Raw genomic sequence first — 243,793 nt, forward strand, 5'->3', positions numbered from 1 at the left:
ATCCAGTCCTATACTGGTTTAGCTTTAGGCTCTTGTTACATTAACACAAGAATCCCAGGAAAACAAACTCCCTTGGATAAATATTTAAGGCCAGAGAAGTCTGAGAATGCTTTTGATCATTAGCATCCACAAAAACAAAGAGTTCAATTGATGTAGTAAAAATAAAATATTTGAAATAAGTTAAAGTCCATTAAATATTTAAACGTACACACTAGCACAATAACAGTATTAGCCGAATTGGTCATGAAAACCCAATCACGCTCATGTCAAAACTATCTTTATCTGAAGGTTTGCCTTGTTTATGAAAATTCAGATGTTTATTTAATGTATTTAGACCTACAGAAGTGCCATAAACCTTAGGTGGCGACACTCAAGCAAGTGTCATGAGATGGGTGTTTATACAACATACACGAATCAAGCCTAAATCAACCGCACGTGCCCACCAGAACCACCAAATAGATTATCCCACCTAAACAGGCTTTACCCACCTGCTCAAACAAAGCCAGCATCGCTGTAATTTAGGGAAGCCCTTCCAAAAACAAACACGAGCATCACGTGCTTCATCCTGGACAACGCGAGCGAGAAACGGCGTTCATCGTATCACGACATATCAATCAATCCATCAATCACATCTTGTTCCTGCTTATTGCCTTCAAATAAAGCCCACGCACTCTCTGGAAAAGGTGAGCGCTGGATGAAAAGGTTCCACTTGTTTTGGGATGCTCCTTGGGATTTTTGGTGGGTGGAAGCCCACGAGAGCGAATGACTTCAGCAACAGATGCACTGAGCGGGATCTTAAGATGCTAAAACTTTATCAAGGGCTTCCATTATTCTGGAGACAAGAGCTATTTGTTTCCACTCGCATCAGCGCTATTTTGGGACTCTGCGTTAACGCACACAATTGCCCAAATTAGCTTTTATTCAATTATTCAAAAATAACGGGTGAAACGTAACCCAACTGAATCCACTTCATTGACTGCAAAAATCACACCCCAACAATATGAAACAAAAAACAAATGAAAATCTGCACAAGAAAGCTCGGAGCTGGCAAACAGAAATCCAGGGATTTAAGCAAAGAATATTTTGGCTTGATTGTCCTTCTGCTTCCTGTCAACATCATTTTCAGGTGACCAAAACCTTCATGGCACAGCCTTATCTTAGCTTCCAAAGCACAACTGTAGATACACCTTATTTACTTTAAAAAAATCCATCCTACAGCTGATTAAACTCCAGAAACGAGCTTGTCAGGCCCCTCCCTCCACCATCCAGACAGAAAACCAAGTGATTTCCATAACAGTAATGAGAATATCGCGGCATAAAAGGACAACAAGCTGCAATCACCCCAACTGCGCTCCCGTACAAGCGCTGGAAAAGAGCGTGGGCTCCCATCGCAAAGCGATTTTGTCTGAAAATCTCCGCACGAGTAAAGGAATGACAACAGTGAAAGGGAACGGGGACCGGAGTTAGCAATTTCCAACTACTTAGAGGGGGGAAATTTAAAGAAAAATAAAAAATAAATCAAACGCTAATACAGCAGCAGTTCATGCAAGTTCCTGTGAAAAGCTTTTTTTTTGAGGATTTTTTTTAATTGCCCTCGGGCTCTTAATAACCATATCTAATAAGCTCAAAATTAGGCAAGGTCAATGAATATGCAACCTTCAGCATTTCTGAATATAAGTTACCAGCAAAATACCCTGTTTGCTTGGCTTCCAGTTTTCCAGAATCATTTTATTCACTGCACTATAAACCCCACAATTTGTTTTTTAACCTGTTCACACACTTTTCTTCTTTTGCACGGCATATCACTTGGTGTGGAACAACCCTTGTCAATACAAACCCCAGTCATTTTGCGACCTGCCCGACGCTGAAATATTTACATTAACCTTTTACCAGCCAAATACCTTCCAGTTACACAAAGGAACCACCCGACAGTCAGTCAGTCAACTACCTACGAGTCGTAATTCGTCTGTACAACGGCTAATGAGAGGAAAGCAGATACGCACAAAAGCAGGAGGTTGGCTGATACAAAGTAATTGCAGGCAGGATTCGATGACAGTAATTTATGTAATTCCATTAAAGGAAAGGCAGTTGCATAGGAAGAGAATGAAAGGTGAGATAAAAACCCTCCAGAATTTAAACAGAATTAACAAGGAATTTTATATACTATATGAATATATAAAAGGAAAAAGATCACAACAAAAATTTTAATTATAATTGACTCTTCCCCCCCCCCTTCCTATCATATTTAGCATTCTATATAGCATATTTAGCTGTTTATATAAAGCCAGGCAAAGCAGCAGCTTGCTCAGAAATACACACCGATGAAGGAGCACACAGGATATTTTATGTCCTCACCCTAAGCACATCCCAATATTTAGCTTCCAGGTTTCCGAGGAAGAATTTTCCCAGTATTACAGCAAAGTAAAGTCCTGGCACGAGGCGCAGCTCCTGCTGCGTGCATCTGCAGCATCCCTTCTGAGGGACACCCAGTCCCTTGGCACTGCCGCGAGCCAAATAAAGAGCAATATTGTGGATTCAGACCGAATCACGCCCCGCAGCCCCAAAGAAGGGTCTGAGCTGGGGATCACGTAGGCGCAAAGCTGTGCGACTTACAAAGGGCAGAGCCATCGATAGAGAACCTGCCTCTTTTTTAAACACATGCCAAGTGATAAACTGTGATTTTATTCGGTATACAAACGTCAAAAATATTTAAGACGTTAACAATGAAGAATGGCCCATGTTGAATGGTTCCTGCCCACATACGTACCGTGAAACTCTCACAATTTCCACAGCAGCTTTATAAAAACTGTATCAGGGACAATGAAGTACCACACACACTCAACAGACCAAATACTGGCACTTAACAGAAAACGATGATTATTGCTGCGAACATATGGCCACTGAGGGATAAGAACGACGCTTCTCTCTCGAGTAGGTCACACCACACAACAAAGAACACGGTAAATTCACTGGGGGGAAATGGGCATCGAAGGTCTAACTGCAGCTGTTCCAAAATTGGCAAGAAGGAAAACTATGAAGAATCATTAGCTTTATAAGAGAAAGGCGGCATTCCAAGAAGTGGGAAGTCTTGTCGTTCAAACTATCCCATCCTCCCAAAAAATCATGGAACCCAAACTAATTTTTTAAAAAAGATGAAATAAACATGGAATATATTTGTACTCATGTCCTTCCTCACTGATTATATCACAAGGAGGTGTTGTCTAATGTAAAGATCTATTCAGAGTGCCAAAGAAGTACCAGCAATTCTACCTTACCGCCTACTTTGTGCTATTATCACCCAGTAAATATCCTTTTACAACAGGAAGATACCCATCAGCCATTGAGATATGCTGCGTTTCACCCAAGGACCACGTCAGCCACCCTAGGGTTAAAATAAAGAGTTTCTTTTCAAGGCAAATGAGTTCATTTTAACCAAATATGTCTTGCTGAGCTGTATCGAACCGAACCATCAGCCGCACCAACACACGCTTCAGCCTCTTCCGCGGAGTTCACCATGGCCCAAGCTCGGCTGTTGTATCACTTGACCCCTGCCAGTTGCTCTGTCTGTCCCATCACATCAATGTGACAGACACTAAATGTGATGTGGGGGCCAGGAAAAGGAGGGGGTGGTGGTTATATCTTACCGCGGTCAGGTTCATACATGGCTAAGTAACATCTTGAAGGATGTACGGCAATTATTTTAGCACTCCTTAAGTCATCAGCTTGCCCATCGATCCAGATTCTAACAGTAGTGGGAAGCCCAGACAAATCAAAGGCTTTAGACTCGGGTTTCCATTGGAAAACTCTAACCCTACTCATGAGCAAAAACTGGAAAGAAACCCAAATTATTCTATTTCCAAACTACTTGTAACTTATACTTCGCCTTTTACACCAGAGAGTCGGAGGAAATCAGACTCAAGATCAGACACGCGAATGCCAGATAATTAAACAAGCGGATCACTGACGCATAAATAAAGTTTTAGATTTACGGCGAACAAGTCTTCTACTGTAATACAACCAGGATGGCTTTTCAAATGTTTTTTTATGTCAGCATTGACCTAAAAAAAAAAAAATCCAGTGGAAACTCGGAGGGTCAGGTTCCCTCCCTGCTGGCACCTCCCGGGCGCACAGGAGGAGCAGGGTGAGACCCGAGGACCAGCCTGATTAAAAGCCTGTCCTCTGTGTTTGCGTAACTCCTCAGCTGGGTGTTGGGAATCATTTTATCTGAGTGGTACTAATGAGCCAAATCATTGTTATTATTGCAGCGATCACCCACCCGTAAGCGCCTCACCAAGGATTTATTTTTACCTTGTTGCTCAGCAAAGCAGACGTGGATCTGGTGAAGAAACCTCATCCCGACACCTTCTCTCCATCAACACATGGAGCCTGTGAGCTCACCGCTCACTAAAGGCAGAAATGTCTACTTTTTCATTTCAGAGCTCGTTATGGATGGCACCGTTACATTTCCACGCCAGGAATCCAAATATGTTGGGTCTGAAACCCTCAGGGCTCCACAGCCACGATGCCGGAGCAGGACGCTGGGGCCAGCCTGACCTCCTGACACCCCCGTCCAGCAGCCGCCCTGAGCTCTGATGCATCCAGATAGTCGTATCTCTGTGCAAAACGGGGTTTCCGCAGCAATAAAAGCATTAAAAAAAATGCAACAGAGATTGTTGTGCAGGTATGTTAATGGCCACACTGGGGATCTCCACCCAGTTCACACTGAGATCTTTGTTATTTACCTTTTTTATTAACCGTATTTCCACAGAACAAGCTCTCTGAGGCAACATCATTTTTTTATTATTATCTTTTTTTAGAGAGAATGCATATATTGTGCCAATTCTGCCCATTGGAAGTTCACAGTCGATGATAACCATCATCCCCCTGCTCTGGCGTGGCTTTACAGTGAATCTCATATAAGTAAAAAAGACGAACCACAGCGCTTCTGCGCAGCCTGGACTTCCCAAGCTATAAAAATCAGCAAGTACACACCTAATAACAAACTGTATTAAACGGATACTCCTGCAGAGAGTCCCACAATTTGGGCAGGTTTTCATACCTGTCAATATCCGTTACTAATTAGGTTTCCAAGGTATAAAAGAAATCACATGGACACATGAAAGAATTATATAGAATCACAGAAACTTGCCTATTATATTAGCAAGTGAAGTAATTTACTGTTTTCCATCACACTAGCTATAGAATGCAATTATCGTTAAGAAGCTGCCAATATTCCCTCCAAAGAAAGTGTATTTTAGCAGGAAAAGAGTGCGTGCACTGGCTACATTGGGAAGAAAGCTATTTATCTGAGAAAGTAATGTATATTTTTTTTTTTAGAATCATAATAACTTGCTGATTATATTGGCAGCTGTTAATTGCGATTGGAGACTCAAATATTTGTCTAATAAATTCATTGAATTTTTTACACAGTGATTTTTTTTTAAATAACGAGGAGGAGTGGGAAGCTCTTTTACACCAGCGATGCACTTCTCTTTTGCAGGCTCACAGCACGTATAACTTTTTCATTTCCTTTTACTTGGAAAACAATTTGGAAGGAACTATGTTTTCATAAGCAGGCTCTCAAAAAAAAAAAAAACCTAAAAAAACCCCAAAAAACAAAAAAAAGAAAAACAACCAAAACCACCCAAAAACTTGCACCCAGGTCCAAAGCACAGCTCTGGGGATGGGGTAGGACCAGCCCCACGGATCTCCACCCCCAGGCTCGCCCCGCTGGCCCTCAGGCAAGTACCGGTCCAGGGCTGATCCCTGCACAGGGCGACTAATTCTCACGTTGGGGCTTTAATAATCCATCAGAGAGCGGAATAAACAGAAAATTTCCAGGTTTACTTTTGACTTCGCACAACACACAGTACGGTTTTTTAAGTATATGTCAAGCAAAGTGGCTTTTAGACTAAGATCATCACTTTTTTTTTGCTGTAATAAGGAAAAAAAAGGGTTAAAAAGAAGAGATTTTATGCAGTATATAGAGGTGTACCTTTGCAGAGCGTACGTCTGGCGGGGTTGTTCAGGGGGTTTCCATCGTGCCCTCAGCAGCGCCGGGGGACCCCGGGAGGGTCCCCCCCCGGCATCCGACAGCGGTTGCCATGTCCCAGGGGTGTCGGGACCGGGATGTGCAGGGCTCCCCGCCGGGACCAGCGGCTCCTCCGCCGACCCAACGCGCTCCCCGCCGCTGGAAAAGGGAAGATTAGGATCTTCGCCGGGCACAGATCCTGCTGAGCTCTAGTTTTCTTTCATGCTTCATTAAAAAATTAGATGCTGGATTATTTCAAGCATACATCGGCGTATCAAACAATTATGTTGTTATTCTACTCTTATACAAGCCGTCTTTGTTTCAGGGGGGAAACAGAAAAAATAACTAATAATCTACAGACAATAAAGCATAAATAAAGCAGGGGGCGGGGGGAGAGCAGTTCTCGGGCAGGGGGGGAACAGCCAAAAGGAATCCCGGCACCCGAGCGCTGAGCCAGCACTACCCAAATACGAAATACAAACTCGCCCGGCTGCGGGGTTACCTTCTTTCCCGGCGTTTTTTCCGCTCGGAGGGGCCGATGCCAGGGTCAGCGGTGAGTGATTTCTAACTATCTGCTCCGGCCGGGAGTGCCTTCCCAGCGATGAATCACCCCGGCTTTATCCCAGCGTAATGTTACAGAAGGCTTTACTCCAGCAAAACTCTGCGTACGAGGCTGCAGGTTTTCATCTCTTGCCAATCTCAAGTGGGTTTTGTTATCATTAAAAGAATGTAATTACGTATATCGCCCTATATTCACGTCTGTTTCCCAACGGACTGAACACAAATACCTACACGTACTCAGAGGAGCATGACATCACATTTTAGCTCAGCTAAGTGGCTTTAAGATAACAAGCAATAGCTCCCCCCCCGCCCCGAGAATGCAAAGATTAGATAAAATATCGAAGAAGAGGAGCTGTGACTTCCAGCCCTTTGTTTGCACACACTAGCGTAAAGTTTAACACCACCATTTAATTCATTTGGGTGCGTTAATTAGTCATGCAGGAAGCATGCAAAACAAGACTAAGCAACAATTCATCAAAAAAAAAAAAAAAAAAAAAAAAAAGGCATTAGTATTAAATCAGCATTGGCTGGCAGTTGAAAGCTGCTAATAAAGCCAGGAATGCTCAGGCTGAGGGGAGAAGCTACACAACCTGTCCCCCAGCTCCCCGGTCTTTCCTGCTCCGTGCTGCTCCCCTTTTCCTCTCGCGACGTTTATGGGAATATCATCTGCAGAACACACAACCTCTTCTCAAGCAGTCCTCTGGCACGGCCAAAGGTGTTTTTGTCCTCTGGGTTTTGAGCGCTGCCACCTGTACGCTCCCATCTATAATTTCATTTTTATAACGAGCTGCTCTGCTGATAGAGCCACTGTTCACTCACTGGGAAGGCTGCAAAGTCCGACCCAATTCTTGAATTAATTGCTTGTTATTTACCCTACACGGCATCTTGGAGAGGTCCATGTTTTCCCCTTAGGAATAAATATAAATAAGCTGTATTTACACTATAGTAAAAATACTAATTTTATAGATTCCCCAGAGTTTTGCAGGAAAAATACTGTGTAATGGAAGCACTGACCCAGGGTGAAGGGCAAACCTCCTTAGACCGCTGTGCCCCACAAGTCAGATAAAGGCTGAAGGAGGACTTGAAGAAGTGACCAGGAAAGAGAGGAACGGTCTAGCAGAACAGGCAATAAATACAGAGGTCCGGGAAAGCCTTTACGGGACCGAGGAGCAAACCTTTGCCTGGGCAGGACAAGATGCCCTTCCTCACCCGGCTGCAGGAGCAGAGCTGCCTGGTGTCTCCAGAGGACAAGCTGCTCAGGCAAGTGATTTGAAAGGCAGATGCCAACTCCAGGCCAAAGACCTTAGTCAGGGCTGGGCGTGGAGGCAAGGAGATGGGTGCTGAGCCAGCAGCGCTGGGATGGAGGGGACAGGAGTCAGAAAGCCCATGTGAGGAGGAAGCTGTGGTAGCCCCAGTGGGGTACGGGCCATTGCTGGAACCGAGGAAGAGCATCTGGCTGGGTTTAGTCAATGGGTTCACAGATTGCAGCAGGTGGTGGCTGTAGAACTGGCTGCAGCAAGTATTCAATGGGCTTCTACGCAATGAGGTGGGAGCCAGCCTTACCTCAAAAAATAAATGGAGAAAGAAATCTCCTTTTCAGGTGAGCTAACGAGAAAACAAGGTTAAAAGAATGAGATAGACACTGAGTATTGCTAACAGAGGGTGGACACCCTGGGACCAAGGTCCTGACTCAGCTCAAGGATCATCCTTCAGGCTGAAAAACCCTAGCCCAATACACAGGATTTAATAATACATAAGGAATTATTTTCATGTTTACTCCCACGAATACCATTAATAGGAACAGACTCCTCTCTCTGGAGCTTTCAGCGCCTGTGAATCACCCCAATGAATCAATCACAACACACAGACGAGGAGCTCACCGAAGAGAAGACAAAAGGAGCAGCAAGGCTACGGGATGGCATCGCGAAGATGAAACGTTTAAAAGGACAGGCAAGAAATCCCACTACGGTACCAGGATTATAAGAGCTGTAAATCTCATGGAAGTTACAAAAGCCTCATGTTTCTGTAGGGAGATTATGAGGTCAAAACGCCTAATTGAAAAGGGTTTTATAGGAATTAATTTATTCCAACTGACCCCATCAGTGTCCGTAGGAGGCATACCTATCTGACTGCGTGTGCATGTATGGAGTCATTTCAAACCGCCTAGAAACTTCGTCTATAAAACCATTGTTAAAATAACTTGTAAAATTATGCAAGTTATGAAACAAATTGTAAAGCCTTTTCAGAGCCCCATACAGACTTGAGGATTAAAGAAATATTTGATGTTAACCATAAAAAAAGCTAGGTAATTTGTTGTGAAAGACATTCATTTCTTCTCCTGAGGAGGATGGCTCACCACAGCCAAGCATCGTACGCATCCCTTTGCTGAGATGTTGAGCACCGACATGAGATGTTGAGCACCGACATGTGATCACAGAATGATATCGGGTTGGAAGGGACCTCTGGAGATCATCTACTCCAACCCCCTGCCAAAGCAGGTCCACCCAGAGCAGGTTGCACAGGAATGTGTCCAGGTGGGGTTTGAATGTCTCCAGAGAAGGAGACTCCACCACCTCCCTGGGCAGCCTCTTCCAGGGCTCTGCCACCCTCAAAGTGAAGAAGTTCCTCCTCATGTTTAGATGGAACTTCTTATGTTCAAGTTTGTGCCCATTTCCTCTTGTCCTGTCCCTGGGCACCACTGAAAAAAGACTGGCCCCATCCTCCTGACACCCACCCTTGAAGTATTTATAGGCGTTGATCAGATCCCCCCTCAGTCTTCTCTTCTCCATGTGATGTTTAAGGCAGGCTCACGAGCTGTAATTAACCACAACGGTCCAAGCAAAAACTGTGGTGCCTCACACCAATTTAAATTGGATAATCTTGGAGCATCAAAGGCCAGCTATTAATAGCTATTATTAATTCATTGATTTTAAAGATTACATGAAAGAATTAACAATCCTAGACAAAACCAGCTGGCAACATTGGTTCTGTTGATAGCAAATCCTGGTTTTGTCTTTATGGGGAATGAATGAGGGACATCTCTGCCTTCAAGAAATGGTTTGGGGTTTTTTCAGGGGGGAGGGGAGGGCCTTAAGTGCTGTGACCCTGCCTTTGTGCACCATGTAAAAATAGGTTTCAATTTTCACATTATCTTCAGACGCTTCCTAACTGGCCAGGCACGAGAACACATCACTATTTAAGACTATCTTCAGTGCAGCCCTTGGTTTCTGTGCCAACATTCAATGCGTTTTATTCATCCACTTGCCCGTGATGGTTTATGAATGTTCACTTCATCGCAAGGGGAACATGAAAGCAGTTTCTTTAGTTGCCTACAGCTTATACAAGCAGCAGTGTGCGTCTGCAGCCCTTAACACTGCTAGATCAGACTCCTCCAACTCCCCATAAACACTGGGGAAACAGCTAAACTGGGACTATTATGTCATTCTCTGTGTCTATCACAAGCTACTCTCATTTAGGCACAAGGCTGAACTTCTTTGCATCTGTGTTTCAGAAGATTAACTCTCCTATTAAGTGAGCCTTATTATTACTATTTATAGTTCTCCTCTACTGGATATAACTTTAAATTGTCTAAATTAAATTTTGCTATATCCTTTTTTTAAAAGCCTTCTGCCAGTTTTAATCGTCTTTATATCTTTGCCGAAGCTTTGCCAAGAGCACCTAGGCATTAGGTGTTTCTGAAAACACAGCTCAGTTACTGCAGTAGCAGACAGCCCCCCCTTAAGGCCCACTGCCCTTTTTTGATAACCTCCTGGATTTAGACCAAGATTTTGGAAGACACAGTGCGAGTAAATCAATAACCTTTGGGCTTGTTGGAGTTTGGGCTGGACATCCATGATCAGGCTGTACAAAAACCAGGGTATGAGAGAGATGCTCACACACTCTGTGGAGCCCTTCCAGCCCACCTTCTCCTGGCTGTCCACCACACAGGGCAAAAAAAACTATAAAGAGATGGTGAAACATGACAGCGCTTCCAGGTATCCAAAGTCTGGATATGTTATAACGATCATTTTGATAGGAACTGAGCCTCCACGTCTTCAGAGATATAGAAGAGGGTCTTGACACCAAGAGGTTCTCCGAGTTGGAACCCTTCAGTTATCTTCTGCTTCCTACAAACCTCAGGGAACTGAGGTGTTTGTGCGCTGAGCCCAGAAAGCACCACTCAAAAAATGACAGTCTCAGCAAGAAAAAGTTCAAAATCAGTGACAAGGACATTAAAATTTACATCAAAGGAACACGATTGAAAGTATTGTGCTTTGAAACTTCAGTTGCTACCAAAATCCTACCAAATTGGCTTATTTGTGAAGCACAACAGCTTGGAGACATATCACAAGCTATCAGTAGTTCATAGTCATATCACAACTGTAAGGCTTTGGTTCCTGCATGCCCAAACAGTCCTTGGTTTCATATGGAATTAGTGACATAATTAACAACATTTAATAATGTTCAACAGATACTCAGAGCCAGAAGACTGAATGAGCAGTCAAAATGGGCGCCTTTCTATGATATCAGCAAAGCTGAATTTTCCAGCCCTACAAAGGAAATTAAGGTAAATATCTACGGCATTACCGGTCTTGAGCATTTGGAAATTACTTTCCCTGTAGTAAAGCTGAGAACGCACTGTTAAATCACAGCATTTTACAAAGACCAGGACACTCTGGGCATTCTTGTATCCTTCATTTGACTTCAGACTTCCCTGGCTTAAGCATCACTTGAAGAGAGAAGAAAATCTGATCAATTGTTTGTTCTAATTGCATCCAGTCTAATACCCCAACCACCACAGCAATATCAACAAGAAAAAGATTTCGTACCAGTTCAGGATCCCTTCGTTTCCAATGGTAACCCTCAAATACGATTCCTTTTAGACATCCCTTCGAGCATAGCTTAATAGAACAAAACACAACGCCTATCTGGTGTAATAAAAAAAACCTCAACACTTCAAATAAACAAGAAAATAAAATTAAAAAGAGTGAGGTAAGGTTTACAGAAAGATGGGCAGGTAGGGAAAGTTGGAGGGAAAAGGTAAGAGTGCTTCAAGGGCAAGGGGACAGCATAACACGGAGAAATAAGCACGTGGGGCAGGGGAACAGAAAGTTTAAGACAATCCATGGTTAGGTGACAGGGGAAATCCCTCTGTCCTCAAGAACCTGCCTTCCTCTGCCTGACAAGAAACTAGATTAATTAGCCAGTGCAGGTTTCTGTGCCACAGCAGAAGCATCGATACGCCCCAAATCTTCTTCAAAGGTTTTTAGCCCACAGACAACATGAGTTTGGTTTAAAAAAAACCCCCAAAAGCAACCAATATAAAGGTGGCCAAGCCACTAAGGAACACAAGGCAGAAGCTCTAGCCAAGGAACACCACCAAAATACCCGCACACAGCTATGTGACGCTGTATTTCCTAGTAGAAGGTACTGAAGGTGTGTGGCATGTTTTAACAACACCCTCTGCAATTTATAAACCACGGTTCCAGCGTGCCCGTTGTACCCACCAAGAACAATACTTTGGCAAACGACTTACGGCATGTTTTTCCTTCGCTGCCAGGCTCTGGCAGGAGACAGCTCTGCGCCAGGAAGGGAATTCCAGAGGCGGGTATCAACTGTAAAAGCCTTTCTGCCAGCTGAAGGATGCTTCACAGAAAGCGCATTTCTGGATTAGAGGCAGCCATAAAAAGCACAGAACCGTGAAATAAAGGATTACCAAAAAAAAAAAAAAAAAAAGAGGAAAAAAAAAAGAGGAGAAAAAAAAAAGAGGAGAAAAAAAAAAGAGGGAGTCAGTGAAATAAAAAGGGGGTTAAATTTTTTTTCCCCGTATACTGGATTTTTTTTTGCAAAGAGCAGGGAAAAAAGTGTCAGGCGTGAAAGAGACCCTGATTGCCTATTATTAACTGCTAGTAGCACCATTAGTTTATTTACTAGAGTGAAAACTAATAAGGAGACTAATGAGAGGTTTGGTTTGAGGCATTGCGGCATTTCATTACAGTCTGGTGGAAAATTGGAAATGAACCCGATAGCTCTGTACTCCATTAACTCTTTCTCTCAGATCTGTGTGAAAATGCAAACACACATGCCTGTAGTCAACTGTACATGCCAGGAGAGCTCCTAATAATTTTTTGACAACTTTAATACCTCCAGTAGATGATTTCTTGTTATTTTTCCTCTTTATGCCTAGCATCACAGTACTACAACATTAAAATTCACCATCAACATAATAACCATTTATATGCCTGCCGTGCCTTTGATCAGGGTCTGTCAAAGCATGGCACGGAATGCAATTAATTAAGTGTAAGTATCTCCCAATACTCCTGGGGTCAGTAGCGGGATATGGCAACCTCACTTCAGCTCACCAGCATGGCACAAGGAAATGTTAATTCCTTCAGTAACCTGATAGTTATAGATAAAGGCTGTCTCCAACTCAAGAGTTTGGGAGAGGATGGAAAGCAAAAGGCAGCATCTGCTGGGAGGAGGGAAGGAAAATCAAATTCATCCCCTCTGCTTGATCAGCATCTCAGAAACTCCAGTGTAATGGGATACAGAAATAGCACCACGCAAAAAGAAATGAAAAGATTTTGAAAACTTTTCATGGATACACTAGAGAAAGACGAAGCAGACGGGTAAGATTTCCCACAGTTTAGGGTGATGTAAACAACAAAGCTGTTTTAACCAGTTGGATAATAATAAGGCCGTTTCTTTGCAAGGAGCTGTATACGTACATAAGACTGCTGCATCCTGTACCTCTTGCACCCCCATGCAGGTCCCTCTGTGTACGTCACCTCTGATAGTGCTGCCAGACCCTTTGACTGTTCGGTGGCTTCATTTCTGGTAGGGTTCAGTAAATAAAACCCCCACAACTCTGTTTTAGGAATTAATACCTACTTGAGCCATTAAAACAGCAGTCTGTCCCCCCAACACATGCATTTCTGTTTTCTTCCCTGAATTTTAAAAAAGAGTGGATGGGCTAAAGTAACTCACTGCAGATCCCATTTACGTGAGCATGTGGATGTACAGCATGTGCTAGGGAGCATCTAGGCTACGTGATAAATAATCCAGCATTTTCACAAAATTACCAAATTAAATCTTTTTATTTCGTTGGGTTCTTTCACCATTCCTTCTAGTTGAGCAAGCAAAACCACCCGCCATCAGGTACAATCTCTCTGGGTAAGAGTCACACAAGGAGCATCTCTCCATTTGGAAAATGCACCAGAACATTAGGATGCAACACATCTGAGCTTTCTGGAGATGATCCGTTTGGAGGCATTGATCCGTTTTGGAGGAGGATCTCCATTTGGATCTCAGGAGGAAAAAAAAAGATCATCTGAAGAAGATTCCCAATAATTTCTGATATTCATAGGTATTTGTATATAAATACATATAAATGTACATTTATATACAATTTATAACAGTTGGATCCTTGATTAAGTATAAGAGAAATACCAGTAATTCAGTTCTCAGCTCTCCAGCATAACCAGGTAGAGAGCACAACCAAGACAAAATCGAAAAAAAAAAAAAAAGGAAAAAAACCCCCATGGATTTAAAAGAAAATACCAAAGGAGGCTAAACTGACAAGTTTTATATTCTTCCCTCGGGGAAAAAGCCTTTAAAGCAGGTGCAGAGATAAGCAGCAGGAGGCACAGAGTGGTGCAAACATGACATGGAAGAAATAGCAAAAAAATGACATGCAAATACAATTACATCTCCTTCCCGGGAAAATGGTTTCAGACTGCACAAAGGAGCTGGGCAAAAAAAGCAGTTCCATAACTGCAAAATTCCATGCAAGTTGAACTCCATCCTCTTCCTTTGACTGTTTGTCTGTGTTACTAAATATCATTAAATTATTTCACTGGTCCCAGGTCAGAAAGGTGTTGAAGGAGGACACGTACAGACATTTGCTTCCACTCTTTGTCTTAGATTCCAAAGGGAAAAAAAAAAAAAAAAAAAAAAAAGACTCAAGCCAATTTTTCCCTAAAGGATTGTGCGAGGTTCTGGGAATGGGAGAAATCTCCTGAAACTTGCCCCCTTTGCCAGCGTCACACGCACGACCTTTTGGTTTGGAGACGGTTCCAGCCTTCATTAGGACCATTTGATCTGCACATGGCCCCAGAGCAAAGAGCCCTTGTTCGGTCTGAAGCTCGACACCTCACTTTATTAACCACCTGAGCCGACGTCCACTGAGGCTGAATTAATGCCAGTCTCCCACCAACTCCAGCCTTGTTTGATTAGCCTTTAAAAAAGATAATTGCAAACTTCTCTATTTTTTTTTTCCCACAGCTGAATTCCATCAATGGATTAATTTTTTATTTTTTCTTTTAATCATCAAGATAATCTTGGGTTTTACCTCTCACTTTTAGGTCAAACTTACTGGATATCTAATGTCGGCAACTTAACCGTATTCCCTGTTGCCCTTGTTTCACAGATGGAGCTGCTTTTCAGCTAGATGTCTTCTTCGGGTTTACACGTTAAGGTGATAAAATATGAACCGGTGGAATGGCAAGCAGATTAAAAAAAAAAAAAATATTCATCAGTAATTGTTTAGACTATGATACCAGCAGTTTGGCAGAACCGTGAGGTGATGTTGCCATGTTTAATATACAGGATGGAAAAAAAAAAAAAAAGCTTTGAGCTTAATAAAAGAAGAAAATAAACAAAAAGAAAGGGGAAAAGCCATTGGGAAATACTTCGCATGTCTTTATAGTTGAGATGTTAATGGTCCAAAATAACATCTGTGTTCTTCCTACATTCTTAAAAGAAAAAAAAAAAAAAAAAAAGAAGAAATCACTTGCTGATTATGTTAGCTTGCTTTGAAAGCCCACAGCAGATTTATTATTTCCTTTGGAAAAATTGCACTTTGTTCTCCCTGCAATATCATTCCCATCAAGTGCAGCATGCCAAAAGAAGCTGCTTTGGGAATAAGCCAAAAAAGATGGAGACAATGTGGTATACTCTAAGCACAGACTATTTATGGGCTACGAGAGAAAATCCTTTTGTAATTTTTGAAGTCTGCACTTGGTGCAAGTTAATGAGAAAGTTTGAGAGACTGAAAGGTCTCATTATGACATGTCACTCTAAGATCGCATCTTTGTTTCCTTAATTTTCTTTTAAGCTGCTCCCAAGCTGGCTAAAAAGAATCTTTATGAGAGAGGCTGAGATAAACTTCTGAGAATTTCAATGCAAAGATGGCCAGTCCAGATTTGATCCCCTTTTTTTGCTCTTGTGGTGAGCTGGAGACAACGAGCCCACGAGTCACCGAGAAGAGAGACTGCCGGCAGAGCTATAAAACCCCAGCTGCATTTTTCTCCCACTCCACTGGCATCTTTTTGGGCCGAGGAGAGAGTTTTTGGTTATTTACAATACCGTGCAAGTCGATACAAATTCGGTCCTCTCTTCTGTTTGGAAATCTCCGCTTTTTTCCCCCCTGATCCCAATAATTTTTTTCCAAATTATTTCCTGGGTAACGCTGAGCCACAGCTGTACTGGCGTGGGTTTATCTGCACGACTGTGCCCACTGGCCATACTGGTTTGCAGAGCCGGCCCCCTCCTTCCTAACTGGGAGACTGAAATGAGTGGACAGAGTTTGAAAAATTACCTAATTGCTAGTAAAGGATTATTTCTTCTCATTAGTCTTCTCACGTGACTCAGTAAAATCCTTTGAAGAGAAGCTATTTCCTAAAGCGGGCACAGAAAAACTCGCCACACGAAAATCAAGAAGACGGTCAAAAAGAAGAGTTTTGGTGCACGGTGGGAAGCAACTGCTGCAGTTATTGATGAGCTGACCACCCCTAGGACCTTTGTGTTAAATGGCCATTTACAAATACATACAATTTGAGGTATTAATGAAGTAGTTCACCTACTGGCTTCATGGGAGTGCTGGCTCCACTCTTGCAAGCATCTCAGTGGCGTTACCGCAGTCTGCACTGGAGTGTTTTTGGAGCAATTTGTTTCACCCCTGGCATTGCAGCTCACTGCACACTGCCATGTTGTTCAAGCAGGCAAAAAAGAAGATATGCTAAGCTAACGGCAGCCACATCACTTGTAGAAGGATGTATGTCCCCTTATGGCACAGGGGACCTACACGTGTAGCATCACATCCTTTGGCACGATGGTTTTGTGACCATATCCAGCCCTACCGTAGTCCTAGATTTTGGCTCAACACAATGTTTTCATGAAGTGTTTTTACCTCTTGTACTGGGAAAAACCAAGATGCAGAAGTCAGGTAGTAGAGAGAACCTCCTTCACCAGCTAACCTCCTCCTCAGCCATTGCTCTGTCAGAAAATCTGTTTCACAAAGGGATCAACTTCCACGTTAAACACACAGCTCCGCCAACTGGCTGGCTATTCCTGGGTCTCACTGATCTGGTCACCACCAGAAACACTCCCCTCCATCCAGAGTATCCATGGCCCATCACGTTCTGTACCACGTTAGCTTAGATTGCTCCCAGCAACGAGGGTAGTCAACAGGCTTTTCAACGCAGGCCTGCTCTTCTGCAGAGGAAGTCATCAAGAAGAAAGTCCCTGAGGTTATTTCTTGTGCCTCTTCTAAAGGGCTACAGCAGCATGTCTTTGCCTATGCACGACTCCAGTAGGTCCCATTTGTTCTCGTGCCAACTTGTCCTTTCAAAAGAGGAGCTCAGCCCTGCTTCCTCCAACTGCTCCCAAGCCACGGGGCTTGCTCTGTGCCCTTTCTCTCTCCTCAGTCTCTAAACCATTTATACAGAAGGAGAACGTGTCCCCAGAGGGGGAACAGTTGCTGCAAGTGATGTAGTCAAGGTTGGGGAGGAGCTGAGTTACCTGCAATGAACTTCACCAGCACGGGTATACCCCAGGCCCTTTGCTCACCCCTTTCTCTTCCCTCAGCCCCCAGGGACCCACGAGCAGCACACCCTACGGGTGCCTTATTTTGCATAACGAGTTCAATTCTGAGCGCACCATACCTGCTGAGCACCACGGATGTTCTCTGCAAGTTTCTTTCCCCTCTGGAGCTAACACTAAACTGAGCTGGAGGGGAAAGTTCAGATATCGATCTACGTATAGAAGTAAAAATGATAGAGCTCAACCTACTCCTTATTGAAAGCCCAAGACTGAAAGCATTTCTGGATACTCGCTACAGAACTCGGTTCCTAATCAAACATTTGGGTTTAGGGCTTTTCAAACAGAATGAAGGACCCAGCATCAGCTACTTCAACGTGCTCACACACTCCGGCTTTTGGCGCACACACGAGTCCATGGAGAAAGGCTGGAAGAGGTTCAGAGTGGTTTATTTTTTCAGATCAACACATGATCAATACATTAACTTCTAAATATAAGGACAGAAACTATCCAAAACTATGTAAAACTATCCAAAAATACTACCAGATGCCACCCATCAGTCATTAAATAACTTTGGGGTTTTTGTAATAAATAATAGCAATTTCTAGGGAATCTTAAACTTAGGTCGTGAGATTAGAACTGCACCTGGGAATCTTCTTATCTAATTGGGTGAAGAGGCAATATTTTGAAGGATTTATAACGAACCTGAAAAAATAAACACAACTTCTCCTATCTGTTTACTCCTTGGTAACCCCTTTATGCCAACAGCCGCGGAGCCGAGCGGTCTGCGTCTCCGCAGAAATCAGAGGAGCTGTAAAATTGCATCAGTGCAAAGATAAATGCCCTCACCTGGGAGAGACAGGGATTCACAGCGAGCAGAGAAGAGTGTAAGATGAGACCTACCACAAACCCCACACTGATAGTAGCTGGGCAACACACAAACGCCCCCCAAACTGCCAAACTTGGGAAACACGGGTGAAATCCAGCCCTTTCCCCATCACTGGGCAAAATGTTTGCAGCCAGGCTGCTACGGGCTGCTTTGCAAATACTTCTGATTCATTGGAATACACGGATATCTTTTAAAATATGAAATGTGCTTGTGTGTTTCTTCCTGGAGTATCAGAAATTCTGATTATTTTTTTTTTCTTCAAATCTTGCTTATGAATATCAAATATTGAATATGATATATTGCTTCAGTGGAAGAGGAACCAGTGGGAGCTATTAAACCCTTTTTGCACTTTTTTCTGTTTGGGTTGGGGTTTTTTTGTGCATATTCTTCAAGCTCATTAATTATCAAGAATCACTGGATGCTTTGAAGAAGTAACAAAAAAACCGATTCTTTTCTTAAAATAGCACAATGACAACTGATCGTCCCCATCCTATTTTCATCACAGACATTTTCATCACTGAGATGACTTAGTTTCACACAAAAATGTAACTGCTACAAACCCCCCTGTTCAAGAATAATTAATGCTGGGACAAACAGCAGCAGCTACGGCTCAGCATTAACTCGCACTGCCAGGAAAAGCCAGGCCCATTAATCAAGAATGTGCCTGGAGAAGGACGGGAATGCCTCATTCACAGCCACAAACCTCTCCAGCTCCTCTACCACGGCCCAGCCCCAAATTGGTGAACTGAATTCAGTTGGGCTACTCACATGCTTAAGTTTACACATGTGCTTAAAATAGTATTCAATTAGGATCCGGTCCAGCTGGCAACCGGAACAGACTAATTAGAGTTCAGATAACCCAGAGCTGGAGGGGGAGAAAGGCTCTTGTTATGGTCTTGTAGCTCATACAAGAAGTGGAGGACTTAATTGTGCATCTTGGAAGGTCAGAAGGTGCTGAGGAGCTCCAGCTATGAGAAACGGGGCTGGTGAGCATCCCACCCCCGGCAGCAACACTCACAGTCAATGTTTCCACATCAGGAGGTCAACTTCAAATAGAGTCCGTCATTGCTAACAAGAGGCAGATAAGAACTGAGCTAAGATGAAATACTAGAAATACTGCAAAGAAGTGTGTACTGTTAGAGAATCAACACGCAACGGCGGCAGCGGCACACATAGGAGGTGGCTGAGCAGGGCAGCGGTACCCAGGTCTGCAAGAACTTCCACAGCACCATCTCCAGCGAAAGCGAAGTTAACGAGGCAAGAAAAACTACACCAGCATCTTGAAAGGTAAGAAGGTTAAATCCAGACTCTCCTGGTGCTCCCAAATGTGAGGGACCCAACACGCTTTCAGCTTGACCCCACTGGCTTTCCCGTAGCACATGTGGGCACGCCCAGAAGATGCCCTCATCTCTCTGTAGATGAACCAGGTATCGCTGCTAAACCAACTACCTTTTCTGGAAGGAAACCTGCTGAAGTGGAGTTGTTCTCCAGGAAGGCACACGTTGCTCCAGAGCAGCAAAGGAACTCCCAAAGGAGAAGTGGGGCACAGCCTAAACAGGGCTCTTGGCTGCTTTCCCCATGGCCTTCAGCCTCACACACACACACACTTTCTCCCACCTGCCCCTATCTCCTACTGCTTTTCCACTTCTGCCCACCCCATTCTGCTCCCCAGAGCCTCCTGCTCTGAAGGCACTCAGATCCTCCCATGCCACAGGAGCGGGCAGGACAGGAACAGGAGAAGAGAGAGGGAGGCTTAACCAGCAGAGAAGGAAAAGTGTCAAAAAAGAGAGCGACAAGAAAGAATGGAGCTCTTAAACCCATGACCTCCAGAGGAAGGTCTAACGAGTGGGAGCTCATTCAACCTACAGACATTTTCTGACAGAATGAAAGGGCAAGTTCATTAGAGAGTGCCAATTCAGCTGTTCAAGATAGAAGTGAACACATTGACTACAGCAAAACCCACTTAAGTCAGACAGGAACAAAACCTGGTAAGGGTGGTGAAGCACAAGAAGAGCTTTCCTTGCCTTCAGTGGGGGTCTTCCAGTCCAGCTTAGACACGGACCACTGAGGAGCACAGGGAGCAGAGCTGCCTTTGTACCAATCCAGCTGAAACTTCTTGAGGTCTCTAATATTGGTTGCACCCACAAGCAAGGTTACTGTCCCTGTGTGGACACCAGAACACCACTGGAACAGCCTCACACATCTCTGCGCACCACGAGAACATCTGCTCCCACTCTTGATGCTCGGTCAACAGCAAACTTCATGACAACGAGCTGTCCCAGCCCTTTTCCAGAGACACAGGACACTCCAAATAGTGTCCGAGAGCTCTGACTTGTTCTTCCAATTCATTAATGAACACTTTAATCTTGTTACTCTGAAGAGGGATAACTGTCTTTCAGATTAATAGCAGGAACTGGGGAGTGAGGGGAATGTAAAACACAATTCCTTCAAAGTCAAGAGCATATTTTGCTAATGCAATATGATTAATGACAAGGATGATATTATATTAATGGATAAATCTATTAAAGTTCACTTGCAAGATTTCACAATTAATCCCATTCTCCCAGACTACAAATTAATGGACATTTTCCCAGACTTCACTGAGAGCAAAGTATAAATCCCACAAGAGAGGCAGAGCCCGTCCTGTAACCAAACACACCACGGCTAATATCACATTGACCTCACGCTTAGAGGCCAACCGCATGTGTTTGCACACGCAAATCAAAAATCTTCATCTGCTGGTGTCTGAACCAATTTATAGATGAAGATTTTGATGAGTGCTGAAAAGACTAAGTTCCAAAAACCTGCTTGTAAAGATTATTGCCAATGAACTGTCACAAAATTTCTTTTCTTCCCTGTGTATTATGGATTAAGTTGTGACCAAAACACATCTCTATAAAGGGAGTTCCTGTGCAAACCTGGTGTTAACAGAACGTGAACATCAGCTTCTATGGTAAGGTATTTTATGGGGCAGATAGAATTATAGAATCATCTAGGTTGGAAGGGACCTTCAGGATCATCTAGTCCAACCATCAACCTAACCCTGACCAAAAAAAAAACAACCAAAAACAAACAAACAAACAAAAAAACCCACAAAAAAACCCCCATCGCTAAACCATGTCCCCCAGCACCATGTCAACCCATCTTTTGAACGCCTCCAGGGATGGTGCCTCAACCACTTCCCTGGGAAAATGTTCATGCCCTTCCCTTTCTCCAGCTGTTTGAGCCCCAAACCTGCATACAGAAGGAAATTGTTGTCCCCAGGGAAGATTACTTCATCTCATCCCGTCATCAGACTCTTTTCCATCCCTCACCTCATTAGGGACCCCAGTCTCTGTGCCAAAGCTTTGGTTACCACTACTACCAGCAGCAAGCTCCCACCCCCTGGCCCTTATGTTGCCCACCAACAGCCATTGATCACCCAGAGATAAAGGCTAGAAAAGGGCTTGAGGCAAAGCAAGAGACTTCTCTTGCCCACGCATGGCCGGCTGCTTAGGGCAGTGCCCAGCATCCTGGGGAACGGCTGCCCAGGAGAAGACCTCCTGCTCAGGGGACATGTGGTGCTCATGGCTGGGCTGCATGTGTCCTTTGGTTTCCTGATGGACCTGGACACCCACGCACTTGTCCCTTCATGAGCCACCTTACACATGCATGGCTGCACCTCCACCAGCATGGCCAGCTTTTCCATGGACCGTGAGCATCCTTGCACAGGGTTGGCTTAGGAATATGTATTTCCAACGTCTGAAGGACACCTGCGGTCATCTCCAACCACATCCCTCTTGCTGTAGCCCTTTGATCCCTTCCTGTTACCCTCACATCATCCTCCTCAGCGCCTCAGAGAGCTGCAGAGATGCTTTTGTTCAGATACGGAAATTCTCCGGTTCTGACCTCTCCTGCAGGCAGGTTGTCTCCTCGTGCAAGTCACCCTCTACTATTTTGAGCTACCCAAAGATTTGGCAGTCGGTGCAGGTGCCAAATAGCCAAGGTATTTTGATGGTTCAGAAAAGTGTCCTCTCCCATGGGCTGTATGTATAGATTTTATTAAATTTTTCAAAGTATTGGAGTGAAAAAGAGGGTTCACCACGTTCTATCTCAGCAGCAGCAAGAGACATTAATGCTCCACCCTGTACTTACACCAGAACATTAGTTTTAGGATCTCGGTTCCATTCAGGGATGGTATTTTACCCCTCCGTCCCAGATCACCAGATCTTTTCTCCTCCAGGCCCAACTCACGCAAAAGCCACGGTTCCCAGTTGTGTTGGCTCGGGTCTGGGGAGCCTCGTGATGGTCCTGTGCTCTCCAGCAGCGTTTGGACAATGCTTCTGTTGTCTCGGAGTCGTTGCTCCCAGCCTGCCAAACTTCGTTCCTCTAAGCACAGATTTTTCTCTCCAGTTAGTCTTTCCCAAAAGTTAAGTTTGTTGCTACGAAGACATTGGATCTGGTTTATTCAAAAATCTTTGGGGTGCAATTCTTCCTGCAGCAGTTCATCACGTTCTTCACTCAATACTCTCCTGAAAACCCAAGCCTACCTCGCTCTTGCTCTTTCTTTTTCTGCAGCGGTCGTTTTACCACTGCTAACGTTTAACTCGCTCCGTGCCACATCCACCCACAGAGCCTTTGATCTTCTGCATCCCTGTAAATAGCTTTTCCTGACATTTCTGAGTCCGCCTGTGTCCTGCTTTTGCCTTCCCAAGTCAGCAAACTTCTCTCCGGTGGGCTACGTTGTCGGCTGTAGCAGCCAGGTCTACCCGGGCTGAAGCCCCAAAAGCCCTTCTCTCTACAGATTTTAAACGGTGGTGAATACAGGAAGTCCCAACAACTTTCTTAAAATAAAAAATAATAATTAAAAAAAGCGCCTATTTTTAAATAGGAGGGGGGAAAAAAAAGGCACAATAGACAAACTCCTGCTTTTTGTTCCAAACTTTGCACAGCCTGTGGCAGATACATCCTACATTATCCTGCCTGTGAAACGGAGAGGTATTTTGGAAGGCAATGCTTGGAAAACCCATATTCTCAGCAAGAGATCGGTAGGGGAATTTTTCCTCTTTCATATACACGAAGCTGTAGCGTTAGCAGATTACTTACACGTGAATAGGAGAAAAAAAAAAAGAAAAAAAAACCACACAAAAAAACCCCAAACAAAATCAAAGACAGCAAAGCTAAACCCATCAGGTGTGTGCACATAGGCCTGGGCAGGTACATACTATAGGAAGAGCGTGGGGAAAACTATGCACGAAGAGCAGCGTCTGAAGGCGATATGAGCAAACCTCAGGCAGGACCAAACCGAACAGAACATGCTCGACGCCGCTCGAGATGGCTCAAAGCCACACAGAGTCGGAGACTTTAGCCCCAGAAAGGCAGAGGGGAAGGATAAACCGCAAACCTAAACCCCATTGTTTTCAGTGAGAGTTCTCCTACGGCATCAGCTCTAAAGCGCTCCTCCAAAACCTACCGTAAGGCCGTGTAAGCTCACTCTGGGCATCTCTCTCTCCCTGTAGCAAAGGATAAAGTCCTTTTTTTGAGGAAGGGTATCTTGGTTCGATGATGTTATGGTCATTTGCTGAATTTTAGGAGCCAGAGATGGATCATTTCACACATTGAGGCATCAGCCTGAATTCCAAACCCACTTGACTTTGAGGGAAATCAAACACGGTGTCTTGGTGGGCTTCACCCAGCCCGAAATCATCAGTTTTAGCTCTGACACCTCAGAGAGTAAGATATCAAATGGCAAGGTAAAAAATTACAAATAATAAAAATTAAAAAGCTGCTTAGAAGCACAGAGGATTAACATCAACACCAGCTTAGACCAGTTCAGCAGTAACAGTATTTAGCAGAAGCAGTATTTTGGTTCAGCATATTATTAGATACAGAAACTCGATGTGATGTACCTGATTTTCAGTATTCCCAGCACTTATAGAATTGTTTAACTGCCAGCAGTGGACCTTGCTTCTCTGCCTGGGGATTGAAAAAAAAAATAAATATATATATATCCTATTTCTCCCCCCCCAATACCTTTTCTTATATAAAAGTGGAAAAGAGCAGAGTCCTGATTTTCCCAAACCCAGAAGGGCAGCCTATTTAATCACTCATTTTCAATCTTTGAAGACCAGCATGAATAACACCATTGTTGCCCACATATCAGTGCCCAGCGCTAGGGTTACACTACTTTTGGAAATAAGTGGCCTTTGGATTGCCCCCTCCTAACAAGTATCACATTTGGGGGTTTTGTTTGGTGTTGTTTTTTTTTTTTTTTTTTTAGAAAGGCATAACAACACACCAAACACGAGAAAATTAACGTTGTGTCACTTTAGCTCATCTCCGGAAGCAAAAATATGAATTTTGACCAGCTAGAAAAGAGGTGAAACACTTTCTGTCCTCCACGTAAACAAGAGAGCCCCAGCCTTCCATTTGCACTATCTCCTTGCATTTATCAAGCTGAAGCTAACAATGGGAATACTGAAGGAATCCGGCGAGGAAACACAGAGCTATTGAGCTGCTACAGCCCTATCGAGGATTCTATCAATCTTAATGTCTCACGCCGCATTCTTCCTCGCTTAGATTTCAGCGGATACCAGAAAGCGTTGAGCAAATTTTATGTAATTGCTGTGCACTTAAGAGCTTCAGAGGAGACTGCGGCTCGCGTCTGGTTACTTCACAAGGCTCACAGTCACCTTGCGGCCACCTCATCTGACCGTCAGGACGCTCTCAATGCTTCCGTGCCAGCCAAGCAGCATTATTCGACCTTCAGTTATAACATCCAGAAAAGACAAAAAGAAAAAAAAAAAAAAAAGAAAAAAATAAAATAGGGGTGCACAGATCGATCCTTCCCAGCACGCTCCACTGGGTCTTTAGGTGAAACTCATGGAACCGCGTTACGGCCGGTGGCAACCAGCTCCTCCGAGGGAGGAGTACAGAAAAAAAAACACAAAAAAAAAAAACCACCTAGCAAAGCCGCTTTTCACGTGAGACAAATTACTCAAGCCTTTATTTGCGCTGAGAAATGCGTGTTCGTGCTGGTTTTCCTAGCTGAGTTCAGCCAGGATTAGTCATACGATTAAAACACCCAAAAATCTGTTCCTTACTGCATTTCTGGCAGCTTTAGCGATAAAGCCAGAGGGATTAATTAGCAATAGAAACAATTATGATTTTTATTCTCCATTCTGAAGCGTGCTTACTGACTCACAGCCTATTGACCAGTCTGAAAATTGGGGCGTGGATATTTTTGGCCAGGCTTTTAAGGATATTGTAAAATTCCTTAGGAATATAGATGGTTTTTCAAAATGCTGCCAAGCAGCAACTTTAAAATCTGACCCTGAGGAGCCTGTTGTTTTACTGAAAGTGAGAAGAACTTTAGCCACCGTCTCCTTTCCCTTGTTTGGAAAGGACGCTTTGGTACCTCGGTGTCCCAGAAATGACATTTTTAACACCAGGAGTGGCTTGCACGGTGACAGAAAGCTGGCTGGGACGCCGAGCGCGCCCAGCTGATTGTACACCCCGGAACACATTCACTCCACCCTGCTTTTGGTGGTCAAAAACTGAGGTCAAGGCTGTTTATACAATTAAATGTTAAAGTTTCGGTGGGCTAGATGCCTTCCGACAAATCCTCGTAACACCTCCGAGACACACCAATTGTGTCCTTTATAGAAGAACAAAAATAGAAAAAATTACATGGAATTGTGGAACACAAATTAGAATTACCCAAGCGTTCAAACCACCTGCTTCTGTGTTTGGTTTTATGCTTTATGATGGGCAAATCTTTACCAGTGCTACTTTATTAGCCGTGGCCAGGGCTCTAATTACTAGTTAATCCCAGGGAGTGTCAGGGTTTTAAACAGCTGCTGAAGCAGCTCTGGAGGGTACGGGTGCAAGACACGGCTACATACAACTAGTGCTAGTACACTTATTTTGTGGAATCTGGCTAAAAGTGACCAATAACTAACTAATAAGGTGCCATAAAAGTCGGTGGCACAAAGATGACACAACGACTTGCACTTTGGAGAAACAAAGGGGGCACAAAGATTATTACTATTTTAACGAGACCACACACAGATGTATTCTGAAGGGGTACTTCTTGGTTAAAAATGAAAGCAAGTCACGAGAATAAAAAAAAAAGTGGAATTATTTTTTTTTTTTTTTCCTACAAAGGGATTTTCCTGCACAACTCTCATCTAAAGTTTATTTTCTGGAGAAGGTTTGTTTTTTGTCAGATGGATCCTTTCGCTTCACTTTGCGACTGACAGGGAAACCTGAGCGTTTCTAGCCTCAGGCCCCGCGTAAATTCTTCCCTCCTTGATAGATGTTTACCTACAGCTTTTGGACAGGAAAAAAAAAAAACCCAGAATAAAGTCCACGTGTCCCACGCTCCTTGTTGTCATATACGGCTGGTGATGTAGAAGCCGTGGAAATAGTGCCCACAGAGCCTAAAGCTGACATCCCACAAAGATTCCTGTAGGTTTCAATTAAAGTTTAAGTAGATAGAAGCCATATGAACCCTCGAGGTTCATAGAATCATAGAATCATCCAGGTTGGAAGAGACCCTTGGGATCATCGAGTCCAACCATCTACCCTACACTACAAAGTTCTCCCCTATATCATATCCCCCAACACCACATCTAAACGGCTCTTAAACACATCCAGGGATGGTGACTCAACCCCCTCCCTGGGCAGCCTGTTCCAATGCCCGACCACTCTTCCTGTGAAAAATTCTTTCCTAATGTTCAGTCTAAACCTACCCTGCTGGAGCTTGAAGCCATTCCCTCTCGTTCTGTCATTAGTTACCTGTGCGAAGAGACCAGCACCAACCTCTCTACAGTGTCCTTTCAAGTAGTTGTAGAGAGTGATGAGGTCACCCCTCAGCCTCCTCTTCCTCATACTAAACAGTCCCAGCTCCTTCAACCGCTCTTCATAGGATTTGTTTTCCAGGCCCTTCACCAGCTTCGTTGCCCTCCTCTGCACTCGCTCCAGCACCTCCATATCTCTCCTGTATTGAGGTGCCCAAAACTGGACACAATACTCCAGGTGTGGCCTCACCAGTGCTGAGTACAGGGGCACAATCACCTCCCTATTTCTGCTGGTCACGCTGTTTCTAATATTATCTAATATCTAGTTCATTACAAGGAAAAAAAAAAAAATTATAAAAAATAGGAATAATCAATCAATAGCTGTAAATGAGGTATAGAAGTGAAGAGCAATGATTCCGCCCCCGTACGCCAGCTCTGGACACCCCTATATCCCAGACAGGCACGGGATGCTACGTGGGTACCATGGCTCGATTCTGCCGTCGCTGGCTGCCCAGAGAGCAGGGAGGAGGCGGCGCGTGGTTTGTCTGGAATAAAGGCAACGAGACGCTGCAGACAGGTCAGATGAAGAAAAGAGATATTCCGAGTGGTATTTCGGTCAGCGGCAATCTGGCTGTTAATGGAAGCTGCTTCTGCGAAGAAAGACTAATAACATGTCTCAAAAAAAAAAAGAAAAAAAGCACCTAAGGCAGATTGTGACCAAGTAAAAAGCCTCTGCCCTCAGCTGCTGGAAGGGAAGACGTTATGGGGGAAACGTTAGAAACGTACTTTCAACACACAGAGAGCCTTCGGTCTGAGCACACAATTATTCTACAAGGGTTAAGATTAATATATAATTATTAAATGAATGAAGTAGGATCTAAACACCTTCTGTAAGATTGAAAGCCAAAGGGAGCAGGTCCTTGATGGTCTTTAAGGCCAAACAAGTTTTGCCGCCCAAATCCAGGCAGAAGGAAGCAGGGGGGTGGAGAAGAGCTTTTATCCCCACTTTGCAGACAGGGAACGGAGACAAAGTTGGCTGAAGTCATGTAAGGAACAAAGGAACACACACAAGCATTTCTCACGTCCCAGCACCGTGCCGAGCCACAAGCCTTTAGCATCCTCATCAAAAAAAAAAAACAAACCACAAGAGCACATGAATCTATAGGAACCTCATAACCATTTTGTACCTTTGTTTTCTGGGTCTAATTTAGCTCACCTAAACATACCAGAATCTTTTCATCTCAATTATAAGGCCTGAAAAAAAAATAAAATATGAAGTTTAGCATATTAGCTTCTGAATCCATCGAGCACTTTAATCCATCAGATTATTCTTTTATCCACATCACTAACGTCGTTCTCCCTGATCTTTTTTTTTTTTTCTTTTTTTTTCCCAAAAATAAAATAACAAAAACCCCTTCCACTGTAATTCAGTCACTATCACTATCTCCAGAATCATCTACCTGTGCTGGATTCATACCAGGGAGATTTACAGGACTTAACGGCAGCAAAGGGTTGGAGGTCAGTTACGGGAGCTCTGAAATTACTTGCCTCGGGACAGCAAATTCCACAGCAGTCGCAGCAAAGCCCGGGCGGAATGACGGCCTTGAACACGCCGATGACAGACGGGGAGAAGTCCTGTTACACGTGCAGTGCCAACTTCCTGGGATACGGAGTATTTTCAACACCCACCCCCCCCCTCTTTTGATAACTTTCCTTCTTGAAGCCCGGCGTCTCGAGAAGCACCGTGAGCTGCGCTCTCCCTTCACCCCAGTTCAGTGTGCGGTGCCACCTCAACCGCCGCCGCCACCGGGACGCACAGGCTCGTACCTCAACACGAGCGCTGCCTCTCAGCCTCAGCCGCAAAGGTTTTAGGTTTCAGATCAAATTTACACCCCGCAGTTACGTGACGAATTGCCGAGCCGCCGCAACTGCGGTAAGCAAGACTTGCTCTTTCATCCTCTCCTCTCTGCAGAAGGTTTCCCTAAGTCAGGTTTCCTCCTGCTGCTGCCGCGCTTTGCCTTTCCTTCCCCACATTAACTCTCAGATTTCTCTGCAATTGGCTTTTCAATTGGCGGGATCCTGGGCTGCACAGGGAAGAGCGTGGCCAGTAGGTGGAGGGAGGTCATTCTCCCCCTCTCCTCTGCACTGGTGAGGCCACAACTGGAATACTGCGTCCAGTTCTGGGCTCCCCAGTTCAAGAGAGACAGGGAACTGCTGGAGAGAGTCCAGCGTAGGGCAACTAAGATGATTAAGGGATTGGAGCATCTCCTTGATGAGGAAAGGCTGAGAGAGCTGGGGCTCTTTAGCCTGGAGAAGAGAGGGCTGAGGGGAGACTTTATCTAGGTTTACAAGTACCTAAAGGGTGAGTTGAACGAGGATGGAGCCGGACTCTTTTCAGTGGTTCCCAGTGACAGGACGAGCGGCAACGGGCACAAGCTGGAACATGGGAAGTTCTATTCAAATATGAGGAGAAACTTCTTTCCGGTGAGGGTGGCAGAGCCCTGGAACAGGCTGCCCAGGGAGGGCGTGGAGTCCCCTTCTCTGGAGATCTTCAAGACCTGCCTGGATGCAGTCCTGAGTGATGTGCTCTGGGCAATCGTGCTTCAGCAGGGGAGTTGGGCTAGATGATCTCTAGAAGACAATTCCGTGATTCTGTGATTCCGTGATTCAAGAGAGCGTGGGGCTACACCCTTCTTCTCCCCTCCACGGCGGGCTCGGCAGCTGCCATCTCACCACCCTTCCTTCCTACTGCTCTCCTAACCCATGTACTCCAGCAGGGCTTCCTTTCTTCTCCGTACTTTAGATTATTTTTCAGTGAGGAAGGCAGGGAAACGAAGCTTCCCAGTGAAGGATCTCACCAGCTCTCCTGATGACCCAGGAGAAGATCAGGCTCCGGGGGATATTTGACACTTAATCTACGATGCTCCACAGAGCTCTCACCTCCCCAACATCACACATAACTTTCCCACTGTGACCGCTGTGGCCATTTTTGTACCAATGAATATAGAAAAGAACACAGGGAAAGGGTATAATGTTGACTTTTTTTTGTTTGTTTTTTTTTTGTTTGTTTGGGTTTTTTTGTTTGTTTGTTTTTTAAATAAAATCGATACTACATTTCCTGTAGAACCATCTAACCTCCTTATGTTTCCCACCTACACAAGAAGCTGCAGAATAAAGATAACTTTCTATAAGTTTCATAAACTCATATCGAGCCATTTTGGAAGCACCTTCTATAAAACAGCCAGCACGCTAAATTGTTGAGTCCTCTTTAATTTGCCTTTGGCTTTTATAAGCAAAAAGATTAATTTTTTCCAACATTCCAGCATTCTCAGTAGCTTTCCTTTGCCTACAGCCACCTACAAATTCTTAGCAGCTTCCTAAGGCTACTCATGGTTTTAACAGTCACAGGCTGAACAGGCAGAATACAGTTATGTGACAACAATGGGAAAGGCACGTTATGCTCACAAGGAAATGCAAAGGAGGGAAAAGGAGAAGGAAGGATTTCCACTCTGCTGGAACAAATCAGGAGCTCCCTAGGATGGGGCCACGAGAAAGATAAAGACGATAAATAAATGAAATGCCCACTTCTTAAGCAGAGCAGAGAGAGACTCTCCCACTCAATCCTTAAGGAATTCCCGTGACCAGACCTTATTTTGTACCTAATCCAAAGAACATCTTCAAACCATCAGTTCCTGTCCCACAAGAGGGAACACAAACTGGTGGGAAAAAAGGTGTTGAGTAAAGGGGGAGGTGCATTTTTTTTTTTAACCTTTTCTGACCTGCACATCCCTGAAAGTTTCCTAAAAGGGAGACCACCTCTAGGTCTAATTTGAACCAACCAAAAATAACTCTTTTTAATGGAGAGGAGAGAAGGGAAGATTACCTTTCAGTGCATCCTTTAGAGAATCCACAGACCTCTCAAGTTTTAGCTTACAGCCATAGGCCGAGGCCAATCTTTCATCCAAAACAGGTTGATCGAACATTTTTCTGCAGATTCTGTTAATTTCCTATCTGGCCTCAAAGAATTTAATAGAATGGTATTAGGGAAAATAACTGTAAGAAAAGAGAACATTTGAATTAAAAAAAAAAATAGAGCCCCTGAAATGAAATGACAAAGGTCGTTGATCATGACATTTCCTATGAACTCAAAACTTCTCAGGAACGTTCACAGAGTTTAGAAGGACCTTTACAAGTGGAGACCCCAGGAGCTTTCACTGGTCTTCCAAAGCTCAAATAAAGAAACTTGAAACAGTCACTGCCAGACACAGGCATAGAAACCTGATGGTCTGACTTATACACAAGCAATACTAGTAATAAAATTTAAAAAACCCTTAATATTTCGCATTTGCTTAAAATTAGGGGGATAAAGAGTACTTAAATATATGTTAAGACAGTGTAAATCTTAATCAACGATGCAGAGATGCCAAATATTTCAAGGTGTGCATGTCTACAAGCGCATATTTTTAAATCATGCCAGGCACGGGGTGGGCAACAGCCCAAAGCCTTGGCCAGTCCTCAACCGCCTTTATGCTCCTTTCAATTAAACTTTTAAAACTTAAAGGGGAGCAAAATTTCAGCGGCTGAAAATCCTGAGAATCGGAGGCGTACAAACGTGATTTAGAGCCTTCAGTCATTAGTAACTATTAACGGCGTAAGCGAAGAAAAGTAGAACGACTGCATGTCAAGACCAAGCCCGGGGTTTCTCGACACGTCTTCTGTGCGTAAATGGAATACTTATTTATAGCTGCAATAACAGAAAAAGCTAGTTCTGGAAATAATTCACAGAAATAATTCACAAACAGAAAGGAATAAATTGCCAGTCAAATGTCATTCAATTCCCCCCCCCCCCCCCCCCCAAGCACTGCTGATTTTGACAGTTAGGGCAGAAGTTGTATTAGATTTATATGACTTTAAAAAGAGAAACTTTTAAACTTAGGTTAGTCGAAGCATTTGCTGAGCGAACAGAAGGAAGTTGCAGAGAGATGGAGATTTTTCTGCCTGATCGATGAAGCCCCATCAAAACCACGGTGTTCTGAGGTCTTAGAAGACAACGCTAACGGCGGTCCCAGCTCTACACAGGTATCAACCACAAACACGCTTTTGACATTAAAACTCCCCAACTGACTATACGGACGTTGTCCGAGACAATTAAACAAGCAATCACAATGGAACGGGTCCAGCGGAGGGCCACGAAGCTGATCAGAGGGCTGGAGCACCTCCCCTATGAGGACAGGCTGAGAGAGCTGGGGTTGTTCAGCCTGGAGAAGAGAAGGCTCCGGGGAGACCTTATAGCAGCCTTCCAATATCTGAAGGGAGCCTACAGGAGAGCCGGAGGGGGACTCTTTGTCAGGAGATGTAGTGACAGGACAAGGGGTAATGGTTTTAAATTGGAAGAGGGGAGATCTAGGTTAGATATTAGGAGGAAATTCTTTCCTGTGAGGGTGGTGAGGCACTGGAACAGGTTGCCCAGAGAAGCTGTGGCTGCCCCATCCCTGGAAGTGTTTAAGGCCAGGTTGGAGGGGGCTTGGAGCAACCTGCTCTAGTGGAGGTGTCCCTGCCCATGGCAGGGGGGTTGGAACTCGATGGTCTTTAAGGTCCCTTCCAACTCTAACCATTCTATGATTCTAATTATCAGCAAAAGCAAGAAAATTAATTGTAACAGTGCAAGTCTCTGCTGCAGTTACTTACTGTAAGACACATTCTATACTGAGTCTCATACACAGACCTCCCTGAAAAGATCTAAAATCAGTTATCCACCAAGTTCTTTTAGTCTGGTGAGTCTATTTACTCTTAGTCATACTAACTCTTCAAATATGGAGTTAAGGTAATATTAAAATCACCTTAAATTCATGAACACCAGATAATTCCACTCAGGTAACATCCAGCCATTACAACATCGCATAAAAGAGAAAAGAGTATGTATGTAACACACACAAATACGAGTCTGGTATAGAATACTGTAGTAAAATAGAAAAGTTTTAATGATATAAGAAGATAGGCTAACCAAAATATCTGTCTATCATAAGCAAAGTAAGGTGAGAATCAAATGCTTGTAAAGATTACTATTAAAATTATCTGCACTAATGCATTCCAACGGATCACTTGGACTTGAAGTTCACTTCCAAATAGAGAAAAATAATTAATTAATTTAAAAAAATATTCAGTATTCCCTTGTTTCACAGTGGAACAGACAGATTTCTCACTGAGCCTGCTGTGCTGTTCTCTAGGCATCTGGTAAGACCAGAATCTAAGGGGTTGTTCTCCAAGGCTTTAAGAAGTACCAATGCATGAAAAATGAAGGTATAAGGTTGTAAAACCCACAGAGAGTTTAAGCTGTAATTAACACTCTATGGCAGGAATGATTTAATGCTAAATACTTCCCTGTCAGCCCCAGTAATAATGAGCTGCCTGACTATAGCCCTTCACAATTGCCCTGAAAAGCTAAGTATCCACCCAGAATCTCTTCCCTTAAGACTTCCAAGTTGAGAATGACGAGATGCTCCCCAAACCACCAAGCCACCAAAGGATCATGTAGGTGGGAAGACTTACTTTAGCCACGGGATTATAACAACATAATATTCCTTCAAAAGCAAACAGCTTTCCTTTGAACAACTCTTACTTGGAGTTTTGAACACAATCTGGTAAAAAACATCCTGTAAGGAGCCAAAGCACAAGGGGTAGAGAAGGGCACGAGTAACAGTCATTATCAGCTCCTGATACCCTGATGGGGTTTTCTGAAATCTCACTTTTTTTTTTTCCATTCAGTCCATTCTTCCTGTTTACTCCAGTGTAAACCAGCAGAAAGCTTCCTTGTGGGGAGCAAGAAACGGTATTTTCTAACGACAAGCTGGTAAACAACCACGAACGGCGACACGACAGAAAAGCTTATCAGGAAAATACGGTTTCTGTGAGAAGGATTTTTTAACTTTTTTTTTTTTTTAAAAAAAAAACAACACCCAAACTTGAACAAGTGCCAACGCTCACACAATAACCAGGCAGGGCCACTGCCCTCATGAACCAAACGGTGATCCCCGAACGGCTGGGTGTTACCTACTTGCAGGCTCCTCATCCTGACAATCCAGGCAGTGAAAGTCCTAAGGCATCAATTAAGCCGTCCCTAAACCCTCGCTTGACAACTTCAAAAGGAACGAAGTGATTCATAGACCTAGAGCCGGCTTTCTTTATGTAAAATATAGTATTAATTACGGAGGAGATAACATAACTTTCATTTCCTACTTCAGTATCTTATCTAGGAATATATTAGAATCTTTTGCACACCTACATTTCTTTTTTCAACAACAACAACAAAAAAAAAAAGCAGTTTTATTCTCCCCGCTACTTCTTGGCCCTGACAAATCCCAGCGCTGCTGAAGAAGGTGGAAGCGAACCATGACCAGGAGCTGGCTTTGCAACAATTTCTCTGATCTCTTCCAACTCAGGTCCCACATTCTCCACTAAAGCCAAATAATTCTTTTTCAAAAAAAACCCAACCAACCAAACAAAAAAAAAACCACAACCAAAAAAACTTAAAACCAAACCAACCAACCAAAACGAACACCTCCAAAAAATCCCCAAATCATCAAAAAAAACCCCCCACCTGTGTTCTGTTCTGACCCAAGAATAAAGGGGGGGGGGGAGGGAATTAATTCCAGGAATTCCTTCTTACTGACAACTTCCACGGGCTGCTTTCCAGACGGGAGGAATGATGTCCCAGTTTGGGGGGGTTCTGCAGGGAAAACTCATTAATATAACGTTCTCCATGAGACATTTCTAAAAAATTTGATTTACTGCCAACACGAGCCGACTAACTGTGCACGGCAACGGCCCTCTCGGGCTAAAGGAAAGCATTCACGCTCAGCACAGTTCTTAATTACAGTAATGAATTTTCTGCTTTCCAGTATTCAGGACTGAACTCCGGTACCGGGCAACATCTTCCCGGGTTCTGCCAAAGGCATGTTTCCCGTTTACTGGCATTCGTGAACGAAAGAAAAATTGTACAGTTGCAAGAATACTTCCATATTATCTCCATTGCCGAGTCTGGCAATGGGAAATATTATGGATATTGTCTCTCTTCATCAGGAGATATAACAGGCAAAGCAAGCGAATAGGCATTATTCCAGGGGTTTTTTAAGCGCTGGATACATGAAATACAAAGCGGATTCAGCAACAGAAGAAATGGATCAGGTATTTAATACTGGAGGCAAGCACTTCTAAAGTATTTGCCCTTTACACAGAAATAACACTACTGTTTTCATTTCTAGATTTTAAACATCTGCAAATCTTTGGATCCTTGAGTTTTAATCATCTCACCATTCAATAGGCGCCAAAAAACCTTACTTTGAAACTCCATTTTATGCAACTTGAGCGGCAGAGTAGTTTGAGAAGAGCAAAGACACTTTGAGAGGTCCAAGGGGAGCACTGTGTGCCTGGAGGGGTCACACCACCCCTTCCACACAGCCCTCAGGATGGGGCTGCTCCATCCAGCACCTGATGATGAAAACCAAGAGGAGAGAAGGCGAGATTAACCATATTCTCCTGATCTTCAGCATTTCTATACAATTATCCCTATCCCTGAAGAAGGAGGAAAGGACTTTTAAGAAATACATCAAGGGAGAACATTTGCATCGCAGAAGAACTGGGAATCACTTCAAGTGAGGCTCCAAACTTGCCTACACAGGAGTTCATCGTTAGTCACTGCTGATTAAGATCAGGTGGGGACACACTCCTGGCTGATTTTACCTGTTATCTAGTAAAAGCACTACAGTAAACAAGATTCCCAGGAGATTGTTTGGGCAGAGCTGCTGTGCTCCAGCCCGACAGCCTCCCTGTATCAGCATTAATTTGCTAATGGAGACGAGTCCTGACAAACAGTACAGTAACGAGTACGTGGGGATATGATTAATTAGTACATTGGAGGGGTTTGTGTCACCGAGGTCTAATGGCAGCCAGGACTTACTTCGCGTGCTCTGATAATACACCTGTGCCTTCAACTAGTTAAAAAGTGGTTTAAACCACAGTGGTTTTAAACCTCAGCAGTGGTTTAAAAGTTTCAGGTCAGCCTTTAACAATTATATATACATATATATATATCTTCATGGAATAAGGATAACATGAAAACAATGAACAACAACAACAACAACAAAAAAAAAAAATCAGTATTTTTAACTGGTCTCTCTTTGGCTTCCTTACTTTTTCTGCATGACTTGTACTCTTTATCTTGCATCTCACTCTAATCTCCAAAAAAAGCATTGTATTTGCTCTTTTAACTCCCTACTCAAGAGCTCACGAGTCTCCACTAAACGAATTTACCCACTCCACGATGTAACCTCAGCTGATCTGGGTGACGACCCCCAGCTGCAGTTCAAACCCCAAGGAAAACATTTCCAGACCCAAAATACGTCTACAGTCTCTTCCCTTCACCAGAGATTTTGTCTTTTTCCTGTCTTTCACCTGCCCAGGCTGTTTATATTTTGATATTCTGCTTCCCTGAAATGGCCTAGGGAAGGCCGAGGCTCCCACTGCTTTTCAAAGCAGGAAAGAAAAAAAATTACTGTATCACTCTACATACAGAAATATCTATTCTGCCCCTAAAGGAAATAAAGTAAGTACAGCGTGTGATAACCATTTAGATGTGCACAAGTTACTCTACACGCAGCAATGTAACTAGGCGTAAAGAAAAGCCAAGGGTTTGCAAAATACCAGAACAACATCTGACAACCGCGTTATAAAACAAAACTGCAAAGAAGCAGAAGGAAAATCCGCTACTTCAGGCTCCGGCTGCCGCTGGGGAGAGAGGTTATCATTTCTAATACGTACCTTCAGAATAAGAGAGTGGAGAAACGGCCGCTCTGAGATGAGGATAATACATCGCTGCGCTCTCAAGGGGCAAAATTCAGTAAAAATACCGATAGAATCATAGAATTGCCCAGGTTGGAAGGGACCTTTAAGATCATCCGGTCCAACCATCAACATAACTCTGATAAAAAAAATACCATAACCAAAAATAAAAGAAAACCATACAAAAGAACCCCTGACATCACTAACCCATGTCTCTAAGCTCTGTGTCAACCCGTCTTTTAAACACCTCCAGGGATGGTGCCTCAGCCACTGATGATCTGCAATGAACGCTACATTAACGCTTAAGTAATAAATAAATACTTCGCTATGACCACAGCTTGGAGGCCATGCTCCTTCTTCCTTCCATCAAGGACAGACTTGCAGATTTTATATTCCTTTGCCGATTGGTCACAAATTAAAACTGAACCGTTTGGGATCAACTGTTTTCCTCCTTCATTTGGTGTGGCTGCAGTCTGGGGACTCTATTCTTCACAAATTCTTTGAGTCCTAGCTAAAAAGGGACATGGGAAAGCCCAAGATCAGTAAGGAAGCGCCGTTTGTAACAAGTTTGCGGGATGTGGCCACGTGTAAGAGGTTATTTTTCGATTTTTCAGAGCGGGAGGAACATACAATGGGATCTGTGAAACTAAAAACCACGAAGAAACACCACAACAACTCACACCGCCTTTCTTCAAACGACACGAGACAGATTTTGTATAAATACAGAGAAGATAATCGCAAGTGAATTTGTCGTCCGATTATTTTTCCCCTTATTGAATGTTCTGTTTATCCCACCTCCACTCACGGGTGCATTTTTCTACTTATTCCAGTTCATTTTGCCACGGCATTCCCACTCCGGAGCAGCGCCACATCGCCCTGGTTACAGTGGCACAGATCAAAGGGCAGAGATTAAAAAAAAAAAACCCTCACAATAAAGGCTAAGACGGGGACAAATTAAGACAAACGAACTGTGCGATGCGACCTTTAAACCCGTGTATAACAGCGCTACCTTCCTTCTTGCATAAAGAACTTTGCTGTGAGGGTGGTGAGACCCTGGCCCAGGTTGCCCCGAGAAGCTGTGGCTGCCCCATCCCTGGAGGGGTTCAAGGCCAGGTTGGAGGGGGCTTGGAGCAACCTGGTCTGGTGGGAGGTGTCCCTGCCCAGGGCAGGGGGGTTGGAACTCAATGATCTTTAAGGTCCTTTCCAACTCTAACCATTCTGTGATTCTATGAAATCTATTCCATCATCAAACACCTACAGGTTTCCCTCCTTTAACAGCAGCTTCTTAATAGAGTACCGTTAATGACACCAAAAATGACCTTACCAAATCACCATGAAATTTAAACAATCTAAAATAACGAGTTACGACCGCGAAATGCATTCATTCGTGTGTTTTCTTCCACCCTCTCCCCCAAACTTACACCTCTTTTTTCTGCATCTCCTTGATTTCTTGAAGGCAAGAGCAGAGCAGATGATACTAAAGGCTCACGCAAATAAAATAAAATAAAATAAAAATACACGAGCTCGAGCACAGGAACAGTCGCTTGGGTGAAGGGGGTGAGAAATATCCCCCCTCCCTCTGCTCCCTTTAAGAGAAGGCTGTTGGCCCTGTTGTCTTAATTCGGAACACCTGCAAGTACCCAGCCCTTTAAACTCAGGCACTTCTTGCTGGGCTTCTTCCAGAACACACGCCTTCTACACCAAGGGCTTTGTGCTCTGAAATAGCTAGATTTATTTTTTTTTTTTTAATTTTAATCTTCTTTTGGTGTTATTTGCTACAAAAACCCAAAATCGGCATTTTTTTTTTTTTTTCCCTGTTTAAATGAACTGACCGTGTGCTGCTCGTTTCCTTAATTTGGAATTTCAACCTGCACCTGGGCTTGAATTCTTCTGGTGAGTCGAGAGGCTGGTGCAGAAGCACATTTCTCACTTTGAAACCTTTCTGATTAAATGTAATAGTAAAAAATTATTTCCACTTAAAATTCCACTTCCTTTACCGAAAATTACTTTACTAATGATTATAGCAATTTCATCTGCAGAAATGCACATGAAATCTAGTTTATTTTGTGCCTTTTTGAAATGCCGTGGGGTACAGCATGTCTCCGGCAGGATAAATTGCCCTCCAAGAGGGAAGGATCGGCATCGGTGAAGAATCCTGAAGCCACTGCTGGTAGAAGTCAAATCATAAACCATACCAAGGCCATGGCAGAATTCCATTTAAACTAAGATCGCTAAAAAAATTTGGGTTTTTGCTGCCTGGGGAAGAGGGAATCTCCACCCCATGAGAGGTTTGATGAACCTGGAACCAGTTACACCAACTGGGAAAGTCAAAATCCCACCCCATGGCCCCCCTCCCACCTCAGGGCTCACTTTAACAAACTGAATAAATTGCAAAGTAGATTTTCCTTAACCAAAATCAATAAAGGACAGAAGAATCTTCCTCATAACTGGTTTTGGTGTCTTCAGAAGCAAAAGACTTTTTATCTTTTTGACCACAAACATTTTCCACCAGCAAATATTTTAATATTTTTAATTAAAAAGTGCCATCTCTGGAGGAGATTTAAAACAGTAACACAGCAGTAAGAAAGCATCATACAAGCCAACACTGATTAGAGAAGAAGCTTTTAAAAAATAAATCTTCTATAGACTGTCCAGTGCAATGCAAAAAACCAAATAATTCACCATTACACACATATATTATACAACGACATTGATCTTTCCTCAGCTGCACGAACGGATTTACTTGCCGTTACCCCGGAATTCTTTCCGGGTTCTAGGGGCAATAGGAAGGGAGAATTTTGTCCACGAAGGCACATGAGTTTGGCACCCACGGATTTCACCCGGTGCCTGCTGTCTCTGGAGATAAACACCTGCCCCGTTACTGAGGGAGAACACAGTATCTGCCACGTTATCGCTGGAGGAGGGACGTGCACAGAAATATTAGCAAAGACACTTCTGCATGTAAAGTTACAGACATGCATTTACAAAAACCTCACTTCCAGAGCTGGGTGGCCAATTTAGGCATTAAAGAGCCATCCCTATTGAAGTCACAACATCCGTGAACCAAAACTGAGACACATGAAACACGTACGTTACGGAGTGCCCGAGGATGATTTTTCTGAAGTCAAACGACGCTCCAGTAAGTTCCTCAGTGAGTCCTTCAGAGAGACAGCTCAAGAGAAAATACAGCTCACACTTCAACCCGTTCAATAAAATATAAACATTCTGCCATAAATTAACGTTGATTGCCCACGCAGTCGAACATTAGTCACGCCAAAAACACGCTCTCTGGCGAATTTTAGCACTATTTTCTCTAATAATCAGCACATCCTGCTTTTCCCTACAATGTCAGCGTTTCACATTGGCCTAAAATAAAATGTAAGTGGAAGCGTACAGGTTTTTACATACATAAAAAAAGCAGCAATGGGTAAAATTGATATGCACTCGTATTTCTTCAGCCAAGTGCCTATTTGTGCAGCGTTAACATTGCGGAAACAGCTTTTGCATATTCATTTTTCAAGAAACAATAGCCCTAAACGTTGCAATAATGAAGGTATGGATGTATGAAGATGATTAGAACTTATCCTCAATATCCTCCACTACTGGAATTCTATTACACTAAAAAACCAAACCTTTGGCAACACCAAATCCTTTCATATACCCGGGTTACCGTCTTTATTGTTAATTGGAAAAAGATGACAACTAAAATAAATTTTGGCACCCCAGTGGAATCCTTCAATTTATTTTTTTTTTTAATTCCAAACAATTCTTTACCAAACGCATGAAGTATGTAAATTATGAGCAGGTTTCTTAACTTTTCAGTGCGACAAATAGGAAAAAAAACCCAACCAAACTCAGTTTGACCAAGAAAAACAAAGACACAGAGACGTCCCCTCCCTAAAGGTCTTTTGGCAGCTGCCGGGAACCTGCGGCCCTTTTCCGCTGGGCAGCTCTCCAGGGTCTCCCTGGCACTCCCAAACCCTCTGGAATGGCATTTGCAGCGTAAATAAATGTCAGTACTTAAGATTATTGTAATATTATTTACAGTAAACTCATATAAGACTACAGGGAGCTTTAAGGCCTTGTTGAGATTGCAATGGTTATTCCCAGAAACGGAATTATGGGAGCACCCAGTGCTTAGAGGCCAAACCAGGAAAAACGCCGTGACCCGAAATGTGGCAAACAACTTGCCTTCACCTTACTGAGGAATTCCCCGTTGAGCAGAGAGCAAACCCGGGACGATTTCCCCACAAACAGAGATAACGTTTAACGATGAAAAATACGGAATGTGCTTGTTACTATGTCTGACACCGAGATGAATACTATAGATAAGTTACCTAGGGATGGTCACTGAAAAAAGGAGAAACTTCCTCAAAACATCCTCAGCATCCCGGCCCGCTGGATGGCACAGCAACGGTCATCAGAACCCAGAGCCTGCAAAACCTTGACTTGAAACGGCAAGAACTATTTTGCATAAGGAAAATAAAAATGTGTTTCCAATCAAAAAAAAAAAAACCCAAAAACAAACCCGAAAGCGTTTCCATCCAATTTTTGTAACTACACAACTGCCTGTCAACAAACCACAAACTGATTTGTAGACACATTTATATATATCCTAAAATATTCCGTAGGCAATTTTAGGATGTAAACAAAACCGAAAACATTTCAAAATCTGGTTTTCACCTGCTAGTCTATTTTAGTGATTTTAAGTACCAAATAACTAGGCCAATATTTATGTAAATATCCCAAATTACAGTTACTTGAATTTTTCAGAGAACAGTTTGGAATCGCTTTCTAAGAGTAAGTCTTCATGATCCGTCCTGAAAAATAGTTCAACAGTTAATCATAATTTTAACCATATCACTTAAGATGAGAAAAAGCCACTAGAGACAGATCAGAACATTCTATCTTATTCGTAATCATATCAGTGTATACATAAATGAATAAAATAGTTTAGAAAAAGAAAAAAGTAAATGCAGCTCCTCAACCTTGCCAGGTCAAATCCTTCACTGTGCTGCAGTATCTTAGGCTGTCAGAGAAGTTTATGAAAACGGTGGGGAGTTGGAAGAAACACAATTGGGCAAACGGGAGCAGCTGAAATTTGTTGGGATTTTGGATCCCACAAAACCATACTGAGAAGTGATGTAACATCGGTACCTGCTGGTCTCTACGACCAGGACGTTTGCAGTGCGAAGAACACATGCGTTAACGAAGCAACCAATTTAGACACTGTAAGCTCGTCCCATTGCAGACTCTGTAAAAGCTTGATTTGTCAGAGCCCTGGAAAGCACCCGAGAATTCACACAAGCTACTTATTTCTGCTGCTCTGCATCCTAAGGTTTACAAAGTTTTTAATACATCCACCTGTCATCTAAACTCTACCATTCCTGTGCAACTTGCTCTGGGCGGACCTGCTTTCCCAGGGGGTTGGACTAGATGATCTCCACAGGTCCCTTCCAACCCCAACTGTTCATCTGATTGATGAACGGTCGTCTAAACTGTATGGAGTCAAATTGTCAAACTATGGAAATAAATCACATTTAACACCCACCCCCCCCCAAATTTCATAACGGAAAACAGAATCTTGGCCCAAACTTTTCAAACAGGGGTGGCAAAGCCACATAACGATGACGTCCAGAGGTCTGGGACATCCAACTGTGCTGACTTACAAGCTGAAGATCCATCAAGGACAGTAATGTTTCTGGGAGAAACTTCTGCAAACCAAGAGGGAACACAGAAGGCTTCTCTCCTTATTCATAATGTGGCTGCTTGACCGTAGCTGCAATTTCGAAGTCATGGTATCACCACCACTTTGAACAGTTATCACAGAGATTCAGCTGACGTGGGACTCTACGGCAAGAAAGTAATCCCTTTGTTGGGGGGAGAATTCCGATTTAGGTGCCCAAACAGTTCATCAATTTTAGACAGAAATTCTACATAATTTCACACTGTTGTAAAATCTGAGTATGAGGCCACATTTTTACAGAAAAGAAAGATATAAGTATTATTTTGCGTTATTTCCAGCAGAGAAGATAGCTCTGATCAAGACAGAAAAAAAAATTCTCTCATATATGTTCTCTATGAAAACCATACGTGTTCTCTATGAAAACCGTAACTAATGACAAGCTTAAATACAAGTGTTGATCAAGACACAAAACTCCGTGTTATTTATGCACAATGAAAAGCAGCTTAAAAACAGTCTCCATTGAGATACCTCTTGGCACATCATCCATCAAAAAGTTCCTTCTTATCTCACCTGGGAAAGCGATTGTCTACAGACACTTTTCTCGGGCCAAAAAACACGCTGAGTATGTGCATTGTTATCATAAAACAGTGAATTATAATAATTTGAGTTCACCCCACTGCCTAGTCAAGCAGTGGGTGGTTGTGGTTGGATATTTTTAAAATACTGAAGGCCATATAAAGTATCTTCACTAAAACATCCAAGGAGTTGGACACTTGTCTTTCCACTGTCCCCTTAAACTTTATGTAATTAAGGAGTAACGGTGATTTCTCTTGCACATATTGAAACAAGCTCCTTAGGGTTCCTTACGGCCCACAGAAAGGTGGACTCTCTCAGGAAGATGTCACGGGAGGATGCTGCATCACGATAAGGTGACCATCAGGACCGACGTGAGCAGGGCAACGCTGACCGTCCACCTGCTGCCATCCGAGGTTCTCCGGGCGTGCAACACGGCAAACACGGCATTGGTGTGGTTGGTTGGTATTTCTACGTTGCAAATCATGCCCTCGCAGCAAGACACACATTCCTGTTGGGGAAAAAAAAAGGTCACTGGACACAGGGTAACTCAGCAGTGGCTTTTAGAGACGTACGTATTTTGCAATTGATTGCAAAGGTTGTATCTACTACAACTTCTCTTCCACCATGGCCTTCCTGGCGTAACTCACCCTCTAGTGGCTTGGGAACCGTGATGTGATGCTTTCCACCACTTTCCCCTTCTAACACAAGCTAAAACCATGAGCTTGAATGTTTCAAATTTCAGCTAAAAAATTCTGACTGTCAAAACTCTGTTCCCATTCATTTTTCCCCTCAGGCTTCTGTGACCAGTGCAGCTTTGCGTGCCGAACTTCACGCTTGCTCTTTTTTTTTCCAGTTTTCTAGTGCCACAGAACCACTGACACAGCTGATTTTCAGGAGAGACTTTGAAAACAGTTTTCCTTACTTGACACTCCTTACTGGAAAAGCCAAGAGAATGCCAATTTTTATCTAATTCAAAGACATGAGAACTCTTATAAGATTAAGTGCAGCAGAAGGCAGGCTGCACGGTCATTTCATGCCCACAGCCCACCAAAGCCTGTTGAAATCAATGGCAGTTGATTCAAATAACATCCAGATTCTTTTATATTTAACACGGACGTCGTCTGCTTTGTCTTTGGTGTCTGAAATCTTTCAAGTTAAAAATAACATTACTAACTTTCTCAACTATTAAAGAATTAGTGCATAATACTTCACTGCAGTGAGTAATATGTTGGTGGGATACGCTTGATTATTAAGAATAAACTTTTTCCCAGCATCCCAAGGATGAGAGAAGGCAGCAGTTCTAGCTTTTTGTCATGGAACAAAACCTCACAGAATCACAGAATGGTTTGGGTTGGACGGGACCCTCAAGAACATCTAGTTCCAACCCCCCTGCCCTGGGCAGGGACACCTCCCACCAGACCAGGTTGTTCCAAGCCCCCTCCAACCTGGCCTTGAACCCCTCCAGGGACGGGGCAGCCACAGCTTCTCGGGGCAACCTGGGCCAGGCTCTCACCACCCTCACAGCAAAGAAGTTCTTCCCCACATCTCATCTCAATCTCCCCTCTTTCAGTGTCAAACCCTTCCCTCTCCTCCTAGGGCTCCCCTCCTTCATCAAGAGTCCCTCCCCAGCTTTCCTGGAGCCCCTTGAGGGACTGGAAGGGGCTCTAAGGTCTCCCCGGCGCCTTCTCTTCTCCAGGCTGAACCCCCCCAACTCTCTCAGCCTGTCCTCACAGCAGAGGGGCTCCAGCCCCTCTTCACCTGTATCTCCCTCATGTTCCTCCCTCAGTTGTATCTCGCTTAAGAACGTGGCTCTTTGTGGACACACACAGCCGGGCTTTGTGTCCTGTGCCACGCTACCCAAGCTGTGCAGCTGTGCAGAGACACGACTGGACAGGAAAAACAAGTACTGAAACGCAACCCTCAAACCCAACCTGCTGCTCTGAAAGAAGGAGCGGTGCTTACTGTGTGGCCACTTTCCCTGTGGTGGTGGCAGCCTACGAAGTGGCATTCCTCTCCAGTAGCACATTTTTTGGTGACTGATGTACTCTTCCCATGGTCCGTGAAGAGATGAACCGTCAAGCAGTACTGAGTACCTACAAAATAAATTTACAAATGTTTATTTGCATAAAGGATGTGTTCTTTTACAGGGTTTAAAAACTTCACACAATGTAGCAACATATCCCCATAAAAATGATTTATTTTGGCCGCATAAAACTATTTTTCAACTTGAACAAAGTCCCATTTAGCAAGAAATTAATTAGTGGTGAAATCTTAAGTTTAACTGACCCTTCAAACCTCCAGAAAGGCTGCTCTCATTTAAACTACTTCTTAGTGCTATAATCTACACATTTATCATCCATTCTCTACTCTTTTTTTGCAGCACATTCTTGCTGGTTTTGTTTCTGACACGTTTCCTCGTTCCTCTAGTTCACATCTTCCCTTTTCCCACTGTTGCCGTGCGTATCACTGCCAAGAAAAACGAGGAAACATATTTCCCTTCTTTTTTTTTTTTTTTTTATGTATCCATCATCCTCTCACACAAGTATGATCCCCAGTCATTCAGGTCTTGCTGCTCACACGTAAGCCTAGAGCACAGAGACCATTATATCTCGGGATGGTATCCAAAAGGAAGGGGATAAGGCTACGAAGGCAATTCTTAAGTTCTTTTAAACTTAAATTAATTCCTAGGAAGCACATAGCTATATATCTATACACACATACATATATAATAAATCAATTAATGTATTAATAAGACATTAATAATACATTACTATATTAATAATATATGATTATATATTGTATAAAATGGTTTATACATACATATATATGTATAAATAATTTTTTACTCTTGCTTCTCACTCTGAAATGGCCAAAATATTCACCTCAGCAGAAATACTATGACTCAGTATTACTAATAACACAACTGTGTTGGCACGTTAATCCTATTCAGTTAGAATTCTCCAAGATGGCTGAGTCAGGGGAGAAAGAAATTTAACTGAGTCAGGGGAGAAAGAAATTTAACTCTCTCAAAGACTCTCCTTAGTAGAGAAGCACTTACTTTCAGGACACCATCTATCTTCAGCCCATCTGTTACAGTTGTAATTGTCCACCGCGTTATCACAGGTAAAGCACTTAAAACTGTTTGGAAATGGAGTGGCTTTAAAAAGTATTAAAATATAGTAAGTTTGGAAATATTAAGAAAAAAAATATTAAAAATAATACTCTAAATGTTCACATACACATATACTCACAAAAACATATTACATATATTTACATATTTTCAATGATATATCACTGTTAGACAAATAAAACCCATGAAACAAGTTCTGTAGAAAGCTTTTACGTTTTTAACTGGTTTTGCTAAGCCTGAACTTTAAAGCACCTCCTCCTGTTTTCGTTCTCTCACAACCCAAAACACCATTTAAGCCGTGGTGGGAAAAACAGGAAAGAGAGAACACCTTATATATATGCACATGACAGTACACCCGCATGTGTGTTTGTACAGATACACAAACACAATCTACATTCAAATGGCCTTTCATTCCTTTGATGCAAAAAAACCCACATCCTCAAAACCAGCTGCAGATCTTGATCTCCAGCTCTGAAGAAGTCTGAGCCCTTTGACAAAGGGATCAAGAGAGCTACTCTAAAATCTTATTTCCATTTTATAAATATATACATTATTTTAAGCTGCGCATTTCCCTAGATGCACATATATTCCTATTTTATCTGGCTGTCTCGACTGTGTCAATGATACATGTCATGAAAATCTTCTCCCCTGAAATGAAGGGATAGAGGACTTCTGATGCTAGATAAGAGGCAAAAAAATGATGCTATTAGTGACAACTGGCTTCACAGGTCTCACAAGCTTTTTAATTACCTTCAGTTTGAATTAATTGCATACCGCACACCTATTCTTTGCCTTACAAAAACCCCAACACGATAAAAGGCAAAACCTTCTGTTCTGTGTTATTTATGAGAAATCCACTGCATAATTTGCTCTGCTGGAAGACATTTTGGAGACAGAAAAAAATAGTAAAAGCACTTAAAATGTGAAAACTGTTGCCCTCCTGCACTCTTTAATTTAGCAATGCACGCAAGTGTTTGTTTTCATTAAGTCAAGTTATAAAATCTTAGAAGTAAACTAAAGTGCTGTGGTTTGGAAGGCAAAAGTTTTATTTTAAACTTTTTAGCCTTCATGTTTGAATAAGTAAAACACCTGAAAACCAAAGGATTGAAAGAATATGGCAATTAACTAAAAATCCACAAAAAAGAGCATGACTGTCTACTTACGGTCTAGTGGAGGTCTCACGTTGTAAAAGTTGATGTTCTCAGCTGAAACCCAGTTTCCTGAAAGGGTGAGGAAGGGAAGAAAGGCTCCGGCCAGCATGTGACAGAATAACAACATGCTGAGTGGTATTGTACACGGAAAGCAAAACTCTGAGGCCTAGGAAAGAAAGGGAATGCATTATTTAGGGGGAATTCATAAAGAACTGGGCAGGTAGGACAATAAGTTTCCTACGAACTGCTTTGGGAACCTGGAAAATTCAGCCCGTAGGTCTATACTGTGAAGACAGCTAATGCAAACAGGCACCAACGATGAACAATGCAAAGCTGGACAGTTACTGCCTTCTGCTGGCCAAGATCCCGTACAAAGCACTGCACATTTCCACAAATGTAAAAAAAAAAAAAAAAAAAAAAGTGATTTCTTTCATCTATTTCTCCTTCTAAGCAATGTCAATCTTACAGATTCCTTGTAAGAATTCCTAAAAATCAACACCAAAACAGAGCTCCTTTATATCCTACTTGAAACAGAGAGGATTACAGCGCCAGTAAAGAAAGCAAAATGCAGACAAATGGCATTTTTGACACCAACACCTTAGAACCCAAGGCCAATTCCTTATCTGATATAGATCAACGTACGTCTATTGACTTCAGATAAATTCTAAGTGCGCTTACAGTGGCACAGCATTAAAGATCACGGGTGTAAATTAGATCTATTTCTTTTTAAGGTGCATACAAGGGAAATGCTAAGGAATATGCCCGGTGACGTTACACAGGTTTTGGAGAACTGTGAAGTAGAACACTCAGAGGGGTGAGAGGCATGTTTTAGGCGTGCTCTGCACGTTTATTTGGGGCCCCCATATCAATATCCTCGGTATTTTGGTAAGGCTCTGTAGAGAAGAAGAATTAATCACTGAACACTTCGGTCAGTTTGATATTTAGATGTACACACATACGTACATACACACAGGTGTGCAGGGCAAATTGTAATGATAGTGGGGACCCGGTTCAGATATTAAAAAGCAGGATCCGAGGAAATGGCCCTCTGCCCATGCAAATTCCCAGCAGGAGAAACCAGCTGGAGTGGAGGCTCCCGTCAAGCCAGAGACGTTGCTGGGAGCTGCCAAGTGCATTCATTCAGAAACCTCTGCGCAGTCCCATGTCCGTGTACGCTGCAGGAAGCTCTGAATGAATCCAAGCACTGAACTGAAAATGCTACTCCAGACCACGGCACAGAAGTTAAAGAATTTCCTTCTTTTTCCTATATTTTTTTTCCCCAGTTGACAGACGGGAATTATTTGAAAGATGGTTTTGCCAACAAACCAATCAACAGAAAGTTCAACTTTATGCATTGGGATTTTAGCCATCCTACTTAAGATCAGATCTCAGGAAGAAATTCTTTGCTGTGAGGGTGGTGAGAGCCTGGCCCAGGTTGCCCAGAGAAGCTGTGGCTGCCCCATCCCTGGAGGGGTTCAAGGCCAGGCTGGATGGGGCTTGGAACAACCTGGTCTGGTGGGAGGTGTCCCTGTCCAGGGCAGGGGGGTTGGAACTCAGTGATCTTGAAGGTCGCTCCCAACCCAAACCATTCTATGATTCTATGAGTTGTTTTTTAAATCATGGCTTTATGAATCTATTTCAGCAGATCCTGAGAAAGCCGCAGCATACCTCTACTTGCAGCGCACCTCCAACACTATTTTCTGTGGATGGTCCAGACTTCTTCTCATACAGCCCAGGATCTAAAGAAGGATTAAGAAGAATCTGCAGGAAAAACACAGCAAGTGATCATCACAATTCTGTCCTGAAGGAACTAATGAGCTGAAACACTGTATGTCCTTATTTAGATTGAAAATGGAGATAGAAACTCAGAAGTGCAGTGGTTTTTATAACAAAATATCCATAGAAGCACTTGAGCTACACCGTATGGCTCTGCCTCCTTGAGTGCAATCCTAACAGAGAGTCTCTCCTTCCTGTGACACCCCAGCGTCATAAAAGACAAACGAAAGACAGAAAGTGAAGCAATGAGACTACTCAGTCCTTCCACGAGGGTGAGTTCACTTCTCTCGCAAGGGAAAAACATCATTCAGGCAACGACTGGTCTGGGCAGGACCAGACTATAACAGAGGAATATATCTCTCATACTGTAGAGATACCCAAACTTTCAACACATGCTGTGACCAAAATAGAAACACCAATTAAGGAACCTAAAAGAGCAAAGACAATCATCAGCCTCCAGATTAGGGGTTATTAGCAAGCTATGAAGAAAACAGGTCCTCCACAGTTCATTCCTTACTGAAACAAATATAAACCATAGTCACAGTCTTCTCCAATTAAGCAGACGATATCTGCACAGTGATATTCTGCAGCATTAAAGATGGGCTGTTTATAACCCACCTGACTGGTCTCACTAACACACACTCGAGGTGCACATTTCAAATGTGCACTTAGTTTTAGTGGTTTTTTAAAATTTTCTGAGAGACAAACCCGTACATCATGACTGGATGCTTTTCTGCTGACAGGTCAACACACACCATGCTCCGTTACTGAGCTGTTGCCTCCAAAGTCTATTTAATGACCCCTTAATATTATCCAAGAGAGATCTGCTGAATGTGGTGTTATCCAGGATAGGAGATTTTTGCCATCTATAGCTAGGATTCTTAAAATCAATTTTGCTTACAAAATAACCTTTTATCCCAGTGTCATGAGGTGACAGAATTTCTATTCCAGCTGACAAATTTCTTCTTTTCTTTGCAGACAGTAATTCCCCATTTTATTATCCCTTATTTTATGTCCCTTTTATTATACCTTATCTGCTTTAAGGTATTTTGGATCAGGTTTCAATGCTCTAACCCAGAGAAGGAAGCACCATAGTGCACCGACCCCCTTCATTAATACCATACCCGTTATTCTGAAGGAGCTGAAGAGTCGAAGTCAAAGTAATCACAAAATGTTATGTGTGCTGGAAGGAAAATACGTGAGCATAATTTCTATAAAAGTATATATAAATATAGAATTATATAGCCAAATTGAGAAAAAAATTAACAGCTGAAGATACACAAAGGCTAAGTTAAGAGATCTTTCATTTCCCACACAGAGGAGATTTTTACATGGTGATTTAAAAACAAAAATACCCCCAAAGCACAGAATACGAAACGCAATTACGCACAATTGAATTAGCCAGCTCTTCAGTAATGTCCCCTTCGCCCGATGTAGAAGACACATCCCCTTTCACCCTATTTGCAGGTTGTCCTTTCCTATTTCTTCCCATAGGTATGCTGGTCTCCAAGCCCTGGGAGGGAGTGACACGGGAATCTTTTGGAACCTCTGTACCCTTTGTTACGACACCGTAAAGTCTCTTTGCACGCGGAACAAGTCCTAGCTCAAAATCAGAGCCGCGGCATATTTAATTTTAATAAAATACTTTTTACAAGTACAGCAACTGTTACCAACGTGTGGAGTTAAAAGGACAGTAACTCCAGTACAAGTAGGTACCAATTTGCAGAGCCACATGTTCCTGATGCTAATTACCTTCCTCTTGTGTCCTTGGATGATGAGGGATCCAGTTTTCACTAACCCCTGCCCCAGGCCCTTAAGCTCGCAGGCTGCTCCAGCGCTTTTGGTAAGAGTGTGAGAAAAATCTTTTTTTTGTGCCTCAAATTGTCAACATTCTTCTTCACGGATCCCTTGCAAAGTAGCTCTGTTTATGCCCTTTGAATATCACAAACAAGTTACTTTTAAATTGGCAAGCCAGTTTTAATCAAGTAGCAAATTTCAGCGGATTTCGGGCTGCTCAATAGCATTTAATTCTTCCAGTTTTACCCTGCAGGAAGACAGGGTATTGAATCATTTCAATATGTAACAGTTGCAAAATTTATAATTTTTATATTTATATATATTTTCTGCAGTGTCTACTGGGTTGAGGAAAATTTGCCTTTATGGGGAGACTGGTCTGTAACGTGATCTGATGCACCTGGAAAGCAAATAAAAGGCACAATTCCGCTTGTGCCAGCTTTCTACAAATTCAAGCTCTCTCCTGGCTCCCCCCGTCAAGTTCCTATTGCTTTCCCCCGAGAAGCTCATGCCAAATGGAAAATTTCAGAGAATATAAATACAAAAAAAAAGCGAGTCTTCCGTCGGCGTAAAGCACAGCGAATCGACCTCACAATCTGCCGCAGTCAAAGGTGTCCTTGTTTGCTAACCAGGGCAATAAATAATGGATGTGGTTTGACGTGCCCTTGGTTACACAGCTGCACCAGAAGCCCTTCTCAAATAAAATAGGAAAATATTGGCCAAAAAAGAAAAAAGAAAAAAAAAAAAAGGCTTTCATATCTTATCCAACGTCTTTGAAATGCTTATTTTCTTCACAGTCTCTTATCTCTGTTGTGCTTTCAGATAATATTATCTAGTAGCATGAGTAAACATTTCATTATGCGCAATTAAGAACTCTCATTAATGAAGGAAAAACTGTCACAATACAGGAGATTAATTTATATAAACAAGAGCAAACACGGAGACACCACTTTCCTGGGGCGAGGGAAGAAGACCCAAGAGGGATGGGCTGTGAAGAACTTGTAACTAAAGCCCATTTCAAGAAAACAATGAGGAATACAATGGCTGAAATAACTATTATATTCCAGAAGGTTTTAAAGTTTATCTTGCAATATTTATATAACAGATGAGTAGGAAGCAGGGCGCTTGATTTCTGATTTTAATAAAATTCAAGTCTGTCTACATTGTTTTTCCTGGCAGACTCTGGGGAGGAATAGCAGATTTTGACATCAGATACGGCATGCAAATGAAACTTCCTCCTGTCATTTAGTAAGCAATTTTCAGGTGCTATTAGATAATTGCAAATGCTTATGTTAAGCTTGTTAAATACCACTTCAGGACATAAGAGCTAGAAATACATAGGCAGAAAGGTATGTATGTTAAGGGCTGAAAAAGTTAAAACCAACACCTGACATCATCAGGTGTTCCCTGCAACAAATCAGAGGGGCCAAAACTGACACTTCAGCTTATCTAAAAGGACAAAAATAGCTCCCTGGCTTCCCCATTTCTTAGACAAATCCTGCCATTCTCATGTTTTCCTCTGGAGACCACTTAATATGATCTGTAAACCACCACTTACCCCACTTCAAAACTCAGAGAGTGAGTAAACGGATGGAACGAATAAGAGAAAACCTTCATTTTCCTTGGGAAACAGGTGGAGGACATTTAAAATAAAAATGGGGGGAAAAAAGGAAATACTTTGAAGGATTAAAAAAAAACCCACCATAAAATACTATTACAGATTACCGGGGGTTGGGACTAGATGATATTTAAGGTCCCTTGCAACCCAAACCATTCTGTGATTCTGTGATTCTATGATCTGCAAATTAGAACTTTTGTTATACCATTTTCTTACTTACTGACTCGAAGTTTCTATTTTCTGATTTTTTTTCCTTGCACCATGTTATCGTTAGCACAGAATAAGAGGGAAACACATTTTACATGACACTGTCAGGCATCTGCAACTGGAAACGCTGCCAGAATAAGATTTCAGTTACCAACATTATTTTTAAACATAACAATTTTCTTTATCTTCACCCACAGTACGCTTAACCATGGCCTGGAATTAAATTTGGTCTTAATTATCAGAAATTACAGAGTTCTGTATCTCAGATCTTATTATAAGTAAAACACATAGAGATCTGGTAACGGCAACGTCATGTAGCTTGGGGTATAATGCTGGCATGGGAAGCTGTGACGCAAACCCATTGCGAGATGGGATTTTGAAACCATTAATGGATGATTAATGCGATAAATCTGAGAAGCACCACTCAAGTGAAGCATTCGTAAGGATAAAAACACCTATTTGTTTTTAAACTCATACCAAAAAAAGAAGATCCACGGAATGAAAATTGCATTACATGATGTTACATCTCATTCCTTTTAGAGCCAAAACTGCTCAGCAAGAACTGGTCTTGAGCACTGACATTTATTTTAAAATTCAGAATCCCTGATCACCTTTGGAAAGTAATTTATTCTAGCGAAAATTCATTAATGAGAAAGAAATCTCCTATTCCCTTCTGCAAGTATATAATTTCCTCAAAGACCTGCACTTTGTCAAAGCGATGGATGACCAGAAGTTTCACACTTCAGCTTGTAACAGCTTCTATACATCACATATTCAAGCTTTAAATCTCTCTCTCCCACCTGGGCAAGGCTGGAAATAGGAACTTAATATTACTCTAGAGAAAAGAGATTATAGGAATAAGCAGCATTTTTTCTTTCCTCGGGCTCATCAGAGCACTTCTGTAAAGACCAGTTTAACGGTCTTAATTTTACAGAATATTTTGTTAAATACCTCAGTGCATCAGATCATTATTAATTAGTCAGGCCTCATTACAAGAGGTGGGATAGAAGTAAGGCAGACCCACCTCTCTGTACACAAGCTGTAGGGACCCCAGTTTATGTTGACCAGAGGCCCCAGTGAAAACCCAACCAGCCAAAAGCAGAAGACAAAATACTGGTTTTCAGCATCCTTCCACAATATTAGCCCTAGACCACAGTCAATATTTAAAAGATTTGTATTTCCTGCCAAGCTAAAGGCACTCACATTCACCATGAGTACAAGGTAATGCTACTGCACGTTGCACAAGAATGAAGTTCTTCAAGACCTGTTTTAGAACATGAGAAAGGTGGGACAACAGCACTGCTCCAACGAAACCAAGAGATACCTAAATATTCTATATACCATCCGCTAATTGTTGTTAAATGGAAAATACAGGGCTTAAGCCAGTTCAATCCAGCCTCAGAAATATGCCTTGGTTTTCATCCCTGTTCTTCCAAGTGAAATCCTATCTCTAACACAAACTGTGCCCAAAATACACAGTTACACACACCACAAATTACATAGACCATCCTAGACAAATCATAAGACATTCTAGACAACAGAAATGAGAACCTACACCATTTCCACTTGTGAAATAAACATTACATTCCCTTTCAAATGAAAATGTTGCCTTCACTTTCCCAGTAATAAGACAACGGTCAGCAATGTCCTTCTGCCCTTCCACCGCCACTTCACGCCAGTTAAGACAGTGGGGCACAAACTCATCCACACTGCAATTGGGAAAAACCACACACAGAGTCAAGCACTGGTTTATACTGGCAGGGTTTAACGTGTGAAATTTATAGTGCTGGCACCTGTCTGATAATATCTTTGCCTCATGTTTATATCAGTTTTTGTTACTACGCAATCCTTGAAATCATAAACAACATCACCTCCTTCCATGCACCAGGAATGACTGTGAATCCCACTGGACAGATACCAGCAGTTCCCAGTTCTGCTAGACTATGGGAACTTAAAGACCACCCAGTGCCACCCCGTGCCCTGGGCAAGGACACCTCCCACCAGACCAGGTTGATCAAAGCCCCCTCCAACCCGGCCTTGAACCCCTCCAGGGATGGGGCAGCCACAGCTTCTGGGCAACCTGGGCCAGGCTCTCACCACCCTCACAGCAAAGAATTTCTTCCTGAGATCTCATCTCAATCTCCCCTCTTTCAGTTTAAAACCACCCCCCCTCCAAACCCCAGGGGGGTTGGACTAGATGATCTCCGGAGGTCCCTTCCAACCCCATGTGATTCTGTGATTCTGTCAAACCCTTCCCCGTTGTCCTATGGCTCCCCTCCCTCATCCAGAGTCCCTCCCCAGCTTTCCTGGAGCCCCTTGAGGGACTGGAAGGGGCTCTAAGGTCTCCCCGGAGCCTTCTCTTCTCCAGGCTGAACCCCCCCAACTCTCTCAGCCTGTCCTCATAGGAAACAATTGAGAAGAAGCTTTTGTTCAGAAGCACCTGAACTCATTTCAAGAGCTAGTTAAGTCCCATTTCTAAGAAACACACATTGAATATGTAACTTTAAAAGCAGAAATCTGCTGCGGGTTATATTTTCATGGCCCACATAATGTTTAAGTTTATGAAGAGGATGGATTTGCATTGCAAATGTGCTGGAGGCATGGCCAGAGTGAAATTCTGATTATCGTCAAGTCAATACAGAATCTACTGCAGGACTAACTATCCAACCGACATAGAATCACAGAATGGTTTGGGTTGGAAGGGACCCCCCCCTTAAAGACCATCCAGTTCCAACCCCCCTGCCCTGGGCAGGGACACCTCCCACCAGACCAGGTTGCTCCAAGCCCCCTCCAACCTGGCCTTGAACCCCTCCAGGGATGGGGCAGCCACAGCTTCTCGGGGCAATCTAAAAGTTGCCCAGACATGAAGATATAAGAAGTACCTCCCTTGAAAGTGCATTTCCTACAGAGCTGCACTGCAGCTCGGTGTCCCACAGCACGCGAAACATTGCTAACAGTGTAACATAACTAGTTTCAAGCAGAAAATTAATCATAGTGTCAGTGATTACACTTCTGAAAAATGTTTTGTGCACAAAAATCCCCCCCTCTTCCACGTTGCTCATCCACATTTCTAAGGCACATACTTTCGGTCACTGAAAACTCATCAAGTATTTGAGTAATTCCCATTACTCGGCCTTGCCCGACGCGAGCTGATACAACATCTCAAACAAATGTCGTTCTCAGTAGATGAACCCAAATTGTGCATTTGCCCCCATTTTTCTTTTTGAAATCTCATTCTCCACTCTGAAGCAATGGATACTTCAAATATGGCTTCCTAAATTACAGATGAAGATTTTTTTTCTACTTAAGATGCAACCACTAATAGAGAAGAAATGATGAAAACCCCATTTCCAAGCACAAGGTTCTCTGTTTGCAGGACTCTGGGTTCCACAAACCCTTTTCTAGCTGAACTTTTCACTCCCGTTATTTGCCACCGAAGGGTGAGCTGAGAAGCTGGCACTGATGAGAGTGCTTTTGATGATGTCTCTTAGGAAAATCTTGATATACATAGAATCATAGAATTGTCCAGGTTGGAAGGGACCTTTAAGATCATCTAGACCAACCATCAACCTAACTCTGATAAAAACCATCACTAAACCATGTCTCTAAGCACTGTCTACACGCATATCTTACAGCATTGTCTTCTTCAGGAAAGATTTACTTGGAAGATACATCCAGAGGTACGTGAACTCTGCAAAAGCAAGAGATAAAAGGGGGCAAGAAGAAAAAGGCTTTATTTTTCTAAGAGTAGTAACGCAGTCTGTTTCAATTCCTTACACAGTTAAAAACGCAAAAAGGCTTCAGAGTCGTTAGTTTGTTTTGAAATGCTTTAAATGAGCGAGGCTTAATAAACTGCTGACCCATCCAATCTGACCTAGTGTGAGACGGCATTTACTTCCCGTCAACACTCTAATCCAGACAGGTGAAAACAGCAAAAAAAAAAAAAAAGCAAATCTCAATTTTTACTCCCCGAGAACTATTCCCCACAAGCAGCGTTTGGCACAAGCTCTTATTTGAACAGCCTCACTCTGTTGCATCGAGTGAGAAAAGTGATTTGCCCTCAATTCCAAGGGAGGGACAACCCAAACATGAAAAAGCTGCCTTTCGCAGAAAGGCACTGCTTCACAAAGGCGGTGTTGACATATAGGACGTACCTGCAACTACAAAACCCCGACACTGCCATGTTTTCTTCCTCTAAGGCTCAAATTTCTGGAGCAGAAGCACACAGCTTCCACCTCTATAGACACAACCTGGCATTAAGCACTAACAATTAAATATAATGATATTTAATTAAAGCTATTTGAAAAGAATTAATTCTGTACAGTTTCTCTCATTCCCCTTCACCATTAACACCCATGCTCTAGAACGGGAGTCACATCCCTGTGTATGGCAGCTGGAAGGAAACCATATTTTCACATTACTTGTTTCATCTGCTGGAGGCTGAGCCTTGAATATTATAGCAGTTCACAGAATCACAGAATGATATGGGGTTGGAAAGGATCTCTGGAGATCATCTACTCCAACCCCCTGCCAAAGCAGGTCCACCCAGAGCAGGTCCCACAGGAACGTGTCCAGGTGGGTTTGAATGTCTCCAGAGAAGGAGACTCCACCACCTCTCTGGGCAGCCTCTTCCAGGGCTCTGACACCCTCACAGCAAAGAAGTTCCTCCTCATGTTTAGATGGAACTTCTTATGTTCAAGTTTGTGCCCGTTCCCTCTTGTGCTGTCCCTGGGCACCACTGAAAAAAGACCGGCCCCATCCTCCTGACACCCACCCTTTAAGTATTTATAGGCATTGATCAGATCCCCCCTCAGTCTTCTCCAGACTCAAAAGACCCAAGTCCCTCAGCCTTTCCTCATAAGAGAGATGTTCCAGGCCCCTCATCACCTTTGTAGCCCTTTGCTGTAGCCTCTCCAGCAGTTCCCTGTCGTTCTTGAACTGGAGAGCCCAGAACTGGACCCAGTGCTCCAGATGGGGCCTCCCCAGGGCAGAGCAGAGGGGGAGGATGACCTCCCTCCACCTGCTGGTCACACTCTTCCTGATGCACCCCAGGATGCCACTGGCCTTCTTGGCCACAAGGGCACATTGCTGGCTCATGGTCGTCCTGTTGTCCACCAGGACACCTCCACAATATTTGAGGAAACATTCCTGGGATTCAGAAAAAAACCCAAACATCCATCATTTCTGGTCTTCTCGTTGTCCAGGACAGGCTCACAGCATTCCATAGCAATTTTTTTCATAATATTTTTCACTAAAGTGTGACTATCTTGGGGGTTTTTTTTTATAAAAAGCATGAATTGAAACAGTGCAGAGGACACGGAGTCAAACTATTTCCAGTGCCAGCCATTTGGGATGGAACAGCATCCAGCCAGTCCCTTCAATTCTCCCAGCGTAGCTCCCACTTATCTCCATAGCAATAATTCAGTAATAAGCACTGGTTATCTTACAAATCTTAACCATTCGGAATGGTCCCATCCTCAACTTAGTAGCACATTGAATATTGGAAGGGAACAGGTAAAAAAACCCACTCCCGACCCCTGTCTTATGGCCACCAAAGGGACAGGGGTGGACAGAGATGAGAAGAGTCTTCTCATCTCTTCATGCTGCAAAAGATACTGTGACTGGGGGCGCGATTCATGGTCTTTGTTCTACAGAAGGCAGCCAAGCATCTTGGTTTCATCTAGAACAAATGTCCCCTTCCCCCGACACACATTTTCCCATTTCTCAGCTGTTTCTTTCTTTTTTTCCCCCTTATCTCTTTAGCGTGATGCTATCGAGGCAGTGAAGTTTTCTCACTTGCTAGAAGAGGTCACCTAAGAGTTTTATAATTAAAGTGACACAACTGCTTCTATTCAGTACCATCCCAGCTCTTTGGGATATTTTCCAAGCACAGTAAGGCTATTTACACTTCGAATAGTCTTCCCCACCTTCGCATCGCTGAAGTCCTCTCTGAGAAGAAACCATCTTTAGCTTCTGGGTATTCTGAGCAGAGACTGGCTTGTATTCTTAAAGCCCAATACCTGATCAAAACCTCACACCTTAGTCCTGTCAGTCAAGTCAACGGAATAATAAACCAAAATATGGGAAGAAATTTATAATCTGAACTAACGGATAGTTTTCATTCGATTAGAAGAGCAATGAAAAGAGACAAAGTGCTCTCTCTGCCTCTGCACTTACCTGCCCAAGAGACAAGGACACATTCTTAAATAAACGGGTAACGAGTAAGAATGCCTCTGGGTGGGGAGATTTATTGACTATACACACGGCCCGCAATGTGCAGGATTTCATTTGACAAATTAAGAGTCGGCAAATTTTCTGTTTCCTTCATTTTCTGTTCACAAATCAACAGTAATGCTCAACAGAAAAGCACTACAAGTAGAAAAAAAAAAATAATCCTACTTTACTAAATATAAGAAATCCCTGGCAGGTCAGGCAACGCTGAGTAAAAACCTAAAAGATAGCGTTGTATTTTAGAAGTGAACGCCAATTTCTGCATCTGAAATATTATTAGTTTGTTTTGCAGGAGAATTTCTTTGGAGATTTATGAATGGGTGATTGGACTAAGCTCAAACTCGAGAGCCAAATGCCGTATTTGCCTTTTTTTACAGAAAAATGCATTTCCACATCGCCTGATAACTCCCCTTTTTCCAAGAGCAGACACCCAACGCCATATCCATTACCAACAAACAAATTTTGCCTACTGAAAAAGCCTACCCGCTAGAACGCATCTAAAATACTATGTGCAAACCACCCAACATTTGCACTCTGCATTTCAAAACAGGTGCCCAACTCACCATAAAGGGTGAATAAATCGTTTATTGTACCCGTTTCTCTTTATTGTGCTTCTCGTAGGCTATAGGCCAGTTCCAAGAACTATCAGATGCCATTTGAGTAAGCCATCCATATAAATGAACACAGATGAAAACTTGCCTTACTACTATTCCCCTCTAAACAGAAAGCAATTCACCGGGGGAAAAGAAGAAATCTTATTCCTTTTGTGTAGGGGAGCTCACATTCTAACTCTTCACAATGAAAGGCACCATGTGCCTTTTTCATAAGGGTATGCTCAGAGCCTTGCAGAAATCCTTTGTATAACCTTGGGTGTATTTTAGGCAGCTAGGTCATTATCAAATTAGTGCCAGGAGAAATTGGAAAGACAGACACAAGAAACAAAAAATCACCAGTAAGGAAAAAAAAAAAAAAAATCCAAGCACTACTAATGGAAAGAAACCTCAAACACTATTAAGAAAAAAAACCCAAAGACTAGTAAAGGAAAAAAAAAAACAAACCTTGAACACTAGTAATGGAAAAAAACCCCTAAACACTAGTAAGAAAATAAACACTACTAAGAAAAAGACTGCTCCCTCTCATAACAAAAACTATTGCATACCCTTATTTATTATTATTGTGAGTCACTTCAGGTCTACATTCTTTCACGGGGCTGTACAGATTTCCCTCAGCACCTGCAAAGATCATATGAAAAGGGCAAAAAAGAAGAAGTATAAAGAAAGACAGATGTTAGGCCATTTCATTTTGGAGGATTTGCAGGATTTTAGTTGATTTAATTATTGTCTCTTTGGACAGACAATACCTAAGTATTCAACACATCTTTCAATACTCTGCCTTAATGGATGAGAGCAGATTTTTTTCACTTGATTTTATCCCATTAGATAATACATTTTTTTAAAGAGGTGGGTTTTTTTAATGTCAGGCTTCTTGCCTGTAAAGAAGCGATGTTGTTTGTTGGGAGGTGGCTCAGACCCGTGTCACGAAGCAGGGGTTGGGAAACTCTCTCTTCTCCAAAACTGCCCAGCAACGAGCCCTTTCAGGGAAGAACACGCCAAGATCTCAGCTTACAGGGATAATTCCTCCTGTATATATTCGCCCTCCTTCCTGTCAGTCTGCAACTCGGGGACTTCTTGGGCAGAGAGAGCATACGTATCTCGGTGTTTAATTGCCTGTCCACGGCTTGATTAATTCAACTGGCCATGGGTTATTACTGGCAGGTTTTGAACCCATCTCGAGTTTTGGTAATCGCAACATCCGACGGCAATAAATGTGTGTACCTTTTGAAGAGCTACTTACTTCCTCCTCTTTGTTTTAAACCAGCTGCCTGTTTCGTTTTATGGCATCTACTCCTGCTCTGTGACAAACCACGAACAACCACTGGCAGCTTCCTTTCCCCACGCTTGCCATGATTTAGTTGGTGTCTGCCACATCCCCGATTCAGTTGTCTCTAAGTGTGTGGGGAAAAAAAAAAAAAAAAGCTCCTTTTTCATAGAAGTTGAATATCTTTGTTTATCTTTACTGTCTTCTGCACGTGTTTTTTTGGTTAATAGTATATATTTTGAAATCAAGGGAAAAGCAACCGCTAATCAAAGCGTGACTACACTACAAGGGGGGAGAGACACACAGAGACACATACATAAGCCCTATACGGCCATCTAATCAGACTTCATACCTAAACTGAAGGAAAAATTAAAGTTTTTATGACTGCTAATAGTATACTAAATTTCCTTTTGTTAACTATATTAATTTTCAGAAGATAGGTCATGCAATACACCAATTACCCACAGGTTAGAAATACATCTTTTTAGAGATTAAATGACTTTCAGAAATTGTCAGTTGAGGAGTCCTACATGCAATTCCTCAAAATATATTCAGTGAACACCCACAGACGAATAAAGAGTTTCAGAGGGTAAGCTGTAGCCTATAGCATTCGTTCTGATACTTCTAACGCGATGCGTGGGTTATGCAGCATTTGACACAAACTTAAAATTAATTATCTGCATGGAGGATTTACAGTTGCGTACAAACAAAATAAGAACATAAACGAAACATTTTCAAACTCAGATCTTCGATTCCAAGTGTCAGTCTGGAGCAAAAATTTTCATCCGAGCTACAGTATTAAATCTCCCAAACATGGAAAGGCTCAAGAAGAACCTCCTTTCAGACTCTTAATTATTACTGCACTGAAAACCAGAGGTTAGCGAAAAGTCTTCACTGTGTGGTGACAGAAGGAGGGAAACCAGGGAAAACAAATGCAGGATGGGCTTCATTAATAAGCCCTATGAGACAATTAATTAAAAATACAGACAGAAGGGACAGGACAATTTAATTGGCGGAGAATCTAGAAAGTGAACTGAATCAGCAAATTATAGAGCTTTAATTGTAAGCTGAAGAATTCTACAGAACTCAAATTACTCGGCAAGCGGAAAGCTGTCCCTTCCATAATACCAGGCAAATATATAGGAAGCAATAAAGTTTATTACAGGAAAAAAAGAATTCCAACGGTCTTTTGAAATAAGAGAACTTTCTTGCTGTGATTCTCTGCTCTCACTTATCTATAGCCACGAATGGGCTTCGGTGACTGAAAACCAGCAGCAGGGGAAAGGAAAAGGGAGACAACATTCCCGAACGGTTCTCAGCTGATGCTTTAATCATTTGTATAATCAGCATAAAAGGACGCTGCATCAGCAAAACCTCTTCAGTGTTTTCAAGAAATATCTTTATTTTTACCATTGCAGTATCTATGAAGAAGTGGACGAAGCAGCAGAAGGGAACCCAGCTTAGCAGAAAAGGGAAATATCTCTAAAAACCATCATCGCCTGACGAACAGAAACAATCGCAAGGTGCACGTGGCCACTGCCTCTGTCTCTGATGGAACAGAATGTCATCTTTTAAAATCATTAGTTATACTGATACAAGCTCTATGTGCTACATAAGGTAATGGAACATACAACACTACATGGTATTTGCCTGTACTACAGGTCTAAATCCGTAACTTAGCTGTGTGATCTTAATAAAAATTAAATAGACCATTTGACCATGGCAACTGCTTAGAGTCCATAAAAGATACTTGTGTTTGTTTAACAAAATAAATCTGTAGCTAAGATAAACCATTGAGTGGAAAGGTGCTGAGAGGGGTAAAAAAACCAACATTCTAGAAAAGACCAGAGGTTAGCAGAAGAAAGACTAAAAGCCAAATTCTTTGAATGTGGACCAAGACAGAGCACGCTGCAAAAAGAGATACTACTTTCCTCCCGCCCTGTCTCCCTCCCTCCATCCTCTCCCAAAATCCTTGGTTGCTTAAGTAATGGTCATCTAATTAAAGAAACAAACAGGGTACTCATTTGGATAATTATTATGCTATCTCCTTATGATATCGCCCACACATGTTCCTTCAGCCAATAAATATTCAACCCAAGTGTGCTTTAGTCTAGCCTTTGTTGTTAAAGCTCGAAGGGGTTGATCCACCAAGAATCATAGAATGGTTTGGGTTGGAAGGGACCTTAAAGCCCACCCAGTGCCACCCCCTGCCCTGGGCAGGGACACCTCCCACCAGACCAGGTTGCTCCAAGCCCCCTCCAACCTGGCCTTGAACCCCTCCAGGGATGGGGCAGCCACAGCTTCTCGGGGCAACCTGGGCCAGGCTCTCACCACCCTCACAGCAAAGAAGTTCTTCCCCACATCTCATCTCCATCTCCCCTCTTTCAGGGTCAAACCCTTCCCCCTCCTCCTAGGGCTCCCCTCCCTCATCAAGAGACCCTCCCCATCTCTCCTGTAGGTACCCTTGGAAGGCTGCTATAAAGCATTTTTAAGGTGCAGCTGGTCACGCTACCAGCCTGCCAGCACAGACACCCAGCAGAGTTCAAGTGCTTCCCTGGTCTGCAGCAGAGTGATACAGAACAGAAAAGGAGAGATTTATTTCCTCTGTCACTGAATTCCCACGACCCACAAAGAAGAAGAAGTTGCGTTAAGCTTTGCTGATAACTGCGGCCAGGTTTCTACAGCACCATGATTGTTTTTTTCCCCAAAACCTCCTTCCACCAAAACACCAAGAAGATGGCGTGATGATGCTTTTAATGCAAAACAAGATTAAAGGTTAAACACAACAACAACAACAAATCTTTCAGAAAACGTTTAAAATGACGAATGACCCCCAAATCTTCCTAGCTGCAGGGAGGCAGCACCGATCCGGTCAGATCTGCTGATCCAAAAGGGTGCGAGAAGAGGCTTCAACTCAAATGCCTAAGAGCACTGTGCTAATTTGCCATTATTATCTATATGTCACTTCCTGCACTTGCCACACCGCTGTGAATTACCTCTTTGATGTCTCATAGCTCCAAGCCCAGCAGTGCATCACCCCACTCGCTTCCTCCTGTAATTCCACCCCAAGAAATGAGAGTGTCTGCTCCTGACCTTTAATTTGAACTTTTTATTACGGCCTTGAAGGGTGGATTGCAGGTTTGAAACACAGTCAGGATGGTTTCAAGGATGTAGTTGGGAAACCAGTTGCAACAGAGCTAACCACGCAGATCTCAACCCACGGGCTTGGGGACAGAACTAAGAGAGTGTCCCCCACCGAGCGGGTCTCTGACTTTAAAGGACGTCTGGTTGATGCTGTTCCCATCACAGGTACAAGGAAGTGGCCATACATTCACGCTGCCCATCCACCAAGCAAATCACTGGCTTCTGCCACGTCTTACGCAGAAGAAAAACAGCAATTCACTAAATTCAAACATGAAAACACAGCAATGATCACCCCATAGCAAGCAAAGCACCAACTCCACAAACATCCTTCAGCTCTCCCGATCAACGGCGGAGATAAAAACTACAGGATGAAGCCTATTGGCGGTCTTCAGCTCATCTATCAGGTCTACAACACAGTCCTTAAAAGAAAAGCCCAGTTTAAACACTCATTATCCTATTGCAAAGAACTCAAAATACAGCAAATTGCACCACAACAATAAATAACTAATGTAAAAGCACGGTGGAAGTGTTTTTAGATAAAAAAGAAACTCATTAACCAAGAAGAGAATATAAAAGATCCTAGTTTTCCACACGGGATAGAGTGTGAATTCGGGAGGAAAAATGTAATGCTCGCTTTGCCTTAGGCAGCAATCTTAGTATTTTTTTTTCATTTTCCTACAGAACAATTTCGCATTGAACAGAGTGAAGCGATGCTCTAACAGGAGCAGAATTCCTCCAGCTCTTATCTGACACTGTGTAAACACTGCAAAGTGCCGTGGAAAGATAAAGTTCTCCATCTGCTGATGGTTGCTACTGTTAGCCAAAACGGGGTCAAAAGTTACCTCACCCAGCTTTTACGCAGCAGGTTTTTTAAGCCCTTAAGAATGAAGCCACATTACTACCCATTTTGCAAAAAAAAAAAAAAAAACCCCAACTTTGTGTGTAAGAGACTCAGCCAAGGAGAAGAGATAAGGCATGTCAAGGACCGGTTAAGCTGGACCCAGCCCATCTTACTCAAAGCAATCTGAGTGATCGATAACCAGAGACGAGAAAATTAATTAACCTTTGTACGATCCTCTGCAGAATTGATTCCAAAGACAAAAAGATCACGAGTAATTATCATTAGTCTCAAAAGTTATTCATAATAAGATTTAAGTACCCTCCAAAAAAATCAATGGACTGAGCTTTTAGCAGCATATTGAAGAGAGGAAAATTAACCATATTATTACTAGCTGAAGATTTGGAAGGAGTGGGCCCAACTTCCCGCTCTATTAAAACATCTACGGCAACTAACCTTTTCATTTTGCCATCATAAAAAGAATAACTGCATACCTTAAACATATTTAATCTTACACTAATCTATGACAGACTGGGAGGTATTTGTTGGCAGCCATAAATGCTGTATTCTTATAGATACGAATTCAATTTTACACTTAATAATCTCGAAGGAAGCAAGCTTGATGAAACCCCCAGTCAAACCTTAAACAAACATCCGACTGTATTTCAAAATCTAATAGACAATTTAGAGTAATTACTTCTATTCTTTAAAGAACAGAAGTAGCCAGGATTTAATCAACCAGTGCTGACACACATTGCATAGAAGGGAAAAGGATTATTTTGTCCGCAGTTTAACTCCAGGAAAAATTAAGTACCAAGGGGGCTTCCTACAGAACAGAAGCAAAAGCATCCAGCTGGTGATCACAGGGACCCATATTTATCCATCTATGTGAGTTTGCCTCTCTGCTTTATTCTGGTGACACAGAGAAGAGCCAGGACGCAGCAGTTGTGCTGGTGGGATCATCTCGTGCTCCCTACTCGATAAAATTCTCTAAGCTGCCAGAAATCGCTGCCACTGGAAGCACTCCAGAATTTCAGCGAGCTAACTATGACAGACACGCCAGACGGCTGGCCTCTCTTCAAAGGTTTGGAAGTGCAGGGTGGGGAAAACAGGGGTGGAGTGAAGAAACAATAATCCTAACTTAATTATAAATATAGCTTAAGAATCCCATGCTCTGTATCAGGAATACCTCCGGGGCTCAGAAAGCTGCCTCGAACAGAAAACACTGGGAATGACTCTCTCATGAGTGGCTCTTAAGTGGTAATACAGGTGAAGAGGACAAGGGAATATGCCTCAGTAAGTGCTCCTTCAGCAAACTGCTCGAGTTATTTGTTATTTTGCTCCGGGCTGGAGGGCTGCAGCCCGTACTGAGCTGTGGCCTCCACGAAGGAGAAGGTGTGAATGACCCAGAAAGCATTTTGTGGCTGTGCTCTCCCAACATCCAAAAGCTCTCTTCCCCGTCTTACTTGACTCTGACAACAAACTGCCTGGGCTTTTTGGTGTCGTTCTTCTCTTCCCCATGTTCTTCCAGCTCTCCCTCACCGTCAGGCGTGACTATTTTCAGGTTCAACTGTTTTAACCACAGACAGTGAACATGCCGAGAGCTCAATCCACTGGCTAAGCAGAAAGGTCTCCTGGACTTCCCTGCAAATACAAGAGTCTTTGTGTGTTACATATTTCCTTTGTCTACCTTTGTCTAAGCTGCAAAAAAAATCCAATTTTATAATTCCCCGCGTCGAGTACTTTAAAATGCACCCTTTGGGTTCAAACGTAACCAGCAGAAAAAGAAAATGCTAATAAATCTAACATTTAACAAATAGCAAGCAAAGATGGCTGTAGCGATCTGTACCAAACAAGGAAAGAGCTAAAGGTGCTGTACAAAGCTGTATTTCTAAAAAAATACATGAAACTAGACCTTGAAACGTCAACTCCTACTTCAACATGGAGAATTATTATAAATGACACTAATACAGCACAAAGCCTACCACAAACCGTGATATAACTGTAAATGAACCCAAAGGAAAGCTTTACTAGGATTTTTTTCCTTGAATTGAGAGCAACCGCTACTTGAGTGAAGACACAGTAACCTTCTAGGCAGCTTTCGGAAGCTTCTGAATCACAACTGCAAAGCGTGACAATCGGAGTTCTCCACAATTCACAAATTGGATACGAAAAAGATCACAGGCCTCGGAAACTATTTGCTCTGCTGCTTCGTCTTCCTTTCAACACTTGTCACCGTAGAGGCACGTTACCAACATCAACCAACACATCTCCTTAGGTGATAAGCGATAGCAAAAAATGTCTGAAATAACTCCATGCCACCTCCAAAGGCTGTAGAGGCTCCCAAGGTTTCTAAATAGTTTATTATTTGCAGAGCATTAACATGTGCAAAAGGAAAAAACGGCACCAATTTTCACATAATCTTTTTAGGGTTATCTTGATAACTCTGTAGGGACAGCAAATACGACATGGGACCCCACTAAAAGCTGAAAGATGTACCGGGTACGTTAGGTAACGAGGGGTGGTACCGTCTGAATTGTTCATGATCCTGGTGCCATCAGGCCCCGTTGCTCCTCTCCCCACTCCAGGGCATGAAAACCAAGGCTGGTGGGGCAGAATCCCCATGCAGTCGGTACAGCACAGAGTCATAGAATCATTGATGTTGGAAGAGACCCTTCAGACCATCAAATCCAAGCATTGACCTAACACTGCCAAGTCTACCACTAACCTATGTCCCTCAGCACCACGTCTGCCCGGCTTTTAAAACCCTCCAGAGACGGTGCCTCAACCACTTCCCTGGGCAGCCTCTTCCAAGGCTTAATAACCCTTTTGGTGAAGAGATTTTTCCCAATATCCATCCGAAACCTCCCCTGGGGCAACTTGAGGCCGTTTCCTCTTGTTCCATCGCCTGTTCCTTGGGAGAAGAGACCGACCCACCCCACTCCCCCCTACACCCTCCTTTCAGGGAGTTGGAGAGAGCAAGAAGGTCTCCCCTCAGCCACCTTTTCTCCAGGCTGAACACCCCCAGCTCCCTCAGCCGCTCCTCACAGGGCTTGTTTTTAAATTCATCACACTGTCAAAATAGTATACAAGACCCAGAAGTAGTGTTCTCACTTTATTGAGACAATGTGGATCTAATTCCTCCAACAGCTCACCAGTTTCAACAGCCAGACATTTCCGTTTAGCAGCTGCTGTTGAACACCAAAATGTCGCGAGGGTTTCCTAAAAATTTCTTTTTAGAAACGTATCCTACAAACCTTCCATTCCAGAAGTCAACCTAAACTTAATCTTGAATATAAAGTATGAAAAGCCTTTGCTTATTCAGGCTTGACAGACAATATAAAAATCAGCATCCAAGTGCTTACGTTTCATAATCCCTTTACTTAAGGAAGCAGGACTGTTGGCAGAGTTCTCTACTTAAGCGCGGTGTTTTGCTCGTAAAAAAGCCGAACAGAACTTTCAGGGCGAGAGCTCTGATGACAACCCTCACAGCCGCTAAGAAACCAACCCTCTGTGCCGTGTATCTTACACAACTGTGACATTTTCTCCCATTATGTTGCTGACAAAGGGTGGGTTTTTTTCCTGTCCCCAGTATAAAAATCTCTTAGATATCCTCTACTTCTAAATAAGCAGCCTACAAATGTATTCACACTTTCCTGTTGGTTTTTTTTTTAATCCATGTGTCTTCATAAATACCAAATGGTTCTAGTTTTGCGTAATGTAACAAAACAAAATATAAACCCAGAAGAAAATAGAAAGAAAAAAAAAATATCCCAATGTTATTCTCTGTTCTTACACCATGTTCTTAACACCGTTTGTGCAGTGCAGGGAAAAAAAAGATAAATCTTTCTCACTGGAAATGTAAGAATCGAATTGCACACAGATTCCTAAAGATTAGCATAATGAATGTCTGCCTAAAAAAGTGTCTGGATTGAAAATTATTTAGCACTACCCACACTTGCAGAATTTAAGTAATGATACAGCCATTCAGCATCCTGAAGGGACTCGTGCTGAGGTCCAACGTGTGCCAGGGCAGGAGGGTGGCTGGAGGCTGAGGATGGAAGTGAGGAAAGGCACCAGAAGGTGATACCATCTCCTGAACCTGCAGGCTGGAGCCCCTCTGCTGTGAGGACAGGCTGAGAGAGTTGGGGGCATTCAGCCTGGAGAAGAGAAGGCTCCGGGGAGACCTTAGAGCCCCTTCCAGTCCCTCAAGGGGCTCCAGGAAAGCTGGGGAGGGACTCTTGATGAGGGAGGGGAGCCCTAGGAGGACGGGGAAGGGTTTGACCCTGAAAGAGGGGAGATTGAGATGAGATGTGGGGAAGAACTTCTTTGCTGTGAGGGTGGTGAGAGCCTGGCCCAGGTTGCCCCGAGAAGCTGTGGCTGCCCCATCCCTGGAGGGGTTCAAGGCCAGGTTGGAGGGGGCTTGGAGCAACCTGGTCTGGTGGGAGGTGTCCCTGCCCAGGGCAGGGGAGTAGGAACGAGATGATCTGAAGGTCCTTTCCAACTCTAACCATTCTGTGACTCTCTGATTTGGTGATTACTTCTTAAATGAGTTAAAGCCACAGCCACCTGCCAGTCCCCAACTGCTCCTTCCCACCTCCAACCTGCTCCCCCAGAAGGCGTGTGCGGCCACACCATCAACCAAACGGAGGAACTGCTCCAGGTTAAAATAAACCCAGGGAAGATTGCTTTTCAGCCACGTCCCTTTTCCTGGCTGAGTTCGCTCTGCAGCTGTATAAATGCCTATGCAAACACAGCGCAGGAACGAGCAGGAACAGACAACGTGGTTACTGTTTTATGCTCTCAGAAAGCTACCTGTGAACTTCACCCCCCAAGCAGTCTGTCTTAAAATAAACTATGTTCTTTCACCGCCACTCCGAGCCGGTTCCTGGGTAGCTGGTTTGCATTCCTCACGTGCTTTGGTAATAGATCAATAAATACTCAGCAGGTCTGCCCGTATTTAGACACCCAGGTGATATAAATACTAGACACAGATGAATGCAAATTGCACCGTAGAAAAGCCTACGGGGTTAGGGCTGCAGATTTATGGAAGGCTGTGTGACCAGGCCCAAACAAACTGATTTGGGAGGCACCAGCTTGTCATTTTGACCTGATTATACTGTAGACGTTGCTGTTGACTATGGTTATGGTCATTAGTCCATAGGCAAGAAAGAAAACAAGCCATTTAGCCAAGACAAGAAAGCAGAAACAAGGAGAGGAAGCAGTGGAGAAATCACAGAATCACAGAATGATGTGGGGTTGGAAGGGACCTCTGGAGATCATCTACTCCAACCCCCTGCCAAAGCAGGTCCGCCCAGAGCAGGTCCCACAGGAACGTGTCCAGGCGGGTTTTGAATGTCTCCAGAGGAGACTCCACCACCTCTCTGGGCAGCCTCTTCCAGGGCTCTGCCACCCTCACAGCAAAGAAGTTCCTCCTCATGTTGAGATGGAACTTCTTATGTTCAAATTGTGCCCGTTTCCTCTTGTCCTGTCCCTGGGCACCACTGAAAAAAGACTGGCCCCATCCTCCTGACACCCACCCTTGAAGTATTTATAGGCGTTGATCAGATCTCCCCTCAGTCTTCTCTTTTCCAGACTAAAAAGAAACGAGACTGTCAGTTTAGTAACAACTCAGTAACGCAAAGATTTGGAAAAGCAACCAACATAAAAAGACACAAAACCCTGAGAGGAGGATTTAAGTAATAAGGTGGATGTCCCATCCCTGGAGGTGTTCAGGGCCAGGCTGGATGGGGCTTTGAGCAACCTGGTCTGGTGGGAGGTGTCCCTGCCCAGGGCAGGGAAGAGAGAAGTTGGGGAAAGAAAAATTTTAAAATAATCTTATTTTTTCTCTACAACAAAAATATGCAGAGCATTAAAGAGCTTTAAAATAATTTAATTCCTGATCACTGAAAGTAATAGCAAAATTTCCCATCAACCTCTTTAGGGCCAGAATTTAACTTCAGAGAAAGAAATTGTATAGAATGGAATACGTCTACCTAAACGCATATACAGAAGGTAAGATTAAGTCAGTCTTAATCCTTTTCTCCTTAACTCTTCTTCCTTAACTCCTTTTCTTATTCTTACATTAAAAATAATATTTGAATCTTCATTTTTCCATGTTACTCAACAAAGAGTGCAAAAGAAGTATTCCCAGAATAGAGAGAAGGCTGTAATCACGATCAAATGGAGATTTTAAAGCCGAAAGGTGACTTTAAGCACAGATAAAATGATGAACAGGATTTTCACAATTAGCTTCAAGAACTTAAAATATCCAAGAACGTAACAAGCCTGGTATATGGCGAAAAAACTGAGGTTGGAAACAAGCAAGCAGCAAAATTGAAACTGTCTCCCATGGAGGAGATTAACATCTGGGCACAGAAACACATTTGAGATTCCTTTTTGAGGATGTCAGCACATTTCCATGAATCTGGAGTCCAAAGAAAGGGGAAGAAACAATAGAAATATTCTTAGGCACAATTTTGAACTAAATGAAGATCAACCTCCCTTGATACAAGGGAGATGATATAAGTCATCAACAGCTTGTACAGCTCAGAAGGAACCAGATGGGGAAGAAACCACAGCAGTGAGTGACGGTGAAAGTGCAGCTGGAGAGAACAAGTCACAACAAAAGACAAGACAGCCTGCACTGAGAAACGATGCTGAACCACACCAGAATCTCTGACACTTGATTATCCAAAGGCAAAAATTAGTCTTTTCACTTCTGGCCCTCTTTACCGCAGCAGCTGCTCTTCAGCTCTCTTGCAGGTTCTCAGCTGTTGGGACAGAACAAACACATGGTCTGCTGGTGGGTATGAAAAGAGTTTCTAGTTGGTACAGATCTGTTCTGGGGACATAGATGTAACCACCGTACCACCCCAACAGCAAATCCCAGTGACAGAGGGGGACAGACCAGCACTGACAAAGCTGTGATAAGATTTTTGCCAAGAAAGGCTGGACCAGATAATCCTTGAAAGGGATCCTTGGTCCCTTCCAACCCAGTATTCTACGATTCAGTCAAGCAGATGCTGATCAAATAGACAGTTACCAGTGAAAAATGCAGCAAGTATACTGGAACTTAAATCACCCATTGGAGCCTGGCTCCCAACACGTGAATCCCTTCCTTTGCTGCATCCCATGGCACTACTGTTTTATTAAGAGAGATTAAAGACAGGTGATGCGACCCACAAAGCTTTTTATCATTACACATTAATTTTCTTTGCTCAGTGGTCATTAATCAGGGTTTCCCTGAAAGGAAGTAATAGTTCAAATATTTTTCCAAACGGATAGAATGTTTGCTTGGTTGCCTTGTATCTTCTGTAATCCCCTGCTTTTAATAAAAAATTCTTGTAAAGTTTTATAGCAAGATACAGCATCTTTGGAGTCCTCAGCACAGAAGGACATGGACCTGTTGGAGCGGGGCCAGAGGAGGCCACAGAGATGCTGGGAGGGCTGGAGCCCCTCTGCTGGGAGGACAGGCTGAGAGAGCTGGGGGGGTTCAGCCTGGAGAAGAGAAGGCTCCGGGGAGACCTTAGAGCCCCTTCCAGTCCCTCAAGGGGCTCCAGGAAAGCTGGGGAGGGACTCTGGATGAGGGCGGGGAGCCATAGGAGGACGGGGAAGGGTTTGACCCTGAAAGAGGGGAGATGGAGATGAGATGTGGGGAAGAACTTCTTTGCTGTGAGGGTGGTGAGAGCCTGGCCCAGGTTGCCCCGAGAAGCTGTGGCTGCCCCATCCCTGGGAGGGGGCTTGGAGCAACCTGGTCTGGTGGGAGGTGTCCCTGCCCAGGGCAGGGGGGTTGGAACAAGATGATCTTTTTTTTTTTTAACTAAATCAGTTTCCTTACCAAGTGCACGCCTATAAGGCCGGCACATTGGTGCAGAGAAAGCACACCACTATTTCCAGAGCCAACATATCCCCGACCCACACCCCACCTGAGAAAGGCAGTAGTAACAGCAACAAATCAATACCTGCCACACGGAAATGCTTAATAGGACTAAAAAAATCCCATTTAACAAGTGTCCTCCAATAAACCAGATTAAGCCATTAAAAAACCCACTTAAAACAGAATAACCTTTTCTCATTTAAAGTGACTACTATGAAATGAAAGTCAATGATTGATGGCAGCCTCTCTACAGAGCTGAAGCAGCTCTAAAAGAAGGGGGCTCATTACACGGCATCTGATAAGTCCCTGGCTGAGTTTAATGATCAACAATGGGACTCTGTCTGGAAATCCGCTAAGAATCGGTGTCCTGCTAAACTCCTGACTGCCAGGGAGACACAAACCCCTGCATTTGCAATTTTCCCAGCGAGCTAAAGAAAGCGGGGTGGCTAATTTCATGGATCAAAGCCAAGCAGAATTACTGTATATTCAACACCTGTAGGTCATACACTTTGCACTTAAAACACGTCAAGCACAAGCACCCTCTTTTCCCGGTAACACAAATCCCATCTCGTTTGAAGCACACTTTTTAATTGGTTATTATTTTAAACAAGTGCTTCTTTCTATTTAACAACAAGGAGAAAATAATGAGAGTTCAAGAACAATCGTTTCCTTTTGTACAAGGGAAGAGACAGCGTATTTGTTTTATGCAAAGTAGAACAGGATACCTAATGCTCACTTAAGGCAAACAATTGTTTAGGCTTGGAGAAAACCCCTACACATTAAAATAAACAAGATCTCAATTTCTCCATGACTAGGAAAATGAATACAGAGACAATGAACAAGCACATGGTTTACATCAATTCCTGACACTTCGAGAGAGTAGAAACTACAGATTAAAGAAATTGGAAAGGCTTTGCAGGAACAGCTAATCCCTGGGGAAAGATTGCTTTGTTTTTGTAATCTGGAGCCACATTTGGAAGTATACAAGGGTAGGAGGAAATAAAAAAAAACAAAAAGCCTTATTCCCAAAGTAGCTGCACTCAGTTACCTAGCAAAAGGAATAAATGTTTGCTTGGTTTTTTAAGCGATGAAAGCATGAACTATATAAAATATGTTGAGATTAATGGGAACCTAAAAGGAAACATCACCAGATGCACGTAGGATTGTACTGGTTTTGGCTGGAATAGCTAATTTTTTTTTCGTAGTAGCTCCTATGGTGCTACGCCTTGGATTTATGACCACAACAGTGTCGACAACACACTAAAACAATAGTTTTAGCTATTGCTGGGCAGCACTTACACAGCATCACGGCCTCTTCTGCTCCTCATCCCACCCCACCAGCAACCACGCTGGGGGGGGGCACAAGGAGCTGGGAGGGGACGCTGACCCCAAAGGGATGTCTCATCCCACATAGTGTCACGCTCAGCAATAAAATCTGGGAGAAAAAGGAGGGACATTCAGAGTTAAGGTGTTCATCTTCCTAAGTAACAATTACACATGATGAAGCCCTGCCTTCCTGGAAACACCTAAACATCTGCCTGTCGATGGGAAATAGTGAATGAATTCCTGATTTTGTTCTGTTTGCATTAATCATTCATTAAATAAAATATGCACTTCATAAATTGAAAAAGATGATTTGCAACACCAGGAGAGTGCTTATGGATGTGGAGCACTCTGCAGCACTGATGAATGAGGAAAAGTGAAAGTCACACGTCACTTCCCAGAAGGGAGAAGAATCTACTTATGTCCCATGCACATATATTTTAAGAAACTACAGGGTGCACCAGCTGCTCAACTCTGCAGACAGATTCCTATCAAAAGGCTTCTCCCCTGCCCTCCTCTGGGACCGCACCCTTGGACTTGGACAACCTGCTGACCTGGTTGGCATCACCTCCTCTTCCCTCGTTCTCTCCGTCACTCATATAATATTTCCTACATCACCAAATTTTTCTCCAGTTTCACTCTCTATGTAAACCTCAATAATTCGGTGCTTCCAGCTGGGGGAAGAGACGCTGTAACATCACCTGAGGCCCTCTCTGCTCCTGGTTGAGCAAACAGGATGCTCTCCTGGTGGACAACACAATGACCATGAGCCAGCAATGTGCCCTTGTGGCCAAGAAGGCCAATGGCAGCCTGGGGTGCATCAGGAAGAGTGCGACCAGCAGGTGGAGGGAGGTCATCCTTCCCCTCTGCTCTGCCCTGGGGAGGCCCCATCTGGAGCACTGGGTCCAGTTCTGGGCTCTCCAGTTCAAGAACGACAGGGAACTGCTGGAGAGGGCACAGCAAAGAGCTACAAAGGTGATGAGGGGCCTGGAACATCTCTCTGATGAGGAAAGGCTGAGGGACTTGGGTCTTTTGAGTCTGGAGAAGAGAAGACTGAGGGGGGATCTGATCAACGCCTATAAATACTTCAAGGGTGGGTGTCAGGAGGATGGGGCCAGTCTTTTTTCAGTGGTGCCCAGGGACAGGACAAGAGGGAATGGGCACAAACTTGAACATAGGAAGTTCCGTCTAAGCTTGAGGAGGAACTTCTTCACTTTGAGGGTGGCAGAGCCCTGCAAGAGGCTGCCCAGGGAGGTGGTGGAGTCTCCTTCTCTGGAGACATTGAAACCTCACCTGAACACGTTCCTGTGCAGCCTGCTCTGGGTGGACGTGCTTGGGCAGCGGGGTTGGAGTAGATGATCTCCAGAGGTCCCTTCCAACGCCACATCATTCTATGATTCTGTGAAACCCAGGTGTCTCAGCTTCTCCTGCGCTCCAGCCCCATGTCCGCCTTGTACATCTCCACTGGACTCACTTTATCAGTGTCTTGCTTGTACTGGGTTTGCATGGCCAGGTGTTGGTAGGGGGTGCTTCATACTGTCTTCCTTACATAAATATCAAGACTATAAATGTTTTCAGAATTTCAGGTCAGCAGCAACCTGAACGCAGGGAGAGAAAACACAGGGCAAAAAGGCCGAAAAGGCTGAGTGTGGATTTAAACAACAATTTTGACCAGCGTTACCTGCTTTGTGGTGGCTTTAGCGAACCCCTCGGCGTACTTCCTATGAAGCTAAATAAGAATTTTATTCCAGAGACATGAATTTGATTTGATTTTGATTCCTCGTGCTGGGCAGTATGTGCCGCTACCCTCAGCTTCTGCTGGGAAAGGCCACAATTCTACTTCAAAAACATTCTGAATTGTTGCACTCAGTGTAAGTTAATTTAGAAAGAGGGCTTCGGCACACGCTCTCAGATGTCTCTTCTAATTTCACAGTCTCCATCCAGACACTTCCCCAGGCCCATTCACCCTTGGCAAGCCCCAGCCAAACCTCCCAGTCCCCGGTTTGCACTAAATGAGTTTCACTACAAACGCGTTGTCTGGTTCTGGACGCTGTATTACGACAAAATAAAAATCTGTCACAATCTAATTTGTGGGAAAGATTTCCTAGCCTTTCAAAACAAAAAGGTTGTTGTTTGGGGTTTGTTGGTTGTTTTGTTGGGGTTTTCTTTTTTTTCTTTTTGGCCCACAAAAAAATAAGCAGGCATATATTTAAAATACTTTAATTACCCCAATTCACTTCCATGTCCAAAATACAAATTAAGGCATGGAACACTGAGAGGACTCACAAATAGCATCCCAACAACCATGCAAAATACTTCCAGCATTTCCCTGCTGGAAGAGGCCCGTGAAGGTCAGAGGGAACTCGGTAAGAAGTGGCAGCTCTCTCCAGCAGCAGGCAGGGTACCCACTGCCAAGCACTCAGCTACAGAAACCAAGATATGAAGGGCTATGCAGAAACTCACTTAGGTTTCTTCCAGGATGGGTATAAATATTTACCAGAAAACTGTATTAAAGAAAAAAAAAAAGAAAGAAAAAACAAAAAAAAGGATTGCCATGTAAGAGCCAGGTATTCTAAATATTTCTAAGCAAGCTCAGCATAACAGCAAATAAAGAAAAACCCCTCAAACCCCTCCCACTACACAGTTTGTACATATGCAAACCATTTTTGCCACCATAGGCACCATATAAACGAACAGCTATAGCCTGTTAACAGGCTGAGAGGCAACAACCCCTGCCAAATACTTCCAAAAACAGAAACTTCCAAAAACCACCAGCGAGAAGCCGTGGTGCCCTGTTCTACATCAGCCGCCCTGTTGTGCTGGGGACACGAGGCTGGCATTCCTTCTGACACTCTAGGAGATAAAAATAAACTATTTTTCATATTTTCCAGTGATTATCCATATTTTCATATTACCCAGTGATGATCCTGGTAATTAATTTCTTAGCTCTATATGACAACCAGCATTTGAATTTGAGTTATTGACCTATACAGTTGCTCCCTTGTATGTTTTTTAAATGAGAAAATATACAAAGTTCATGATTTACGTCTCCTATACCATTTCTTCTATCACCTCTTCGCTGTCCCTGCTCTACTGTCTATCATTTCTGTCACTCAACACAAAAACTTAGGCTTACATCAACCAGTTTGTTTCTTCAGTACAAATTTCTATTCCATTTTTCCATACATTCCTGCCCTGTGCACTTTTTCACAACACGCACTGAGCCACAACAGCTTTGTTGGTGTAAGCTAAAAGAACTGAAAGTAATTTTCAACAATTAAGACGAAACCTTGCAAGTAGTCTTATTTTATAAACCTTCTGGAGGTACACTGAGCGCTGCACTTCAAAGTGAAGAGAAGCACAGAAGAAAAGCATTACTTCCAAATATTGCCTCTTGCTGTTAAAAAAAAAAAAAAAAAAGAAAGAAATCAAGTTCAGTATATATTCCATTACTAGACCCGATGACATACCTAAAAGCTACATCTAATGTCATAGTTCTCAGCCTTTTCAAGTCTCTTTCCATGTCAGGAGCTTAATGAGCAGAAAACCAAACAAGAACTCCAAAGAAGATCAATGTCATTCAACAAAACCCTCTTTTTTTTTTTTTTTTTAAAAACATTGCATGCATTCTTGAGAAGACAGTGATGACAGATTTAATGTCAAAACCTTTTAAAAAAATTTTCTAACCTTTTAATTTTTTTTAACTCTTAAAAATAATCATTGCTACTTTCAGCTTACGTAATGTGAAAGCCAAAACCATGTAATAAAAGGTGCACTTTGCCTTCATCTGAAGTTAATTTAGAGACTATTATTTCTTCCACAAGTCTAATCATATTTTATTGTAAGAAATACCTTTCTTTATTATGTTAAGATAAACATTAAGGTGTTTTATTGTGGTAATTTCTTTAAGATAGCAAATATAGTGCTGACATGATTCAAGTCAAGTGCAAGAAGCCAGGACTCTGGAATTCCCTTCCCAGCATCACTCCTGGCTGCTGTTTACTTTTGGAAAAAATCACTGCCATAGTCTGAGTCTTGGTCTCCGCTCACCTATAAAACATCTTCCTTTCAGGGCTGGTGCTGACGTGTGTCATACAAGCAAACGCTGATTAACAAAAACGTCATTTCATCTACAGCGTAAAATTCCAGCATGTTCTTTAGTCAACCTCCCTCAGATCCCAGCCCAGCCAAGCTCTCTCCTACGGGCTTTCCCATTGACTTTAACAGATGCATGCATATAATTAGATGCTTGGCTTAATCAGAGCAATACAAAGATAAACTAGACTTAGTTCACTGTGCGATTCCAGCTGGCTTTTGGGGTTGCCCAACTACAACGTGTATCCGCTCTCTGCCACCTCGTACCTGTCCTTAAGAATCAACCTTCCACGCAACCATAGGTGAACCTCCACACACCACTGAAAATGTAATATAATCAAAATAACAATTTCCTGCTTTTAAAGAGAACTGATTTTTCAAGACTCCAGTCACAGCGGGAAACGGGATCTTAAGTTTTGAGTTGTTACAAGTCTGAGCAATTAAATCTCATACAAAAACACATTAATACACGGACTACAAGTTTCTTGTAGTGAAGGAAGGTGAGGAAAGATTAATAACCCCGGTATTTAACATGCTACTATAGCTACAGGCACAAAGAACTTCCCCTCTGTCTGATGTACTATTGGGCATTGCATTGCGCAATACATATTCACAGCTTCAGGCTTTTCCATTAAAATAGAAGATAAAAATTCCAGCTTTCTAAACCACTGGTCACTGCACTGACAGGTCAATCCGTCCAGCAGAGAGAGACGTTTGGGTGGTTTATCAATATTCAGGATGTGAAAAGGCATCCCAAGCGCAACCCGCTAATCCTTCCATTTTACATCTTTCTTCTTGTTGTTCAGCCTGGAGAGGAGAAGGCTCCGGGGAGACCTCATAGCAGCCTTCCAATATCCGAAGGGAGCTACAGGAGAGCCGGAAAGGGACTCTGTCAGGAAGTGTAGTGACAGGACAAGGGGTAATGGTTTTAAATGGGAAGAGGGGAGATTTAGATTAGATATTAGGAGGAAATTCTTTGCTGTGAGGGTGGTGAGACACTGGAACAGGTTGCCCAGGGAAGTTGTGGATGCCCCATCCCTGGAAGTGTTTAAGGCCAGGCTGGATGGGGCTTGGAGCAACCTGCTCTAGTGAAGGTGTCCCTGCCCATGGCAGGGAGGTTGGAACTCGATTATCTTTAAGGTCCCTTCCAACTCTAACCATTCTATGATTCTGTGATTCTTCACCAAGGCAGAGACTGGAAAAAACCTAAACCAAAGTCAAGTCGACCCATTCCTGTGTTAGAACTGATATTAGCCACAAACTGCATACATATATATATGTATGCATACAAATATGTACACTATACATAAATCCACCATCAGAGATTATTTCTGTGACTGTACATTAGAGACTTGAGCTGATTTTGATGAGATGGGCTCATGTGATATTTTCCCTACAGAGCTTACATAGCAATTTTTTCAAGCACCAAGGTTTAAGAAGTTCACAAGAGGAATTTATGCTTCAATAAAAAAAAATATTTTAAAATGACAGTAGACACACAACTGAAAAACTGCAATCTTCATGTTCGCCCTCTCAGCTGATACCCCAGGCACCTCAAACTTTTCCATTCTCTAATCGCAGGAAATTTTGCTGTCAGGCACACCCAATTTTGGCAGGCCCCAGCAGCTTACCACCCCATCGCACAGCTTAGTCCCACGCTTGTATTCACAGGCCCTTCTTGAGGGCTTCATCTGAGGGGTTTGATCCAGATGGCACTCGGACCAGATTCCTTCACTAGTTGGGGGGGGTGAAGGAATTGGAAGGCTGCCTTGCCCCACTCTGCAGCTCCGTTCTACAGGAGTGGGAGATCTGGGGTCATTCTTGTTGGATTCAGACCACCATTTCTCCAAGAAAGCGTTCTATCAGCAGCAGATCTGTTCATTTATAGCTCTTGATTTCTCCTGTTGAAAGCGATACACGTTGCAGGGAACATCAAAGGTCCATCCTGCAGACAGAAAGACGACACACACGCACACACACAAGAGCAGGCGATCACCTGGGAGGAGGAAGATCGGCATTCCAGGCTTTGTTTCAGTTATCAGCTCTTTTATCCAATGACTTTGGCATATAAAACACCTGAATTTTTAGTGAAGACAAACGCCTCTGGTAAACCAGAATAAAGCTCGGTATTTCCAAGAGAGTCATGGTTTAAAAACCTGTATTTCCCTCTTCTGCATACCTTCAGGCATCTTCCCACAGGTAGAACGTAGGCCCTTGACAGCTGCCGTGAATTCCCGTATATTAGTAAGACACATAGAACACGACGTCTGTTACACTGATGTGATAACTCCACGCAGCATTTCTTGGATTTCAACACCATTTTAAAGGGCTATTTTTGAAACACGTATCAGAGCTTTGGTGGATTTAGCCACGTGTCACAGCTGTGTCATCGGTGTCTGTTACAGCAGACTGCGGAAAACACACAGCACTCGCTGCTGTGGGGAAAATGCATTTCACCAAATTAGTTCAGACACCCCTGAGTGTTGTTGATAGTGATTAACAATTAACCCTCTTCCAAGCAGACTTAGAAGTTGAGTAACTACTGCATCCTTTAGACAGAAAGGAAACAATTCAGTTAAAGAAACCTGAATAAACACTAAGAAGGTCCCAGAAGAAAATAACCCATTTAAAGGAGCACAGTAAGAGTTCTGAAGGGATTTCCCCTCATCTACCTCTCCAAAGAATCCGTACTATATTCACAATATAAACCAACGTGGTTTATGTGTATATTCCTTACGAGCATTTTCCTGCAGTAGTAAAATGAGCAAACCTGAAACTTTCAAAGTGATTTTTATTGCTCATTTTATAGATTCTCCCAGCCCTTTGATGCGCTGCCATTCCAGAAGGCAATCCCAGCTTCATACCTTTGTTGCTAACTGCTCCCGTCCACCGCACCCATTTCCAGGTTGTCTGTGGGAACAGTATGCGCTGGGAATTCGCCAGGCATCTCCCGGCGGTAATCCCCACAGCAGAGAACGCCAAGTCCCACGGAGAGCCACAGGGACCTTCCCCAGCACCTGCGCCTCAGCACGACGTCCGCTACAGAGAGAGACAAAATACAACACGAATAAGACACAGAGACAGAGGCCACCAAGGGAATGGTATCCTAGAAAATCCTGGCTCACCAATGGCTGCTTTTTAAGTGATCTGAAATGAAGACTGGATTGCTTTATCTCCTAAAATAAATAAAGCTTAAGCCAGGCTGTACCTAAGTGCCAGAAGAGCTAAACATCCTTCTTCTAGCAAAAGGGTATCTATAAGCATGTAAAGGGGGGATCTGATCAACGTCTACTATAAATACTTCAAGGGTGGGTGTCAGGAGGATGGGGCCAGTCTTTTTTCAGTGGTGCCCAGGGACAGGACAAGAGGGAACGGGCACAAACTTGACCATAAGAAGTTCCATCTAAACCTGAGGAGGACCTTCTTTGCTGTGAGGGTGTCAGAGCCCTGGAAGAGGCTGCCCAGAGAGGTGGTGGAGTCTCCTTCTCTGGAGACATTCAAACCCACCTGGACACGTTCCTGTGGGACCTGCTCTGGGTGGACCTGCTCTGGCAGGGGGTTGGAGTAGATGATCTCCAGAGGTCCCTTCCAATCCCATATCATTCTGTGATTCTGTAAACTCTCTGCAGGTGTAAGCCTCTAATTTCCAATGGGTCAAATTCCAATGGACAGTCGTACTTTTATACCCATCACATGGTACTTTACTTCTAGAAAGAGTAGGATCAGCTGGACTGGGAACTGTTCCATAATCCCCCTGTGCAAAATATTCCCTCCCATGGAGAAAGCTTGTCTTTCATCAATGCCTACATCGTACTCCAACCTTGGTTTTGGTGTTAAATTTACTAATCCATAACGCTGCTAACAGTAGGTCCAGAGCCATGGAACTCCATGGAACAAAGACTGCTCGCTGCAGACAAGGAGCAGCAGCACTGAGGCTGACCAAAGAAATGTAAACCTTATACACAGTCCTCACCAAAGTATGCACAGCAAAGCATAAGATGAAGAGTTCAGAAGCACTAAAACCAAGTAGACAGATGAAAATGAAAGATTACAAAATCACAGAATGGTTTGGGTGGGAAGGAACCTTGAAGATCATCCAGTTCCAACCACCTGCCCTGGGCAGGGACACCTCCCACCAGACCAGGTTGCTCCAAGCCCCCTCCAACCTGGCCTTGAACCCCTCCAGGGATGGGGCAGCCACGGCTTCTCAGGGCAACCTGGGCCAGGCTCTCACCACCCTCAGTATAAAAAATTTCTTCCTTATATCTAGCCTAAATCTAGGTACTTGCCACAATCCACACAATTCCAATTACTGCCATTGTTTTGGGCAATAATCAAATGCTCAAGGCGCTCCTAACAAAATTCTCTATTGAAATGCCTGGTTTCTAATGGAAATACGTAAGAACTACACTCCACAAGGGATTACCTAGAAATTTAGCTGCAAAAATTATTTTTTATATTTGCTCTGCAGAACATTTCTGCAGTGGGCTGAAGGCTGGCAGAGGACAACCCACCCATCTGCTTCCGTAATTTGATTAATGATACTAATGCATTTCTTAACAGATTTTATACTGTATTTCTAAACAAATTTTGTACAATTTTTTAATATACAGACACACACATATATACATACTGTGATTTCTCTGGTAAAATAACTAGTTCTAAAACAGGATGACCCTGGTGACATGCCCCAAATGCTCCAGCTCAAATACTGCTTTTACCTGATAAATTAGTGAAAACTGAAGACTTCTGCTAATAGGTGGGACAAGATTAGGGTAGCACTTGAAATAAATTCTCTTTGCTTTTCCCTGATAACTAAGAAGCAGGAACAACAGTTCAAGAGATGCGCTTTTAAAGTGGCAGCTTTTAGCTATGTTGACTTAAAACTGTATTTTACTGCCAAGTTTCAAGTTTCATATCTTGCATGTGTCCAGGCATGTGATTTAGCATATTATGGGAGCAGCTTTAACCACTGAAGCCTCTTCTGTGGAAGCGCTGCAGGAACACGGTGTAGTGTAGTATTGGGGAAGGCCAGTCATTACCTTTCCAGTTATAATGGATCATTCTGAGAAATAGTTGCTTAATAAACTGGTAAGATTCCTCACAGCACACACCGCTCCTCTCAAAGCCAAAGATGATAGAAAAAAACATAAAGCACAAAGAAAAGCAATTTAAATGTGAATTGTATCATCAATCCTTTCCATGTTAGCACTCACAGTAAGACAGTCCATGATCTTATCTAGGGGTGGTTAACCACAGGCAAGGTTGTAAACACAGATTTAACTCGTTAAGGGTGCATTCTGACAATTCAGAGCAGATCTCTATTCCCTTTATTTTGGCAACTAAGTACACAAGCAAAGATTTCTTCTGCAATTACATATTATTCTTAAAATAGTTTACCACATCATTACTTCACCACGGTGGTCAAACTACACCGACAACTCACAAAGCCACGTACAGAAGTGTATCTTAAATAAACATACACCTTCCACCTATCTGGGAATTACCAGAGAAAAAAAATGTTTTATATCCACACAGAATAAATGGAAGCCTCTGTGAGAAGAAGGATTCAACCTAGGCTTTCTCATCATCACAGCAGCAACGCTGCATTCTTGGCAACGTTAAAGAAGATGGAAATAACGTTTTCAAAAACCCCTAAACCCTAGAAATAACTAGAGGCTTAATTAACGTATGCTTTAAAAGATCAAAAGTCTTCAAGTGTACACAGAACTCCACAATTAAACGTACTCAGGTTGGTTATTACCACAATTAATACAATTAGAAAAAAGAAATTTGGAAATACTATGCCAGCACAACAAGTGTTTATTTTCTCAAGTACACGTCCAGAGGAAGCCTGCAATACCCTGGATTCTTCCTTTGAACAAGTCTTTGTCTTCTCCTCTGGCCACCAGCCAGAGGAACCACCACTTTCTCATGGTTGTCCGTCAGTTTGAACAGTAACAGGCAATAACCGCCCCGTTTCATGGTTTATAATAACCCCATTACTGATAAGCAACTGAAACGGACCCAGAGTGCGTCCTTCCTGAGACCTCCAGCCCTTGAGGTCAACCCTAAAAAACCATTTCCGCTCCCCCATTTCTGAATGCTGAAGTCAGAGCCGTCCCTAGAAATAAGGCAAGGCCGCCCAAAGCAAAAAACAAAGGAGAGGAAATACTTCTCCTTCTCTTTCTGCCCTGCCTAAAATTGTCCTACGTGCGTCTCTGTGGCTATCAAGATTGTACACAATGCATTCACTCAGCCTTCAGACTCCCAGGATCTCTCTCTAATTGTACTTACTCTAGCATGACAGCGGGATACAAAGAAAGTTCATAAATAAATTCATGTGTCCAATGACATTTTCCGGTGTTTGGACGCCACGGGACATTTTTTTCAAGACAGAACAACCCTTAAAACCAACTAAAAGTGGCCCTGTGACTTGTTGATTTCCTGTACCTACTATCATTATATTTCTATATTGATTTTTCAGAAGATCTGACCTCAACAGCTGACATCTATTTAAAAACCTGAGCCATACTGTAGCTCTTCAAGCATTTTCTGTTGAATTAAGGCATCAGAAGAGTTGCTGTTTGCCCTGTGTGTTTTTTAAAAGAAGGGAAAACGCAGCCTCCTTCAAGCCAAGGGTAGTTTTGTCACCCAGCTTTTGGGGAAGAGGTGTTCCACCCTACAGCTGCAGTGACTAAAGGCTTTAAAGGTCTTATTTTGGAAGGAAGAGATGGAAGGTAGTGGTTTGAAAATCCAAGGGCAGCTGGAATAGAAAACATACAAGAGGTTTGGGTTATCGACTGTTGCTGTGTGTCTAATGCTCCAGAAAGCACTAGTCACTTTTAAAACACAGTCTTTAGGTCTATACACTGCAAAGTCATCAGGTACCTAGAGTAACATGAAGTTCAGGTTCTGTAGCCCCTCTCTCAGTCCTGTCCTCATCCTCCTGTAACCCTGTGGTTGATTAACCCCAGTCAGCAATTAAACATTCACCACCCGAGGCTTGCTCTCTCCCTGCCTCAGTGGGATGGGGGTGAGGACTGGAAGAGAAAATGTGAGAAAAACCTTGTTGGTCAAGTTAAAGGCAGCTTAACAAGTGGTGCAGAGGCAACGACTCACCAGCAGACCAATGCCAAGCCACTCCCTGGGCAACAGCTACCATGAAAAGATGACACACCCCCCCCCCAAGTTTTTTATTGCTGAAAGTGACATTATATGGTGTGGAAAATCCCTTTGGTCAGTTGGGGTCAGCTGTGTCCCCTCCCAGCCCCTTGCCCACCCCCAGCCTGGTCACTGGTGGGACAGAGGGAGAAATAGAGAAGGCCTTGATGCAACATACAAAACATGGGTGGGTTATCAATAATGTTTTAGTCCCAAATATAAAACAGGGCACCATATGGGCTGCTATGAAGAAAATTAACTCAATCCCAGCCAGACCCATGAGCAAGCTCCTGTAGGAGCATCAGCACATAGACGATTCCTTCCAAAAACCAACTTAAACCTGACCACCAGATCACCAAATCACAGACTGATTGAGGTTGGCAGGGACTCCATCCCTGGAGGGGTTCAAGCCCAGGTTGGACAGGGCTTTGGGCAACCTGGTCTGGTGGGAGGTGTCCCTGCCCAGGGCAGGGGCTTGGAACTTGATGATCTTCAAGGTCCCTTCCAACTCAAACCATTCTATGATTCTATGACCTCTGAGAGCATCTTGTCCAACCCCACTTTCTCACGCAGGGTCACCTGGAGCTGCTCATCCAGGACCATGTCTAGATGGTTTTCAAATCTCTCCAAGGAGGGAGAGCCCACAACCTCCCTGGGCAGCCCATGTCAGTGCTCCGTCGATGCAGAAAACCAAATCCTGATGCAGACAAACAAATCTGTGTAGTTGCACATCTCACACTACACAGAAAAAATGCAAAAATATTTGATGTGACTTCTGTCAACACTCTGTCTCTTCTGGCATAAATAATGAAAGGTAAGAAACCTCTCTCTATCAAAAATCCACAACTAAAAACTATCCTTTTTTTAAAGCTTTCCCTACTAGGTGGGGGGCTCACTGAGGTCTAACAGGGAAACCTAAGTCCTGTGGCAATAAAGTATGTCAGCAAAAAGCCTTTTCTTCCTCTCCTGTTAATTCTTAGTGAAATATTATTCTATACCTCTGAAATCTAGCTTTGAACTACAGCAAACAGTTCTTTCCCACCAGACAGGGATATATTTGTCAAATCACTAGGGCGTTGCTAAAGTCAATGTTGGTCAGGAAAGGGAGTAAAGTCTGCTTCAGCCTTCTCTCGGGGCGTTCACAATAGCTGAGGAACTGCTCCCAGTGAACTGAGCTTCTGAATCCTGGCAAGCAGGTGGAATGTCTAAATCTTACACAGAAAGAAAGTGTGCTTATACAAAGCAATCGGTCCTACAGTCACAACCAGGCATGGTTACAGCTGGCAAGTATCACTGAGGAAGGACACATGGCGGTGAAACGCATACAAACAGGCTCACAATAAAAACAAATGAACAACAAACACAACAACAACGACCCCTCAAAGTGTTCAAGGGCAGGTCGGACAGAGCTTTGAGAGACCTGGTCTGGCGGCAGGTGTCCCTGCCCAGGGCAGGGGGTGGCACTGGATGGGCTTTAAGGTCCCTTCCAACCCAAACCATTCTATGATTCCATGATCATCTGTCTTCAGTACTCACACTGTTCTGTGCCCCAGCCAAGATGTACAAGTCCAATCAAAATTATTACTTGGAGAAGCACAAAATCTCAGAGGCCAATGTAACAATAAATTCAAACCACGTCAGCCTCAAATACGGACCAATGGGTAATTTTTCCTTCCATCCCTTGCCATTCCCAGCCCACCCAGCACTGCAATCATTGACGCTTCTGCCCCGTGGCACCCAGGAGCTCTAAGTGCGCAGGTCATGTAAAGTGAATTAATTGGTGACTCTGAGCTGGTATCTCCTGCTCCAGCTCAGGGTTTTACCTCCAGAAGTTTCCAGTTCAAGATGAACATCACCATCCAAGCAGCTGCTATATTAAACCAAACCGGTTGTGTTTTGATTCTCTGCAAGACAAATCCATAAATAATATAAACTGATACCTTAACTATTTTAAAAATATAATCTGCTTAATTCCTCGGAACCCAGGAAGTACTTGCATTTTCTTATAACTAAATAAACTATTGCCCAAACCATGACAAAACAAAAAGGACCAGGTAACATGATCCTAACTAATTAGCTTGGAGATGAGAAACATAGATGGGATAACACAAATTAAGCATCTATATATAAACAGATACTCTGTTTATGAAAAGTATTCCACTCCATCACGTTTCACATTAGATACCCAACAGTGACAAGTCCATATCAAGAATTGAGTGTATATATCACATATCCAGAGACTATCACAGAATCATAGAATTGTCTAGGTTGGAAAGGACCTTTAAGATCGTCTAGTCCAAAAAAGCACCCACAACCCATCACTACACCATGTCACTAATTGGGTAGTACACGCATTGGATAGTAGTCTTGGGAAGTGTCATTAGCTGAAAGTCCTAATTCCCAATAATTTCAAAAAGTTCATTATTCCCAGTATCCAGGGAGGAAAAACAGAGAATTGTTGTGAGCCTGACCACCAGATGCCCTGAATTCCAATTTGACTTAGCACAGAATTCCTGGTGCCTGGAGGGACTCGAGGAAGGCAATGATAGCCCTCAATCTCTGCCTCTAAAAGAGGAAAAGAAAAAAAAGAGCCATGCAGATTTTAGTCAAATTAGTAAGCTGGTTCAAACAAAAACTTCTTACTCTAAGTATCTCCCAGTAGCTGTATTACAACGTACAGTCCAAATGACTCTCTCAGCCCTCTCCATAATTCTGTCAGAAAAGGCATGAATCTGCGCACCGACACCGACTCTCTCGTTTCCTGTAACCAGCCAAGTAGAAATCCTGCCTCCTTTGACACATTTCTCTTCTTGTCTAATTATACTGTAATTATTAACCTCATTTTGTTGCCTCACAGAAGAGATATTTTCAAGTCTGTGCAGATTAGCTGTAAATCTGCAGCTCTTCTATACCTCATGTTAATATTTTAAACACCTATTTTAAGTTTTTTCCACACTAGACGTAATTTGTGTCAGTGTAAATTCTTCGGAGCCGCGGTCCCATAAATCGGGTAACCTCTCCAAATGCAGGGAGGGAAAAGGAAAGATGGGAATTTTTGTTTCTGAAGAGGACTATTTTGAACTTGGATCATTTCACCGAACCAGCTTGCAAAAGAACTGGAGTGAGTCGACAGAGGCCGGGCAGGTGCGAACCACACAACAGCTTTAGGAATGTGCACACACCCTCCCTCCCTCCCTCCCGCAAATCTCACCAGAGCAGGGATGCTGGGTTTTTGCTGTATCTACTGACACCATCTACTGCTTCCCGTTCCCTCCACTCAGCCAGCAGTCACTGGTGTATTTCTGCCTTTTTCCTCCAATATAAAGGATGCCAAACAGTCAATTCTGAAATCTTATAAAGAAAGAAAGAGGTAAGCAAGTCCCCCCTGAACCTAACGGTGATGCTCTTTTAAAAAGCCTCACACTTTATTATCCTTTTCGGTTTTGATCTAAGGAACGAGTGAGAATTTTCAAATCCTGTTCTACTATTTAACAAAAACCCCTGTAAAACTCCACTACACGCCTCGATGGAACACGTTCTACTCCCTTCGGTTTGTGCTTTGGTAATAAGACACACACATTAGAGGAATAAAATCCCTCGGACTTACTTTGTTAAACCAAACGAACTTGATGTGAAACATAATTATTAAGGCAGAGAGTATCGATTTCGTGGCTTCTGATGAGAGAAAATTCCCTATTAAAAAGCAAAAAAAAAATAAAAAAAAAAAATTAAAGAACCCGGACTAGATGAAATCCAACAGTCATTCATTAAACAAATGACGGTATCAGAACGTAGCTGCCCAGTGACAAGTGGTCGCTACTGGAGCTTCACTGAGGTGCTATTAGAAGGTCACTATTCAAACAGTTATTAGCAAGTACTGGCCTAAGTATGGGTTATTGCCTGCTGGAAAAGAGAAGAGAAGCAAGTTTTCGAGGACAGGCTGAGGTGGGAGATGGAGCTACTCAGCACAGGAGAGCTGAGCATCCTTGGTACAAATTCCCAAGGAAGAAAGGACTGGCCGAGAAACCAAACCAACAACATGGGAAAAAAAAAAACCACAGGAAGGCTCTTTCCTGACAGCACAAACTGCAATGATCTTCCCATTCCGTGCTGTCAATTTTGAATTTTATCAGACGAGATTGATATCAGGCGGTGTTGTAATAATCTCAAAAAAATAAAATAATTAAGAGAAACAGAATGCAGCCCAAGGCCAAAATTAGCATCTAGAATTAGCTCTGAGATTCCCCGGCCCTTACAACCACGTGGTGTTTCAACAACTGATACCCCAGAGGAACCGCGGCCGTGCCAGTATCTCTCACCTCCAGCTCGTTCGGACAAACGGCTTTCTTGACTTCTGCAGAGTCTGTGCTGCTGCTTTCGATTGTTTACTCGAAAATAATTTGTACGTGTTTATCTGAACGTCCTCTAATTTGATTCTACACATCACGTAAGGTGCGTGAGATGCCATTACCTTGAGCTTGCACCCCACAAGAGGAATGTTAAATTGACATGGACCAAAAAGTGACCAAGAAAGGGTCATGTCTTCAGGTATAGCACCCAAAATAAAATTCACCATTCACTCTCCAATCCCAGTGCACCGGTGTCTAGAAACCAGTCTGTTCTCTGTCAGACCCACAGAAGGAAAAAGCACTGTAACCTTAATTATTTTTTTTTAAAATGTTTGACTTGTAGGCTTAGTTTTAAAGGATGGATAGAGAACCCGGCCTTTGAGAAGACTCAAATTTTGGAGCAGCCACGTTACGCTGGGTAGGTAGGACCAAGCATCTCATAATGCTCTCTGTCCTGCCACTCTTGGATGAAGTCATAGAACCATAGAAATGCCAATTAGAGGATTATCCTACACAGTCCTGCAACTACAAAGAGCTGGAAACTACAGACACAACTGTAATGATGAGTCTAAGGAAGACGTTACGTGACTTGGAGCCAGGCACAACAGACAGAGACAGTAGACTTCAAGGAAGAACGATGGTCCCAGTCAACAGCGCCAGGACCTGCAGCCATGAAGCCACGAGCTAAGGAAAACGTGGCCAGAAGAAACTCCGGCCAAGAAGAAAGAAACTCTGGATTTTCTCGGTTACCAGTGGAAAGAAGGAAACATCAACACTTCAAGCTCACATCTATCAACTACTCCTTACGTAGGCGCCAAAACTCTTCGTATCAGGCCTTAAATGAAGTTTAAGGTAAAAGCAGTACCTGTAAACAAGGTTTTAAGCACTGAGAGGATACACACGCTGCTTGTGTTCGCAAGCGCAGTGATAGGAGGTGCGTATGCCTCTATTTCCCTCTATTTCATAAGCTTTTAGCTCCATTTCTCTCCATTAAGTTGAGCTCTGAATTAGCGTAATTTGCCGCAACAGGTTTATTCACATCGAGACAAAGCCGGGGCAGCATTTTTCAAAAAAAGGATTAGATGACTGTAACTACTGCCATCTGCACTTAAGCGTGTTTAGACTCCGAGAAGGGTAATCACCGCACTCCAGGGCACGATCTGCAGGGGTCAGACAGATAATCTTACGCCCATCTTTCTGGTTTTGACGTTGCCCAATTGGGCCGGGGCATAATAGAGGATATTAGTCCTCCCCGGGGCGTTAGTTATTCACCGCTGCCAGAGGCAGCTCTACGGATCTGAGGTGATGAGCCAGGCTCGCGCGGCAACCTCTCCTTCCACCCTCTGAAACGCGCTCCACAGACCAACACAACGTTGTATTTCAGGTACAAATAAGAGATAATTAATAATTAGAGAGGTGATTCTGCCACTTTACTCTGCTCTGGTGAGACCTCACCTGGAGTACTGTGTGCAGGTCTGGAGCCCTCAATATAGAAAGGACATGGACCTGATGGAGCGGGTCCAGAGGAGGGCCACCAAAATGATCAGGGGGCTGGAGCACCTCTCCTATGAGGACAGACTGAGGGAGCTGGGGTTGTTTAGCTTGGAGAAAAGGAGGCTCCGGGGAGACCTCATAGCGGCCTTCCAGTACCTGAGGGGGGCCTACAGGAAGGCTGGGGAGGGTCTGTTTACAAAGGCCTGCAGTGACAGGACAAGGGGCAATGGTTTTAAGCTGGAGAAGGGGAGATTTAGATTGGATATTAGGAAAAAATTCTTTACCGTGAGGGTGGTGGAACACTGGAACAGGTTGCCCAGGGAGGTGGTTGAGGCCCCTTCCCTTGAGATATTCAAGGTGAAGCTCGACGAGGCCCTGGGCAACCTGGTCTAGTTGGGGGTGTCCCTGCTGACTGCGGGGAGGTCGGACTAGATGACCTTTGGAGGTCCCTTCCGGCCTGGACCAATCTATGAATCTATGAATAATTGACGAGTACGCCGCAAGATTTCATGGAGCAACTTTGGAAAGATGATTTTTTTTTTTTATTATTATCATTGTCATTAAAAATCATTATTATTCTTAATATTATTATTATACCAAGGGCCTCCAGACCACTGAAGACAGTGAGCATTTTACAGAGGCTTTTCCATTTGTTAAATTTCCATTTAAATAACTGGCAGAAATTGCAATATCTTGCATTTAAACCTAGGGCAAAAATCAAGTATCGCTCCAACAGCTGGTGTTGGTTTTCAACCTACACAAGCCAAGGTAGGCCTAAGGATTTCAGTCTTTGCCTCTCCATCATTTGGAAATACCAGTGTAATCTTCCTAGGACACACAGAAGGTTGACCCATTTCTTTAAAGAGACACAACGAGGCCACTTTGACTGACACAGGTAAGAAAACGGTTCTCCCAGACACACTAATTTATGAGCAAAACAAACTAAAGAGCGTGGAAACAACTACACTTCAAAATTGTGAATCAGCAGTAAGTTCAATCTATTTATGCATCTGATTTTTCACCTACTTATTGCTTAAACTCTTAAATAACAGGTCTTGGCCAGCCCAGCACATTTGGATTGCGAGGGCATAGGGAATATTTATAAAATGCAGCCCTGCCATTAGATCTGAGAGTCGACAATAGGATGGGGCTCAACCACCAGAGAACGTGTCACATATAAGCTTCAAAACAACTTTTGTGACTTCTGGTGAGGTCTCACTCCAAAGCAAAGTGACTTTACTGATTAATAAAAGTGAACTCCCTGATTAATAAACGGCACTGCTACGGTGCTACAACGGTTTTCTTTATCTCAGCATTTCAAATAAGCAGGCGATTTCTTTTCTCACCACGCTTTAGAGATGGGGTTTGCTATCGAACAATTTCATGGACTACGAAGAGAAAAAAAAAAAGAAAGGGAATTAGAGTTCAGATTTTTTTTTTAAATGCTCTGATAATTTAGTTTAAAACTGGACTACCCAACAGTGAAAGTAACTTTTTCTAGACATGCTATAGAGTTTGCAGAAACTTTGAAGTGAAAACCTTCATCCCAGACTTTCCCATCATCACCACTAGACCTATGGCCATCTCTAATAGGAGTGAATTCCACCTTCCACACGCACTGGTTAGCCTGAAACATGGGGAAGCTCAATGTGCTTTAATTTCTTGCGGTGAAAGTGGCACCCCTAATAATGCTATCCCCTGCAGTGCTGTTTGCACCAAGAATTATTTACAAACTGATCAATTTTTGCAGCAATTGACGGAAATAGAAAAGTCATCATTATTCCCACTACCGAGACAATAAATAGGTAGCAAGAAGATTAATTAATTGTCTAGAACCATTCAGCAAGTGGAATCATAGAATGGTTTGAGTTGGAAGAGACCTTTAAAGGTCACCTAGTCCAACCCCCCTGCCATGGGCAGGGACATCTTCAACTGGATCAACGAAGACTGTCTCAGTTTGCCCTAAAGGAGTTACCTGGTGCCTGCCTTCTGGGTGGGCAGAATATACCTAAAGCCTAGATCTTTTAACCAAAAAACCTCACGTTCTGATCCTTTACTGCCCCATTTCCAGATTCGTAAAGTGGTATTAACAATGGGGTTTGTAAGTTTATTTCAGGCGGGTTTCACACAACACACAAAGTTCAGATTTGCTTAAATATCAAAGCAACATCTAGGCAAAACCCACCAGAAGAACGCCATTTTCACCCTAATTTGGTTCCTCGCCAAAGCCCGTAGTTCAAACCGGGTACATCAAAAAGCCCCAAGCTTCAGGCAAGAATTCCCAATCTAGTTTTGTTGGCATAACCAGAGCAGTGCCGTTCCAACAATCGCAGCTCGTGTTCTGGCTTCTCACGGGCACTGGGTTCCGAGCGAGAAAAACAGCAAATAAAAACAGTTATTCTGAGCCTTCGTTTCAGCATTCGGCACCCAGAATAACCAGCCCGGCACTCGGATATCCGCCGAAATCACGTGCGAGGTCTGGAAGGTGAAGGCTCTCAGACTAAAAGAGTCTCGCAGCAATTAATGGAAAAAAAAAAATAACTGCCAGCGACACACGCATCACACAACACAACTCAGCCCTTAAAGGAGAGCCGCAATCTGAAATTCCTTCTGAAGTTTATTGGCCTGGCACTATCGTACGCACCTTTTCACCACCTCGGAACTGTCAGCCATGCCCCTCATCCAGAAGTCCTTTGAGTCACACACGTGAATAACCGAAACATTCCTTTCCTTTGAATCTACAAAATCCGGCTAACGGACATGAAGAAAAGGGAAGAAAATATTGAGGAATTTAGACTTGAAAAAAAAAAAAAAAAAAAGGGGGAATTTTCTCAAGTATCAGAATTTATTTTGAGATGGAGGACTTTTGTTCTGAAGAATCTCTCACCACAGGAGAGACATGGACCTGTTGGAGCGGGGCCAGAGGAGGCCACGGAGATGCTTCAAGGGCTGGAGCCCCTCTGCTGGGAGGACAGGCTGAGAGAGCTGGGGGGGTTCAGCCTGGAGAAGAGAAGGTTCCGGGGAGACCTTAGAGCCCCTTCCAGTCCCTCCAGGGGCTCCAGGAAAGCTGGGGAGGGACTCTTGATGAGGGAGGGGAGCCAGAGGAGGACGGGGAAGGGTTTGACCCTGAAAGAGGGGAGATTGAGATGAGATGTGGGGAAGAACTTCTTTGCTGTGAGGGTGGTGAGAGCCTGGCCCAGGTTGCCCCGAGAAGCTGTGGCTGCCCCATCCCTGGAGGGGTTCAAGGCCAGGTTGGAGGGGGCTTGGAGCAACCTGGTCTGGTGGGAGGTGTCCCTTCCCAGGGCAGGGGGTGGCACTGGATGGGCTTTAAGGTCCCTTCCAACCCAAACCATTCTATGGTTCTACGATTCTAAACTAGTAAGGAGGAGGTGAGGTGAGGGGGTTTTTTTGGTGCAGTTTAGAGCCCATTTGGACTGAGAAATGACAGCCCTGGAAAAATTTTCCCCCTTCAACTTCCTTGCTCTCCTTGGGAGACATTAAGCACCCTTAGTATGCTTCAGATTCTCTTTCCCCCTTAGGTTTGTAACCTAAGTTTGCAACTCCTGACTTTGGACAGGGCTCTCCTACATAACTGACACAACTTGTGTCAACAGTATAGAAGGACACATTCCCTGTCTCTTCTCCCACAAGTGGAGGTTGGGCAAATGGAAAACAGGGCAGGAAGAGATGGTGATAAATTGACTGTGTGGCACGAATCAAGCCATGAGTTACCAAGGTACAGGCGTCTCTTCTCCAGGGTTCCCAAGGGTGCAGGAAAAGGTGCCCATTCTTGTAATGCAGCTTTTTTCCCCCTACAGCGCTTTGCACTTGGAAACTGCCCAACTCCCCGACACAGAGACCACATCTACCCTCTCCTCCGCTACGCTCTCCCTCTTCTCCTTCTGCCAGATGAAGCATCCCAGCACCTGGTGCCAGCCGGAGGATGGAATCAGGAGTGTTTCGAGGATCAACGCACAGGATCCATCCCGTATAAGCCGATTACAGGATTTACCAGACTCCTGACACTTCACATCACGCAGCCAGAAGGCCAGGTGTCAAGCGTTGGAGAGACGGCGCTGACAAAACCAGGCTGAGGCAAAAGGCCCCAAAAATTATCCACTCTGGAAGGGATGTCGTTGAGAGGATGAGACTGGCTGTGAACAGAGGGCTGCAATTATCGCGCTGAGAAATGCTAATTGACTTACAGCAAGCAACCCATGACGAGAGGAGGGAAAGGCTCTCATCAGCAAGGCTGGTAGCTCAGTTAATTGCCCATTGCCTAGAAGAGCAAAAGTGTTACCGGGCGCAAAGGTTGATGAATCACCAAGCAGTGCCCGCTGTACCAAACAGGGCAACTCCCTTCACTCGGGCTATAAAACATCCATCCACAATTACCTCTGGAATTCACCTGCAGGACTCTGCTGCTGTGCATGGCCAGCACCAAAATGAGGACATAGAATTCAAAGCACAAAGAGTTTCTCCAACCTGGTGTACACGTTCTCAAACTCGAGGGAGCACTGTATTCTTTGGCGTTGTAAACCTTTAATTTTTCGCCCTTTTCTTAAAAACTCACCCGAGGAGAGGCAGAGCGAGGTGTCGCAATCCGGAGGTTCACAGCTACAGAGGAAGCTTGGAAAGTTTAAACCTGGAGGTTCAAAACCAACCTGAGAAAGGGCGATCTCAGCGTTTAACATTTTATTATTTTGCAGAAAAACATGCTTATTGAGGGAGGGAAACTTGACTCACTATCTGAGCATCTGGGATTACCAGTACTGCATTTATGAAAGAGGCAGCTCTGCAACCGCTCTGATCTCCGCAGCGTCGGTTCCAGGCTCTGCCCGCCTTTACCCTCCGACAGACGGGGAAATGGTACCAACCTGTTTCCTTGGGATCGCCCTCAGGAATCAGCCAGCCCAGCCTTGCCAACCAGTTCTATCCCCGCAAACCAGGCGCCCTCCTCAACCCGGGGACTCCTCTCGTTAACCCCATTACCGCAGCACCCACCCGCCCGCCCCACATGGAACCAAGTCCCCCCCTTCACCCCCACAACCCCACAGAGGCGGCCGGTTGTTATTCCGAGGAGTTTACGGCCTAATTAAGCACAAGAATGTGCGTCTGTCCGTAGGAAACGGGCTCGGGGAGCCCACGTCCATCCCCAGGACAAACCCCGCGCCGAGGGCAGCACCTCAGCGCCCGCCTGTCCCACGGCCGGTGGCTCGTGGTTTTTGCTTACTTGTATTATTTACTTATTATTTACTGGTATTTACCTATTGTTTACCAGTATCTGCTTCGTTATGTACGTATTTTAACGTTTTGTTATTTTTTTTAAGGCGAATCCTAACTTACTCCCCAAAAGAGCTGAAAGTTTGCTGACACACCTGTGGAAAATTAAGAGTAATTTTTTTTTTCCCTCTCTTTCCCCCCCCCCCCCCAGCGATACAGTCATTAAGCTCAATGTACTAATAACAGCGATTTTACCACACGCTCCGGGTCCGGGACCCGCACCACCCGAGGCTTGAACGCCCCGGTTCTCCTCAGGGCCCGGCTCCTTCCCGGGTCCCGCCGTCCCCCCTCCATCCCCGCCGCCCCCTCTCCCTTCCCCCGGCGGAGGATTTGGGATTCGGGTTCCATCTCCGGCTCCCCGATAACGGCGGGGCTCCCTGGGGCTCCCCGCCCGCCCTTCCCGCCTCTCACCCGGCGACGCCCTGAGGGGAGGCGATGGCGGCGCCGGGCCCCGCTCCCCGGGCGCGGGGGGGGACTCACCCTTCTCTGCCGGCTCTCCCCGGGGGGTGCTCGGCGTGAGGCGGCGGCTCCGGGACGGCGGCGGGGGAGGTCGTGGCTCGGCGGGAGGCGGGCGGTGCGGGCTGCCCGGCGGAGGTGGGGCCGGGGCGGGGAGCGGGCGGCTCGGACACCCCCGCGCCCGCCCCCCGGGCGGTGCCGCCGGGACCCGCTGGGCGGACGGAGGAGCTTCTCCCGGGGGCGGCCCCGGGCCTGAGAGGGGCTGCGGGGCCCGGAGAGGCGGCGGGAGGGTCTGAACCATGGAGTCATTAGCGTGGTTTGGGATGGAAGGGACCTTAAAGAGCATCCAGTGCCACCCCCTGCCCTGGGCAGGGACACCTCCCACCAGACCAGGTTGCTCCAAGCCCCCTCCAACCTGGCCTTGAACCCCTCCAGGGATGGGGCAGCCACAGCTTCTCGGGGCAACCTGGGCCAGGCTCTCACCACCCTCACAGCAAAAAAGTTCTTCCCCACATTTCATCTCAATCTCCCCTCTTTCAGGGTCAAACCCTTCCCCCTCCTCCTATGGCTCCCCTCCCTCATCCAGAGTCCCTCCCCAGCTTTCCTGGAGCCCCTTGAGGGACTGGAAGGGGCTCAAAGGTCTCCCCGGAGCCTTCTCTTCTCCAGGCTGAACCCCCCCAACTCTCTCAGCCTGTCCTCACAGCAGAGGGGCTCCAGCCCTTGAAGCATCTCCATGGCCTCCTCTGGCCCCGCTCCAACAGGTCCATGAGTCACCTCCTCAGAGCTGAAGGTGTTGGGCACCTGCACTGAGGGGACTGCAAATGACAGAGCTGTTTTCAAGCAAATGTGAAGGAAGTCTGACACCCCAGGAGCGAGATGCCCTGCCAGGGTTATCCTGAGGAACAGGCTCCACGTTCGGCAGTTCCTGACACCACCCTGACCCACGGGGACTTTGCAGGTGCCTCCTGGGCATCGCGGTGGCCACTGGAACGCCTCTGCCACAGGAGCAGCCCACGGGGCGAGACATCAGCCCCACTCAAGCACCAGGCACATCCAAAGTGTCAGCTGATAAAGAGTGACCATCTGGTATCTTAAACCAAAACCTTTGAAGGTCCTCGTTTGAGGATAAATGCAGTCTCCATTGAGTTCAGCTCTGCTGGAAGATAAATTTAAATTAAGTTTTAGTTAAGAAGTGTTTTCATCGGTAAAGATATATTTGCAGTGAGCATTTTTCTAGGGGTGCAAAACCCCGTCCTTCGCTTTTCACTCTACGCTCGTGTAAGCCGAGTCTTGGAAACGGCTACAACAATTTGAGTTGTTTTGATAGGGTTAATTAACTGATGCAATCCTGCATTCTGAAAATGAAATTGTAGGGATCCACTTGCAAACAGGTCTGCTCTATAATTGAGTTCATCCTCCAAGGCACGAGCTTTATCTAGGAGATCTTAAAGGCTGCATCTTTTTGACTCACGGCGCGGCACTGTGCAGCGTCTGCCTTCCCCTGCAGGACGAGGGGGGAATGCTCGGGATCCCCCTCTACATGATATAAATAAATAATATAAATATATATTAATATAAACGGTCTACACTGGGATGCCTCTTCGCCCCCGACGGAGCCAAACCTCGCCATCCCACATGCAGTAGAATAATCGAAATAGAATAATTAGAAATAAGAATTAGAAATTAGAATAATCGAAATAGAATAATTAGAAATAATTGACTCCCGATTTTAACAGACTGAGTCTTCTCAGTCACCACTGGCCGCCCGTCACCAGCAGGAACTGGTAGATCCCGGCTGGAAGGGGGTTCCTGTGCTACTGGGTTCCAGGCCCCAAGGGAAAGCAGCACGAGCACAGGTAAATCCCGATGGAAAACCACACAATCCTCGCTAGAAATCTACTCGGCAGCAAAACCAGAGCAATCCATCGCTACGGAAATTCTGGAGCGCCGTCAGTTTGCACTGCTGAGTAGAAAAAGTAACGATATTGAGAAATAACGATATAATTGAGAAATACTCAGAGTAATAATTATTGCAAATAAGCTTTATGAAGCTCCTCATCACGACTTAAGGGAGGTGGGACGGACGCAGGAACTTTTACTCCATTATGCTGAGTGTAATATTCCTATAAAAACGAAAATGCACGCAGAGGGTGAGCGGAAGAGTCTCCCCGACATCATCCAGGCTACTGAAAAAAAGTGGGAAGAAGGAAGATTTCCATGAAGAGGTAGTAGAGAAGACGCAATTATTTATAAAAAAATATGAAAATAATAACCCTGTGTCCATTTCCCAAGCCTTCTAATTACTTTCTACAGATTCAGAGGACAGGCTTAACTCCGGACAGTGGCCTGGGAGGGTGACTCCACGGAAGGGGGTGACTCGGGACGCGCCGGGGGCAGAGCACCCCTCCAACAGAGATGCCACACGACACGCACACCGCAAAGTTTAGTTCCATTTTATTTTCCACTGTTAACGGTTTTCGAATGATACATCATGCAGTCTGCCAGTGTATCCATCCGTCTCTGATAGAATTTTAGAACGAAGATAAAAGACTTATCTCCAGGGGATGGGGGAAGGAGGGTGAGATCTGCTATCGAGAGTTTTAATACATTTCAGCATCGTTTGATGCAATGGCAAAAAAATTTCCCCTTGTTACCAGCAAAACGTGTCCACAATTTATTTCTTTTTTTTTTTTTTTTCCTAAATTGAACACTACTGTAAAGATACATAGAGCCCAGAGAATTACACATCTGCAGTACACGTTACACACTTTACAAACTAGACAGGTATAATTCTACAGAATGCCTCAGCCCCCGCGGTTCTTCCTCAACGAGAAGCGTTCCGACGGACAGGACGGTGAGAGCCAGAGAGGAACCGGCGGAGCGGTGGTTCCATCCCGCACGGCAGGCGTTCCCCCCGTGCGCTTCGCACGTCGTACAGGCACAGTGAGGATGAAAAATCAAAGCAAGGGGAGATTAAGATTATCCTGCCCATTCGTTTTTGGATCCCTTCCATTTCCAATGGAGATCTACTTCCTTCCTGTTTACGCAACGCCTCTCTGCTCCAATAAGGGAAATCCGATTAGGCCTTTTCCTTTTGGACCTGCATGACCATTTGGTTTAAATACCCATTTATTCAAATGAAACAATGTTCAGCTTGAAATTCTTTATTTCTTATATTTCCAAGCCTTATTAATCAATATTTCAACCAAACGTGCATCTTAGTCCATTAGGCTTTATAAAACGAAACTCGTAACGTTCTGTATGCAGAAATTACTGTAGTGAAGTTTTTTGTGACTTATTTTTTAGTTTTCAACATATTCAGGATAATCCGCTCTCACCCTTGTTGAGTTAAATACAAACGTAAAAAATGCATCAGCCAAGATCTTTCCAGGTTTAAGACTTTCCTTGCTTTTGAGAAGACAAGTCGGTGAAACGTGAACTCAAGGACAAACACAAGATATTTGAACACACCATGAAGAGAAGCTCAGATGAGCAAGAAATGCTTTTTAATTACTAGCAAAAAGAAGATTATGCACTTTAGTTCCATCTGAAGCACGTTTCCCATTTGGGAACAGTATTCCCACCAAAAGTTGTCCCATGCATGACATTTTAAGGTGTGAAATTTAAGTTGCGCTTTACAAATCACCACTTTAAAATTAGCCTAGAATAAATGTAACACAACGTTCAAAGAGCAAAGAAAGTAAGAAAGCATCGAGCAGCGGAAACAGCAGGAGACAGGGTTCGATCTCTGCAGAGCAGATGTGTGGCTTTCCTTTCTATATATAAAATGTGTAAGACTTAAAAATGGTACAAAAGTTGAATATACAATACGCAATACAAACTTAAGTCGCCTAGTTAAAATAGGCTTACAAACCAAGAATCTATACATAAGCAGAGTAAGTTCAATTGAGGGAATTAATAATTTCCAATTGAGTAAACACCATCTGTATTTCTTTTTGAGAATTTTAGCCTCGGGCATCTCTTCAGCGTTTCAGTTCTAGAAAGTCCTCCTCCAGGCTTGATATAAAAAGTTAACTTGGAGAAACTCGAGGTTATTTTCGCTAGGTGAACTGACTGGCTGATCAGCACTAGCGCAATTAAGCGATGTCAAAGGTAACTTATTACTCGAGCCGAAGAGAGACCTCTCAACTGCCAAACTGACGGTGATGCTGCGAGGAACTTCATACGGTTTTTAAGCTAATGCTGCATCTACAACTTACTTCCACACCGAACTATGAATTCCGGAGACAGAACCAAAGTTTTCCTACGGTACAAAATCCTTGACAGCAATTAAGTTCGGTACCTTTTCCAAGACGAGTGTTTTAGAACCAAACCAAGAGGATCATTATTAGTTCATAGTAGAAATTTCAGCTCTGAACAGCTGATAAGGTAGCACAGAGTAGTTCTGAACGAGTACTTTTTATTAAAGATTGCATATGGCAAGTTCACAGTTCATTTTTCTGGCAGTGCACATGCACATAAAGAAAGAAAATATAAAACTTTGAAAAATACAAAATAAATTAAATACATGCAAATTTGCAACTTCATTAAATATTTTTAGCAAAACGCTCCTCAAAATAGTGCAACATGAAAAAAAAAACCAATAAAACAACAGTTAAATTAAGTCCAACTTGCTTTGCAACAACCTAAATAATTTCAGTAGAAAAAAAAATACCTAAAGTCAATTCACAATCTTTCAAAACGCTCTGCACTGACTAAAGAGTTCTATGTCTACTAACAAACACGTTCAGAAATTAAAATAAAAAAAAAAAAAAAGTCAATCTCAAATTAAATATGAGCAAATGTCTGCAAAACAAGAGCAGGGGGCTATGCTGGGCCGTACCCTTCCTGGAACCCACGTCATTAGAGGTAGGGGTGCAGGAGGAGGATATGTGTGTGTGGCACAGAAGCGGGAGGAGGAGCAGGAGCTTCTGCCTGCCAGAGGAACCTTCCCAGAACGATTCCAGTGCCCCCCAGTGCTGAGAAGATGGAAACTTTCCGTCTGGCACGCAAGAGAGATCCAATACATGCTCTAGGCAATCCTGCTTCAGCAGGGGAGTTGGACTAGATGATCTCTATGGTCCCTTCCAACTCTAAAAATTCAGTGAAATTCAGTGAAGAAAGGGAAGGGGGTCTCGTCCTTACCTCCGTGCGCGCCGTCTGTGGGACCACTTGCTTGGTGTAACTTCTAATGACATCCTACGCTCTCCGCCTCCTAACAAGCGTATTCCCAAATTTGATCTGCAAAGGACAGCTCGAGCAGACAACTCTCGCCTCCGTTTGGACTCTCTCTCTATAATTTTTTTTAAGGTAAGGGGTAAGGTTTGGAGGATTTTATTTTATTTCTTTAAAGTAGCGTCTGTTCTGGTAGGGGACAGTTCACTCCGGTACCTGAATTCCCGAGTGAGCGGATCGGGGCTTCCTGAAGGCGTGAGGGGAATGGGAAAGGGGGAGGGAAGGGGGGGAGGATGCTTGTCGGCTTTTCCGAGACAAGATTTCCACAGCATTCTGAAAGCCTTCAAAATTTCATAGAGAACAACGCTTACAAACACATGGCTAGCCATCACACTCCAGGAAAACCCACCACTGTAGGGAGAACTACAAGCAGATCAGATCTTAATTAATTATCTTAATCAGATAGGTCACACAGATATATTCATGTAACTACCAAACTTCAAAAAACCTAGATCTATACTAACAGATTTCTCTGCATCCCGTTTGATCTTTACCAGGTACTGCAATAAAGGTTATTTTATACAGTCCAAAGATTTTTATCAGGATATTACAAATGGTTCTTTGGGGAAATTTACTTCTGAAAATGTAAGCAGTAAAATTAAACCATATAGCAGCACATTTTCTTCCCCTAAAAATATAAAATAATATGTATATTATACAGTAAATCAGTCATGACAGAGCACAATCACCTGCCTTTGATGGCACTTGGTCATTGAACAATTAACTCTCTGATGCCAGAAGTCGGGATTTACTGATGCAAACAGAGGACTTCGCAAAAGCATCGATCTGAGCGTAGAAGCCCCAACCCTAACCAGCGCCAAGGGGTCAGACGCAGTCAGTGAGAGATTCTGAGTGGCAGACTTCCTACCGTTACTTTAGATGGTTATGTTAAATACATTGTACAAGTATCTGTAGAAGAGTTGAGCCGAACACTTCTGTACACGTGGAGAATCCTACGAAGCTCAAAAGACCCGGGACCAGTGCATTGCAGATGGCTGCAGGACGCGCAGGACGATCGGGATGTGGATCGGGTTGAAGAAGGGGGGGGAAAAAAGAAGCTAGTGACTTAATGACAGTCCTTAGCATGCTAAGTGGAACTGACCTGTCAAGAGAGAGCAAGAAAGGTGGAAGCTTGAGATTAGCGAGCAAGATACGCACCCTGGCAAATCACCCGATACCTACACGGCACAGAAATGGGATGCAAAGAAACCAAAGAGCCACGTAAACCCCAATTTTAACAATTCATGAAATTTGGGTTTCAGTTACTAAGCTTTGGAGAGGAGTTTTCTCGGATCTGTCTTTCCAGCCCACAAATTGGCACAGTCATAAGGAAACAATTCTCTTGATGAAATGCATTCTTTGCCACCTCTAGCACAGCGTTATGTCTCGCCTAAATACAGCCTTAAACACTATCTAAAGGTCTAATTTTTTTTTCCTTTTGTCTCTCTCTTCTTTTATAGGATTTTTCTTTCCACTGTTTGGCACTTGGATACGCTGAAGAGCAGACGTGTGCGTATCTTAGGCAACAAGTAAGGAAAGTCATTGCAGTTGAGTTTGAAAACTTATTATAAAATGAAAGGCTGAAAAAATACAAATCCCAAGCAATCTTTCTGTTTTATGTGTCTCCTGACAGAGAGGTGCTTTCCTAATATATATATACACAGACATATATATAAAGAATATGTGTTTACAGAAATATATAAAAATATTTTATGTAATATGCTGGTAATATATTATAAAATTATACTACATAATTTAATATACCATATATGCATATTATACCGGCCTCTTCCTCACTAATTTAATAGTGATTGCATCCAGAAACAAAGTTCAAGGCACGTTACCAAGCACAAAGGTGATCTGAAGGTGATTATGAAACATTCGAAATATGAACTTTAAAAAACTCCTGGGTTTGAATTTTTTCCCCCACATTTCTCATTAGCCATATGGAAAGCATCATATACGTAACTGAATGTGCTGAGCACATTTTTTAGTACATTAGCTAATATCAAATCAGCCTTACAAAGAGAGATGTGTTTTCCTCAATTAAGCATTTTCTTGTAGTTATTTAAAAAAACCTTGTCCATATTCAAGATCAAGATATAAAAATAAATAAATACATAAATATTGATGCATCGGGGTTTTTACATTTACCCTACATTAATAGTGGGAGTTGTAGCTGGCTCCTAATTGTCATCCTTATTAACACCTTAAAGGAAACCAGGATGATTATTAATTCATGCATCTTATTGGCTAGATTAACTACGGTCTGGCTAATTAAATATAGTTATTCATCTTGCTCAAGGATGGGGAGGTGCTGGGAACATACCAGAGACTTCAGGATAAGGGACATACAGACATATTTCACAAATACAGATCCCAGTGCAAGTTGCTTTAATAATTTCCATAGGCCATGATGGAGCGTTACTCGTTAGTGTATCTTCACGTCAGTCCTTTCCTTCTCTTTTGAAATGAGGTGTCAGACAAGTTTGGGCAGATGTTAGGAAGGCAGATAACCAGCTTCCTTCAGATTTGTAATAGGGAAGGACACACATCATCACCCCGTCTGCTACTGGTCTGTCTGTCCAAGGTTTGCCCGCTCTCCCACAGGTCTGGCGACTCCGGAGTATGCTCCAGCTCAGCCGTTGAGAAAGGACTCGCAAAAACGGGGACAGCAAATCTAGAAGTTCGCATACAGCAGCTGAAGTGCCCTCCAGCAAAGCCACAAGTGTTGAATATTATCATCCGTGCTGTCCCCGAGCTCTGCCAGGGACCCTCTGTTCTGTGTGCGGGGCCAGGTGAGGTCCAAGGTATAATTAAAGCAGACTCAAAGATGATCTCTGCTTCTATGGTGGAGTGACTACATCAGTGAACAAGGGAAGAGCTATGGATGTCGTCTGTCTGGACTTCTGTAAGGCCTTTGACACGGTCCCCCATGACATCCTGCTCTCTAACCTGGAGAGGTGTGGATTTGATGGGTGGACTGTTCGGTGGATGAGGAATTGGTTGGATGGTCACATCCAGAGGGTAGTGGTCAACGGCTCAATGTCCAGATGGGGATTGGTGACCAGTGGTGTCCCTCAGGGGTCTGTACTAGGACCAGTACTGTTCAGCGTCTTCATCAGTGAAAACAGACTGTGTAGTGACTTTGATAATTTGTGCAGTTTTTGGCCTAAACTTTGTGAGGCAGCATGAGAAAGAGTCAAAACAATTTGGGTTTTGCTTTGGTTTTTTTTGTTCCTATCTAAAGCAACATACATACCATAGTTGCTGTTTTTTTAAGTCCTGGTATTGTTTAAAAAACTTAGTATTAACCTTTTTTGAAACCTGCACTGTGTTTAATTATATTTAGAAACTTTACAGAATTTACAACTGACCTCTGTGGTTGACCAGCAGAGAAGCTCATGTACAACCACCCACATGACACGATCTGCAGCCGTGCACGCATGGGGAGCGTTGTTCTTTAAAGTTTTGTCAGAATACTTCTCTCCACAAAATTCAAAAACTTTGTAAGATTTACACTGAAGAATACATTTCAACTAATTTTATTAAAACAGGAAAGATGGGAGCAGCTCTCCTACGAGGACAGGCTGAGAGAGCTGGGGGGGTTCAGCCTGGAGAACAGAAGGCTCCGGGGAGACCTTAGAGCCCCTTCCAGTCCCTCAAGGGGCTCCAGGAAAGCTGGGGAGGGACTCTGGATCAGGGAGGGGAGCCATAGGAGGAGGGGGAAGGGTTTGACCCTGAAAGAGGGGAGATTGAGATGAGATGTGGGGAAGAACTTCTTTGCTGTGAGGGTGGTGAGAGCCTGGCCCAGGTTGCCCAGAGAAGCTGTGGCTGCCCCATCCCTGGAGGGGTTCAAGGCCAGGTTGGAGGGGGCTTGGAGCAACCTGGTCTGGTGGGAGGTGTCCCTGCCCAGGGCAGGGGGTGGAACTCAATGATCTTTAAGGTCCCTTCCAACTCAAACCATTCTATGAGTCTATGATTAAACTGTAAGAACTGACTCAAAACTGTGCTCTAGAAATAAACATTTAGAAATTCCCAAGGCCATCTCCATGAAATCCTGGCGTAAATTTAACTACAAGATTGTAGCAATTCCAGTGCTATATTTCTTAGAGAAATATAAGAAGTAGTTCAGAAAAATACTAGTACTGCAGCACTTATCCTGTTAGCTGTGAATTTCCTTCCTCATCTTTTCCAAAATCTCGGGTTGAGGCATGCCCCGGGTAACAAATTCATCGCGTTTGTATTTTCTGCAGTGTAAACAGAGCGAGGAGTTATCTCTCAGAGCTTTGCAGACACGCCTTGGCCTCTCGAGTCTCCTGTTTAAGCCAGATACCAGCAATTTGCAAATTCAGGACCACGTTTTATTAACGCCCACATTTTTTTCGCTCCCATCTGCTACTGTTACTCATCAAACGCTACTCTTTCTGGGGGAGAAATCATCTCCTTACATCACGCTCGTTGCACCGCGGCAACGTGACCCAGACTGGCCAAAGTCTGAACTTCGTCCTGATGAGTCTCATGGGTTTGCCCAGCTCCGCAGAAGAAATTTTATCAATGAACTTCATAAAAACAGCAAAAGCAACACTGGCTGTTACTGTGTTAATGAATCACAATCACCGACCAGCCTAACAGTAGTAGGTGTCTATTATCTTTACTGTGAACGATGAATGAATGTAAGATAAATTGTCCCTCATCCTGGGATAAAATTTTCATTCCAGAGATAGGGTATGGTACTTGGCAGCAAATATTTATGTAGAAACCCCACTTTTATTTCACTGCTGTTAAATGGATATAAAAGAAAGTTCTGCTCTAATTCTAGCTGGGTAGAACTGCGCCGTTCAAAAGCATGGGGTAGTTCTAGAGAGCACAGAAATGTCTCAATGATATTATGGAAATTATCTGTATAAATTTTTCCCTGCACAAGTAGTATCTTTACTAACACTCTCCCTCAGGCCCCTCTGCTTTCATCCAACAAGCTCAGAATTCAGATTATTGATACTCCCCAGATGCTTTTGGCAGCCAAATAACTGCAATTCGCCAATAATTTTAACCAAACAACCAAAAATGATGAGAACTGACCTTCTTTAATCACTGCCCCGCCTCAGTGTACTACATCTTCAAGACATCTTTCTAGATGTGTGCAAAAAATCTAGAACTTGACTGACTTTAAAAACCAATTATAAAGCCTAAAATATGGTTCTTTGAAGGAGTAATCATAGAACAGAATCATAGAATATCTTGAGAGGGAAGGTTCCTGTCAGGATCATTGAGTCCAGCTCCCACGACATGTCAAATTGTTGCTGTACACATAATATGTAACACAAAATACAGCCAGCCCTTAGACTCAATCTCGAGCAATAAGGAAATTAGACCAGTAAAAGCCATAAAGGAGCATTACTGTCAATTAAGGAAAAAAACCCCACATACATACTTTTTAAATGGCTTCATTCCAACCTGGAGGGCTTCCATTTGGTTTTCAGAATTTTTTTTTCCTAACTTTTTTCAGAACCCATAAATCCATAAGTTTAGCCCATTTCTTCTAAGATCTTCCATTTCTTTTTCTCTACCCCTATTGTCCATGAGCTCCTCTGCAACATGTTCCAAGCCTGGCCTGCACCTGCTCATCCTCCACCGCCCTCAGATCTAGAACTTGGCATTTAAAACATTCTGTGCCTTCTGATTGCTTTTTATTGACTTCCAAAGTCCTTTCTTGTAATACACCCATCTAGTTTTAAGTGTATTTGTTTTGTTAATAACTTCTATTAATCTACAGTTGTTCACTTGACATGTGCTAATACCTAACGTGTGGCCTGTTAGAGTTTACGCTTAATTTCCTAGCAGACGGAACGTTAAAGGCCCACCCAGTTTAGGCAGGTAGCAGCTTTTTTCCCCACAGAGCAGCTGTTATGATAAATGTTCGGAAATATTTTACATGCCTCTGTATCACACTCTTTTCCCTTTGCTCTTTCACAGAGGTGAGAATGCAATGAAGTAGACAGACAGAGGCTACCTCGCTTGGGAGGTGGAAAAGCCACAATTTCAGTGCAGAATGAACTAACGCACAAAAACACTCAGCAAAGACTTGCCCTAATTCATCCACAGCGAAAATATGTTGCTCGCAGCTACAGGGCTGGTGGAAAACACAATGAACAGAAACAATCTGCACCAACACAATAACAGCTTGAGTGTGACGTGATGGATGGGTTGCATGCGTGACATGAAACATTCTCCAAAAAAAAAAAAAAAAGGAAAAGAAAAAAACCACCCGAGAATGCCAAGTGCCTCAAGGAAACCGCATACTATCAGAAGAGAGTCATAAGAGAGAATTAATCCTCAAGGAGGGAAAAAAGGCAAACTTGGAGGGACAACTCAGCAGTCCACTGGCTGCTTTTCACAGCCACTCACTGCCATCCAACTCCTGGTTTGCCTGTAACATAAAGTTATCATCTAAAATAACAGCAGGTGTAAAATGGCTCAGAAAGAATGAGCATTTAAAGAAATAAACGGGAGAGGTAGGGCACATGAAGCAGTCTCATGTGAATATGCTGCTCATCTTTCCAGGGTGAGATTTTTGCTTAGGAGAAACCCTCAAACCCTTGCAATTAAAGTAAAATATTTACTTTTTTTTTTTTTTTCTGAAGAAGGCTGAATAAGAGTGCAAAGCAAAAGCAAGACAAGTAAAGTTTGCCAAATTGTGACACTCAAATTTGGAGAGCTCTGTGCTGCTGCCGCTGACAGCCGCTCTACCCCATCCCATCCCAGGCTGGGGTATCACAACACGGGAACACATTCATGGTACAGAAAGCAGAACATTCTATTGGCAGAAGGAACCTCTGGAACTCTATTTTTACTACACGAGCTTCACACCTCTATGTGTGAATTTCAGTACAGATTTCAGAGCATTTCAGTTTATTTAAAAAAAAAAAAGTTTTAAGTGATAAGTCATTATAATAAAAACTCTCAGCAGCAGCTTGCAAAGCGTTCTAACAAGGCACTCCTCACTTAAATTACTAATTTTCACACTTCAGATATCAGCAAATGAGTCCTACTAAAAATAAATAAAAAAAAATACTGTGGGTCTTCTAAAAGCAAGACTGAAATGTAAGGAAATTGGGTGATCAGTGAAAGAACAGATCTTTGTGAGTGAGTTTGGTCTTACTTCTCGTTTATTTGGTGTTGTGATAGTAGCTGGAGTTGGACATCCCTCCCCCTCGGATGGCGTGGACAGCCGTTGGAGAAGACGCTGGGTAGTGACCAGGGCGGATGGGCTTGGCTGCAGAGGAAAAGCAGGAAACCAAACGAGACGTTTAGCTTTCACACAAGGTTTTCCACCTCACCTTCTGCTCTGGTACAAACCCCGGTGTTTCCAAACAAGGAGCAGAGCAGTCCGTAATTTAGCTCTGCAGAACACGACATTCCCTTACCAACAACAAATTCCCTCGGCCAACAACAAATACATCCGTTTTCTGCTCATGACAGAGCCATTTAATCACCCCATGCATGTCCCTCATCTCTGTGAAGATTATGGACTGTCTATACAACAGAGGGACCCACTTAGCAGCCAGCGATGTACTTTTTATGTCCAATTTAACTGAGACAAAGCTGCCAATGGCTTTCTACAAGCCATAGAATACAGCAGGAACACTGTGTGCTGCCCAATTCTCTCTCAGGTTTTAAGACACCAATATTAGCATCGCCATCCAAAACATTATCCTTCTGCTTTAGCAATTCCAAAAAATAATTGCAAAATCTGCCTCATCTCAAACACCATTTGAGTGTATTCATGCATTCAGATTTCACCCTATGTATAGATCAAGCATTTGAATGATATAGGAAGTTTTTTTGACTCTACACAGCTCAAATTAAATCACAAGGAGGAGTGATCAGGGAAAAAGAGAGGAAGGGCCGAGGTCCAGAAAGGCAAGGAAAGAATGAAAGCAGAAGGAGAGTATGTGGGGGAGGAGGAAGAAAGTGAGAGACTAATTTAAAGAGACAAGTTTTCAGGTCACTAGAAGGGCACACAAGACCCATTATGCCATTTATTTACCGAGTTAAATAGCAGAGGCGCTTTAAACTTTAGGTGGGGCAGATTCTATTAAAAAGCGAAGCCTTTGAAGATGCCTGTGCAGCAGAGAAGCAGACCCCGCGGTTTGCCCTGCTCTGCTGCTTTCAAAGCTCTCTCTATTTAAACACGAGCAAACAGACCAACCATGAAGTATGTGAGCAACCACTAACCCTTTAGCTCCATGTCCTTACCAATTTGAGCGGAGTGTGCTCTCCGTGCCATGTTTTTGGCTCTCACGGCCTCCTTAATGCGATCTACCTCCTGCTGGTACCGTTTGCGGTCTCGCATGGCGTTCTCCTTGGCCTCCTTCAGTGCGCTCTCCAGGGCCTTGACTCTCTCTGCCGTAGCTCGAAGTCGTTTTTCCAGCTTAGGAAGCTCACAACGAAGATCTGCATTATCACGTACCAACTGCAAGAAAAGGAGTTTCAAAAACATCCCGTGAAAAAGTTTATTCCACTTAAACTCCAGGGCTCCAGGGTGAGGGCTCCAGGACTCCAGGGTGAGGGCTCCTCTACCATACCCACTTTTCTAGGCTTTAAGAGCAACTGTGGCAGAAACTCTGCACTTCTTCAGAACGCAGAAATGTCCTGCATTTCACAAATACTTGATCACCTCATTATTTCAAAACGGCAATGCTTAACTATGGCTTTTGGACAACACTGGGTATCACTAAAAATTCATCATCTCCATCTTATGGTTGGAGTTGGTGATCTCAGAGGTCATAGAATCATAGAATCATCCAGGTTGGAAGAGACCCTTGGGATCATCAAGTCCAACCATCTACCCTACATTACAAAGTTCTCCCCTATATCATATCCCCCAACACCACATCTAAACGGCTCTTAAACACATCCAGGGATGGTGACTCAACCCCCTCCCTGGGCAGCCTGTTCCAATGCCCGACCACTCTTCCTGTGAAAAATTCTTTCCTAATGTTCAGTCTAAACCTACCCTGCTGGAGCTTGAAGCCGTTCCCTCTTGTTCTGTCATTAATTACCTGTGCGAAGAGACCAGCACCAACCTCTCTACAGTGTCCTTTCAAGTAGTTGAAGAGAGTGATGAGGTCTCCCCTCAGCCTCCTCTTCCTCATACTAAACAGTCCCAGCTCCTTCAACCGCTCTTCATAGGATTTGTTTTCCAGGCCCTTCACCAGCTTCGTTGCCCTCCTCTGCACTCGCTCCAGCACCTCCATATCTCTCTTGGATTGAGGTCCTTTCCAACCATGACGATTCTGTGATTCTGTGATTATGGCAGGCTCACCTGCTTGATCCCTACTCCAACATAAGGGTAAACTGGAAACTTCAATGCCTCAAGCATCGTTATGGCATCACTTAAAGGCTGTAGTTATACATGTGATGATTATGTGCAACTCTGAATTCATGCACTTCCTCAATTAAATACAAACCTGAGCAAGGTCTATCACAAGGTCTATTACTAGAGAACAAGTCATATGAGGAGAGGCTGAGGGAACTGGGCATGTTTAGTTTGGAGAAGAGGAGGCTGAGGGGAGACCTCATTACCCTCTACAACTACCGGAAAGGAGGGTGTAGAGAGGTGGGTGTTGGCCTCTTTTCCCAAGGGAATAATGACAGGACCAGAGGAAATGGTCTGAAGTTGGGGCAGGGGAGGTTTAGATTAGATATCAGGAAGAATTACTTTCCTGAGAGGGTGGTCAGGCACTGGAACAGCCTGCCCAGGGAGGTGGTGGAGTCGCCATCCCTGGAGGGATTTAAGAAACGTGTAGACGTGGCACTTTAGGGCATGCTCTAGTGCCCGAGATTGTTGGGATTTTTTTGTGTGTGTGTGTATGGTTGGACTTGATGATCTCAAAGGTCCCTTCCAACCATGAAGATTCTGTGATTCTTATCAGAACAACATCTAACTCTACATGCAACAACAGCCAAGAAAGAGGATTGATTTTTTTGACAAATGAAAAACTGATGCAAACAGTTAGAAAATCCCATACATTTTCTACTGAATAGATGATACCACTACTGGAAGTCGACAGAAAACTGTTCCAAGGGAGCGATTCTCCCTTTTCTGGAGCAAAGAGAAGAAAGTGGTTTAACCCCCACATTACAGCAACAGCACATACAGACATTCACACCTTGTTTGACAAACAAAATGTTTTACACCTGCCAGTCCAGGCTGAGTGCCAGAAGAAAAACACAAACAAAGCTAAATAAAAATTGACACAATGTGCTTTTCCTGCAAGTGTTGAACCCTTGCTCTATGAAATAGTTACAATATGAAATAAAAACAGGATGATAGTATCACTTTCAGGTCAAGTTCAATGTCATCCTTCCCTCTTAAGTTTCTTACGAGATGTGGCCTCCCTAGTTAGTTTTGAGTAAATATACACTAATGAGAGCTATAAAAATTTGTATCTGAAAATGCAGTAGATGTGTGAACTGAGTGCAAAAAAAGGCAAAATAGTAAAATGAAAAACACTCCTAACATGTCCCGATTTCCACATTTAGAAACTAGGTCTTTAAACCATCTGTTCACTGGGAATCTCAAAATACTGAACCTTAGCGGACATTTGTCACGGTTCGGCACCGCTTGCTTTTTTGGCGCTTCCACAGGAATAAGTAAAGCAAATCTCAAAGCAAATCTCACTATTAACAGTTTCAGAAAACTGCACTGGAGAGTGTTATGTCACTCTTCAAAAATGAAATCAAAAGCATCAAAATCAGGTGCTCCACACCTGAACAGTGGGACACAGTTCAGAAATACTGACATCTGCTAAGAGGCAGAAATGATCCAGTTTTATCTAACGAGGTGCTTCCTAAATACATAGACACACCATTGATATATACGTATTTCCAGTAAGCAGAGGGTAAGGTTCTTTCCTTGACCTATACCCAAAAACACCTGCCTACCACACATCCCCTCCACCCTCCATTTGCATGGTGGGTACCAAGAATGACGGGCTCTCCATAGCCCTTGTCTGAACAGTAGAATTCCAAAGGAAACAGGAACCCCATGAAATAGGGAGGAGACAGGAGATGGACATGCCCAGAAATGATCGACTTCAGCATCCCAGGGAGGCACCAGCTCTTAAGCTGCACAGAAAACCTCTATTTTTTTGGTTTCATAGTCTGTGGGTTGACTCCACTCAAGTCACCTCTGAGTACCTCTAAGCAGCTTTAGACCAAGAGTCAAAACTAGGGATAGAAAATCCATCTAGAAACTGGCCTAGCAGCACAAAAAGTAGTAACACTTTATTCTGAGTTTTGTTTTTTGGAATGATGGAAGAAAGGAGAGGAGGGAGGAAGGAAGGAAGGAGCAACCTGGTCTAGTGGGAGGTGTCCCTGCCAGGACAGGGAGGTTGGAATGAGATGATCTTCAAGGTCCCTTCCAACCCAAACCGTTCTGTGATTCTATGAGAGAAGGAAGGAAGGAGAGAAGAAAGGAAGAAGAGAAGGAAGAAAGGAGAACCCCTACCTGTTTGTGAACCTTCGTAAGCTGTTCCAGGTTGTTCTCAAGAAAGGAAATTTTCTGCTTCTGCGCAGCACTTCCACCTCCGTCGTCGCTGTCAAGTTCAACGCTCTGCAGAGAGAGTTGCAGCATTGAGCAAAGCCAGGCAGAAACTCCAGAGGAAGCTTAGGCCTTTTGTGAATTTAAGCTTCTCAAAGGCAGAAAAGTATTCCAGAGCCCCAAATTAAAGAGAATTTATTTTACCCATTCAAAACTGTTCTTACTGCACAATTATAAGGGCATCCTGAATAGGAAAATCATACATTTTAGTGGGGAAAATCCCTTTTTTCTCTTTTTTCCACTCCTGGGAGACATTTTTATGTAATATGGGGTTTCAACCTTAAAAAAAAAAAAAAAAAAGTATAAAACCTCTTCCCTAATGCTACTCTAAAGGACTGAAAAGCATTGTGAAGCCTTTGACTATTTATGCAGTTCTGACTCTTCTTCAACAGTTAAAAAGACACTAATTCCTTCCAAACACTAATTTTGCCAGGAAAAGACTGGAGAGTCACAAGCCCATAGAAAGAAAGGGCCGTGGCCTTCAGTGTGGCATAAATTAGTGCAAGTTATATTGAATAATTTCTGGTACCCCTCAATACCACCTTGGAGAACTTTGTAACTGAACTTAATTAGACTGGTTCATTTCACTTCACCACCAGGACCAAATAAAAGCTAATCAACATCAGAACAGTTTTAATCTTGTTAGTCACTGTTATTGAAAAAAGACAATAACCCGTTTTGTAACAACATGCACTAAAAGCTTCCAGCAAATCGCAAGAATACCGCAAAAAAGAAAAGAGTATGGTCTTACTTTTTTAACGCGGGTGGTGAGATCTTGCACAAACAGCTTGCGTAGGTTGTGAAGAGTCTGAAGTTCTCTTGCCTGGAATCAAAATAAGTATTAAAAAAAAAAAAAAGCACAAACCAGCAAGAGAGAGCAGATACTCTGGTGTAAAAATTTTTCTCAGATTTGAGTGAATAATATTTATTGTGATTTACTTATAGAGATATACGCAGCTCACGGAAAGGCACTGCCCGTGCTGAAGAGTTCCTGCACCTCCCAAGGTGTTCACCGCACCAAAGCTACGTTGGAAAATATGTCAACTCTGTCTTAGGGCATGGGGAACAACAGCAGAAAGCTGAAATCTCACCATTTGGCCACGGTTACACACACCTACCGATGTGAAAGAGCTCTGGATTCACTCTGTAGCAAACACATTAGCCCTCTCTGAATGTGGGCACTTAAGAAGTTTAAGTGCTTTTTAAGTTTTGGCCAAAATCCAGGCTTTCCCAGATTATTTTTTTTTTACTAATGCATCAGCTTCTCAGGCTCAGCAAAATAATTGCCTTACTCCAGACTGGAGGGGTGACACAAGAAGTGACAACCCTGCTTCTACTCCCAGGAGGACGGAAGCACTAATCCATGTGCAGGGTAGGGAACTATGTGGATAAGCTGCTCACCCCAACCCCATACTGAGCCAAACCCATATCGAATTGTCTTTCCAAAGTTGGTAAGAGTAACCTTAGCTTTTCCATTTTATGGTTACCCATTCACAGTCTGGAATTTAAATGAATCACTCAATAAGCTCCACCACGACTACAAGCTTTTGAATTCGAATTTTTTAGCTTTATCTCTCAAAAGAAAAAGGCAAAACTGAGTAGAAGCCAAAAAGGAGAAGCTTCCTTCATGGACGGCTAGAAACCGTAGATTACAAGCCCAGCTTATTTACATAGGAGTGATGTGGTACCCAGAAGAGGCACCTTGTCCCACTCAAAGTCAAGCCCAGCTGCAGAGCAGACCCTTCCCTGAGACCTCCCATTTGGGGTGCTGCCCAGCAGACCCCCTCCCATGGGCCCCCTTCTTCTGATTCATAGAATCACAGAATGGTTTGGGTTGGAAGGGACCTTAAAGAGCATCTTGTTCCACCCCCTGCCCTGGGCAGGGACACCTCCCACCAGACCAGGTTGCTCCAAGCCCCATCCAACCTGGCCTTGAACCCCTCCAGGGATGGGGCAGCCACAGCTTCTCGGGGCAACCTGGGCCAGGCTCTCACCACCCTCACAGCAAAGAAGTTCTTCCCCACATCTCATCTCAATCTCCCCTCTTTCAGGGTCAAACCCTTCCCCCTCCTCCTATGGCTCCCCTCCCCAGCTTTCCTGGAGCCCCTTGAGGGACTGGAAGGGGCTTGAAGGTCTCCCCGGAGCCTTCTGTTCTCCAGGCTGAACCCCCCCAACTCTCTCAGCCTGTCCTCACAGCAGAGGGGCTCCAGCCCTCTGATCATTCATCACCAGCCCAGTGCTGGGAAGGAGAACCAGTCAAAGCAAAAGCTGTGATCCCAACAAAGCCACTCTTCATCCCTTCCTTCTCAAAGCCATCAGCCAAACAATACACAGTGTGCCTGGTGCCTGATGTCTCCCCACACCAATGGGCAGGGATGAGCCACTGTTTGGCTTTTCATGCCTGATGTTTTCCTGTAATTCGCTATGCTTGATTTTCAACTCCTGCTGCTGTAATTATTATAACTCTAACAAAATGAATAAAATTTTTATGTAAGATAGTTCAAAGAGGTTTATTCCAAAATTTTAAAAACACCATCTGGGTTTCTTCAAGCTGACGGTATCATACCGCCTAACTCTGATTTCCACCTGCCTTATTTATTTGGCAAACAGGGCCAATCGAGTCTACATGCAACCTCTAGGAGTATCTGACCAGCAGAGTTCATAACAGAAATGCTGGTTAAATCTGTCCCTCACATGAGTTTATTTTAACAAGGTTTATGTGTGGAGGAGCCATCAGGAACGAAAGCTGAAAGGACCCAAATAGTTCAGCTTCAGTAATGAACTCCAACTGATCCCAAGGCCACTATCACCTGAATTTTTAGAGCATCCCACAGAGGAGAAAATGCTGGGTTTGAGTTAATAACCATGTTAACGCTAGGAAAAATCTCTTTATGATGCTCCTAAACCAGCTCTGTATCACCTAATTGTAGCTACACTGTTCCGTATGCTGGTTAATTGAGGTGATTGGAAGGAACAAGGACAGCAAAATGGAGTACCATTAGACTTATCGGTGATAGTTATTCGCAGAAGGCAACAATAATAGTATTTAATCTTACATTTTAAAATTTAATTTCAATGATTTGGTGAAATGCACAAATTTAACCTATTATGATATAAATCGGTCATTTCCTTGGGCTCAGATGAAAGTGTTTAGTAATACATCAGTGATGAAGACCTAGGAGAAAAAAAGCTCAATAAAGTGTAATTAAGACATACCACTGTTTCCTCCAGGCCCTTAAGATCTTCTCTTGCTTGTTCCCTTTTATCATTAAGCAGTCTAGAAAGATCACAACATTAAACACAAAAGTCATGTAAGACAGAAGAGAATCAATCAACATTCAGTCTGAGCAGAACATCTTCAGATGTGAGCAAATTCAACATCTCTTTGCATCTTTAATTACGCTTTTGACTGTCCCAAATATGCAGGTTTCTCACATGGAATGGCTGAGCCACCTTCTCTAGTTTTTGGATCCACACACGACATTTTTATCTCTCATTTCCAGTAAAAGCTTTTACTCAGGTGTCTGATTTACTACCAGCCCAGCCCACCCAGAACCCCAACTTCTTTCTTGTTTGTTTTTGCTGTGCACGAATAAATGGGAGATTTAACTCTTGCTACGGTATTTTGTAAAACCAGAGCTCTAAAAAAAATTTAAATAAATAAATAGATTTTTAAAAATTCAGGAAGTATCAAATCCACTATTAAAAAGCCTCTGATGTAAAAATACAGAGTAATTGGTACTACTCATTTTAGTACTGTATGTTGGCTTTGTTACTGAAATGATATTTTCAGCGTGATTATTTCAATACAAATGTTTCTCACTAGGACGTTTCCTGTGGACACATTAAAAGACAGTATATTCAAGGACACCAGATGAGAAAACTGTTGACTTACATGAGCTTTTCCAGTTTCATTTCTCTTTCCTGGTCCTCAATTTTTAATTTATCGTAATCAGCGCTCAGTTTCTCTTGTTCCAATTGCAGCTTCTGATTCATACTGAAACGCGAAAGGAAAAGTCAGCACAGCTCAGTCCTGAACCCCATGAACAAGGGTGGGTAAATCTCCATGAACAAAACTGGGTTAGACACAGAAAGTAAAGCTGTAACTCCCTACTGAAAAAATTCTGAAAGAAATTAAGCATAAAGAATCTGAAGAACAATAGCTTTTATGTAAAAATATTAGCGAATTAAATGCGGTGGCTGGCTTCCCGTATCTTAAAGGACACAAACTGTTCCTGAAATCTTTCTGTCCCGCTTTCCTATGTTTCCCATTTCCCTATTGTTAGTCTTTGGCCACAAAATATATATGGTGAAAGAATAAACACTACATCAGGGTTGCCTGGATTTTATGAATGCCGACAAACCCAAGAGTACGGGAGCAAAACCCTCCATTTTTCCAGTGCTGGAGTATCTGACTAACAGGGTTCCGTTGCTGTGTCAGGGAGAAATATTAAGGGTGAGAACAATGGGACACATTTGAGTCACCCAGACTTGCAGAAAATCTGTGGCAGAACTAGTTGCTACAAGAGGGCCTCAAAACTTTTATCTTTAAAAATCTGTTCTCCTCCAAGCTTCTCGTATCTACGGGGCTGCAGGTGTAACATTACGCTTTCTTTTTCCTCTCTATAATTTTATGGGCTTGTTAAAGCTCCACAATAAAGAACCAGGCACTGTAATTCACCGTGCAAAATAATTACAGGGTTGGCTGTTGCATGTAAGGACACTGCTTTCTGTAAGACACCGAAATATATAGACATCAATTAAAACTGAAAAAAAACCAATGCCAAAGCATCCCTACAGTGTCACGGAACAGGAAAGGAACAGAGAAAGTGATGGAGTGAGAGAACATACTCTCTGATTTCATCGATTATTTTCTGCTTCTCTTCAATTTCATCCCTCAGCCTGGACAGCTGCTTCTGGTGGGCTTCCCTGTGACTCTCCATCTGCTGCTCCAGGGCCTTCTGCAGAGCGCAAAAACCAGAGCCATACGTGAAATCAAGCAACACACAGCGAAGATTCCTTCCTACCTATCGGCTAAATCAACCTGTCTTTCTGGAGTTGAGTGATGCTTATCAGAACAGTGTAATTCGGGAGTCCGCATGGTAGATCTTTCCATGATCATAAAACTGTGCATCTACTCACCCAAGCGTTAAATTCAGACATTTTTTAGCAACAGATGTACACCAATTTCTACTGCCGCATGTGAAAGCCAAAGCGTTAGTACATCAAGTGCCAAGAATGACACTGGTTTTTACCAGTCCTCTCTTAGTTCACCTGTTTATTCATCAAGAAAATGCGTGTACAGTAAAACCCCAAACGCCCTCTCCCTCTCTGAGAATTGTTTATCCATAGCTCGGTTATTTAAATTCTAGGATTAGGTATATCTCAAGTAGTAAGAAAAAATCAATGCATCTTTTTAGATTGCTAATAAAATGCTTGGGTTTTTTTTTCTTCCAATTGTAAGGAATAATTCTACAACTTTTTTACTAACTTTAACTTTTTATAACGGAGGTACAAGTTCTGAAGCTGACAAACCTCTATCGCTATCCTTGTAAAATTATATTTTTCCTTTTCTGCAATTTGCAACCCCATCAGAAACACAACTCGCACAAAATTGCCTAACATTTCTTCTTTGCATTCCCAAGGAAGAAGAAAGTACCAGAAAACAGATTTGTGTTTGATTATTGTTTCTAGGAGAGAGTCAGAATTCCTGCCAAATTATTTGGGAAAGTGGTCTGGCCTCTTTTTTTATCAAATTTCAGTACTTAAATTATATTAATCCCAGTAGCCTGATTCACTACTTAGCAAATTGACTTCCAGCAAAGGCAAAAAGCAAATTGACTTCCACTGGCAAAAAATTAGAGTAACTTAGAGGTGAATAAATATAATTTTTCAATCATATATAACAAAATTGTTCTCAAGTTTGGGTACTGGCTCTGATATTTTGGTTATCTGCTCGTGTGATTTGAGGAACTCGGGCATCTCCGATTCAACAAACACAGTCCACTGAACCTCTCTACTCTTTGAAGCCGGCTCAGCTTACACACTGCTCCCAGAAGACACCTCAGATATTCAGGCTATAACTTACTTTTTTTTCCATAATTTGGTCAACAACCTCATTACTAACAAGTTCTCTAATTCAGAGGTCGCTCAATTACATGAGGTCAGGTTTTTGAACTGGCAAATCTGACAGAGGCTGGAAGCGTTTGCTAAAAGCACACAATGTGTACAGGAAGACAAAATTACACCCTGATTATCAGCCTCATGAACGATCTCACTGAGAAATGCCCTCTAAAATTGCTGCACGCCATCCTACCTTCATCTCCTCTGCATCCTGAAGCCGGGTCAGATGCTCCTTCTCCTTATCCTTGAAGCTGACTTCGTGCATCTTTTCTGTTAAAAGTTGGAAATTGAAGTTGAGAATTAATCGCAGAGTTCCAGGATGTGCTACATCGAGACATTTAAGAAAAAACCAGTTCCTCCTTTGGCAGGGGACAGGGAAGAGTGTTGGAGGGGCAGAGACAGCCATGGTTTGCAGCACCCAACCTGTGACCACACTCCCTAAACCCCCTTTTCCTTTACTAACAACCCACGTGGTTTTCAGCCCACCCAGCACCTTTCCAACCTACCTTTGTCTCCTTATATGGCTAAAGTATTTAGGTTTTTTAGTATTTTTTTCCTTTTTTTTTTTTTTTCATTTCTCCCATCATTAAAGCACGAGGTGAAACCTGTCATAAAGTTTTTGATTCTTTTGAAAAATTAAGTTTCTCTGTATTTTGTGAATGGGGTAAGCTGACAGGGATAATTCTGGTTTTATTGCAATGCACTACAAGGAATTGCAATGTGTCAAATATCTTGAATCACAATTTTATGTCTTCACTGCAAAATACTAAGCAGAAAATAAAATGTTGTAGGACTACTGAAAATTCAGCCAATACTGAATTTTCTAAGATATAGTTGGTAAAAGAAATGATGGCCACAAGGCGTAACGCTGTACCTTGAGCCCGTAACTTGGCGAGTTCTTCATTGAGAGAGTCCTGTGACTCTTCCAGCTGCCTCCTCTTCTGCTCCATGTTTTGCATGTAGTCTGTAAGGGACTTGATCTTTGCTTCATGCTTTAAAGACATGGAAAACAGCAACGAGAGGTGAGTACACAGCTCCTTACCTAGGAATTCAGGTACTGTCCTACATAAAAGGAGGAAAAATAGAAAACTCTCCACATCCAGAGCCGAAGAATAGAGGAGAAAATACAGCCAAAGATCTGAGAAGGCGCTAACGGACCCAAACAGACTGCATTTTTTAAAGGTCAAACTTAGTAGCCCGAGACATACACTGAACAGAGCAGGCGGTAATTCCAAAACATCATGGGAAGCTCATGACTTGGTGTTAAACAAACAGCAGCAGCTTCCTAAAATCAGCTGAACACTGGGCTTCTGAGGTGGCTTCCTGGATGCTTCAACCTGCAGAAGCTCAGGTAGGCTTTCCCCAGCCATCCTGACAATTTCTTTCTTGCTAACATCCTTTTAAACTAGAAGGGCTTATGTTTAAGTAGAAAATAGTGAAGAATGTAGTGAAAAGATCACAAGCTGAATTAAAATTTTCTAGTTTGGGGATAAAATTGAGATGCATGTAATTATTACATCCTGTTAATAAGGCCAGTGAAGCACTTGCTCACTTGGTTCACTGTTCTCGGCGGAGAGGGGTTGGTGCTTCTGTAAAGATAAATTAAGCTGTAGCTGTAGGTGAAGCAGAACGTAGTAAAGATTCTGCTGCAGGACAAGAGGCTATCCTTGTTCCAGGTTTTCTTAGAAGAGCTGGTAGCAAATGAAATACAGTAAACTGGATCATCTCCTGCCTTCCACATGTCCACTTCAAAGCAGTTGAGCCTGTCAAAGCAGTTAGTCCCTCTCCTGCAGCAAGCATCGCTGCTTGTAACTCCCACCCACTGTGAAGCCCTTCTACCATCTGGATTTCTAACTTCTAATCTTTTCCATAACACATTATTTTATATATCGCCACCTAGTTACCTCGGTGGCACGCTAACAGACCAGGTAGGGGGGGCTGTCTGAATGCTTTGCTAGTGAACCATACAATCACTGCTTCCTTTCTCGGGTTGCTTTTAAAGTGCAAGATACAAATTCATGCTGAGGAAATCACTCGGAGGAGGATTTTCAGTATTATGCCATAGAAAACATTTTGAGATTTGCAGCAGGACACGATCTCGCCACAGAATGTGCTGGAAAATATTGAGGGGGAGGAACCATAGAACTGCCTGGGTTGGAAGTGACCTTTAAGATCATCATGTCCAACCATCAACCGAACACTGACAAGAACCATCACTAACCCATGTCCCTCAGCACCATGTCTGCCCGGCTTTTAAATACCTCCAGGGATGGTGACTCCACCACTTCCCTGGGCAGCCTGTTCCAGTGCTTGATAACCCTTTCAGTGTAAAAATTTTTCCTAATATCCATCCTAAACCTCATCTGGTGCAACTTGAGGTCCTTTCCTCTTGTCCCATCACCTATTCCTTGGGAGAAGAGACCGACCCCCCCTGGCTACACCCTCCTTTCAGGGAGTTGGAGAGAGCGAGAAGGTCTCCCCTCAGCCTCCTTTTCTCCAGGCTCAACACCCCCAGCTCCCTCAGCTGCTCCTCACAAGACTTGTGCTCCAGACCCCTCACCAGCTCCATTGCCCTTCTCTGGACCTGCTCCAGCCCCTCAATGTCCCTCCTGTTGTGAGGGGCCCAAAACTGGACACAGCACTCGAGGTGGGAGAAGAGAGAAAAATCCACAACAGACAAGAGAAACACCACTCTGCTCCCCGAATTCTAATTTCTCACTCCCAGCACTCCCACACACATTTCATGAGGACGGAGGCTGAGAAAGTCATCAAACCTTGCTGCAAAGGGATGAGGAAGGAGGAACAAACGTACCTGTGAAATGAGGAGCTGGCAAGCTGCGAGCTCCCTCTCGCTGGCATTCATCTTCCTGTTGGAGTCAATCTGGGCGCTCTCCAGCTGCTTGCTGCGGTTCACCAGGGACTTCACCTCAGACTTCATCTTGCTGATGTAAAGCCGTGCCATGGTGAACTCCTCCTCAATCACCCCGTTGACATCTGCTAACTAAACACACAGAAGATTGTAATCTCAAAGGTGTGGTTCTTACGTGTAAGTCAATGCAAAGCTGTCTTCCTGCTGCGAAACTCTTCTCTAGAGCTGGGAAGTACCCACAGACTTTCAGGTCACCTTTAAAGAGGTTACACCGCTCTGCTTCTTACAATCTTCACTGATAAGCCTCAAAAATGAGAAATTAAGGCTTGGACTCACTGTGTGCTTCATCAATTTAGTGGTTCAACATCTAAAGTAAGCAAGCCTGCCATCATGGCAAGACAGTATTCTGGAGAAACCTTTTCATGGCACCAGCACAGGAAATTTTCCTTCTTTCAAGGAGAAGAAAGCTGAGGAGCATTTTCAAAGTACTCCTTAAAGAAGTCTCCTCTTGAAGGGTTGTGCTTCTTCAATAAGACAGACATGGGTCTGGAAATCTCACCTGGCAAAAGGAAATTAACTGCTCTCATCTCTAAATATTAGTATCATTCTATTTATACGTCATTTCCTTCCCTGGTTTAACGTGGCTGGTGCCTTGTATTTGATTGTTTTTCTCTTAATGATTTTTCTTCAACTACTTAATTCACGTAACCCACTGATGAGCTGTGAAGATTCTCGTTGAGGGAGCGTATGGCCACCAACTTCATCTGCTTTTCGCCTTTTTCCCCGCAGCGCCAAAGGGAAGGGAACATGTGCTGTAGCTTCTCCCAACAGCCTAAAAAACACGACTGCTTCCAAAACCCTCAGTCTGGTCTGAAATTAAACACACTTTGAGAAGATGCTAATTGCCAACAAATTTGAAATTATTCTTCTAAAAGCTTCTCAATCTGGCCTTATTTACACTGACAGCTGTCCGGTAAAATGCTGACATCTTCGTTACTATAAAAATTTCTATCAAACAGACTCCACCTCCATTTTCCAAGATCTCCTCTTATAGTTCCTATTACAACGGCCACCAGAGGTTGCTGTAACATCTAGCAAAGCCTGGTCTTGCCTGGCATCTGCATAACCACATGGGACAACAGGGATGGTGTCCTCTGCAGTAAGACGCGGCTGGAACATCTGCTGATCTAAGGGGGCTTTAGCAGAACATCAACAATTTCCAGCCTCCGGCTGCACAGACTCACTTTTCCCTCCGACCTCGGAAAAAGTTTGGGAAAGATCATTGCTCAAAAACTGAGAAGTGAATGAAAAGCAAGAAAATGGAATGTACCGTGAGGAAATCACATATATCTTCAGAATTCATTTCTTAACCAGTTTTAGCAATTTCTCTTTTTAACCTGGTGCTAATGGCATCTTATCCATCCATTTAAAGTCACCAGGAAGATTTTCCAGGCCACGGAAAGTTTCCATCAGAGACGTGCCCTTTAGCAATGACTACACAAATATCTTGTCTGAGGCTTAGCATTTTGTTCATCCACAACCTGAGAAGCGTGACAAAGTGAACGGTTGCCTCCTTTACCGTGTCTGTAAACCCAAGAACCAGACAGAAGACAAATTTCAAAGCAAAGCTGGCCAAAATTTGCACCGCCTCCAGGCATGTTCAGATACCAAGGCTGCTGCTGCTTCAAGCACCTTCAGTCCCATTCTTACCTCAGGAAAACGATCCTCTGCAATTTTTCCTCTATAAAAGTCATTAGTCAATACACAGAAGTTAAGCTGCTCCTACCATCATGTGAATGTTTCTGTGGTATCTAGCACAAATTTGCCAATGCTGGAAATTAGGACATTTAAAGCATCTTGTGTTCAGAAACACACATGAAAGCCTGGGCTCTTAGACGAAGCCAGCCACCGTCGGAAGGCAGAATGCAGAAAAAACACCATTTCCATGCAGATCTTTTCATTGAGGTGCCCTGGAGAGCCGTCTGTACAGACCTCTGGCTTTGAGAACTGATCACTTTCAGCCACACAACAGTTTTAGGACAAACTTCAAACAAAAAGGTAGCCACCCAGAAGCCAAATCTCACAAATAAAGATTTTTCCGATTCTGGGAATACCGGATCACGCCAGCTAACGAAGGAATAGGGCTCCATGTGCATTAATAAATGTATCAGCACACAGATGGGCTGCATCAGGCTGGCCTCAAACACTGAGCTGGGAATAACAGCGGTGTTTGTGTGCGCAGACACTGACCATCTCTGGCCCAGACAAAGATCTCTTCAGTATTTCACTCTGTGCCACAGCCAGGATTTAAACAGCGGTTTCCTGGGAGAAGGACTGCTGTACCACACATATTCCACCTCAAATTTTTTTATATTGCAGGAGATGTGGGAGGGGAACAACAAAGACCACCGACTTACTGTTTTAACATCGTTAGTACCGATGATTCCTCCAATCTCCCCCAGGTCCTTAAGCAGCAAGTTCAAGATTTCTGTCGCTCTCTTCTTCTGATGGTTACTGAGCTCCTGCAACTGGCCCAGCTCCCTCTGGGTGGCCGTCAGGGTGCTCTGAAAAGGTTTAAAAGCAAAAGTTACCCTCCCCTCCGCAGACCGGGCAGCAGTTTCTTCTGCGCTATCTACTTTACATGGTATTTGTCTTGTATTTTCCTGAACGTGCCCCCTGGCTCAAGGTACTGCCGCGTACAACTCCACCTTGCCATAATCCACTTTCACAACTCACTTGCTAACAAGGCGACTTTAGATCTATTAAACGTAGTAAATCCTGTAAGAATCTTATTTGCATAATACACCACAAAGAAGGTTAATCACAGAGAAACAGGTATAGAAGGAAAAACTCAATTTTTTTTCAAATGGATTCACAGTAATCTGTTCGACTCAAGTGGATAATGAAGTCTTCCATGAAAATAGACCTGTTATCAACAACCTCCTCAGCTTGTATAATTAATTAAGGAACAAGGATGTATTAAGCTACCAAGTCAATCTTGATTTTTCTCAGATGAGATTTTTTCCTTAAAATCGGCACTCATCAGCTGAAAAACTTGATTTTTTTTCTGGATTCTTTCCTTGAGATCTCCTGACTCTGTACTAAATTCCTGCTCCACAGCAGAGAGTCCAGAAAAAAAGCCATAAAATGCTGCAATTTGCATAAAGCAGATTTTCACATCTTTCTTGGCATAACAAGAGTTTTTAAATAACCAAAACACAGAATGGCCAGTTCTCACACTCAGTTCTGTCGCCGCTACGCTGTGCAAAATACAGAGGCTGCGAGAGCCACGATCTGCCATCAGCTTTCACAGAGCACTTTCCAAATTATCTTAATTTTATTGTTTAATTAAGATAGAAGAGAGAGGGAGCAACGGCAAATATGGATCTTTTAACAGCCTCCCCGCTACTCCAATTTTTTATACTACATAATAACATACTTGACAGCAGGATCTGAAAGATTCTTGGAATGGCAGAGGCCGGCAGTTTTCTGGGAACCCCTATGGAAATCTTTAGGGGAGATGCAGAATTAGGGGGTGAGGAGGGAACCGGGGCTATAAACCGCTTGCTCTTACACTCTTTTGTGCCAGCTCATCGGCCAGTTGTTCGTTGGCCCTTGTTTTGTCCTCCACTTCCTGGGATTTCTGGTCATAATTGACAGCTAATTCTTCCAGGGCTTGAAGGACCTCTTTGACTTCATCTTTGGCTGCTTCGTTCTCAATCTGGAGACGGGTCAGCTCCTCTTGGATCTTCTCATAATCTCTCCTAGTGGAGGCCAAAAGCTGGAAACCAGATATCACAGAAGCATTAAGTCACCCAAGAACTTATTCAAAAGACAACATTCAAAAGGGCAAAAACAGACAAAGAGAGAAAGAAAATGTGAGCACACAAGCTGTGTGCAAGAAAAAGCAAGTAGGAGAGAAAAATTCTGCTGCTCTACCCAAAACCGCCATCAGTTTCAGTATAAATGTATTTGAAGGAAGCAAAAAAGGCTCTAAACTTCAATGAAAATAAAAATCTTAATCAAATCCTATTATGACATAAGACTGAGGCAGAGAATTTATTTTAAACAGTACCATAGCTCCAAATAAATTTTCTGCCCTCAATCCAGTGCTGCAGCTAGGACTAAAAAAATACCTCAAAGTAAAATATTTAGACACAGACTCACAGCTTTGAGCTGAACCAAGTAAAAGGGCTCTCTGAGGCCGTCTCAAAGATCTTGCGGCGTTAGAGGAATCCTTTGATAAGCAAACCTATGATGATTACTCTTAGATGTCATCTGAAGCATGATGCTGAAGACAGATTAGCTGCTCCTATTTGCTGAGGCAAAATACTAACTCAGGAAGAAAATACAGACTTCACACGCACTAGTGAGTATTTCCAGTTTGTAAAACTCATTAAATTTACTCTTTGTCTGCTACTGAGAGAGATGCTGAAGTTTGAGTGACAGTGCTGATTGCAAGAGGCCAGTTGCATGGTCCTCTCCCTTACCCTTGCACCACTCCATCTTCTTTCAGATGTCTCAAAAATTCAGTTTTTGGGTTCTTAGCACAAAACCAGACTCAACAGCAGTCATAGCTGCAGAATAATGTGAAAAGAAATAAAAGGTGCCACCTAACATTTAGTGCTAATATTGTTCTTTTGAGAATAATAACAAAATCAGGACCTAACATTGCATAAAATCATAAAATATAGAACAAAGCCATATAAAATTAGTGCATGAGATACAGGAAGGTGTTCGTGTGCATCCTAACAGCAAAGTTTGGACATTCATTTACAGAATTCACTATTTCCAAGCCTTCCTATGTATGGATTAGTATAACATTACTGTACTGCAGCTTTCTTGGACAGCAGGACAAAACCTGCCCTCCTGAAGCGCACCGGGTGGACTTCTCCTGACCTGTCCCACCGCTGCCCACGGGCTCCCAGGCCATGAAGGAGTTGAGTGCGAGACCCCAAGCTAAACAGAAACGTCTCTCTATAACGGACCACCTAAAAGGAGAATGTCAGAGAAGACATTGCTTTTTTTGGCTCAGAGTGCTAATGGAAAATAGAAAACCAACCAGGCAGCTTCAGACGCTGGCACGTGCCCAAAGTGGCGAAGAGAGGATTCAGATGTAAGGGAAATTTATCTCACTGGTAACGCTGCAGCCTCAGAAGTGCACTCACGTTACGGAAAAACCCACTGAATTGCCAAAGCCAGATGGCACGTAAATATTTAAACAACAAAATAGCTTAAAATAATCTTTCTACTAAACACAGATGGAACTATTATTTACATTTACTTAAGAAATTTTCTGTGTGAATATTACTGCGACTTCAAGTAAAAGGAAGTGTTATATATCACCGAGAGCATAAACACCGCTCCCCGGAAGATTCTCGATGGCATAATGTGGAAAAATATACCAAGATTTAAAAAGGCTATTAATAACACATTATACAAAGGGAAGGAGACGATGGCTGCTCACAGCACATGAGAAGATTCAGAATCTGCCCCCCAACAAAACGCACACCCTAAGAAAGAGCCAGTGGTGAAAAGGTACCAAAAGATACCACTATCAGCACAGTGCCATCTGTGGCAGGCCTCAGATTTATAATTAACCTGCTAGCTTAATCAAGCAGAAAAAAGTACTCTGGTTAATTAGTGGGAAGCAGAGTGAGGCAGCTGCTCTGCAGCACATCTATCAGGGAGCTAATCACAGGCTCTACGACGGAACAGGTAGATCGGTCCCGCAGTGTGGGAGAAGCTTATGTGTGGAAGACAAAACCTTGAAAAATTAATTCAATACCCTTAAAGAAGAAAATAAAAACTTCGCATTAGCTCTCGGAGGTAAGAGGTGGACAAGCTTATCAGATGAACCAGCTAAAAACCTTCTGGTGCAACACCAGCTGTGGAGACTTCAGAAGTCAGCAAAGCTGGAGTAGAACATGTGAAAAGAAGGGGAAAAAGTGGTCTGTAAGGCAAAAATGAGAAACCACCAAAAAACTGATTCATCTTCCAGATGTAATATTGAGTATGGAACACAGAGGGTGGGGAACAAGCCAGGGTACAGCATGCTCCCACTTAGGCAACACAAAGAAAGGAATGCACATCGCTCAAAAAATAAGACACAAGAAAAACCGTGGGGGAAAATAAGCTTTAGATGAGAACATTGATGTAGAAAAGCTGGGAGAAGTGAGATGGTGTAAATAACACATCCAAAAATAATGTTGCTGAGAATGCATAAAATTCTGTTACATTTGTGTAGCCACGGACACGGGTAGCATGTAATAGAGAGTAATCAAAAGAAAGTTGCAGCAAGTGAATGAAGAGCTTAATCGTGGAGTAAAATAAAGCTGGTAATTCCTGCAGTGAGGATACGTCCCCAAAGGTGGCAGTAAGTGTGACGAGTAACAGACATTTCATAGGCTGTTCTCGCCCTGCTGAGGAGCCAAACCTTGGAAACTCTTTCTGAGGATCTGATTAAGGATTAAGGCATGGACAGAATAATTTTTCAATTACAAAAGAGGTTTCACACCCAAAAAAAAGCAGCCAGAATAATGCTGTGCTCCAATGGAAGAGGCTCGGGCAGCTGGGAGAATCCTAGGGAATCACGGCAAAGAGACACCAACATTTTGGAACAGTAATGACAAGTGAAGTTTGAAAACCAGCATAAAACCATCTTCTAAGGAATATCACAGCAACATTTGGGGCACTTGGTAATTTAGTGTTATTGCCAGATTTTACATCTTCAAAACCTCTGGTAAACAAATGACAGATAAGGAAGTGACTTGGCTGTAAATTTAGTGATCATATTCCCCATCTTAAAAACCACATTCATTTTATGGATGGAAACAACAAAATAAAATGTTTAAAGCAAGCAATCCAAGATTATAAAGCGAACCTGTGGCAGCACCGATAATCAATTTTTCAGTCTGACAGATTTCTCACAGTACTATCTCTAATTGCCAAAATAATGAACATCAGGACTGTAATGAACATTACCAGGAACTAATCTTTATACTGTCAAACTAGGAAATCTGTTCACCACCTACAGCCCATAGTGTCCGGATACCTGAAAGGATGCAGACATATATTGAAAAACACATTTGAAGTGAAAAAATACTGGCCGCGCTCCTACCTTGGTACCTCCAGCATCACTTCCCAGCAGGATGCTATGCTATTATAAGGAGCTATCAAGGCTTAATGCTCTTCTGAGGATATTAAGAAATTTGAATTTTAAACCTAGCTGTCACACAGCTTTCTCTTACCTATGGAATTTTAGCCAGTTAATATGAATATATTTAGCCAATAACTGTGACAGAATCACTAAGCAAGGGGCTCATAAGTAAAATGTAAGGGGGTTTCATTTTTCTTTTTTCTTTTTTTTTAGTTTTTTACCTCCTCTTGATCCAACATTTGCTGCTTTAGCTTTTCAGCCAACTGGCTCTGCTGGTTGATTTCATCATCCTGCAATGAAACAAGGTTGGAGATTTTTAGTTTCTTTTCACAGTTCTTGTTTGGTCACTTTTATTTCCCCTTTCTAGAAAAGAAGTAAGAATAATGCCATAGCAAACCTTGTGCAGATTTGAGTGATATGAGAGGAGAAAAAAATATACATACGCAGAGCTATATAGTAAAAGCAATGTATACATGCAGCTGTCTCTGGTATATACCACAGAATCATAGAATGGTTTGGGTTGGAAGGAACCTTAAAGATCATCCAGTTCCAACCCCTCTGCCCTGGGCAGGGACACCTCCCACCAGACCAGGTTGCTCCAAGCCCCCTCCAACCTGGCCTTGAACCCCTCCAGGGATGGGGCAGCCACAGCTTCTCGGGGCAACCTGGGCCAGGCTCTCACCACCCTCACAGCAAAGAAGTTCTTCCCCACATCTCAGCTCAATCTCCCCTCTTTCAGGGTCAAACCCTTCCCCCTCCTCCTATGGCTCCCCTCCCCCATCAAGAGTCCCCCCCCAAGCTTTCCTGGAGCCCCTTGAGGGACTGGAAGGGGCTCTAAGGTCTCCCCGAAGCCTTCTCTTCTCCAGGCTGAACCCCCCCAACTCTCTCAGCCTCTCATACCTAAGCAGAGGTGTCCCTGGTGATAAACAATGCGGTCAGAGTTGCCCCTTATAATTTGCAGGAGACTTCACCAACGTATGCGATGTTTTATAGATATACAAATACATGCACACCCTTTCTCTCTCTTTCTCTGTCCCCAAATTTCAGCTGAAGAGAGATAATTAGAGACAGATTTATTAACGAACTTACAGTTTACAGGTCTGAACTGCTTTAATGAAAGAGGAAGCTCAAACCACAACACAGAACTTGGACCCTCAACTGCAGAATTTCTATTTTCCTACTCCACCACAGCCCTTGAAGCAAACACTGCCGGGTAACGCACAGCCAGGCAGCCAATTCTACTGGCATTTCCACTCCTTTGTTACAACAGCATCCTCATGGGCAGGAGCTGATTTTAAATACAGAAGAGAAATGACGACAGATCCCACTGTTCAAGTCCTTCCCCCAAACTGCAACAGGCACACCAAGCACAGGACTTGACCAAGTCCATCTCTTCTTGTACCTTCTCTAAAGGAACACTAAAGATAAATCATTGCTTTTTACTCTATCAGAGTCAGCTGGTATTTTGTGTTTCACCGACAAGCACGCTAATAGATTGATTTCTGATAAAAAATACAGCTATCAAGTAGAATACATCGAATCATTTCCCAGATGCAACACGAGAATGGTCTACACTGTAACAAGTTATACGTGGCAGTATTTTGGCTTTGTTTTGGGGATCAAATACCTTCCCATTTCCCATAGTGCTGCAGCAATGCACCAAATTATGCTTTCCATGTTTTCTAGGGTGAAACTCAAACCTGCTGCCATTTCCCTCAAGAACAATTCAATGGGCTTTGTTATTATTGATGAGGGAAAGTGAAAGAATGACTTTTTTTTCTGTTTCTAATCAATATGTAAAAGCTAGAGATTGCTCCCGGGGCTGTATTCTCCATCACAGAAAAGCTGTAGTTTCTTAAAGACCTTAACTGTTATTTTGAATGCCATCACCACACTGCTGTGTGCAGAGAGAGCTCACACACATCAGGGTTGAGGCTTAAACACAACTATCCGCTCCCTCCCGCGCTATTCAGAAACAGCCAAATTTTAATATTCACACACAAGGAAACAGAGGGGTTTTTTTCTGACATTTTCCCACTAATTACAGTAGAAAGTTAAAATCAAGCTTTGATTCATGATTAAAGCTACCTTGAAAACTTTCGCTAGACAGCCTTTAAGCTGTTCTCATCCATAATGGTCAATGGTTTTAATATGCCTTTTTTACCCCCCACTACTTATCTTCACACGAGCCAAAGCCATTAATGGCAAGTGCTCGGTAAATGTATGGCCGATAGCTTTAAGTGCCAATGATGTATTTCAAGCTGTGCAAATAAATAAATAAGCCACCTGCACTCCAGGCAGCGTTCACAGCTAGAACAATAGGAACAAAAGAGCCCCAGGGGACGGTTATATATTTTCCTTAAAATTCTAATACACAATAAATATAGAAAAAATACTAAGATACCGTTTCCCCTTTTTCTTTCTCCTATGACTCCAAGATTCTATGATGTTATAGTTTGCTGAGGGATTTTACACAAATCACTGAAGAAAAGGAGTGCTGAAAAGCCTGTACCGATCCCTTAAAATTAAAGGCAAATTGGCTCTGATTTCATGGAGAACACCCCCAAACACTATCTGCAGAGGGAACAGAGGCACAGGGCTGATGTGACAGGACAAGATCTGGTTTCATGCAGTAATAGTGTTTTGAACTTTGGGACATTTTCCAGTCCACGGGGCTCCGGAAACACAGAGAAACACCCAACCATTTTGGCTTAGTTTTCCATTCTCACCCAGCGAATGGAATCAACCCAAAAATTCACACCTTATCGTCCAGCTGCCTGTAGAGACTGGCAATCTCCTCATCATATTTCTGCTTCTCCTCTGTCGAGATGCTGGCAACAACTGGCGTGATGTTGTCGATAATCGGGGTGTTATCACAAGGCTCCAGGTTCTTCTGGTCCTTTGAGCTGATCTGCTCATCTTCAGGCACAGCTTCTCCTGCAGGCACGCAATTTATGGTCATTACAATCCAAGAGAAATGGTTGCCCAAACCCATGGACATCCCAGGATGGTCCTTCATGGCTGCCAAGACGGACTCAGCAAAGCAAAGAAGGGCTGTGTCCAGCTGTGCAAGGCAGAGAACTGCCATGCAGACAAATGAGGGGCCAAAGGAGGTGCGGAAAGACGGCCATCCTCGTTAGGAAAATTACCTCCACGGTTAGAAACACAAACACACACAATGCGTCAACAGTTCGAATGGCTGCCATTAAAAGCACTAAACTCCCGGCTCCCTTTTCACTCCAACCCTCTATAGATGGGATTAGCTCCATGGATTACCAGAAGTGTAAATAAGGAGGAAAAAAATCTGACTTTCAGCCTAAAGCCTACTGGCAATTAAATGTCTCTTCCTCTCCAGATTTCCAACTGCCTCATAATGAACTGCTCGAGCATTGGGACAACAAGCGAGACAGCTGCATTTAAAATTATATTCACCTTCTGCCTTGTCACATCTAAAATTAAAGCCCATACACCAATTTTCAGATGTTGCCTGTGCACACCAGACAGGATGTTCTCCCTACACCTTTGCATTCAAAATCATTTCCTCCGAGGAATATTTTCTTGGGTAACGTCGGTGCATTACAATTCCGAGCCCGGTGCAGTTCAGTGAAGAGGGACAGGCGAGGCGCTCATGTCAGAAATTGAATCTATTCTCATTAGAGCCTGGTGAGAGACTCCGCCAGTCACTGAATCCCGCACGCGTTGTGGGAAGGTTACATCCAACCCTTCTGCACAAACAGGTTTTTTCCCTTTTCTATGAAAAGCTACAATATTTTAGTCCCATAAAGCTTCACCTGCCATTCCTCTTGCCAAAACAGCATAGGCACTATTTGTCTTACTGGTGGGGAAATAAGTAAACAGGACAAACCTATCAAAACCCAAAAAGGCAGGCTAATTCCAGCCCCAAAGCAAACAAAACAGGCCATGAAAGAGCACAACCAACTAATGGAGAAGATAACTGTCAAGCTTAAAGCTGAAAAAGAGTAATTTGAAAACAAGCATCATAACCTCTATAAAAGTACTTCACTCAAAATACTTTTTGCCCTATTGCTAATGGCTTGGTGATATTTGATCTTGCTAATGAGAAAAATGTAAATTGATTTTTCATTGTTGCATTTCACTGGAGCAGACTAGGAAAGGTGGGCTCGGTCAGACCGCGGGACCCCGCACACACAGCAATGCTCCTCAGGCTGCAGAGAAGCCAGCAGGAGCCTCCCAAAGTGAATTTTTAGATTTTCATTCATTGGATGAAAACAACCTCCTACCTGTAAAACACCCGCCAAATTGTGCACTGGGATACAAAGCTGCTGAAATCCTGCTTCGGTGAGACCTGAGCACACCCTTTTTCTGCTACAGTTTTATTTTGTATATTATTTTCTAAGTTTATAGAATAAGCCATACTAACGGAATATTTATGCCTCTATCTGGCATTTCATATTCAAGATGCAATTTCTGTGACGCTTTCATTCGTAAAGAGCCTCCTTTGACAGAATAACTTTCCAAAGGATGCTATCGCAGAAGGCCGGACAAGAAATCAATACTATTTTGAATGCATTGAATGTATTGCTGGCTAACGCCAATGAGAAAAGCAGGAGAGACCAGAGGGGATGAGGAGATGTGTATATTTAGACAAAGCAATAGAAACAGCATGTAACAAGGCTTGTTCACGTGGCGTATAGAAAGGATCTATATAGGGTTTTCTAAAAAAGTGTTGCTAGAAAGGGAAGGAAATTAAAGCCGTCACATTTAGCAAAGATGGAATGAAACACGCAGAACAGGAGTGGGTTAGAAATCCCCAGCCCTCCCCAACAGCGCCAGCACAACCACCGTCTCCATAGCAATTGCGCTGCGCTGATAAGGGAAATATTCCCTGCGCCGAAATCTCCAGAGAGAGGCAGGGAGCGCAATCATCAGGTAACGATCTCTCATCTGAAAGGCAAGGAAACAGCACGGGCAGCTGCAGGAGGAAACAATTTTTCACCCCCGTAAAGGTCAGGTTTTATCTTGTAAGCAGCGATTTCACCCAGGGATGTTCAAAACCAGACTTGAGTGTGCCAAACAAATTGTGACTAATCATTAAATCACAGATTTGTTCTCGCTTTAGATACTTCACGTTTGCAAGAGTTACTTACTATTGAACTGCGAGACTCGTCAACACATAGGACCAGGATGACGAGCAATGGAGAAAATAAAAATGACTCCAAAGAAGCGGTATTTTACTGTTGGGGTTGTTGGGATTTCAGGGTGCAAGAGGGTTCTGGGCTGGGTTTTGGGGACTGGGGGGGTTGTTTGTTTGTTGCTTCTAATTGGTATGGGGGTTGGGGTTTTTGTTTGTTTGTTTGTTTGTTTAATACATGGAATAAAAACAAAAAGCAAGGATGGTTTGCTAAAATTTTTTGTCCACATTCCAGAATAAATAAAAATTCTTTAATTTGTATTTATACATAAAAATATTATTCCTCCTCTAGCACCCTATGCTTGATCGTACAAACCTACCCCGAACAGCAATTCCCTATGTTTCTAAGCAGAAAATTGGCTGCTCTCAACATAAATTTCACTTAGAAGCCATAGAAGGAAACGAGTGGTCATTCATCAATCAGGTGACACTCCTAATCATTGTACTAAAGGACTAATTACTTTAATGGTAAACTCAATTATAAAAAAAAAAAAAAAAACCAAAACACCGAGATCTCGTTATCTTTAAGCGTAACGGAACTGACTGTCAGGCCTGAAAAGCAGAGTTCTTTATAAGAAACAACCAAACAGAATGGCATTTTACCTTTTCTTTGTTAATATGATTAACATTATTAAAAATTATCAATGCCTTCCTGTATTGGCTACATCTGATGTCACACCAGCTTTGGCACTGAAAACAGTACCATCTGTAAATGGCTGCTGCTGGTTTCCCTGGTTTTTGCTTCTTCCCCTTTCAGTTATTATTATGAAGCGTGAGCTCCAGCTCTGAATGGTGAGCTTAGAAATAATATGCCTCTTTGTGATTTAAGGCAAGATTTAAACCTATGTAATTTAAAAATACAAAGGCATGTACCCATTCCCATTTGCTGGTACGTACCATTTCTCCACCTGTTCAGTTCCAGCTCTAGGTGCTGAATAACATTCTTTAGACTCTTGTTTTTGTCTTTCTCCTTCTCGTACTTTTTCTTCCATTCCTCCGCGGTCAGCTCCAGATTCACAGACACTGTGTTCTTGATCGTCTTGGCTCTGCGCAACAAAACCAGGTGTCAGTTGCTCTGCAACTTTTATCTCCGTACAAGAATTCAAAATTTTTTCCATAACACAAAGGGAAACTATTAAACATTTGCGATTTATTTTCTAAAGTGCAATGCCACAATTCCATTTTCTCTCAAACCCTCAATGCCATTACTACCTTGAGGCCTCAATGGAAATTCTTCCAGTGACTGGTTAGACATGGATCTGCTTCTTCAGATTCCTCCAAAAAGAAAAGCTCTGGAAATTGTTCTTGGATTAAGGACAAAATCAAGTCCTGTCACTATTGCTCTGCGAGGTAAGCTGTCACTTCGCAGCTTCTCCTGGATCCACCGTAGAGTTCCCCACAGCATCTGACCACGGACTCACGCCATCTCTGAACAACCATCCCTTAAACTCCACCGACAAAACTCAGCCGTATGTCGCAGCATGAAGGATATCAACACAGTGAAGCAGAGACAGAATCATAGACTCATCAAATGGTTTGGGTTGGAAGGGACCTTAAAGTCCATCCAGTGCCACCCCTGCCCTGGGCAGGGACACCTCCCACCAGACCAGGTTGCTCCAAGCCCCCTCCAACCTGGCCTTGAACCCCTCCAGGGATGGGGCAGCCACAGCTTCTCGGGGCAACCTGGGCCAGGCTCTCACCACCCTCACACCAAAGAAGTTCTTCCCCACATCTCATCTCAATCTCCCCTCTTTCAGGGTCAAACTTATGGAAACTGATCCTTCTTGAAAGCCAAATGACACTTTCAAATATGTGTCTGGGGGTGGAAGGAAGGGAAGGAGGGGAACAGCTGGTCACCACCGGGTAACTGGGCTACTGCTGGGCTGCGGAGGGCTCTCGGGGGGAAGGGAGCCCGAACTCGTGCCTGTGCCACTGCTCACGAGTTACTGCCTCTCTAGGCAAAAATCACAAAATTTAAACCCGTCTAACAACAACCGCCACCACTTTACTATTGTGAAAGTGCTTAGCTCCAACTGAACCTAAACAATCCCACCAGAAAACACAAAGCAAGCAGAAAAACCGCTCTGCACCTACTCTAGCAAATCCACATTTAAAAAGAAAAACCAAACAAATCACTATGAATTAAGAAAGCTTCGGATCTTTGCCCTTCACTGCTCAGACACTGAGTCCCTCTGACTCCAGTGTTACTGGGTAAAGGAGAGGCTAAATAAAGCAACAACAGACAAACCTCCTACTGGTTTGTAAAGCGTAGGCTGAAACGTCAGTGCAAGAAACTACGCCCAGGAATGGGCTAGAGATATAAGGGCTAACTCTCCTTTGGGGAGGGCACAGGATATTAATTATTTTCTTCACAGCTCCACTTAACAATTCTAAAGCATCCTTTAAATGTGGCCAATCACTAAAAATCCCCAAACTTTGTTTTGTCAGCAAGAAAGCACTCCCGTATCTGTGCCTCATCCTCCAAACTCTGCTCCAGTGATTCGCACCATGTGGCAAGCAAGAGTTTTATTACCTTAGAAACATTTTTAAATAACCCTGTACTTTTGAAATATGCAGATGCCTAAGAGTTGGCTTTTACATATTGTCTCTGCCAAAAGCACAGCTTGAGTTTCCACTCATTGAACTGCACTAGGGGAAAAAAAATGCCACACCATTAAGTTCGACTGCGTTACCCTAATGATGGATGAAGTACTTACTAGCAACTAGAATTAAAAATAATATAAAAACACAAGAAAAGATGGGGCAGAAAGAGAAGAAGCCAATTCACTACTAATAGAGGAGCACAGGCACGTGTTGATTAGTGTAAATGGGCCTGTGAAGATGAATTTTACTCCTAACACTTATTTTAATGGTGATATAATTCTTTCTTGCTGGGAAAAATGGAGGAACCAGTAATCACCCATGACTCATATAGCTTCCCTTTAATGTTATTCAGGCCTTTAATAATGTCACATCAGAAAAATGAAACACCGCAACCCAAGAGCCTGTAAAAGAAACCGTTTCCCGTAGACAGCAATATTCCTATCCAAAATGCTGACAAATAACTCTCTGTACATATAGTCTGTGTGCTGCTCTGCGGGTCCAGTACATCACCAGTCCTCCTGCTGGTATTTCCTTCCTAACAACTGAAAGTTCTCCACGAGGAACTCCCATTTCAACCCAATTCTATAGCTCCTAAGCAAACAAACACAAACCCCACAGTAAAACCTCAACAAAGCACACTCAGGAAGTATTTAGCTATTTTCCCAGTGCTTTCAGCTGACATCCCAGTCCTCAGTAAGGAACAGCTTACAAATGTTCCTCTTCCTAGAAAAGTGTTAGTCGTGTCACATCTCCCCAAGCTCTGCTAGCCAGGAGGCGCGGAGCCGGTTTGAAAACTATTTTGCTCCAAAAGAAAGGCAAGTTTTACTGATTATTGGGAAGAGAAACAAACCCAAGAGAAACGTAAACTGAAATAACCCAGAAACTGGACTTCCTCTACACACACTTCCTCAAGTAGTCAAACATACAACTGCCCAGAGATCTTGGAGCACTGTTACACGTTACAGAGCAAAAGCAAACCCCCTTTAATCCAGATTAAAAAAAAAAAAAATTAAAAAAGCTACACTACCTTTTAATCCCCTTAATCTGAACTATTACATTTTACTGCTTACATTTCTATTTACTTCAAACCATGCCTGCACACAGAGCAGGCTAACAAAACCTAACAAAACACCTAATCATCAATTAAAAATTAAATGCCCCCGCACTGCGTTACTGCCCTGGAGCCTTATCCAGAATGAACTAGCAGGAACTTTGGCACAGCTCTTCTGTTCTAGAGAGGTGCAAGACTCACACTCGTCTGAAATCACCTGCAGTCAGAAAATTGTACATGGGGAGGTTGAAACTGTGAACCATCAAAACATCGAAGCTTTTACCATCAACAAAACCTGTGCAACTCATTATACTTCAGAATTGTTAATGCTCTTTATTTAATTACTGCATCTTAAGATTTGCATTTACTCAACATTTCTGTGATGCACATTATAATATATGGAGTGTCAGTAGAAGCTTACATCTTCAATAACTTAAACTTGGGTTCATCATAAAACGGTGAATTAAAACTGCACAGTGACCATTGACCCAATTATATGTTAACGACCACTTTTCCATAAAAACTTACTGCAGCAACCTGTGGAGTTCCCTTTGGGGAGCTTTTTTGTTGTTATTTAAGCGAGTAGCTTATAGGAAGCAGTGATGGGAGGAACTGGTGCTTTTTGCAGCTACCTGGCTTCCGGCACATGGGTCCCTCCCCACCTTCCACAAATCCCAGCAGCAGGTGACAAGGACAAGTTAATACTGGTTCTGGCAATGCCAGATGGAGAGCGTGTTGCAGAAAACCTGCACTAATCCACAACTCTCCACTAAGAAGGACTGCATCCGACTGCAGCTGTCTGTCCTGCACTTCTATGTACTCTTATATACAATAAAGGAATCATCTTCCCTAAGAAAATCTAAGGAAAACTCACATTAAAGGATAAAAGTGGGGTAATGTATTAATAGAAGATTGTCATATTCATCTTTTATCTATGATTTTACTTTCCAATATAAAACGGTCCTTAACAGCATGGGTTTCAATGCAAAAATTATGCATGGTGGAAAATAACCCATTTTCAGACAAAGATAAATTTATTGTATTGTACAAACTGTTAAATAAATTCTATTTCAAACAATCGTAACTTGCTAGTATTTTCTTCTTTCTGCTATTACACAAATAAACCAAAATGAGTAATTTTACAAAGGATCAGAGTTCTCCTCAATTACAACGAAAGCAGTAATTACGTAATGAGCCTGACCTATTTCTGCAAACTTTCCAAATGTATTTCATATGACTATTGCCAACGAACACATATGGAAGAGAAATTTTCCTTCCCAATACTTCCACGCTTATTTTATTCTCGCTTGTTTCTGAAGACTTGTTCCTAAACTGTTAAAACCCTTCAAACATAAAAATGTCCATGAGCTATCACGGTAATCTATCAAAGTTGTCAATATTACATGGAGTTCACATTCTTCATTTTTGTTAACGGCTAAAAAATATCTTTTACAACCATGACAATAATCCCTGAGATGTCGTTCAAGGAGAAGACACATCTTAAAAGCATCAAGAGTAGCATTAGATAAAGCAAACCCGAATATTTTCCACCATTAGCCAACAGAAAACCACCCAATGCCATTATCTTCCCCATAAAATTTCAAAGTACTCCGATAACACTTTGTGCTTTCTACAGGAAAAACTACCAGAGCTTCTAAGCAGCGCAGCTGCCGGCCAACATTAACATTTATTTTTATGGTACCACAGGGAATGAAGAGACAGTTTTCTCGAGTTCTCCAGTACTATTTTTGAACAACTCCAGAAACCATAACCTCTACGTTTTAAAGCGCCTACTTATCTCGCTCCCCTCGGCAGGGCTGGCTTGGAACGCGTGGAAGAGCCCGAGTGTCATCCAGCCTGATGCTGAGTGGGACTCACCGTTGTCCAAACATCAGGGTGGACTTCGTTTCTGCTTCGTTGAACACGGAAGGAGAACAGCATATCACAATGGTGGTTCTGCAGTTCCCACCAAGGGAATCCTGAAGTATTCGGGTCATTTTGCTGTCTCGGTATGGAACATGGGTTTTCTAATCAAAATATAAATAAGAGACAAGAACAGTTTTTTAAGTAATGATATCGTAATGAGAGAGAACATGAGTCGACAATGACAGGTTTAATGGACTTGAAGCATGCAATCCTGAAGAGTAATTGTTTTGATTGTGCTAAGATTGGATAATCACTCAAGTGAAATCTCTGAGAATTAGTTTCTTATCTTCAGTGGAAGAGCAAAAGCGTCACTGGTTTGTGGCTGGAAAGCTAATGTTTTCTTCTTTCGGAATTGAAATGTTAGCTGACTTTTTTATGTGCATGGCAAAGAAACAGATAGATAAAAAGCCATTCTTCAACAACACAAAACAGGATTACTTACAGTTCCTTCTGCCAAGGCAGATATCACATTGCCTAAAGCAGACAAAGACTTATTGATATTTTTAGCTTCATCAAGAACAGCGCCCTCCGCTCCGGTTTTGCTGACCTACCAAAGAGAGCAGGCAACAGTCAGGCTCAGCTACCGGCAAGCGCCTCTACAGATACAGCTACAACAAAGATACTGCAACCGGTAAAGATGCTCTTGGAAGAAAAACAAAGCAAGCTTATCCCTCAGAATGAAGGAGGAGAATTTTATATGCACTTTTTTGTTAGTAGAAGCCTGTAAAAATTCCACGTTTCCTTCAGTGTAACAGCAAGTTGACCCTTACGTTGTTCAGGGAAAAGCTGGTAAGTCCGTGCTCTCCTGAGGACGCTTGGGGACCACTTCTAAGACCAGACTGTCCATAGAGATGGGGAACACCGCAAGTGTATTCTCAGTGGCCCAGAATATGCCACCAAACAAGTATCTTGGCTTTGTATTCTGCTTGCATGGACCAAGAATATCAGGACAGAAAAAGCGTGATCTCACTCATCCTGAATGCAAGGTTTACTGGTCCACAAACTGGATTCCAAGGTGGCCCAGGTGAGAAGCTTGGTGGCCTGGGACCAGCACTCCTTTAGACAGCAACACAGTTTTACAGTCTTTTCTCTTTCTTTTTGGGGGGTGGGGTGGGGAAGGGCACCGAAAAGTAGGACAAAGCCATATACTTTTCTCTACATTAAAACTACAGTATCTGTACTTTCCCCTGTGACATAAAAAGGAAACAGAATTATATCTTTTAAGACGACAAGCTACCAAGGGAACCCTTATTTCAGGTTTTTTGTTCACCCAAACAAACAAAAGCGTAGTTTTCAGAGGAGAGCAGAGCCTGACTAGGCACTCATTTTCTAAACACCACTAAGAGCTTTTAATTTAACATTTAGTATTATATGCAATAATAGAAATTAACATGATTAATTACTCTGGTGAATGGCTTCCCCATTGTACCAATGGGTTATCAACTAGTGCGTCCCCATGAGCATCCTGAAAGCTGCCCAGTCTATCAAACACAAACTTTTATTTTACTTCTCATTTTCAGAAAGAAATAGAAATCTCTGACCACAATGAGAGGTGTTGCTTCATCCTGAGTAATTATTTTGAGATGTACAGGGGTTACCAAGGATCCCGCTTGAATAAAGAATTCCATAGCGTTGCAAAATGACGAGTTTTATCATTGATTTCATTTACAATGAAACAATTTTGAACTCTCCAGAAGATGTTAGAATGAGAACTGGGAAACAATGACATTTTCCCACTGCAGTACCATTCTAGACCATTAGTCCTTTGGTAAACAGATACAAGTTTTTTTCTGGTTAGTATTTTTCTTTATTGGAGAGCAGAAATAGTCACCACAATCAAGAGAGTCATTCAGGGAGCTTCAGATAGACTTCAGCTGTATAACTGCATTAACTGCTGTTATTTCATTGATCTAACACGTGAAATAATTACAGAAAACCTAGAAATAGGACAGGTCTGAATGTAAGCAAGTTAAAATAGCTGTCTAATTTGAAAAATTACACTAAATTATATTACTTTCTTCAAATACCCATAACTAAATGTGAAGCTATATAGAAGTACACTGATTAAACCCACTTCATTATAAGTGAAGATATATTGCAGATTTTTGGGGTTTGCATTTCATACCAACAGTTCTGATCTGCTCTTTTTCCCCATCCCACATTAAAAACAAAAAAAAAGAAGAAAAAAAAAAGGAAAAAAGAAAAAAAGAAAAAAAAAACAGTTGCCATACTAATGATGACCTAAGATAAGACTTCTGTCAAACCTAGCTTAATTTGCACATTCACATGCTCAATTTAGTGGTCCCACCAGGATTATTCACAGTTTAGGAAAAAGGAAAGGTTACCTTCTCGCTTCCAGCCAAGTCCACCAGGTAAAGCTTTCCACTGAGTTTCTTCTCAGTTTCCACATTCTCTTGTTTAATATTAATGAGGAAGATACTGTGGCTCCTAGAGCTGTGTTCATTCATATCTGCAATCACATTTGAAAGGTTTTGGTTAATTGACTTTAAAACCTGACATGAAATTCTATTTCATCAGATGTAGCCTATGGCTAGTAGGAGGAGATCCACTGGAGAGCCCAGACCACTGTACTGACAGCAGCATCTACACCAAGAGCTGCAAATAAAGCTCATGGGCTACAGAAGGAGGTCCTACTTCCTCCCAACATGACCAAATTAACCAGATTCATGATAAAATATAGCCTTGGGAAAAAAAAAAAAAAACACCTTTCATTTTTTTCTTCTTTCTTTTTTGAAAGTTTTTTTATTCCCCTGAAGCACTACAATTTGACCAGAAATAGTTAAAAAAAAAAATCACAAAAAAAATCATAGCATAAGAATAATAAAATAACATGTCACAGATACAGTAAGAAATAAAGGTTCTGTCCTTTTCTGCTTCTTCATGAGTATAGGCAGCTCACACAAAAACCTGCTGTGATATAACATACGCTATTTAGACACAGAACTACAATGAGGATCTATGTTCAGCATCCTGGGCAGAGCAGTAATTTTGAGCTGAGAAAGAGAATTTAAAGGGAAGTAATAATAATTGCAATAAAAAGAAGTTGGACATGACTCAGTGCAATTGTGTGAGATTTCCCAATATTTTAGCAAAAGTTTTCAATCAATCAAATCAAATCAATTGAAAGTTTTCATCAAAAACATCCCATGTAAATTAAAATTTCAGAGTGATTTTTATTTGCTTATGGAATTAACAATCCTCCTTCACCCAGGCAGCAGGTGAAACACAGGCAGCTACAGTGTTTCCACAGCTTCCACTTATTCCCAGGTTGATTGTAACCGGATCATGCTTGAAGTTTCATAAAGTAGCAAAAAGAAAACATTAAGAATCAGTCAACCCCGTTCTTATCTGTTTTCTCTCTTTTCTCTGTTACTTTAAAATCCACTACCACCTTTCCCCATTCACATTCACAGCAATATTTATATTTTTCTGAACTCCCTTGTTCTCCCCCACCTCCAAACCCATTTTTTTCCATGACACTTCCAAATTTGTTCCTCGCCATTTCAGTCTAGGTAAAATTCAATCTCCGTCAACTTCTGTCAGAACTTTTCTGCGTGCACCAAACGCAACAGGCAGTATCACAGAAAGAGGTGGATTTGGATATTTTTTGTTAAAGAAAACAGCAGAAACAACAGGAGGAAATGTTACGTAGAAAAAAAAGAGGATACATTTCTATTGGTATGATGAGAAAGGCACGGGAAAGTTAAAGCAATATAGTATTTACCAAATCAAGAAGGTAGAGACATGGAAGAGAAAGAAGTTAACCAGTATGTCATAAAAAATAAATTAAATTTAAAAAAAAACTAGCACAAAACCCCCATACCCCAAACCCCACCCCAGCACAAAGATTTGTGTTACAAGCTGAGGTTCTGCCAAGCTCATTGCTTGGATCAAAGACATCTTAAGAGTATAAATGGGGAAATCGGCCAAAGATACCTGCCCTTTTTATCACAGTAGCGCTAGTAGCCTGCACGCGACACAACGGCAGCGCGTTTGGCACAGGCTGGAGTGAATATTCTGCTTTTTAATTGAGGAAGATTTGCTTGCTTTGCCGTCATTGGAGCTCAATCTCAACTCGCAAGAGCCCTCTAACTGCTCTCCAGTCTTTGCCTCCCGTTTGGCCAATGAATTCCCCTCAGTCCTTGACTTGTAGCACAAAGAAAAGTATACATACATAATTTCAGCTACGCATCATTTCAAAATATCGATACTATGTGTGACAATACATATTTTGACGCTTTACATAACAATACTATATAACGCCGTATATTAAATTCAGGAGTTCTCAAAGCTGAAAGTCAATAAATGTTTCCATATGCAGTGAAGTGGTAAAAAAAAAGTACAGCTCTATTAATTTTAGAGTGCTATGACTTGTACATCATTACGCCGTTCAAGTAATTTGAAGTACTCTCTGAACACGAAGAATCAATACATCACTGGGAAGCTACTACCACCCACACTTTATAGCCAGAACACTTACTTGTGACGGCTACATGACGGTTCGCTTTTCCTTCATCAATGACATCCAAAACTTCTTCAGGACTAGATACAAATCTTTCTGTACAACCCTAGAAATAGGCAAGTCGAACACAGAAAAGTTTAGGAACTGTCCTAATATTCCGACTGCCCTCAGGAAGAATATTTAGCACTGATGAACAAAATAATCAGAAGACCCATCAGCAGATCGTTAGCGAGGCAATAGACCAAAACATGCCTCTGTATGACTTTCTGGAGGACTCCACGGGATAACTTGAGGGACAATTTTCTTTCACAAGATTAAAGACTCGGTCAAATCCAAACATGCAGCAGGGAAGAGTTTCTGTACACATGGAATGATACGGTATATTTTCCTGTTACTAATTACTGTTTTTCTCTCTCAAACTACAAGACAAGGTGCATAGTCCTTGTTCTCTGCCTTAACGCAATATTACTGAAGGAATTATTTTATCCATTATTTTTTTTTTCCCTCCCCAGGATGAGAATAAACAGAACTATTATATTTATATTATTAAGGCTGACATACATTCATAACAAATACTTTACGTTTAATTGAGGGCCCAGGAAGTCATAAGACAAATTCCTAACCCAACAAATCTGTTGTAAAATATTGCGAGATTACAACATCCATGCAACAAAACATTAAAGAACAAAACATTAAAGAACAAAATTCTTCTCCTTCGTATCTGACATGAAACGGGAATACGAATACTTAAAATTCAACACCATACTAACAAAACGTAAATGTTTAAAGTCAGGAAAATAAAGCAAACACGACTCAAGCCCATTAATATTTCAGGAAACTGTCTAAATCCAATACTACTTGAACATTCAAGACTCAGAACATGAGTTGAATTATTTCAACAAATGCACTGGGATAGAAATGGAAATGTGTAAATAAATGCATATGTGAGAAAGAATGAAAAACTGAGCATCACATTTTCCTTGTACCTTAACATATGGGACTCTGTTTTTGTCTTCATGTACAGCGAGGTTTGTCTTTGACACTACAAAAAAAGTGGAGATCATTAGGAATATTCCAGAGGTAATAATGCGACAGCTACAGGCATGAGAGACAAATACCGTGAATGTATTAAATTTGTAAATGAGAATTGTAGTCGCTTCCCATTCCTTATAAACTACCAATATTTCTGCTACAGAAAATCTGTTTCTTGTTCTGTCAATCTTGTACTTGTTTTTTTAAAGTTAACTTTATGGCACAAAAGCTTTTGTTTACTGCTTGCATTAATAAAATAAACACAGAACAAGCTGGATTTTGCCAAGGCAGCAAGAATTTCAAAAGAGACAGAAGAACTCATTGGAATTCAGAAAAGCCCAAATACACATTGCTGGTTTTGTGTTACCATTTGCATAGATTTCTCTGTCTTCAGACTGATTCAAGACACACAATTCACACTTTCATTAACATACAGCACGTATATACAGACACAAATTGTAAAAGAGACAGATCCCTCCCAACAAACTCTACCTAACAGAAGCAAAGCGAGGAAGAAGTTGAACCCAATGTATTTTAAGTTTACCAAAATTTAACAAGCTGTTGCTTGTCCTCACTGTCCCTTGCCAGTGCCTTCAGAGCCCCACAAACGGAACACTATATAAATTTTTAAATTACAGTTTTTTCCTTTAAGAATATACATTGCCGATGAGGCTCAGACCTGCCTTGAAGTGTGTAAAGTTCTCTGTACTCACTGATTTATAACAAAGCTACGTCACACTGCAGCGGAAGGTGCACAGGAGACAGAGATCAGATGACTTAAACTGCAAAATTCTCTTTCACAAACCCAGCTTAAATTTAAATCACTATCAAAGAAAGAAACCGTCTCCCCATAAGCATTGACTCAAAGCACTATGACAAGCCAAAAACCACTAAGTCACATAAGAAATGCAGAACTTACCATCAAGTAGGTCCCTTATTTTGTCCAAATATATCTCAAAGTAGGAAACCTAATTAAGTAATCATAAACATTACAGATTGAAACTTTGGCAATTTAAAAATCTCAGTACCTATAGTTCTGTATCTGTCAAAGTAAAAAGCACAAAACTAAAAATAAACCCCACCTCCCACACTGTTTGAATTACATCTTTCATGTGAACGCAGCAGTATTTTGAATGATTCACAAGTCATTGATCTTTCTCCATTTATCAATGATTCATCAGGAAAGTATACAAAAAAATATTCTGACAAATCTTATCATCTTTTTTTTTTTTTTCACATAGGCAAAATTGACAAAAATATTGAACAGAATCAAATCAATTCGCTATCACATCAGTACAGCTGCATCATGAGAGGGTCAGGTTTGACAACTGTGAGAGAGAGACAGATATTCACCAGCACCGTCAGTGGTTTAACATACCAGTTACATAAGCCTAAGCAATATATATATTAAAAGAAACTTTTAAATTAAGCATATGTAAAAGTTCTGTCTTGAATCAATTCCCAAGGAGGAAACTGAAAATGAGCTTTTTTGTAACAAAGGCGCAATTGTCTTAAAAAAAAATAATAAATAAGTAGAGGGAGAACGAATGAATGAATGACTCTCTTAATAAAAGGGTATTCAACTCACAGAAGCAAACAGAAATGTGTTAGGGGTGTGGTGTTTAACCGTACCCTAAATAAGCTTTATCCAGGGATTATTTAGCTGGAATACTAGATGATTAAATTCTACCTGTCAGCAAACTCTAGCTATTTAGTAAAGTATCGTTTTGTCTCATGTGAAAAATAAATTATGTCTAATTTTTTAGCCTGATGAGTTGCTCTTCCTGCCTGACGACAGATATATTTTGCTTTTGTGCATTTACTTCACCCGTGTCCCATTTAAATCCATCCTCTGGATCAGCTCATTTCAACAGTCTGGTTCACCCAAACTTAACTCACATGCTTTATATTATCCTATTAACACACTGCTGAGGACCAACACACACAGGAGATACCAAGTTTCCCTCCCTGTTCTAAATGGGTCTCTAGTAAAGTGGGAGAGAAAAAAAAAATTATATTAATTTTCAATGTTGGCTCAGTTATTAAAAGAGTCTGACAGTTTGGTTCAATTCTTGCTCCCAATGACAGAACATGCATTTCTCTCAATGACAGCTCCTTGTACAATCACTCACTCATTCATAGCTACTTAGGCAGCTTTTCTGTTAAGATATTCATAAACGTCAACTAGGATAGGAAACCACTGAAGCAATTCAGCGCTGGCAGAACATGTTTTATAAAGTGATAATCTTCTGCCAGGACAGGCGTTTACTACGTCTTGTACATGGGGGTCCCCATCTGTGCTATCAAAGTGTATCCAAGTGCTATCAGTAAAACAGCAATAGCCACAGGACAGCTTTACAGATGATGAAATCAGTGTCACTCCTATGGAAGCCATTCTTAGGAAAATTCAGAGGTGTCGCTTCTTAAGGAGTTCCATATTTTACAATCTGAGGTCCATTAAAATATTTAGATGGTCTGTTTGTACTTGGCAAGGCTGCTGCTTCTCTCTGTACTTCATGAGCACCCCCACAAACAGGCACTGCTAAGAAGGTTCTCAATACAGAAGGACCTAGTCGTTCCAGAAGATCAGAAGCTGCTTCAGAGGTACTCTGATAGATTATTTTTATATATATATATATACACATACATATATACCCCCAGAAGCGCTTCAGGGGCTTTAATCCATGTAGCACTAAAAAGTCACCCATCTCTAACTTTCAGGCCCAAGAGGGACAGAGGAAGAGAGCTCCATTCTCAGAGAGCATCACCTGGTCACAGCAGGAGAAGGGACAGTGTTCTCACACTCTACCTGGGCTCAGCTACTTAACTTTACTGAAGCCATCTAGGTGCATTCTGTGTGTTTTGAGGGAGGGATGACACAGAAGAGTACTAATTTTTCCTGCAATCCACTGGGTAATTTTGCTGATGCAAAGGATGCAAAGGAAGTCTGCTTGGAAGGAAGCTGTAGCCTGACCCCAACTCTGCCAGACGGACCAATGCCCCCCATGGCTGAGAGCTCCCCAGGAGACTGGATGAACAGTAGGAATTAAAGGTCACTCAAAAATTTTGAGAGATCATATGGCTGGGATCGAGACAGGGACATGGAAAAACATAATAGCAGTTCAAATCAAGTTAGACCACCACTTTTGAGTTAAAAATTGCTTCTAAACACGTAAGCATGTAAGTTGCCTAGAGTCATGTTTTCTCCATTTCAAACCCACATACTACAGAGGACTGCTTATATCCTTGTCAATATTCTCACAGATGTCATGCGGATCAATGGTATTTATGGTCCTAACTAGTGGGGCTGAGCTACGGTCTTTGGAGAAGCTGCAGTGAAATAAGTGTGTTATTTCTTACCAAGCTGGCTACTACCAACTGCGGTGAGAGACAAGGCAACCAAGGGACTAGCAAACCTGAGCTGAAAAAAAAGGTCTATCAAAGGCAACTAACTCTACGGAATTACGTCTAGTAAATGTCCTTAGTAAAATGGGGGTTTTTTTCCAAATTATGAAAGGGAGAAAGGAAAAATCCCATAGCACAATGTTCTAGCGTGAACGCAGATTTCCCATCCAGCTCGACTCTCCTCCACCCGACCCATTGCGTAATGCGTCACTCTGCATTTACCTTTATGTGAAACTCCAGGTTTTCATCCATGGAATAGATGTGATCAAAGATGTCATGTGCAATTCTTGGAATGATTCCCATGAGCTGAGGGTCGTGCAGCTTCCCCTGCGGACACAAAACCAAACCATAACTCGGAAAACCTTGCTCGGGCACAGGAGAGGAGAAAGCCTTGTACAAACACACCTTCCTCCAGTGGGGCCCTGTGAACGTGTCTGCTGCTCTGGGGGAATTATATTTGATTTAAGTGCACCAAAAAGGTGGCAGAATGACTCAACGTGTTAGCACTCTTCACCCAATGGAGCACCTATTTGTTTTGTCAGCTCCTGCCGCTATCTACACCGTCACTCTCCGATTAAAGATGGAGGAACAAACACAAACAAACATATAAATTACAGCCCGGTTCTCCCAGTTAAATCAGGTATTTGGAAACATGTCACAAACAAGAAGTATTAAAGCTTTTTGTTTCTCTTTCACCACGACGCTAGAAAGCTAAAGGGAAATCTGGGTTGCGGGGATTTGGGGATTAGAGTAATATATTCTGATTTGAGCTTGCTGGGCCTGTTGCCAGAGAACCGTGCCTTACAAACACTACTGTTCTCCATGTTAATATGCACAACTACCTTCCTCTATTCTTTCAAGAACTGAATATTAAATAAAAACAACAATTTCCCTGGCTGCATGGCTCCTTTTAGTTGTATTGCTCTGTTTGAAAAAGCCAGGCACGTACAGGAAAGCTAGCACTTGAAAACTGAATAGAAATATTAACTCAAAATAAAATCCTTTTCCAACTACAGCACACACTGTATTGCTATTTCCAAATGTTTTATGAAACTGCTTAAATACGCAATAACAAGTCAGTAGTTGTAAGACTCCAACAGAACACAGAGTCTAGAAACTCTAATATACCTTTTGAATATATCTTTGTCCGAGTAATACTGCCCATATCAGCACAACAAAGCATCTTACTCCAAAGAGTGGTAGGGAATTATTTTTTAAAAATAATATAGTGGGTAACCATACAATTCCAAATCATGGGAATTCAGATTTGATCTGTGTCCTTGGAGACAGAACAAAACCGATTTTCCTTGTCAGTAATTTTACCTTTCAATCAAGTCTCTTCTAACTGACTGCACTCTCTGAAATTAATGGTATGTTTTTCAGACAGTGTCTGCTTCTGGCAGTGATAATGCCTGATGTTTGTAGTGAATACCAAGAGATGGTGTGCAGAGAGGCTCCTGCTTATACTTATTGCTATAACAACCAAGGTCAGCTCACTTTTATTTGCCACGTTGGAGGGTTGGAAGTGGAAGAGGGTAAAGGGATTGCACCTGCGGGGAGGAGAGGAGAGGACAAGTGACCCCAAACTCTCCAAAGGGTTATTCCATCCCATCTGCGTCATGCTCAGTATAAAGCTGAGGGATCAAAGGGGTCAGCCTTCTCTTCTTCAATGGCCAGTGTCCGAGGAGGATTCTGTCTGTTCTTGTTTTAATTTGCCAGCACAGCACTCGGTTCCATCCCATAACACTGTTATTGACTGCAACACAATTTTCCCACTCTCCATCCCACCCCCCTGAAGAAGTCCTTAAAAAGCTCACTGAAACCAACTGACTACCCTGTATCACTGCACAGAGAGAGGCTTCCCGAAGAGGGGAAAGGAGTTTTTCCCTAAACTAGAATAAACAGAGATTTGCTGGTATTTCTTCAGCGCACAGGAATGCAACTAAAGGAATGTCTGCGCTATATAGCACTGCAGGACTCGTGATGCCTAAGGCAGCAGAGGCAAAAGCAGCTACAGAACGAGAAATGCTAGAGCTATGCAGTGTCCCCTTTTCTATAGTAGCTTTGACCAAACTGGGTTGTTGGCCCAGCCAAAGGCCAGTTTGAATTCAAGTTTCTGCTGCAAAGACTTCTGGCTGCACAGAGGTGCATCAGCTTTGGGATCACTGCACTACACAAACCTTTCCTCTACCAATTGCTCTGGGTAAGTGACAACTTATAAAAGTATTTAATTAAATATTCTAGCTTCAACAAGCCCTTGTAATAATTATGCTTTCCTTTACATTGCTTTCTCTAGCTCAGAAGAGAAAGCAATCTGTAAAACATGATTAAGCGTGCATCTACCTTAACCATGGCATCTACAACTCCTTGGGCTTGGGCTTTCCCACTATTTAAGACAGTAGAAACTTCAGTGAAGCAAGATCACATTCAACGCTTTGCGAAGAAAGAGTTAAGATCTTTAAAACACTGTAACACCAGCACTCTGTGATGTATTGATAAAAAATATATCATTTTTGCTTTATTATCACTGGATTTTTATTAAAACAAGAGATGTTTGAAGTAGGTCCCACTATAATTTACAGAGACCATAAGTTGGGAGGGAAGAGAAAGGGAAAGGTAGGCTTATTCACTGGAAAGTTGAAATAAAATATATATTAAAAAAAAAAGCCTGCTCTCATGGATTTAGCTATAACCTCAGAAAGAGTTTGGAGAAATGCACTGCAGCTGGCACGCTGACACTGCAGTTAGTGAACTCCCCCAAAGCACCAGGATGGAGAGTTCTCTGCTCATTAAAGCCTCTCATTTTAATAAGAACATTAATTTCCACATTTAAACATAGCAGGCAGGCAGTAGGTAGTGAAGTGTAACATTTGAGGCAGTGTGTTGGTTTGTTTCAGGATGTTGACATAGTTAACTACAACCTATAGGGACTTAGTATCGAAAACTCGACTGTAAGGTCAAAGCCGAGCGATTTAATCTTATGGGCAGAAATAGGTAATTTTTAGGACAGTTTTGGTTATATCCTGCTTTACAGGTTGGCAAATGTTTTATCCAGCACAGAAGAAAGACCTATGGATGTCAGAAAGCCTATCCTTGCTATATTATACTACCGTGTCCTGTTTAAGCTTAACACTAACACTCTGAAGCACTTCACATTTCACAGAAAATCCTCCATAACAGCTTTACCAAGAGGATTTACTATTTCTTCAACAACAGACTATTTTTTTTCTTCCACAACATACTTTAGCAACTTTACAAGAGGATGTTCAGTTAAAAGAGGGATTAAAACTGAATATAGACTTGATTCCCCTTTAAAACGACAGCTTTTTTTTTTTCATTAAATAAGTAAACCAGCCATTTTTCTACAGTCATTTTCTTTATCGCAGCTTGTAATTCTGAATATAAATTGGCTTTAAGAGATCTTTCCCCATGCCATGTGGAAGCACCAGCTCAAGCCCTGCAGACATTTTGATTTAATTACATTCAGAGCTGGTGGATTACTCAGCCATTGTGCCATCTGTGAGGGCTGAGCTAGCGATTTCCCCCCCTCCCTCCCCCATCCTCCCAAGGACAGACTTAATTAGACACAAGGCATCAGTTATTGCATCCTCCAGGAAAGGAGCAACTGTGGCAATCGAACGGCAATTTCACCAGGGCCTGTTGGCTCGAGAGAATATTGCTTTCCGTCTCCTTTAACCTTCCGGTTAGGGAGGTCACCCGTGTTAATCGTGTAGCAAAACAATCTGATGCTGTTAAACAAACGAAAGCTCATTTTTTTCCCTTTCATTTAGCCAAATTTTGCTGCAGCCCTCCTTTATTACAGTTCACAGTTGAACTGAAACGCTCCAAGACATCCAGCTTGTCCAGCATTGCGACAGAACAATCCTATGCGAGGATTAAATGCTTGAATGATCCGCCTTTTTTAGCGAGAGACTAGAATATCTAAGTATCTTCTAACTGAACAGTTAAAAAAAAAAAACACCACCACAGGAAAAAAACGACACTCTCACACTTCATGTAGCAGAAATATAAACAGACCGAGGACTTCAGCCACTGGAATTTGGTAGAATTTGGTATTCTCAACGATTCTCAAATTCATCCCTCTGTGCTGCAGCATGTGAGAGTGGTATTCCCAGAAGGGGAATGGAAATGAGAAAACCAATAACCCAGGCATGAATTTTCATTATCCCGCGTGCAAGGGAACCCTACAGACCCTTATTACTGTTTTCATTTGTGGATTAACAAATCTCATTCAAACTCTTTAAAATATACACATACCTAAACTGTTACGACAAACAGAGAGAAGCTATACTTGATGTTTTTGACTGGCTATTTGTTAATTTAGGTAGATACGTATAGACATCTCTTGAAAAAAACTCCACATTGAAAGAAATACTAGGGCTTAAAAGGCAGCAGAAGCTAAACATACCCAGATCTCTTTTTATATGTCACTCACAGCTGAGTGCTCCAGATAACTGGCTTGTGCAGGTAATTGGGACATATTATTCTACTGCTGCCACCAAACTGATTTAATTTTGCCACTGTACCTCCATAGTATGCGTTTTTCCTGATGATGTCTGTCCATAAGCAAAGATTGTGCCATTGTAGCCTTCAAGAACATCTGCAAGAAGGAGGAAAACAATTTAAAATCACATTGACGTCTTAAAGCTGGATTATCAGCATTTCGTAAGTCTTCTACAATACTGAAGGTCAACTAGAAAATAGTTAGCACAATAAGGAACGGAAAAAATACGACATAACTGGCTATCTTTGGGAAAAAAAAAAACATAATAAAATCTAACCCATAGAATTACAGAATTATTGACATCTCTCTCACTTTCCTGGAAAAAAAAAGCTCTCTGGACACTAGATACTATCCAATATACCTGTGCAACATGGAAATGTATTTTAAACCATCACAGAACGGAAAAAAAGTTAAACAAACTCATACTTTTCCTACTATTATAACACCCTCAAGATTTCATGGCCTCATTAATTTCTGCTCATTTGTAAAGCAGGAGAGCAAAGCAAGAAGAAAGTCAGGCAAAGAGGAATTTGCTTTATTGAAAATATGCTTCTCTTCAAGGCAGAATGAATAATTTCATATTGCATCAAGATATAAAAATACCCGGTTTTCACTTTGCAGCGGTTAATGTCTGTAGTAGCTTTCAGAAACCCGGGAGGGTTGTAAACCAGCTGGTTCTTCCGCACAGTCCCACGTCCATTCATTGAAAGGATTAGAGCTGGACTTGCTCCAGGCAAGTGAATTTAAAGTCTTAAGGAGGGCCACCTATTTATGCAGCTTTCATGTATAAAAAGGAATAATACTTGTTATATTTGCTGATAAAGAACAAAAGAAACCTTCAGCGGGAAGGATGCTGGCCAGGGGGCTCTGCTTCGAGACCCCCCCTTCCCCTCGCCACCGTGCCCCATGCTCTTTTGGGGAGGCAGTGGCATCGTACTCGGCTCCGGAGCTCTGCCACGGGCCTTGGGAACACAAACACCAAAGCCAGGGGGAAGCCAAAGGTGAAAAAGAAAAGCAAAAGGAAAGCTGGACTCTTGGAACCTACAGAGGGGACCGAGAGCAGCCACCAAAGCCCAGCTGCCATCTGGCAGGGCAGAAAGGTTCCTGTCCACGGCCGCTTCCGAACGCAGCCCCCGCTGTCAGAGCTGGCCTTTCGGCTTCTGAAATATGTTACGTTTCCCACCCTCTACAGTTTATACTAAGAGAGGCTGCCAGGAGAAAAAAGTATGTCTGTGTGTGTGTATTTATAGTAAATACAGACACATGACTATATTATATATTAATATATAATGCCATATATATTACATTTACATAAACACACGCACATATGTCCTTATTTGTATCTCCGTATGTGTGCACGTAGATGTTCCAGATAGGAAGGATAATTAAATAAGTTACATTAGAAAAATATAAAAAGAATGAAGAAAGAGAAAGCACAGAAAAAATTCATTAAAAAAAAAAATCACACAAAGGTGATTTCAAAGAAAAGAAATGGACAAAGGAAAGAGATCTTTTTCAACAACAACTGCTGTATAGACCCACATTTCCTGTACAGCAATTGTGAGTAAGGATGAAATTAGAATGAAGACATTTAAAAATATATATTCTAATTAAACACAGAGAACTATTTTGGGGAGCTGAAGAAGACCAACGTTCCAGGGGTTGCATAGACCCTCCCCCAGAATACTGCTGGGTAAATTTTTCAAATCTTGAAATCTAGAAGAATGACAATGTTAGAGACTATAATTACTGTCATTCTGGTATTAACATTTTGTATGAATTTAGCATCCTCATCTGTTTATAAAAATAGAGACACTGCTTATTCTTGCTTTAAGGAATCAACGTTTAAAATAAGGAATTATAAATAATAATTGCAAAGATAAAACCACAGATGTCCAGCCATAGATACAGTGCTATCTTGAGGTCATGCCTTTGACCCATAATTTCACCAACAGGCTTCAAAATAGGACCAATTCTCATATTATTGGTATTTCAAAACATTCGTTCACCAGTTCTTTGCTGAAGGGAACATCTCACTGCTTTTCAGCTCAACACAGAATGAACTCGAGCGGAAGGGAAGGACTACAACACCAGGAGCTTGAAGAGCTGGTGACCCTTACTGCTGGCCCTCCGGCTCCACAACTTTCGGGGGTGCAATTTTAACAACATTTTTTTTGCCAAGGAAACCCCAATGTATACTAAGCACTGCCTTTGGAAGACATTAAAGTATTAACAAGAGAAAAAAAGCTGCTTAGCAAATTCCTGAAGATTGTTGGTCATTTAAACTTTAAAAGGAATTCTGCCCGGAGCTCCACCCAACTCGCACCAATGGGTCTAACTAGCTAGAAGTTGGGAAAGGAAGAGATTTTTTTTCTCTTTAGATGAAAGCCAACGCATGTTTGGAAGGTGCAGAGAACCAGAATGTCAAAGGCGCTTAGGCATCAAAAACTATAAATAGTTGTCCTAAAAGGAAGTCAGAAATCCGTGAGCAAACAAGTGCAACTCCTTTTTGTTTCCAAAACATCATCTAGCATCCAAATACCTTTTAAATTCTACCACAGGACAGCTAAGCACAATCTAAGAGTTCACTACTGCTATTTCCAGTTTTTGCCAGATTTGATTAACATTTTAAGAAAATAGGTTGAACTAAAATAAAATTAAAAAAAAAAAAAAAAGAGAAAGGCTTATTATCTCCAGGTGAATGCAATACACAATGTGAGCTTTATACTGGTACACAGCCTCGGGGGAAAATAACCTGATTAATCAACTGTTATGTAAGAAAATTGCTCAGAATTTGCATCAAGGTATACCAAGCTACATCACTGCTTGAGGAAGCACAGATAACCAATTTACTGTCCCAATTAGCAAAAAAAACCTTATTCTATAAAAAAACCCCAGTCCGTTGCATCACCTGCAATTTAAAAAAATCAGTGGTCTCTGTGGGAAAAGAGGTTATTTTTGTTGGAAGACTTTCCACTTTAAGATAGTTAATAAACCATCTGTCAACTGGATAAAGAGAGAAGGCAGTTGCTGATGGAAACGGCCTGTACAAAACTTAAGAGCGAGGGAGAGGAGGGGTAAAAACAGATGAACAAAGTGACCGAACAAAGATCAGGTGGGATTTTTACGTAATTCATACCAAATTAAAAATAAAAAAAAAAGTCAAAGTGCTTTTCTTCATTCCTGGTCCACCTCTCTCCACAACGACTTTCAGTTTGATTTACCCTCCCCAGCTACTCAACTCGGCCACTCAACTCCTGCCATATGGTGATTTTCCTGACGAGGATGGACAGGACAAGTAGCAACAGTCTGAAACCGCAGCCCTCGTGTTGGGGCTACAACATGAACTCAGGGACCCAGAAAGTCCTTCCAGCAGCACCAGAGTCCCCAGCAGAGCTCTGCAACAGGTCCCCAAGGGTGGCCGTGGAGCGGAGACCTTTCAAATGGACCACTGACTACCATAGAAGTCTTAATGGCAAGAAGAAAGACCAAATGGCTTTACAGAATTCCTTTCAGCTTCATTCTTACAAGGAAAGGCTGAGGGAGTTGGGCCTTTTTAGTCTGGAGAAGAGAAGACTGAGGGGGGATCTGATCAACGCCTATAAATACTTCAAGGGTGGGTGTCAGGAGGATGGGGCCAGTCTTTTTTCAGTGGTGCCCAGGGACAGGACAAGAGGGAACGGGCACAAACTTGAACATAAGAAGTTCCACCTAAACATGAGGAGGAACTTCTTTCCTTTGAGGGTGGCAGAGCCCTGGAAGAGGCTGCCCAAAGAGGTGGTGGAGTCTCCTTCTCTGAAGACATTCCAAACCCGCCTGGACATGTTCCTGTGGGACCTGCTCTGGGTGGACCTGCTTTGGCAGGGGGTTGGACTAGATGATCTCCAGAGGTCCCTTCCAACCCCATATCATTCTGTGATTCTGTGATTTCTATGATCAAATTTTTAGCTCTATACTTATCTTTTCCATCTCTAAACTTTCTAGTTGTACGACTCAGCACGTGAGGCCCCTATTTGTAACCAGAATAGAAAGTCAATAAGCCACCCAGTGAGAGCAACCCCACCACCCAAAAAAATCATTAAAGCAATTTTCTCCTCCTCAGAGGACACACAAACGCACAGATGTTCACATGTGCACTAACGTGCTCCCAGCTCCAGTGCTCAGCAATACAGGGCCATTATATATTCTCCCCTCAGCGTAATTGTAGGAAAGATGCAAAATCCGGATACACATGTACATCTGTGTAGATTGAGAAGATAAAGCTATTTTATGGTAATAGAAAGCAATGGGAAACAAAGCAAAAGTGGTGGCAATCACACACTATTGTTCCCTTTGAGATTTGGTGATATTTCTTAGTTTGGTTTAAAAATTGCAAACACAAGTTCCCTAAACTGTGGTGATGTGCACCAGTGATGGTTCCCCGCACACTTCCACTACTGGGACCTCTGCCCTTGGGAGCACCTTGAACAACCACCATCCCCAGTGCCCACCCTGATGCAAATCGCTGTAACAAACAGATTGGTTATCTTCCTCTAAAAACCTCCTTGTTTCTTATGTTTCTCACATATGGAATGTGAAATACATTGACTTAGTCACTGAGCTGTTTACTTAAGCCTAATCCCATTTCTTCTTTACTGAAAAAAACCTCTTTGAGATCATTCTTATTGTCAACATAGCTATTGTAAGCATTGTTTTAGAGACTGTTAGGCCAGCTGGCATTTTCTGTAATAACATTAATCACAATGAAACCATCAGCCATTTCATGGGAGCATAATGAAATCTGATAATAAATGGCAACCTTGAAAAGCTATCTAAAAAAGCCTCAAAGATTTAAATAGTGCTCCAAGTTGTAACACGCTCGGCTCATATTTCCATGTAGTAAATTACATTGTTCCAGTCTATCAGAAACAGCCCAGTCCGTTTCACATTCTTCACTTTATTAGGCTTTAAAATGGAAATTAAACATAAGGAAATGTAAGCCCAGAGCTCAAGAACATCACTCCAGTAACACTGTGCTCTCCCTCCCTGTCTTAAACACTCTTTCTTGCCCCCCCCCTCTTTCTCTCCCTCCCCATTGCTCTTCTCCTCACTTTCTCATCCTCTCCTCTCTTTCTTTCCCCATTTCTCTTCCTCTTTTTCTTTCTTCTACACCCTCCCCCCCATCAAACTTGCCTTTCAAGGTATCTCGAAGGTCTAAGTTAGCACACATGCAAAAGTGCGTTTGAGCTCTATTTTCAAATAGGACTTTGGCAAGTATTTGGCTTTCTATTTGGCTAATGAAGAAGATTTAGTCACTGATTTAGGTCTTCCAAATTGCTCTCAAACAGGATTTTATTTCTCTCACTATTTTCAGAGGAAACCAACTTCCACAGGGGATATAAATACCCTCCGCAAGGCTACAAACAGCACTCTGCTGCTTCTGTTAGCACATGCTGGAGTATTGAAACAGTTCCCCAAACTTCCAAAAGTTGAGTGGTGTGTCAGCAACCCAAACTAATGATTTCTAAGCTCTACAACTCCAATCCCACCAGTTTTTATTAAAGGCTTACCCATCTGAAGTCGAAATTGCCATAATTAGGCTCCCCGCTGAGAAGAAGCAACTGAAGTCTTATGACACATTTCCTCTCTCCGACATCAAATAATTTAGCTTCTGGTCCTCACCCCCAATCATCTAGACTACACACATGTTGGTTTGCTCGAGGCTCTCCGAGCGAGCCAAGCGTTTTCCTCCAGAAGAGAACCCAGGGTTTGCAACAGGGCTGCTCACCCCCCGGGACATCTCCCCACCGGTAGATCCAGCAGATCCTGCTCCAACACCTGGAACGCTACCGAGTCCTTCAACACTGCTTCAGCAGGTCCTGCACCTCTGAGCAACCCCAAATCTCTCATGCCACATAAATCCCACGGTGTTCAACATGCAGCCTTGAATTGCTATAAAAGCACAACTTTGACCAACTCTGACACCATTCCTGCCGTTTGCATACCTTGATTTAATAACAAAAAGGAAGAACCAAATCTTGGGGGGCACAGGGACACTGCACGAGGCCAGAGAACAACTAGATCACGTACTACTCGTAACCCCTGAGACGCTGTAGCAGTTGTGATACCATCATGGGTGGAGTCTCCAGTTGTAATACCATCTGGATGGATGGACCATCCAGCATCAGAACCAAGCGGGAGGACTGAGGGTGATTTGCAAGGGGGGGGGAAGTATGGCAGGCAGGTAAATGCACCCAAAAAGTTTGATTCCCAAGTTAAAATCTTGATATTTCAACAGTTAATGAAGGTTTTTTAAACAAAAAGGATGCTATCCATGTGCCCTCATTTCATTTTTAAATGCAAGCTATCTGCGTGCAAAGCAGGTACAAAACAAGTGCCTTCTATGGTTTCCTTTAATGGTCCATCCTTCCATTCAAGGACACAGCTCATTCCATACTGAGCAGGCTCACGCTGCCCGAAGAACATGCTTTTTGCTGTTTCTCGTATATCACAAAAAGCAAGTATTTGTGCAGAATAAGAGTCACACACAAGGAGAAAGTAAGAAACAATTACTGCAATTCCTTCAGCTCTTTTTCTTTTTGTTTGTTTGTTTTTTGGTTTATTTGTGGTTGTTTTTTTTTTACACAGACAAGTCCTTAAAAAAGGAAATGTTTGGAATTACTAATTACTAAACTCCCACACAGACATCTAAACATTTATTATCCTGTCTTTAAATAGCTTGAGGGGACAGGAGACATCTTTTTCCCTCCCCCCAAGCGGAATAAACAAAGATAACACCTACCTTTAACAATCTGCTTGGCACAGGCGTTATAAACTTGTTCCTGGGTTGTATTAGGAGGTAACACTCTATCAAAGACATACGGCTTCCCTTGCTGCAAACAAAAGAGAAACTCTGTAAGATAAAGAATATTTAAAACTGTTTACAGACCCAATTTAACAGGCATCCTGAAATGCAGCATTTACTACACAGGAAGCCATTCAGTGCAATGGAGACAACAATATTTTGTTGAATAAACAGATGTGACATCTCGTGTGCTCCAAAACCATCTTTTCTATAGCTGGCAAATAAAACGCAGCATATGTTTTCTGTGTGTTCACATTTGGGTCAGCAGCTACAGTTGCAGGAAACAATAAGCTGAAATATCAGCAATTGAAAGCGGATTATTTTCTCCCTCTGGAGAAAGGAGTTAAGGGGGAACAGCCATATAAATATTTGCAAAAAATTTGCTGTTCATTACTGTAAACTAGCAAAAGCCGTGGTGCGAGAAACAGCAGTCAGACCTGAGAGAATCGGAAGTTTGCAGGTCCCAAGAGCTGCCTTCTGCTGTGGCTGAGGTGGCCCAGTGTGGTCCCAGCACGGTCTCAGCACACTATGTGTTCCTTCAGCAGAAATAGCCTGGTTTAATTTCTACACTAAACATGCAAACGTGTGTCGGTAAAACCGTAGGTTAGACCTAAAACAAGCAGTCCAGGCAGCCTGTTACGTTGCCCTAAGCTTATATTTTTTCAGAAATTGTCATGATTTTTCTCCTTAGGACCAACAAATAACAGGATGCCATGTGAGAGAGCTCTAAAATGACGTCTTGAATTGGATCAGGGCCACTTCCAGGTTGTGAACCACTATTTGTCCCACCACAGACACTGAGCTTCCCTAATTCCCAGGTGACAGCACGACTGATGCTTATTCATATGTATATACGGTGTAGCACAACCTGCACACACACTTCCAGCAAATTTTGATTCCTCTTTGTAGCGAGTATAATTGGTTACAAGAGAAACACATATTAGCAACCCTAAAAATAGGTCTGCGTGACACTTAAAAGGCAAATCAATTTCTAAGACAGCAGTTCAGTTCCTTACAACTCAAAACCAAGCAAGACATCTGCATTTAAAATACAATTCCTTCATTTAAAGTTACACTAAGTGTACGTGTAGCATCTTTCTTATCTTCCATCAAAGCCTGTAATATTTCCCTTCGAAGATGTGACACCTGCTCCGAGAATGGCATAACGAGGGCTTCAAAGCGAACTGCGAGGTGGCTGGATACCCGATGGAGGAGTCTTGTTCTGTTGAGTCGACGTGTCATTTCTGCCATTTGCAGCCAGCTGTTCCAATGCTCTGCTCAATTAGCCATTTTTTGTCACACTTTGATTTTACTTCAAGCAGATCATAAGCTTACACTTGCCTGCTCCTTAAACTCGGGTACTTAACAGCCACAGGGGAAATAAGACAGAGAGGTGTTTGCCTGCAACGTTGTGTTCTTCGTGTTTCATCCCAGAATTTTAGATCAAGGATAAGAAGGCAATTTATAAATCATTTAGTAAATAATTCATGGTCTTGTGCTGGCAGGGGGTGAACACTGGGCCACCCAAGCACCCTGCTTGGTAAGACACAAGCCCAAAGAGACGACTCAGACCTATTTCCCACCAGCTCTCCTTGGAGTCCTGGACAAGCTGACCATGAGCTAGCAATGTGCCCTTGTGGCCAAGAAGGCCAATGGTCTCCTGAGGTGAATTAAAAAGAACGTGGCCAGGAGGTCGACAGAGGTCATCCTCCCCCTCTGCTCTGCCCTGGGGAGGCCACATCCGGAGCACTGGGGCCAGTTCTGGGCCCACCACTTCAAGAAGGACAGGGAAATGCTGGGGAGAGTCCAGTAGAAGATGATGAGGGGACCGAAGGAAAGGCTGAGGAAAGGCTGAGAGCCCTGCGGCTGTTCAGCTGGAGAAGAGCAGACCGAGAGGGGATCTCATCGATGCTCATCTAAAGGGTGGGTGGCAAGAGGATGGGGTCACGTTCTCCTCAGTGGTTCCCAGTGACAGGACAAGAGGGAACGGGCACAAACTTGAACATAAGAAGTTCCATCTCAACATGAGGAGGAATTTCTTTCCTGTGAGGGTGGCAGAGCCCTGGAAGAGGCTGCCCAGAGAGGTGGTGGAGTCTCCTTCTCTGGAGATATTCCAAACCCGCCTGGATGCCATCCTGTGCAACCTGCTCTGGGTGACCCTGCTTTGGCAGGGGATTAGACCAGATGATCTCTGAAGGTCCCTTCCAACCCCTACAGTTCTGTGATTCTGTGATCCCCAATGCAGCCCTAGACTCTAACCCTCACCCACAGCAGCCCCAGTCTCCAGGAGAGTGGTGGGACTGCTGGGAGCACCCAGCTGGCACCTACCCCAAACTCTGCTCTCCACAGCTTCCCGCATAGTGCACATTGTGTGGCTCTCAGCTGGACAAAGCTCTTCATTCCCAGGGTGAGAAGGGCTGCCCAGTCCTGCTATGACTATTCTGGAACAATTTCTGAAAAGGACTTTTTACCTCCTTACCCTTATTTTGCTTATTCCAAGCACTAGATGATAAGCCCTAATGCAAGAGGCAAAAAGACACATGGACACACAACCTCAGCCATGCACTTATCCCATTTATTTCCTTCACGCCTGAGTTGAGGTTTATTAGCTAAGCAATGTGAGAGAGCCGCAGAGAACGATGCCAGTACATCATCCTACCATGGCGAACACGCCACTCCAGGCAAACGTTGCTCTGGTGCAATCAATCCGGCTCTTCTACTGAGCTCTCAACAGCTCTAATGCCCCAAAAACCAATCCCATCATAATTGTGCCGCTCACAGCTGAAAGAGGCGCCGGCTGCAACTGTTATTTATCTGTCAAACCAAAAAGCTGTAAATGTAAAGCAGCAATTCACAAACGTGCTCCATAGGTCAAATTTCTTCCTCGGGATTTTTGTTCTGGGAAGCTAAAAGACTGGAACACCCATCACTGATATCTGAAGAACATAAATGAACATGAAGGGTCACAAAGCAGCTGTCACCGACTGCACAAAACGAGAGCGCTCCGTTATCCAAGCAGCATTAACAGGTTTTTGGGGAGGCTTTTTGGGCTTCATTTCCACGCTGATCTTAGACAAAGACACTTCAAGGCTCATGTTCCTTTCCCCAAAGGAGAGTACGATGAGTGGGCACTCTGTCTATCCTCAGTTTGAGAGTTTATACTTCTTTTGCTCTACCAGAACTTCTCCTATGCCCTAAATCCTCTCAATCCTGCTCAACCCTCTTCTCCCTACCTACTCCACCAGCTGCCCTCCCTTAGGCTCCTCATCCTCCTCCTTCTTTCTTTGTTCAGAAGTTCCTGCTTGGGTCTCTGATGTTGGAGAAACGCTGGGCACCTCCCATGTCACCCCACTCAACTTGTTCAGCTTCCTGACCCTTCTGTCCCACCAGCTCTCCTTGGAGTCCTCCTCACCATCTCCAGACAGCTTCAGGCTCCTGGTGGCAGGCTGTGACCTTCATCACCTCTCCTACCAGGTTGTCCCTCACCCCTTCCAGACCCCAGCCCACAAGCCCACTCCGGACGTGTCCCGCAGGAGCTCAGCCTCAGCTTACAGGGGCTGGAGGAGGCCACAACACTGTAGACAGGGAGAAGATGCCCAGCCTGAAGGAAAGCTGTGGCCATTCAGCTGCCAAGATACTGTTAAGATAAAAGATTGCTCTCTGGAGCAAACTACAGTTTTAGGGGGGTTTTGTTTTGGAGGATGTTGTTGTTATAAGCTCTTAATTTTTGACAGACTTTCCTCAAAGGTAACAAAAGCCATATCCATCCTACTGGCAGATCCAAAGGTTTTGTTCCAAAACATTTGGGAGGGTGAGCAAACATGAACGTCACCTTTTTTTTGGTGTGTTCCCAAGTAGTACTTTTTCCCCTTATTGTCATCTTCAGAAACACCATAACTGCTTTTATTATTTTTTTTTCAAATGTAACTCAGCTTGAATTAAATACCAAAATCAGGAAGATTTCAGCCTTATTAGCACTTATTCAAGAAAGCAATAGGCAGCTAGAAATAAAGTGTTATTTTCCGAGCTGATGCTAACGGTTTTATCTGTGTGCCGCCTCCATACATTATTTTTCAAACTTTCTCATTATATGCAGCGGATTATCTCTCATACATAAATCACATATTCCTTCCTATGCCATTACTTCCTACAGTCCCCCTGACAATCTGTTCCATTAACTTCTGCCACTGCTGCATAATGGCTAGGATAAGTGCTCCGATCCACCCACACAATTCCTGCTGAAGTTGTATTGACAGCTAGATACATTCTCTTCTGGCCCTTCGATAGCACGAAGAACGCTATTCGTATGTATTACCAATCACGGTTTCATCAGCTTAATGGTTAGAGCCTCCTATCGAGTTTACAGGCCTGGCATTTAAAAATCAGAGGATTTCACAAGCACAAAAAAGAATCCTGTCCATAAATGCATGTGCTACCAAAACCATCACTTTACAAGCAACATCACAGAGCGGTACTATCACTAGGAGCTGACACAGTCTCAATTAAAGGTAACCAAATACATTTCCTATTTAAAAAAAAAAAAAAAAAGAAAAAAAAAAAGAAAAAAGAAAAAATCAACTCTCCCTAAATTCTACACAGACAGGAAGGAAACGAGAAGTGCTCAGTGCTTTGAGCTGCATGCTCAGAATTAGGAGCCTTAATGCAATTTCATGATTAATTCCCTGTGATCTTCAGACAGACATTCAGGGTTGACTCCACCAGTGTATCTGCAGTTACGATGTTAAGTGAGACGGTACCTGAATCTCAGGCATCTGAGCTCAGAGGCAGAATCCACAGTCCAAGGTTCATGCACAAAGCACCTTATAAAAACCATGGGTGGGGGGAGGTGGCTTGGAACAGAATTTCCAACACCGGCATGTAGCTCAGATATATAATTGCTAAAGTAGAAAGGAAGAAGAGAGCATACAAAATGCTGGGTTTCTTTGCTTTTGGGGGGCTGTAAGGAGACATTTGAGTCAGATGAGGAATTATAGCCTGAAACCATCCCCTAGAACTAAGGATACCATCCAGATTTATCCCAGGACAGATGCAAGTTTGTTCTGCATGAGCAGAAAACAGCTGGGACCAAGTTATACGACGACTGGCGGTTGTGGATTTGCCTAGTGCAGTTCTGACCCCAAACTTACAAGTGGAGGTGAAGCTCATTCATACTTGGCTGCAAAATATCATGCCAGCACATCCTTGAGGGGGACACCATTTTGAACAAGACTCAAGGAGAGGTCACACATTGATTTTGAAAAGAGGGCAAACTATCCATCAGTCCATCCAAGGCTATCTCCACACCTCAGAGGAGCCCAGAAGCACAAAGGCAGGCGGGGGACCCAAAAGGGAAGGGACAACCAGACAGGGCTCCTGCCAAAGCTGTCCCTGGAGAGTATCTGCCCCATGGTCCAGGTGTGAAAACCGTCGAGGTTCTCAGGATCAACTTTCAGACTGCTTCAGGGTACGGTGCACGTTATGGGATGCAGGGGGAGAACACTTCAGGATTGCACAAGAGGTAGGGGATGATTTGGGGAAGATAAAGGCAAGGAAAGGGAGGGATGAGGGTGATTTGTGGTGGAACAAACATGGGATGAAGGAATAAAAGCATGAGTCACGTAAGCAGGCCATGCTCCACACTCGATCAGCGCAGTTCTATCTTCTTATGAAATTCCTTTCTAACTCTCTCTCTGGCTGAGGGATTTAATTCTGCGTGCATACATGTGTACAGGGGTCTAAGCACCAGCAACTGGAGTGGGACCACAGGTCACAAAGTCCATGTGTCCAAGCTACCAGCTGCATTTCTAGGCGAGGAGGTCTGAAAAGGGTTTCACTTCTGCCAGGATGCCAGATTCGGCTCTTCCTACCAGCCAATAGTTAGGGCACTCAGCTGAAATGGGCAGAAAGATCGCGTACACAGGGTCCCTCTCATCCATCTTAGCCCTCTGTCCCCTCAGAAGGCAGGAAAGTTCTTTTCTCCACAACCTGGTCAGATAAAGGCATCCCCCTTTACCCCTGCAAAAGGGGTGCATCACTCATACAATCATCAGCTCAGGAAAACTTTTGGTCCCTGGCAGAAACAAATCGGTGCCAAACCACGTGGCTCAGTTTATCAGATGAATCGTTTGGCAAAATCATGACTGCTGAAACTCTGTCATTATTTTTCTGGCTCTCTATTCGAGTCAACGAGTTTTATTGACGCAGTTGGAATGAATGATCTATAAGTGGGTTTAACATACCATACAAGATGCCACTGCCAGTACATACAACAGATGAGTATACAGGTAATAGAATCATGGGATATACAGGAGCTTAATTAATGAGAAATTATTTCCCAGCTAGTTTTCACTACCCTAAGCAGTCTTGTAGGAGAGGTTTTATAAAGAAAAGTTATATAATTGCAAGCCTGGAAGACAGAATTTTTCAAAGAGCAGAAAGCAAACTATTACCGGCAGCAATTCAATTTTTCAGTCGGGGCACATCCCTTGCGCAGCACCGAGTTTCTCCCTTGGAAGGTGGTAGAAAACACATTTCTTCTCTCTAGCCTATAGGAGTAGGAATTAAAGTCTTTACTCCCTTTGAAAATGTAGATGCCACATTTACTGAACGCTGCATCAAACTTAACCCATTTGCAAGTGGGATAAACAGCTGGTCCTGCAAATGTCTTCTGAGATTAGATAGAACTAATTAGATAGAAGGACTTCTTTTTCCCACAAGTTATAGAAATTCTGCAACTACAAGGTTGTCACTATTTTGCTGATAAAGCACAAGAAAAAACAGGACCTATCGCATTCTCCCGAATCCATTTCTCTCTAGTGAGGGTTGAAAACGTGAGGATTAAAGACAGAGGGAGAAAATAAATGCACATTAACAAAACAGTTAAATTTAGTTATTATGCTTTTCCTTTATTCAGTCATATTGACTAAAGAAATGCTACTGCCATCCTACCCATTTTCCACACTAGCTTACCCTTTGAAAACATTAGCACAGCAGCAACTCACCCAGGAGATGACAATTCAGAACACCTGGGATAAAAAATTTCAGGAATTTTATTCAGAATAACCTGAACCCACTACACAGTCAAACCAAGTTCTCCAAAAGAAACTCTTAAATCTTGGTAATAGTCCTAAAACTTATTTGGAAAATAAATTAAAACAAGCAGTTGTGTATGAGCAGGCACTGCAGAGCAATTTGAGTCGAACGCAGCATTATTTTTGCATAGCGGGCTTAATTATTGATCTACCTTATGAATATTTCTGTGGAACTGATGGAATTTGGCACGGGGCCAGCGATCCATTTTTAGCTTTCACTCTCAGCAGAAAGAACCTTTAACTCCTTGCTAGAAATCCTGTTTTCAGAAAGCATTCTTTTATTTTAGTATAGATCTGCAATTTAGGAAACCAAACCTTAGAAATTCTTTTAAAGCTCTTTCTTCCACCTAGATGCATGACCTGGAAAATACACTCTTAAAGAAACTTTATATGAATTTTAAGTATAAAGATCTCCCATTACAAAGCCAACTATTAAATAGTACTCTTTGGCAACAATTTTTTTATAATTCTGACACAGCAGTACTCAGAGTCACGACTCTCCATTATTATTTACTTGTATTGGTGCAAGGTAGTCACCACTCCAGAGGATGAGATGGACTTGGTGTGTCCAGCCATCACGGTCCCTGGAAAAGCTCTAACTTTCAGAAAAGCTTGGCACTTCTCAGCTGATCAGATGGGATGTTACCAATGTAACGCTAGTCACAAAAATAAAAAGCAGTGCAAACCGTCTTCCAGCTCCCAGCCCGGCCATCGGATGATAAACTGCAGGCTGAGAGAGTCCTCCCAGCTGGGAGGAAGGCTGGGGGGCAAGGCCTGGAGAAGCAGCACCTGGTGCACCAGGAGCTCCATCACTGCTGGAGGCTGCAGCACCCACCAGCACCATGGAAAACCTCTTCTTACTTGAGGGCAACCGACTCACTCCTCTTCCTCTTCTGGGACTCCCTGCGTGGCTCAGCAACAGGACAGGGAAAGGCCCCGGGACAAAGCCTCCTCCAGCTCCTCGCCATCCTCATCGCTCCGTGGGCAGAGGGGTGCAGACAGCCTTGGCGAGGGCAGTGCCCGCTCGGGGACCCGGCAGCACAAAGCCCTGCGGGTGGACGCTGTGTTACCAGCAGTGATCAGTCCGCGCATCCTTTGGTTCTCCTTCCACAGTGCAGCCTGATGCCGTTGGGATTAGCACCATCCTTCCAGCCCACCAGAGCCCTGCACGCCACGCAGCAGCTTGCAGATTTGGGCCTTGATTACTTAACTGCTTATGCAACGGCACAAAACCGGGTATTTGGAGAGCAGTGATATCCTCCTGCAGTTAAATTTAATCTCTGAAAAGATGAAGCTACGTTAATGATCGTGGGGAAGGGGATTCCATTTGGTGCTCTGTACAGCACTAGCTTAAGATGTGCATCATCCCCCCTCTCCTGGGCCTTCCACCACACATTAAGAAATTAAAAAAAAAATTTTCACACATATGCTTTCTCACAAAACTAAGTTTTAAGTAGACATGTGATTGTATGTTCAGCAGACCTCTCCGCTTTATCATAGGTATAAAACCATCAGAGCGAGGAATTGGACATAGGCTACGGTAACGGTCCCAGGGGAAACTGGAGAACATCATCCCCTGTACCATCCCTCTGGTTTTCAGGTACCTTGCGCCACTGCATTATGTGTAACAGATAACTACTGGTTTAATTTAATGTGCTCTATCTAATTTAATCGACCTTTTCAGGCCTATTCGAAGCTACCTTCATAATCTACTCATTTTACTTCAGCAAAGCACAGACAGGCTTAATTAAATTAACTTTAAATTGCTGTCACTTGCATTTCGGATAAAGATTCTCTCGACATCAGAAGTTCTTAAGTAAACAGAAATCCTGCGAGGATATTTGATGCATAACACTCCAAGCCACAGCTGGCACACAGGGTCCTTTTCTAACCTGCTTTTGATAGCTTCCACCTTCAACACACACCTTGTGCGAGTGGCTGTGTGGTCCTAGTTGCTGGCTGGGGTTAAACCATGACACCTTTCTAGAAAAAAAAGCACTCACTGAGCTCTGAAGGTAAACCAGACTCAAAATTATCCAAAATTTCTCTGATTTTACTAGGCTCCAGAATTTCAGCTAACCTACTCTACTCCCTTGCATCAATAGGATAAGAGAATTTGATAATTTCTTTTGTATATAAACCCATGCAAACTTACCGTTTAGAAAGAAAAGACAGAATAATATTCTTTGTAGAAGAAAAGAGAAAGAAATGTGCCATAATTATAGAGGCCTGAGAATCCGACTCCTCTAACTAAAGGTCTTGTGATTTTACTAGCAGTTGAGAATGAAAAGAGAACAATGTATTAATTGTCTACTTTGTAAAAATGCAATAGTTCAAAACTGGGTTTGAACTACTAGGGTTTTTTTTGTTATTTAAAGAACACTATGATTTTCTTTAAACAAATATAAAATTTTCCTAGCCAGAAAAATAAAGCAGCAAAACCTACCCTCAGGCAGCTCCCTATGGCAGCAACAGAAGAGGAGTCAGACAAGGCCGTCTCATCAGTGGGGGCCGCGGGAATAAGTTACACGTGGAGCAGCAACTCTGCTTATCATCAGTGTTTACAATATTCCAACAAAATTCAAAAAAAAGCTACGTGGATATTTCAAATCATGAAATGAAGCGGGTTTGGTGAAGTAAAAGTCCCAAGTGAGACGCTGACTTTCAGCTCCACCTAGAGAAGGGAAGCGCAACGTAAACCAGCCCCGGTTCAAGGAGTAACTACATCTTAATTCTGCCGTGGCAGTGTTGTGTTAATCTCCACTTTGTTAAACATATCACTTACAGATTTATGGGGCAACTGGGTGGCTCAGGAGATTAGTAATGGGATACTGAGCACTGTCAGTTGTAGATTCAAATCCACCTCAGGTCAGGAGAGGTCAAAACAAAATGAGAGGGCATCACTGGTCCGTAGAGCAGCTTTCTTTTCAGCGTGCTCCGCGAAACCAAGGATTGAAGGGGATCAGAGAACAAACTACACCATTGGTCTTGGAGCATCCCGTCAGGCTGGAAATATATTGGCAAGAAGAAACAAATGAGATGCTCGCACCCCACTGCCTGCATTGTACGGTATTTGTTCTGCAGAGAAAGCACTTCACCAGCATAAAACCGTCACATTTGCAGCTGGACAATATACTCAGTCTCCCAGGGATTAATCCAGAAGCACAGATTTATTGTGTGACTGAATCCTGAGGACAGAGCTCCTGAAGGGTCTTGAAACCACCCAGGTAATCCCAACAACAACGAGTTCAGGCTCCAACAGCCAGCGTGGGCAGCGAGTCCGAGCACATCTCTGCTCCCCAAACCACCTCCCTTCACACTGACCTGTGCGGAGCCAAAATGCCACCTGCATGGTGGCACACCATGGCGAGAACATGGGGACATGCTCCAAACAGAGTTGAATTATTCTCATCCCATGATCACTGGTAGCAAACTGTAGGACCAACAGCACCACTGCCACATGTAGATATTTTCCTCTGCCCTCAAGAACTGAAAGATCTCAAGTGTTCAAAAGCCCAGACTTATAGCGTCCAAAACATGTGAGCGAGGAAGATAGCAGCGTCCATAATCTAATGGAGTAACCGTATTCCCAGAGATCTTGATGCCTTGCTGGTTGAGTGCGTTCCTGATTCACTGGGAGACCAGTAACAACAGCTTAGACTTGCTTCCTCATTTACAAACTGAGACACTAAATGCCAGTAGCGCTGGGAGCGTGAATGTTTACTGACCTGATGTTGGAGCAGGAATTTAAAAGCATACAATAGAACAGAGGCGTTAGCACTAGTCTGCCCCAGCCTCCTTTCACACACTGTAATTAAAAACGTACGCAGTGAAAACACATCAGAGAATGAAGGAAGGAGAATGACAGCACCACTACTTCTGTACTTCCCTCAACCCTTTCCGTTGATACCTAATATAATGGAAATACCCAGCTCTGCATCTCAACGACCATAGTAACAGCTACAATTTGAGCATGGAAGAGCCTTCACAGAAGCTCAGATGGCGAGGCAGGCAGAGCAATTACCCTGTCACCAAGTAATGCAGACAAGTTGCTCCTGGCAACAAACCTCTTCAAAGAGGGAGAACAGCGTTCACAGAAGAGACACCCCGTGTGTGAGTGTGGCCATTTTGATGAGCTCCTGCTCATCACCCACCGCTTCCCTCCATCCTGGTACTGCAGATTCTCCACGGTACCCATCACTGCAAGGTCAGCACTTCACACGTGAAATGCACATCTAAAAGCTTATTTAATAATAACACGGAGTGAGATTAGATCTTCCAGGAAGGTACACGCAGGAACTGCAGTGTTTCATAGGGCCTTTGATTCCCACTACAAAATCGCTACCTCCTCTTTCACTCTGGTAACACTTCTATTGATTTATTTTACCTTTTCTTCTGATTCTTATCTTGATTTGCCCAGTTTCTCCTCTCCCTACCATTGCACCCAATTTAAGACAGGCAAAGGCGGAGGAGAGAGGAGGCAGGTCCCCTTTGGGAGGAACAAAGCCACCCAGCACCAGCCAAGGACAAGCCTGGACACTTGGAGCTTCAACTCTAGCCTGCACGAACACCAGTTCCTGCCACCCATACCCTCTGCATAAAGAGGAACCTGCTCATTCCCATCCACAACCTCACAACCAACAAGCTTCTGCCTCTTGGCTTGTTGCGCTGATCTCCTTATATATCTCATTAGGCAGAGGGAAAAAAAAAAACAAATAAACAGAACTCTCAGTTTTACTTGATATGTCCAAATCTCACAATTTTAGAACCAATCATCCAGTCTTCCTCAAGCTGAAGCATTTGGGGCCAGGTAATTATACAAAATCATATATGGGAAAAAATAAGGATTCTGTCTCTGATGTATGGGGGCTAGGAAAGCTTAAATAGGAAACTGTTAAACAAAAACTCCAATCCTATTTGTAAAACCCATGCATTTGTGGGAGCAGGGTCATGACACTGCAATGTTTGGTGACACTCAGCAATCCTGCTCCAGTACAGGCACTCTTTATTTGTACCTCTAGTTCATAAAAATCACATTAAGTAATTACACAAGTAGAGACCAAAAAAACCCATCATCCTTACAAAACCATTGCAACCCCTTCCAAACCAGAATTACTGCCTCCTCCATTTTTGCACCACTTATCAGGAGGAAAACAGAGCATTTGAGAATCTGGTTTTTGCATTTCTGATAAGTTAATCCATCACTGACAAATTAAGTCAATCATCGAGAAATTCAGAATTGTTTAAATCTCATTCAAGTGGAACTGGTTCCAAAAGGCTTTGCATTTGGTAGTGACAACGGCTATGCCAGCTTGTCCTATACTGAGAAATTTGTGGTGACAAGCTGTGCTTTCCTGGACAGCTGGCAAAGGGGTTCCGACTGTGTCACTACACAGAGCACAGCTCAAACTGTTACACAAATAATATGAATAAAAGTGATGTTACAGAGCTGGACACACAGACACACACAACAAAATACCCCCCTGTGAACTTTGTAAGAACAAAGAGCTGCAGAATTTCTTTTTAAAATGCTTTGCTTAGACCTTCTGTGGCAATTTTTGGCTTTTTAAGTGCAAAAATAAGATTTTTCTAGCTCATAACCCCTTCCTGTGCCCTCCCTGCAGCTAGAAATGTGTTACAGTTTACATATAAAGTACATGTCTTCTTCCAGCACAGCAATGACATCAGCAGACCAGCCCTGCTTTCTGCTAAATTATCCAGAAACAGACAACGCTGGCTGGAATGATCTGCCAGTAATTCTATTATCAGATTTAGTAATGCTGATATATTCCTTCTGCTTTTCCCGAATCTTCAAAGCAGGGTACAATCTGGGCTGCCACACTCCATTCCCTTACAGTGTTCCGGAGGCACCAAGACCACGTTAATGCTTACACACGCGTGTGAAAGCCCTTGCATTGTTTCTTGACCCTCTGTGACAAGGAAGATGAAGGACGGACCACGATCTATAGAATGACAGTCATATAAACACAGTACCTGTCTTGTATGTAATTCATGATTCATGGTCCTATTTCTCTCTAGCAGAAAGCACCAAAACCCATCAACCAGCAGAAAATAAAGAGGATAAGGAGAATGCAAACAATCATTAAGACCTTTTATTTGCATCAGCATAAGCAGTTGCTCTTCCTGTTAAGTCACAAGCCATTCTGCTGACGGACTTCAACCTCCAGCCACCCTGCTTACCTTTAAGCTCATCATTTGGCACTATTTCCAAAAAAAAAAATCCCAAACTCCTTAGTCCTGAGGCACAGAGGTCTCTTGCCTTTCCCATCCTTGATGTTTATCCAATTTACAGTTCCTAGATCTCAAGGTCTCTTATAGCCACGCCACTCCAAATGGCAGGTTATTATTATAGTAATAATAATAATGATAAGCAAGTGGTTCCCGTTACACAAACCAGCTTAGCCTTGGAGACAGAAGCTTACCCAGGGGCTGAGCACTGCCTACTGCAGGCACCCAGGGTGACAAGGCATCTTTATCAGCAATGCTCCACTTAGACGTCAACGAAAAAACCCAACCCAGCACAGGATCAGAGCTGTACCAGCAGGACAGTGCTGTCGTGGTGTCCCCTGCATGGCTCTCGGCAGGAGCTGCTGATCACCAGCCGGAGGAGCAGTAGGGGTCCAGCGCTTGCCCCTGGACACCTACAACTTCGTTCCATACCGGCAGCTACCACAGTATCAAAAATCAGAAAACCCTGAGATTTAAACCACCAAACCCAGCAACAGATAAGAGAAAAGCAAGGAGTATTTCCGTTGTATAAACAGGGGACCAAGGAGCTGATGAGCCTAAGATCACTTGTAAGTCAAACCCAGGTTTGTTCAGTTCCAGCATAAAGTCTGAATCCAAACCAGGCCAAACGCGAGCTCTACTAAAATGAACAGATTAAGAGTTGCATCAAACCAGAAGAGCAATGTACTCAGCTCAGTTAAAATTAGACATAAGACATTAGTCTTTGCCAAAATAGCACACGTATGTATCATAAAACATAACTAGGAGATACTTAATTTTAAGAACAGAAGTCCCATATTAAGTGATATACTATTGACAAATCATGACAAAAGTAAATTTAAAAAAAAAATGTTAAAAATAGGGCAATAGTTCAGCCTGCTTCTAGAAAACAGACACATGCACTGGTTCTGCTCAGAGCCAGCCTTCAGAAAGCCTTGCAGGCAGCACCAGGAGCTGGGTTCCCCCGCGGCAGCTCCCATCCTTCTGCTGGGAGGAGGAAGAGCCTGGAGGGATGCTGAAGGCAGTGCTTCTCCTCGCTCCGACTGAGGCAGCCAGTTTGGTGCTTGCTGCACTTACACATTTTATAGCCATCTCGAAGCCCTTCAAGCATCTTGATTAGACGATGGAGATAGCAATGATTCATCTCAGCATTTTTTTCCCCAAAGGGGAGCAGTTCTGTGGGTGAGTCAGGTGTTTCCCGAGCTGGGAACTGACAACCAGTGCCACGTCTCCTCCTTTATCCCAGCTCTGGCACTGGCCCTCACAACATTCCCAGTATGAAACCACCTTAGGTGCTTCCATTTTCCTTCAGCTCTTAGCAGCACAGTCCTACCATCCTCCCGCACGAAAAGAGAGAAGGCAACTCTTGAACAGCGCTTCACAGCTCAATGATCACATATGGTACCGTTAAAATAAATTGTTTATGCTGGCAACAGTTTTGTTTGAAGTTTATGGCTAAGGTTATTCCATAATACTCAGAAAATCCGGGCTGCACATAAAGCAAGCAATGGATAGAATAAATCCTCTATTACCAATATAAGTAAACATTTTTCTCAAGTATAAAGAAACATCATGCTTCTGTATAGCAAGATTACCTTTGCTTTAAGATTTGTTTGCATCATTGAACTATTTTGCTTTGAAGTTAAATTGTAAAAGATACCATAAAGTGAAAAATAATCGAGCCAGTGTGTTTATCAAATGACAGCAGAGTTTTCCACTGGGTATTTAGGGCTGACCCAGAAAGTGGTAAGAAAATAAAAAAGCATACAGATAGACTCTAAAAGGAGAAAAATCAAAGAAAATGTAATGTATAAACAGAGAGAGGGGAAAAAAGGCAATATAAAAGGGAAGAGGGAAAAAAAATAAAAGGCAATATGAAAGGGGAGAGAAGTAGAGGATGGATGCAACATGGGGGTAGCAGTTTGAGACTAACAGTCTCAATCTTCAGTAGTGGCATTTTGTACGATTGGTGCAGTGACAAAAACCAGCGTCGGGCTGTTAAAGAGGAACTAACTGACCGCTGCAGTTGGAGAAGACTGAGCTGTATGGATGCAGACAACCGTGCAGCGCAGCTGAAACAGCTACTAAGAGCATCAGCAGTAAAGCCAAGGAGCAGCATGGCTTCCCAGGGTCAGAGAAGTCACTGCACTCTAAAAGGGCACGTGGCATTGATCAAGCCACCAGCACTTCCTGTCAGGTAGAGAGCGAACGAGGCAAGACGGGTACATTTGCTGTGCCTGCTCCAGCTGAACGAGCCTCCAGCACCTCTTGAGGGAACATCACTGCGTGTTAAGAGCTGGTCCAACATACATATAGACACACACATAAATATATACATCCTCCAACTGCATCCTGTGCTTCCCTCACTAGGCTCTATAGAGTCTGCTCAGCTATTTGTACTACAGAGCAATGCATTAAGAAAAAGCCGGATGACTTCCCTTAGTAGATTTTTGGAACAGATTATGACTAAGTGAACAATATAAAATCTCAAAGCTCTTTGAGAAGTTGCAGCATTATCCACATCTCACTGTTGGCCTACATACAGAGATTCAAGCAATACAGTCAAGAAAAGAGATTACAATTGCAGAAAAATCCAACTTCTGTTAACAGCTTTGCTAAAAATATTCACTAACCCAGTTACCCCAATTCAGATAACAGTCTCCTGCACACCTTTGCTAAGTGAGATAATAATTTAGCAGTCTGAATGATACTTGTGTATCAGAGACTCAACTTCCCTGTAGATTCCCAATGTGACTTTAAAAGTCAAATTTCACCCCCCAAATTGAGGTCTTCTTTTCCTCACAGGCTGCCACAAGGACAGTTAAATAGAAAAGATTGTCATAGCAACAATATCTAAGTAAAATCAAGAATATTTTGTTCTGGAGTACGGCAAAAGTTATTGCAAGCCTTTGGGCCATTTGACATACAAGAAAATGTGGTTTTCGGTATCACATCCTCCTCCTGCAACAGAAATGTTTAACAACAGCTTCAAAACAACCACAGTTTTCTGAGAATCCTACTGCTCCCTGACCCAGAAGAGAGTCTCTTACACCAGCCAAGAGCATCTCCTATCCATCATTATAACTAGGTAGCAGAGTAAGATTTCTTTTAGCAGAGAGTGAAACACTGAAAAAATGAATCACTTTTTGCAAAGACATCTAAGAGACAACTATTAAATATTTAAGTCCTTATTGCTGAATACTCATTTTTCATGAGAAAAAACTCCAACGGTTTTGGTTTCAATTAGAATCTATCTCATCATTTGAAAATACGCACTTTCTGAAGCTGTCATGGGACCAATTATTGATATTATAATGAGAATCTGATAACAATCACATGCATTATCAGGACATCCCATAAAAAGTGAAGAACCAAAGAGGCAATAAACATATAGAAACATCTTGGCTTTTTCTAGTAGATGAATAAAACCAGGAATCCATCAGAAACACCCCACCAGTGACTCCACGCCTTTAAGATTGTGAAGGATCCCATTTGGGATATTTTAAGGTAAAGGGATTTTTGCTGTTGTGTTGGTTTTGTTTTGTTTTTTAACTATGCAATATTTTCACGCTCCAAAATGCAATAAAATTGAATAAAGGTATTTTCCCAGCTCACAAAGCCATCACACGGATAAGCACCATTATCCAACGCGCACCTTCCAGCGGAGCTAGAAAAATCAAACATTGGCAACACCACGGTCAAGTCAAAAGTGTCAAGCAATTACCAAGCAATTCTAAATCACTTTTCTGTCCCTATACCCGCAGCGTCAGCTAAAGCACAGCTTACCCCGAATTGCACACCCAGGCTGTTGGCTCAAATGACTTGGATCCAGTGTCCCTTCATTTCTTCTGCCCGTTGCCAAAGCAGAGCTCTGCTGCCTCACCCTGCACCATCCTGGCTCTCAACAACAGAACTGAGACTAGAACCAAGACTCGTTCCCACACAGATAAATGTTTTTTCAGTCATCTGAGTAACTTAGTAAATATCTTTTCAGAATGAGTCTTACCTTGGCTTGACCTCTGAGTTTTAAAAGGCCGCAACAACACAAAAGCAAACAAAAAAAAAGGGAAAGCAAAAGGTCGGAAAGTAGTTGGTGGGTAATTGTGTTTGGTCTTGCTTGGCTACATTAAGACACAACATCTCAAGCTCAAAGGGATCCAACAAAAACAGATACAAAACATCCCGTGCACAGGGCTGTTGTCTATGTTCAGAAAAAAAAAAAAAACAAACAAACCAAAAAAATCCCCTTGTGTGGAAGAGATCTTTTGATGCAAACATTCATGACAATTACACTTTTGTATTCAACTAAACCAGCCAGAATTTAACAAGAAATGCATCAGCGACCAGACAGTCCCAAGCTAATAGCTGGAAATTGGATTATGTGTGTTTCTTTACAAGCAGAGAACAGATCACCCCGGTCATTTGTTTCTTCTGTACTGCTGGCCCCTTTTCAGCTCGTGTCACCAACTCCCCTTCTCCCTACACGTACGGTACCACCGACAAAACGGCACAGCTCAGTTTATGTGACACTGATGACAGGATATTTAACTTTCATTTAACATTATCCTCAGTGGAAGGAAAAGCCCGCCTTAAGAAAACACAGTCGTGAGATCTGCAACTTACTGCTCTCATACAGCGCTCACAGAGATAGGAATGGACCTTAGTGCCTGGAGGCACATCAGGCATTTCAGAACCAGTAAATTGGGAAGAAAACAAATCCTAAGGTCAGTCATTTTAATGATAATAAATAACTGGGGAGGGACTCTTTATCAGGGAATAAAGTGATAAGACGAGGGGTAATGGTTTTAAATTGAAAGAGGAGAGATTTAGATTAGACACTAGAAAGAAATTCTTTGCTGTGAGGGTGGCGAGACCCTGGCCCAGGTTGCCCAGAGAAGCTGTGGCTGCCCCATCCCTGGAGGGGTTCAAGGCCAGGTTGGAGGGGGCTTGGAGCAACCTGGTCTGGTGGGAGGTGTCCCTGCCCAGGGCAGGGGGGTTGGAACTCAATGATCTTGAAGGTCCCTTCCAACTCTAACCATTCTATGATTCTATAACAGGAAGAACACCAAAGGCGATACCAAGGGTGTCAGCAATCTAGTTAAAAACTGCCAAGAAAAACTAAATTAAATAATCTCTCCTTCTAAGTATCTGTTTTTACAAAAGCATTCCCCCCAATCTCAATCCTCAAAATACTACAGAGAAAAGTACATTAATATTGAAGACTTCTAAGTGGCATCTCATCCTTCATTTTATCTTTTGTAAGGGCTTTTATTCTTCTGGCACAGTTTGAAACACTGAGACAATATGTGGAGATGTAAGTACACATCACTCCCCACCAGCCTCCTCACCGCACGTTAAACCTTCGTTTAGTGCAGGAAGCTTCAGGAGAAATCATCTCCAACGATGCAGAAAAAATAAAGTACTCCCAAATTTCCCCAAATACCGATAAATCTGACTGTACCAGGCCAAACAGCCATTTGCAAAAACGAATCCAAACACCAGTGACTAACTACGGCATCTCAGGGGAAGGAAACAAAGACTGCAACAAGCTGGAAGGAGATACACGAGCACAGACACTGAATGGTCTAAACCTCCTGGTCTAAACCAAAGGCAGGAGCTACCAGAGGAAAAAAAACCATTGAGAGTGGCAGGAGACTACATTTTCCAGCTGTTTCACAATCTACCTTGTTGAAATATATCATCTATATTTTACATTTCAAAGCTTTAAGTAGGAATCCATGTTTTTCACAGGACAGGTACGCAGGGTGAAGGTATTTTTAGAGAAAGATATCCAAATAGGATTAGAAAAACATAAAAAAAGCCTTCAATGCCCCAAGGAAAGACAAAAGGGAAATTGCTCTGGTGAATAAATAGTAAGCTTTGTATTTTGAGTAAATCATCCTTCTAGCACCACCAACAATAAACAGAAGCGATTTTCACACCTTATTTCTCACTATATTTTTAGAAAACAGAAAAGCACATACAACTTCATCCAAGAAGCACCCATTGATCCATGTTGGATAATTACCCCCCAGTTCAGCACTTACAGAGAAGCTTGAAAGAATATCCTTTCCAGAAAAGAAACAGCCAAGGATTCAGAAAAGAAACAACCAGAAATGCCCAAAAGACACTGTCCCCGTGCAAGTAACTATCTATGCTTAAATCTAGCAAGAACGTGCCAAGCAGCGTTTAACAAGCCAAGGATTTTGCTTTGAACCTTAACTGGGAGGAAAGTCTCTCTGTTTCAGGAGCATCTTAGAAAATTGGTTTGGTGCCAGCAGAGTCCTGGAGCTGAATCGGCTGCTGCCCATCCTGACACCTGGGCACCCCCCTAGAGCATCGGGGAACCCCCCCCAGAGCATTGTTACCCATGGGGCTCGGGCAGACACGAGGGTGTTGCTCATGCTACTCACTGCCCTCCAAACCTCACACTGCCCCTGTGCAATGTTTCAAAGCTCTACACACACCAAATCGCCATGAAAACACGTGTTTCCTTCAAAAAGTTGGCTCCCCATCCCGTACCGACCCAGCTCAGGTTATGGGATTGGACAGATGCAAGGGCTGGTGGTGGAAAGGAGAATGTCTGGGGTCTGGAGAAACTCAGGTTTTTTTGCAAGCCGTTATCAAGACAGATTTTTTTCCACTGAATTACATTGCAGGAGACTCAGTAATATTGTACATTACATTTACTTCAGTGCTTTATGGAAGTATCGCTGTGTCAAGAAATAAATGTATTATATTTCTTGATAATTAGATCCAGAACAGTTTCATTCTTTGGCCAACATACTGTAAAAGCAGAACCAAAAAACTACTGTGCCAGTCATCTCATCAGTCCCATGATTTTCACCTTCTACACAAGCTCCTGAAAATAAGCGTGAAGCACAGCAGGAAAACAAGTACTCTTCAAAAATCAAGCAGGCGAGCAGCTCCCTGAACGGCTACCACACCAGTTCTTCTGTAAATAAAATAATTTCTTCTGCAAGGCACAGAAAAGCTACCCAGACCCAGTGGAATCATCTTGTATTTGTTCTTTCCCAAATGAAGAGCAATGTGCTATGATCTACAGGCTTACTCTTCTTCCCGAGATACCTACTGGCTTCAGCTACTGAGAGAAATCACACACCCCCCCCAAAAAAAAAGCAAGTGCCAGATCTGTCAGTCTTGTGCTGCTGCTGCTGCTCTGGAAATAGTCTGACCTGAAAGCAACATAGCCCAAAGCTACAGGGGAATGAGCACATTGTGGTACATCTCATCCACAAAACAGGAAAATGCAGCAGGTTAGAGACATTGGCAGCTTATGCCAGGGTACAGGAAAAATCTGAGGGTGTAGGAGGATTAGCAACACTTTTGAAAGAAACAGTTCCCACAAAGGTATTTGTCAGCTCTTGGTGTCTTCAGATACCATCGGTCCCATCTAAATGTCATGCTTAGCCACTTGTGTCTCACAACAGCCCTTCACAAAAGGTTTCGTACAAAACTTGCTCAGTCTTCACTGGCAAAGAAGAGTTGAGCAGAGCTGGAAAACACACCAAAGATGCTGGGAGACAAAGCAAGGTTCCCAGATTGAGCTTTCTGCTAGGAAAATGGCATGCTACGTATCCACCGATATATTTTACACCAGGACAGAAGTCCCATCTCACTTCACAGCCTACATCAAACTGGTATGAGCTTTTTATAAAAGGTATTTATGGATAAGTCATGAACAAACCCTCTGTAAGCAGAACTGCTGTGCCTTTTGAAGTAGAGATGGATGCTTGGCTTTTGTTAGAAGCACAATGTACCACACCCCATGGAAAACGTCCTGCAGCATAGGGTAGATTTTTAATTTTTTTTTTTTTTTTAACTAGTCATTTATCTGCTATCCCAGGGATTTTTTTCTGGATCTGTCTTAACCACAGAGCAACAACTGCTTAACAGCCTACAGAGATCTCTGTATGGGAGGGACTTCAGAACATGACTTTTTTTCATCAGTACAAACTCTGCTGACTTGACTGGTGTATGTGAAATAAAAGGTAAAACACATCCAAATATTCTAGGGATGGAAATAAGTGAGAATCTCTCCATGAGGCAACACTGCAAATAGTACTGCAGCAGAAAGTATTAAAAAAAACCCACAACCCTGCTCAGATTCCACGCCACCCGCTACAAAGGAATCAGCCATCAATTTTTGTTTTCTTTTTACTTCATGGAATATGACACTGCAAAACAGCAATGATCACGGCACAGCAGCACAGTATCAGGTGATGGTGTTTTTGTTTGGTTTAGGCACAATAGTTAGTTATGTGGAGTGTTTCATGGATTAAACAACAGAATTTTCCCCCATGTGAGTAAAGCACGATCCTGCAGGGCCCCTCCTGCTGCCCCTGTAGCTCTGGGCTGCTTTTCCCAGGGGCAGTTTCCCACGGGAGCGGGTGGAATTCCGCTAAAACCCCCCCAGTGCAGGCAGCCGGGGGCTGAGGAAGGCTCTGCGCTGCCCGCCTGACACCCAGCAGAGAACCGCAGTGCTCAGCAGCTCCTGCTAAGCCAGGCTTTACTCACGCTGCGGCTCAAAAAGCAGCTGACAAGCACCATGAAGAGTCTTTTATCCTCTTTCTGGTAATACTAACATGAGGTTTCCGAGCTGGCTAGAAAGATTCTCTTTAGAAGTTCTCCTTTCTAAATAGGAGATATTTGCCTGGAAAATCAGTTTCAGATCAGCCTTGCGCTAAAAGGGAAGCGGTTACCGTAGTCTTAACAGGGAAAGGAGGTGAAAATACTCCTTCACAACTAAATTCCTCTATTGTTTCCAACAGGGGAGAGGAAAAAGGGCTGGAAGCACTCTAAACCAGGAAAGCATCCTCAGGGAGCGCACCACACCAGGTGCTGAGCCTCTCTGCATCCTTCCTTTGCAAATGTCAGGAATAAAAGCACTGGGAGGAACTGGGGGGAAACACGAAGAAACCACACGCCATCAGACTGCCTCAGTTGCTTACTACAGCAAACAGCTCCACGCTCTCCGACAAGACCGTAAGAAGCAAGCCAGCTAAAAAAAAATACATTTTTAGGTATGTCAGCCAACAAAATCAATCAGAGAGTCACCTTGAGGTTGCAGAGGAGCAGAAACATAAAATGAAGCTGCAGTCTGTTGAGGCTTGCGTAGCTAACCGCAAAAGAAAGCGATGGATTTACCACTGTCACCTTCTCCTGCCGTGGTTAAAGATAAGATACATCTAAAAGGCTTTTATATTTAAAACTTTAAAGTAAAATCAAAATCCAGTGGGTTTTCTCTGTTTTAACCAAAGGAAAATTTAAGGTAAGACATTTTAATCTTCCGTACCTCACCGTGTTGCACATGCAAAGTGCAGGAAGATGGATGGAAGAGGCCAGAATATAAGACACTGGGTCAAATCCCAACTCGGAGGGGTTTAACTGGTTTGAATGGAGTTAGGACATTGTCCTAGGACTTCCTTGACAAAGAGCTCCGAACCACGCGACCACAGGCATCATAGAGATACAGCTTTGGTCATGGCATGAAAGATATCCTGGGGAAACTCAAGCCTAAGTTGTTCAACTTCCTTCATTTCTGTTTGTTTTCAAGAAATACCATCAAGTCATATATTTAATTTTTGTTGGAAAACCTCCTCAAGACACTAGAGAATTATAATGGGGGTGATGGTAGGGGGTTCAGAAAGAGAGCATTTTCGCCACAATTGTTTATTGGGAAGGGGAAGAAAATTTATTCAGACTTACTAGTGAAAAGAAAAAAAAAGAAGGTGTTTCCTTTGAATCATTTATATTTTGATTTTTCTTACATAATGACAGAATTCCTTGGGGGTGTGGAAGGGGTGGTTTTGTTTGTTTGTTTTTTTTAATTTTAACAGAACTCCTTTCTTTCCAGTGTTTTATGGAACAAAAATAAAAGCTGCATTGCAGTGTTTTTCAAAAGCTATAGTAAAACAGACACACGAAAAAGTGTTCAGTTCTGGTTTATTTTTGCTTTGTGTAATGTTTCTAAGAGCTTCTGGAGGCTAAAATACTGCTTTTCTAGAAGGAGGGCGACTCTGATAGCGCCTTCCACCAGAATCGGGATTCCTTCCCCTTGCCAGGCATCATTTGTTGGAGCTGAGCAGTCGCTCTAAACCAGTAAATAATAACAAATGGTACTGCCTTCTGCTAAGGTACTGCAGTGCCATCCACTCCACACCAAGTTACACCAAAGCTCAACGAGCGAATAAAGAAGACAAAGAATATGGAAAGATTTTTACGTTAGTTTACACTTACAAAACTACAAATATCCCCACGGAACCCCAGGCGGATGGTTTCTCTTCGGAAAAAAAAGCAGCAGTGCGTGAGGATATATTTCGCTAGTTAAGATGACTAAAATGTGCAACCAAAAAAGACCTGTTTTGCCCTGAAAAGCATACTCTAAGCTTCTGACTCGATTTTCAAGGTGGCAAATAACCCCCCAAAATGATCCTGCCAAATTGAGTATATATATCGAAAAATAAATGTTTACATGTATTTCTATAAATAAATAAATACACACACTTTTCTTGTTTCTAACTATTTTTTTAAACTTCCATGGCAGGAAACTGACAGTTACTGTTGTTTTTCCTTTTTACCTTTGCTAAAGGAATTATCTCCTGTCTGCAAGATAGAAATACCTTTTCCAAAGCATCCCAGTTACTGTTTTCCCGGGCAACTGATACTTTATAGACCAAGATACATCATATCCTTGCACATTCACTTCGGTGGGATAAAAGAATTCTAAATTCTGCTTCTCTTAAAAAGATAACATCATTAAAGGATTTACAGTACATGTATTTTAATCTACTTTTAATATGTCTGAGGGTTTATTTATTTAAAGGGGGAGGGGATTTTGCTGACATTTGCTTCTTTAGCATCCAAATGACTGTGCTACAGTCACGCTTTCGTTCCAAGTATTTGTTGACCAAAGGCAGCCCTCCATTCCTGACTGAGATTGATAACCAATTTGATTATCCCATTGTTAACAGACTGTTGTGGGTGTTACGAGTTTAACCTTCAAATAAAGACAAATAATTTGGCTACACGGAAAACATTTAATAAAAACAAATTAAGAAAAACAAGTTCGCCACTAATGTCCAGAATCGAGTATTTTTTTTTCTCCTTGCTTTTCCATAACTGTCTTGCAACTTTAATGAAAAAAGTTTCTTAAAACCTCAAGGTTTTAATAAGGATCTTGACAAATTATGCAAGTAATTGCTCGTTCTTTGTATTATCAATTAGTTTTAAGATCTCTTTATCGTAGTACAGTACGGATCATATTATCAGATAACCACAGTAGACCAATATATTAAAAAAAAAAAGCACCAAAGACACAGGCTGGTTAGACAGTAAACCAAAAATATAACTCAAGTGCTCAGTACTGTCTATGAACACCCACCAACAGCAGCACCAGCAGCCTCCTGAACGCGACCCCGACCGATCCACCCGCTTTGGAAAGCTCCAGCTCCGGGAAGGGAAAGCAAAAAGGCACTTGGGTGTGCAGGGCTGAGGAACGCGCTGCGCCATGTTCCACACTCGGCCAAGGAGCCACGGAGGGCCCCCATCCACCCACGCTTTGTTCATTTTAAAGCCTTTGCTCCCGTGAACAGCCCTCAAACCCTGTTTTCTCCTCCAAGAGGCGGGGAAAACGCAGTTTGGATACGCCGTCGCTGCAAGCCAGGAGTGACTTGATGTTTCAATTAATTTCATTTTTTTTTTTAACGAGAGGAAAAAAACTTCACCTCGAGCGGGTCATTTTAACTAATGATGCTTATGCACCGGTTGTTCTGCAGGGACCCGCCAGCACCGGCGCCTCGGCGGGCCCTGCCAGCGCTGCCCAGCAGCCACCAGTAGCCACCAGCAGCCACCAGTAGCCACCAGCAGCCACCAGTAGCCAGGCGGGACGGGCACAGCGCATCATCCCCCCGCCGGGACGCCCCTTTTCCCCGGAGAGCACCCCGGCATTCCGCAGCCGCCTCGGCTTTTGTCTCCGCCCGCAGTGCTCCGCGCCGGGGAGGGGGGGGGGGTGTGTGTGAATGTGATGCTACGCGGGTGCGGAGGATGCTGCGCGGCCCCGGGGGCGCGGACGGCCGCCCCCGCGGAGCGCCGGCGAGCATGCCCAGTCACCGGCATGACATCAGCGCCGCCGGCGGCGGCCGCCCCCGCGCCCCCACCCCTCACCGGGCCCGGTTGGCGACCCAAGGCGGTAGCCCAGACCCCGAACAGGGGCGGGGTGGGGGGACGGGGGGGGAAGGCCCAGCCCCAGCGGACGGGAGCGGGGAGCGCCCCCCCGCCCCTCACTGCGGGAACAATGGGCGCGGGGCCCGGCGGCGGGACCGCCGGGAGGGGATGCTCGCCCCGAGGAGGAGATGGTCGCCCCGGGGAAGGGACGCTCGCCCCGTCACGGCGCCGCGCGGTGAGGAGAGAGGGTCTGCGGCAGACTCACCCCGATGACCACCGTCTCCTCGCCCTTGAATTTGGGGATGAATTTGTCCCCCCGGAGAATCTCCGCCTCGTTGAGGGGCCGGAACCGGCACATCACTTTGATGCTGCACTCGGCGGGATCCGCCATCTCGCCGGGCGGGCGGGCGGGCGCCGGCCGCAGGGAGCCAGGCGCTCCGCCGGGCAGGTGCCGCAGACGCCGGCTGGCCCCGGCCCCCGCCCCGGCGCGGCTGCGCGGTGCGAGGCGGGGCTGTGCGGAGCCCGCGCCCCCCTCAGCCTCCCCTCAGCGCCCCCCGGGGGCTCCGCCGCAGCGCGCGGGGGATGCCGGGAGGCGTAGTCCGCCGCGCGGCAGGTGGCGGCCGCCAACGGCTCCAACCGCCCTAACGGTCCCAACGGCTCCCCCTCAGCGGCCGCGAAGGAGGGAAGGGAGGCCCCGACGGCTTTCCCCGCCCCCTCCTTCTTAATTATAGTAATTAACGGGGGGGTATCCCTCTCAGTCTCGACGTCCGGGGGTGTATCAAACAATCGCCACACCGGGGAGCAGGTATTTTGTCCCCACCTGGCTTTGTCTGCCCCGTTTTCAGGCCTCCAGGTGCAGCTGCTCTCTCAGGGAAAATGAGAGGAAAGAAGGAGAGAGGGATGGAAACTTGTGCTTTGCCAGATCTATAGCCAGGTCAAAGGATGTTTATCCCCAGGATGTTACACCACCACGTCCCTTCATGACATTACCCTTATTTTCTTGTGAGGAAAAGCAGAAGCAACACCATCTCTGGGTGAGGCTTTGACCTTGTTACATTTACAAGAAGTTTGTCACGCTGCAGTCAGTGAATCAGCATCTGGGAAAGACAAAGTCTGGAGCCTGTTCCTGCACCTCAGGGGTGCTGTCCTCCTCCTCCTCCTCCTCCACTCTCTGACAAGGAGATGGCCACGTTTCTTCCTCACCTGCTAAAAACACCCGCAACTTACCTTCCTGCCCCCAACCCTGTGCAAAGGCAGGTCCTGTCACTGGATTAAAGTCATGCGAAACCACCTCCTGTCTTCTCCCCCTCCTCCATCATTTTCTCCCTGCACATATCTTTACGCAGCCTCGCTCATTGCAACAACTGTTGGCGGCTCCTGGAAAGCAGGAGACAGCCCCCAGCCTCCAGCTGCTCCTGGAACAGGTTTCCTCCACACAACAACAGAGCACCAGTTTCATGAAATTAGCCTCAGCCACACAATTAAAGATGCCAGCGGTCAGTTCTTCAGCATTTCTATGGAGATCTCCCTTTCTTCTAGCCCCAGTGGTTGTCCTCATTACCTGACGTGGATGTGAGAAGAGCAGGCTACTTACGAAGGCTCTTATGCCCTTCTTAAACGCAATTACATCAGGGAGCGTTAGCAATGTGCAGCATGCGATAAGACATTATTATATAATGTGATTTATTCCCCTGGATTACCAATTATCTAGCCCTTTTATTTCTCTTATGTTTCAAGCTTTTTACCCTGAATAGCAAATTCGTAAGTCATGACAAGTAGGGGCTTAGTCATAAAAGACAACCATTTCGATGAATTAATCCTTATTTTTCTCCATTATCGAGAGCTCATTTTGGAGCAAGATAGGCAAACCTCCATTTTCCTATTAGAGTAGGTATAATCTGCAATCAGTAAGAATGCACTGAAGAGCCATCTCTTCTTAGCAATTTTCTCACAAACAATACTGCATTATCTGCATTGTAGACAATACCATATCGTCACAAAGCTGCTATTTTTACTAGTTATTACCAGATTACCCTGTTAAGCAGCCTCCTGGGGACATCAGTTTTCAGCCAGATTCAGGAGGGATCAGAAGCCCCTCGCGCTTGGGAGCTTCTCCCAGGCTGCTGTGGATGCCCTCGTACCTCACCGACAGTGATGGAAGGTAGGATTTACAGTTTATTGGGAAACTGCTTCATAAAAAAAGCATAAACTTTCAAGACAACAAGAAGTAGTCACACTCATACACTCTTAAGCATTATCATCATTAATTTCTTTCATTCCTGATGCCGTGGCTTCTTTCAGATGGCGTACTTACAAGAATCACCACTACGGCTATATTCTGCTTGGCTTTTTCGAGCTACAATTCACCGGAATGCACCAGAATTTCTTTGCTATTGGTACCACCAAAGTAAAAGGTGGCAAACTTTGATGTCATCTCATTTTCCTACAACCGTGGGGCAAGCTCTCCAGCGAGACATCAAGTCAATGGTTTAAATCGCTCTGGCAGATTAAATACAGTTTGACAGCCAGTTCTGATTGTTCCTGAAGAAGTTCTCAAACTGAGCCCATCTCAGCTAGGACAGTTCACTGAACAGCCCGGGATGTCAGAGATCTCCAAAGGGAATAACAAATCCCCTCCTCGAAGACAGAAGGGTGACAGCCATAAGAGAACATCAAGATTCCATTTCTCTGTAGATAATATACCCAATGCCAATACACCCAACCCATTCAGGCTGCAGGAAAACCAAGAAAAGGGCATGTGATAAAGGTTCTAAACGGCAAAATATGGATTCTGATAGAAAGATGGTCCCACCGGAATAAGGGAACAGACACGTGAGCATTTTGGAAGTGAAAAATCCAATTTCCTATCCACTGAGCCAGAAAAACATCACTTCCTTTTATTGCTTCTGGGCTCCAGGAATGAGTTTTGGAGTTGGGAAAGAGCTTCAGGAGAAAGAAAACAATGACGTTGAATTTCTGCTGGCTTTAACAATTCAGTGCCACGAACAGACACCAGAACTGGCCAGGGGAGCAGCTTATCAGCAAGGAGAGAGGCTTTAATGTAGGCTCTATTGATCCTGGTGTCTCAGCAGTGGCCATCGAGATCAAATTTGATGATATGCCTGTGTCATCAGTGCCGAGATACCTCTATGGGTGAAGTGGTAATAAAGGATTTCTTGCAGAAGGTACCAGCAGCATTGGGATTCCCCAGGACAAAAAGCAATTTCAAATGTCACGGATGTTTCATGTCCTGCAGACACCAAAAAAACCACTGTTAAGAGCGCATCAGGGGAAAAGTTTACAAAGCCAGAACATTACATGTTCAACAGGAATAAAAATAAACAAATAAAGGAAGCCAAAGACTGAAAAATAGACAAAAAAAATGAGCTAGTGAGTGCTGAGAAGGCAGTTAGGAGGAACCGAGATGCAGATCGGATTGTTTCTGTATCACCAGAGGCAAGGACACACATCCATAGCTCAGGAGAGACTGGGCTACAAGACCACTTGTCCAGGCAAAGGAAAAATTTAATTGGAAAATGTGTAGGATCCGCATAACCGACGCCCTTGGTCACCCAAGATGATTATCCCAGAAGGAACACGCCCTTTGATCAGAACAGGTAAAGATTTCTCTGGTGATCAGGGGCCACAGGGGCTCCTTTCTCACACTTCCACAATCCAGAAAGGTCAGATTTGGAGCTAGAGCACTGCCAGTCAAAAAGGGACTCCATCGGAAAGCGTTTGGGCTATACCAGCAGGGAATTTAAGAGCAGTCATTGTTTCTGATTCGCAAAACACTTCAGTATATGCATATTCTGAAGTATATACATAAAGTATGTTAAGTACACACATAAATCTCAACCTTCATATAAATTATTCACACTATGCATAGTCATATATATCATCATGTTAAACCACCTATAAAAAATGAGTTTGCTAAAAGTAAACAGATCGATTTTTACCACTTTGTATAACACAGCAAAATGTTTTAGTTGCTTATTCGATACCCAAAATATTTTTCCAAGTTACGATCCTTTCATTTGGTTTACTCAATAAATAACCCAAATAAAAGCATTGTAACTTGGGGGGGGGGGGGGGGGGGGAGGCCTTAACTATAGGAAGCTGGAAAGCAATTGTTAAAATCCCAAACAACTGAACAAAAAAGCCCGTTTTCACTAAAAAAAAAATAAATACACAACCCTGAAACGCAAAGCCTCTGCACCCAATTTCACTGTGAGGGAGAACATGTCCGCTGTCAAAAAACCGCCACCTTTATCTATGAAGGTCCAGAAAGAGTTAAACAGCATCACAGGCGGATGATGCCATCTTCTGGTGTCACTTACACAGCTGTTGATTTAAAGCCACCATGACTAGTCTAGTCAGATCATCATCAGGAAGATGGGGGACGAGGTTATTTTAAGCATCGTTTTATCCCCAGGGCAGGGTTCAATGAAATAACATTAATTCAGGAAGAGTCAGCGAAGCGTTAACAGCGATGGTGGGAAAGCAAGCGCCAGGCTGCCATCAGTTCACGGCCAACTGCCACCAGCCTGTCCCTGGGGGCTGAAGTCAGGGTAGACGCGGCTACGGCACAGCTTGGCCAAGCGGGGCCTTGCATCACCCTCAAAAATCTGAACCGCTACCGAGGTTTTGAAAGTGGAACTATTAATTGTGCCCAGCCTTGGTCAGTTGATCATCTTCCACCCCATTAACTTCTTTCTGCTCTCCTTCGGCCAGTTTGGCAGCTGACAGGCACAGTGCTAGGGTTTTTTTGTTTTTGTCTTTGTTGTTTGGTTTTGGTTTTGTTGTTTTGTTTTTTTTTTTTACAGAGATTCCCCAACAGATAAGATCTTGCCAGAATACGGTAGTTCAGGAGTGGTGCTGTGCTCAGATTCTCTGCATTTTATGTCAGAGCTCTAAGTTTGTGCACTCCTAAAAGTACAAAGGATTTCAGCCGATATATCTGTTCCGTTACAATTTTTCTCTTATCATTATCTGCTGTAGTATAGCCCTAATTAATTGCCTCCCTCCTTCATTTGCCCCTTGCTCTCTAATTGATCTTTCTACATTATCCTCCCTGTGTAATTACATTTGTAGTAGAGTTTAATCAGTGTGTAATGGATTGAAGCCAGATCGGACTAAACATATTTTCCCATTCTTAGTTGCAGAAACAACCGTAACTTTAGAAAAACAGCAGCAGTGTAACTGGGGTAGAGCAGAAAGGCTAATTCTGGCTCACACGCAGGGCTTGAAACTTCTCTCAAATTTTCAGGAGGTTTTGGGGCATCGTGTCTCTTGATGCCTGCGCATCGTGTCTCTTGATGCCTGCGCATCCACCTGCCCCGAGACTGGGGAGGGACACCGGGTTGCACTACGTTACTGTCACAGTTGGTGCGGGGACCACCACTTTCAACTCTACTACGTATGGAGCAAGAACGCGAAGATGACGCTGATGTTCAGAGAAAGCAGTGGACAAAGCCACAGGAGGGGACACAGCCCACATTCAGGGAAGGAGGGGACACAGCCCACATTCAGGGAGCAGCTCAGCTGCTTCACTGCTGTTCTCTTTCAGTTTTCAGATTTTACTCCTATTCCAACTACTTGTGTTTTTTCTTTCTCTTTAAATTGTAGCTACTGGGTGACAATACAGTTTAAATGGGGTTAAATTCATAACAAAATATAACTTAGATGGGTGCTCTTCATTAATTTGAGATTGCACCATTAAAAGCTTCCGAAGCGCGCACAGATTGCATTTCGAGATACACAAGGTGACTCGGAAGCAAGCAAGTCACCGAGACAACAGGGAACTTCACTTGAAACTCCCTTTTCCTCCTGTAGAGCAGAAAGGCACTTCAGACACAAACATTCTCACCCAAGGGAATGTCACTTTGGGGACCGACCCTCCCTGCAGCAGGACGGCACACAATCAAACCAATTTCGGGACAAATGAGGACCTCCCATCACCTCGCTTCAGACATCACAGTTGGGTTCCTGCAAGTAGGACACTGGCACTCCTGGGTTTTCCCTTACAGTCAGCAAAGATGCAACTACCTTCGGTGAGTTAGCAGAAGTCATCTGGAAGGGTTCTGAAGTCACTCCTTTAAGAAGGCTCCGTATTCACTGGCAGGAGGACAAGGCACACAAGCTCAGTGCTGGGTGAGCTGGGTGCTTAAAAGGCCAGAATAATCTGGAGTAAGAATTGCAGCCTGCTTCGAACTCATCTCCTCAGCCAGTGGATTTTCTTACCAAATAGAAATGGAATCAGCATTACGTGCTCTTAGAAGTGCATCTTTACATTCTCCTTCTGGCTGTTAAAGTAAAGCCTTGTAAAGAAAATCACCCATATACATTCCCATTTCATCCATACGCTGTTCTCACGCATTCTGACTGGCCTGCAAGAGAAATGCTGCCATTAAATGCACTCAGGCGCCCTGTGAATAGCTAGAAAGCTGCTTTATTTCTACGCAGGCCAGAGCAACGTAGCAGGGTGTCTGTAACACCACCTCTCTTAAAGACAAGCAACAGGCTCCCCAGAGTGAGAAACTCCAGATGATGCAGTTACAGCAGGGAAGCGCAACAGCCCTCGCTGTGGATCTGCCACAGCTTCAAGTGACACCGCCCTTACCCTAAAACCATCTGTTCTTTCCCTGAGAAATCCCCTTCCAAGCAGCTGCCTGTTTTAGGGAGCTTCCTGGGTACAGGTGGTTCCACAGCAGGGCTCCATACCCCAACACACCGCAGTCTCCATCGTGACTGGTCCGGATGGCTTTGCTGGGAGAGTCAACTCACCCAGTGTTGATTTGGCTTACAGACCAGTTGTCTGTATCTCATGTTTTCCACGTAATTAGCTGGTTAGATCGGAAGAAAGCCAATTAGCCACCATTTGTCTTCATTAAAATGTAAACACTTGGACGTTAATAGCTAACCCAGCTTATACTGCCTGGGTCTGCTGCTACACAGGAAACAGTTCCTCTCCCAGTTAGAGATTTCCTTTTTTCTTCTTTCCCGAGTAGCAGTTTACTGTGAAGATGTGCTTTAATTTATGCAGGTTATTCTCCAGCCTTCTAAGTCTGAATATTGCAAAACCTAAAAGTAGAAGAAACAGGGAAGTGAGGTTTGAAACCGTTTCCATGATGTGAAATCCAGGGAGTCTGTTGAGATGACAGTCCTGTCCGGAGTGTTTGCTGTCACCTTCAGAGCTTTCCTGTTTGCAGCTGGGAATTTCTACCAGCTAATTTCTGAAGGGCTGAGTTCTTCCTGAAGGGTGCTGGAAACTGAGAAGCGGGATGACTGGCTGCGAGCACGATGCCGAGTGCACCTCGGGATAAACCCATCACCTCCTGGAAGGCTGCACTGAAGATTCTGCTTACAAAAAAAAAAAAAAAAAAAAAAAACCTCAATTACTGTAATAAGGAAATAGGAAACGTTTCTGTTATTCTCTACAAAGCGGTTGGAGGTAGGAGAGGAAAATGGACTATCAGGGAAGGAAAGGGAGTCTCAAAGTCAGGAAACCCACAAAGGGCTGCAGTTCCCCATCTTCTTGTTTGTAGAGGGGAAAAACCCGCACATACAGTCTGCTGGAGAGGATCAAAGGAAAAGGACAGCTCTGTAAACAGAACAGGGTATTGTTGGGATGTTCTTTGGAAAGGGGAGAAAAAAGCCCTACAGCAGAATGGAAACAAGACACCTACAATTAAACACATACCAAACCTCCAGTCAATCTGTACATTAAATACGTTTCATAAACCTAATTAGAAAATATTTTTTAGTATCTGACATTTAAAAGAAAATTCTGCACGCTACATTTGAAGTCCAATATAAATTGCTGTAGATAAACTACATTCAAAAATCTTACCTGAACACCTTTCCCTAATACGGAATAAAGCAGAAATCACCATTCAAATCATATTACAGACACACGTGATGTTCAAACAAGGGAATTAAAAAAAGAACAGTGTCATATCCTCAACACACCCTTTGGAAGAGCGCACAAAAATAACTCGCTCATAGGTATTGCCTGCTGCACACCAGGAAAAAGTAGACTTTCCAACAATCCTCCCTTCCTTTTTTTTAAAAAAAAAAATAAGATTTCTATGGACTACAGTATTATTCATCACTCTTCTTTTCTTGCACTTGAGGCACACATTAATGGCTAGAAATTCTTAAGACTGTTACAGTTGGACTTTACAGAAAGCTGTATGTATCAAATATGAGAAGAAACTTCTTTCCGGTGAGGGTGCCAGAGCCCTGGAACAGGCTGCCCAGGGAGGGTGTGGAGTCCCCTTCTCTGGAGATCTTCAAGACCCGCCTGGATGCAGCCCTGAGTAACATGCTCTGACATGCTCTGGGCAACCCTGCTTCGGCAGGGGAGTTGGACTGGATGATCTTTATGGTCCCTTCCAACTCTAAAAAATTCAGTGAAATTCAGTGAAAGCTGCGTTAAATACTAGTCCTTTAAATGAAACTCATTCAGCACACGGCACACGCACCATACAGCCTTCCCAGTTTGAAAACCTTTTCTCCACCTCGTATTTTTCCAGAATCTCTTAAAAGTTAAAAAACCTTTAGCTGGAGCTTCTAAGTAATTAGATGACGACTGGACTATACCAAGTCACAGATACACAGCAACTTTGGAGACCTTTTTGGTCCATGGAAGTGATGTATGTTGTAGTGAGATTATTTTGATACATCAAGGAAAATAACTTTTTTCCTTTTCAGACTCTGTTTTGCAACAATTTTGCTTTCAAAAAAATTCATTCATGCTTCAGACCATGTAGGTCATAGTCGTTCCCAGAAATGAACTTAGTTCCACCGAAAACCTTCAGACGTGCACGGAAAGACCAATTTGTCAGGGAGCAGCAGCTCCCTGGTGTGGAAAGAACAACGAATAACCTTTGCTCAGGTGCCTCCCCCTTGTGCCGACACCCCCAATCCTGCCATCGCCCCTCGCCTGACCACCGCAGTGACACTGAACCCTCCTGGGTTCCTTTGACTATTCTCAGTCTGTTATAATTCCTCTTTGCAGACTTCACAATGAATAGAAAATAAAGCATCAGTTAAGCAAGAAAAAGTTAATTTTAGACAGCTGAGTTTCTGACAAGCTCCCAGTATCCAAAGCTCTGCAAGTGCTTTCAACTGGCAGAACTTTTAACTTACCGGACATAAGACAACATGTTTAAGCACAAATTAAAAATAGCTCTTTATATATAAAAAGCCAAGAGGAAAACACACACTGACTGCATGACACATAGGGAAATCCTAGCTTGACTCCCTTGGGGAAGGGGGCTGGAGTAGACAACGTCCCGATGTTCCTTCCAACCTCAACGATTCCATGATTTGTAAGAAATACAGAAACATTCCCCAAATTACAGGTGGAGAACCAAACAGCAGAATATCCAGATGATTCACAGAAAGTAATACTTGAAGTTTTCTTTGGCAGAACAAGAAATTGTCTCGTCCAGATTATTCCCAGGTCTCAGGTCCCAACTACCGGATCCTCCCTCCCACCCTCCCCTACACTGTAAGGACAGGAAAGAATCATGGAAACTGAAACCTTTTGGAAAAAAGTGCGTATGCTCTGGTTAAAACTCACCAGAAGACCACTAACACCCTCTAAAATTTACACCTCCATTGCTTGCACATTGTCAAATAAACACATATGCAACGTCTCCATGTTTTGATATGTATTTTTATTTCCCTGCAGTTTTCACTTATCAAGAACAAGTAACAGGGAAAGTTGTCTGAACTAGTGCATAAACAAACATTCTGAAACACCACTACACGTATCTAATTTACAAGAACCGTATAAAAAAAGTCACTAAAACACTACACTACGAAGGTGTCCAACGCTTACAGTCAGACTTTTTCCAACCCGTTACTTGCCTTGTAGCCACAGGAAAACTCTCCAAAATTGAAAAGACAATCTTGCCACAACCCTCCCTCCCCCCCCACCACCTGGGATGGCTCGATATCTAGACATCCAATAATTAATTATTGCAATGATATATAATGCAATACATACCTGGTAAAATATCCTTTATGTGGTGTGTTACAGTTTTAAAGCCGGTTAAAATATGCAGTCTTCAGATAAAATGTAATCAGTTGAAAATTTTCTCATATCTGCACAATTTTATATGTGCGAGATGCATAATTTTCCTAGTCAGTTTTTTTTCCTGTGTAATTATTTTTTATAAACTGGTATTATAAATAGAAATATACATTCAAAATATATGGAAAAGTGAGTTACTACATTAAATTTGCATGTATCGATCCATCCCTTTCCCCTGCACAGTAATAGAAAATACTATTTTGCCTTGAACTTCATATTTGACAGTGAAATGCCACTAAAGTATTTACCAAAAAGTCCATCTAGTCAAATTGTGAAACAAAATGAACCAAGTGAAAACTTTACATTTCCTTTAGAAAAAAATTACAAGAATTTTGTTTCCTAGCTATGAATCTTTAACTTTTTTTTTTTAGACACAAAGTTGGATTTATTTGTACAAGATACAAAATGTAAACATGGCAAAATAAATAGTTAAAACAAGTGATGCAGGATCCCATTTCATGCTCATGATCCCATTAAAGAATTATTTTTTTAATCCATTCAGTTGCAAATTCAAGTGCAAAAGCATGATGATGAATATCTACTATTCAAGTAACAGAAATAATATTGATGATACAAATAAACTATTTTACAAGGTAGTGATTTTCCCAATTTTACAAAATTTACATTATATATCGACTTAATACACGATATAATGATAGTCCATTTAGGTCCATTTGAGTTCTCTGTGATCCACAGAGTGCTGTATTTTGCATTCAGTTGGAATATAAATGACTACACCGTTAGCGCAGGTCGAGACGCTGCTCTGAGGTTATGTCACTTCCATGGCTACTGTCGTCTCTGCTATGCCGTTCAAACCCAGGCGCTCTGGTTCATGGTTCTCTCTGCAAGAAAAGAAATATTCAACAGTTACAGGCAGAACATGAGCATTTCCTCACACAGTTTGACTAATTTCTTACATGCACTATGTGTTTTTACATAGCTGTTACCTGGACCTTAACGCATACACTAGAAACAGATTATTTAAATCTCAATACTGGCATTCAAGAACTGCTTTTACTCCACTGAGAGTGCAGTCCCTTCTATAAGATTATTGCATTTAACTGTAAATTGTCAGCCAAAATTATGGGTAAAAGGACTAAAAAGTCAAAAGTCTCCTGAAGGAGCAAAGTCAAGACACACCATGATGACTCAGTATCAATTATTGTCTTAGTGAGCAAAGCGTTGTTCTAACATAATTTCCCCTCTGCCCCCAATTCCGCTTTAGCACTAACACAAGAAATCTTAAATGTTTTTCTGATTTATTATCATTCTCTGTAGAGAAGCCTAAGACCTGTTCAGCTGAGGTGGTACTTTTCAAGGCATTTGAACAACTTGAAATACCCCTCTGATTTGAGGGAAATAAGAGCTAAAAGCGCTCATGATATAAAAGTATGCTTTAAGGCACGACTGCTAATTTAAAAATACCTTTTTCTCAATCTGTGCAGTGACTAAATCACACATGCTATTTTCCATCTCAAAAAGCTCTTTTTGACCTCTCTGGAAGCATTCCGATTTGCTAATATCCATTTTTTATTTTTTTAATTCATAAACAAACGTGAGGTTGTTTGTTTTGTTTTAAACATCACACAATCCAGCAGAGACTTAAAACAAAGCCCAAATATCGTCATTTTCAGAAAACTTGGCCAACTGCAAGCTCCTGCCACTCCTCTGGAACATCTTCTAAGTATCCTGAAATAATAGTGCTGCTGTTCAATGAGAATAAATATTTATTGATATACGTAAGATGCAGGCTGGAATATATCTGGGGTTATTTTATAAAAATATATAACACATATATCCATATGTATATATAAAATAGGTATGTGCCAGCCTGCATCTTACAGTATGGGTACACAAAGTTATGGAGAGAACACGTAGAAAGTTTGACAGGATCTACCTGAAAGTGCTGCATGAGAAGGGACAAGTGAAAAAGGTTAAAATGAAGTCATTGTAAACACAACAGAAGTTTAACCAAAATTACTAGTGCCTAAAATCAGTGCAAATTATTTGGTGGTTCATCTGCAAAAATCAGCTTTTGTGATTTGTCACGGTCAAGGTGAAGATGCCCGAAGGTGGCTGGTTGCGTGAGGCTGAAGAAGTCAACCATTGAGAAGTCTCCCAAAGGTGGAAACAATTCTATTTAGTGCTCTCGCGCAGCGCTGGGCACATCTCTGGAGACATTTAAGTAGCACAAACATAATTTAAAAGCGCTCCAGCCCGATTCACACGTACCTTGCTATACTGCTGATGGCACTGCTCGGAGTCACCTTTGGCACTCTGTCCATACTGGCAGCAACTGTGGCAAGTTTTAAGGCTGTTGGCGATGGCGCTGAAGTCCGTGTATTGATATGCACATTGACTGGAGAAACAACACTGACATTGTTGAGGTGCACCGCGTTCGTCAGGCAGGAATTGTTCATGGGAAGCGTTTGGGGGCTGCTTGTGCACAACGTTGGAATTAAGTGGTTTGTGGTGGTGTGGCCAACTGTCCTTACAAGCTGTACGGTTGAAATCCCTGGGCTGGATGATAAAGCCATGTTGGTGGAGTACAAAGTTCTGGAGGTTCCTGTTACAAAACAAGCGTTGTTAATTAAAAATATGCCATTAGGAATATTTCACCTTTTTTTTCCATTCACAAAAACATCAGAAAATGAAAGAAGTTACTGTATGACAAAGAACTTTCACTTTCCAACTTTGTACACTTCATTTCAGATGCCTGAAATTAAAGGGGCAACATTCCCCATAGAAGTAAATCCAATGGGGAACACCTGGGCAGGACAACCTCAGAGATCGACTGCGAAGCCAAGTTCTGATGCTTTGAATCAGCTCCTCACCTCCTGCCTTGTTCTGCTGGCAACATAAAGAGGTTCTGGGGACCAGTCACCCTCAATGCAGCAGAACTAGGGGTCTAAGACTTGTGCAAAGTAGAAAACTCCTTTCAGATTACGCTGCCGCGCTCTGTTTGCACTCTGGAGTTTTGAGAGACGTCAGGTTTCACGGCGTATTTTCAAACTAGAGGTTCTCAAATTTCATCTCTCTATCCCAGCTATTCACCGCTCTGATTCTGATCACAGTGGAACTAGATACATTTTCCCCTAGATCCTTATTCCTGAAAAAAATCTGCTTTCAGCTAACATTTCCTCATTTACAAATCTTCCTACCCTAAATAAGGATAGCTGTCACCCACCACTGCCACTTAGAGCTTTAGAACAGTAACAGAAATCTGATTTTATACGCATAATATTTGCAATGGTTTTCATCAATGGTAACACTGCGTACCACGTATCGGCACGGTACGCTACCACGCGTCTGATCTTAAACCCCTCAGAACATCACCCTCTCAGATGTGGTCTCAGAGGATTATACATAGTTGTCTTTTTCTTCCCTGGAACTCTTCCAGTACATTGATTTTATTCAGTTGTGTTTTTACTCCCCCTCTATTCATTTCATATTGTCATTAACCCAGCCTGGCAGCAGGTCTATAAAACTAATCACATCATTAGCTGTTAAAGCAACAAATTACTCTAAAAGCCTTTTATTTGTTATTGCAGTCAAATTCCAAACAACATTTGTCTCTCTGCAACCGGGCTACTGCAGCAGCCTGACCGGCATTCCTGCCTGCTGGCAACCGGGGTTCAGAAGAAGGGGCAGGGGGAAAGAAACAAATGCCAATGTCTACATTTTTGCCTGAATTTAGGAGAAATCTAAATGCAATAAAGCCTGAAACTTACAGTAATGTCAGAAGAACTGCTAGAAGTAGCTGAAGGCCTTATAATGGCCTTCCAGGACCTGAAGGGGGCCTATAGGAGAGATGGTGAGGGACTGTTGATCAGGGAAATGTAGTGACAGGACGAGAGGTGACAGTTTTAAACTGAAAGAGGGGAGATTTAGATGAGATACTAGAAAGAAATTCTTTGCTGTGAGGGTGGTGAGACCCTGGCCCAGGTTGCCCAGCGAAGCTGTGGCTGCCCCATCCCTGGAGGGGTTCAAGGCCAGGTTGGTCGGGGCTTGGAGCAACCTGGTCTGGTGGGAGGTGTCCCTGCCCAGGGCAGGGGGTGCAACGAGATGATCTTTAAAGGTCCCTTCCAACTGTAACCGTTCTATGATTGGTATGTTTTTGTCTGAATATGCAAGTGAGATAACAACCAAACAATGTAGCAACTTTTCTATTTCGTTCTCAAAGTCCTTAATGTCTTAAGCAACTGATTTTTTTTTTAATTACACATTCACACTGTCTTTAAAACACTGTCACTTATGCTTTTGATCACAACGGATTGGTAAACGATAAAAGCCTACAGAAGAAAAACGGAAACAATGCTCTCTAAATCTACAGGAGCATTTGATATTTTTATTACCACGCTAATCTACGTGCCATTGCACAAGAGTATTTTCCAGAACGATATTTAAAACTATCACAATTATTAAATAAAAAAATACGTTAAAGTAGTATTTCAGAAACCAGGCATAAGACTAGTCGACATATTCTCAGTGTTCACGCTAGACCACGAGATATGAGAAACCATCACCTGAAGGCTGGACAACACCATTAATATTGTTGTGGCTGGCGTTTTGTTCCTTCGTGACCTCGCTGCGACTGGGTGCGGGTGCACTGACCACTGCAGATGCAGCAAAGTGGGCGCTGGCTGAATCGAGTGTTTTTGACATACAGTCAGAGGTGCTGGAGCCCTGAGGGAATAGAAAAAAAAAACAAACAAGTTCTTTATAATTATCCAAGTACAAAATGAAATACCACATTAGGATTCCTATAATGCACAATTACCAGCAAATAAATACATATATCTTCTAAATGTAACCTAATGCACCATAACATTAAATATTTCCATATCACAAGTCTGATGAAAAGCTGAAAATTAGTGTCCAACTGAGTGTTCTCGTTTGGAAATTAGTGTCCAAATGAGTAAGTTCTGCCCAATTCAGCCAGTGGCAAATGCAGTTCTCAGCAAGACAGAGCGCTTCCATGATGTGTTGTTCAGCCTGGAGAAGAGAAGGCTCCGGGGAGACCTTAGAGCCCCTTCCAGTCCCTCAAGGGGCTCCAGGAAAGCTGGGGAGGGACTCTTGATGAGGGAGGGGAGCCATAGGAGGAGGGGGAAGGGTTTGACACTGAAAGAGGGGAGATTGAGATGAGATGTGGGGAAGAACTTCTTTGCTGTGAGGGTGGTGAGAGCCTGGCCCAGGTTGCCCCGAGAAGCTGTGGCTGCCCCATCCCTGGAGGGGTTCAAGGCCAGGCTGGAGGGGGCTTGGAGCAACCTGGTCTGGTGGGAGGTGTCCCTGCCCAGGGCAGGGGGTGGAACAAGATGTTCTTTAATGTCCCTTCCCATCTAAACCATTCTGTGATTCTACGTGTTTCAGAAGTTTCTTTTAAGAAAAATGACTATTACTTAGATTTCTTTCTCTCTTCTGTCTCCAGGCAGCAGAGACACCGCAACTGCAAATCTGAAGAATTTTCAGTATTTATGGTACATTCATGCTCATGGAGCAATTTGTACCACAGCGTAACTGCCCACTGCAGCGTAACTGCCCACTGCGCCCTGGAAGTACCTTTCTACTAGCCCAGTTTCTCTGAAGGAATGGTAAGTACTGGATAGACACCCTGAAATGGCTGAATGTATCATAGTTAATAGAAACTGAAATTGCACAAAGAAAATTACTTTCCACAGACACTTTCAGAGTGTCTTAGAAGTCCAAAAGTCATTCTTTTTGTTTAATATTTTTAAATATGCTGGTATCATGTCTTTGCACTTACAAAAACGTGTAGTAAGTAACCACTGATACATAATCCCTGATTAATCAAAGTAGAAAACACAGAGGGGAAAGAACAAACAGCACTGACAATTAGATATGACATGCTCAAAGTAAAACAAGTTTTCCTAACAATAGTCAAAAGCAACAGCTTTTATATTTCTCAGTAAGAAATCAACAGAAAACTAAGCTCGACAGAAAAACACACATTCTTGCCTTGAAAGGCTTTACAGAGGAAAAATGCAAATCTTTTGAAAGACATAAGTAGTAACATTGGGGATGGAGAAACAATCAAATTAAATATGCAAAATGATGTTTTTCCTCTCAGAAGCTACCAGTTTTTAGTGCTCACTGAACATCTGTTCATAACAGAATACATTACCTCATAAAGCGTTTCAATAAAGAAGTCTCTTCAGAGCACTTATACAAAGGAGGGTAAAACCAGTGAAAACAGTATGACTCGACAGAGCACTGGCTATTTCTACACCGACTGACTCTGTGGATACAACTAACACTAAAATATGAAGTCTCTTACTCAACTTTTAAAATGCAGCCTTGATACGTAACTTAGATAAAACAAGAGGTATATAACATATGAGAGATGAAAAACAGCGTAAGCAAAAAGGAAGACAGCAGCATATGATGACATTTAAGGTGTGTTACCTGTGCTTTCGGATGTGTCTGTTGTGAGGAATGCTGAGATTGCTGTTTCTGCTGAAGCTGAGCAAGTTGTTGCCTCTGCATTTGAACTAACTGCTGTTGATGTGTCTGAAACTGTTCCTCTGTGATACCCCCTGTTACTACAGAAAAGAAAGTGAAGCTGGTGTTAAATAAGCCTGCGCAGAACAAATATACCTGAAATGCAAGAGTTCATCCATGTTGGATACCAAGTGGTTGAAGACAACATATGCTTGCAAAGATCTTCATATATTCTTATGCAAAGGAGAGGACAAGCTAAATTTGTTTCTTGTGTTTTTTTAGCATTGAATTAATTTATAACAAAAGGATTCACAGCTTTCATTGCTTTTAAGCAGTTTCTATCTTTGGTGATTCTCCTTCCAGTAGCTTTAAGGAAAAGCTTAAAGCTTTCCCTGGTTTTCAGAAAACAAGCATGTCTTTAAAAATCAGAAGTACAGTGGGCTGAGCTAGGTGCCTTTTCTCCCAGTAACCACTGGGAATTCATTCCTGTACAATACTCCTTCCTACAGCCTCCCTCACTGTTGTCCTTTTCTCTGACACCAGCCTGGACTCTAAAGGAAGCACACACCTGGCAGTTGAGAACCTGCTTCAACAGCACAACCACAATTCATGTATTTAAGTAGTCTGTATAGTTTTCTCTCTCTCTCTCTCTCTCTATATATAAAACTATAAAGCTGATCTCCGGGTCTAAAACTTAGTATCTGCAAATATCACAAAGCACTGGTTATTTAGTAAATCCAGTTTGACCTTCCTATTGCACTCCCCTCCTGCCCCCACTCCCCAAGGAAATGCTTAACTTTCACCTTAACAGGTTTTTCTACGCCAATTTTTTTTTTTTTCCAATGGAATAAGAGTTTAAGAGTGACATAATACATTTGTTGATTTATGAGAACAAGGCAACCCCAAATGCAACCCCAGTAGTATCATACTCTCAACAAGTGAAGGGAACAGTGAAGTCAGAAAAGCTGTTCTCAATATCCTCCCCTACAGAACTGCACACTTGATAAACTGAAAATACTGTCAAGTGTTTCATGTTGAGACCTGAGGTTTGTGCAGTTGATGCTAACCGGAGAACTAAGTTCTCCCAGGAGGCAGTAAAAACAGAATTCGCTTTTCAAAGATTTCCATTAATTACAGTTCAGCAGTTTATTCTGAACTGTATTTTTCAAAGACTGAAGCTGCCGCTCGTCTCAAACACCTGGGTTCTGCAGCAGTATCATCTTATCAAGAGACACTGAGCCAACATCAAGACATGAAGTGATCTATCTTTTAGGGTCTGGCTCTTTCATTTACTAGTTGTAATACTCATTGTTGTGCTGAAATTCTATCCTCAATAAATACCAAAATTAAGACTGTGACTTTTTAGAAATTAGTACAGAAACTTCTTCTCTACCTCTGCATTATTAAAACAGGCTTCAACCACGTTGGGAGGACACTTAAAAATCCAATGACATACAGTTACTCCTATTAGATTCTAGGGATTTTATTATAATTTCCAACATATTCCAAAATCAAATTTATTTCATATTTAGCTGTACTTTGTTCCTCTTGAATATTCTTTGCTTATTCTTGAATGTCCTTAGCTATTACTAGAAGCTGCTACACAAATTCACTCAGCTAAACCCGTTAAGTTCCCTCACAACAGTCTCCCAAACCCTGTTGCATTCCTAAAGGCAACAGAGCCAAGAACAGCATTATGGAACATTACATATATATGTATTTCTATTTTTAGGTTCTGAAGTAAGAAATTCCAGAACATGTCCTTTGTTTTATAAAAAAAATGTTTTAGAACAAGCTTATACAGCACAAAGAAACACCTAAATTGCATTTAGCTGTAATTAGCTATTATTTCTAGTATTATATTGCAGTACAGGGGCATTCATCTACAAAGTTGCATTTTTCTGCAGACATAGAAGTAATATAATTATCGTATTAATGTAGTACTTGCTTACTCTGCCTTTCCATGTTTAGATTCCACTCAGTTCACTACCTATCACCAGACATTTATTCAGCGGTCAGACTGAACTTGGCTGTTAGCCTTGTTATAAAACAGCAGATGTTCATTAGCACATTTAACATCATTTGCTTCTGCCAAATCAAACAACTGAAGGGTCCTAGAGAAAAAAAACAGTAAACCTCTATGATGCCCCAAGGTAGCCTTTAAGGTCACAGTTAAATGCAAGGGTTCTATACTTCTTGTAACAGGTTCTGTTTTCCAGAATGTTACTTTCCACTGCCGAGTATCAGTATTTTCTATTTTACCAGAGCCCGACTGTATTGAACCACCACAACAGACCAGGGTTAAAAGTCAATATGAGAGTAAGTCTCCCAGGCTCCTCTCCTCCTTGATGGCTTTAGTTTGGACTATGATGTCACTTCTCTTAGGATTTCAAGGCTTTAATCAAAGATCATCTTTCAGGCTGCCCCCAAAGTGATATTTCATTAACCTAATTACTTCTGAATGGTATTTAATTCTGGGGGGAAAAAAACCACCACCAAACCCACACGTCTAAAAGGTAAAAGCTTGTCCCATAAGCAAAACTCTCCCGCTGAGAATGCCATCATCTGCAGTTGGCTTCTGTATTAATGGACACAGTAATGGAACAGGTAACTATTTGAGAGGGTCACTGGAACCGCAGCTGAAACAGACTGGGAGCCAAATGCAACATACTGAAGACTTTGCCTAAAGCCTACTTCTTCCTTCCATCCCAAAAATCAGCGGAGTTGCACTCTAGGAATTCCACAAGCAGATTAAGTATTACTTGGCTGCCATAAGCAGTACCATCTACAAATTCCTGGCAACTTCCTTCCTCCATCATCTCTCCTGACGATCAGTTGTACCCCCAGCTCATCACTCAATCTCTGTTTAGATCAAACAGAATTCTTTTGGAGGTATCTCTGGCAAAGGTCAGCTTATTTTTTCAAATATGATGTGTAAGACTCCAAGAATTTTACACAACTGATCAAAGGGATCGGACTGTTTCACTGACCCGGTCCCTTAAAGTTACTCAAATTCAGTTTTCCCATTTGCAGTTCTTGTAACATGAGCAAGAGAATAATTTAGCTTGAAACAGTGGTTCTTTATTCAAGCACTGATTAGGCACTTTCAAGAAAACACCAGTCGCACATTTTTAAAGTAAGTCTGTTTGTACAATGCCCAGCATTTGAGGAATTACCAGAGTTGCTTTATTAATACAAGTGAAAAATATAATGCAGAGGTAACTTAGATATTCTTCTGCACCGAAAACCAAAGCAAGCAACTCCAAGTCTTCTCTAAACTAAAAGAAAAAAACAAAAACAATCAGTTTAACCACTGACATTGTTTCTCCTGGAGGTAGCTCTGTGCTTACAGTGTGCTACAGGATCAACTGATTTCAACAATCATCTCCCAAACGAAATGACTTTAATAAATGCAGTGACGATACCTGTGCCGATTTCATACAAAACCTGACTTTGACCACTCCTTCTAAAATTCACTCGCTATTTACTAAGGAGAGAAATCTAACAGCAGTGCCTCTCGCTGGCTCAGTTACTTGCTTAAGAACTCTGTTGTCTATTGCATCCGATCTTTTACCAGAATTACAGGATCTGTTTTGTAACTTAAACCTGTAAAGAAATAGGTCTTCCATAACCATAGATCTCCCTGCATAACATTCTTCACTTACCAAGTGATCTCTACTCAAATTTAATGTATTCTTCAGATACTTTGGAAGGTTATGTAATGGAAGTTAATTATTATTCCTCTACAAAGCGGGTTAGATCCATCAGATATGGTTTTACGCATTTTTTTGGCATTTCTCTATAGTCTCCTCTATCATTAAGATGCGTATGTCTATCTTTCCTTTAGTTCTCTTTCCCTGACAGTACAAATCCTGAAGAACGTGAGCACTAATCCACACACGTGTATCAGGTCTGTCATGAATTTGCCACGTAGCACCAACAATTTAGGGTTTTTTATCCTTATTGATGGTATGACCTGAATCAGGAAGGACTGACATTTGTTTTTTTATGTATACACAGTTCCCTACCAAAACACTGCCCCCCCCCCCTTCCCCCGAATATACCGCTTAAAACTGTTCTCATTTTAGTTTTCTTACTCTGTGCTACCTTTCCCCTGGCTACTGGAATTCTCTTCCCCTGCTGCAATCTTCATTTATACTAAAGCCAGGGATGGAGATTTCACAAAAATCTCTTCAACCTTTTTCCTTCACTCACTTCTTCCTATACTATTAAAATCAGATACATCAGCTTCCACCCCAAAATATTCTCCTAGTTCTTTAGGTAGACTCACCCTCAGGGGGGAAAAAAAAAAAGTCTCCCCAGAGCAGAATTTAAAGTCTCAAAGTTGTACATCTAGCTAATCCTTAAATAATCGATTGGTATTTATTATATCATCATGAAAAAAATCTACAAAGAAAATAATCAACTTAACCTGCATCTTTTTCAGCAAGTTTCCTTACCTTGGTCTCACACTTTATTCACGCAAACAGGAGTCTTGCAGCATTATTTCCTCTTGTTCTATAAAGAGCTACCAGCAAATTCTTGTTTGTTCCTTCCAGCTGATGGTCCACATTTCACACCCTTAACTCTGACAAGTGTATTCCTTTCTATTTCTACATTTACTCTAACAAGACATCTCTGATGCTTATCAATAACCCCATCACACAAACCTGCCCCTTTTTCTGCTACAGATGCAATTCTCCAGCCCTTCAAGTTCCTTACCAAAAAAATTTTGTACAGAATATGAGCACAGCACATTATGAGCACATTCTCTCCATACAGCAGAAAAAAATACTCTACTGCAAATCTTTCCATGAGAGAGAGAACAATATAAAGGTTGCACTGACTATACTGAAAAGCTGTGGAGGTCAATATTCTAAGCTTATGTCAGTACTACACTGATGGTGCTTAACAAGCTAATGCTCAGTCCTCTAAAACCGTAACAGAAAAAATTGCCTTTGTCTTCAAGAAATTTAATTTCTATACATGAATCCTAAAGGTATGTTATTGAAGATTAAATACCCAATCCTGCAACTGATGTTAAAAGCAGCAGGCCATTCCACACCCATATGAAGTTAATTACAGAATTTAGAATCAGCCTATTATAATACCTAATAATCCTAATTTTACAATACCTAATTCTGTACATACACAGTAGAGTAGGAGAATACTCAGATGCTTGTTGACGCTTGGTAGTAGATTTTTTGGGGCTTATCTCCAATTGTTGAGCTTTTTAAAGAATCATAGATCCGTTCACAATTAGAAAGAAGCGACAATGCTGAAACTTAAGCAATTGCAACTCCTAGTACACGAAGCAAGTGATGGAAAGACTGCTAGTGTAAGCTTAAGCAACTTTTTCTTTTGGTGGCTTTTATTCCAACTTTAGGGCTTCTATACCCAAATTGCTAACAAGGGGTCTACAAAGATCAGAACTGTTGCATGTATTTTATCATTTCGGTGAAGATACGTCAAGAATTATAAATATTTTTTAAATGTAACATGGTTTATAAGCAAATGGCTGTCTTGCTTATTGCAGCTATCAGGTCATGAAGCCGACTGGTAAGAGATGGTTGCACTGGCTACAAGAGTTAGAGATGGCATTTAAGGGAAAAGGCAATTACACTTAATCAATGGCTGATTATTTTCTTAGGGGGAAAAAAAAAAAATAAAATCAGAGAAGGTGTATCACTGGCTGCTTCCAGTGTCAAAATTTTGACTATCACAGCTATCAACAGAAAATGCCGTTTTCAGACTTTTTCACGCCAGCTCAGTATATTTACTAACTTACAACTGTTTTTCTGAGAGGTTTTGGCAAGATTTGAAAAGAAAGACTCCAACAACAAAAGAGACACCTCCCCCTCAATAAACCAACTGCTTTTCTTTTGCACTTATGCAGAGCACTCTTCTCTCCCTCAATTAGGTTATACCAATTAAAGTTTTCAAGACTCAGTCACACCTAAGCAATTCTTGAAAATGAGCAGAATCCTTCCTTTGGATAATGTACATTTAAGTCCATTTTTTCAAGATTCTATTGAAACTGAAATGGAAGCAGGAGGAAGAGGACTGTTTGTGGAAAACTCCTGTATATGCTAAGAAATACAAAATATTAGCTTGTATCTTTAGTTTAGCTACACGTCACTGCTGAAGATGTTATCAGTCACAAGTAAAAACACTGGAATTCAGTATTTGAAGTTCCAGAAGAATTCAAATCCTTTGCCTACCTGATATGCCATTCTTGCTGGTGTTCAATAAAGCTACAGATGCTGCAGGAACTCTTTTATTATTCACAGTCTGCCCTGGTTTCCTTGAGGTACATTCTTCGCTATCGCTGTCCTGTAGATTTAGTAGCCTTGGCTGAAAACACTGCAGTCGACATGATCTGATATTGCTTAGTATTTCAGGAAGGGACAGTCTGTTTTCACAACGTTTATTGGAAGCATTGGTCCGTGAAAAATTAGAAGAAAAGTCTAAAGTTTGGGAAGAGCTTGAAAAACTGTTCAGCATTTCCGGGTCAATCTGTCTCAAGACAGGATCGTGTTCTGTGGATATTCGGTCCATTATAACCCTGATTAAAGAGGATGAGAAAAAAACCCATTAGTTTAACTATCTCTTTTTTTTATTTTTATCCTTTGAAGAGGAATAAATAGTAAACATAACGCAACTGTACCTTCCACCCCTGCCAATTCGCCTTCTTGCAAATCCTATACATCTTCTTGGAATTGTAAGGGTTGTAAGGCAATGCCTGAACCTCAGTTTGTCCAATTCTGCCAATTCTGAGTTTTCATACGAAGAATTAGTTTGGTCCAAACGAGGCTGTAAAGAAAAAAGAAAAGGCAATTTTGCACTCATTTAGAGTGTATACTTTGGTTAGGTTTCTACTAAGTGATTATCGCGCACAGGCTACAGCACAGAAAATGCCCACGGAACTATCACTCATGCTCAGATCATAAGAGAACTTGAAAGATTTTTTTAAAAAAATACATGAATTCACGAAGCAGAAAATCCTCTTTCCTTGATTAGTCATACAATTAGACGCCACAACCAAAATATAGAACGTCAGAATTACTTCATTCTACCAAGCAGTACCTAAAACTGTCCTACTCAGACACAGCTCCATCTGGCCCAGCACCTCCTGTCTGATAACGGCTCTTTTGGTGATTCATCACAAGATATAAAACACAATTCTTCTCTTGTCACAGCCTCTGAGCCTCAGGCTCTTAGAAGCCAAAGGACTTCCAGCAGGCAAGGCTGCATTTGACTATGGTGTGTAATCATCTAATCCTCCTAGTAAAGGTCAGTAGCATAAAAGCTTTTGTCTGTAAAAACGAGTTTATGAAAAATAACTGATAAGAATACCTCAAAGCTACACGCACAGCTCCAGTGCTGAGTATCACACTGCAGAAGAATACTTTTAGTACTTATTGTGACAAAGGAAATACCGAGAAGGCCTGTTCATTTATCAAGGATCCCGCTGAATCACCAGCTGTACAAAGCAAAGTGACAACAATTCCCAACCCGGAGAGCTGGCAGCCAAAGCACGTAGGTAATTTCCAAAGGGGTTCCTAAATTTGCAGTTTAGTTTTACTCATGAAACACGTGCTGCCAAAGGTAACAGACGCTGCTCTGAATGGCCTTTGTTCCAATATGCAGCGTTCAATTACCGGATCCTGACAGTGCATTTTCCGTATCAGCTTACCTTGGGGCATTTTTATTACTCCATGAGTATCTTTGCTATTATTATGAACTCAAAACTGCATTATCTTTACAAGCAGAAATGCTGTGTGCTGTCTGAAACATCTTATATGACAGGTTAATAAATATTCATTAAAATAATCAATTTTTGTGATCAGGTTAAACCTACACTAACAGTAGTGCTGTAGATTCAACCAACTTATGTTAAGAGTTACCCAAAACTCAAATGGCTTCAGTAGTTAAAAAATATCCTAGAAGGCTAACATTAAGGCTGTTACATAATCTGCTTCTAAACAGCAATGGAAAAGTAACAGGAAAGAATGAAAGTATAAGTTTTCAGTCATCTCAACTCCTGTTGGCAAAGGACATAACTCACAGGCTAAGGGGAAAAAAAGAAAAGTAGGATAAATTCTGAAGCAAAAGAGAAGCTTCAGGTAAGCAGAAAAGGGGACTAGATTAGCCATCAACACGTAAAAACACTCACCCAAACTGAAAGAACAGTAAGTTAAGAGGCCACACAAAATGGGTGGGAAAGAGACAAGTATGTCTTAAATAACCTAACTAATAAATTTCCAAAAGGAGAAAAGCAGTTAAAAGCAATGAGATATTCTTGGAAAGATGGAGTTGTCTGGTATTCCGGAGTGACCAAAGCACAGCAGGACAGGGCAAAGCAGGGACACGAGCAGGTGCGAACACATCTGACCTGAGCAAAGTACTTTTAGTACAACTTGTGGGAGATGCCCATGTTATAATTTGAATATTCTTGGGGGTGTCCGGGCTTCTGAAACAGCCTACCTAGTAACTAAATGACTTCTCTGTGACTTTAAAGGCTACACAATTACACAGTTATTTTGTCACGTAACTTCATTCTTCCCATGGGAAGCAAGAAAAGAAAAACCAGAGTCATTATAGTGTTGTGTTGCCTTTCTTGCTCCTCTGCAGCCTAAAGCTCCCCATCTATAAGCACAGTAAATTTTCTTTGGTAAAAAATTTTCGCTGTCAGTGGTTCTGAGACGATAACAGGACATCTATAATTAGTCTCTGTCCTCTGCACATTCTTGCAATCACAACCTGATGTTCAAATATATATATATATTTATACACACAGCTTGCACTGATTTAAAAAGAAAATTTTGACTTAACTGGATGAAAAAAAATCCTCAACAGATTTCCCCCCTCTGCTTCAGTAGCAGACTCTCCTCAATGCCCCAGTGGGATTTCTCAGCAGGTCTGAGAACTGGGACAACTAGTAGCTGACTCTAATGAGCTCTGCAAGCTGGGAAGAAAGGATGTGCTAAGAAAAACAAAAAAAATATCTCTCTCCCTTCTTAACAGCGGATGAATCGGTCTGCAGGCAACACACTGTATTACCGTCAGGTAATCACAGAGTAACAGTACAATGAGAATAATTCTCATGAAGACTGAAACCGATTGTCTTCGGATTCACCAAATCAAAGCTTTGGTGGCGAGAGTGGGAAGAGAAGAACTATTACATTAGCACTATGCCAATCTAAATTTAAAAAAAAGCCCAAACAAACAACATAACAAAAACCACCCCACTAAATCCAAGAGCAGTCTTACAGCGTAATACTGGCATCCTGCTCTTCTCCTGAAAGCACAAGGTCCATCAGGATCATTTTCTTCTTCTGCTTCTGATACTGGTGAGGGTACCTAGACCAGAAAGCAAAGTCATTCTTCCAACTGCCACATTTATATAATATAATCGTATTTATTTGTTATACAACTTTATACTTATATAAAATGAACTGCCACATTTATATATTAAGTGCAAGCTTCTCTCAAGCATAGCTTAGAAGAAAAAAACCTCATAGTTTATAAAATTATAGAATCATAGAATTGTCTAGGTTGGAAGGGACCTTTAAGATCTTCTAGTCCAACCATCAACCTAACTCTGGTAAAAACCATCATTAAACCATGTCTCTAAGCTCTATGTCAACCCATCTTTTAAATACCTCCAGGGATGGTGCCTCAACCACGCGAGTATCTCTTCTATACATCCACTGTCCAACAGCGCTACTCTCCATATGAAGCCAGACTGGCCAAATTACAGGCAACTGAAATTTCTACCTTCCGTACGCTGAGACTGTGTAACAGAGTCATTACCTGCGGGAACTCATCTTCATCCGAGCTGTGGAAGTCATACTGTTTAATATCACTCTTGTTGATAACAGGCAAGGGCTCAGCAGAAGGCTGTTGAGGAGTCACTACACACTCTATTTTAGGTTTCTTCAGATACTTCTTCTTTTGACGTACAACATCTGACACCTCCTCCTTTAGAGATGAATGATGAGGATGCTGTGTGTGAAAAACAGACAAAAAAATTTAAGAATATGAGGTAATTAACCTTTCCTCTTCTCATGCCTGGAAGACATGACTGTTTATCTTCCAAAGCCTCGCGACATGCAGCATCTGCAGAATATTTCAGACAAATAATGCAAAATTTATTCAAAACATTAAAAAAACAGAACTTTACTTCTCATCGTCTTTAGAGATATTTAGTAATAAACAAACTGAAAGCTTTCAAGCCGTACAACTACCCAAGAGGTTCCTTGCTTTGCAGTACACTCAGTGTATATTGTAATTGGAAGTCCTATTCCAATTAGTTTCCAAAATCTCAGCTTCCTATAGCAAGCACTTTCAATTTTCTGAACTGCTCAGTTACATTCAAAAGAAACAATCTAATCTGTTTCATGTTTCTCACATAGTTTACATTTTTGAAAAGATGTAACAGTATTTGGTTTTGCTATGTAAGATTTTGCTAACACAAACCCTCTGTAGTAAGCAACTCCATCAATATTAAACTGCTCACTTGAACACAAACGCTATTAAGCTTCAAAGCTTTTAAATTAAAAGGAAGATTACTTCACTTGCAAAATTCTCAATTACAAGTAAAAGCCAGTGCAGTTTTGAAAAAGTGTTTAAATTTACCCCCAGTTACCACTTATCAATAACCGTCTGACTGAAACCATTCCAGTAACAGAGCTCAGCTTCAGAATGAGAGGAGAAACACAGAATTCCTGCACGAGAACCAAGATTTGTATTCAGTCCCGTGCCCACTAGGTGTCGTGGGTGCTAAACACAAATTTCAAAAGGTCTTCAGCTCTCCAGCCTTACATCCAAGCATTTTATAATAACTAGTAGTTCAAGGTATTTCTCAAATTCTCAAAAAAGGTCTTAATTCAAAGTTGGTTGCATTTTTTCTCTGTCACATTAACAGTGGAACATCAAGTCTTATCCTTTTTCTACACTGTCCTCAGCTCAGAGAGCTTAACTATAATGACGACGTTAAAACAGCCTGCAGTTGATACTTGTCTTTTGGTTCGTTTGGGGGTTTTGTTTGTTTCAAAAAGATGACCATATTTATGTTTTAGTCTTTAAGTTATAAAGCAAAAATAGCTCCTAAAAGGGAGAAAAGATATTTATGGCTTAAATAACCATTAAAGGAAACATGATATGAAGAAGTAGAAACAAGACAAGCAGAACCACCATTTCTCATAATACAATTATGCTGAGATTGCAATCAGTTAATTTTGCAATTGATGCCTGTATTAACTGCAAAAAAAACCCCAAACCTTATTTTGAAGTAGTACTTTTAAAAACATTAACCCAAGATGGATACATTTGTCAATACTGCTGCGTGTAGTGTAAGCTGCTTATGGCTATACTACTGTCTTTCATTTACATCTATTGGAAGGGCACGTCACCAGAATCAACAAATACAGTCAGTCATGGTTAACGAGGATCTTCCTGAAAAAAAGTGCTTTAATTCTCTTCTGCACAGATGTAAAGACTGGCCTCATAGAAAGACCATAATGAGTATACCACATCAGATTACAGTATTTTGTATCAGATCTGAATGGTGACAGAAGATATAGAGCTCCCTTTGATGTGGTGGGTTTGGGTTTTTTTTGTTTTGGGGTGAGGGTTTTTTGGTGTTTCGTTGCCTTTTTTTTTTTTTTTTTTTGAGTTGAATATTTTTCTTCCCGAGACAAGAAAAAAGCAAGCCATTAAAGTTTCACATTTCTAGCTATGGATTATTCTTATATTACTACTTCTCCAGATGTTAATAACAAGGTCAATTATAAAAATAAAACTAGATCCACTGGGTTTCTGTAGAGATTAAAGAAATGCAAAGGAAGACTTTGTCAAAATAGCATTAAGCACAGCATTCCACAACTTCTCTAGTTTTAGAAAGACAAAGTAACTGGTGTGTGACACGCAGCAACTCAGGTCTCGCATCCTTCTGCCCTCACTCTCTCAGAGCAGCTTCCCATCCCTCTGCAGAAACAAAAGGTTCCAAATTTAGCCACTCTTTCTTCCACCTTTCTGTGTTTGCTACTCACCTAGTAGCGAGGGCCAAGCCGTGGCAGACAAACATGCCCACTCAGTGTTACTCAGAAGCATGCAGGCCTCAATGATAACTTAACTACTACAAATTCCAGTATGTGTTTTTTAAAACATTAGTTGCTTGCAACTTTTTTCAGCTGTCAACAAGATAACACAGTCGCATTCTTGTGCCTGGAAATGTCACTAATCAGAGATCACTTAAACAGTTCAGAGTCGTCTCTAGAATCCTTCAGTATTCTAACTATGATTCAGTAAAATCCTGTATTTTCAGAACTATCTTTGCACCAAGGGCCAGTCAGTGCTCATGGACAACACCATCAGAAAAATTCAGTGCTCTAAGTCTCCCTTTGAGGGGAGAAGGAGAAATAATTCACTTCACTTCGCATTCTCATGGAGGTCCTGATGTCCGTTTAAAACTTACGTGGGAAAAACAATAAACATCAAACTGGAAGCAAAAATAGCAGCCTCCTGGTCTCCTGCCTTCACTTATGGCAGCCTCCTACTGAGTTTTCCAAAGCAAACATCTGCAGGGTATATCCAAAAGAAAGGCGAAACCACTACCAGGAGACTCACAGCAGCAGAAACCTTACCTTAACTTTACATTCTTGAACTTTGTGATGATTTCCATTATGAAGAGTGGATGGAGTTGTGCTCATCTCTTTTTCAGGTCTATTAAGCTTCACTTCATTGAGGATTTCACCTCCATAATCACCCAAATGGTACCTCAAAAAAAAACACAATTAAAAATATAATACCGCCTTTCCACTGGGAAATATTTGAAAGACACAAAACAGTGTCAAGGCAAACAGTCTGCATAAAACCCCTTTTAGTTCAGCTCCTGAAGTTTATGGTGTGATATAACCCCTTCAGCCCCACACGCATGCAGAAGACTAGCATCATAGAATTGTCCAGGTTGGTAGGGACCTTTCAGATCATCAAGTCCAACCATCAACCCAACACTGCCAAGGCCACCACTAACCCAAGTCCCTCAGCACCACATCCACCCGTCTTTTCGATACCTCCAGGGATGGTGACTCCACCACCGCCCTGGGCAGCCTCTGCCAAGGCTTGACAACCCTCTCAGTGAAGAAATTTTTCCCAATATCCATCCTAAACTAAAAGGATTAAACCTCCCCTGGCACAACCTGAGGCCGTTTCCTCTTGTCCCATCGCCTGTTCCTTGGGAGAAGAGACCAACCCCCCCTGGCTACACCCTCCTTTCAGGGAGTTGGAGAGAGCAAGGAGGTCTCCCCTCAGCCTCCTTTTCTCCCATAGAGTAATAAATTTCAGTAGGTGTTTGAAAACACATTTGATGAAAATTAAAACCTTGGTGTTATAAATGACTTCCTACAAGTATAATTTGCAATTTTACCTTTTCTCAACAACTTCCAATGTTAAATGCAATAGCTCGCGTTTTGTTTTCTCTCTTCTCTTAATCATCTCCAGAATTGTTATGGCTCTGCTAAACTCTCTTCTTAATTTCAACATCTTCTCATATGAAGCTTCATCGTTCTTTCGGTTCTGTTGAAAGATTAAACAAATCTTAAGTCAAAACTAAAACCTGCGAGGCATAAATAGCAAAAGAATCTGGATAACGCTGCTGGAAGTGAAAATCACATGAGCACACAAAAGAAACTTCTCCTAAACATCACCTAGTTGGTAGGCAAAGCCACAAAAAGCAAACAAACCCCAACTTTTAAGATGAAGCTGAAAAATGACTTTTCAGCCATTTCCCCCCTTGCTTTCTCTGCTCAGATCTCGTATCAACTCAGTGGAAGTTTGTCAGAACAAGGAATTCAAGATTTGGTTCCTAAAACACTTGTTCCACCTTGATTCTGCACACAATGAGGCTGTGTACGTATGTGTAGAAAGTTGATGTAAAAAGCTGAATAACTGCAGATCTTCTAGTTCAAACCAATCCACGCTACAAATACAAAACCTGAATTCTTTACTCCATGGCAAATGGAAGATCGTTTTCCCCTTTGTCACAGAAGGGGAAGTGTGTAACCCAGCAAGTCCCACAGCTGTTCATGGCAGCTGTGCAATATGTGCCGATACCTATAAATCACCCTTTGAGTTTCAGCTTTCTAGAAAACGGACAGACTGTAAATTGTCTGTAGAGAATTCATGCATTACACACTGACTACATCATTCAGCAGGTTTGAAATTTAACTGGATCATCTAATATTGCAAATATTAACAGAAGCAATCAGATCAGCACCTGTGGATACCACAGGAACAGATCCTGCAAGATGCTGGACACGAATCAAAATGATTCCTGTCACTGCAGGATCTAAAATGACAAATTTAAAACAGTAAAGTCTGACCAGTTACCTTTCTTGTCTGCATCTTCTCAGTTCTCCTCCGGAAGGCAACGTAAGGGTCGTTGTTGGTGGAGCCATCCCTTTTTTCCTGTTTGATTTGGGGGATGAGAGATGGCCCTCGGCAATTCTTACGCTTTCTTACCCAGTAGTCATATACAGCCTTGATAAGGTAGTCATCCTCATTTAGCAGCAATTTAGCTTCCTGAAGTGTTACAAGCTAAAAGAGAAAATTGAAAAAGTGCAATTAAGATGAGGGTGGAGTAGTGGTGCAGGGAGAGAGTCACTGCACACTCGTATCTCTTGTACACTTTCAAACTTGATTCTTTCCAAGACAGTAAAGGGAGGAAAAACACACTGATCTAAATTGAAGTACTTAAGCCACCCGTTGGTCTTACTAAGTTAAATACATAGTTCCTAACTTTTCTGACCCAGCACCATCATTCATCTCAGAAACTTTCACACAATACTCGACAACCTCATCAATTTTTCATGAAATCCAAAAACACTGTTTGAAACAATTACAAGCCTGGGATATAAATAACTTACTACAGTCGGCAGATCATGATTTGGGAATCACTTTAATTCCACTATTTTTTTTCCTAAAAGAAGAAGTTTCTATTGGTTAGCCATTATTAATGTATGATTGTTTGCTGTTTAGTGTTGGTTCCCCTAGAAGATACTTTACTGTAGACAGAAGGTATTCTGAAGTAAATTAGTTACTTAATTTTCCCCCAAAAATATTTACTTTGTGAGAGAAAAGGATAATAACCGTCCCTGTTTATTGCAGGGGGAAACACAATACATTATTATCTATGTATTACAGAAACAAAGACATTCACTTCTTCGCTAAGTTATTTCAGTAGGAGGTAGTTAAACACAGGTAATTAAATAATAACTTTTTTTTTTCCTTTTTAGTTAAGCTTTTTATATGGAAACTGGACTCCAAATAAATGCAAACCCCATCACTAACCAATACATTAATTCTAACATGTTCGTATCACTTTAAACCCATTCATTACAACATTTTGGCCTCTTAACACACAGCACTGAACTAAATCAGGTTCAGTAACTGAGGCAGAGCTATGGATCCTGCAATGGATTTTTCACTCCTGCAAAACATCCATTTCACCAAGAAGTAACTCTGCTTATTTCAAACCTTTCACAAACTGATCCTTCAGATGTAACTCTTCAGTAATGTTTTCGTCTTTAAGACCCTTCTCCAGACACTGACCTCCTGGAACACCTCAGGAACCGATTAAGATACTGGTACCCTTCTGATAAAATAAGGGTGACTAAATAAAACACAGCACCTGCTTCCTTCTAAACCAAGGAAGAATTTGGATTCTCATGTACGTTTACAGCCAAATCTGTATACCATAAGCCTCTCCTGTACCAGCACAGGTAAAACCAGATGTTGTAAACTGTCCCCTCTAACACACTGTGGTTAGGAATTTTAATTTAAAAACATCTCCCCCCAACCACTCCCCACAAGCTCCCTCCCCACCTGTTTTTCTAAGTTACCAATATTGAGAGTAAGAGACAGCAGTGTGGTTTCTGTGTAACTGCAGACTCACACAAACGCTTATCCTGTTAGTAGGAAATAAAACAAACTGAAAAACAAACAAAAAAACACCCAGAACCACCCCACCAGAAAACTGAGAAATCAAAACACTTCAGTCATTTCTTAACATACTACAATACCTGACTAGAACTGGCTTTTTCGAGCCTGTCAACCATTATTTCAAACTGCAGCGGCTTGATTTCCATCTTCCGATTTAGTCTGTTCAGTAAGGTTTCATCCTCAGAGTCCATATCATAATCTGGCTGTTCGTTGTCCAGATTAAAGGCTGAAACAAAAATACACAGGCACAAAAAAAGTGAAATGCTTGGTAAATAACACACTATGGGAACACAGAAGCGTGCATCTGACAATCAGAAAACAAAAATATTCGATAAAATTTCAGATTAGCCATAAGCCTCTGCCATAAATCTGCTTATCTCTGACATCCAATATGAAGGGAATCAAAGAAGTTTCGTTTCATCTTATTTTAAGTGGCTTGAAGGGGTGACAGAAAAAAAAAAGCTTCAGTTAAAAAATTCCCATAGAAATTTTAATGTATCCTTGCAAAACAAGAGCAAAAATGCTTCTTAATGCTGTTATAATACAGCTCCTCCAGAATATCATAAGATTCTTAACAATCAAGATAATTTTCCATCAAATCCCAGATTAGGAGAAAAAGCACTTAAATCCCAATACAATTTCAGTTGCCCATTTTTAAATAGTTCAACAAACCCAGAGTCTTAAAATATTTAATAAGCTAAACTTTTCTTTTTTTTCCTTCCCCTTCATATAACTGCACAACAAACTAAAAACACTAGACCAATCCTGTGGGAATTGTTACTTTTTCTCAAAAACCAACTCAACTCCAGGTGCAGAACCTGAATATTCCTCCATATTCTCCAAACAGTAACTTCCCAACTTTACAGCAAAGCTCATGTCTTTATCACGGACTGCGCTATCCATTTTCCATTCTTACACAAAATTCCTGGTCTCACTAAAAGCAGGAAGAAGTTATCATTCAGGTAACAACAGCAGAAAGCAAATTTTACAAGTATGAGTAAATTGCATATAGCAGCAAGAATTCTTAATATGAAACATCAATTGTACCTAATACTTCACCTCTTCAAGGTTTTATAAACTACAACACTCCAAATAATTCAATCAATAAGTTACTGTATTAAAACGGTGAAGGCTTCTTGAAATATATTCTGTTCTTATTAAACAAATAGAACTACTTTGTCTTTATGCTGTTAACTCATGGTTGTATCTAAGCGCTAACTTAAAGAAAGCCTCCGCTACTAAGCTTCCCAGTGTGTTTTGAGAGGATCTTAAAACAAAAACTTGGAAGACTAGGAGAAGAAAAAAGCTACATTATAAATCTTTAAGTTATAGGATTTTCTTTCCCATGGTCTGAATAGTCAACAAACAGGTAGTAAGTAGCATGTTCTTTCCATGTCTCAAACTCCATCAGATACAGCTGAGAAGCACTAATAAGCAGTCCCTTTCCATTTGGAGCTGCAAAGCGGTACCTCTCAGAAGAGACAGTGCTCGACTGTACTAACTCTGACAACACCACTTAGTCAGAAGGCTCCTCTGGCCCAACACACTGTAAACATACTATAAAAATTTATTTCAAGAAGTTGTTAATCATAACAGGCTGTAACTATGTATTAAGTGGAATTATTAACAATATTAATTCAGTAATACAAAGTTGCATGGCACTTGTCACTTGACACTGTCATTGGGCCCGTGACCCACAGCATCCCTCTAACAATTAACAACTGTCTATTAGTTAAATTAAAGCTGTAAGCACTGGATCCTGCTTCACCAGTGCCAGTTTGTAGGAATCAAAAGTTTTGACATAAAACTGACTCAGACTTTTTTTTTTTTTTAATTCATAGTTCTGTACAACTGCATTACAAACATCCCCAGGCAGGACCATGCAGCTGAGAGCAGAGGGAGGCTGTTACAGGGCCTGGGGTGAGCTGAACAGCCAGCGACCAGCCCAGTATCGCTGAGTTACCTGCCAAGTGTCAGTGCTCCGTGAAACCACTCACCTCCAGCTCCTGTAAGCTCTGCACTTCCCCTCCACTACAATCTGCAATTCAATGACCTCTTAAGTTTCCCCCACCCTAAGACCACCCCTAGAGCCTAGAAAACTGCTACAGTCCTAAGGACTGTGTCTTCACGCTACACAAACAACTCTACTCAAGGGAGGTGGCCAGTTTTCTAGACCAGACGCTCCCATCAGTTTGGATAAAGGAGGTCTCTCCGCTCCAAAACCCAGGTGTTTAACTGTGTTCTCACAGACGATGTGAGAATGCACAGAAATCCACTGAAGTCCAGAAAAGGCACTGCTTGTTTACCCTCAGACAGATATTGATCTTACACCAAAAAAAAAAAAAGAGTCAACCTATTACCTGTCAGTAGATAATTCACTAAACCCCTGCGAACAAAACGTTTCAAGTCAATATTTCTAAACCGGAGTCCCGGTGAGCAGGAGGATGTCCATGACAGGGAAGACGTGATGCTGTTCCCCCTGTACACTGTGAGCAGTACCGTGAGCTCGCCTTCATTTCCACCAGGAGGAAAGAAGAGTCACTCAAAGTTCTTGAGCCACGCACCTTCCTGAACCACCTTTCAGAACAAAATGGGACCGGTGTGTCCCTACGGTGCACGTCAGCTGAAAGCAGGAGAGTCCCCCCTTCTCACTGTTAGCGAGTTGAACCAGTTTGCAGAGGTACCCAGTAAGCATCAGGACCAGTTCAAGACACACACCCAGAAGTGGGACAGGGAAGAAAAGTGGAACTTCTCCTTCTGGCTGTGGCCTTGGTTTGTCTGCCCCTGTGAACCACTGGCTAAGTACCATGTCAAGTCCACCTAATTTCATACCTAGTACTAAATTATTTGCTGATAAAACATCAGCTCTCTTAGCACTCATTTTGAGACTTCATGAATAATAAATGAAGTGCTGAAAACCAGAAAAAACTAAGATTCTTAAAAAAAGCCCCTAAAACTACACCCTCAACTTCAATTTTACAAAAATATTTTGACAAATAATCAAAATGACAAGATAAAAGGTATCCAACAGGTACTTGCCAGAAATAAGTTACATCAAATAAATCCAGTCTCATTTTCTTATACAAAAAGACATTGGTACTGTGAGAAGGGTAGCAGCCCTTGTCACATATCCCGCTTTTCATGCCTTCTAGCAATGCTTTTCTTTCACTAGCTATGCCTCTCATACTGTTTGCCAGGATCTATAGTTATCAATATGCTTCACTTTCAAAGAAAGGGGGTTTCCACAGGTTAAGGCCACTGAAGCAATGGGAGCAAATCTGCGTTCCACCTCCTGTTTCACAGAATCATAGAATGGTTAGAGTTGGAAGGCACCTTCAAGATCATCGTGTTCCAACCCCCCTGCCATGGGCAGGGACACCTCCACTAGAGCAGGTTGCTCCAAGCCCCATCCAGCCTGGCCTTGAACACCTCCAGGGATGGGGCAGCCACAACTTCCCTGGGCAACCTGTTCCACTGTCTCACCACCCTCACAGCAAAGAATTTCCTCCTAATATCTAATCTAAATCTCCCCTCTTCCCATTTAAAACCATTACCCCTTGTCCTGTCACTACATCTCCTGACAAAGAGTCCCTCTCCGGCTCTCCTGTAGGCTCCCTTCAGATACTGGAAGGCTGCTATGAGGTCTCCCCGGAGCCTTCTCTTCAGTTGAAGAGAAACTTGTCTTCAGTTTCACTGCAGACAGGAAGGCCACAAAGTCCCAGCAGCCTGGGGAGGTCTGTGAGTCTCAGGAAACACAAAGTGATCACTCTTCCTTTAACTGCTGCATGCAGTTAATCAAAATAAGGAGTTAATCAACCCCAAGCTGGCTCGCCACAGCTCTGGAACACTCATGGAAGCGTCCTCCTTCCCTGAAGTTTGTCCATCACTGCACTTTGAAAGACACTTGCAGTCACATCCTTAATCATCAGTTTTCCTCTATTCCCAAGCACTGAGCTGTGCTGGTTCCAGAAAAAGCCATTTTTCATCCCGCACTTGGCCTCTAGCATGGCAGTTTGCTGGCTTCAAAAGCCATCACAAGACCCAGGTGGTTTATGTGCCGTGTGATCCAACTATCCATCACCACGCTCTGTTCCTGCCATGGCAACAGATGCAATGGCTCATTCACGCCAGCAAGAATTAGTGAAGAACTAGACCCAGCCACAGAAAGCACCGTACTTCAGATGACCCGCTACTAGTTAGTGTTTTAAGAACAACCAATCTCCAGCTCACGTAGTTAAAAATGGATCATCTATATCCCTTCCTCACAGTAGCTCCTGGGAGATTCTGGTGATTGACCGATGTATCTGGTTTGCCTACTCCAAAATTTCTCCACACTGAGTGTTTCTACAGAGCACTGTTGGACAGGGCCCCGGGGATCCCACCAGTAAGGTTTACCTCGTATGAAGGAACGCTCAGAACTCAGCTTGCTAATTGCTGCTGCAAACCCAACATCCCAGTTTACATCCTCTGCCACTCCAACCGCTCCCGACGGCAGTACCTGTCATGGATTTGCTTTTGTTTACTTGAGCTCCCCCAGGAACCGAGTTTATACTAACTTACAGAAATCCAATTTGTTTTTAAGTTAAGTTACATTACATTGGGTTTAACTGAACTAAATTAAGTGATTTCATTTAGCTAACTAAATTAAGGCTCTGGTTCCACAGTCACTTTACGCTGGCATAGGCATGAGTTCCACTGAAACAAGTGGTTCCACGAGCTTCCCTCCCCAACAAGCCACACTCCTACCACCTTGCTCCTGCCAACACCAGCAATCATGCCATGAAACAAGACAGAAAACTGATAAATATGGAGGTTCACTTAACCAAAAAATCAAAGATAAAGTTTCTTCCCAGAGTTAACTCCCCACGAACACAACCATCACCAGAAAGGTGCTGGCACTAAGAAAGGAGTGGGCAGAGTCGATCCCGATGGCAGCAGATGCATCTGTGCTGACCAAAAGCAAATGAAGAACCATATCATGGTAATTATACCCAAAGCAGTAACAAAGCAGTAAAACACCCCCTCAATGGCAAGGCCTCAACGGCACCTGACGGGAACAGAGCTTCTAGTGATCCCCACCTGCACCAAAATACTCCAGCAGGGGAGGCAGCATGCAAATACCATTTACATATCCAGGCTGCATGCCCACAGCCAGGACAGATCCTGCTACAGCATCCTCTAAAAATGGGGAATACACAATGAATAAAAACTGGGCAACTCTCAGTTACATGAAATGCCCTTCACTTTAAATTTAAAAAAAAACAAAAAAACAAAAAACAGTGGAGTTCATCTCACACAACTTAATGAAGATTATTTGAACAATCTGGTACATGATATATACACAAATTGGTAAGATATATATTATATAATATATATAAACACAGTATCTTTTTGCTCCATTCTTATTGTTTCTGTTAGGGACACAAATTTTCTTACACCCATTTAGCTCACTTAATTCTAGCATAGCTACAAGTGCACTAACTTACTCTCTTTGCTGCATATTAATCACTTGCAATGTATCTCCATGTTACTGAAACTACAAACATTCTTGGAAAATTATTAAGCATACTGGAATAATTCAATAGTTCATGGCTTTTGCTTATATTCAGGTCGAAGTCACCCAAACTAGTGCTACCTAAATCCCATAATGCCTGAAATCCACACTTACTCATGAATTCCATGCCTCACAAAGAGATTAACTTTTCTCTGCTTGGAACCACTGGTCTAAATAAAAGAATTATACTAGTAAAGTTAAAAACACTAAAAACCTGGGCTACCAGATGAACTGCAAAACTATTTAGGTGTACTCTGAGCTTTCTAGTTATAACCACCAGTAAGTACGGATTACGGTGCACGGCCTCTTGCCTTCTACCAGTTTACATCACTTCCCTGGCCAAAGTAAGTATTGTTGCTCTTTGTGCTTTTAGCATTAAAACAGAATTTCTAAGCAGTTTATGTAGCATAAAGCTGCCTTGTATCACACCTACTCCAAGCAGAATATGTGGGAAAAATTATCTTGGAGCAGTATCTCATGTTTATCTTCAGCTCAAATACCTTCTGTAATTCTGTCCAGAAAGACTGTGAGTCTCAACAAGACAAAGAACATTTTGGCATAATATATTTAACGCTTTTAGACATGTTTATTAACAATATTTACAGTGTTTCTGGCAACGTCTAACAAAAAAAAGAGTAAAATACATTCTCTATTCAGCAGCTTCATTTCAGTTAACTCAACCTGCCTTGCCTGCAGGTTTGTTTCTTCTATGAAGGAGAGAAATACTTAATTTCCTCTAGCTCATTTCCCAGACTACAAGTATGATCTCTCCTGTATCATAGGGAATCTTGAGCATGTTATTTCCCAAAATCTCTCATTTTGTAAGTACGTGGAAAAACCAGGAGACTTAACCATGTTAGTGAGAAACGATGCGAGAGTCTTTAATATACAGCTGCAGTTGGCCTGAAGTATCTTTGCCTAACTCCAATTTTGGTCATGTTTATAAGCAGACAACGGCACAAACCCCAAAACTAACAACCGAGGACCACGTTCCTGTCCAAGGTGCTTTTAGCCATAGTCTTTCCAGTATGACTAAGAACCAAAATCATGAACCGGTGATGCAAAAAGTTTTCTCTGCATGACCCAGGACTGAATTTGTGCTTCACCGTTAAGGACTGACAAGCCACTGCGATAAGTGAATCCAAGGTTTTACTACAAAGATGACTCCGGGGAGAAGTCCAAGTCACAAAATAACCCCCTAGAACCACAGGCTGCAAAGGACAAACGTGATTTGTGTGCCAAGGAACAACTGAACTATAAACGTGTGTCATTGTCAACAGAACACCAACCAAAAAAAGGGTTACAATTAATCTAGAGACCATTATAATTAACTACAGGTTTAGATTAATTAATTAGGTCTTTTTAGACATAGGAAACTAAACTCATACAAAACAAGTCTTCCTTTTATCTATAAAATAATCTCGGAGTTCTCTACAGAAAAGGGACTCTCTACGGTTTTAAGAAAACACAGAGAAAAATAACTGTTACCCGTATCCCAGAATATATCCCTGCTACAGTGAATAGCTTGAACTGCGCTGTTAGCACAGCTGAAACAGAACCTTCAACACCTCTATTACCATCAGTAGAATGAAGGCTGATTTAATTACAAAAACTCTCGTCTATTTTATTGATCTCCATTTATTTAGAACTTTTGAGTTAACAGGCATTCCAGACTCATTCAGCAAGACAACCCTTCTTCCACTCCCTGCATTAGTATAAACAACTAGGAGGCAGCTAAGCTAGATCCGCTGTTCCTCCTCAGATTTAGGACTTTAAAAAAAAAAGGAAAAAAAAAAATAATGTATTGATTAATAGCAGCAGATGGCCAACAGACAGGTTAAGGCTTGCCAGCTACTACACATGGAGATACAGTATCAGCCCATAAAGCAGGTAAACCTCACATTTACCGCCAACCTTAAACTCTTCCAGAACTTGAGAAGAAATAATGGACTTTACATATATATATATATAAACCCCCCTTGGATTTTTGAGTCCTCCCATTTTCTCAACATTGTAGCAACTTTGTCTCAAGACTGTTTGATGATTACACAATTTAAGTAAAGGAGAGGGACACACAGAAACAAAACCAACATTTAACAACTTACGTTGAATGTGAATGAACTGCTTTGGTTGCTTAAACTCTCCTTTATACAAACGATTGTAATAGTTGACATTGCTCTCCGCTTCAGGAACTGGGATAACCATGCTCTCTTTCTTTTCTCTGAAAACTTGTTGTGCTGAGATAGCCCGTTGCAAATGATGTTCCTGCAAGAGGAAAATTGAAGAGTTTGTTTATTTAGGTATCAGTACATACAAGCACATACAAAGACAGTCATCCTTTTCTCCTACTGATTTTTTCTGCTGTTCTAGGAGACCCAGATAAAAGAGTTGAGGCTTTACAGTATTTTAGAAGACAGCAGGATGCTAATTTCCAGGTTAGTGACAGGAAAGATGTGCTCCCCATTGTTTAGTATACCATGGGGTTCCTAACTGATAGGAATCTTAGTGAATTTTAGGCAGGACTACAAACAGGTGAAAAGACCTCTTAGTTCAGACAATAACCCACACCTTCTACAGACTGGGAAAAAGTCAAACGTTCAAACTACACAAAATAACCCTAATAGAAAATTAGGGCTGGTATAAGGCAAACTCATCAAAACCTGTCATAGAGAAAATTTATGCAAGATCAGTTAAGAGATGCATAGTAAGTGTTATAAGCAACAGATTTGAATCAAAAGAACATCTAATTTCATCACTCCTGTCTACCCAGCAATTCTTACCAGCTTGCTCTCTGTAGAAGTTGAGCTAGGTAAGAGCAACAGAAAGAACAGTCACCACAGAATCACACTTGAAAAGCACTAGACTCCCTAAACAGGTATCGCTTCATTTCATTCTTACAGGACAGGAATCAATTGCTACGCAAGCATTTCAAGTGAAATAAGGAACACAAGTGTATTAATTTACAAAGATCTTTTCACACATAATTCTATTAGTTAACTCAGTGAAGCTCATCTACTGCTCCAAGTTAGCACTAACCTGTGCCTTTTCTTTCAAGGATTTTTCATGAAGACTCGTGTCAAACTTTGGCAAAAAATCCCAAACAGTACAAATGAAGTATTTGGATTCACACTACCATACGTGTAGAACACCTGTATGAAGCAACCAGCGACAAGAGGAGCTCGACAGTCAGATGATGGGATGATTTTGAATGCTACCCCTCCTGGCTGTCTCCCGCCTTGAGCCAGATGCTGGCAGCTGTGCAGTGTGTGTGTGCTTCAGGCCCCCCAGGGCACTCGACTCATCTAAACAATTTGGTTTCCTGGGGGACCCTTCCGCAGAATTAACACCCTGACTATCTGGCCTCACAAGAGGCCGGGCATCAACACCCCGAACAGGAGAACCGGCCAGCGTTTCCATTAACTCCACTGCAACACAGTCTTGCACCCAGAAATTCTGTGCCACACACTCAGTAAATTTTCTCAAGAACAGCATTTCCTCCTCTTTAATTCTACAGAACATTATTTAAAAACCAGGGTACGGAATGAAAGCAAATCTTAAAAATATGTAAACGATAAGTAATAAATTACACCCTCTTAAATATTAAGATCTTGCAGAAACACAAATAATACAATTTCTGCAAAATTAGAATATAACAAATCAGGGACTGGAAGAGCAGCTTGGGGAATCTCCTGTAGTAGAAGCAGCAACATTAAATCAAACTATCAGGCTCCCCAGTGAATGCTATTAAAATTAAGACAAGCATGCAATCAAATATCTGGTGCGATCTGCTTCAGTTACTATACACTGAGTAAATCTGTCACTCTCCCACTGAAACATCTCTTGGAGAGCTTCACAGCACTGAGTAGGTAATTCAACTAAAATAAAATTTGTTTCACGACTGTGTTGCTTCCAATCAATGTCCCAAGAGTTGCCTCCTAACCGTTAACAACACAGTATGCAGGAGTACCACAGAAATGCCGTTTGGAAGGACTTATGGAGGTTATCCGTCCGACTCCCACTTGAAGATGACTGTCTCCCAACACTAGACAGGTCAGGAACGACTTTCTCAAATCCTGAAAACTTGAATCCAGAAGTAAGAAGAGCAGTTCCCTCACGCTCTCCTCAGAGTAGTCACGGTCTAAGCTTTTAGCCACTCCGACAGCCCACTGAGAGATTATCTTCCAGCCTCTCAACATCTCTGAGAAATCTGGGGAAAGCAGAGTAACAGGAAAGGGCATTCCAAGAACAGCTTCCCACCACACTCCCAAAATAAAACAAACCCAGACACTCTTCTAAAACGGAATTAAATAACTTATAGAGGAGCTACACCACTCCACAGTGACCTATGTAATAAATGGGTAAATAAGGTTTAACTTTCAGAAAAAGTAGTGAAGAAGGACACACAGCAACCAAAACTCAGAACAACTTCTGGCTCCACAGCCCATGAAACAGCACAGACGAGTAACTCAGCCCCTCAGTTTCTCTAACACTGTGAGAAAGCATATAGAGTTCCCCAGGAAAATCTGACAATAGCTGTTAGGACTGTACTAGAAAAAGCCTTCAAGCATAACACAGCTTTCAAACAGAACAGTCTTAACAGTATTACTGTCGCTCATCAAACAGCAGAGCTTCAAAAGCCAGATAAGCTATGCAATTTTTAAACTTTGGTTTTTTTTCCCTATCTTTCTACTGAACATGAAGTTAAGGAAAATAAAAATCTTAGCTCCTCAAACAGTTCTGTTTAAACAAACTCTGAAGACTTTTCATATAAAAGTCAATCCACTTAAATGGCTTTATTAAACCTGAAAAAAGTGTTTTTTAAAGATAGATCTACTAACTGGCATACCAATACACCTTTTAGTCTGTTTTTCACCTTCTTACGGTTTTGAAAGACATACACCATATTTTAACTTGCACTTCATTCTGAAGTAGGGGAGACAGAAAGATCTCATACAAAATAACTGAACATTAGAGGAAACAGTGATGATGGCAAACAGAACGTGCTGCCATGGGAATAAAAAGGAGTACCTGTCAAAGAGTTATTACTCACTAATTCCTTAAAAAGCACATCCAAACCTTTCTCACTAGCATGACTAAAAGATTTCAAACAAATACAGCTTAGATGGACCTATTTCTCCAACTAACAGCATAACAGAATTAGAAATATCTAAATGTTTAATATATGTAATACTGCTGCTCTAGCATATTTACGCGTTAAAACAAAATCGTTCTCCAAGTGACAGATTCATCTCTCAAGATGCACTTTAGCCACGCAGGTACCTTCACTGCACAACCATCACACTGACAACAGTTTACAGCAAACTGCTCAAGTCACTGGCTTTGGAAAAGTATAAATATATCCAGTACGTTTTCCCTGGTGCAGACAGCCTGTCCTGCCAACACGAATCCACTCACCCCGTGGTGAGCGGCACCAAGAGCAGCCTCACACCCCCAGCGCCAAAGCTCCAACCCCAAGGACCTGACAGCCTGTCACAACAGGGCTGACAAGAGAATAAGCATCAGCTTTAGTCCAGAACGGGACTCGATATCACACCTCTGAAACCCTACTGAGACACTGTAATCCTTGTTTTAACTGTTCCTCAGAGGAAAAAAACAAAAAAATCCTACAATGGTGGTACCTAAAACCAGCTTTGGTTGCACACGTTCAGAACCAGGCTCGAGTCCAAACCGGAGCAAGGGACCTCCACTGCTGTGTCCTTTCACCCCCAAAATACCACAGGTTTCATGTTCTTTCTAAATTTTTCTTCATAATGAAGAAAGTCCCAGATAGAAACTTCAACAACAGTAATAAGTCAACAGGTAATATTCTCCTAAAGATTGTTTTTGTTAAGCTTTAAGAGAAACGGTGATCGATACTGAACACTGTTTTTACCCATTAGAACTACGTTTACCAATATACTCCCTTTTATTCCGCTGCTGCGAAACAGAGCACTTGGATCCTACAGACCAGTTCGGTTCTTCCCTTATCCTTTAAGCTCCCTGTTGCCATCCCCATAGTATTGTCTCTGAAACAGAGTTTATCGTACTTCAAATAAATGTGCTAGTTTTTTGGATGAGTGTGTTTGCTGATGTCAATGGTTGAACGCCACCCTCACTTGGAAAAGCTGATCACTGTCTTCATTATGAACCTGCAATGAGAAATTCCATATTGGATATAGTCACCCTAGAAGACGAAGCTTTGGGACTAAACTTATCTGTTCCCTTCTTCATTCCTTAAAATGACATCTTACAAGAAATGGTACAACTCTTTAAAATGTTATTTCACCACTTTTATTCACTTAGTAGTATTTATGTTCACCCTGTGAGGTAGAAAGCAATGAAACACGTTACAGTTTACTGTGACACTATTTAAGAAAAGAATTTCCTCTTCGCCAGTCCTTTCACCGAGGAGCTTCAGGCCACAAAATTTACATTATTTGCAACACTGCAGACTTTAATGAAAGAAATATTTTAACTGATGTTACCAAGACAAGAGAAACAAAACATAACATACCACAGCTTAGCTGTTAAAATCAACTGCCTTAACAAGATAGATGGCTTTAACCCCATAGCACTCCACGCTAAGTGTGATGGAAGAGAAAAGTGAATTTATTACTCAAACCGAATTTGCCTACTCAAAATAATCTATTTCTAGGCCAACCTAGAGCCAGCCTTCCAATCTATCTGCAATCAAGAACCAAATTAAAGCAAAGAAAAGAAGGAAAACTTACTAAAGCCTAGAGAACCTACAAGCTTAACATAATATGCAAATTAGGAAAGAAAAACTAAGTGACATTTTTTATATTGAAAAGGGAGATTCAGAAGCAAAAAGGACAGAATTTTCAACCACAGCTAGTAACACCTGGTGACAACACTTACAGAAGTGTGTCATGAAGCTCAACAGCTACTTTGATCAAAAGCCTTGCCCCTTCTAAAGCTACAACCCTATTATCTGCTCCCTCTTTACACACACATACCTGTTTTTTTAATAAATATATTAAATAAATAATTTCTGCTTTTTTATAGAAGTAGCTGAAAGGCTTAATATGGGGGGTGGAAGACAGACATCTACAAAGCTGTCTTCCTTTCTTTCCCCTCCCTCTGCCCCAAGATGGACAACAGGGAACAGAAATAAGGAATCACATCTAGAGCAGGAACCTGACTGTGCACCACCCTGACTTTCACCCCTGAGACAGCATTAAGTACCTTAAAAGAAACTCTTTGCTTCATTTCCAATTTATTTTGAAAAGTAAGCATTTTAGTGAGTTAGCCAAGATGATCGTGTATTAATTTTCTACTAATCCAATGGAAAGTTAATCTATTTAGTAGTCAGATCTCCTTCATCTTGCTACATAGTGTCCCCTTAGAAATTTATATTAATTATGAAGTAATGTAGGGAACTGGGCAAACAACAAAAAAGTTCAAACCAACGCACCCAAAGCAAAGCTGCTTTGATAGGGCTGAAACTCCTCCCAGTTTCCCAAAGGATTTTCTGGTTCTTGGTGGGAGGAAGCCCAAGAAAACCCACAAGAAGCAGGAAAAGGTACAGCATAAGGCCCTCCTTACAGGTGGAAAGACCTCACAGAACCACTTCTCAGTTCCATTTTTCACCATATAATGGTTTTCCAATATGACACCCCCTGCCCTTTTTTTTTTTCTTCCTTAAATAATCACAAGTACCACTTGCCACACACTTGCCTTCCATTGTGTCAAATTATGACTACAAGCCAAAAAAAGTACCAATGGTAAGCCGCTGTTATAGACGCCTCAGTGAAGAAGGCAGCAGCAAAGTCAATCAAATTGTACAACTCCATCCGAAAAGTTCACAGAAATCCCTGGAATGGGTAAGATTTTTATTACTCAGCTACTCTAAAGTCATTCCATTATTTCAGAAGTGAGCGACCTCCTATGTCGACAGAAAAAAAAACCCCACCAAACACAACCCAACACTTTTCCATCACTTCCCTTTCCCAGTTCTTAAACAATTGTAACTTCACAAAGCAATCCTAGGGCTATCTGAAAACCAAAGACAAGCCATTCGCCCACCACTTTACATACAAATCATCTGATTATAGATAAAGCACCTGAATGTTATCTCCAGAATGCCGATCTAGGCTGAAACAACACAACAGAAGGGGCACAAAGAACACCTGAGCCCAACATCCTTAAGCAACACTTTGTGTCTAGATAGATAGGTCTACATAGATCTGTATCCAAATGAAGAAAATCCAATTTGGACCCCAAAAAAAGCCAAAAAAATCCTTCATTTCTTTTCTGGCGATCCGACTAAAGCCAATTTTTACACTATAAAGTGACTACAGCAAGCTGGGAAGTGCGAGTGAAAATTAGCCCATGGATGGATGATGGAGCTATAGGAGAAGTGAGCTGACCAGAGAATAATCACAGTCATTTCTGGGCTTCTTTAGCAAACCTTACAGCACAAAACCCCCCAAAACAAAAATCTATTAAAAAGTTTAATGCAGAAAAAGCAAGCAATGCAATTTCAGTGATCATATGTAATAACTGACATGAAACAACTGTGAGACAACCCAAATATTAACCTACTGAGTGGGACAGTAGTAGTGTATGAGAACATGAGCAATCTCTCATTCCTATAAATAATGATCCTTCACTATTTATGAAAGTATCACTGACACAAAACTGCCACTGCTTATGAAACGTCAAAAACACCCTAGAGCACTAGATTTTAAAGCTACATTTCATTATACAAGTTTCCGGTCTGCCAAAACTTACATATAACAGTAATTCTATTTTTAATAACTCATTTATAACAATTAAATCAAATTATTAAAAATTCCTTTTGGAAAGGCTGAATATGTTACTTTACGAAATGTATGTTTCCTGAAAAGCAGGACCTTCCCCCCCACCCCAGATGCCTTTGCATGCCCTTAAGAGAAAATTGTTGCAAGTACTGCAACATCTAGTCAAGACACAGAACTTGGTCTTCATCTGGCTCCTTGTGATACATTTGGATCATTCACCATGTAACAAATGCAACCTTACACAAAAAAAAAAAAGTTGTTAACAAATTGCATCTGTGGAATTCCTTTTTATTTCCTTTAGTCTGCTTCAATTAGCACAACTCAACTGTCTCATGTCAGACAAATGGGGATGGAAAGGTACACACCTACACATATAAATATTCTCTCTTACTTTTCATGTAATTAACCCCATAATGTATTTTAAAAGGCTGAGATGCCACAACAACAAGTTTTCCTCTTTATTAAATACAGTATTACACACGGAATGTGAACTCAGTTTAATTCTTGGCTCCACGCATCAAAACCTTCATGTGACCAGGAGTGACACCACTGTGCTCCTTGCAGAGGAGAGGAGGAAGAGTCACCAGGAGGCAAGGCTGTGGAAATCCTCTGGCAGAAGCTGGCAATGGCTCCCAGTGGGATCTGTCTCCCTGCTGGGAGGCCACCAGGACCTGGGACAGGCAGCGCAGTTGCTGCCTCACCTCATCCCACAATCAGAGATTTGCATTAACCAACAACTTCTTAACGCCACACGCTGCTTCTGGTCCCAGCAGAGAAACCTCACTTGAACCTACTCAAGAGCCTCACGTGGCTGAGATGTGGCTACCTGCCCTGTATTTGTTAGCAAAGGAACTGTGTTACCTTAAAGATCTGGTCTTTCAAAACGTGAGTTCTCACTCATCCACAGAGTTTAAGCAGGGTCTCGTTTTGCTGGTGCCTATCAAAAGGCTGGTTACAACAGCCACAGATCGAGGTGTGAACACACACGGCTACTTAGAGGAAATACACCCATTAAAAACAAGTTTCTGTGGTCAGAGCAGAACTTACTGCCTGTAGTGGTTTGGGCTGGGCAGGCAGGGAAGTTAAGTCACCAAGAATTTGGGCACCAAATGAGCCCGCTAATTTCATCTTCATCAGCGATGCAATTTCCTGGCAAGTTTCAGGTGTAACTTGCCCACTGGAGAACAAGCTGCTTACAGCACCTCTCCTCTCCCACTGCACCCGGCATTTAACCTTCCGACTTGTGTGTAATATTCTCCTTCCAGGAGCGAGACCCAAAGTTCTTATTATGAATTTTTATTTAACTGAGGTTCACACATCAATACCAGGGAATTTGTATTTTACAGAGTTTCTAAAACAAATGTCCTCACCAAAGTGATGAAACCCGGAGTGCTGAAGACCTGACAAACAAAACAGAAATCCATCATATTATACTAAAAGAAAGAGGTACCACAGATTGGTTCTACAGTTAGGGGAATTTAGAAAAGTGTTTTAAAAAAAATTAAAACACAAGTGCACTTACAGTAATTGGTAGGAATTAGAGTTATTAAAAATTAAGTACAGATTTTCATTTAAACTCAAACAACTATATTATTACTCTTAAACTTTCTGCAATAACAGCATCTCTCTCTCTTATTTATCTAGTCATTACATACCACTGCAAGACATCCAGGGTCTTATTTCTATCAAAAGTTTAGCACAGGGGAATCAGACATTACCAGGATGCTTCAAAGTAGAAATAGTTTTTGTTGTGCAACTCAAACTGGCCAAATAAAATAAAAAAAATTAAAAAAAAAAATGTAACTTGCAGCCATAAAAGTGGTAGGAAGCTGAGAAAGCCAAATTATAAATTAAGATGTAAACACCAGAAAACAACTCGAGAAAAGGGGGCAGGAAACATTTATAAATATGCTGGCTAAGAATTGATACGTACATGAACTACTTTGTGTGTCACAGGGGACATGATGAGAGAACAATAGAGAAAACAGTAGTTTGTAAACGTGGAAAACTGACAGAAAAGTGACATCAACAAACTGGAGAACAGTCTCAGAGGCAAAGTAACTTCTCGCAATTTAAGATGACATAGACATGAGAAAATACCTTACAGAGAAAAATTCTACTGAGGCGGACGTACTGGAGAGGTGTTGAGCACATCAAATTTCAGAGAGCAGAAAAATAAGTCTATTAGACAAAAACAACCCAGTTCTGCCCTCACACATTGACCAGTGGGGAATGACTTTATTTGAGAGGATACAACCCTCGTATCAGCTCACCTACTCGTTCCACTCTGAAGCGTGCATTTAAATAACACATTCATCCCTAATAAAGTCTGATGTTCCTACTCCATGCATTTCCTTGTTGGCTTATTTCTGAAGAAATAAGGGGTTTTTTTTTAAAAAAAAAAAAACCCAATGAGAATCAGGTGTGGTAATCTCTCCTTTTACCTTAAAGGATTAGGCATTTTATTGGCATAAATGTATTAGTCACAATTAGAATTACACCAACGTAAATTAGGAAAAATAAGAACTCAGATTTTACTGGCAAACTTCTGCTGCCTTATATTTAGGGTAGTTCTGTTACAGACAGGGACCCAACACCTTTGGTCACAACATATGCCGATTATTACATATTAACAAGTAGGAATTTCCGAAATGGATTAAAATCAAAACTTTAAAATAGTATATTTCAAAAGACTTCATTTCTTTGACTCAGAACTAGTCAACATTAAATGTGAAATTATGACAGTCTATATTGATATTAGGTTTAATTTCATAAAATTATTTTTCTATTTCTTACTCCTTTTCATACACAGTAATTCAGTTCTGGTGCAGTTTTCTACTTGTTACAGAAATTTCGGTTCTACAGTTAATTTTCAACGGCATTTGGGACACCTAAGTTTTAACTGTAATTTTGGTTATGTAAATATTAAAAGTACTATCTTTTAAAAAGCTGAACAGAATGATAAATATGCTAAGGCGTGGAAGTGTTCAAATAAGCATAAACAAGGCACAGTTTATTAGCTTTGTTGGCAAAATAAACTACATATAACCTTTTGAATGTCTAACACCCATCATTATTTTTCCTATGAAAAATAATTAAACCCAAGATTAATGTAAGCAGATTTAATGTCTGTTGATCTAAATTATTCAAACGGGACATCTGAACTGATCTCAGTCAACACAGAAGTTGTACAAAGCTGACGACCGCTCAATTTTGCCAAGCAGGAGCGATGTGAAATCTGGCACCCCGTAATTCAAAGAACAACTGAAGCTGCCCAAGGTATTTCTTTCCAAGGTGTTCTTAAATCGAAGGGAAAGGAAAAATTGCTACCTACATTTGAGACGCTTCAGAGTAGCCCGACAGAGCGCAGAGAGGTAGATTACAAAACATTCCCCTAAGCTTTCATCATGGAATTACACCTCATCCTGAGCAAACCTACCTATAAGGGAAAGTTCCTGCATAATGAATTGAGGTGTGACTCTTAATTAACGTCCCTGCAGATACCATTGTTCTCTGCTGTGGACTCAAACAGGTTAGGACAGATTTAATGGGCTGGTGTTAAGTGACCCCATGCATACGGCTCTAGCCTGCAGCAAAACTGCAGCTTTATCTAAATTAAGAGTGTGGTTTGCAGATATGGCTGAACCCACCTAACCTCAGGATGACACCAGAAGCGTAGCAGTCTCAGGCCTCTCCGTTCCCAAGCCTTCTGTCCCTCCTACCACTTCTCATAAGAAGTACAGGATGCTCAGCTTTTCCATGGTGGGCTCTCGCCTCCCATTATCCAGTCGGATGGGCCTCAGTACTCCCAAGAGCCATCCCTACTGGCTGCAGACCAGTTACTCTGCCTCAGCTCTATCTTAAAAGCACACTCTGAGATAAATTACTTGCCACAGGCTAAGCCTGGTTAGCTGGGAGGTGTTAATGCGATAAGCCCTAATAAACCGATCGCGAGTTTGAAACTTAAGAGCAAACCTTTGTATTGCTTAACTTCAGCCACATAAATACAAATTTAACCAAAAGCACCTCAGTTTAACAGCTCGCTGGTTAACTATGCTCGGCTACTCTAGCATTTAGATGGGGTCCACGTTCATCAACGGCTTATTTTCATCCCTGCTGCAGTGTCAAACTAACACAATCCAACCTACTTAGTGTTAAGTATGATCTACCATTATCGAATGGGACGTCAGTAAGTACCAGCCATGGACTGAAAGGAAGTTTCTGTTATCCACAAAAATATTTTGCAGGTGAGAGCACAGGAAGGACAGAGGATCACAGCTGAAAACTGAAATAATGGTTGGGAAATGGAGTTGAAAAGTGCTCTCATGAGAAAAGTCACTGCGTGATGCAACGGGTCTCAAAGGGAGGGAGAAAAACACAGGAACTGAAGGCAGGAGAAGAAGTCTCATAAACAGAAGTGAAGTTTTAAATTCCACAAATAAAGATTAAGACATGGCACTACATTACCTACTACCAAACATACTTCAGGAATCCCAGCAATCTCCAAACATACCCAAAATAAGTAAATAAATACAGGTGCTCTAACTGAGCAATAACCTAGTGCTGGGAATGACATTTCCCCAACACATGAGCCAGTTGATTCTGATCAAGCAAACCCCATTTCTTTCCTAAGGAAAGTCTGCTGTCGTGATTTCACTTAGTTTTCCATGGAAGTACAAAACCGAGTTTCTTACTTAGACTTTCATAAAGTCTTTGAGGGAATTTTGTTTTACAGAACACTTGCATGGTTTGAACTGAAGTTATCCTCTGTTGACCTTTTATTTTACACACTGGTGTCCTGGCTTCTTTGTTCTACAAAGCCCCTCATTTGTAAGCAACTTTGAGGGTTCAACCACAGGCTAGGAATGCACGTCTGACACACAAATCTTGAATAGTTTCTGTCCACATTGAGTCATTTATGTACATTTAAGTTTTTAAACCTAAACCTAAACCTGAGTGCATCAGACAGTACCAGGTAGGTACTTCTGATTGACAGCTTAAATATGTCCTCACACATTTGATACGTCCCACCTTGGAGATATTCAAGAGCTATCTGGACATGGTTTGGGCAATAAGGCTCCAGGTGGCCCTGCTTGAGCAGGGGTTGGCCAAGGTCACCTCCAGGGTCCCTTCCAACCTCACCCTTTCTGTACAACTCTGTAATACACCCAACTGCATTTATTTAAGCACCTTCCTAGAAGTCATGGATATCACCAGCACAACTAACAACACAACTTCATCTCTCTCTAAATGAAAATACCATCAACATGATAAAAATTTAAGCTAATTGTTTTAAGGCATCTATTGGTTAACAATTATAACTTAGTATAAATAATTATTGCTAAATTGGGATTAAAAGAAAAAAATAATCTATTCACACTATGAAAACAACTACCTGTAACACTTCCATATACAAAATCAGCTTAAAGAGACTTAATGCTTCCCAATAAAGATGTGAAAGTGTCTGGAGCGGAGGGGGGAGACTAGAGCACCGAACTCCAAAGCAAGCTGGTCGCAGGGATGCACTCAACACAATTCCAGCGCATAGATGACATACCAAACCTGACTTTATGTTGACAATTAGCTGTAATATGTGAACAACTCCATCAATCTCCTTATAAATTACACTATCAGTTAATGCAATGTACAAAGAGAAAAAAGAATAATATGTAAAATATGTACTGTTTCAACAACAGACAGAAGGGGCAAAAGCAGAGCACCCCTGAAGTCCCCACACAGTTTATACTTTATTTACACTCGCACATGCAGGATGAAGCCCCTCCATGAAAAGATTAAGTGACTATTACTTGACCTGAACAGAAAACACAAGAAAAAAAAATGTTTAGGCATAAGAATACGTGCAAGAAAATGTGAATGTAGGACTGTGCCACAGCAAACTTTTTTTTAAAAAAAAAAGCAAGCATTGCCATAAAATTAATGATATCTGTGTGTCTTTGTCCATATTTTATGAACTCTTTCAGTTCATTCTATCAGCAAAACTATGCGGTATGGTACACCTTATCAGCAAAAATATCCACATGAAAAACTATGATTTGAGCAAAGTTAATGCTTCCTGCTTTAAAAGGAGAATGAATATGCTGCTTCAGAAGCATCACTAGCTCCAGGATGCCTTGAAAGCCAGATGCTGAACACTTCACACTTCCCGTGTTGCAACAGAAACTGAATGAACTAAGGGATGGACAGAGTACGAACAGAAGAGAAAGCAAGAAAAAATTTCTCCACGTTAACTACTTCCAGCTCATCAAAATACTCACAATTGAACATTACATTTAACGATCAGCAAATGATCATCCTGAGGTGACCACTCAAGGACTGCGAATGAAAGTCACTTCTCATACATACTCTATCAGCATTTCAATAACTTTATACCAAGTCTTTACCTTGCTATTCATGCACTCTCTCCTCTATAACCTTAGCCTTGAGATGAACACTCAGGTAGCTTTAACCTCACAATGCAGGTATCGACAATTACCACCATGCTTTTAGCTTCCTAACAACTCCAGTAAATTTACTTCTGAAAGCCTTCAGCCTGAATTTGCCTCATTATTAAGCATGATTTTCCCCTGCAATGTGCAACTCGGCTATCTCCAGTAATATGTATTCAAATAAAAAACACAGTTACGCGATAAGAAACAAAGCCAGGGATTATCTATTCTGCAATTTTCCCCCCTTCTAGCCAAAACAATTCATTAGCATTATGAAATACAACTCTTACTCATCAGAAAAACAATACAAAATGTTCCTGCTCAGTTTCTGAAGCTCACAAAAGGACATCTTTCCCATTTTGCTTAATGATAATCTTTCTCTCAGTTTAAAAAAAAAACAACAAGCAAAACAAAAAAAAAAAAAACAAACCCAAGCCAAAATAAAGAACAAACCCACACAATTTTCTTCCTCAGGTTTAATTTAGGGTAAATTACAAACACTTGCTAACATAAACATGCTACAGACCAGAAGCTTAATTCTCTCACAGCTGGAATCTCCAAGTGAAAGAAACAAGCTGCTGATTTGTAAAATGCTGCAAGTGGATATAAATCTCTAGAATACTAAAAAATAGAAATAGTTCCAGCATATTCATGAAGATGAAATCAAAAGAGAAGTCAAATAAAGACGCTTATAGTGACAAACTGGGCAGTATACTTTTTTTTTTTTTTTTTTGAAGTGGGATGACGAGGAGCGTGCATTGTCACCCAGTCTGGGACTACAGGGACTCTATGGCATTTTAATACACAGTCTAAGGAACTTTAGTAATAGTAGTAGGAATGAGCGATAATCATCAGGTCCCTGCTATGTTTTAAACCTTTCTATGCTCCAAAAAACAGTACTAGTTTAAAAAACAAAAAAACCCTCCAAAACCAAAAAAAACCCCACAACAAAACAAAAAAACCCACCCCACACCACATCAAAGACAAATGGACCAAAAGCTGCATTTTTGTACATACAAAATATCTACCATGAACAAAGCAAATCCTGTGCTTGTAGTAGCAAGACTAGGTTGTAAAGAACAGGTCAGAGACACACGTCAATCTTAACCATCTTTACATCTTGCAAATCTGTAAATACATAGTTATTTTCAGTGAAAGTCAGCCCTAGGAGATGCTCTGTGACCCCACGATATGCTGTACTACAAGCCCTTTCTGATTTCAGTGAGGCTTCACGCAGGGTGGCACAGCAAGGACAGCAGTGTGCTGGGGACAGGGTACCATCAGCTTCGTGTCTCCGTACAGCAAACGTAAATCACCAGCCACCCTGACGGTTCAAACACTTTTCACCAGACGCATCCCTGGCAGAAGTCCGGGCTAAAAAAAAAGGCCTTGAAACACTCAAGTAATCGAGCCGTTAGAAATGAATCTGTGGATTTCTCTCTCCCTCCAGAAGTCCCTTTCAAAATACATCAAATCGATCATAGCTGTATTTGCTATGAAGAAAAGCTGTTTAAATATTTCTCAACTATTTAACTACTGTCATGCACAACAACCTCTCCTAGGAGTGCCTGACGTACCACTATCACAAAAATCTACATTAAAGCATTATTTGTGTAACGCTGGGAAGAGGGCTACACCATGAATGAAACTGTCACTACACGGCAATAATCTAAACAATCTATTAATAGTACAGTTCATAATCTTGTCTGGCTGATGTGTCTGGTACTACGCTTATATATTGCTTCAATGACCATTTCATCTCGAGACTATTACATAATATATCAAATATAGTCACATTTCAGTGCAGAGAAAACACGCCTCGTTCCTACAGAAAAGCAACATTTTAGTACAACGCTAAAGCAGTTTCACTGAAGTATAAATCTAATCCTCACAATCAGTTAAGCAGCCCACAAGCATGTTGCTCAGTTGAACTCTTTACAGGAATTTGCCGTTAACAAGTTTATTTAAAACATGATTTATCAAAATAACATTATCATTTAAAAAAAAAAAAAAAAAAAACAAGCCCCACATTTTATAAACATTAAACGCGAACGGAGGGCTCCAAGATAGACTTTAAAAATGGAGAAACCCAAATTACTCTCCAAGATTACTTCATTAGTACCACCACACTGTTGTTTCTTTTAAATACACTCCCAGATTCTAGCAGAAATTCACTTCTCTGGGAAGGACTGGAAGTTTTGACCACATTGTAAAACAACGAGGGAAATAGCAAAAAACACCAAACCAAACAAAAACAAAACAAACAAACAAACAAAAAAATCACACAGAGGTAAGACAGAGGATTCTTTTTAATATCAACAGTCAAGTGAGAGAACCCAATCAGAAAGGCATGGAGCCTGCTTTGACAGCTGTACCCTGGGAAAAGCCAATCCACACACACAGAGGTTTGGCTGAGGCGGAGACACGGATTCATTGAAGAAATTCTTGAGGGTGCATTTACTATCGGCTCTACATACAAGTACAGACACATCAGGCGACAGCCCATACCTGAGCCTTATACAACTCCAAGGAACACAAAAGTGGATGTCTGAAGATCACCAAGACAAAACAGGACGTTTAAAAGGCACCAGGACCGTGGATAAGCATCTTCAAAGCGGTGCTGTCCTAATGCTCGTCAAAAAACCCAGAAACTTATCTTTATGTAAGCGGACAAAAGCTTTTTTCCCCCCCTCCGTAACACTACAAGAACAAACATCACATATCTATTTTTAACTCTTGCCGGTTTACTTAGAAGTCACCTAAACGCTCAGAAACCTAACACTTAGTGCAACGCGTCCCAGCTGATGCATCTTGACATCTGATGGACACCGCGCAGGGCAAAACGCCTCTTCTCCAAGAAGTACGAGCGGGACGCGTACCAGTGACAACCACCCAGCGTTCCTCCCTCCGCATCCGCGGCAGGGAACGGGCTCGCCCGGCCGAAGCCACCGCTTGTCCCCTCCCGTCCCGTCCCCTCCCGCGCACAAGAGAAGCGGCGGCAGCCAAGGCACGCTACGCCAACTGCGGTCGCAGCGCCCGCCCGCTCATTCAGAGATGCATCTTGCGCCTTCCTCCCTCTTACGCTAGCGTAAAGGCCTCCCCCCCCACACTAATCAAAACACTCGCGAGTCGGGACGCAAAGAAGATGGCGGAGCAGGGCCCGCTTACGGCGTCGGACAGCAGTTTACGCTGCGCTCTTTGCGCAGGGCCCCATAAGAGCCGTGCAGCGCCGCGGTGGGGAGCGTGCGTAGTGCGCTTAGTGAATGCCGATGGCCTATTTCCCGTGAGGGGAGGGGGGTGTCTGATAAACAATGGTGCCCCCCCTGCGCGGCTCCCTTACCGATTCCTCCTCTTTCTCCATCCCCGTGGGCATCTGCGGCACAGCCCGGTTGATGGAGACGCAGTCGTTGAGGTCGGGCATGTCCTTGCCGCGGTAGATGGGCAGCGGTTTGGCGGCGTCTAGCGCCCGGGCTCGGAAGGAGAGTTTGCTCATTGTCTCCCCCTCACAATAACACCCCGGGGCCGGGCGGGCGGGGGGGGCCTTCAGTGCGGCCTCGCCGCCGCCTCCCAGCCGCTCCCGCACCCGGCCCGCACCACCATGGAGGGTCCCGCCGCCCCGGAACAGCTCTCCGCGGGGCCGCCCGTAGCTCACAGCGCACGCCCCGCAGCCCTAGATCCGCGCCGGGCTCGCTCGATCCGCTCCCTGCGCCATGGCAAACATGGCGGACATTAACCAAAGCGGCCAGCGATCCCGGCAGCCAACGCGAGAGCTGGGGGGGGGGGGGGGAGGGGGGGAAGGGGGGGGAGGCCGGGAGGGAGGAGGTGCGCGCGCAACCGAGGGCGGGAGGCTGAGGGGGGGTGGCGGGGACGCGGCCGCTGAGGCGGGACGG

At 42.5% G+C, this 243,793-nt stretch overlaps 3 protein-coding genes across 6 annotated transcripts; all 3 read right to left on the bottom strand.

The window, feature by feature from the left end:
- Window positions 1-41,596: 41,596 nt before the first annotated feature.
- On the bottom strand, window positions 41,597-47,619 carry LYPD6B (LY6/PLAUR domain containing 6B). Its single transcript, XM_074145645.1, has 4 exons — window positions 47,472-47,619; window positions 46,237-46,335; window positions 45,141-45,271; window positions 41,597-43,686 (listed from the first exon to the last, which is right to left on the bottom strand). The coding sequence occupies exons 1-4, from the start codon at window positions 47,584-47,586 to the stop codon at window positions 43,522-43,524; spliced, it is 510 nt and encodes a 169-aa protein (XP_074001746.1). The 5' UTR covers window positions 47,587-47,619; the 3' UTR covers window positions 41,597-43,521.
- A 61,766-nt stretch (window positions 47,620-109,385) lies between these two features.
- On the bottom strand, window positions 109,386-186,942 carry KIF5C (kinesin family member 5C). 4 transcript variants are annotated; one of them, XM_074144883.1, is made up of 25 exons: window positions 186,817-186,942; window positions 160,963-161,053; window positions 154,204-154,277; window positions 149,879-149,983; window positions 147,171-147,219; window positions 146,206-146,261; window positions 145,238-145,325; window positions 143,082-143,206; window positions 141,179-141,283; window positions 140,689-140,837; window positions 136,053-136,201; window positions 132,744-132,919; window positions 130,204-130,272; window positions 126,398-126,604; window positions 125,241-125,387; window positions 122,767-122,955; window positions 120,829-120,946; window positions 120,148-120,224; window positions 118,683-118,792; window positions 117,727-117,828; window positions 117,048-117,108; window positions 114,583-114,654; window positions 113,739-113,843; window positions 110,483-110,699; window positions 109,386-109,499 (listed from the first exon to the last, which is right to left on the bottom strand). In XM_074144883.1, exons 1-25 carry the CDS (start codon window positions 186,940-186,942, stop codon window positions 109,393-109,395), a joined length of 2,874 nt encoding a protein of 957 aa, XP_074000984.1. In that variant the 3' UTR covers window positions 109,386-109,392. The 4 variants fall into 4 exon arrangements, with proteins under 4 accessions (XP_074000984.1, XP_074000986.1, XP_074000985.1 ...); XM_074144885.1 differs by having other exon boundaries at window positions 109,393-109,499; window positions 122,767-122,948; window positions 125,237-125,387; XM_074144884.1 differs by having other exon boundaries at window positions 109,393-109,499; window positions 122,767-122,951; window positions 125,237-125,387.
- Window positions 186,943-196,243: 9,301 nt separating this feature from the next.
- Window positions 196,244-243,406, bottom strand: EPC2 (enhancer of polycomb homolog 2). Its single transcript, XM_074145078.1, has 14 exons — window positions 243,244-243,406; window positions 226,780-226,939; window positions 219,201-219,346; window positions 217,510-217,716; window positions 216,548-216,696; window positions 215,766-215,898; window positions 212,932-213,123; window positions 212,389-212,478; window positions 209,783-209,928; window positions 209,337-209,680; window positions 203,080-203,216; window positions 201,183-201,342; window positions 198,889-199,222; window positions 196,244-197,498 (listed from the first exon to the last, which is right to left on the bottom strand). Exons 1-14 carry the CDS (start codon window positions 243,394-243,396, stop codon window positions 197,426-197,428), a joined length of 2,424 nt encoding a protein of 807 aa, XP_074001179.1. The 5' UTR covers window positions 243,397-243,406; the 3' UTR covers window positions 196,244-197,425.
- Window positions 243,407-243,793: the final 387 nt, after the last annotated feature.

The sequence above is a fragment of the Numenius arquata genome, chromosome 3 (assembly GCF_964106895.1).
Source record: "Numenius arquata chromosome 3, bNumArq3.hap1.1, whole genome shotgun sequence".
Classification (NCBI taxonomy): domain Eukaryota; kingdom Metazoa; phylum Chordata; class Aves; order Charadriiformes; family Scolopacidae; genus Numenius; species Numenius arquata.

Bases quoted from the DNA above. Each gene is read 5' to 3' on its own strand.
- EPC2 (XM_074145078.1), bottom strand. From the start codon at position 243,396: ATGAGCAAACTCTCCTTCCGAGCCCGGGCGCTAGACGCCGCCAAACCG. The intron at 212,479-212,931 runs GTAATGACTCTG...TTTCTGGTCTAG, and splicing joins ATGAAGATGAGTTCCCGCAG to GTACCCTCACCAGTATCAGA. The intron at 197,499-198,888 runs GTACGTGTGAAT...CTTTTCTTGCAG, and splicing joins GCCATCAGCAGTATAGCAAG to AGAGAACCATGAACCAGAGC.
- KIF5C (XM_074144883.1), bottom strand. From the start codon at position 186,942: ATGGCGGATCCCGCCGAGTGCAGCATCAAAGTGATGTGCCGGTTCCGG. The intron at 146,262-147,170 runs GTAAGTTCTGCA...CTTTTTTTGTAG, and splicing joins AATAAGGGACCTACTTGATG to TGTCAAAGACAAACCTCGCT. The intron at 122,956-125,240 runs GTAAGTCGGTGG...CTGTGTGTTTAG, and splicing joins GTACTAACGATGTTAAAACA to TTAGCAGATGTCAACGGGGT.
- LYPD6B (XM_074145645.1), bottom strand. From the start codon at position 47,586: ATGTTGTTATTCTGTCACATGCTGGCCGGAGCCTTTCTTCCCTTCCTC. The intron at 46,336-47,471 runs GTAAGTAGACAG...TACTTTTTAAAG, and splicing joins CGTGAGACCTCCACTAGACC to CCACTCCATTTCCAAACAGT. The intron at 45,272-46,236 runs GTAAGTGCTTCT...TTTATTTTGTAG, and splicing joins AGATAGATGGTGTCCTGAAA to GTACTCAGTACTGCTTGACG.